At 39.6% G+C, this 230,683-nt stretch overlaps 13 protein-coding genes and 7 non-coding genes across 29 annotated transcripts; 10 read left to right on the forward strand and 10 right to left on the reverse strand.

The window, feature by feature from the left end:
- Positions 1–4,618: 4,618 nt before the first annotated feature.
- Positions 4,619–11,318, reverse strand: LOC130561770 (hydroxyacid-oxoacid transhydrogenase, mitochondrial-like). The gene is made up of 9 exons (XM_057346341.1): positions 11,235–11,318; positions 8,675–8,753; positions 8,316–8,421; positions 7,933–8,085; positions 7,581–7,679; positions 7,072–7,150; positions 6,861–6,957; positions 6,462–6,619; positions 4,619–6,306 (listed from the first exon to the last, which is right to left on the reverse strand). Exons 1-9 carry the CDS (start codon positions 11,316–11,318, stop codon positions 6,223–6,225), a joined length of 939 nt encoding a protein of 312 aa, XP_057202324.1. The 3' UTR covers positions 4,619–6,222.
- Positions 8,886–9,098, forward strand: LOC130562321 (small nucleolar RNA U3). Its single transcript, XR_008963932.1, has one exon. It is a non-coding gene; the product is annotated as a small nucleolar RNA U3 (small nucleolar RNA).
- Positions 9,461–9,674, forward strand: LOC130562316 (small nucleolar RNA U3). The gene has a single exon (XR_008963927.1). It is a non-coding gene; the product is annotated as a small nucleolar RNA U3 (small nucleolar RNA).
- Positions 10,041–10,254, forward strand: LOC130562315 (small nucleolar RNA U3). Its single transcript, XR_008963926.1, has one exon. It is a non-coding gene; the product is annotated as a small nucleolar RNA U3 (small nucleolar RNA).
- Positions 10,622–10,828, forward strand: LOC130562320 (small nucleolar RNA U3). Its single transcript, XR_008963931.1, has one exon. It is a non-coding gene; the product is annotated as a small nucleolar RNA U3 (small nucleolar RNA).
- On the forward strand, positions 11,195–11,408 carry LOC130562319 (small nucleolar RNA U3). The gene has a single exon (XR_008963930.1). It is a non-coding gene; the product is annotated as a small nucleolar RNA U3 (small nucleolar RNA).
- Positions 11,409–11,775: 367 nt separating this feature from the next.
- LOC130562318 (small nucleolar RNA U3) lies at positions 11,776–11,986 on the forward strand. The gene has a single exon (XR_008963929.1). It is a non-coding gene; the product is annotated as a small nucleolar RNA U3 (small nucleolar RNA).
- Positions 11,987–12,347: 361 nt separating this feature from the next.
- Positions 12,348–12,557, forward strand: LOC130562317 (small nucleolar RNA U3). The gene has a single exon (XR_008963928.1). It is a non-coding gene; the product is annotated as a small nucleolar RNA U3 (small nucleolar RNA).
- Positions 12,558–13,030: 473 nt separating this feature from the next.
- On the reverse strand, positions 13,031–17,576 carry LOC130562176 (intercellular adhesion molecule 2-like). The gene is made up of 5 exons (XM_057347053.1): positions 17,193–17,576; positions 16,183–16,446; positions 15,761–16,090; positions 14,913–15,149; positions 13,031–13,808 (listed from the first exon to the last, which is right to left on the reverse strand). Exons 1-5 carry the CDS (start codon positions 17,254–17,256, stop codon positions 13,693–13,695), a joined length of 1,011 nt encoding a protein of 336 aa, XP_057203036.1. The 5' UTR covers positions 17,257–17,576; the 3' UTR covers positions 13,031–13,692.
- A 646-nt stretch (positions 17,577–18,222) lies between these two features.
- LOC130562175 (hemicentin-1-like) lies at positions 18,223–31,242 on the reverse strand. The gene is made up of 8 exons (XM_057347052.1): positions 31,041–31,242; positions 30,405–30,668; positions 29,998–30,327; positions 29,028–29,279; positions 20,959–21,228; positions 20,209–20,502; positions 19,835–20,074; positions 18,223–19,653 (listed from the first exon to the last, which is right to left on the reverse strand). The coding sequence occupies exons 1-8, from the start codon at positions 31,165–31,167 to the stop codon at positions 19,427–19,429; spliced, it is 2,004 nt and encodes a 667-aa protein (XP_057203035.1). The 5' UTR covers positions 31,168–31,242; the 3' UTR covers positions 18,223–19,426.
- Positions 31,243–57,159: 25,917 nt separating this feature from the next.
- Positions 57,160–82,454, forward strand: s1pr2 (sphingosine-1-phosphate receptor 2). The gene is made up of 2 exons (XM_057346585.1): positions 57,160–57,895; positions 79,574–82,454. Exon 2 carries the CDS (start codon positions 79,675–79,677, stop codon positions 80,785–80,787), a length of 1,113 nt encoding a protein of 370 aa, XP_057202568.1. The 5' UTR covers positions 57,160–57,895; positions 79,574–79,674; the 3' UTR covers positions 80,788–82,454.
- A 1,291-nt stretch (positions 82,455–83,745) lies between these two features.
- Positions 83,746–87,065, forward strand: LOC130561989 (ribonuclease inhibitor-like). Of its 5 annotated transcripts, XM_057346719.1 has the most exons (5): positions 83,776–83,847; positions 83,998–84,049; positions 84,230–84,331; positions 86,169–86,342; positions 86,690–87,065. In XM_057346719.1, the coding sequence occupies exons 3-5, from the start codon at positions 84,276–84,278 to the stop codon at positions 86,802–86,804; spliced, it is 345 nt and encodes a 114-aa protein (XP_057202702.1). In that variant the 5' UTR covers positions 83,776–83,847; positions 83,998–84,049; positions 84,230–84,275; the 3' UTR covers positions 86,805–87,065. The 5 variants fall into 5 exon arrangements, with proteins under 5 accessions (XP_057202703.1, XP_057202701.1, XP_057202700.1 ...); XM_057346720.1 differs by lacking the exon at positions 83,998–84,049 and having other exon boundaries at positions 83,746–83,847; XM_057346718.1 differs by having other exon boundaries at positions 83,769–84,049; positions 84,230–84,829.
- A 762-nt stretch (positions 87,066–87,827) lies between these two features.
- Positions 87,828–102,936, forward strand: dnmt1 (DNA (cytosine-5-)-methyltransferase 1). Of its 4 annotated transcripts, none has more exons than XM_057346212.1 (35): positions 87,828–88,035; positions 88,712–88,754; positions 91,973–92,080; positions 92,153–92,381; positions 92,488–92,560; positions 92,667–92,751; positions 92,831–92,868; positions 92,952–93,006; positions 93,100–93,183; positions 93,344–93,453; positions 93,528–93,646; positions 93,754–93,846; positions 93,928–94,079; positions 95,954–96,141; positions 96,707–96,721; positions 97,138–97,318; positions 97,399–97,496; positions 97,966–98,119; positions 98,197–98,312; positions 98,507–98,705; positions 98,810–98,943; positions 99,131–99,310; positions 99,406–99,630; positions 99,785–99,977; positions 100,100–100,184; positions 100,263–100,400; positions 100,486–100,768; positions 100,867–101,008; positions 101,085–101,251; positions 101,358–101,535; positions 101,626–101,821; positions 101,906–102,072; positions 102,183–102,299; positions 102,386–102,476; positions 102,561–102,936. In XM_057346212.1, the coding sequence occupies exons 1-35, from the start codon at positions 87,989–87,991 to the stop codon at positions 102,596–102,598; spliced, it is 4,521 nt and encodes a 1,506-aa protein (XP_057202195.1). In that variant the 5' UTR covers positions 87,828–87,988; the 3' UTR covers positions 102,599–102,936. The 4 variants fall into 4 exon arrangements, with proteins under 4 accessions (XP_057202195.1, XP_057202196.1, XP_057202197.1 ...); XM_057346213.1 differs by having other exon boundaries at positions 101,909–102,072; XM_057346214.1 differs by lacking the exon at positions 96,707–96,721.
- Positions 102,937–103,686: 750 nt separating this feature from the next.
- On the reverse strand, positions 103,687–106,820 carry eif3g (eukaryotic translation initiation factor 3, subunit G). The gene is made up of 10 exons (XM_057345593.1): positions 106,694–106,820; positions 106,557–106,603; positions 105,807–105,895; positions 105,664–105,723; positions 105,473–105,577; positions 104,933–105,122; positions 104,740–104,847; positions 104,523–104,659; positions 104,250–104,356; positions 103,687–104,182 (listed from the first exon to the last, which is right to left on the reverse strand). Exons 1-10 carry the CDS (start codon positions 106,714–106,716, stop codon positions 104,167–104,169), a joined length of 882 nt encoding a protein of 293 aa, XP_057201576.1. The 5' UTR covers positions 106,717–106,820; the 3' UTR covers positions 103,687–104,166.
- Positions 106,728–110,803, reverse strand: p2ry11 (purinergic receptor P2Y11). Of its 2 annotated transcripts, XM_057345592.1 has the most exons (3): positions 110,694–110,803; positions 108,897–109,812; positions 106,728–106,839 (listed from the first exon to the last, which is right to left on the reverse strand). In XM_057345592.1, exon 2 carries the CDS (start codon positions 109,788–109,790, stop codon positions 108,900–108,902), a length of 891 nt encoding a protein of 296 aa, XP_057201575.1. In that variant the 5' UTR covers positions 109,791–109,812; positions 110,694–110,803; the 3' UTR covers positions 106,728–106,839; positions 108,897–108,899. The 2 variants fall into 2 exon arrangements, with proteins under 2 accessions (XP_057201575.1, XP_057201574.1); XM_057345591.1 differs by lacking the exon at positions 106,728–106,839 and having other exon boundaries at positions 108,038–109,812.
- Positions 110,804–110,818: 15 nt separating this feature from the next.
- ppan (peter pan homolog) lies at positions 110,819–127,132 on the reverse strand. 2 transcript variants are annotated; one of them, XM_057345589.1, is made up of 12 exons: positions 114,767–115,958; positions 114,353–114,523; positions 114,169–114,270; positions 113,599–113,649; positions 113,221–113,391; positions 112,980–113,056; positions 112,702–112,809; positions 112,381–112,504; positions 112,200–112,278; positions 111,998–112,127; positions 111,484–111,650; positions 110,819–111,408 (listed from the first exon to the last, which is right to left on the reverse strand). In XM_057345589.1, the coding sequence occupies exons 1-12, from the start codon at positions 114,779–114,781 to the stop codon at positions 111,011–111,013; spliced, it is 1,593 nt and encodes a 530-aa protein (XP_057201572.1). In that variant the 5' UTR covers positions 114,782–115,958; the 3' UTR covers positions 110,819–111,010. The 2 variants fall into 2 exon arrangements, with proteins under 2 accessions (XP_057201572.1, XP_057201573.1); XM_057345590.1 differs by lacking the exon at positions 114,767–115,958 and adding an exon at positions 126,750–127,132 and having other exon boundaries at positions 110,820–111,408.
- On the reverse strand, positions 117,262–122,488 carry soul5 (heme-binding protein soul5). The gene is made up of 8 exons (XM_057345594.1): positions 121,003–122,488; positions 120,767–120,826; positions 120,602–120,686; positions 120,382–120,502; positions 117,995–118,134; positions 117,752–117,915; positions 117,563–117,656; positions 117,262–117,442 (listed from the first exon to the last, which is right to left on the reverse strand). Coding segments are annotated over exons 1-7 (651 nt in total). The 5' UTR covers positions 121,005–122,488; the 3' UTR covers positions 117,262–117,442; positions 117,563–117,577.
- A 6,873-nt stretch (positions 127,133–134,005) lies between the features above and the next one.
- shfl (shiftless antiviral inhibitor of ribosomal frameshifting) lies at positions 134,006–137,557 on the reverse strand. The gene is made up of 10 exons (XM_057345953.1): positions 137,432–137,557; positions 136,986–137,127; positions 136,844–136,893; positions 136,062–136,100; positions 135,898–135,951; positions 135,770–135,811; positions 135,500–135,655; positions 135,272–135,375; positions 134,707–134,864; positions 134,006–134,543 (listed from the first exon to the last, which is right to left on the reverse strand). Exons 1-10 carry the CDS (start codon positions 137,456–137,458, stop codon positions 134,332–134,334), a joined length of 984 nt encoding a protein of 327 aa, XP_057201936.1. The 5' UTR covers positions 137,459–137,557; the 3' UTR covers positions 134,006–134,331.
- A 3,632-nt stretch (positions 137,558–141,189) lies between these two features.
- notch3 (notch receptor 3) lies at positions 141,190–179,032 on the reverse strand. Its single transcript, XM_057344957.1, is given in 35 exon segments — positions 141,190–144,977; positions 145,633–145,730; positions 145,821–145,968; positions 146,073–146,377; positions 146,483–146,651; positions 146,744–146,834; positions 146,913–147,135; positions 147,253–147,401; positions 147,484–147,810; positions 147,893–148,416; positions 148,506–148,615; positions 148,694–148,948; positions 149,032–149,164; positions 149,245–149,429; positions 149,516–149,672; positions 150,148–150,349; positions 150,441–150,669; positions 150,760–150,912; positions 150,996–151,229; positions 151,501–151,646; positions 151,733–151,925; positions 152,019–152,129; positions 152,229–152,462; positions 153,472–153,585; positions 154,611–154,724; positions 155,611–155,796; positions 155,891–156,046; positions 156,122–156,355; positions 156,435–156,557; positions 157,072–157,407; positions 157,496–157,638; positions 168,772–168,838; positions 170,363–170,857; positions 171,211–171,313; positions 178,918–179,032. Coding segments are annotated over 33 exon segments (7,395 nt in total). The 5' UTR covers positions 170,424–170,857; positions 171,211–171,313; positions 178,918–179,032; the 3' UTR covers positions 141,190–143,492.
- A 33,773-nt stretch (positions 179,033–212,805) lies between these two features.
- rdh8a (retinol dehydrogenase 8a) lies at positions 212,806–219,145 on the reverse strand. The gene is made up of 6 exons (XM_057347116.1): positions 218,853–219,145; positions 216,222–216,383; positions 215,876–216,055; positions 215,584–215,677; positions 214,074–214,257; positions 212,806–213,919 (listed from the first exon to the last, which is right to left on the reverse strand). The coding sequence occupies exons 1-6, from the start codon at positions 218,959–218,961 to the stop codon at positions 213,692–213,694; spliced, it is 957 nt and encodes a 318-aa protein (XP_057203099.1). The 5' UTR covers positions 218,962–219,145; the 3' UTR covers positions 212,806–213,691.
- Between the last annotated feature and the right edge of the window lie 11,538 nt (positions 219,146–230,683).

The raw sequence follows: 230,683 nt of genomic DNA on the forward strand, positions 1-230,683 counted from the left end.
TACATAAACATGTAGAAATTACATACACGGCAGATCTATACAGATTACAGAACTTCAGATCAGACTGTAAATGTGACAGGTGCTATAAAGTAACGTTAAAAGTAACGTTAGGCCTATGTCTCTCTACACTTTCTATTTTAAAACGTTTCTTTCCAGCGTTTCAACTGGCGTGGTAAATAGCTCAGTTTTATTCACGATAAAGGACAGCTAAACCTCTGCAACACAATGCACTGCAACGTAAACGTATGTGAAGAAACATTTTGTTGCTGGAGTTGGCCAGGGACTATTTATTCCAGCGGAAGGATGGCCATTAGTGATTTTACTTCATGAGAAGCAAAGAAGGGGTTGCAGGCACGACGCGGGACATGATTTATTCATGATACAACACAGCCTCCCCTAAATTACCTTGTTTGCTTACATAGGCACAATTTAATGCTCGTTACCTGATCAAATGTATTAACGTTACTGGATAATCGATCAGCGCGTCAATGACGCTCCTGTGGCGGCAGCTGCTTTGTTTTAAATGTGAGCGGTAGACGGCTCAGTCAAGTTCAGAAACATGGCAGAATATGCCTACACGCAGGTTACTGCGCACGAGAGGAGGAGAGAGGATGCGGAAGATAAAAGTTCACACATAAAAGTTAGCCTATTGTCAATTGTCATATTAAAAAATACAAATGTGACGCCAAATATAACGTTACTGTTGCGAATCACTGCTGTTGTTCATTCACTTGTCCGAGTGAAAATAAAGAAATGCTTGTGAAAAACATTGTCGAATACTTAAAATGTCGCAAAGAACAACCTGTCTGAAAATACGACGACCTAAAGACATTGTCGCTGCAAAACAGTTCTAAATTACAGTAACATGGGCCCTAACATTAGCTAAACATATATGAACGAGAAATAATAAAAAACAACGATAATATAAAACATATAAAGACAATTAACGTTAACTTTAAAACATACCTGCTTGTGTGGATGATACCGCTCCCTCGAAACCATCCCTCAAATGGCGGGCTTCTCGTTCATGCGCATTGACGAATACTTCGATGTATAACACAAGAGTAATTCTCTGTCTAGAAAATATCAAACTAAATATAACTAAAATAAGTTGCCATTCACTTGTCTGAGAATTGTTTTTAAAGTACTTAGAAAAATATTGCGAAATGACACCAACTTGGATTGTTCAGTTGCGCTTCTAAAGATTATTAAGAAACTTAAATAAATTCTACAACGTTTTTTACGTTGTTATAAATACTTGAGTAATCAGTGTAAATGTAACAAACATTACATTTTAGTATTTACTTATCTTAATCAATACATGCGCAACTTAAATACCGCTTTAGTTTTTACCCAACATTTTCAAGTTCACACATCAACTAACTTTTTTTATGTAGAAAGACATTAGTTTTTTTAATAAAATTTACTACCCCCAAAAAATCATTTTTTTTCAGTGTACAGCATTTTGGCCTTGCTCAAATACATGATACAATAAGCTATGATGTGAAAAGCCTGTTCACCATAACTGTATCTTACATTGCTGCACAGCACCTAAAAACATAAGGTCTTTTTTGTAAGGTCTTTATCTCTGAAGACAACGTTATGTATATTATATTGCATTTCTGTCAAACGATTCTCCAAGAAATTACACATTGGACCTTTAACAATAGTAAAGCCTCTGATGCCTTACAGCATATACATTGAATAGTTCCTTATGTAATAAGCCAAATTTGGAGACCTATACATACACTGTACTTAAAACACAAGTACTGTGTTGTTACTTTTTGTGTGGGGATTATGACTTGAATTGGTGTGTGCGTGTGCGCGTGGAGGGGGAGGTCAATAATAAATAAAATGACAATTTTAAGACGTCCAGATCATTAGATGACTTGCATTGCTTAGATGACTTAGATTAAACACACTTTTAAACAAACTTTTTAATGAAAATCATTTGTTTACATTATTTACATATACATGTGGGTTTGCTCAGTAAGGTAAAAGGTAAACAATCTGGACACTGGTTGCAGGTTCAGTCACAAAAAACGGCATATTGCAGGTGCATGCTTAAAATGAAACCATTCTGTTGCACAAATAATTCTTTATGTTAAAAGGTTCTACAGACTAAAAACGCTAAACTAAACAAAAAATGGTTCTTCTATGGCATCACTGCAAAGGTGGAGTTAAGAGCAAATGGAGAGGTGGAGCTTGGAGTTGTGGGGCAGAGTCAATCAGGATGAAAGGCAGGATTGATGGAGCCAGTATGTATGGTATGTCCTTCACTGCGTCGACGGGGGCGAGTGAGCAGCCGCTGAAGTAATCGGGGTGAGCCAGGCACTCCTGATAATGATGCCCGCCGTGGCAGTTTCAGAGAGCGTCTTCTGCACTAACAAATACCAGTTCAGAAACAGTATCAGAGTTGCATCTGTTACAATAAAAGCAAATTAACAACATGAACTTACCCCGTGCAGCCACGACGGTCATTAGACGACTCTTGTATGGAGCTCTGTGTAGTTACGATAAGCCGCAGAGGATTTTGTTTCTACACACAAACAACAGAAATAAATGAAACTACATGGCCACATACTTAGGACACTATGGCCCGGTTTCAAAGACAAGCCTTAAGGCTAGTCCCAGACTAAAATGAATGTTTGACCTGTCATATAACTTGCCCAGAAATATCTTGTGAATATCTTGAAATAATATGTTAGTGCCATTGTTTTGTCTCAAGATGCACACCAGTAATGTATTCTTCTAAGGCATTTTTGTAAAAGCAACATAAATATCTTAATTCAACTAAGGCATAGTCCTGGCTTAAGCTAAGCCGTGTCTGTGAAACCGGGCCTATATGTTTTATAAACTGCCTTTATTTCAGCATGACTTATTATTAACTTTTAACTATTATTAACAAATGTATAATTTCCAGCAAACAGCCATAAAGGCCAGACATGAATCTCATTGTTCTTTAAGGAAAAATTGGAACGCTGACTGCATGCCAGGTCGCCAACATTGTTACCCAATACTAATTTCTGAACAGAGTCCAATCACCACAGTTTAACTCATTAAATGTTCGCACATGGGTATCCAGGTGTCTACTTATATTGTGTAATCTTTGAATTGTTTTCTTTCTGTGCCTGTGTGTACCTTTTCGAGGCATGTGGTGGGCAGGTATCCCTCTCGTCCATTCGGCTGTCGTACGTAACACCAGTCAGCATCTTCCCGATACAGCAGTATCACAACTTCACCGGCACAGACAGACGCCTCGTCTTCGTATTCTGCACTGTATCCTGTCACCACAACCACCTCACAACACAACACATGCACTTCACCATCATCACCTGCACCATAAGCTCTATAAGATCAAATACATCTGCAGCTCCAATAAGAAAACAGCTTGTGTGTGTGTTTGTGTGAAGATACCATTTCTCCTTGATGCTTGAAATTCACACTCTTCCGACAAACTGAAACCAATTGTGCAACATCCAATTACACAAAACCCAGTTTTGTTCTTATGCTTTGCAAATGACTCACAGAACAAGACCACTAACCTTGAGGAGACAGCACAGTGGTGAATACTTCAAACTCTTCATGACTCTGGGTGTAGATTTGCTGCATGTTGAGGTCGAATGACACAAATACAAAAGGCCGACGCACACTTTATCTGTTCATTTAGATTCAGTGATACTGCTGTGCTCTCTCTCTTCTTTAAGTAGTCTCTCTCTCTCTCTCTTGCTCTCTCAAACGCACACATCAGTGTTTCGATTGATGCTTTTCTGGGAAAGTAAAGTACTCTTAAGCCTGTTTAAGTCTGCTCCACGTGAGTGTTTACCAGCTGCGGTTCACGTCTCTGTTCAGCCAATCACGCACTTCTAGGAGCCAACACTTTCATCAGCCACTCCCGCTTTCAGAAGCCAAGGTTTAATCAGCCAATCACATACCTCTTGGGGCCAAAACAGGTCAATGACATGCTTCCAAACTCCAAACACTTGATTTACTTTAACCATTCACACTTATGTCACTACACTTTCACCAGCACCAGGTCAGATCCCTGCATAATTTTGAATATTTGTTAATCCTGAATACCACAACCTTATAAATGTTGACAATTTCCATCCATCCGCAATCTGAATTATTGCTCATCTCAAAACAAATGACAAAAATATTTACGCAAGTCTTCAACTAATCTGTCAATCAATAACCTGTAGGCTACACCTCCATTCATGTAAATGTTTGTTTCCTTGGTTCAGTTTAAACAAAATTCATTTGTGTAGAGTTCAGTCATTTTCTTACCGGTGTTTTTTTTCTTCACATTTATAAAGACATGTAAATGTAGCATGCGTATGTACATAAATATATGTATAATTTATATAATTGATGAAAGAAAGGTAACACTTTGCAATGAGGTTGTATTTGTTAACAATTAGTTAATGCATTAGCTAACATGAACTAACAATGAACAATACTTTTACAGCATTTATTTATGTTAATTTCAGCATTTACTAAAATATGTTTAAATTCCAAAGTATCTGTTAACATTAAATGTACCAACTAACAGGAATAAACGTATTGACATTTAATAGCAGATTAAGAAATGCTGAAAAACGATCCTTTTCATTGTTAGTTCATGCATTTACTAATATAAACAAATACCTAAATTAAAAACCTTATTGTAAATTGTTACCAAGAAAAATTATCTCAAGTTTTTCCATTTCTGATAACAATTTTACAACAGTTGTCTGCAAGTAACACAGCACCCTGACTTGAACATGAAAGCTTAAATAGGGATTTGAAAAGTACCAAAGGAGAAACTTTAATGTTGAGCACTAGATTAAAATTAAACCAGACTAAATCTAATATAGTCAATAGACTTAATCAGATTAATGAGATTTCAAATCAACCAAATTTGTGCTGATCAGTCACAAGTGTACATTTTGTTTACAGCATATCATATTCTTACTGTACTGATGAATCTCGAATGAAACACAAGAACATGTGCATCATTTAAAAGTACAGTATCTGACAATACAGTTTCTGAATTGTATTTAAAACTCAATGCTTGTCTCGTTGTGAACATGACGTCACACTAAACGGATTAAAGGTCAGTGCACTTAGATCAGTGTTAGGGATGCACCGAATCTAACATTCTTGGCCGAAGCCGAAGCCGAACATGATGTGAAACACTTGGCCGAAGGCCGAATAATACCGAACACCGAATATGGTTTTTGCATTTCTTCTATTTATTAAGCTATTTTTTCACTATTGCACAAACTGAATAGTCAAAATTTGCTTTTAAAAATTTGTCTTGCTTTTCAATAAAATACAATACAACTTAATATAAAATTGAGCAAAACAAAATACATTAAAACAAAAAATTTAATAGCCTATATTAATTAGGCCTATAACTGACTGGTAAAAGAATGTAATGTAAGTTACTCTGTACCCCTACAACAAAACACTTCATTAAAAAGTGTCATTCCACATTAGGCCTATAAACTAAAAATACGAATAAACTAAAACTGTTGGATTATTATAGGCTACGTTGCAAAATGATTGTAAGAAAAAAAAACATCGAACGCAAGCTATTCTGACTGATGCTGACTGACAACCATATCAGTTCACGTCTCTCCTGCAAACTCCGCCCACAGAAGCTGACTGTTCTCTGGTGCACTCGTGGCCGGGATGCACAGAACATACTTTGACAAGTTGTTTAGTACAGGGAACTGTGTGCGCGCGACCACTGTATGATGTCAAAGGATGTCGCGAGCGGCGGGGCTACTGTCAGACAGCCCGCTCCCGTCTGAAATAGCCACAAGTTACCGACCGGTAAAGACGCTTTCATTCGGAAATTTACTTCCGTGCGGCAAGTCCCGTGCTTTGTCTTTCTCTGACACCTTAAAATGCTCCACACACACACTGCCAAAATGTTTGCGGCATTAATAAAGCGCACGTCTCTCTCTCTCTCTCTCTCTCTGCGCTGGTTGCTAGTTGATCGTTTCTCGAGTCATGTTCGGTAAAATTATTCGGCCATTTCACATATTCGGCCGAATACCGAACATGCGTTTTTTGCTATTTTCGGCCGAATATATTCGGTGGCCGAACATTCGGTGCATCCCTAATCAGTGTCTTTGCTTACATAATAAAATTAGCACAGCTAATTAGAGTCTGCGCTTCTGAGAAACCTGTGAGTGTGTTTTCAGTTCAGTGCTATAATGTCCTTCAGGATGCTCAATAGAGCTTCATGGAGGCAGCAAACAGATCAGACAAATCCTCTTCACTGTGAGCTCTAGGGGACAGTTTAGTGACCCTCTCCTGCAAAACACACACAAGCAATTCATCATTAAGGATTTTAACTTTTTCACAAGTTTTATTCTCTGTCAGAAAGGTTGCTTGAATAAATTTTGATGAGGCAGAATTTCTGATCTCAGTATGGCTTTTATGTTAGTGCAACGATGTGATTGGCTGACCTGAGGGATAGTGCCCTTCACTAAAGATGGAATGTCCTCTTCAGTGTAGCCAATGGCAGACAAGCCGTCCTCCACATCCAGGTCATATAAAAACATTCTAAGAGTGTCAGCCAATAAACGGCCGGCGTCTTCTTTCTTAACGTTAGTCACATCAGGACCTTTAAAAACACAAATAACATCACACAGTCTATAATCTATCAATGCAAACTGAATTAGAGCAGATCAAAAACTGTAAGACTGCTTTACACATTACAGGTTTTACTTTATTTACATAAACATTACAATTAAACAAAAAAGTACCAATTTCAGTGCATTATTTTACAATATTTTAGAATCTGATTCTTAAAGCAGTGACTGAGACACTCTGGGAGACATTTAAACATGTGTGCAATGTGTTACCTAGTATCTGTGCTGCCTCCAGGTGGCGCTCTGGGCACATGCTGGCAGTAAAGGCAAAAACAGCAGGAGATGTGAGAACTACAGACAGTCCATGAGGCTGAAGAAAAAAGAAGAAATTATTTTATAATATAGTATCTCTCAATACTGTAAGATCTAGAATCACTGTTGTCAAATGCATTATTTTTTATCATGTAGTGCAGAATATATTCACCACTATAGGATGGTTTACATTGTAGCCTTTGGCTCTATGAGTTTTGACATTCCCGGCAATAGGGTATGACATTCCATGACTTATGAAATAAAATGACAAGATATAATTAGTAAAAAAAAAACAGTTCTATAATGGAAAATAATGGTCACCTAATGGACATTACATTACAGAACAGAACAGAATCAAATCTTTATTGTCACTGTTCATTGTACAACGAAACTGCAATCCATCGAAAAAATAAATAACCAAAAAGAGCTGTAGGTAGGTAATAAGTAATACACACAATAAGTTAAAACATTTATGTTTCCTAAAACAGTTGTTCCCTAGACTCTCACAGTACTGATTTCGGTGCACCTGCGCTCTCTGATACGCATAAGTGGAGAAACACAATAAATTATCACAGTGTAGAACTAGCGGTTTCATTAGCAACTCATGAGCTCGCTTGTGATTTGATGCTCACAAACTCATTACCAGAATGGATGCTAATTTAATGAGTTCTGTTTAATTACCATAAATGGACTCCAGCATTGCCAAAACCAATTCCTGCGAACACACTGGCCAGGTGCATGCTGGACCGAGCCTCCACATCTTCTGGGTCACGCACCGCCCTGCAACAAACATTTGCGTTCATATCTCAATATTATATTGAATATTTTCATTGCTAAAATACTTTCTTCTTCTATCCCATGTCATAGTGAGTAAACATCTACATAATTAGGCTCTGTGGCTCTATTAAATTATTGTTTGAGTATCCCAATTTGAAATATCCCTGTTTGCATTTTGGACAAAGATGCTCTTAAAAACACACCGATAGCATTCATAAAAAAAACAATTTCTTCCATACTCAAACAAGAAACATACCGTTTCAAGTATTTGGCAACAATCTTGAGAGCGTGTCTTGCCCATACATCACTGATTGGATTACTACCCTGGTAGGCAGGGCGATTCAGGGGGTTGGGTGGGCACGGACTCCTTTGGTTGTAAGGCAACGCAGTAAAAGACTCTAGTGCATGACTAAGAAGAGAATTACACATAATAAACATATTAGATGTATCAACAAAGAAATATTTAAGTGAAAAAAGCATTGGAGAGGTACATAAAAATGGCTACACACGAGACATTATTTTCCAAATTAATTTAATTTAAGAAAATATTAGCACTTGTAGATATAACGTCATGAAAATACAAAATAACATAGCACAAAATGATTCTTAAACCATTCTGAAAAAAGTCTAAACACACACCAGAGCACATCGAACCCGCTGTTAGCTGCCACTCGGGACGGCATGTGAAGAGTGTGCAATGGATCCACCATACCCAACGTGGGCTTTATTGCTCGACTCGCTATGCCTGAAAACACAACATAAATGGGTTTCAGTTAGATAAAAATGCACTAAAGGCACGGACATAATTCTACTCCACAACACTTATGCAACAAATACGCACAGTGAATTATTTCAAAACTCAACACAACAGACTTTGACCCCTCCTTCTAACACAAAGTCTGAACTTAACCCAATCTCAATTTACGCCTAAACTCACCAGCCTCTTTATTAATAAATGCAGAGAACAGTGATGAAATAAGTAAAATATTTATGCAAACCAGTTTTAGCCTTCATGTCTTCCAAATCAAAGATGGCCACTTTGGTATAATTAACAACAAAATAAACGTATGCACCTTTCTATCTGTTCTTTTGACGTATACGTTTTAAAGTGGCTTGATCGGTTTAGTTTGCACATACCAAACGTGCCGAACCGTTGCTGAGGAAATACTCTTCAGAGCTTACTTTCTCTGATGTTTTGGCTGTGACCTTAGGACAATACTTTCAGGGATCATTTCTATAGATTTCTTACTTGGAACTGTGTTTCATGAATGTTTGTTTCCCAACCCACGATGATGAGCTTTGGTGTTTCTTTTACAGCCTAATCTGGCACATAGTGGTGATTCGTTCACGTGCTCTGTGCTATTGATGAAGTGTTCTTTATTGGTTTATGGATATTGAGGAAAGCATCATGATCTAAGTGGTTTTATGTCTTTGTGAGTACTTGAAAGAAATGCATGGTTTCTAGGTAACTTACTTTAGTGAAAGCCCTAGAAAGTTAAGACTGGATTTCCAGATTTGCTCATTTGAGAATTTTTGGTTAATTGTTTGGTGTATTCAATTATAGGGCGTTACTGTTTTGTAGTCACAAATTGCGGAAATTGTTCACGTTTCTGTTACTTTTGTAAGAAAACATAATAAACGTATGCACCTTTTCTATCTGTTCTTTCGAAGTATACGCTTTTAAAGTGGCTTGATCCGTTAGTTTGGGCATACCAAACGGCCAAACCATTGCTGAGGAAATACTCTTCAGAGCAGACTTTCTCTGATGTTTTGGAAGTGAATTTAGGACTATACTTTCAGGGATCATTTCTATAGATTTTTTACTTGGAAATGTGTTTCGTAAGTGTTTGTTTCCCAAACCACGATGATGAGCTTTGGTGCTTCTTTTAGAGCGTGAATCTGGCACATAGTGGTGATTCGGTTCACGTGCTTTGTGCTGTTGATGAATGTTCTTTATTGCTTTGGCGATATTGAGGAAAGGAGCATGATCTGAGTGGTTTTATGTCTTTGTGAGTACTTAAAAAATGTATGGCTTTAGGTAACTTACCTTCAAAGAAGTCCTAGTAAATTTTTGCATGATTTCCAGACTTTGCTCATTTGAGTATTTTTGTTTTTATTGTTTTCTGGTGTATTCAATTATAGGGCGTAACTGTTTGTGTAGTTACAAATTGCGGAAATTGGTCATGTTTCTGTTACTTTTGTAAGAACAACTGAATAAACGTATGGACCTTTCTATCTGTTCTTTTGACGTATACGTTTAAAAGTGGCTTGAACGGTTAAGTTTGCGCATACGAAACGCGCCAAACCGTTGCTGAGGAAATACTCTTCAGAGCAGACTTCCTCTGATGTTTTAACAGTGAATTTAGGACTATACTTTCAGGGATCATTTCTATAGTTTTCTTACTTGGAAATGTGTTTCGTAAGTGTTTGTTTCCCAAACCACGATGATGAGCTTTGGTGCTTCTTTTAGAGCGTGAATCTGGCACATAGTGGTGATTCGGTTCACGTGCTTTGTGCTGTTGATGAATGTTCTTTATTGCTTTGGCGATATTGAGGAAAGGAGCATGATCTGAGTGGTTTTATGTCTTTGTGAGTACTTGAGAAAATGTATGGCTTTAGGTAATTTACCTTGAAAGAAGTCCTAGAAAGTTTTTGCATGATTTCCAGACTTTGCTCATTTGAGTATTTTTGTTTTTATTGTTTTCTGGTGTGATCAATTATAGGGCGTAACTGTTTGTGTAGTCACAAATTGCGGAAATTGGTCATGTTTCTGTTACTTTTGTAAGAACAACTGAATAAATGTATGGACCTTTCTATCTGTTCTTTTGACGTATATGTTTAAAAGTGGCTTGAACGGTTACGTTTGCGCATACGAAACGTGCCAAACCGTTGCTGAGGAAATGCTCTTCAGATCAGACTTCCTCTGATGTTTTGACAGTGAACTTAGGACTATACTTTCAGGTATCATTTCTATAGGTTTATTACTTGGAAATGTGTTTTGAAAGTGTTTGTTTCCCAACCCACGATGATGAGCTGTGGTGCTTCTTTTAGAGCGTGAATCTGGCACATAGTGGTGATTCGGTTCACGTGCTGTTGATGAATGTTCTTTATTGCTTTGGCGATATTGAGGAAAGGAGCATGATCTGAGTGGATTTATGTCTTTGTGAGTACTTGAGAAAATGTATGGCTTTAGGTAACTTACCTTGAATGAAACCCTAGAAAGTTTAAGCTGGATTTCCAGATTTTCCTCATTTGAGAATTTTTGGTTAATTGGTTTTTGGTAAATTCAATTATAGGGTGTAACTGTTTGCGTAGTCACAAATTGCGGAAATTGGTCATGTTTCTGTTACTTTTGTAAGAACAACAAAATAAACGTATGCACCTTTCTATCTGTTCTTTTGACGTATACGTTTTAAAGTGGCTTGATCGGTTTAGTTTGCACATACCAAACGTGCCGAACCGTTGCTGAGGAAATACTCTTCAGAGCTTACTTTCTCTGATGTTTTGGCTGTGACCTTAGGACAATACTTTCAGGGATCATTTCTATAGATTTCTTACTTGGAACTGTGTTTCATGAATGTTTGTTTCCCAACCCACGATGATGAGCTTTGGTGCTTCTTTTACAGCCTCAATCTGGCACATAGTGGTGATTCGGTTCACGTGCTTTGTGCTATTGATGAATGTTCTTTATTGCTTTAACGATATTGAGGAAAGCAGCATGATCTAAGTGGTTTTATGTCTTTGTGAGTACTTGAAGAAATGTATGGTTTTAGGTAACTTACTTTGAATGAAACCCTAGAAAGTTTAAGCTGGATTTCCAGATTTGGCTCATTTGAGAATTTTTGGTTAATTGGCTTTTGGTGTATTCAATTATAGGGCGTAACTGTTTGTGTAGTCACAAATTGCGGAAATTGGTCATGTTTCTGTTACTTTTGTAAGAACAACAAAATAAACGTATGCACCTTTCTATCTGTTCTTTCGACGTATACGTTTTAAAGTGGCTTGATCGGTTTAGTTTGCGCATACCAAACGTGCCAAACCGTTGCTGAGGAAATACTCTTCAGAGCAGACTTCCTCTGATGTTTTGGACAGTGAATTTAGGACTATACTTTCAGGGATATTTCTATAGATTTTCTTACTTGGAAATGTGTTTCGTAAGTGTTTGTTTCCCAACCCACGATGATGAGCTGTGTGCTTCTTTTAGAGCGTGAATCTGGCACATAGTGTGATTCGGTTCACTGCTTTGTGCTGTTGATGAATGTTCTTTATTGCTTTGGCGATATTGAGGAAAGGAGCATGATCTGAGTGGTTTTATGTCTTTGTGAGTACTTGAAAAAATGTATGGCTTTAGGTAACTTACCTTGAAAGAAGTCCTAGTAAGTTTTTGCATGATTTCCAGACTTTGCTCATTTGAGTATTTTTGTTTTTATTGTTTTCTGGTGTATTCAATTATAGGGGTACCTGTTTGTGTAGTCACAAATTGGGAAATTGGTCATGTTTCTGTTACTTTTGTAAAAACAACGAATAAACGTAGGACTTTTCTCCTGTTCTTTTGACGTATACGTTTAAAAGTGGCTTGAACGGTTAGTTTGCGCATACGAAACGTGCCAAACCGTTGCTGAGGAAATACTCTTCAGAGCAGACTTCCTCTGATGTTTTGACAGTGAATTTAGGACTATACTTTCAGGGATATTTCTATAGTTTTCTTACTTGGAAATGTGTTTCGTAAGTGTTTGTTTCCCAACCCACGATGATGAGCTGTGTGCTTCTTTTAGAGCGTGAATCTGGCACATAGTGTGATTCGGTTCACTGCTTTGTGCTGTTGATGAATGTTCTTTATTGCTTTGGCGATATTGAGGAAAGGAGCATGATCTGAGTGGTTTTATGTCTTTGTGAGTACTTGAAAAAATGTATGGCTTTAGGTAACTTACCTTGAAAGAAGTCCTAGAAGTTTTTGCATGATTTCCAGACTTTGCTCATTTGAGTATTTTTGNAAACACAACAAAAAATAAAGCAGCATGTTTTTTATATTTAAAGCAACGTTTTTCTTGTGTGCCTTGCAACATTTCATAAACACATTCAGACCTAAAAAAAAAGCAGCTGCTTTATTCATCAAGTTTGCTGTGCATGTGCAATGTCCATTAAAAGAAGTTGAACAATTACAGGATGGAAACTAAATTCAGTTTAATTAAATGATAAAAATGACTATCAACTGTGTCCAGTTTGAAAATGAAACGGTCAAGCATGAAAATGAGCTTTGAATTGTTACATATTTGAAAAGATTATATACATTATGTCTGCAGACTATTTTACAGTATACTGTAGTCGTTTGGCATGAACACTAGACACCGTGATGCAGCATGTATTTAATAGTGTCCATTAATGCCAACAGTAAGTCGTTTTACATCTCTTATTTTTTTCTTAGTACGACTAACATTCTGTGCACTCTTTGTCTGTGGAAATCTGCATTTCCTCATTCCGTTTCAGTTCTTCTCCATTCTCTGTAGTATACAGCTGTATTCCTAACTTTTCATTAGTCAGAAAACAAGCAAATGTACTTAACAATAATCAATTTGTAAACACAAATACATATTATACAGTACCAAATGTTATTTTACATGCAACAAAATGTCCCAATATTTGTGAAAAATAAATGGGTTTTCAGATCACACATGACATGCACAAATCAAACATGACATTTAAGAATATGACATCAGTCCATTTCATCACAGATGAATGTACACAGCACACAGTACCTTTAAGAAGCTTAATAACATGCAGCTATCTAATGAACACAGTAATGTTTTTAATGAGTACAATCATGTCCCTGTAAATTAATTGACGAGTGGTTTCTTTAAGCAAAGTGTTAGTACAAAACTCATCTGTCCACATCCGCATCACCCCTGATGGGATTCTAAAGCCATTCAAATCAAGCCAATAATAATACATTATTAATATCAAGTCATATTATTGGTCTCCCTGTTCAAAACGTACCACTCTGAGGTCACCAAGTCAATTAAATGACATAACTCCGGGAAACCGTCTTACACTTGTATATTGTGTAAGACACGATTAATATTACAAGCGCCCCCAGGCCAGATAAAAGAATAGCCCAGAATGTACCGCGACCACCTATGAAAGAAAAAATCTGATCAGTGATTTCACAGATTTCTGCTTCTACCCCCTAGCGAGTCCTTACAAAAGTAGTGATCTTGTTATTAATGGTGTGAGCCTGAGTTATTATTTATTTATCTTGTTTATGTTTTAGAATGTAAATACTGATTTAACAGGTGAGCAAGCAAAAGTGAAACACGAAAAATAACCTTTACACTTTAAGTGAGAACAAAACAGAAGTAAACTGACAAACCTGCGACTCTCTAGTCAAGTCTACACTCTTAGGGTGTGTTCATATATGGCATGTTTGGTTCGATTAAAACGAACTCTGGTGCGATTGCTCTGTTAGTGCGGAACGCTGCCACCCATTCCCTGGTGCGCACTACACAAGCAGACCGAGACCGTTGAAAGGATGGGACTCGGTCCACTTTCAAACGAAATCTGGCCAAAAACAGGAAGTGATAACAATATACGAGCCGAAAATCAAGTGATTTGGTAATATAAAAGGAGTGTTTATTAGATCTGTGCTTGCGCATGTAACGGAGGAATTCCTGGCGCCGTTTTCACAGCTTTAAACACTTCATGAGGTCTTCGCAAGTTACCTGCTTGCTGAAAATACCCTCATATGACCAGGCATACAATGAGCATGTAAGTATAACCAGCACACAGCATAGTTTTGGATGTCCGGTAAGTTCCGTTTTAAAATATAAATCATAAAAGCTGTCCAATCACGTTGCGACTTTACACGTAAGCTGTTAGGTTCAATATCTTTAGGTTCGCTGTTAAAATGCCAGTCTGAACGCCAAGCGAACCAGGACTACATTTTTTTTCTTTTTTGGTCCGGACCAAAAGAACCAAAAGAACCGAACTAGAAATATGAACGCACCCTTAAAAATGAAAGTGCTTAAAAGGTTCTTCACAGCAATGCCATAGAAGAACCATCCACAAAGACCATCTCTTTCTTACTTTTTATATCAGATTTTAAAGGTTCTTTATTGAACCAAAAGGTTCTTCTATGGCATTGAAGAACCTTTTGAAGCACCTTTATTAAGAGTGTATGTGCAAGTCAAGTAATCAGTGTCTTGAAGATAAAGATTATTGAGTTACATTTTCACAACTTACCTGTTCTTCTGACGGTGAACATTTTAGTGGACATTCCTAGAAGGTTTTTGGCAGTGCACGTGTAGTTTCCTGGACTCAATGTAGAAGATGAGAGCACTGATGAGCTTCTCGTCTCTTTCAGATGTTCTGAGTACCAGGTGTAGGTAGCAGCCGGGTTTGCTGCCGTTGTACAATTCAGACTGACCTCTCCACCACTTGTGCTGATATTGTCATTGAACAGCTTGTGTAGTGGTGGATCTGAGAAAGGCAGAAGTAAAACCTCTAAGCACATAAGCAACATGTTTGTAGCAGGTACTTTATTAGAAGCTGTTAACAACATATCAATAAACATCTGTTAAATGATATAGATAATGTGAGGGTGGATCCAAATGCATTAACAGAAGTTTTTTCACAAAACTCTGTCATAAAATGTCTAGTCTTTTATAGGAAACAATGCAAAGATTTATCCCAGAACCTCTCAAACTGAGGTACACAAACCCCCAGTGGTACCGTTTTGCTTTTAACGCAGAAATATTTAATGAAACACTCATGTCTGAAGCATTACAAACCAGTCTCACGGACTTTCATGCTCATCCTCACTTTCACAGGTGTATTCATGTGTTTGAATTGGATTGCAATGTAATAAAAGACAAAAAGTCTGTTCCTACTCATATTTATACTACTCAAATGATTTGTAATTGTAAACCTATCTCAGTGAATATGTAACTGTGTATTTTATGCATATACATATGTCATAAAATAATACTACATCAACATGCCCTCCACAGGGGTCTACAAATTAAAATGCAATGCATTCAATCTTTCTAAAAAAAAGCAACCTTTTATATGAAAAGAAACAGAAGACTTACAATGTACTGTGAGCTGAAGAGGTTCTGATGTCACTGCTGGAGGAGGTTGAGGTCCTTCTGCTCCCAGTTCCAGCTCTGCTTCACATCTGTACTGAACTCCATCATCACTTCTGTCTGCAGTGATCTGAAGTATAGGTGTTGTATTCACTGGTGTCTTGATGGGGTCTGTGAAGGTCTCTTTATGCATCAGAGTCTCTCCTTTATACCATTTCACAGTGAGATTCTGAACAGGAGCCACATTCACAACATCACACTGAAGTTTATATGTGGAGAATTCATTCATCGGTCCTGTGCGATCAGCTGTGTTGATGGACACGCTCTCTGGAGTCTCTGTGAAGCAAGATTTGAACCACAAATCATGTAGATATTATATTCTGAGAAAAAATCCCATTAATGACAATGAAAATGACAAGGAAACTTACTGTAAATAGTGATTGGAAGATTTCTTTCACATTGTGTCCTGTCATAGTTGATATAGCACATTGGCTCTATGTCCCATTGTCTGAGGTTCAACACTCTCCAGGTGATCAGATTCTGGTCTCTGTTCGTGGGTACTGGTCCCTCACTGGCTTCCCACCCGATCCCTTTATGTGTGATATTAGTGCTACAGTCCACTGAAACATTGCTGCCGTACCTCACAACAACTCGCTGTGGGTTGAGCTCAAGAGGACATTCAGCATGTGTACCTGTTAAACACATTGAAGTGTAAGAAATTGCTTCAATGTCAATATTTTAAACAAAACAAAAAATGTGTCATTACTCGTCCATCATCATGTCAAACATATAGTTTATAATGATCATGTATGTCAAGTTCCTAATGTGACACATTATTTAATCATTATTAAAGGCACTATAATAAAGTATTAAAGTAGTCATTAAAAGAGCTGGACAAAGAATCTTCTGACATTTTTTCGTCTCTTTGTTTTACATGGAGAAAACAAAATACGTTTGGTCGAGTTCATAATAAAAGCATTATTACTTTGGTGTGGACCATTCCTTTAACCTAATGTAGGCTATAAATCAATCATTTACATGACAGACAGACACAGAAACAAACCAATTATCAGCTGTTAAAGTTTACACAAAACCGATCTGTTGATACAGTTTTACCCACTTGACGTTTGTTTTGTTATACATAGTTTGTCACTATGTATAAAACAAATTTACTTCATTCCCATCATTTCAGCGTAAAAATAAGTTAGATTACATTACAAAGCGTGGCGAGTCTACAATATTTATAGTGAACTAACATATTTCATAAACATATGAAATATCACTACATTTGAACACTAAACGAAAAAGAAAGTAGCTAAACAACATAGGGTCCAAAAACAGCAAGAGCGCTCGGAATCATAAAATCTTGAGTAAATCTGACTCAGAGAACAGTAATGTTTGCGCTCGTGTTTTGAAAGTATGATATAACGTTACCAACCTGTAAGACTCGCTAACAGTAAAACTGCCGAGAGATTAGCAAGTCCATAAAAACCAAGAAGCATATTGTATTTGTTCAGGTAAATGACGAGCAGATAAAAAGGTCAGCGTGAAAAAAATGCACGCAAATCCCCTCTGAAGTGTGATTCCTCACGCAAAACAAAAAACCGCACCCATTCCCAAACTGGAAAGTGTTTTTCGAATGGTACTGCTCCAGTTCAAAACATGGGAGGATAACGTTATTTGTAGGTTGAGCAAAGCAAGAGCAGAAAGATAAAGCAAACGGTAAACAAACAATGATGCAAGTAGATTGTTGATTTATTTATTGTTGTCGATTATATTTGTTCTTCGTTATTACTGCTATGTCTTTCAAGTTTCAGATTTCTTTCACTTCATATCTGACCAATGGATCTGACGCTAAAACTGACGCTTTATTAAAGGGGACGTTACAGTAAAAGCTCATACAGCTCATTCAGTCGTCAGTGTAATATGTTTGAACATGACTGATTTTGCAATGGAAAAAACTCCCAGTCATTCATCTTGAATGAGGGATGTTGTGTCATTCTTTCAGCTAGAAAGTTATAACTGAAAAGGCTTATTTTGTCTGTAATTCACTAAAACCAAATTCATGATCCTGAAATCATTATCCTGTGAGAATCATACAGGACTTCATATGAAGAGTTTATTATAACTTAAAAATATTATTTATTATGTTATCATGCTTTTTGTGTTTTAGTGTGTTAGTTACCTTTATTTTGTAAGGGATTAGTGATATTTACCTTTTACATATACGTTTTTCCAGACATAAATGTTTTATTGTAAAAAATAATCATACGTAGGCAAAAAGTACCTAAGAAAAACAAGGAAGACAAGTGAGGTGGTTTAACGTACTATTGTTGTGTAGTTGTTTGTTGTATTTCACATAACTGTTAAGATTATTCTCTGTTTGATGCTGTGTTCTGTTTGATGGTGAGAGATTCCCCTGGAGTCCCCAGGAAGCAAGAAATACAGACACAAGTGTACAATGTATGTATCTTACTTACTTTATTTCCTCAAAGGCACGCCAGTGCCTTAACCAATCAGATACTGTATATTTGTATACATTCATTACCTTGTATAGAACAGAGTATGGTTACTGTGCAGGTTATCAGGAACTAGTCAAAAACAGTTCTACCTTTCTATAGAAGCGAACACTATAGCTGCCAGTCCAACATATGCAAGCACACTTTAACCCTTATGGGGTTTCCATTAGTGGATGGAAAATTATAATCTAACTCTCTTTGACACAAAACAGGTTTTCAGATCAACAGAAGTTGTTCAATGGTCCTGAGGAATGAGAAAATTGATCAGTACACTATTTTTTATTTTTTGTTAAACAAATGTATGCTTTTTTTAAATATTTGTTTTTTTCCAACAAATTAATTTATACATTATGTGATGTTTGATTTGTATCTGGTTATTTGGTAAGATTATGCAATACAGTAAAAATATAGATATTCAATGAGTTTTAACAGCAATACAGTCCTTGAGCCATAAAACTGGCACACTAACTTTACATACAGCTTCTCTTTACAGACATACAGAAATTCATCAAAACATGATGTCACAGGTTAGGCACACAAGTCCTCATTTCCAAACATTGACGTCTTCACAGTCTGTGCATATTTCTAACCTCTAAAGTGACAATTTTTCTGGAAGACAACTATCAATGTATTTATTGATGTAACATCCTCAGCTGTGTTTATCAATACTCAATTCAGCACACAAAACAAATATTAAAAATGACCAATGTGCCTGAGACTCAATACAAAAGAATACTTTTGTTATGCAATTTACAAAAACCTATAAACGCTTGAAAGTGTGCGACTTCCTTATTTCAGTGAACAAGGCATTTATGACTCAATCTAGAATCACCTTATGGCTGATAAATGTTCTCAATTAAAGATTCTTGATGAAAGCTGATTTAAGGACAGGTTATTTCCTATAAAACATCTGTTCTGGCAAACATTGACTCAAGAACAGATGTCGAGAAAGATACCGAAAAATACATGAAGCATTTAAGTTTTTTTGGAAACACTGTAATGTCCATTTTAAAAGAAAATGGGTCTGAAAGTAAAGTAACTGGAACATTACTCCATAAAAGAAACCAGCCACTGAGCAGTAGCCCACAGTCCTCCAGTGTAAAAAAAACCTTGGTCCATCTCCTCTTGCAAAATGGTCTCAGTTTGAGATGACTCAAGGATAAGCAAGGATATCGCTCTGAGAGAGTTTCTTCATGTGGAGAGGGTTGTCTTTGCCATTCTGTGCTATGTTTCCATTTTGTGGACTGGGCTTGGCATCTTTCAGGCTGTAATGTCCCGTCTTGGCTGTTTTGTAGTATATGGAGAAGATGAAGACAAAGATAACTGAGATGATCGCCACTGTGACAGCAACAAGGCCTGCGATCAAAGGCAGATAGTCCTCTGTGTCCAAAGAAATAAAAAACCATTAACCATGTTGCAAGCAAACAAATTAAATCATTTGTAATCCAAATGTAAAATTAAAAACATACAATGTAAAAACAAGTGAATAAACAAATCCAACACACTGACCCCATTCCAAGATGTTTATGGCAATGCAAAAACAGGCAAAAAACAAGGTTACCTGTTGGGACCACTGTTATATTTCTGCTGGTGGAGCCAACGATATTGATTGCGGTGCAGACTGGATTCTGGGATATTAGCTCTGTTATTGTGAGATTTCCACCATTAACTGCAGGATTGGTTTGGCTCCAGCTGACCGTTGGTTTTGGGTTACCCTCTGCTTCACACACAAGCACCAAAGGATAGCCTCGAAACACAGGCACTTTAGTGGGCAGATTGGTCCCATTGATGGTTGGTTTAACTTGAAAAGATATTGGAAACACACAGGGTTATGCTAGGTTTGTTGATGATGTTAGCATCAAACCAGATATCAAACCATGTACTGTATGTTCTCCCTGACAAAAAATGAAAATTAAGATTAATCAATAAACTTACAATGTACTGTGATGCTGAGAAGATCTGAGGTCAGTTGTTTCAATCGCTGGGGTACAAATGGTCCTGCGTTCAGCTCTGCTTCACATCTGTACTGGGCTCCGTCATCTGTTCTGTTTGGCACGATCGTGAGTTCAGGAGTCTTGTTGATGTCAAGGCTTTCTTGATAGACCAGACTCTGTTTTTTGTACCATTTTACACTCGTAGCCTGAACCACATTAGGAATGTGACATTGGAGCCTATATTGATGGGACTCAATCACTGGTCCAGTGTGATTTACAGTGGTGATGGATACATCTGAAAGATGTCAAGAATAAATGCAACAGTTTTAATGCATCTTAAATAACGTGCATTGACATATCAGCAAACGCCGGTTTTCAATGGAATTTTTATGTATGCATTATTTAGTTTGTATAACGTGGAAGTTTACATCTGTTTGTCTCACAAAACATGATAAAATGATAAAAATATAATTGATAAACTGAATTCCCAAGCACTAGACTACCCTTAAAGTTAAAAAGTAGAGAGGATTAATGTCTGACCCCGCTGGCCTTTCCTCCCTTTCTGTCAAACTCGTATGTGTACTCAGTGGCAATGTTAATATAGTTTACGAACAATAAAACTATTAAACAATTCTGTTAACTGAAATCAAAGACGGCCAAAATATTTTATGATGGTTTCTGGTCTAGTTAACTATTAGCATGACACCAAAATAAAGAGGAGTTGAAAATAAAGATCAATCAATTCACTTACAAAATACTTGAATGCTGATGTGTTTTGATGATCTCAGTCCTACGTTCAGCTCTGCTTCACACCTGTACTGGACTCCATCATCTGTTCTGTTTGGCACGATAGTGAGTTCAGGAGTCTTGCTGTTGCCACTGAGGGTTTCTTGATAGACCAGACTCTGCCTTTTGTACCATTTCACACTCGTAGCCTGAACCACATTAGGAATGTGACATTGGAGCCTATATTGATGGGACTCAATCACTGGTCCACTATGATTCAGATTGATGGAAATATCTGAAAGACATTAAAAATAAAAGCAACAGTTACATCACCAGTCACCACAGTGCATTGCAACATCATTCATTCATCCTCATGTCGTTCAAAACCTATGACTTTCTTCTGTGGAAAACATGGATATATATACAGATACTTTCTTGTGCTGAACCTTGCTGACTAACATGTGTCCTTATGTCACTAGGTGCCAATGTTGTTTGGTTATCAAAGTTTTTCAAAATATCTTATTGAGTCATACAGGTTTGGAATGAGACGAGGTTGAATAAATTATTTAACAACAAATTGTGACACATATGCTTTCAGCAAAATATTTATGTATTAATGTAATAGTTAGTTTTAGGGATGGACGATAAATTATCGGCCATATCAGTATCGGCCGATAAATGGTCATTTTTAATGTTATCGGTATCAGCCGATAATAAAATTTATGCCGATATATTAACTCTTAAATCATTTACTTTGGTTAAACTCCTTCATCTGCATGCTGCTCGCAGTTAAAATCCATTACAGTCCTATGTCATGGCTCTGCTTCATTTAGTCATGTTTTTCTTGGTCCTGTAGCAGAGCCATGACAAAGTCTTTGGTTAGGTGTGGAGAGAAACATATTATTGTCCTTTTGACAATACACGTTCTCTCCAGTGTCTTGTCATTGGCCCCGCTCCTCTCGTTTCGTTGTTATCTTTCCCTGAGTGTTTTATGTTCCACACCTGCCCTTGCTCGTTATCCCTCGTTTGTCTTCCCCTATATATACCCTCATGTTTCTTTGTCTTGTGCTGTTGGAGTACGTTGTATGTGCTTGTTGGAGTGGTACCTTGTATTTCATCGTGTCTCGTACCCTGAGTGTGATTCCTGGTTTCCTGTTCCTGAAGTTCTTGTCAGTCTAGTAAGTGTCAGTTTAGTTTATGTCTAGTGTGTTTATCCCAGTTTATTGTTAGTTAGTCTACGTCCAGTTAGTATTCTTGTGAGTTGTTATACCCCATTGTGGGTCTTTGTTTTTGTGTTTTATAATAAATATTCTTGTTGTTACCCCTGAACGCTGCCTGCAATTGGGTTCTTCCTCACTTCCTGACATCCTATCTTTCTGTCGTGATCATTCACTCACTGTTATTAGCAAAACATTGTTGATGTAGATACAGTATTTAATGTGTAAATTATAGGAACAAAGCATATAGTTTGAATCAGACTGCTGTCTGAAGGCTTTCTGTCTTGAGACTTGTTAGACATGTGGCTATTGAAAACATTTTTCTGGAAGAACATCTATAATTTGCAGAGGTGTAAAGAGTACCTGAAAACCATACAGTACAGATACCTTGCAGTGAAAATTACTCCATTACAAGTTACAAGTCACCAATTTCAAAACGACTTGAGTAAAAGTCTTAGAGTATCTGATTTTAACAGTACTTGAGTATTTTACTCATACTGAATGTAGGCTCAAAGCAGCACTAGTCCTCAACACTTAAGAGACATGTCAGTGAAAAACTAGAAACAGTCGATTCGTGAGGAGAGCAATCGCATTTATTTTCTTAAATCATAATAAGACTGAACACCTCAAAATTGCAACAAATCATGGCCGACATCATAACCTACTGTACGTCTATTACAAACACCCAAGTCTCATTTAAGCTCAACTGCTCGTAAGTAAACCAAACTCCTTCAAAAAGGTCTCTTCAATATAACGGATAAATAATGTTAAGTAAAATCAAAAAGTCAAAGCCTTTTTGCACTGGACATGCTGGTTTGGGCCTCATGGCCAGCTGCAGTCATGTCCTCATTTCACATACACTGTTAGCTCTTATCTGCCATTTCTACAGTAATATACTGTATTGGCAACACTGTTGCCTGCTAGTTACTGTAGGTGTTTTACAGTAAACTACTGCAATGGCTGTTTGTATTAACGCACTTCAGTCACACAGTCTTAGATGAACACGTGTAAATAACAGATGAACACAATAAATCTGTCAAGATTTCACCAGAGGAGAATTAAACACAAACATCAATAACATCTTCACATATTACAGACACCACTTTCACTTTATTTCTGTCATCTGTGTAAGATGGATCTTATTGAGATTGAACTCGAGTTCATAGTGGTTCAATTGTGTTTTAAGTCACCATTATGGCGATCAGTGTTTGCTTTGGTTGGACTCTTTGACTTTCTTGTAGCTTTAAAATGTACACTTATACAATAACACTGAAAGGGACTTTACAGGAACCGCAACTTTGTGTTTGCTTAGTAACTGAAGATACATCTGAAAGAATCCAATCATTAAATAATAATAATATAGCATTTAAGATTTATTAAGATATGTTTGGTAAAGTGATCACATGTTTAATGGAAAGATCTCTGTCAGAAAATCTTTCTTTGCAATTGAGACACAGTTAGACACTTGACATACAAACCTCATCAATGGTGACAAACAATCATGAATGAGTTTTGTACTATGTACCCAGCATGCATTGCAGCATGAAGCTGTTCAGTTGATTGTCACCATTGTTGAGATTCATATGTGGATTGTTCATTTCTCTGTGTCCGACTCATTCTATAGGTTAATATTTTGTATATATAGTGTGAGAGCACTTTTGAAAATTGAAATACTATACATTCTTTTTACTGGTTTACATCACTTCATGGCAATAGTCCCACCACATGGTAAATTTTGAGCAAACATGTTTAGAGCACATTTAGGAAGAGTTAGTTTTAAAAATAAGAGCTTTTGTAGATGTGTGATCTACAGTAACTAGCTGGCAACAGTGTTGCCAATATATTACTGTAGAAATAGCGGGTAAGGGCTAACCGTGTGTAAACCGCCAGCGATTGACATCTACCTGATACTGCACTCATATTCATATAAAGAAGCCATGTTGACAAGTTTTTGTAAGTTAGAGCAAAATCCACAAGATTGTAGTACCTTCATTACCCTGTAAATGGCAATATTAATTATAAGATAGGTGCCATGCAAAATGTAATGTGTAACTGCATTAGTCATTACAAATGTAGTGGAGTAAAGAGTACATATACTTGTTCAAAAATGTAGTTAAGTAGAGAGTAAAAGTTGCTAATATCTTTAATACTCAGTACAACTACAAAGTAGCCAAAAAGATACTTAAGTAAAGTAACTAAGTACATTTACTCCAATACTTTACACCACTGTATTGTCTATTAAATATACCAGAAAAGGTTAGATATCGTTAACTAGTGTAAAGTAGGTCTTGGTACTGATTTTCAGGGGAAAAAAGAGAACTAATGGTTACTTTGTTTTCTGCGGTGAATGTTTCAAATAAAAGCAGTTGTCAACTTTTTGCCTTTTGTTTCAGTCTTAGGGAATTTTATATTAATATTTAGATACTGTTTATCGGCCAACATATCGGTTATCGGCTTCCAATGTTAAAGAATTATCGATTATCGGCCAAAATGTACATGTCAGTGCATCCCTAGTTAGTTTAATTCAAATTTTCTCTCGCACCACATGTTGTGTTCACAAGCAAAATAACAACATCACGGGTATTTTAGTGCATCTTTTAAGCGCCCAAGTGAGCACCGCAGAGAGAAATAATGTCAAATCCCGCTGGCCTTTCCTCCAATTTGGTAAAATTGTTAACTTCCTGTTTTGTGTGGTCAGCAGCGAACTCGAGTTCACAGTTCAATTCTATCTATACACTTCGATTCATTTATATTTCAAACACAGCTGGCTCAAAATCACTTCATAAACAAGTTGATGTACCACAGAAGACAATTATGGACCCGTTATTCGCGCAACATGAACTTATCTGCAACATTTCTTTCAATATCACGCCTATATCTAACCACGAGCGCGTCAACACCAGAAAACTAGAGAGAAAGGCGAACATAACACATCGAAAGTCTGTTTAACCAGAAGGGCTTACTTTTTATTTTCCTGTTTAGACACTGCAAGACCTACTTTAATGGTTATTCTTGTACTTATGCTGACAGACTGCACTTACGTCGCTGTGCTGGCTGTGGTTAGACAGCCCATGCTGTAAATGTTAACAAATGCGATCATTTTTTCCCCACAATTATTGCCGACGTTATTCCATCGCTAACGTCAGATATCTAACGTTACATTGAGCGCTCGAGTCGAGGCGAAGCGCAAATAGCGGAGGAAATAAAACGCTTATTTCTCTATCCTGAGCCTTATATAAACGTCCTACCATCCAGCGCGAGCAGCTGCCACATCAGATCCAAAATCAGACATATCGGGAGTATCCGATCGAGCCGAAGCGTCATTTTCGACACTGTTTCTCACAAGCTAACAGTGTTTAGGTGGGTCGACTGGCACTAGAAGTAACGTGGTGATCATATCGCCTCAGACCCTTCATTTATCACAGGAAAGCACTGCCCAGTATGCTGCCCTCGCATTGCTGCATGTATGAGTTCATAGGAAACAGCCCTACCCCCCACTGATATAACTTTATATTCATTCACACACTACAAATCGGTTATTATAATCTTCTAATATAAAAAACTACCCTTTACTTATCATTCTCAAAACATCCAGTTAGCTCAGACATATCTGATGGCTGGTTTGTAGAAAACATATTGTTTGAATATCCTCCACAAAACACTAATGATACAAACGGGTTCCCCTCAAGCACCGATCAGGAGGAACCAACAGTATTAAGGGATCTATGCTGTCTGTGTAGTAGACACTATACTAAATGTTTTGTTCATCTAGTTTTGTTTCAGAACCTAAGTTTAACATTTGATTGTGGTGATTGAACACTACATTGTTTAGCATACAAAATATGTGCGTTAGAACAAACAAAATATAATATATACATATATATATATTAAGAAATAAACTACAATTTACTTAAAGTATTGAAATAATATAAATCCCTGCAGCCAATAAGTCAAAAACACTTTTTTGTTGACACAAACTTTTCTTTTTGCAACCAAACTCATAATTGTGTCTGGGACGATTTTTTTATTTCATCTTGAATGTTTTTGAGAAGTCATGCTATCCGTCTCTGTTAGCATCTGCCTAATTTGAGCTGCTATCAAGTGTTACGTTTTTTTTTACAGAAATACTTTGTAAAATAAGTTTCATTGGCCTCTGATGTCAACAAAATGCATTTTCTCCCCATTTTATCAATTTATAAATGTACGTTTATTTATTTACTTAGCCATCCTACCAATGAGCATTTATATGGTTACTTGGTGTATATTATTCACATTACCATTATTGGCACTGAACCCTATCAAAACAGATCTGCAATCTATTTTTGGGTCATACAGTGATGGGTGTGGATTACAATGGTCCATAAAGTCAGTTTAGCTATGGATAATAGCACAAATTACTTTGAACATTAAACAAGAGGTTTAGTAATAAAATGGTTTCGTACAAAGAAATTCTGTCTTGAATTCAGTATGCTAAAGGTGATCACATGACCTCTGGTGAAGCGCTCCAGTTGCTCATAGAGCTGAATGGGGCATTCAGAGCTGGTTCTTGTTCAACACACTGAACAATGGTTTGGTTTTATGGCACTTGGGTAGCATCAAATAACCACTTAAATATAGTTGTACTTGACAAGCTGACAGACAAAAATGACATACTACTAGTTGTTTAAGGTATGCCTACTTCATTCAAATATTTAAAGGGGTCATATGGTGTGAATACATGTTTTTCTGTGTCTTTGGTGTGTTATAAGTTGCCCATGCATGTATTAGACACATAAAATTGCACAAATGAAAGTGTGGGAACAAAAGATGCATTCTATTTAAAAGCGAATGCTCAACCAGACTTGCCTGAAACGCCTCGTGTAACCACACCCCGGCGAATCTACGTAACTTCGTAACATGATTTGACTAAGACCGCCCAAATCTACACGTAATTAAGGTGGGCATAATTGTAAATCTCATTGTATCGTGTCCTCTCGTTTCCTTGTCATCTTCCCCTGAGTGTTTAATTACCCACACCTGCCCCGTGTCATTATCCCTCGTTTGTCTTCCCTATATATACCCTCTTGTTTCTTTGTCCTGTGCTCGTGTATTACGTTGTGTTTGCGTTGTGGTTGTGCTCATGTTCCTGTGTCACCCTGGTTCCTGTTCTGTGCCTTGTCCTTTATCCGTGAGTTGTGTTTTTAGTCTTTGTCACCCTGCAGTGTTGTTTTTTTGTAAGACGTTGTGTTGTGTCGTGCCTTGTTTTGTTAGTTTGTTTTTGCCCCCCGTGGGAAGTGTTTTGTTTCAGTTTTTTATCAGTTTCGTTTTCCCCATTGTGGGTGTTTTTGTTTTGTGTAGAATAAATATTATGTTAACCCCTTCACTGCTGCCTGCACTTGGGTTCTTCTGCCATAGGTTGTTGACACACAAGTTTAAAATCTAGAAGCCCAAATACATTTGTATAGTAATCATGTCCTAATAATAAAAACAAAACAAGATCTTGGAGCCTCTAGGAAGAGAAATCAGAATGACTCCAATTGTGCCTGTTTCACTTCCTGTTTACTGGAATGTATTACCTCGCCATGGCAACACTGTACATATTTAAAATTCAGCTGCAATTTATTAATACAAATCAATAAAAATAGAGTGATTTTATTTTTCCAACTTATAAAAAATGTATTAACAAACTGTTTTTGTTAATAGACAACAATTGTAGGGAAAATTACATATTACATCACAAAAGGGAAATTTACAGCAAAGTGATGCACACGCTCTTTAAAATAAAGGTGCAAAAAGCGTTCTTTACAGCAATGCCACAGATAAACTATTTTTGTTCCTTAAAGAACCTTTCAGTCAAAGGTTCTCAAAAGAACCATTTCTTTCTAAAGGTTCTTTGTAGTGAACAAGGGTGCTACTGACTATAAAAAGTCAGTAGCACCCTTGTTCACTACAAAGAACCTTTCTAGCAATATAAAGGGTTTGTGAAAGTGAAAAGTGAATGTTAAAGGTCCTCAATGAAACCATCAAGAGGACTTTATTCCTATAAACCTCAAATTCTGTGTCTTTCTCAATGTACAGCTACAATAAATGTACTCGGCTATCAAATGTCCGAATAAATATTCAGAATGATCCTCACGCGCATTGTGCTGTGTGTCCTGTTTTGCTTTTTCAAAATGTTGTAGCATTCTTCGGGCTATACTGGCCCATCTTGGCATTTTTGTAGTAGGTGGTGTAGATGAAGATGGAGATGAATAAGATGACCACCACTATGCCAACTACAATGCATACTATTATGGGCAGGTAATTCTCTGTGTCAAAAGAAACACAATATACAAGTGAATCAGTCAATTGCAGTTGTTAGGAATATAACCTGAATGAAGCAAGCCTAAGAACTACAGCATATTCAAGCAAGCAGAAGCTGTCGGTTTGTTGGTCTTCTCTTTGTGAAAGTAAAACTACTCTTTTACTAAAGCTTATCAATCTGTTGATGTCTATCCTGCTTTACAAGCCAAGATTGAAACTAACTAATATACTGTACAATTCTCAGATCCACCCAACACTGATGATGCAACCCAACAGCTCTCAATGAAGACAAATAACATCTAACTCAAGAGTTCACACATCCTCTGATACTTGACATGAAGCAAGACAAGCCTCAACAAACCATCGTCCGAACGCTCACTGTAATCACACAGTAGCTGTGCTTTCTGACGCTTGTGACTATACCAGAGTCAGACTGAAACTGAAATTAAAACAGTACTTTCAGTATCACTGCAGAAAACTGAAACTAAAATTCAATGACTGTTGTCTCATTATTACTAAGCAAACTCAAGCAGATGAAATCACAATAATCAAACAAACATGGTAGATGACAAATAGTTACAAAATGCATAGTTACCGTGTATGTCCAAGTTTACTCGTCTTGAAGTCGTGTTAACAGAGTTGTTTGCAGAGCACGTGTAAAAATCATCATCCCCAAATTCGAATACAGTAAGATTTCCATCTGCTGTTTCCAGTCTATTGCCGTTTCTGTCGCTCCAGCTGATTTCTGGTTTAGGTTTACCCTCCGCTTCACAAACAAGCACCTCAGGATAGCCTTGAAACACACTCACTGTGGAAGGCAGTTTGGCATCATTGATGATTGGCTTAACTTTAGGAAAAGGCAGAAAAAAAACACTTAGGGAAAGTGACTGCATACAACAAATATTTCTATCCAATGTTTCATTATTTTGTTCACTTTTATACAAAAAATTGAATTAAATAAGTTCATTATTGTCAATCGTTCATCACCGTGGGAGGTAAATAAAAACATGATGCATGCAAATCCTAAATCACAAATGAAGGTAATCAATTAGATCGGGAGTTTCAAAGAGGCCAGAAGATGCTAAGTGGCCCCCAGATTTAATGTGAAAAGATTTATAATATTTACTGTGATGAAAGTTGCTGCAGTACATTTGAATTGAAAATGTTCTTTTAAGGTTTATACATGCAACGTTACTCTGGGCCAATTATTAAAAGTTAGGAAACAATATGTTGTCTTTTTAACTTATTACTTATTCACTAGTTATTACTCTAACATATTTGTTTATACAAAAAAATACATATACGTGGATGGATATGCATTTTAGGAAAGAGGTCCCTCACAAAAGGTTTATCATATTTGGGGATCTTTGGCATCTGATTTAGATACTGTATCTGTTCCACAGTAAGTTCCTCTTTAACTTTCTAACAATGGTTGCGTAGTGAAGGGATGGGATATAAAAAATCTAAAAAAGCCCTCCAACTAAAACCTGGACTAAGTAATAGTATCTGACGCTTATGACCGAACATGGTAGGTAAAATACAAATCTATGAATTTATTTACTTACAGTATACAACGATGTTAAGAGGTTCTGATGTCACTGCTGGAGGAGGTTGAGGTCCTTCTGCTCCCAGTTCCAGCTCTGCTTCACATCTGTACTGAACTCCATCATCACTTCTGTCTGCAATGATCTGAAGTATAGATGTTGTATTCACTGGAGTCGTGATGCTGTTGTTGAAGGTCTCATTATGCATCAGAGTCTCTCCTTTATACCATTTCACAGTGAGATTCTGAACAGGAGCCACATTCACAACATCACACTGAAGTTTATATGTGGAGCCATTAGTCATCGGTCCTGTGTGATCAGCTGTGTTGATGGACACGCTCTCTGGAGTCTCTGTGAAGCAAGATTTGAACCACAAATCATGTAGATGAAATCCCATTAATGACAATGAAAATGACAAGGAAACTTACTGTAAATAGTGATTGGAAGATCACTTTCACATTGTGTCCCGTCATAGTTGATATAGCAGATTGGCTTTATGTCCCATTGTCTCAGGCTCAACACTCTCCAGGTGATCAGATTCTGGTCTCTATTCGTGGGTACTGGTCCCTCACTGGCTTCCCACCCGATCCCTTTATGTGTGATATTAGTGCTGCAGTCCACTGAAACAGAGCTGCCGTACCTCACAACAACTCGCTGTGGGTTGAGCTCAAGAGGACATTCAGCATTTGTACCTGTTAAATATAGAAGACTATAATATAAGACTGTTTAGCGCCCTCGTATGGTATTTACAAGAGCCCGCATTCCTTCGTAGGTTTAATGCTTCAAATAACGCGAACCATGGCAACGCATTACTAGGAAACAGGACAGAGTAACGGAACTAAATTGTTACACTAAAAGACACAGATAACAATAACCGGTAGCTGTAACTAACAAAAAAGTGCATTAATGGTAGTTGGTAGATGTACATGTTGGATAAAACATCTACTATGATTGAGTTAGCACGTTGTAAATGAAAAATAATAACGATCATATATATATATATATATATATAGTACATCAATCAAAGTAAATATTGAAATGTAGGAAAGAACTTGAAAACTAACCTGCGACTAGAGAAACCCACAATAAGTAATGAAGGCTCATAAAGAATCGACACAACGTTGCTTTAAACGTTTGACGTCTTTCGTTAATCCGAAAAGAAGCGTCGAGAATCAGTGCTCGGTTCTGCATTGTAAAATCCCGTTAGACGGTCGTTGTGGTTTGTTGAACCCTCCTCTCAGATCTGCGCTCTTCACTCAGTGGGAGTGAGAAAGAAGTGAGAGTGACCACGTGTTCGGCCCCTCTGACACTGAACTCAACAACACACTGCTGGAATTCCCACATTGTTCAGTGGATGCTAACACATCTGCAAACACACATTTCTTCCGAACATAACTTCACTTCCAGTTATTGGTTTGTACACACATAGACAGGCACGCGCACATAACGCGTAACGTTAGGTCATATTGGAAATTACCGTGTTTTCCCTAGCAATAAGGTTAGTTAGCAGACATAAATGAAGTCAAGATTCGAACTGTTGTCACATTAATATTGGAAAAGGCGTCACATTTGTTTCATGTTCATGTAAGTTTGTTTTTAACCTACATTTACACCTATGCTATGCATTTAGTGCAAACGTCAACCTAAAGATGTATAAAACACGTTTTTACCTAAGGTTTTCACCATACTGATAGCTCGGATGACAATATTTGGTGGTTCAAAATAATACCCATGGGAAGTCTCTCTCAAAGTTTTTAAAAGCATTTTTTGTTTGTTTTTAAAGCATGATTGTCCATAGTCAGGTAATTGTCACATCCATAACGGTCCATATTCCTCATGAATAGGCACATCAAAATGGTCTATATAAGAGCCATCCCTTCTCCATTTGTTGTGTGTTATTGGTTCTTGTCTGTGTATTTTAATTCACAGAAATCCTATACAAAGTATGTTGTCTCTCAAAAACATGCACCCTTTTTGTCACATCCATAATGCATTTATATTTCTCTCTTTTAAAATACAAAACTTGTGCATAGACTGGCATTTTCTGATCAGTAGGGGTTTAGTAAAATTTAAACAGCTGGTTCAATATATTGGTAACAAATACATTCTATGAGAATTTATATTTCAATTTTTACTCAAAATGTCACATCCTTAATGTTGGATGTCATTCCAAGTGACTTACATTGCACTTTAGATAGACAATTTATCAGAATCTGTTTTCACTGTGCTTACCAGTTGAGCTACAAATTTTCCTGAAAGCCATTAGCAGCCTATAACAGACTGGATTTTTATTGTGACAATCCAGATAGTTTAACAAGAAATAATCCAAATAAATTGGTGTCACAGGAATCCGGAAGGGAGGAAGGAAGGTTGGTTAGATGCTGATAAGGAGGCACTTTGTGGGAGTTTGTGGAGTATCAGTATCACTAAAGAACAGAGATCCTTGTGTTTTGTCAGTAGACTGGTGCGCGCATTCCAAAAGTTTACGAGATTTAACATCAAAGTTTACGGGATTTAATATTAATATTGTCAGTGAATGTTCTCAAACTCATGTCTGTTTTAACACATAATATATATATTTTTTTGCGCTTCATAGTTACAGCCTTGTTGTGCAAGTTTCATTTAATTTGTTTTTCTTGATATCCAGGGACGGCATGCGAGGAGACTGGAATGTGTTGAGACAGCTGGATAGAGAGCATAAGTCAAAAGACAAATTCTTCAACGGTCTCTCATTACCACACAAAAATGTTCAACTATCAGGCTGGATAGTGGAACACTGACTAAAGTGAGGTAGGAAATGACAAATAGAGTGAGATAAAACATATTGTCAGATTAATTTTAGTACGCTGCCCCTTTAAGAGGTGTGAAGGATTTCCATGTGGATGTGAGAGAGATTAAGCACTGATACAGGTCCTGCTCAGACTCATGCAGCCAACACCAGTTTAAACATTCCTTCTTCCCACAGTTTTGTGTACCTGGGTTATGTTATCTTTTTGTTGCTTTGTGTATACATTATTTATAAAGACATATTTATACATTCCTGCTGTATAAACTACATCATTCATTACGTTTAGCAAAAGAATATAGCGCATACTTTAAGGTTGGTGTAAATAAGTGGAGTTTGTTCACTAGAGTACGACAAAATGCCATCTACGTCCTCTTTCTCGGTTTACGTTCTCTTTTGTCTTAAACTACATATTCTCAATTAGCCAGTTCCTCTACCAGGAAAAGCCATGTTTCCAGGAAGGCATTTAGACATTGGAATTGTCTGGATGGGCTGTTTTCCAGCCTCTACACGTTGTTCCTGTTATACTACAGATTCATTTTCACACATTAGTTTTATGTGCATACCATGAAGGGCAGCAATTCAATATGATCTCAATACTGTTATTGATAGCTTTCTATGTTTTACAAGTTCAGTCTCGTGATGTATTTTCAGTTTAATTTGACTCATAGTTTTGTGCTTTAGTTGATTTAGGGGCTTTTCCGAACCCTTCTTCCTCTTTTAATATGTTGAACAATACAAGCTTTGCTGGGGCCATGGACATGGGCCTGCTGAGAAGTCACATGATTTCTGGGTTGAGCTTCCATTCCTTTCACGTCCTGCCACAATCCCCCTTTGAAATGTTAGTAGACCTCTCCTGATGCAATGACACAACTCGAATGAATATGGAAACAGAAAGTTACAGGTCTTTTAAGGACAATAATGTTTTGATAAGGCAATGAACTTCCCCAGTTAAAGGAAAAGCTTTTCACAAGTCTTGTGAAAAACGTTGAAAGTGTTGACAGTGAAATATGACTTATTTCAGGGGAAATAATATGAATTTATTTTGCTTTTATTAATCCTCTGATGCATGAATTGTGACAACCTGAGTCAGTATATTTTCTTGTGTTTTAACTCCTCTCCAGGCATGAAAAACTTGGGACGCACGCGCATGGACTGCAGTTAACATCCGGTCTGTGTTTGGCTAGTGTCTAATAATATAACTATTTTATTTTATTTATGTTAATATTAATGAATATTATTATTTTATTGTGTTCATTTTATTAAATAAACAATTCGTTGTATGGGTCCTGTAGTTTTGACGCATTTAAAGAAACCATATGGGGCATTGATCTAGCGGTTGAGCTTGGTATCGCAGTCTAAATTCAAGATATTGGAGAGACAAGTTTAGCCAAGTAGCCAGTTGTTTCTTTTGCTTGTTATCAGAAATAATCTACTGGCACTCAGAATCTCATAAACAGACTATCGTCTCTCTATATCAACGTCACCACCACCAATCCTCCGACAACTTTCTTAAACTGTATTAAAACATGTTCCCTAGTAAGTATTACTCCGTTAATGAATCCCCGACAATGATTTAGACATTTGTGCCCATGTTGCATTATTTGTGAGATTTATATGCGCGATGACGTCTAACGTCCCCGCCAAAGGAAGTAGCTACTTTTAGCAACTTCTTAGCAACCGTCGTTTTAATCACAAGCGGGTTATAACTGCTGTGTTTTATGTCATAGATTAAAACGTGAAAATATTTAGAGGTTTTGTTAGCCACAGACCTTATTTCAGGCGATTTACCAAAACCCATTAAAAAAAAACAAATACTTTGGGGCGATGGAACCGAAAGTCTTAACATGCTAACTCGCTTCTGGGGTTTGCATACAAAAAAAGTCATCTCTGCGGTACTCTATAGAACTAATATGCACGAAGTGTTTTTAGACGGATAGTTCACCCAAAAATTACAATTCTGTCATCAATTACTCACGCTCAAGTTGTTCCAAACCTGTATAAATTTATTGTTCTGCTAAACACAAAGAAAGATATTTAGAAGAATGTCACTAACCAAACAGATTTCATCCCCCATTTACTCCTATAGTAGGCCTATTTATTTTTCCTACTATGGCAGTAAATGGGGGATGAGATATGTTTGCTTACTGACATTCTTCTAAATATCCTTCTTTGTGTACAGGTTTGGAACAAATGAGGGTGGGTAAATGATGACAGACTTCAGTTTTGAACTATCCTTTTAGAATTAATCTGTTAAAAATGCAATAAATATCCAGAAGCCCTTGCATGTGAATGTTTTGATTATTTATGTTTGGTTAAAGAGCTAAGAACTAAAAGAACTTAAGAGAACTATAAGAACTAAAAGGACATGAAAATAGTTGTGTATAAAAGGTCATATAGGTTTTGACTCATTTTAGTATTGTTGTTTTTAGTTAAACAAAATAGGAATAATTCAGTTGATTGTAAAGCACACAACAACAAAACATATGTAATGTGTACAAGTGCAAAATATTTCATTGTGTTTCAAAGAAGGGAAATTGCTTTTTAAATATATACCTGTATCATACTCCATAAATCAGAAATACATTAAAATTTGGATATCAAACTTATATGTTGTATGCAGGTATTAAACTGATCATCCAGCAAAAGCTATCTGTTGTTTTTCAACATACTTGCAATACACTAACAGTGATGTGGTAGTTGCCGTCATAATTCTAATATTGACTTTGGTATTTTTTGGGGGGGATTTACTTATCGTCTTCATTGTTCAGTTTTACATGTTCCTCATTCTGATTTCCACTGTAGTGGACATGATATGGACATGGTATAAAAACTTTCTTCAAAAAAGCTGCCTTCCGAAGAATTGGGGAAGTGGAAAATAAAAGTAATTGAGAAATATTTGTTCCTGGTCAGGAGATTAAGTTAATTTAAAAAAAGTTTTAGATCCCATATTTCAAAAAATTGAGAGAACGATTTTATTTAATGCTATTAAATTTCTAAAAACTGAGTACAATAAACTAATCAGTGCAGGGTTATTCAGGCAAAATAAATCTGTGTATGGCACAATGTCTAGCAAACCTTGTAAGCAGGCTAATTGTTCCCATAGGTACGTATTGTTAACGCCAGAATATGCCTACAATTCCTGTAAGGCACACGAATACAGGAAATGTCCAATTGAAACTTACTGAAAACCCACCCTGAGAACAACTCAACTCAACTCACTTTCATAGTCACATCACCACGTGTGGTGAGTCAAAGTCTTGGGTGAATACTCCATACAAAATAGAATGCAGTTGGACAGACAACTGCATTTACAAACACCTGTATGACTTTACAGACTTAAGTGACAGTATGTAGTGCAGACGAACAGTGCAAAGTATAAATAGACAGACTGTACAAAAAAGACAATATACATTATACACATATGGACAGTATATACACATAATACACACGATATACACATTAGACGTTGAACATACACATTAAATATGCAGGTGTACACATGAACGTGTATGTATAATGGACCAACCACATAGTGCACATAGTACAGATATAGGTATGTAAGTTTGGTAATGGATGGTTATTGCATGTGGTTATGGATGGTTATTGGAGTTCAATGCATGATGCATTATAGTCCATGAAACTGTAGTGCATGGTAAAAAGAAGTGTCAGCTTGTGGAGTGAATCAGTTTTTGATATCAGTGTTTACTGTAATAGCCGACAATAGCGCCTCCTGGTGGCGCTATGTTATACATTGTAAAACTGAAAAGTTACTGCAGTAAGCACAAAAAGGAACGTTCATAAAACTTTTTGTGATAAATAAATGTTGTTAAAATAGTCGTATGTTGTTATTAGCAGTTTTTATTTTCACGGGTTAAAGGTAAAAACTTTTAACTTTGGATTTTTTAATGTTGGGCAAGTTACACAAAGACTTTTTTTACACAAAAAATGTTTTGGGTGTTAAAGGTCCAGTCAGTGAAATCTAGCGGCAAGGTTGCGAATTACTACAACGGCTGACAGAACATGGCGAATTACATGCAAGGGGACCCGCTGTGTATGTAGATAGAAATAGCTCATTCTAAGATAAGAAAAACATATCGCTTCATTGTGTAAGCTCTTTATACACATCTGAAGGCATAGCAATTATTAATATTATATTGCATTTCTATCAATAGATCATCCCCAAAATTACACACTGTACCTTTAAACACCATTGCAACGCAATTCCTTTTTTAAGGCTGTCACTTATGATGCAGCATCTTACAGCAGTCTGAGAACCATTGGTCCAGATGCTTTGTTTTTTAATAGAGCTCATAATTCGTTTTTACAATGTTATCCTGGAGGGCCCACATATCTGCATATTTTGTAGATCTCCCTTATTTAACAAAAACTGATTTGAATAGCAGAGACAAATAAAAAATAAAGTAAAATAAAATAATTTAGCTTTTAATGAAACCGGGGAGTGTTGAAAACGATTTGAAATAGCTATATGGGTTCAAATGACTGTCTTATGGTCTGAATTGTTTTCAGAATTTATTTGTTTATATATGCTAAATATACACTTTTAATTTCTTTAAAAATATTTATATTTATTTATAGCTTTTTTTAAATTGTGGCTACAGTATATGTTGAATTTAGTTTTTGTAATTTATTTTATTACATTTAATGTTACTGAATTTTGTATCAGGAAGCCTAAAGAGCTGCAACTAATTTCACTCGGAACATAATTTTAAAAGTTAACGTGTTGATTTGAAATAAATAGTCATAAAACGTGCAACCAAGACAAAAAGTTTGAATTATAAAAATTATATTTAAACTCAAACCTAGGTTCATTGTTTGAATTCAAATGCAATATCGTCACACAACACAAGATGGCAGCCGTAGAAAGCTTAACGCCCCATTATCCATTACTGATGCACTTAGCAGAGTTACGTGGCTGTTTTTCCATGGAAGAATGAACTTTCTGCCATTTGGTTTGTTGGCCGTTACTAAAAGGCGGCTTGTCGAATAATGTAGGGTGATCCAAATGTCCGACAGTCTCATGTTTCTCCAGGATTTAGGAAACATCAGCAACGGCAACCACAAGAACCTCAGACAACCATTCTGGTTGTGAAAGTGTGGTTGAGCTCATGAGGACATGATTAAGTATGTCAAACAGACTTGTTCAGGTCGTTACTGTGAGTTTTTCAAGTATTTAATGTTTCTTTAGTCAACCTCAGTGATAGAGGGAGCTGATGAGCTAAAAAAAACTTTTTCGATTCTTTAATCTTTAACGATTCAGTATTTACATAACAAATGTCTCTACTAAAATGTATTATTGTAGGGCTTGTTACTGTACACAGATGATGTTTATCTGCCCTGACTGTTTCCAGTACATAATGTACGTTAGCTCAATTGGTAGAGCATTGCATTTGCAGTGCAAATGTCGTGGACTCATTCGATTTCAAGGAAACACATACTGATAAAATGTACAGCTGGAAGTCGCTATATGTCATTTTGGATGTCAAATCCAAGTACTAGTTTAAATACAGACAAGTTTCACAAGTTTTAGCCAAAACAGCAATTAATTGCCTTATTTTGTGTGTTGTGTCACAGGATGCTAAACACGATGAGCTGTTTTTCTCAATCCTGTAAAGTCAGAGATCCGTCTTTAACTCTTGTTTGTTTGTTTTGGGTGAGCTCCATAGCGTGTGTTGCAGATGGACATACTCTCACAAATTTGCTCCATCCAGAGGCTTTTCCAGTCTGAATCTTACTCATACATCCCTGAACTGCTGTTGTTGTGTGGTCTTTTTCTCCCTGCTTGCCACATTTTTGTAACATTATTTTGCCATTTCTTACGGATCACCCACCTTGCTAGCTTGCTGTTCAGTTTTTGGAGGTCTGTTGAAATGTCATCTATCAGTTCAAGCCCAAAAGTTAAAATTCTACCATCATTTATTTACCCTTATGATATTTGAAACTGTATGTGACTCTTTCTTTAATGGATCACAAAAGAAGATATTCTGAGAAATGTTTCAGTGGTTTTGTGTCCATACAATGGAAGTCAATGAGTCAGGTTTTGAACTGAGGGAGGTGGTAGAGGAAGAGTAAATGCTAAAATAATGGAAAGAAGTAACAAGGTAAGTCTTGCAGTTGGATTTTTGGGAGTTTTTAGCGTAATATGCTAACGGGCTAAAGGTTTTGTGGCTTTCGTTGTTCCCCAGTGGCCTTTTCAAGCTCTACACGGAGGCACAGCCAACTGGCCTGTTTTTCTCAGACTCACAGACTAAATCCCACCCTCTCCTCTTCCTATGAGAACACTCTGTCTCAGACAAATCTTGCTCTCTCTCCAAGTGAGACAGTTAGGTCAAGCGAACCTGCACTTGAGAGCGGCTGTGGATTCTCCCCGGGGGAAGGAATCAGCACTTGTCTCGGATTCAGCCCAAAGAAGGACCATGGAAACCGGAGAGATAAGCCAGAGCATCATCCAGCTACGGACATGAAAAAGACCGGCTTGTGGCTGTGGCCAATTAAAGGAGCTCGTATAAAGAAATTGACTTGAATCGTAGGAATCTGAGGCAAACGGACACAAGGAGCCCTGAAATATGAGCTGGCGAGCGAACGCTTTGGGTCCCCGTGCCTAAACTCCCAGGCACTCATCGCCCTCCCTGCTCCCTTACTAAAACAAACAAGTCACATGGTCAGGTCACATTCCCATGAGTTTATCTAGCGATTAGAGATCTTGCCTGTTGAAAAGCTATTAATAAACGCTCAAAGCCCCATCCTTTTTAAATCATACGTCGCACGTAATGCACAGGAATCAAAGTAAGTTGGGAAAGGAATTGTACTTGCTGTCAAATCTGCTGATCAGAAATCAGTAGCTTGTGATTGTGGTGGGAGACGATTGTGTAAAAAGGGTAAGGGTTGGGGGGATTTACAGACTCCAGCCTTTCCTTCTCAAAGGCCCCCGGGGCGTCGTTAAGACTCTCGTGAGAGGGGCACTTCCAGCGCTGGGTACGGCCATTGAAGACAGCATCTGGAAAGCATTAGTCTATTATTGCCCAGGGGTGAGAGAGGAGGTCTATCTCATGGAGAGAGCGGGACCGTGTTTGTTACTTCTCCCCCTCCAGAACAACGTCACTGCTCCATTGAAGCATGGGTCTGAAATAGTGTGAGGTGGAACATGCGTGAGAGGCATCTAGCGAAACAGATGAAGAGATTCAAAAGCAGACCGTGTTTGTGTATGACTCTTTGTTCCGACAACTCGTTTGAAGGCCGGCCTTTTTATTTTGCTGCAGGAAGTGGAAAGCAGAATCTTTGGCAACAGAGTCGTTCCATCTGGACCACAAGCTTCAACAAAATGGCTTTGTATGTGAGACTCGCCCCTACCTATGGCGAGTCGGCCTGTGGCGTTGTGTGCCAGGTGCTCTGCCTTCGTCCTCGGCGACATCAGCCCAGCTGCCGCGGGCCAAAAACAGGCTATAGAGCCTCCGTAAAGTTGCTCTCTAACTGAGCTTGTTACACAGACTGTACATTCATGCGAGCGATTTGGGCTTCATCTGGTTTGGATTTGTCAAAAGGCTTAGTGTACTTGCCTTGTTTCCTTCTAAGTGTCTGACAGCATCTGCACAAAAGCCTTGAGCCTGAGGGAGGAGGCTGAGATACTGCAGTCTTGTTCATTATCTCAGCTTATCCGCCAGCAATAGGAATCCTCCCTCCTGTAAGCCGTCACTCAAGAGCCCATCTGCAAGGGCGGAAGATCACAACTTCTGTCAGTCACCATTTGATCTCACACTCGCTGTTAGTGAAGATTCTCTCCAATTCCCTGATGCACCACCCTGAGTTTGGGTTTAGGAGACTAGAGATGCACCATAATGTGAATTCACACTGTGTTTGGGCTAAGAGCCCAGACTTTGGTGAAGACAGACCTTCGACGATATGGTCCTCACCATCGGCTACCATCCCCCTCCCCACTCCCACACCCACTGTTCCCAGTGTCATCTCTTTGCCCCAGTCCTCCCCGCTCTTCTCTTCTCCGGCCTTGGCAGGAGGCATTTCACAGACACTCCCTCAGAGACTAGTGACCTCATCGCTGGGCAGGAAGTCAAGGGGTTCAAGTTCTCCTTGTGAAAGTAATCCCACACTTCCCTGAATATTTCAGCCGGTGGGGGGGAGCAGAACATTGGGGGATGGAAAATTGGGGTGTTGGTGAAGAATTCGAAGGCCCCATTTCTTTGCTTCTCGCGTCTGCCACATCATCAGTGTTGGATGCTAATTCCATTTTCTTCACCTCATAAAGCAAACATATATGTCGGCCCAGGGTCTGTAGCATCTGGAGACGTGGCAGCAGACACGGCCTGTAAAATAACTGTACGGGAGGAAAGACAAAAGAAGGCCAGAAGACAAATGCTGGCATGGTGTTATGAAGTCATGAAGTAGTATTCTCTACGGACGTAGTGAACAAAAAAAAATAGCTGTGTAGTCGTACTGCACTAATTGTGTATGTCTGGTCTAAGAGAGAATATCCTGATGAGAGAAACAGAAAGTTTAACATTGAGCTTCGTTCCCTTTTGTCATTCGATGGTTGAAACTGTTTGTTTATGTTCCGTTGGTTGCTGCCAGGGGTCTCTGCCTTAAAAATGTCATGGGGGGCATTAAATGCACTTTGATATGATATGTGGGCTGGCTGCATTTGTTTAAAAGGAAATGCATCGCTGTCTGACTGGGGCGCATGTCTTGTTTTAGTAATAAATATATATTTAGAGAAGTAGATAGAGAGATAACCAGGCGTACAGACTATTTATAGATGCAACCTTTGTGGCACTGCGTGCATGAAACCTTTTCTTGACAGATTCATTGGAACTCAGTTTTGAACGAGGCTGAAAATACCCCACTTTTATGAAACGCTCCCTTGAGCTGTATGTTCCACTTTAACCATCCAAACTGAATATTTTTAAGTTTCATGAGATTTAAAGTCGTTTTTAAATTGATCATTAAATTACAGTGATGAAAGATGAAAGTGTGTTTCGAATCACAGAAAAACAAATTGAAATTTATTGATAAGGATAAAACCAAAATCACATTAACCCTTACAAAACAAAGAATATTTGGGAAATTCCAGTGTTAGATGTGACATTTTTAGTCAAAACTTGAAATATGAATTCTCAGAGAAGGTATATATTACCAAAATATGTAACCATCTGTTTATATTTTACTAAACCCCAGTTGCCCAGACTTCAGAAAAATCTCAGTCTAAGGATGAGTTTTCTAGTTCAAAAGATGGAAAAATTAATATGTTATGGATGTGATAAAAAAGGATGCATGTTTTTGAGAGACGACACACTTTGTAGGATTTATGTCAATTAAATGTAAAAACTAGAAGCAACAGTACTCGACAAATGGAGAAGGGGTGTCTCTTTATAGCACATGAAATAGTTATTATATTTGAATTTTCATATGCCCATTTATGAGAAAGACGGGCCGTTATGGATGTGACGAATTAACTAGACTATGGAAGCATTTGCTTTAAAAATGCTTCATTACCTTCAAGAGAGACTTCACATGGGTTTTTAAACCACCAAATATTGACATCTCAATATTGACCTACCAATATGGTGAAAACCTTTGGTAAACACTTTTTTCATCTTAAGATTGACATTTGCATGGAACTGGCCATATGGAAATATACTATAAATTGCCTATAAAACTAGGCAATTTATTTATATAGTAATAATATACTACCATATATTGGAACCAAGTGCTTATATTTTTGAATATATGAAAGGTGGCAAATCCTTATTAATCATTCAATATTTTGTAGTATATAAACAACATATTATTCCATATATATTCAAACAGTTTGTTTGAAGGTGCAAAGAGAAAAAGTCATTGCGAGCAGGAAAGAGGCGAGGGAGCGTATTGATCTGAAATCAGATTCCAGACGTTTCAAAGTGATGATGATAACAGACTTTGAAGACTGCTCAATTCATCCACTGGTACTAAAAGTGTGAGATTATAGTCACGCATGCATATGCAAACATAGCTTGAATCTGTGCATAGACACCTGCTCTTTTTCTGTAATGCACCACAAGAAAGGTCTTTCTGTGACAGTGCAGAAACACACATACAAACACACTTCCATAGAAGGGTGAGTCTGTTCTAGGCCACTCCTACCACGCTTAAAACCAAAAAGAAAAAATCATGCCCTGCTGGAATACAGAGAAAGAAAAAAAACCCATCTAAGCCTGCTGGGACTGGTCTGTGCTCAGATAAAGGGCAAAACAAAACAGGCTTCGACATTATTTTACAGCTTATTGATATGAAAATATGACATCAGAACCTCAATGTGGTTTTTTTAAATGACCCACTGCTTGTTCTAAGAAACCATGCACTCTTTGAAACGCACCTACATGTTCACCATGTCCCACCTCAACTGTACCACAGACATGAGAAATAATGAAACAAAAGGGGGCAGTACATAGACCAAAAATCTGTGAAACATTTTAGAACGGGTGGCATGCATGATTCATTTAAATCAAATACCGTAAGAGTATTTGAAAAGAGTTCGTAAGAGACTTGGAAAAACCCTTTCTCTGCATAATGCTGCATCTCATGTGGGGGCTTATTGTGTTTTGGAAGACTTTCCATTTCAGCTTCCACTGTGCTGCGATTCAGGCTGTTGTGAAATAAGCCATTCAAATAAAAAGCCGTGCAAAAACTGGCTGAACGTTTCGAGATAACCCATAAAGCCCACAATGAGAACATTCAGCTCGTCTCATCCAACACTTAGCAATCTAGAATCATGATAGATTGTGCTGTTCTGCGCCTAGGGCTTCTGGAACGGGAAATTAATGAAATTTATTACGCATCGGATTGCCACCCAGCTCATTACTCCGCAGCTGCTATAAAGAAGTTTCTCTCATAAGGCCTCCCTCACAAACAGACCTTCACCAGGAAAGTAACAACAGCATTGGGTCAAGGACAAATACAAATGTGCTTGTTATGGAACAGTTTAGCAGAATGAGAAAAACTGGATTTTTGTAGCAAAGGGGTGGGGGATAAAAAAGAGGAAAGGGGAGAGTGATGTGGGGGCAGAGGAGAAAAAGCAAGAGAAGTGAGATGGAAAATAGAAGGTTGAACAAGAGAAAAGTAAGAAAACATGAACTGATGAATCATTGGAGATGAAAGGAGAGATGAGGATCACAGTTTTTAAATTAGTGTAGAGGGAAAGTTTGATACATTGAATCATAGAATAGTTGAGTGATGTGAGGGTGAGATATGAAAGGAAAAGGATGACTTATTATGAATTACCCCTTAAATCTGGTGAAGGTCCAATGTGTAACTTTTTGGAGGATCTATTGACAGAAAAGCAATATAATATACATAACTATGTGTTCAGAGGTGTATAAAGACCTTACATAATGAAGCGTTATGTTTTTATTAAATGAGCTGTTTCTATCGATACACCTCTTGAATTGAATTCGTCATACGGTTTCTACAGTAGCCCTAAATGGACAAACTACTCTACAGAGCGCATTTCGTAAATATGTTATCTCCATCGCCAAAGAAGCAAAAACGTGACGACATCTTAGTCCTGTGTCAGCCACCGTAGTGCTTCAAAATGGAGGGGTCCTCACCACTAGATGGCCTCACCACTAGATGGCGCTAAATTTCATAAACTGGGGCTTTAATTGAATAGATTTACACATGTTGATGATTTCTGAAAAAAAAACGTACGAGCTTACAAAAATCACAGTTGAGCTAAAAAAGGCCCAAAAGTCTAAGGGTGCACATGCATTATGCCTCTGGCTCTATGTACACTTAGTTGTTGAGGGGTCAGAAGGGTACGTGGACTTCAAAGTTGACGCAGCGTGTAGATCTGCTATTTGGGAAAGCAGAGAAGGAAAAGTTTCAGGTCTGTTTGGGATAATTGGACTGCGTCCCTCAGCTGGAGCCCGTGGTGACTGTGTGCATGTGAAAAGATGGTGCTGGAGTAAGTCTGGTTCCCATTAGACCAGAGGCCCGAGGGTCGCTTTGTTTTCACAGGCTGAACGTCCCATAGGAGAAGGGGGCGGGTCATTACGGCTCCGCCCCACTGGGCCGCTTAAGATGAAATATCAGCTGCATGGTCTCATGTTCTCATACTCCACCGCCCGCTCCCCTGCGCTGTTCGAAAAGAATTGCGAGAGGACTGTTTACGGATGTTTATTAGTTATTCATGAAAGTTCAGCTAAGTGTTGCGCTCATGGCGTTTCGTGCTTTGACGGATGTGTCATTCTCTGCTGAACCGTGCCCATCGCTAATCGCCTTCTTGTAGTTTATTCAGCGTGTGAGGACAGGTTTATGCTTCATATGGGCTTGGCTTTTACAGTATGTCCGTTAAAGGTTCAGTGATTATCCCTGGGGGAAACATGTAAACTGTATGCCTCACATAGGCCTAAATCACACACACTCCTTCAGTCCTTCCGGACTGCCAGACACATCCAGACTACTATGCCATTTTTATCTTTGGTGTCTGGAGCGTCTGTCATCACCTTTGTGTCCCGCTGAGGGACACCAGACCTGGTAAAAGGGAGCGGGAGCTGATTAAAGGCAGTAAAGCGGTAACAGCACCATGGCAATGGACTGACCCTAATGGCTAAAAGAGTCTAGTCTGTTTTTGATGTGCTTTGACATTGACACCTCCGTGGCAGTATAGCCAGAGCTATAAAACAAACTTCACAGACCTACTAGACGGTCCAGAGCTCGAGGAGGCAATTTCAGGCGGGACCGTGTAAAGCTGTCTTGTGGAAGAGGGGCTTTAGTCTCACCCCTGGTTCCTCGGACACAGGGGGATGCTGATTTATAGAGCCAAGAGCTCCACTTCAGCTTTCCTGGAATCCAGAGTCATTTTTGTAGGAGCGTGGGGAGGCTCAGAGGGTGAGCACACGCTGGAGGAAGAGAGAGGCCGTATTTCTTTTTGACCGTTAAATCAATTGACTCCCAGAGAGTTTATTGATGTCTATTGACCGCGTGACAGTCTCCTGCCCGTTGTTTCCAGTTACAATACCCACCGTTTCCTGACAAATCCATTTTCTCCAGTGTGTTACACCTTGAAGAGTCCAAAGGATTGTTATTTGAGATTGGAGATCCGAAGTGTAAACGCAGTGCAGTGCCTTAGGCAGTGACCCATGGTAGATAGGAGAGCCAGAGAGGTCTATGTGGTGAAAGGTTTGCTTGTTTAAAGACTGACCATTATATTCTTATGAATTGAGAGAACACAATGTTTGGAGAACACAGGGAGTCAACCACCCTTGAGACTGACAGCTGGATGAGAGAGTTGTTGTTTGAAGGACGCGGGAGAGTTTAGTTAAAGAATACAACCAATGTGTGACATATTACTGGCATTGTTTTAGTGCTGTTTTTGGACACGGTACCATGGTAGTACTATAGTATTTTTTAAGTAACTTGGATTACTGAGTGAATTATTCAGAGATGAGATACTAATGAGATGGAAAGCAAATGGAAACTTTTGCTTAAAGGGATAGTTCATTTACTCACCTTTATGTGATTTCAAATCTGTATGACTTTCTTTCTTCTGCAGAACACTGAATGTTGGTAACCAAACAACATTGGCACGCATTGACTTCCATTGTATGAACACAAAACCACAGAGACATTTCTCAAAATATCTTCCTTTGTGTTCCACAGAAGAAAGAGTCTTGTACAGGTTTTGAACCACATGAGGGTGAAAAAATGTTGACAGAATTTCTATTTTGGGTGTACCATGCCTTTAATTCTCTTGCAATCTCAGATATATCCTCACAATGTCAAAAACAGCTCAGATTAGTCAAGTCTGCCATGAAAAGTCAATATTATTGATGATTTTAATTTGAACACAAACATTTCTCATGAAATTGATCCACACCAGATTATTTCAGCTGTTTTAAGGGAACCATTTTAGTCAAAGTTGATTCTAAATAAAACGCAACTAAGAACTCAAATCTCCTGAGCTATTTAAAAACAACCTCTCAGAAATATAATGTTCCATCCCTGTACTGTTTTGTAAGGGTTAGGACGGTATGACTCGTTTGTGAGTGATCTCCTGTCATTTGACTTTCTTTTTCTAAAGAAGAGGAAGAAAATGTTATTGTCGACATCCATGCCAACACATGACGCAAAAAAACAATCCCCCAATTTTAATCATTGCAGTCAGTAATCTAAGGCGTTCCGCTGTTTCAACATGGACTCTCAGCCCATTTGCAGCAATCTGCTTTCATTTAACACCAGCACACACAACCATGTCAGGGTTCCTGTGAGCTGTCTACCAAACAATGTTCTTCCTCAATTTATGAAGCATTTTTCAGAGCAGCTGCAACATTGCCAAACTCAAACTTTTAAGATAAACTTTGGAAATTACCCAGCATAACTCTTTAGAAGATAGTCAAAGGTTTGTTTTGACACAATACACAGATGCATAAACACCTACAGAGATTTTGGCCAACAAAGTAGAGAATAAGTAGATTCAACAATGATTTGGCAATGGGTTGAGCTGATTTAAGTTTGACCTCTTTTTACTTAACCCTTCATAGACCTGCAAGATATGGAAACTCCCATAAATCTGTTTATCTGTAAACTGAGACATCAGCACTGATCGGTTTTTAATCCGGCGCTGGTTTTGTTGCATTAATCCTCTGTGGCTAAGGTGTTTTGTAGCATGTTGCTTTGTGGTTGCTAGGGTGTTCTTGGTGGTTGCTGGGGAATTGCTAGGTCCCCAGAGGTCAATTTTACTGCTCATAGGTTCCTTGCTCACAGCTCAGGGCTTCATTTAAGGATCAACTTAGTCTTAAGTTAGGACAAATAAAGGAGAAAAAGACTATTGTTAAAATGCATTAAAAATACAGAGCTGTAAAATAAATACATTGACTTTCGATTATGACTTTCGATTGCAGACTTGGCAAATCTGAGCTCAGTTTATGACATTGTTGAGACCTCTTCTGAAACTTTAATGGAAACATTTGTGAGATTTCTGTGTGTTTTTCTCAGGTAAAATATAAGAGGAGTTTTAAGGTTTCTTTTTGCTTTTTATTTACTATCATTGATGTCTAGGAGACTGTCTCAATTTGTGATTTTTCTTTCTTAGGGGTGGTTGCTAGGGAGTTTTGGGTGGTTTTTAGGCGAATATCGTTACCCCTATATGTAGCTCTGTCCTTTGAAATGTAAACTGTATCAGCAACAGAGATTGTCTCAGAAAGCACTAGCAAACGTTTGCAATGATTAGCGTGTAAATATCTTGGTCAAAGGCTAAAGCATTCAGGTCAGACATTTTAGCCCTATCAAATATTTTACCAGACAAATGGCTGCATGTTTAAGTCATTTGTCATCATCTCTTCAAACAGGATGAAGGTTCTAACATTTAGATGAATGACAGAGTCTAAATGTTTGTCTGAGAAGGGCTCTGGTCCAGACTGAGCATGTTTCCATTATTTCTCACTGTGTTCCTCCTCCTCTGTATTGCAAAAGAGAACCATTGCATGATGTTTTTCTGTTTTATAAGTGTAACCTGGAAAATCCTTGCCAAACGATCGGATATTATCTCTCCCCAAAGCCCCAGCTATAATTGTAACTTCAATAGCTGGTGTTATTGCACTGTTGATTGGATCTGGCCGATTGGATTGGCTGTGGTCTGTGAAGTCACATTGTAGTTACGGTACAGCTGTAACAACATCACCAAACTTTTCCAGAGCTCCGTCCACTTCCAGCTACCCATAATTCAGTGTGCATACAAGAACCTTCTGTCTTCTTAGGGAAAACATTACGGTCTGCAAAAAGTTTTTTTATTTTTTTATTTTCATTTACTAAATTTGTCACATAAGATCAACATGAAAGCAGAAGTAATACATGAATGCTGACCCATGCAGCTAAGGATATATGTGCTGAGTGCCACACTTTTTTGGCAATATTTGCCCTTACACCATGTCTACACCGGACGACAACCTGCTTGTTCACAATGGGTTCGTCACCGCGCCGCATCCAGTGTGGACAAAATGTAAAATTATAATGGGTTCTAATGCGTTTCTATCTTTTGTCGTGTCTCGTCGGACGCGTCCGGTGTAGACACGGTGTTAGGCAATTGTTAGTAGGTATATTTTGACGTTGTAATCTCACTTATAATCTGCTGGTGCAGTGGACATTATTTTATTGTCGTTTTGGTTGTGTTTGCGCATGCCTGTAAACACTGAAATATGCATGTGCATGATGTCACCGCTTTCACAGATTCACTTTTAGGTAGTTTACACAGAGATTATTACATTATTATTTTCAAAAATTTGCATTTTTAGGCCTCCAAAACATTGTTGTCGTGTAAATGAACAGGTAAAACAGATTAAACGTTTTCTGGTTTTAGTCAAAAACAATGTTGTATAAACAGGAAATTACGCTGGCATCACAGAATTAGTCGCGTGTCTGGCTGTTTGTCTGGGCCCTCAGGAGGTCACCAGAGTGCCCGGGGAATGTGTAAACGGAAGCTCTGTCAGGATAGTGTGACATTTTCAACTCAGTCACCACGTTGTCGCCTCCTCTCCGTGCCTTTGTTATTTTATGATACTTACATTAGTCTTTGCAAGACTCAAAGAGGTTTCATTGACATGTTAAACAGGGGATTTACATTTGCAAAGCATTACTAAACATTCATACTAAACATACACGCGGCCGCATATGTTTATTTAGTATCTTGGGTGAATACATCAATACATATTGGTTCTTATAACTACAGTCGGGGAAAAAATTAAGAGACCATTCCAATTTTTTCCATTCCAGTCCAGTGTCTAAAACAAAACCTCAGGAGTGACATAAAGTCATCCAACAACAATGTGAAAGACTGACAGCATGACAAGACACTAAATACAAATACACCTATTTTATTGCTTAAAAGTGAATATGAACTTGTTTTCTTTGCAGTATTGAGGTCTGAAAAATCCAGAGCATCTTTTCTGTTATTTTCACCTGTTTCTCCAGTTTAAATTTTCTGCAAATGAATGCAAATAGAAACAATATTTTTATTTGAAATTTGGATAAATATGTTTAGTAGTTCACAGAATAAAACAGAAATTAAACATATAAAATAAAACATTTTTACCTAAACACATACCTATAAATAGTAAATTCAGAAAACTGAAAATGATTTTTAAATGGTCTCTTAATGTTTTCCGCGGCTATATGTGAAAAGTGTTCTGTGCTCCACTGGTTTCGCTTTTCTGACAGCAAGATTTAACACACTTTTTAACTTAATCTGCACATCCTGAGAACCTCAGCAATTATGGGAGTTTGTGTACTTTGGACTTCAATTGAAATTCTTTGTGGCAGATTGTGGTAGAAGGTAAATTTGTCCCTAATTTGGAGGTAGATAGATAGGGTTTGAGGTCAGAAACGTTTTTGGGGGGGTTTTGTAGACAAATCGGCACTTTGCCTGTTTTAAAGCATTAGACTTATGACCAGTACAACTCTTATCCTGTATTTTGGGTGTACTATTCCTTTAATGTAAAAGTAGACACAACAAACATGTAACACTTGTCAAACACACCAAAGGCTAAGATTTATCGTAAGGTTTTTATTTGATGTGGATTGATCATACCAGTTGCTATCACCCTTCTGTCAATCACTTTCCAAAACCTGATCTCCTGCCAGCTGTTTTCTGCCACTCTGCCATTTTACCTGTGATTCCTTAACAGGCCCGGCTCCAGATATGAAAGGTGGGCCAAGTGATTTTCCAGGTGAATGAGCTAAGACCAGGTGTTGGGAACCTTTTTTAACCAAAGCGCCATTTTTCTAGTTTTGGTTAATTCATTTAAAGTGCCATTGTAAAACAACTATTATATATATATATATAAAATATCTTCAATGACTTCCATACTAATAACTTGAGGCGGAGTTGTGTGTGTGAAGGAGTCTGAGCGGAGATGCCTCACATCCACAAGGATTGAAAATAAAGCCTCTGTACTGTGCCGAGTCATATCCTCTGTTATCAGATGACCCCTGACATTGACCTTTGACTTTGAGATCTGCCTGAAGTTTGAAGGCAGCCTGAGTGCAGCACAATTCATCCAAAGGTGAAATTCACAAATATGCTTTTGTATGTTTGAGGATGTGTGTTAAAAGGTAAAAAAACAAAGACGTTTAAAGAAGTTAAAGTCACTGAAATATCATCTTCACATTGTTCCCGAATCAGCCGGAACATGCATGACTTGCTCTACAAAAGCCTATTTCACCCTCTACCGATCCATCTCACCGCATTTCCTCCTTTGCCTTCTCCGCCTGCACGCACATGTCCTTCACCTATCTGTTCTGTCGTTTCCTCTATCAACCGTCTTTTATTCCCTTCTCTGTCACTTTCAGCTCTTTCTCTCTCTCTCTGACCCATCTGGAGCTCTGGGTCAATCTGCATGACTGCTTTACTGTTATGCTTCAGTTTGCATGCAGTTGTGCTTCATTAAGACAGCAAAACATTAGATGTGTGGTGCATCTGGCTTCAGTTTGACCAAAACAGAATGATGCCCCTGAATGGTCATTTTACCCTCTGGAAAAAAGAGAAAAAAGCAAGCAGAAATGTGTCCAACTGGGAATTTGTTGGATTAGCACACAAGTCTGTGTTCAAGTGATTCCTAACGGTAATCCATGTAGAGAGGCCACACGAGGGTCTCAGTTATAGGTCATTTGTTCGCAAGATCAAAGGGGTCAAGAGTGCTCCGTATGGTAGGAACATGCTGTGAACATGATCTTGCGTTGGATACAATCACCCTTGGGCCCTTTCGCTTACGGGAAGCACGTTTACATCTGAGGAGACTGAAGAAATAAAACACCCTGCAACAGCTTAGACTTTACACTCTGAAAAATGAAAATGTACTTACATTGTACATAATGTACAGGACAGTATTCATTAATTTTACAGATATTTCTGTAAAACACAACACATTGAAGTGCCAAATTCAAAATACTGTAAAAAATCAATAATGAAAATTCCTTTACAGCAAAGTACATTGTGCTCTATTTTTACCAAGACCATCGCACAGGAATTCGTAACTATTTTACGAGATGGCGAGAATTCGTATTCATACGATCTTATTCGTACGTTTTAGTAGATTTGCTTTCGCACCAATGACGTTAGGTTTAGGGGTGGGGTTAGTGGAGGGGCTTCATCATTACTTTTTTCGAATAATCGTATGTTTTTGTACAATTCACACCATACAAATTTACACACATTAGCCACATTGTAAAATAGTTAAGAATTCCCATGGGATCAGGTTGATTTTACACACTGTACATGAAGCATTCTTTTCTTTGCTGGGCCAAAGTTGATCTACTAAAGGAGCGGGTATACTTGAGCACAAACGCGTCCGCACAGCTTCTTGAGCATACTCATCACAGATGGCATCACAGGCAGCACTGATGCAGTCGCGTCATTCACAGAACCCCCTGCAAATTAATTATAGATGAAGTCATTCACCATTGCAAACAATCCGAGCAAACAGCAAGACAACAAAGAACAACAACCAAGCAGTATGTAGAAGGATATGCTTCTTAGCTTACTGTTCTTGGTTTCAGCGTGTTGGTTTTGTATCGTTCTTCTTCGACAACGGCACACTGTTTGTGTGTGTATTGCCACCTAGTGGGCCCTTAACATTTTCTCGAGAATGCGCGTTTCGTCAGTGTGGTCTCAAAATTTGGGCTGCGCGCGGACGGACGGACCATACCCGCGGCTTTAGTGATCCACAAACTCACCCTTCTTGAAAAAAAATCAGAGTCGTTGGAGTTTGTCACTGGTGGTCCAGCATGGTCTTTCTGGTAAATCTGGTTGTCCAAGGAAGTCTTGCTGTGTAAGTTAGTGAAAAAACCAGCACCCATGCTGGGGATCAGCATCCAAATCACAACATGTGCTGGTGACCAACTATGAGGGTCTTTTTATACACAGGAACATATATAATGCCTCATTTATGAAACTAAAGTAATAGATAGTTCATAAATCTATTTAATCAAAGTCATCAATGTAAGAACATGGTTTACATACAAAACTGTACATATAAATGTATTTTGCTCATGTTTCATGAAAACGACTCATTAGACTCAGGTAACTTCTATTGATTTTAGGTTTTATAATGAATGTGACAATGAACATGTGTCAGTATTTGGTTTCTAAGTAAAAGAAGCCACGGCACGAATGGCTGCCATATGTTTGCAGGTCAAAACAACAGATTTTACCTTCGAGACTCTAAAAATGAAATATTAGCAGATGTACGGTGTCATTTCTCCACCCATATGTCCCTCCTTATGTCTTAAATCACATAGTTCCTCATTGGCTTTTTTGTGTGTTATTTTTCACACATTTTAAATCCCTAATACGATCAACTGCACATCTCAGCCGGCTGGGACTTTTTGAAATCCCTGCTAAATCACATTTTAGGACTCGTATTACCATGCAAATGACAAGCCCTCCTAAGGAAATGCGGCTTACTTAATAATATTGTTAATAAAGAAAATGGTAATGATGGACTTGTGGATTAGTATGTGTTATGTTAAGGATACTTGAGCACCCCTCTCTAAATAATGGTCTAATCTTCAGGAAAGGCAGCCCCTCACATCCCCCCGGTTCTTATTGACGCTCGCCTGGAGGAAGACTTTCTGGGATTTACGTAGCGTTTATGTGAACACACTTTTTATTCACTCAACGCAATAATGCAAATAGCTGTACATCTTTACACTGAACAAAAAAAAGCACGTTCACATAATTAAACCCAATGTAAACTTAATACACACGTATACAAACACAGTCTGAACCATGGGAAAAGCGTAGCCTTGCTATAATGATACGGTGAACTCCCTGTGAGAATAGATGAGTGTACAATGGTTAAGATGCAGTTGTTAAAACCTGAATTGAAACAGCATGTTAAACTGTTGATATAAAAGGTCGTCGCCCTCTAGATGGTTTTGGTTGTTTCGGCCATGGACAAACAGAAGAGTCGCAGATGCAGCTGTGATGACGACAATCCATTAAGAGCATAAGCACCATGGGCAAAAAACAAAGCTGGGCTTTTAGAAAGGAAAATGAACAGGTGATAAAAGGTAGAGACGGGGAGGGGGATTGTAGCTCAACCTGTGAGCTCTTTTAGTCATGTGGTGCGGCTGACACTTAAGCCACTAATGGATGATTAGTAGGGAGTGCAGATCAGCCATCTTGACTCCAGGTGCCATTATTTACTCTTGCAGTAATGGGTGAAGAGGAAAATGTGGAACTCACACCTCCAAACCGCTCTGAGGTGTGCAGCGCAAGAGAGTTTCTGTGTACCATTATCAGAATGAAGAAAGAATGAACCTCTAGCCTTAACCACCACAAACCGTATTAAAATTAGATATTGTGTTGGTGATGCATATTGTGGCCTTTCAGAGATGCAAATGAAGGGTTCATTTGCATAAAGAGATAACTCTGTTAAAAAAATGCTTTTTACTGTGCATTCAAAGTGGGGTTGGGTTGTTTTGATACAGTAATTATAACTCAAAGCTAACTTACACAATAAAATACAATAAAACCAGGATAACATAATATATTTTTTGATCATTTTTAAAACACAGTTATTTGTTTTTGCAAATACACTCTTCAAATGATGTCAAATCTGATTTGAGACCCTATGCAAAGAAAATATATTTTCCTGTATATTAACAAGATTTTTGAAAATGTAAATAATACTAATACTAATTTTAAAAATATATATTATTATTATGTTATATAATTAATATTTATGGACACAAGGAACTGCAACTTTTCATAATGTCAAAAATATAAGCACTGGTTTCCAATACATGGAAATGTATTTTTTAATATAATGCATTATATTTTACAGTATATTCTCATATATTTTTGTTTTATAAAGAGAGCTATAGCAAGATTTTCAGAGAATTTGTTTGTCATTTTATTTGTCATTTGTCAAAAACGGTAGTGCACAAATTCAATAACTTATAGTTCTTTCAATGGCTTTATTTTTTGAAGCTGAACAGTGTCTGGCCATTAAATGCTTTTGCGTTATAAAGAGCAGCTTTTCTACCACGAGAAAAACACATACTGGTTTGGAACAACAGTGGAGTCTTAAATGCTCTTTTTGTTTTAATTGAACCTTTTATAACATGCACGCAAAAAGCACTGTTGAAAAAAAACGTGACCATCGGTTTATTAAGCATAATATAACTTGGCCCATACTCTCTGCTTCTTCGGATGAAAACAGATATGGATAATTCAATTCTCTACGCATCACATTGAATGCAGACTTGCATCACAAGACACCACTCAGGCTTGTGGATCTAAGCGGATCAAAGGAGCAAAGATCACATGACAGAAAGAGAATGTACAAATGCCCTAAAAATATAACAGTTCTGTTGTAAAGATGAAAAGAGGAAGGGGTAAGCCAATATTTGAGATGTTCCCACTCTCTTTAGGTGAGGAAATGAATGTGAAAACAGTTCTTTATTTTACACCCAGATAATTTTTCTTTTAAAGGTTTCCTTTGAAGTGCGCTGGATTTCATTTCAGTTTAACTTCTGTGTACAGTGATTACTGACAGCACAATGGTGATACCAGATATAGATAAGTAGATAATGTACAGTCAGAAGGTCATTACCCCAAACCCACTTCACATTACTCCAACTGCACATTATCCTGATTCTGATGGCTGCTTAACAAATGGATGTGAAATATTGAGATGAGTTGAAATGTTTTCATTTTCAAATGTATGTGCCCTCGTAATCTTTAATCAAAATGTTTAACACCATCAAACACAATTTCTTCTCTATGTGATGTATGGCTAGGCATTAGGATTATATTGACTGTCCTATGGTCAAGCTTGTAACTGCTAGCGAGCCAATCAATTTCTTAGAGAAGAAATTAAGCCCCGCCCTATTTTTTCACCTGAATATATCGAATACACTCGAAAAAACACAATCGCAACTGCAGTTTCATGCCGACTGTAATTCAATGCTCATGTCTGCTTTTTATTTATTTACTTGTGTATTGTTATTACAAAATTGGCTCTTATTCAAATATGGTATAGAATAAACAAATTCGTTTTTTATTGTAAAATGAATTTAGCAGCAGCTAAACGTAATTCACTTGTAAACGTAATTCACACCCTTTGAAAAACAAACTCTATTTTTGGGTGTTATCCCCTAACACAAATCTAAAGCTTTGTTTACAACTTAAATGAAATGCAAATTGAAATATGAATAAAGTATCTTGTTCCCTTTTTATTAAGAGGAACTCTAAATGACCGCCAACTTCTCTGTGCCCTGAGGGGAGAGTCACTTGTGAAAGATGTTGGCAAGCATAACATCAAAACCGGAACTTGACGGAGTGAGCCCATGATGGGGACTTAGTTGTGGTGACAGACATAACACGTCAGAGACTCTTTTAAGGCATTGCGTTTAATCGACCACGTGTAACAGAAATGAAAACGTTCAAGCCTGTAGAGTTATTTTGGGGGAGTTCCTGAGGTGAGTACCAGAAACATACATAGATCTTCCCTAGGGTGGAAAGTGATGGGGGTGGTCAAAACAGCTGCCAGATGTGGAGGAGTCCCATGAGCCCTGTCACATTCCCACAGACAATGCACGGCCTGTGAAGTCGCCACAGGAAGTGAGGTCAGGGTTCCTGACCCCTCCCCCGAGCTGACAGAAATGCAGAGTTCAAACTGGTGTCTTAGACAACTTTGAGATGCAAAATTTATGGCAGTAAATTTACACAAACTGTCATACAGGTATTGTGGTGTATTGAGCATCTGTGTATAACTGCCATGCAAAGTGAAATCTAATATCACAGATCCAGATTTTTCTTGATTGTTTCTCAACCAAAAATTGCTTCAAAGTGATGTTTAACCTGTACTATCGGGTGCTTTCTAGTGGATGTATCGTTGACTCACTTATTTCCATATACGCTAGAGGGACTTATCAGGAAAAAATTAACCACATGTTTCTCATTAGGAGGAATTTTAACTAACAGCTTAAAACAAACCTTAGATTTTAATGCAGTTGAAGCAAATCATTTATGATTCACATTCGCCCTCTTTACACAAACACGATACGACATGGCCCCAATCACAAACAAGCCTAGACCAAGTCGCACACACCTGAGGCGAAACTTGTTCATCAAGACAAAATAACTCACGATACTCTCAGACATCATTGTATCTGAGTACTATTAAAAATAAGGAAAAACCAAATGACTCAGCAAAGGTGCTGCCTGCTTTTTCCCTTCACACATGTGAAGACAGATGCAAGTATGACTGACGTGTGACCACTTGCAATTGAAACAATAGGGTCTTGGTTCACTGAACTGAGAGGTGACGTCATTTCGATAGTCATCCTTGAGCTGTCATTAAACGTTATTAGAGTCACAAGATCTGATGGGGAACCATATTGAAATGTGAGCAGGGTAAAACGACGAAAAAAACAACGAAGTGCGGAGCGGAAGTGAGGAGGTGGAACCAAAAAAAGGACAAAAAACATCTGGACCTCATTTGTACCCTGGGGAAAGAAAAAAAATAATACCACCATAAATCGGACGTTTTAAAAATGATCTTTCTCTTTGAGTGGCGAAAACTTTCTTTTTGAGGCCGTTTGCCATCATACATGTGTTCGTCACAAATGCATTTTTGTGGAAACGCAAATAAGGGGGGTTAAAATCATTACCCAGGCACCCTGCTCAGCGGTGGGAATGAAAGTGGATGAGCGCGTGCGAGCGTTCGTGCGTATTACGTGAATGTGTAGCCTCTCGAAGCGCGAGCCCTCTGTTGTTCACTGAGGGAGAGAGACTCTGAGAGAGCGGCATCCGGGATTTAACCTGAATCACGTTTTTCTGGCATTTTAACAATTCAACGCAAACTGACGCGTCCTAGAGTCGACGAGACAGGCGTTTTGACGATTATCACAGACATGGCTTTACTAACAGTCGAACTGTACACAGTTACGTCCATTGCTCCGCTGAAGTTTTGACCTTTTCAAAAGTCGTTTTGTTCACTTCTTCTGACGACCTGAACTGGATCAAGCGTACGGGAATTACTTCAGCTCATGTAAACTTCGTAAATGAATATTAACTCCAGCAGCACGCTTTTCTTCTCCCTGCCGGGCATCGCACATGGGGTGAGTACACTTATGCCAGTATTTAACTAAACATACCTTATAGCTCACATTAAAACATGTTTCCTAATGTTTTCGTTTATTTTATATCGACTCGACAGACCAGTGCATTTTGCGAGGATCTCGTTTTAATGACCTAAGTTACGCCTAATTCAAATGTTAAAGACAGATGTGTGAACCGCTTGGCAACGTTCGCACTTTAACAGCAACTTGTGACGCGTTTATTTGTCAATAGAGGCACGTTTCTATCACGCACAGCTCTGGTCTCTTTCGCATGCACTGATCTTGGATATCGCACCCTTAAGGCTATCTCAAATATAGTCCGTTATCTCTCGACACATGTATATTCCACCAGCAACACTTGAAATACGTTATTCACATATGGTCGCGCGCCAACGTTTCTTTGCATCACTTACGAAAAGGCAGCCAAGTGCTGTTTGTGCATCGATGTAATGTGTAACATGCATGCAGTTAAAGATTGACCGGAATCATCCAGACTGTACTTCATACATGTGTATTGCAGCGGTTCATTTGTCAACGGGGACGGATTCACGCTGAGCTCGTAGCGGTCAGGAGGCTTTGCAACATTTGTAGAGCCCGCCGTGGGGTTCGTGGGCATTTGTCCATCCGTCACCCTAAAGATGGCATTGTTCTTTAAGAATGCATTAATAAGACAAAAGACTCTATTATACCATTATGCTGGACCGAGTGCTCTCGAGACTGTCTGTCTGTTTGTCTCTTAAAGGGACAGTTCACTCTGCCAACGTTTACTCACCCTCACATCTAAGTCTAATGTCTAAGCTGCTTTTTTTATATAAAACAAAAGTGGATAGTGTTTACGTAAGGAAATAAATGAGTTAATAAAATGTGTGCACTTTACACATAATATATGATCTCATTGACAACTGCATACTTGGCGAAACTTGAGTCATAACGTTTTTCAGGCCTGTTGACTGTTAAATTACGAAACAGGACAACTGTATAGATTTAGGTTTCTTTTTCTCCCATTGAATCCACTGCTGTATTGAAATACTTGATTGCATCTGAATTCAGGTCAAGCTATGAAATGCATCCCTCCGAGTATTCCCCAAACGCACAAAACACGTGACCCGTCTCTCTAGTGCATTGCATAGGGGAAGAGGGTGAGATGTTTTAAAATCTGCTTTGTGGTACATGACGCCTCTCTCTGAGAGATAAGCTGATATGCGGGAGGAAACGGTGATTATCTTTGAGAAGTGTTCATCCATCATTCTCAACCGTGGACTTGAAATGTGTGTGCGGTGGCGTTCTAAAAGCCTTCAATTGAATGATTGCATTATCATGCTTGCTTCAGGCCTTTTTAACAGATGCTCATGGGAGTTTCACGATGCTGTGCTGGAGAGCTAACTCTTTTTATTGGATGGAGCATCATTCCCAGAGTGAGCATGTTAAGATGATTTGTTGAATCTATTGATGGCTCTTTAGGAAAAAGCTGAGTTTCTTGTTTGAGGAGTGTGGTCTTGTATACAGATGATGGTGGGGTGTAGCGAACAGCAGATTTTTATCACGCTGTGAACCGATCTGTGGGCAGAAGCTAGTATGGCGGTATGGTGTCCGGTCTGGCATCATGTGCTACCACGCTTCATTAAACTACAACAAAACCAACCGTGCTGTCTCTCCCCTAACCACCACCAGTGTTCCTCACTTAGGTGTGAGAGAGACGTCACCTGTGATCTTTTTTAGTAAAAAACCACATAACACGTTGTGCGTCGAGCAGACGCTGTGACTCTTCAGATCACAAGCAGCACCGTCTGTGCTTCAGATATGACTGGCACTGCTCATTATGACACGGTGTCTGTCAGAACAAGGTTGCAGGTCGAATGTCTGGTTGTTACCTTTTGATTGTCTTGAATTCTCCTGACCTCACTTTCAACTTGTTCCCAGAAGCACGTGATTCAGAATGAGATTTGTTCTCTTTGATTCAGACGTGTAAGCTCACAGAGGCAGGACTGTACATGAGAATGAAATCGAAAAAGAGGTGAATAAATAAACAGATATCTAAGTAAAGGGAAAGATAAATAAATGTGTCAGGCAGGGATGGGAACTGGAAGTGTGGGATTTTTGGGCTCGGTCACATGAGGGGTTAAGGGTGGGGCCAGGGCACAGTGTGGGCGGAGCAAATCCTTGAGGATTCTTGCACTTAGCATTTTGGCTCTTAAGAGAGCTGACGACAGAAAGTTGTATTAGGAACGATATGGCAAAGGAGAGCTGAATTGGTTTGTTATTCAGGGTGAACTAGGAATACTAGTTGGAGCTCATGGATCAATGCGTGTCTGCTAAACCCCGTGTAGCATTTTTTCCAATTGCGCCGGTCAATAATAGACCATCATTTGCTGATATTAATAGAGGCTGGGGATTCCAAACCTTCAGGGCTTGCACTGAGTGTTATAAGGCAGCATGCCATCTTTCCTCAGCTGAAAAACACTTTTGCTGGGTGTGGCAGCTGGGACAAAATAAACGCCTTCTGTTTTGGAGGCTGCTGCTGCTGAGCAAGTTACAACTCACAGCCGGCAACACGGAGCTCTCAGTTTGTGTGCCAAGAACTGGGAGTGTCGCAGTAATGCATTGCATTTGCTCTGTCTGCTGCTAGCCTTCTTCGCAACATGCACCATCGTTTATACTTGCTCGCTGGCTGTTCGACGCAACCGTACAAACAGTAGTGTTAAGACAATCATAAACGCATCCAATAAATTTAGGTTGTATACAACACAGTCACTTAGGCTAATCTGTCTATCTCACACAGACGTATGTTGAGAAAGCTCAAGGGAAACTTTCTAAATATTTACTGAGAAGTGGTTCAGTTTGGCGAAGGACTTTGTCCATTTTAGGACAGATAAAAATTTGGAGTCATGAATAGAAAGAGGGACCTTTAAAGGTTTTTCCATTTCCTCGAGTCTGTGCAGAATCACTATTTATGGGTAGGCATGGGCCGAATACTGGTTTCAAGGTATACTGAGGTTTGAAAGAGTCAAGGTTTCAAAGCCACTAAAATTTTCTGTGATACCGTTTCTATGGTATGAGCTGTGTATACACAAAAATAAATGATTGATTCATGTACTGCAATGTTTGATGTTTAAGCCTAATATATAGGCTATGACAAATTTTTTTTTTTGAAAGATTATAATTGCTATTTAAGCTATTTAAGATAGTATAAGCTTTATTTTTACCTGACATACTGTATATGTTCTATGAATAGGGGTGTAACGATACATATCTCGATGCTGGGTTCACGATACGAACACATCTCAATATTTTGAACAAAATTCAAAAATGAAACTGAAATAACATTTATTTTCAAAATATTAATAATTTCAGTAATTTATTTTGTTGTACATACAATTTAAATTCTAATTTCAGTTAAGCCTTAAAATGTAAAAAATATTTATTAAGATCAGTGTCAATTTTGACAGCAAATTTTAATTTAATTTTAGTCTTTTGACAAAAATGCAATTTAATTCATCCCAATTTATCATAGTTTTAGTCTATTTTTAGTCGACGAAATCTACATTATATTAGTCTACTAAAATCTATCTGGATTAACTCATTTAATTGGTGTAATTAAATGTTCCATACAAAGATTTGGAATTAAATTAAACCAGGTCATTACCTTTAATTTTCAGAGAAGTTGAGTAACTACTGGATATGCATTGTTGTAACACAGAGAATATTAGACCATGAACGACATGTAGCAGTTCATTCAGTTTCATTTTGACTCGTTCGTTCAGTGAAGGGCGTGTTCATTCAGTACATTCAACCAATGAAACGCTCTGACTGAGCTCACGCTCAAGCGCTATTGGCTCGTGTCTCTTTGAAGCTGCGCTGTCTTTGCTTGAGACAGTAATGAATGAGAAAAATCTTTCAAAAAGACATATTACATAAACTGTATTACAAATCACATACTTGTTTTTTTTAGCATGTCATTCAATCTTTTAATATACAGTACGACTCACTTCATCGCTTCTCTGATCGGAACAGCGCTGGTTTCTTTTGGCTTACTTTATGTTGCATATCACGTTATGCAGCAGCTCACGTTAGCGGATAAATTAACAATTAACGTTTGTGCTGCCTTTGTAATGAGTTTCGGGGTGACTCGCCTGCAGTCACGCTTCAAGTTTGCTGTGTTTTAACGGCGATTGTGAAGGAAAATATGACGCTTTGTAAACCACTTGGAGACACAGATTGTGTCTTGTGCTTCTCTCTCTACCGCATATGTGAGATAAGCAAGCACACGTGACGCGCTGGCGCAGAGTAAGTAGCGTCTTGACCGCTGAACGAATAGAATTAAACATATCGTAAAATATCCCCATCTCTCTACGATGCGCATCGCAACATTTTTGCATCGCGAAATATTGTAATACAAAGTATCGTTACACCCCTATCTATGAATGTTGGTTAGAAATAAAATGTATTTGTGTCCAGTTGAAAATTTGTTTGTATACGCAGACATTTAGTGTTGCAATTGCAATACCGTGAAACCGTGCCACTTTCGCGAAAGGTTATCATACCGTCAAAATCTCATACCCATGCCTATTTATGGGTTTAATTTTGCAAAGCTTTACATGACTGATATAAATCTACCGTATGCAGGACAACGGTAAATCCATTTTAACATTGATGCATGTGTGCACAATGGGCATATTTTCAAAATCAGCAATGACCAATCAGAATGGCTGTATAATTAGTGTCATTTGGGTTCATCTCATCCCATATGGATGGTTTTTGGGTTGTTTGCATAGGATTTGGGTTGTTTGCATAGAATCCACAGAATGTGCACTGTTTTTTTTTAGATGCAATCCATAACTTTTGCCTCTACAGTATAGACCACTTCAGAAAACCTAAACAGCGCTGACCTAATGCTGGTCCAGAAGAACTTCCTATTTCAGTTTTTAACACTGCACTGTTTGAACAAAATACAACCAACAGAACATAAATAACCGAATCATCATTTTGAACGAAAATATCTTTTAAGATTTAATTATATGTGTAAGATGCAAAAAATTTAATAAAACCACTTCTGGACCAGTTTTTGCATCTTGCAAAGTGGTCTATACATTTTCCATGAAATCCATCCTGACAGATTAAATTATAAATCATTATTATAAACATAACGTTTTGAATTTGCTTAGTAACTGATTTTTGTTTATTTTTAACCAAAAAGTTAAGGAACGCAGCTTTATACCTTTACAGATTGGCCTCTTTGAAACAACGCTCATAGTGAAAGTCTCCAGACAACAACATAACCTCAACATAATGCCCAGACATATCTATCTGCATGCAAATATTTGTGCCAGCAGTGCTTTGAATTGGATGAATATGAAGAAACATCTCACCTTAGTGTGCAAACTAATATCTTACAAAAAGAATCAAAACTTGAACAAACATCAAAACATTATTTTAGCATGATTCATGCCAACTTCATTACATCTGCAATTCTGCATGGTATTTGATACGTTTTAGAATCTACCGCTCCTTAAGTTAAGTGTACACTAACCCAGTTGGCATAGAAATTGCACTGCATCTTTTAGCAATAGAGGAACCCTTTTAACAGCAACATTAACCCACTAAATTTGGCTCATATGATAACGTTGAACATTTAACCGGCCACAAAGAGGCCCTCAGAATTTTTCGTTGTGTTACCGAGACATTTATGAATGATTTGTGGCTTCAAGCACCCCATTATGCACTGGATATGCAATGATGTGGTCAGGTTGTGGTTTTCTATGTCTACCAGGCATCACCACGTCCAACTGCATTAAGTTTTTTCCAGCTGGTACGGAGGGAGATAAGGGCATGCCAGACCCAAACACCCCCCCCCCCCTCGTGATAGACAGCGTATTGTTACCCTGACGCTCTTTGTTTGTACACCTGGAAGAAGCCCGCCGAGGAACGCTTTTGGAATGAAGAGCTGGATTGCTCGCTAGAGCTCAGCAGATTAAATTGTGGACTTGGGGGGGGCTTTGTCCATGAAACCTGTTCTTTCAGCTCTGGCAACTGTGATAGGATCAGGCCCATCCTCATGGTAATGCAATGTCATGAATGTCCATGAGCAGCAGAAAAAGGAGGATCCTGCCCACACGGGGTCTTTTAGCATCTCAATGGTCTTGTTCTCCGGTGGGACGTTTTTGCAGTCAGAAGTTTGTTGAGATGTTACACAAGTCCATCTTGTCTTTAAACTGAAATGAAACCTTTGACTTTCTTGCGTAACTTGTGGTAGACGTTGAGGGGAAAATGGAGATTATTTTGGAGGGAGACGGTTGGTCACTTCTCTTAAAGAGTCACATAAAGCTATATGGTTGTGAAATACGAAAGTCTGGTTTCAACTCCCTTGGCTATGAGTAGAGGCTTGTTCTGTAATGACCCGCGTCGAACACACGGTTCACTGATAAGACAAAACTTAAATGCGCTGACGTTTGAAAGCCAGGACGCCGGAACAAAAATGGCAGGAAAACATAGTCTGACAGTGTTGTATATTAGATTTATGATTTGCTGTGCCTGTAATACAGTTAAAGGACCACTTGATATAATTCTCCAGCTCTTTCTGACAATAACATGTCTATTATTGATTTGCCTATTAAATTTGTTCTGCTTTAGATCAATGACTAAACCACACCCAATACGGGAAATAAAACGACATGAGCAAAGTATACAGCTAAATGTTTGGCTCTCTGAATAGTTTCAAAGAGGGAGAAGTGAGAGTTATATTTTACCATAACAGACTTTCTGTCTGCGTGTGTGTTTGTGAGGCAATCCGGTCTGTATCGTCCCGAAGGGACTGGGCGCTCTAATATGTCAGGAGGGTCTGGGAAAGATGGGAGATCACTGTACATTTTTGAGACCAAGCCAATACTTATGTTTATGGTAATGTAATACACATGCACATATTTGTTTTACAGAAACACCAGTATTGAAGCAAATCTAGCTCTTTGTCGCTCTTTAGCGGCGAGCTGAGCGTGCCCACTTTCTTCACCCCCCCATCATTGTTTGATGAAAGGTACCAGACCATAATACAGCACCATATCACAAAAGGCAATCAGGACTGCTTTGTTCATCAGTATGGGTGCCTGTTTCCTTTGTGGAGGCTCCCTTTTTCTATTCACACCCCCAACCCCCCCCCCAAAAAAAACACACACTCCATCACCACAACCTACCCCTAACTGATGCATACGAGAAACACATGCGAGTCACATTTGCACAATACAATGTTGTCAGGAAAATCTGGCTGCATTTCGTCTGTCTAGAACATGAGCGCACACACGGGACGCGTCGCACGCATCCCATGATAAAGCAGAAGAATATGAGCATGGGTGGGGTCTGCGTTGCGGGGGAACAGGAGCAGGGCTGCAGAACAAAGCAAATGCGATTTGTGTTCTAGGACCTTTCATTAACGGATACTTCCTACGTGCAGACAACAGCCGACGAGTGTGAGAAATACTGAACGTGTGAAACTTGATACATGTTAGTTGAGATCTTACTCAGATTTTCACTTCACCACTGCAGTCCTCTACAGTGTCACACAATACGTTCCTGTTTTTTTTAGCTATTAGTTTTTCCTTTACATGGTTTTGTGCCCTGCTCTCATGCTTGAAGATTGCCTGGCATTGATCTAGGTCTAGACATGCCTAAACCAGTCACAGGTTCTTCGGAAGATGGAATAATGAAGTAACATCGCATTAGCTCATTATTTAATGAGTGCTTGAGACGGCGCGACTGCTCTTGCTTGTTCTAAATTAATTCCTTCTGATGTTTTTAATCACCTCTTTGTGGGCTCTTGCTTTGATCTATGTAGTAGACATTAAACCATAGGGGGTTGGGAGACAGCACCATTGGGTCATTTTAAATGGATGAGGGCTCTCTCCAAAACTCTCTGGGTTTCCTGTTGCTTTTCGCCCACATGCTAAAAAATACACACGACAAATATCAAGCAGCAGCTTTGACAGATTTGTTTATGTGTGCCTCGCAGGGGAGGAAAATGAGCAGTGAAGAAGAGATTCAAGCCACGCAACACTGACTAATGCTCAGTGAGGAAATAGCGCGAGTGAAATGGCAGTGCTAACTCTCTCCTTTAGAGCTGAATGTATGTCGCCATCTTTCCAAACTCTTGCTGGATTACTATAGCAGACCGCAGTCTATATGGCACCCGGCCACTGCCTCTTGGTCATGAAGGGGCTCCTGTGTTTTACCTGAAGTCAAAAGACTTAATTAGTGCAATTAATTAGAGAGATGTAAAGAAGTGTAGATTGACTGCGGCTTGTTTGGTCTGTTGCTCGTGGTTGTAATTGAGCTAATATCCTGCACCATTTGTGCTGCAGACATGAATGAAACATCAAAGAAAGGTGTGCTGCGCTTTAGGATTGGACGACAAATCTTATTTGCTTAAAGTCACCATGAAATCAAACAGGAAAATTCCTAGTGTTTTACACAGTGTTGCACTGATTATTATAAATGATTTATCCGTGCACACCATTATTTTTTTTTAATCATTTGCACTTGTAATCTTTAATCAAAAACGTTAAGCTCCTCTCCCCCTCTACACAACAACTCTTCACCACATCATGACGTAAGCAACAAAAAAGAGGTAGGGCTATACTGACTGTCCAATGGCCAGGCATTTTTAGCGCTCCCCTCCAGGCCCAACTTACAACAAACCAATCCAAAAGGGATGGGCAAAATAAAGCCCCGCCCTACATTTTTTTCTAATTTCAGAAGCCATTTCACTCGGATACACATCACGATTTGGAAAAGAAGTCAATCACAAATTCCGTTTCATGGTGACTTTAAAGTAGGTATGCGTCGATCGTGATTTTTAATGGCTGTATTTTTTCTTTAAGCAACAAACAAGAAAAAGGCATACAGGAAGAAAATGTTTATTTGCTATTTAACAGGCAAAACTACAACAGAAAAGCCTTAAACAGAAAAAATTATCTATGTGAAATTAGCTTTTCTTCTGTAAATGATTCCAGTTCTGAATCTTTGCACTGGGTAAAAATCAGCTGAAAAGTTGGGTGTTCCACAAATAAAATAATCGCATCCAGACAAATAATCGCATCCAGAATAAAAGTTTGTGTTTACATAATATATGTCTGTGCACTGTGCATGTTAATTTAGTATTTATAAACACATACACAATGTATATATTTAAACATATATATAAAAATGAATGTTTATATATAAATTAAATTATATATAAATAATAATATATGCATGCAAATATTTTTTCTAAATATGAAGAGTTTGGTTCCAAAATGAGATAACTCTTTCTAAAATTTTTCAAAAATCATGTTTTTTATTATGTTATCATGTTTCTATTGCGTTAGTTTTTTTTTGTTATTATGGCTTAAATCAAAACAAACCAACTGCAGATGATTGATATTAATTGGAATGCACAATAAAAAAAACGTGATTTTTGATTTTTTTTTTTTAACTGAGTTTTCTCTTTTTGGAACCAAACTCTTCATATATTCATGTATGTGTATATGTTTATTAATACAAAATTGATATGCACAGTGCACAGACATACCTGTAACAGCCCCAGCTGAAATCCACCAACCAAACAAACAAAAAACAGTTCCGTGTGATGACCGGTTGACTGAAAAAAGTCCTAAACGGATAAAAATTTGAAATTGACCATCCGTGACAACTTCCACTGACAACCTCTACCAGCATGTCTTGTTTAGATGTAAAAGTCTAGTTAAAGAACGAATTATCTCACAGGGTCTCAGGGCTGTACGGTAACTTTTATTGCATACATATATTCTGAAAAAAACCAGTGTGAGAGTTTGACGATAGCTTCACTCAAACAGTGAAACACTTTGAAAAAAAAAGTCATAACAGCTCTGTGGATGAAGTTCACGTGTTCATGTCCTTGACTAGTGAGATACAGACAAATCCACGAGTGTCACGCTTGTAACATGTTAAAGTTTGCAACTCATTCACTCATAAACACGCAAAACAAGCAGAGGACATAAATAATAGAATTCCCTCCTTCGTGATTCCTTCCATGTTTTCCCACATCGCGCAGATCATAGGGCTCTAGATTAATGGACTTAATGCAGCCGGAAAGAAAGTTTTAATTGCAAAAACTGAACAAAAGCGAAAATAAATAGCGGTGCGCCATTAGTTAACCTCACACACGAACAAGCACAACGACAAACACACTTCACACAAACAAGAGGCTCTGTCTTATGCACCTGCCAAACTGTATCTTATGCGTGCTACACTATTAAATGTATTCATAGCGCAGACCGTTTTTTTCCATAGCATGTGCGACATATACAGTACTGTACAGCCCTGGGGTCTACAGACATGCTCAAATTTGTTGGGACAAATTTGCCTTGATAGTCTTGAGATTTCATTGTGCCCTGCAAAGATTCAAGGCACCCTGTGCCAGGTGCAGCAAAGCAGCCCCAAAACATAACCGAGCCTCCATGTTTCACTGTAGGTATGGTGTTCACTTCTTTTTCATCTGTGAACAAAGAGCTGATGTGACTTGCCAAAAAGCTCCAGTTTTGACTCATCTGTCCAAAGGACATTCTCCCAGAAGGATTGTGGCTTGTCAATTTGAATTTTAGCAAATACCAGTCTGGTTTTTTTATGTTTTTCTTTCAAAAGTGGAGTCCTCCTGGGTCTGCATGGAGCCCACTTTTGCTCAAAAAGCAACGGATGGTGCGATCATAAACTGACGTACCTTCAACTTGGAGTTCAGCTTGTATCTCTTTGGCAGTTATCCTTGGTTCTTCTTCTACCATTCGCACTATCCTTCTGTTCAATCTGGGGTCGATTTTCCTCTTGCGGCCGCTCCCAGGGAGGTTGGCTACAATTCCATGGACCTTAAACTTCTTAATAATATTTGCAACTGTTGTCACAGGAACATCGGGCTGCTTGGAGATGGTCTTGTAGCCTTTACCGTTACCATACTTGTCTATTATTTTCTTTCTGAGCTCCTCAGACAACTCTATCGTTTGCTTTCTCTGGTCCGTGTTCAGTGTGGTGCTCACAATGATACCAAACAGCACAGTGACTACTTTTCTCTGTTTAAATAGGCTGAATGACTGATTACAAGATTGGATACATGTGTGATACTAATTAAAGAATCTAATTAGTTTGAAATATCACTATAATCCATTTATGTATTATCTTTTCTAAGGGGTACCAACAAATGTGTCCAGGCCATTTTAGAATATCTTTGTAGAATAAGCAATAATTCATCTCTTTCCACTGCTTCTTTGCTATATTCTATGACATACCAAAGGCATGCAAGTATACATGATACAATAGCTTTTCATTTCATCACTCTTCAGGAGGAATGAAGCATTATTTCAATGAGCTGTAAGAGTACCAACAAATTTGAGCACGTCTGTATTTTGTGTTTAAGAGGTGTTATTTGTGAAGGAAACAAACAAGCATGTGTGTGAACTGTGAAAGGGCACGTGAGGTTTCACAACAATGTCTTTGCATGCATAAAGAAGATCTTGTGTTTTTTCCCAATAAATTACGAAATTGCTCACCAAGTTGTGAGATATGGACTGTACACCATCTTAAATCGCTTGGTTCTGTTTCAGTGCACTAAAGAGCCCTGGTGAACGGTTTAGAGTTGTGACTTTCTCACCGTTTTAAGTTATAGATAGATTTAGGACGCATGTCTTGGAGCTCTGTGTATATTTCATCAGATCTCAGCATCTTATCTGTGGTTTAATCTGACTACCGGGTTTTTGTTTTTGCACGTCATTTTAGCTCACTGTTAACCAACGTAACATGAAAAGTTAAAGTATGAAGCGCTACCAGGATTGCTGTTTTATTGCGTAATACACTCTATAGCCGTGTGCATGTCTGCATTGAGTGTTGTGTCTATGTCTCTGTGTATATGTTTGATTTTCAGATGAGAAACGCAGATAGTGGCGTGGGTGCGTTGTGTTTTTGCATGAATGTCTTAGAATCAGGCCTCTGGCCTTTAAATTATCTATACGCCTGGGCCTCATCCACGTCCTGAAGATAAGAGCGGAGATCATTGCGCGGGAGGGTGTTTATCATGTGCAGAGGACAGCGATTTCTTTGTGCTTCAGTGCATTTGGATGAGTCAGAGAGCGCAATCTGTCCAGATCGAGAACTGACTCCTTGAAACTTTCCCCAAACATGCCGATACACACACAGCACGTCTTTAAACCTAATTTCTTTGCAAGTGGTTGTACAGTGATTCCCACAGCTGTGAAATATACATGCGGTGGAGAAGGCCAGCTGACACAAAAATGGGCTATTTCATGTGACATGTAAGAAATAATGCACTTAATATTTCTTTTCTTTTTTTTAAGGAGAGTCATTTTTGTCCTCTAGTTTAATTATTAATAATACAGACCCCTGAATCTCTATTTCTTTTAGCTTTTTTATTTAGCAGCTGTTCGATGTCATTCAGAACCTGTATGTGACTCTTTCTTTTGTGGGACAAAAGAACACTCTTGTGTTTGTATTATGAGCGAGCGACAAGTCAAAGCTGCATCACTCCAGCGGCACACAAAAGTCAGAAATATGGGAGAAAGCATGCATTTTTATACTAGACACATCTTACTCCTCACTGGTACCCACAGGTGGCTGCTTTTGAGTTCAAGTGCACCCACATCTCACAAATGCGGCTGCATTCAAAAGCGATCAAGTGTTAATGCAAGCACAGTAGAGACAAATCATGACAAATTTATGTGTCTCAATATCACTACACTGGGTTCCAAATTATTATGCAAATGATATCTTTCTCTGGTTTTCCTAATTTGTCGATGCAAATGACAGTCAGTATAATTTTCAAGTAATCAACAGTTAGGGTACATTTGGAATTTTATTGAACAAACCTCCCACTGACAACAGTATTTATTTAAAAAATGAAAAACTCAAAATGCACTGTTCCAAATTATTATGCACAACAGAGTTTGAAAACATTTCATAGGTTGTAAAAAACTGAAAATGGTCATTTGTTGAATTTGCAGCATTAGGAGGTCATATTTACTAAAATCAAAAGCTATTTCAATCAAAAACATCCTAACAGGGCAAGTTACATGTTAACATAGGACCCCTTCTTTGATATCACCTTCACAATTCTTGCATCCATTGAACTTGTGAGTTTTTGGATAGTTTCTGATTGAATTTCTTTGCAGGATGTCAGAATAGCCTCCCAGAGCTGCTGTTTTGATGCTAACTGCCTCCCACCATCATAGATCTTTCGCTTGAGGATGCTCCAAAGGTTCTCAATAGGGTTGAGGTCAGGGGAGGATGGTGGCCACACCATGAGTTTCTCTCCTTTTATGCCCATAGCAGCCAATGACACAGAGGTATTCTTTGCAGCATGAGATGGTGCATTGTCATGCATGAAGATGATTTTGCTACGGAAGGCATGGTTCTTCTTTTTGTACCATGGAAGAAAGTGCTCAGTCAGAAACTCTACATACCTTGCAGAGTTCATTTTCACACCTTCAGGGACCCTAAAGGGGCCCACCAGCTGTCTCCCCATGATTCCAGCCCAAAACATGACTCCGCCACCTCCTTGCTGACGTCGCAGCCTTGTTGGGACATGGTGGCCATCCACCAACCATCCACTACTCCATCCATCTGGACCATCCAGGGTTGCACGGCACTCATCAGTAAACAAGACTGTTTGAAAATTAGTCTTCATGTATGTGTGTGCCCACTGCAACCGTTTCTGCTTGTGAGCATTGGTTAGGGGTGGCCGAATAGTAGGTTTATGCACAACTGCAAGCATCTGGAGGATCCTACACCTTGAGGTTTTCGGGACTCCCGAGGCACCAGCAGCTTCAAATACCTGTTTGCTGCTTTGCAATGGCATTTTTGCAGCTGCTCTCTTAATCCGATGAATTTGTCTGGAAGAAACCTTCCTCATTCTGCCTTTATCTGCACAAACCCTTCTGTGCTCTGAATCAGCCACAAATGTCTTCACAGTACGATGATCTCGCTTAAGTTTTCGTGAAATATCTAATGTTTTCATACCTTGTCCAAGACATTGCACTATTTGACGCTTTTCGGCAGCAGACAGATCCTTTTTCTTTCCCATATTGCTTGAAACCTGTGGCCTGCTTAATAATGTGGAACGTCCTTCTTAAGTAGTTTTCCTTTAATTGGGCTCACCTGGCAAACTACTTATCACAGGTGTCTGAGATTGATTTCAGTGATCCAAAGAGCACTGAGACACAATACCATCCATAAGTTTAATTGAACAATATAAAATTAAATTTTTACGACACTTAAATCCAATTTGCATAATAATTTGGAACGCAGTGTATATCCGTAGTGCAAACTTAGCCTAACTTAACAGATCTGCTGTTATTTCATGTCTATAAAAATACAGACAGGAAAAATGTATTTGAGATACGTATATAGTGTTCCTGTAGCTCAGTTGGTGGAGCATTGTGTTAGCAGTGCAAAAGTCATAGTTTTGATCCCAGGGTGCAGAGATACTGATTAAAGTATAACTTAAAGGGGTGGTGCAACAGTGTTTCATGCATTCTGACTTCTTTACAATGTTAAAACGAGTTGGGCGTATTACGTAGTATTTCTGTGCTCGATACACTCCCCCAGCGATCGTACAGGTTTCGGAACGTTTTTTTCGAACATATAAAACTGTTTCGTAACAATTTTTCTTAGTCCCTTATTGGACAATTCTCCCGGAAAAGCCCACGGCACGCCCACGCGACAGCAAGGAGAGCAGGAGAAGGAGCATGCGCAGATGTCACTTTCACTTGTGTGCAGGAGAGAGAGAGAGAGAGAGATTGTTCACTGCATTTGGGTGATGAATGTTATATAAATGGTGGATATAACGCTGGATTTGGAGATCGTTTGAAACTGATATATGGAGCCGTCCCAGTGCTAAAAGTTGCCGGACATGAACCGCAGGCGGTGAGTGAAACTGATGTCTGTGTTTTGTTGGCAATGAGTGCGCACGTGCTTTAGTTCAGCCTACCCCTCCCCCCGTATGCGCCGTATGCTTTCGGAAATAATCGTACAGCTGTATCTATCTTTTATAAATGTGATCAAACTAAATACTCTTCAAAGATATGAAGTATGCAATACTACAGTACTCTATAGGTACTCAAGGTTAATATGAGAATGGCAGAAACCGCGTGTGTTAGGGCCGCTTTAAATCCACTACAAGCTGCGTCTGTCAAGTACATCATATAAATATAGTGTGTTCAGTTGCATATTAGACAGACACTTTTATTTTGGTATGGTGATCTTGAGCAAGCAATGTGACATTTCACCAATACTGCTGTAATAACCCTAACCTATTGCTGTAATATTTCTTTGGTACAAGCCTCCCTTTACATCATGGCCTGAACAGTGATTTTGTAAAGCTCTTATGTGTGAGAAAGGTAAAGAAGGCCTCAGGGTTTCCTGCACAGCGGAGGTACAAGCGCAGTTGTGCACAAGGCTGGTCCACGTGCATTTGTGTCAAAGCTTGATTAGGCCTGCCCACATGCGTTTTGACTTGTGAGAATGGAGCTACATTTATCGTCATCTGCAGCTTGCAGTGGTATAGTGTTATGGGTCAACTTGCACCCTGAGCAAAGCAATCAAACTCTGTGGTATTTTCTGTGTTTGTGAACAAGTCTTTTATCAGCCGCAAACTTTGTTGAACAAGCAAATATTATGAGAACCCACAGGCTTTGAAGTGAAGGTTCACCTAACACTCTCATATTTTTCTAAACCTGTATGACTTTCTTTCTTCTGCAGAACACAAAAGAAGGTATTTTGAAGAACGTTGATAATCCATTGGGTGGACACATCGGGTGGATTTTGTGTCCATTGGGTGGACACAAAACCACTGAGGCATTTCTTAAAATATCTTCTTTTGTGTCCACATATACAGGTTTTGAACCACATGAGAGTGAATAAATTATGACAGAATTTTCATTTGTTTTAAAAGCTTTTTATGTTTCTTTACATTTGATAAGACTAAGATAACACTTAAATTATATAAATGCTGCATTTGTTTAGTTACGTATATTTTTACACACTGATCGATATGATTTTTCCACTCATTCTCAACTTGCAAATCACACCTGAAAGAGTAACCGGATGGAATGAGAGTGTGTTGAATAGAGCATTGTCCTCTTGTAACCGTTGGGATGCTCTGGGTTTTATCACCTTCACTATATTGACTAGCTTTGACTCATGACTCTCTCTGGCCTTGCCAACAAATGGAATTTTCCTTCACCCCCCCACCAGTGTGCCTGTGAGCGCTCCTTTACCCTCTTAGATCTGGTATTATAACCCAGGCCCGGCTAGCCGATCAATACAATTATGTATGACGTAATTGCACGACTCTCCCGGGGCAAGTTACAATCGGTTTAATGATCGTGTGCTCCGGACGGATCATATTTTTTAATGTAACTTACTGTACGTTACAGCGCCTGTGCAGTGCACACAGACCTGAGAATGTTTTGTCAGCGATTTGCTTGACTGTTTTCCTGTTACTGGTTCTTCATCACGTTTGCACGATTCACAGTCCATTACACTTTGTGCGAATTAGGTGCGTTTCAAAAATCCATAATAACAAGCTTTAGGTTATGGTGCATTTGTGGTGGAGGTGAGGAGATTGTGGTCATGTGGATGGTGATGTTTATCACGTAAGGGACAGGATGTAGAACGGCTCGCGTGTCAATGCGCAAAAGCACGTTACGCGTTATTGCAGAGACAGACCGTTGAGCGTTTATTCGTGAAAGACCACAGGGAAAAAGCCTGATGAGGTTATGGCATCCTATTTGGTTGCTTGGAGATCAACAGACATGTTTCCAAAGCCTTGTTTTCTAATTTTGTAGACGAATTAACCTCTGTGGTTATTAAAATGCCGAATTAGCGAGAATGTGAGAATCGACAGTTATACACTGAAGTGAAACATCTGTCATGTCTGTTTCCCAAGTGTGTGGTTGTCTGACGGTTATTCATGCTGCAAAGGCACAAGACTCTCTAGAGAACATGGTTACCTCGGTGCTAAGTAACAGGTGCGTTATGGGAAACTCTGTTGCTGGGACGCATTGACTAATTGGGGCTTATCAGGTATTGGTGGGAAGCGCAAACAACACCTGGGGCCTTTGTCGAGCTGTCACAGGGACGTGGGTGGGGTCGTGCCCGAGACTGGGGTCCTTGGTTCATGTTTCATTGTTTTTGATGTGGGAGTTAGTCAGACTCAACAAATGCTGACTTGAAATCATATGTTTCTGTTTCATAACATTGACCTCATGATGAGGCGACGTGTCATTGTCAGAACTGATTCAATCTCAAGCAAATTCTGCGGTTAAGCAATCTACTATGAATTCTCGTAGCTTTGGCCTTGTAGCTTTCTTTTGTGTAGCAGATACACATTTGGTTTGTGTGCCAGATGGATGGTTTGAAACAAAGAAGAACGGCTTGTTGCTTTGCTTCAAGTCATTTCCTGCCGCACGTAACGCACCTGTAAGAATCCGTATAAACTTCCTCTGCTCTGTTTTTTTGTCTGTCGCCTTCCACCAAACCTTTCCCACACTAACTGTCTTGCCACTAAAGCTCTGAAGACTGAACAGGATGTTCGTTTTTTTGACACCAATAACACTTCCTTTGGCCTATAATAGCACACAGTTCATATGTTGTTTCATCGGAAATCGCACAGGAAGGCTGTTTTTCTGTAGTATAAAAAAGGGGATGGGAGAAAATTGGAGTTATATAGTTATTGTAATATTTTTGTAATTTTGAGCTGAGTACACAATGTCCTAACCAAGCGTGATGCGACAAGTGATAAAACGAATCTTTTCAACATCGAAAGTTTTTGTCGTAACCAGCCGTGACAATGAAATGTTTCGAGTACATCAGGATGATATATATATATAAACAGTATATATGTATATCATATTTTTAGATTACTTTAGAGAATTTTCATTTCTATTTTAATTCTGATTTTCTGTTTCTACACGTGTGGGTTATTTTATACATACTGTATATTCTATAGATTTCAATTTTTTTGGCCTGTTGTTATTTTTAATTATACGTTTTATTATTATAATTGACAAATAAATAAATTAAGTGACAGTGGATTCTGTTTTAGAAATAGTTTCTATTTCTGTGATGTCGTGGCTGACAGCTCCGCCCACACAGAGATCTCATTCAATAGCAGTTCTGCACGTCATGAATATTAATTAAATCTAATAAATGAATCAAATTAGGATAGTTTTACTCAGATCTTGAATAAAGTTTAGAAAACGCGAACTGTAAACTATTTGACAGCAGCGTACTTGCAGAGAGAGCCCCGTCTACACTCTCTTCTGATTGGCTGTGATTTTTGATTGATTTTGTCGTGTCTCATAGGCACATCACGTCTTTATCTTTGAGTGTAGAGAATGTTTTTCTGATAAAGAGGAGTGATGGGCTGAAGCCTATCGTTGCCTTCACTGATTCTCAAACACCAGCCCTTCCTTCAGAGAGGAGGATTGTTGCATCTACACTGGAGTGAATGACAGGGAGGTGGAGGAGGGTAAAGTAATGGTGAAGTAAGGTAGACTGAAAGACAGCACTGCAGACAAACCAGACCATCAGGTTTCACACGCTGTCAAATCCCTATATGAAAGACAGCAAAGGTCTCCACGGTAACGCCGCGGCCCGGAGTGCATATGAGAGGGACCTTTCGGATGCCAGAGTGAAATCGCAAACATTAGTCGTGAAACTTCCTACTCAAACCTGTTCTGAGATGTGAAATTTCAGTGGGTGGACGTGTTTTTTTCGTTGCGCCGTCTGTCTCCTTCCGTTTCTGAGAAGGCAAGTCAATGTGATGCGCTATTACTAGAAGCTTCTGTTTGTTTACAGCATGAACAAATATGAAGAAATATCATCCCGACAAAAATACTATTCCCAATAGCTACTTAAATATGCTACTTCATGGGATACCAGCATCACAAACACCCTTCAATGGCAATCCCAGAATGCACTGCAACAAGTGAAATGAAAAAAATCCTAGATGGTGAGAGAAATTAAACATGTCATTTATTCATTACTACAATCAAGTTGAAATGATCATATTTACTTACTATTTACGTGAAGTTCTTATTATAGTGTTGCATTGTTCCTCTCACCCATTGAATTCTATTGTAATAGAGTAGCTCACGTCACTCTTATTTCTGATAGGATGCTGCCATTGAATAGGCTTTGAGACCCCGTGCCAGGTTTGGGAACTGGAGGGCTTCGGAGGCGAGGGGCTGTGGGTATTACTATTTATTTAATTTCTCTGAATAGAACGACTACAATTGTTCTCATTTGGAAGTTGACGTACTGGGTAATTTTGGTTCGGTCTACCTTTGGGACAGTTTCGGTGAAATATAACCTGGACAAGTAAGCCATTGTTCTAATGCTCAAGGAAGTGGCCTTGCTCAGCTGGATATTATTGGCATTTGGCGTCAGATTTGGGGTACTCGCTGTGCAGATGCACCTTATTGTGCTCCTGTAGGTGACTGTGATGTGCTTCCTGAGATGTTTACATAAGTCTGCATCTGTGAGTATGTGTGCCATACCGCCATCGTCTTCGAACCGCGTGCAGCAAATTGTGATGTTGAAGTGTGCGAGGTGTGTGCGTCACACAGATGTCTCAGATTCCTGCCTTTGTCTCCAGATGCCATTCCACATGGTTGCATAGTCTCTACAGTGACTCTTGCCCGGACGAACATTTGTTCCTTTCAGTGCCGAGGCTTCAGTTATTTTGCTCTGACTATGATCGATCTTGGGCCGTAGACCTCATTCCGTTGAAACATCTATGTTTGGCAACCTTCTGATCATATCTGTGTAGTAGGCGTAGCCTTCAGTCTTGACATCCATTAGCTGAATTTGTAGGTTTATCTAGATTAGAATATGTAGGTTAATATGCACATTTTATTGAAACTATGTTTTAGCTGCTTTTTACATTTATTTTGTAGTGGATCTTTTGACATTAGTTTTTGAACAGGAAATTATGATCATTTTGAGTGCCACGGAATATATTATAAGAATAATCATACTTATTATTATTATTAATAATAATAAATAATTGTTTATTTAATATATATTCTTAAATATAAACTGATACTTATTAAATCTACATATGCAGCATAGTTGTTTTTAAAGATTTGGCACACAATCACTGCACAAAGCAGAGGTCCTATTGCGTGTAGCAAGTTACATTTTTCCTCTTGTGCTGCATTCAAGCAAAAAAAAGAGATTGGTTTGTGGTTTTAGTCTTGATAAGACGAGGTTTACTACATTGCTACTTTACTAAACAAACTGTCTAATAGGAATGAACCTTCTTGACAAACATACAAATCTCAGCATTTTCTCAGTATGTACACTCATTAGTTACCAATTAAAGGGGGATTTTAGATGAAGGGGAAAATCTGTGGGCTGGTGGAAATGACTTATCTTGATTTACGCTGGTAGGCATTGGAACTACTACTTGATGTTTCACACCTTGGGATGACATTACTCACTTCGTAAGTGAATTTCCATTTCTTCTCCTGCAGTTATACCTGTGGGTGTAGAAGTACTTGTCTGTTGCATGCACTTATAGTTCACTGTGCATAAACATATTTTAGATGTGTAGATTGCGTACCACACTGCCATAATATTGTCAGTATGACTGAAAACAGGAAGATGTACATCTTTAAATGTGTGCAGGTCTGCAGGATGAGCTTCTGTCTTGTAGTGTGAAAGACTTTTCATAACATTATGTGAATTACATCATTAAAGCTGAGGTTCGTGCGGTTATTAAAATGTGCCATTTCTGAGCCACTAGCAACAGAATTTGCCACAGAATTTTGAAAACAGAGTTATAATAGTTTTGTTTTTAGTTTTAGTGTGGATTTTAAAGTTAGTTTATTTTTTATATTTGTAGTTTTCATGTACATTTTTGTTTTTATATTAAGTTTATTTTTTATATTTGCAGTTTTGCTTTGTACATTAATCTGTAATTATTTATTAAATTAATTTTTTAGGTCGCTATATAATAATTATAATAATAAAAATAATTTAATTTCTTTTCTTTTAGGTAAATAAAGTTTAAGTTTAGTTTTTAGTCAATATTTTTAGTGACCAAAACGTTTATTGCTGAGGCAACTTTTCTAATTTTCGTTTGGTTTAAGTTTTTCACGATTGACAGATTTAACTAAAATGTTTTTATAATTTTAGCTTTAGTAAACTGCAATAACCTTGTACAAAAATGGTTGTATTTAAACAAATATGCTTCGCTCACCTTCACACACCAATGTTGGGTCCCATAAAAGATTGCTAATCAAATTTTAAAAAAGTTTTATGTGATAACCTGGATTTTTATCACAGTTTTCATGTGTCTTGTCTTGCTGTCAGTCTATCACATTGCTTTTGGATGACTTTGTCACTCCTGGGGGTTTGATTTTGATGAAATTAAACAGACACTGGACTGGAATTATAGAAATATAGAAATGCAGAGAATGGAACATAGAAAATTTGCAATGGTCTCTTAAATTTTTTTGCATCTGTATATACTGTATATCTCATAAACTTAATGTTATATTACATATAAAAAACATTACAATTGAAAAAATGGACATATTATGACTTTGTACAGTTGTTATTTCACATTCCATAGACTGCCAGTAATTGTTGTTTCGTTTTTGTTTTCAGGTGATACAGAGTAGCTTCCTGGGCCGCTGAGACGTGACATCGGGCGTCTCATTTATTCTGCCCCCGCTGGCCCAGACAAGCTCGGACAGCCTGCCCTCTGAATGTCTTACAGTCACAAAGCTGCAGGACTTTGCCAAACCGTCACCATGAGCAAATACTCCCAGTACTTCAACAAAACCCTCATACGGGTCCACTATCTCAGCGCCAAGGAAATGACCAATGAAGAACTCGAGAAGCGCATAAAAAATAAAGAAGGCTTCAGTTCCTTGAACATTTTATTTGTCATCATCTGCAGCATCATCATCTTGGAAAACCTTCTGGTGCTCATCGCCGTGTTTCGCAATAAGAAGTTCCACTCGGCCATGTTCTTCTTCATCGGGAACTTGGCCTTCTCTGACCTGCTGGCCGGCTCTGCTTATATTGCCAACATCTTCCTGTCAGGACCTCGGACATTTGATCTGGTTCCTGTTCAGTGGTTTATAAGAGAAGGCACGGCTTTCATCGCACTGGCCGCCTCGGTGTTTAGCCTGCTGGCTATCGCTATAGAGCGTTACATCGCCATCACCAAAGTCAAGGTTTACGGCTCCAACAAAACCTGCAGGATGTTTCTTCTGATCGGAACATGCTGGGTCATGTCCATTCTCCTCGGAGGTCTACCAATTCTCGGTTGGAACTGTATTAACAACCTGGAGGATTGCTCCGCTGTCCTGCCTCTCAACTCCAGATACTACATCCGGTTTGTCGTCACCATCTTCACCATCATCTTGCTGTCCATCGTGATCCTATACGTTCGCATCTACCTTATCGTACGCACAAGCCACCAAGAGGCCACCAACTCTCCAGCCTACGCTCTCCTGAAAACTGTCACTATCGTGCTGGGAGTGTTCATTGTATGTTGGCTGCCTGCCTTCACCATTCTCCTGCTGGACACTTCCTGCACAATTAAAAAATGCCCTATTCTCAACAACGCCGTTATATTCTTCAGCATCACCACCCTTAATTCGGCGCTGAACCCGCTGATCTACACGATGCGGAGTAAGGACATGAGGAAGGAGTTCATCAGGGTTCTGTGCTGCTGGGGGCTGCTGAATTGCGGCAGACCTCCGCACCGCTGCATGGTGCCGCTCAAGAGCTCAAGTTCGATGGAGCACTGCACGAACAAACACGAACATCAGTCGACTCCCATCATGCAGGACTGCACTACCTGTGTCTGAACTGTGTTTGGAGACGCGGAAATGAGAAGGTGGGGAGAGACGATGGTATGTGAAGAATGAATCCAACACACAGAAGACAGAAGGGTGGTCGCTTTCAAGAAACAAGAACCACACTGTTTGCAGACTGTTCAATTCAAAGCAAATATCAGACGTGGTACCTTGTGTCTTTTGTTGCTTCTCTTCTTGCAAACGTCCGTGACCATCCCAGAACAAGACTTGTGCCACACACTTGACATTTTAAGACCGTGTGGCCTTGACATCTGTGCAAACAAAAGCAAACTCAAATGGGAATTAGCTCTTCAGACAATTTGTGTGCGTGTGTGGATGACAAAACTAAACATGCATTTTCCTTCTTAAATCAAAGTTGAAGATATTGCACTTTGTAGACTTCTAGGCAGTTTGCCGTGGTTTATCTCTCAAATACTGACTAGTCTATCAGAAGTCACATACAAGATCCTATTTGATGTAGGCCGTCATTGTCAGACCCATATTAAACTGTAAGGATTAACGGTGCACTCCATGTGAGCCAAACCACCATGCATGCTTGCAGAAATGTATTTATCGAATTACTTGATATACATAACACCCTTTGATAACAGACGAAAAGTATTCCGCTTCATTGTATTGCATGAAAGTCTAACCTGTGTAAAAACTAGTATGTATGGCAAACTTATGTACAATGTTACTCTTCATCTTTTGGCTTACTGTACCTTGCTATTTTATTTTTTCCTTAACATTCCTAATGTTTCCTAAGAGGAACGCACAACCAGTATATATTTACTGTACTGTTCCCCACAGCAGCCAGGCCTGTTGACATGACAACGTTGTAGCAACGCTGCGGCAGCGTATGCTTTCTACTTAGTGCCCTCTTTGACGAACGGAACTGAATACGAGAATGAAGTGTTACGAGCGAACATTTCGCTGATCGACAGTATTAAGCAACATCATTTTTCTCCTGTGGAGTATTGAGCTTTTAGCAACAGAAATAAGAAGGCTTTGTCACTGTGAAGTCTTGATGACATGTAAAGTTCATTAAAAATGATTAGATTAGGACAAACTGAGCAAGTCTGCCATCTTTTTATAGGTCGCATGTCTTCTGAAGAGTTGAACTTCCTGCAAACAAAGGAAGTCCAGTGTTTCGTATTCTTCCTGTTGTTAAGGACTGACCTTTAGTATTCTCATTTGTTACTGTCATAAACGCAAACACTTTCGCCCACGCAGTCGTCCGCGTTCATTGTTTGATACCGTCATGTTTTAGTTTCCTCTGTCGAATCGATCGCTGTATGTCGACAGAGAAAGCACTTTGGCAGCTCTTCCAATACCCCCCTAATGTATTTTCTTTCTTTTTTGATTTGCATGAAGACTTGTTCAAGTCAGTGTGAGCATCCCTGTCACTCCGTTCAATGTAAAACATTGCCTACCCTGTGGAACAATGTTTTTTTTATGATAAATATATGAAAGTATGTATGTATGTATCTTTCTATGTACAGTGTGTATGAAATCTGTATACGTATAGAATGTCTTGTGTGCAATAGCCTTGTGTCTTGTAGCCTGTGCTAAATCGGTACAATCCCAAACACTAATGTAGGTACGTAAACATTAGTTCATTCCGTTTTTTTATAAATTAAATACAAAAAAATGACTGACGATCGTCTGTTTCTTATTTGTACTTTTATGACTGCGCTTGGATGTATACATAGGCTTGTAGTTGTAGGGCCAACAAATGTGCGTGACAGAGGAATGATTAATGCCAGTAAGGAATTTTGGTTTGAATTTCAGTCCTACGCAGGAATGGATTAACAAGCCTAACACAGCAGTTTTCCCATTTATTACAGAAATCTAGACAGACAAAATGAAAGGTAAACTAAATACAAACATGCACAAACATGGTTAGGGCAAAACTCGCCATGACACGAAACTCTGTTTGGCAATGATATTGCTTGCAACTACTGGCCTTGATTTCTGACAGGCCAATGACTGCCAGTTCCACGTTTTTGAGGGAGTGCAGATGTTTTGCTGAAAGGAGGAGTATGACAAGAGATCAATAGGAAAGGCATTGTGGGAAAGGTGATGGGGTAACCATGAGAACCTCGATTAAAGATGGTCTGGCCTGGTTGTTGTCAAACATCTGGGATTCCAGGGACAGCAACCCGCCCTGGGATAAAACAGCTGGGAATATGGCCAACAGTTAGCAGGAAGTGACATCATTCATGCTGAAACAGCTGCAAACATCCAGTTGGAGTCTTGCTCCCACTCCTCCAGCAATGTTCTATTCAAATGTATTTATATAGCGCTTTTTACAATTGTCCATTGTTTCAAAGCATCTTTACATGTAATAAAAGGAAAACACAGAAATCTGAAAATATTAAATATATAGAATACAATACACATGAAATATGTGTGTATATATATATATATATATATATATATAGAATGGACATATAGAATATATATGTACTCTGCATATATATTCTTTATAAATATACAGAATACGTACAGGAAAGAATACAATCATCCAAAACCCACAAATTCCAAAAACTATAAATTCTATTGCTATACATTAGTGCCACCTTGTGGTCAGACTGTTTATAGACACCCTGACTCTAAAATACAACATCTAATCATCTACATTATTCTATATAAGTAACTATATCTACAATACTTTTTGTTTTACAAAATGTAGAAAATATCAATTAACTAAAAAAATCTATGTAGATAACAATATAGGTGGTGTTAATTGTGAGGATGAGTCAGTCTGTGTACATATCTTTTCATGAGTATTTCAGCATTTTTATTATTTAAGCAAGCCCTTTATTTGACATGATTGACAACTCTTTATAAAAAAGTTGCATTTGTTAAATTGTATTTTGGACAGCCAGCCGGTTGTTCGCATACCTTTAAATGTCTGGGAGAATCAAGTATTCCCACATTCCATAAATGCTGAAAAACTACATGTATTTTGCTCATTGTTTGCTCTTGATGTGTACACAGACACCTGACTGCGACGGAATGAAAAGCAAAAGCAAATGTTTAGTGTTTATCGACCACCACCTTAAACAGGTAAAGATTGAATCGAATCGTTTATAAAATCATAAATAGGTGTTTTCGTGTATTTACCTGACGTTACAGATGGAGGATTATGGTTAGGTAAATCCAGTCAGATTGTTTTCGAGTGTCGCGAGACTCTTTCAATTTCCTCTTTCCCCAAAGAAACGAAATTATTTCCATCGAACTTCAAGAGTGAAGAAAGGCCTGCTCCTAGGTATACATGTATTTTGTACAAAAGATGGATTTTATTGGTATTTTTAAGCATAGCATTGATCACAGAGAGACACAACATATTAAAGCAATTTAATATGTTCACACACTAACACGTGATGATGATGACTGAATGTAATTTGTTGATTCACTAGGATGAACTGTAATATGTTCTGTTTTATAGTTTAGTTCAGCGGAAGAGGTCAGATCCAACGTCCAGCTGTGTGTCTATGAAGAGTGACTTGTCTATGAAACAGCCATTCAACCTAAAGAGTGAAGGTCACAGGTATAACATTTCAATAAAACATATCCCTTTAGTTGGGCATTTTATACAATAATTTGTAAAAGAGATGATAAAATCTTTTTTAACCGTATTTTCAAAAATAAACTGTAACAAAAAAATCTTGCAACTAGGGCACCAGAAATAAACTGTAAAATAACAGTTTTCTCTGTAAAATTACAATTTGCGGTCTTTATCTGTCATTTTACGTTCGTTGCCCGTATTTTAAAAAATAAATTAAAAGTCTGTAAACTCCGTAAAATTACGTGTTTTCTACATTGTAGAAGTATTGTTCCAACTGAATGTTTATTGATAAAAGCAATAATTTATCTGTTTTGTTTTATAGTTTCATATATATATATATATATAGAGAGCGAGAGCGAGAGCGAGAGCGAGAGCGAGAGAGAGAGAGAGAGAGAGATCAGATCCAGGGCCTAGCTTTGTGTCTATGAAGAGTGACTTCTCTATGAAACAGCCATTGAACCTAAAGAGTGAAGATCACAGGTATAACGTTTTACAAAACATTTTATACAATGATTTGTAAAAGACATGATAAATTCATCTTATGATACAGGACATCTTTTAAGAGGCACATCTACACAAATATAATCTATTAACTCACAACTGCATCTGTGAAATTTAAACTGTTCACACACAGACACTGTTAAAAGGATACTTCACCCAAAAATGAGAATTCTGTCATCATTTACTCACCTTCGAGTTGTTCCAAATCTGTATACATTTTTTGTTCTGATGAACACAGAGAAAGATATTTGGAAGAATGCCCAGATTTTGCCCCCTATTGACTACCATTGTAGGAAAAAATACAATGGGAGTCAAAAGTGCCCCAGAACGGTTTGTTGTCCTACATTCTTCAAAATGTCTTCTTTTGTGTTCAACAGAATAAAAAAAAGATAGAGTAATTTTCCCTACTATGGGAGTCAATGGGGGGCAAGACCTGTTTAGTTATAAGCATTATTCCAAATATCTTTCTGTGTTCATCAGAACAAAGAAATTTATACAGATTTTGAACAACTCGAAGGTGAGTAAATGATGACAGAATTTTCATTTTTGGGTGAAGTATCCCTTTAACAGTTCAACAAGATCAAGGGCCCTGCTGTGTGTCTATGAAGAGTGACCTGTCTATTAAACAGCCATTGAACCTAAAGAGTGAAGGTCACAGGTAGCCAATAACGTTTCAATAAAACTTTAGTTGGACATTTTATTCAATGATAGAGATGATGAGAAATTCATATGATTGTAGAATTATTCATTTACACCAGTGAAATTTAATCTGTTCACACAAAGACACATCTGCAATGTATTAAGTGTCAACAAGATCACAAGTAAGCTTTATTAGTAAGTAAAGTTCACGACAGAGTAAAATTAACTATAAGTTAACTATATTAACTATCTAATTTTAGGAAAATAATTTTTAACACAATAGTATCACAAGTCTCATTTTACTGATGTAGATTGAAAACAGCAGCTGTCCTCAAAAGCAGAACAGTATCTGATTTGTGAATAAAAGCATGCACTGTAAAAAAAATATTTTAAAAAACCCAGAAATTTTTCTGGCAGCTGTTTATTTCAAAAACACAAAAAATCTGTAAAAACAAAAAGTAAAATGACATTTGTTTGTACATTATATGTGGAAAATCTGTAAAAAATAAACATTAAAATTTTTCATTTTACAGTGCAGATAAATTATCTAAAATGTAAAATAATCTGCCATTTCAGTTCAAGAGCACTTTACCAAAGATCTGAGACTATGACAACATTACAGTTATTACAGTTACTGACATCATGGTAGCAAACATGTTTTTTATTTTTCTCTCTACAGGTTGAGTGGTTGTGATATCACAGATGAAGGTTGTGGTGCTCTGTCCTCCGCTCTGAGATCAAACCCCTCACACCTGAGAGATCTGGATCTGTCTCATAATAGTCTCGGAGATTCAGGAGTGAAGCTGCTCTCTGCTGTACTGGAGAATCCTCACTGTAAACTGAAGAAACTCGAGTAAGATTGTGTAAATGATTCAGTACATTAGCGTTTGTACAGTATTTAAGGCCTGCAAGGAATGTTTTAGTTGTTATAGTTTCATGTATCACTCCATATTGATATAATCAATTTTATTACCACTTATTTATTTGTGCTTATAACACCATACAGTCAGACAGACAGTCATAACGATCATGAATTATCAGGAATTATAATTCCGTTCCAGCCCCATATGCTGATTGGTCAATATTTGCACATTAACCTGTTTACACAAGTGCTTACCAAATATATGACACTAGGTGTTTTTTTTCAGAGAATCTGCATCTGTGTGTCTCAACTGAAGGGTGTGTTTTTATTCTCCACAGTTTGAGTTTCTGTGATGTCACAGAGGATGGCCGTGCTGCTCTCGATTCAGCACAGAGATCAAACCCCACACACCTGAAAGATCTGTCCTTCTCAGGGAATAATCTGAAACACTAGAAAGTGAAAAACTGATCCTTATTAAAACCGACATGAAGACATAAAAAATATGAGTTTTATTCAAGTTGTTATCTATTTTTGGTTACAGCTGAATGATTTTATTGATTGTATATATTGTGTATGGTATAGGCTATTGTATGTATGTATTATACACTGTAATGTTAATGAATTGTGATTTTTATATCCTTGTTCTTCATTTTTGACAGCTAAAAAGTTTTTTTTAAGTTGTAAAGCTTCTCTTATTCACTGTTGTTTATCTTATTTGCCACCGTTTATCATATTTTTAAAATAAATAGTTTATAATAATGTGAATACATCTTTTGTATTCTTTATTTCATAAACGTGTACATGGACAGGTTTTATACAGATCAGTTTACCGTTTTTCAAAGATTGTGATTTTATCTGCTCTGAAGATCATATCTGAAAGGTGACCCCCCTTGACCTTTGACTCCGCTGCTTCTGATTGGTGGAACTTTGCTTTTAAGTGATACCAAGCTATTTTTTAATTTAAAATAGCTGTATAAAATAATACAATTGTAAAAATTTAGTTATGTTATATTTTATTTAATCTAAATACTGCATTTAAACGTATTTAATCATTGTAAACATATGAACGCAATACTAATTTATCAATTGTTAGACGTGTTCTCGTCACCATTAATATTCCCCTTTTAATTGTGGTTGGCATACAAACCATCAAATGTTTACAATGGAAGAGTTCATTTTGAAGGAAGAGCTCATTTTGCTCCCCTAAGTCAAATAGAAATGTGGTACAACCCACACTGTTTGTATCTGTGCGTCAGACGGGTTGGAAACATACAATTAATCTTTCAAAACAGCCTAGGATTAAAAACTTTCCCGATTTCTGTTATATATGTTACCTAATATAAGCATTAGTCTCGTACTCACAAAATAATCTTTGAGTGACTTGTAGCCAAAACAAAAGCAAAAAACTTCCCTACTACTTTTCACCCCCACCTTTAAACTAATGGTAGCGTCTAGTTTACCCGCGTTTCCGCGCGAAAAAGGGGCCCGCGCGTGTTACCAGCTGCTAGCGACAACCTGAACCCATAAATCCCGTTGAGCCCCGTCAGTGCGCGCTGCTGTTGGCACTGTCAGATCTTTTATCAGTTGTCGTTTTAAAACGTATTTTTAAATAGTCATTTTATTTGCTCTAACTTGAAATGCCTACCAGGACCTCTTTGTCTCTGCCAGAGGATGTCAAGGAACGGTAGGGTGTTGTATTTACCCCCCCTGCAACTATAACAGAACGTAATGTAACGTTATTGTTTGTTCACGTGCCGTGCGCGTGAATACCTATACATTGCTTGTACGTCACGTAATCGCGACTGAATTGAGTGTTGTTTGCAAGAATCGACTTGTTTCAAAAACATTTCGGATACTCTCGTTAGCATTTAGCCGTGCTACAAATGCCCTGTCCGCCATCACCCCGCGGGTGGTGTGTAAAATAAGGCAGTGGTTGTTTGTTTGTTGTTGTTGTTGTTTTTTGCGGGAAATGTGAAGCGACTCGCATGTGTCAGTCTTGCTTCATTTGGCGCCAATTACTCATGTGTCCGAGGGAAGCCGTGCACGCCTCCTGCTCAGTCACTGCGTTCACTCTCATCAGTCATCATACACTATTAATTCTGTATCTTACACAATTACATTTGTATTGATGGTCAACGTTAGCGTCAGCAACAAACACGAGTAGTAATGTGACTTCATAATGCTTGATAATGAAGTCCGCGTTCGAGCGTGCACGCTAGCATCAGTGATGGTACAGACGCTGTTTCAGGACCAAATATTACCTTAAAAATTTCAGTGGAACGTACTAGAAGTTTAAAAATTGTGTCGTTTTGGGTTGAGATGTGCCTCTTTTTTTGTTTGTTTGTTTGTTTGTTTTTTAGGCTTCAGGTACTGGATGAAGGGGGAGACCGCTTGACAGATGAGGTGAACCTTTGTTTTTCTTGCAGCCTTTCGGAATTTTTATAAACATTGTAAATAAATGTGCACATAAAATTGTCATACGTTGTCAGTGATTTATGCCTAAACATTCTCAACTGCATGTTAAAGGGATAGTTCACCCAAAAATGAAAATTCTGTCATTACTCGCCCTCAGCTTGTTCCAAAACTTGTATAAATCTCTTTATTCCTAATAGCTTCCTTTGTGTTTAGCAGAACAATGTCAGAAACCAAACAGATCTCACCCCCCATTGACTCCCATAGTATTTATTTTCCTACTATTGCAGTAAATGGGGAATGAGATCTGTTTGGATACTGACATTCTTCCAAATTAGTGTTAATTTTCTCAGTTATCTTTTATTTTAGTATTAGTTTTAGTCCCACGACAAATATACTTTTGTTTTTATCTTATTTAGTCATCCTTGTCTTTTTTTTAAGTTGACTATATGTCTACACGTTTGTATTGATTAAAACGAGATGAAAATGCAGTCACATTTTTGTCATGCTGTATAATGGATAAAATAATAAAAATTGTTGTTTTGCCAAAAATTAAATCTCAGTGATTGTTGACATTTTGAGAATTTTTTTATATTTCTTTATGCATCTCTTTTACCAATAAGCACAAATCAATAGAATGTCAAATCCTGTGCATAGTTAATTCAAGTTCATCTAGCTTCTAAGTATTTTTCACAATGGTTTGATGAGGTTAAATTGGGCTGGGGCCCATAGGCTGACCGACCGCACTAACAGAGCAATCGCAATCATTTTAATCGAACCAACCATGGCATATTCACATTTATGCATTTGGCAGACGCTTTTATCCAAAGCGACTTTCATTGCATTATACTATACTATTTTTTTTTTCTCTAAGTATGTGCATCCCCTGTGATCGAACGCACGACCTTGGTGTTGCTAGCGCCATGCTCTAACCACTGAGCAACAGGAAAGCATTAGGGCTGGGTATCGATTCTGATGTTCTGATTCACAAGCTCTCGAGTCGATTCGAGTCTGTGATTACCCAGATAGATAGCAACCATTGAATCAATATCACTTTTGCACCTGCAATTAATGTAGACATTTTTTAGAAATTTAAACACATCGCCATTATTGTGATCAGGCAACTCTCTTACCACTTTCAATGTTTACAGTAGTGCTTTAATAAAACACTTATACATTGATAGAGAGAGAGATGTTTTGAAAAGTTTACTTTTAAACATGACCAGTTAAAGAAAACTTAACATTAAGATATAAGAGTTAATATAATGGTGATTTGTTGAAATTTCAATTTTTTTTCAACATAAATTGCAGGTGTAAAAGTGATGTTGATTCAACGCAATTAACATTGACAAATTAATTTTTTTTAACATTGATTCAATGGTTGCTTGCTATCTGGGTATAGATTTAATACAAATCCTATCGACATTTCTAAAAAAGATCAGTAAATATCACATTACAGTGGTGAATTAAAAAATGAAATGAAGAGCCACAAACCTGTTTATTAAACTTTAAAACACTTGGGTATATTGAAACTGAACAGTTATTTTAAATTTGGGATGCAGTATAACAAACAAAATTTCACAAAAATGGCTATAAATAGAGGCTGCAATCATGTGAACCGCTGCCTTTTATATGAAGGTGATGTTAAATTCGAGGACACACCCGGATCCCATGTTAAGCAATGAATGAAGGATACTCCCTGTTGTAACATCCACTCGTTGTAAAAAGAAAAGGGACATCTAGTGGATAGTAGTAGCAATAACATTAACGTAAATGAATGTTCAGTGCTTGCTTGAATATGAAAGAAAAAAATCTATTCACAGCTTTTGAGACTCGATATTGAATTGATCCGTTTAAAACAACGATTAATCGATTTTTCGTTTTTTTTTTTTTTTGCCCAGCCCTAGAAAGCATATACTGTATGAACACACCCTAAAATACACTTGGCAAAAGGAGCAATAAAAACAATGTCATTTTCTCTTTATTTGGAGTGATGTTTGTATGGTATCTTCTTCTCGAAGGGCCCCTCGGAGGGAGATCTATTCTGTTTGGAACTCACCGTATGTCTGCGTGAGCTTGTTTCCATTCTTCAGCGCCTAGCACCCTGCCTATTTGCGAGTTGTAGACATGACACGCGGGGCTGCTTCTCGTCTGGTGTGCACTGTTGTTTTAACGTTTCGATTCACGTTTGTGAAGAGAGGCTTGACTTCCAAAGGATGTCATTTTAATCAAATTCAAGCATTTAGAGTGGTTTGTCATGGTGTGTTTGGCAGAAGCGATGCACAAGTTAATGGGTCATCTCAATCATTGTGAATGTTGTATGACGTTTTGACAGAGAAGTACTGGAAATACACAGGTCATTCATACAATTCTGTGGACATTAATAAATGAAGATATTTAATATTGATACAAGGAAAGAGCACAGGCTTACAGAAAGGTTATATATTATAAGCTTCGTATACGCACCCCTTTAAATCCCCCACAGAGCCCTGGCACATAACAAATCCCAATTTAACCCCTGCATAGGCCTATTCATAGACCTCCAACCTTGCCCGTAAGTTCTCCCGCAAATTGACTTGAGATACTCAACGGCGTTTCCACAGTGAGAGCATTGGCGTATGGTTGCCAGATTGCAGAAATTAGGTCACCCACTGACCCTAACCTTTCATCCCTGTTTGGGGTATCTGAACTCCTGTCATCTGGTGACTGCAAACATGAACGCTTGTACAGCAGAAAAATCTTAAAATATTATCTTCAATATTTTTAGACTAGATTTTGGGTAAGTTTATATTTTATAACTACATTTTACTCATCATTTTTCGTCAACGACATTGTGTGCTGATAAAGTCTGTTGTCATTTCATGGCCTTACTTTTTGTCTCGTCATTGTGTTGTCTTTGTCCTGGGAAAATAGCTGTTGACAAATGTTTCGTCAATGAAATGAACACTATTCCAAATATCTATCTTTGTGTTCAGCAGAACAAAGAAATGTGTATACACAGGTTTGATACAATCTGAGGGTGAGTAATTGATGACAGAATTTTTACTTTTGGGTGAACTTTCCCTTTAAATAAATGTAGAATGTGTTGCTATTTGCCAGCGTAAAGTGTTAATAGTTTTACACTTTATACTTTAATATAGTTGACTTGACTGCATTAATATTTCTGTTAACACGCCAATGTTAATATTTCTATTAATGACATTGCCCAGGAGTGTGTAAAGGATAAGCTCAGGTTACTGCAGGAGTTCCTGCTCGCTGATACTCAGGACCAGCTCAAAATCCTTGAGGACAAATTAAAGAGCTCTGAGCTGACCACTGTGAGTTGCATATACCGATGTGCATTCACCTCTAGATGTGACTCGCTCCAACAGTAGTCTGCTTTTGTTTAGGAGGTTTACACGTCAGAGGTGAAGGCAGTGCTGAAGAAAGCTCTGGGAGTTGGCAAGGAGGATGGAGCCGAACAGAATGGACACTCAAATGGATTGTCTGAAAATGGTTCTCATAAAGACGATGGTGTGCAGGAGGGTGCCATGGAAAGTCAGGAGGAAGATGCTGTAAAGTCTCCTAGTGGCCCGAGGGGAAAGGGCCGTCGCAGTAAAGCAGATGCTGAGCCCAAGAGTATGTTGCATGATTTATTACGTATTATGCTCTATTGTGTCTTTACATTGTACTTGACTATTAAGTGTGTAATAGCTTTCTTTTAATGGCACATTTCTGCCTGCAGAATCTCCAGCCAGTACTAGGGTTACACGTAACTCTGGGAAACAGCCAACTATCCTGTCCATGTTCTCTAGAGTGTAAGTAAACATTTAAATATTAGATTACCTTCATGTAAATCTTTGAGTAATTGTGCTTTTTTATTAAGGTGCTGTCACTTAATTTTTTTTCTCTTCCATCCAATAGCCCAAAACGCAAGTCTGATGATCTTATTGTCGAAACCACACATGAGAATAAAGAAGAGAAAACTGAGGAAGATGTTACAGAAAACGTTAGGCATTTCGCAGATGTTCAATGTTCTTTAAATGGCAAAATGTATGTGGAAGTAACACTTTAATGTTTTTGTTAAGGTCCACGAGGAGAAGCGCTTGAAAACGGAGACTGAAGAGTGAGTCGCATGTTGTACAATCCAGCTTTTCTCATGTGTTAAATTGGGTTGGTAATTCATGTGTTGTCTGTTCTCTCTTACAGTCCTGTCACTGAGAACTCTACTAATGGGAAGGTGAAGCCTGTGTCTACTGCCAAGGTAACGCCCCCCCACACATTTGGTTCCTCACTTGTCCTCCTACTGCCTTAATTGTAATGCCTCAAATTAATCCTTGCCAATTAAACACTTTAGACGCCTCCACCAAAGTGTCCTGACTGCCGGCAGTATCTGGATGATTCAGACCTTAAGTTCTTCCAAGGAGATCCTGATGATGCAGTGAGTTTTTTTAACCTAATATAGTGTTGCTATGAAAACTATAATTTAAGAAATGTGTAAAAATAACTTTACTTACCCCATACTGTAGCTATTTCTTGTTTTAAATGGTGGTCAAGTTTTGTGCTTGGAGCGCTTTAATATGTGTCATTTAATTTTGTAGCTGGATGAACCAGAGATGTTGACCGATGAACGTCTCTCCCTCTTTGATGCGAATGAAGATGGTTTTGAGAGTTATGAAGACCTGCCCCAGCACAAGATAACAAACTTCAGGTATTTGTGGTAAAGTCTTAAACTGTGGTCAGTTTTTTTAGTCCTGCCATTGTAATTATGATTCTTGTTCACAGTGTTTACGACAAGCGTGGGCACCTGTGTCCGTTTGACTCTGGCCTCATCGAGAAAAATGTGGAACTGTACTTCAGTTGTGCGGTTAAGCCCATCTATGATGACAACCCATGCATGGATGGTATGTTTGGTTGTTAATGACTTTGGTCAGATTTGGTTTTGTTCTTTAAGCAACTTGATGTCTTATGTTTTAGCTGGTTAGATAAATGTTTGTTTTATCATCTCTAGGTGGTGTTCCTGCCAAAAAGCTTGGACCCATTAATGCATGGTGGATCACTGGTTTTGATGGCGGGGAGAAAGCTTTAATTGGCTTCACTACAGGTAACATTTTCCTAACCAAATCTTCTTCAGTCTGGTTTTTACTCTGAATGACGATTTGATCTGTCTTATGGCTTCACACAGCCTTTGCTGACTACATCCTAATGGACCCCAGTGAGGAGTATTCTGCCATTTTTGCTTTGATGCAAGAGAAGATCTACATGAGCAAGATTGTGGTTGAATTTCTACAGAAGAACCAGGATGCCACATATGAGGACCTGCTAAACAAAATTGAGGTAAGGTCACAGGAGTGTAGGGCTGCAACTAACGATTATTTTAATTGTCGACTAATCTAACGATTATTATTTTTTATTAATCTAATAAAGATTTTTTGGATTACCTTATTAATACTTTGGCAAACTTTGCAAATAAACAATAAGTTCTAGTATTTTCTTACATTATAAAGCAAATCATACTTTTTACTCCACTACGTCTTATAAATAAATATTGTTGTTTTAACATTTTAATCCGTGTTTACATTAAAATCACTGTCTAAAGATAAAGATATAGAGAGTGTAAAGCTATGCATGTATGTAAATATGTACAAGTAAAAAATAAGAATAGACTATTGTAGTACAAGGTATATCCTATATACAGCAGAATGAATGAAATATAATTTAATATAATATAATTTACAGAGTGTATTATCTGGAGGATATAATTAATATTGCACTTAATTATTATTGCACAGAGTTATTAATTGCACGGTGTGTAAAAACATTTAACTGTTCAAGAGGTAGATGGCTCGAGGGAAGAAGCTGTTTTTGTGTCTGGTTTTGGTGCTCTGTGCTCTGTAGCGCCGACCAGACGGCAGCATTGTGAAGAGATGATGGCTTGGATGTGAGAGGTCCAGTGTGATTTTCTGAGCCCTTTCCTCACTCTGGATGTATACAGTTCTTGGAGGGTGGGCAGGGGAGCACCAATGATCTTCTCAGCAGTCCCAACCGTCCTCTGTAGTCTTCTGATGTCTGACTTTGGGACTCGTAATGTAATTGAGTAAAAGTAAAATACTACTATCTATCTCTGTTTATTGTACAAAACTATCACCGAATAAAAGACTGTAATGCAGAGTGGCGTTAAAGCGAGCCCGCGCACCCAGAACTCAGAATGATGCGCTTAATGCATTCGCTTCGTTATTTACAGTTATGCGCATCCCGGACGCACAATGATGCGCTTAAAGCACCTACTCCTTCTGAAGTCCCGGGGATCATTTTGCTCCCCAAAGTAAATAATAGTTAGAACACAACGAGAAGAGATGATATGTTACATGTTTAACACATAGTGCATTGCATCAATCCGACAGTATACAGTTAAATCAGAGGTTTAAAGAGTTATTTCGTATGAAGACGCAACATATTCAGACCGTTTCCAGTGCTTCTAATAAACTAAGCTATACTCAGCGAGTAACGTTAACTCAGTCTCTAGCAAAATACATTTTAAACAAAACCATAGACTATCATCTTGTCATTATGAAGAATAATGAAAACATTGGAACATGTTGGAAAGAGTAGCGTCCTGACCGTCACCGTACACACGCATGCTGACTGGAGATTGACAGACTGCACCAGCGGAGGTCAGAGTTTCTTAATTATGCTATATTGGTTTATTCCTCGCATAAAGCTATCGAATGACATAAAAAGTGCATTGGTGGTTTCATGATAGTCAGTCCTTTTTGAAGTTTAAGAGTAATTTAAGCAGGGTCACAATCTGCAAAGGTTCACATACACTACGTTCATCTACGTTCCCCTCTCCGTCCGTTTGTGATGTCTTGTCCATGCTGTGATGATCCCATTTCGGGGGTAACTTAATGTTAGGGGGAATTCCTCCGTCCATTCACTAACTTACTGCGTCCGAGGCTCTCGATCGCTGTTTGTCGGGTGTATTATGCTTTCTCTTGTTCTGCTGATTAACTTACACACGCCCGGGAACAGAATCTGCTATTACAGCAGATAAACGTAAATAATACTACGCTTCGACGCATTTCACTCACGTATTTTAGTAGTCGACGTAATCGACGACGTCGACGTGTTGTTGCAGCCCTACAGGAGTGTACAACTTCATTGTTTTCAGTTTCATGTTAGCACTTCTGACCTACTGCTCTGTGTCTTAGACGACCGTTCCTCCTGCTGGGCTGAACTTCAACCGCTTCACTGAAGACACGCTCCTGCGTCACGCCCAGTTTGTGGTGGAGCAGGTGGAGAGTTACGATGAGGCCGGAGACTCTGATGAGCAGCCCATTATTGTTACTCCATGCATGCGAGACTTGATCAAGCTGGCAGGTGTCACTTTGGGCAAGAGGTGAGTTTTGCTGGTTAGCATCTGGACCAATCACTACTTAAATTTCTGTGGTTGGAGCCCAGCAAAAATGTGAAGACCATAAACTAGGGTTGGGCCGATAGACAATGCCATCGTGATTCCAACAAATGTTTCACTTTTGTCACGTGACTCGCTGCTCTGAGCTGCAAATTACGTCATAAACATGAACAAGACTAAGGGGCATATAAGCTCGCGCTGTATAAAGAGGACGCACAGTTTGCACCTGTGTTGTATAAAAGACGTGCCTCACTTTGTAATGCCGCAGGGCGATGTCATCGTCCATCGCAATGTTTCAATGTAGACATTGTCCTATGCCAATTTGATTATGCCAACATTAAATTGGCCAAACATGGATTATCATCAGCCAATGTTGAATCTCAAAATGCACACTATCTATCAGTGGACCACTTCATTCTTGCCCTTATCGGCTCTTGTCAGGATTGTTCAAACTGTACCACTTGGTGAACCTCTATATCCTTACAAAACGTCTATTATGGTCACTGGTGTACTCGTGTTTCTAATGTTCTTTTAACCTTTCACAACGCAGCAGGCAGCTGTACTGGTATGTAAAACCTGGCATTTCTGCAGAGTTTATGGCTTTTCTTATTCTTTAAACTTAACTGCAGTAAGCTGTGTTTAAACTTGTGTTAGTGGCACAATACATGACTGGCAGAAAGGTGTGGGTGATGAGAACATTTTCCATGACTTTCGTAGCTCTGGATAACAGATGTTCGTTTGGGTTCCCATTGTTTGAATTTACAAGCAGCACATTGGGAGAAACTATAAAAAGCATCTGAAAGAACTCTATGTAATTAATCTTTGTTTCTGCAGATTGGTTTAAATTGCATCACCCCGCCTTGACAAACTGTCAATCCATAATTCTGTGACCATGCTCATAATACATGCATGGCTCCATTTCAGTGTGGCTGTTACTCTGTCAATGTGGCATGAGATGCATGACTGTGTTTTGGTCTTCAGGAGAGCTGCCAGGAGACAGTCCATACGTCATCCCACAAAGATTGAAAAGGACATCAAGGGTCCCACTAAAGCCACCACCACCAAACTGGTTTACCAGATCTTTGACACCTTCTTCTCTGATCAGATCGACCAAAACAGTAAGGAGGGAGGAATCAAGAGACAGCGCTGTGGTGTCTGTGAGGTAAGCTGCCAAAATGCCTCGGTTGAAGCAGTAATGCATAATGGTTGGAGTGATGCACTAAATGTGCTTATGTTTTGAAGGTTTGTCAAGCTCCAGACTGTGGCAAGTGTTCAGCCTGTCAAGACATGATCAAGTTTGGAGGCAGTGGCAGAACCAAACAGGCCTGTCAGAAGAGGAGGTAATGCTTCACTGAAGCCATGTTGGTCTAATCTGTTGAACGTCACTTCTGAAACTTGTTTATCTTCTACTTGCATCTATTTTGCTGCATTTTATGTTTACTTTCTAAACATGACCTGCATTTGAAAACCTTTCTTTTTCTGATTTTCCCCTCGTTCTGATTCTTATTGATGTGTAAATGTGAGAATGCATAGTATTGCCATTTCGTTTTCTGTAACCTACTGGTGACTGAAGCGACAAGTGATTGTCATCTTTTTTTGTTAAAATGGCTTTAATTTTGTTTCTTCGTGTTTAGTGCTTAGCTTTGTCAGTCTGCTTTTTTTCCCATAAGTTAGGGAAATCTCTTTGTCTGCCGTCTGTTTTACTGAGAGAGTGGGGAAACTGCCTCTTAATTTCTCCCAGTATCTTTATCCAGTGTTTTTATGCTTGATCTCTGTTGAAGCTTAATGTTTGTCTTGTCCTTTGCACAGATGTCCCAACATGGCAGTGAAGGAAGCTGAGGACGATGAGAATATCGATGAGGATGATGTCTTGCCACTTCTTAAAGACACCAAGAAAACGTCAAAGACCAAGAATAAAAAGCAGACCAAGAACAAGCTCAGCTGGGTGGGAGAGCCCATCAAGGTATGTACACTTTTCTCTCTCAATGAAAGGCTGCATGTCCATGTTCAGGATTGATGCTATTGATTTGGTTTTTGCAGACCGAGGGAAGGAAGCGGTATTACATGAAGGTGCGTGTGGAGAATGAGGTGGTGGAGGTGGGAGACTGTGTCTCTGTTAGCCCTGCTGACCCATCCCATCCCCTCTACTTGGCCAGGTAATCCCTTTAATCTTTGTTGTGGTGAATTTTCATAGACTGCTCTTTTGGCCCAAACCTAATGTTAAAACCCTTTTGTTTTGCCCTCCTGTGTCCAGGATATATATAAGCCTTTGTTTTTAAGGCCCACCTGAACACATTTCTATTAATGCCATGTATGCCTTCGTTGCTAAACAATTTTCTCACATTTGTAGGATTACAGCACTATGGGAGGATGGCGAGAAAATGTTTCATGCTCACTGGTTTTGCCGTGGCACAGATACAGTTCTTGGAGAATCCTCTGATCCTCTGGAGCTCTTCCTTGTGGATGATTGTGAAGACATGCAGCTGAGTTTTGTCCAAGGCAGGGTCGACGTCCTTTACAAAGCTCCATCTGAAAACTGGTTCATGGAGGTACGGTTGCTTACATTTAGTCTGTATTTACATATCTGCTTTGTAGAAAACAGTCTGTAAAGAATTGAAATGGCTTGGATGTTGAAGTGTTTTCATGCTTTCAGGGTGGAATGATTGACGACATTAAAGTGATTGAGGATGATGGCAAAAGTTTCTTTTACCAGCTTTGGTATGAGCCTGGTTGTGCTCGCTTTGAAATGCCTCCCAAGGTCATGCTGTCTGAGGACGGCAAGTACAAGTGAGTTGCGAGTTGTAAAACCCTGGCCTATTTTTTTACAACCATTTTCAACAATCTAACATTTTTCTGAAGAATTTGGAATGAAAATGTCTAGTGATAACACATTGTGTCTTAAGGGTTGTCATGTCAAAACATCTTAATTGCCTTTCATGTTTTTTGTGTGTTAATATTGAATGTGTCATGGCAGGTTCTGTGCCAACTGCATCAGGCATAAGGAACAACATGTTCAGGACACACCTCAAGTCTTTGAACTTTTGAAGGATGAGGAGAGGGGTACTAAAGTCTTCTATGCATTGGCAACTGTGAAGGGAGAGCAGTTCAGAGTAGGAGACAGTGTCTATCTACCACCTGATGCCTTTAATTTTGGGTAATTTCTTTTTGCTGCCTTGTATGTGCGTTAAGTTTAGATGCGCTTTGCAAACTGCTGAAGGTTTTATTAAATTACGTTTTTCTCACTTGTAGGATTAAGGTAGCGAGCCCTGTGAAGCGTTCTCACAGGAAGGATGATGTTGATGAAGATCTTTACCCAGAATACTACAGGAAATCCTCAGACTATATCAAGGGATCCAACCTGGATGCGCCAGAGCCCTTCCGCATCGGACGCATCAAAGAAATTTTCTGCAGCAAGCGGAGCAATGGAAAGCCAGACACAACTGAGATCAAGTTGCGCCTCTATAAATTTTACAGGTGACTTCTTACTTCATAGACTAATCTTGGGCATCTATGAAGGCATCTGTGTTTTATCAGGTTTTGTTCTCCAGGGAGCTGAAATTTTTGCTATGTGCTCTACTAGAAGGCTAAGGCAGCACTGACCTGTGTTCTCACAATAACTCTCTTTCAGACCAGAGAACACTCATAAAGGGCCAAAGGGTGCTTATCACTCTGACATAAACCAGCTGTACTGGAGCGATGAGGAAGTGACTGTGAACATGTCTGAGGTGCAGGGACGCTGTCTTGTGGAGTACGCAGAAGACCTTGTAGAAAGCGTGCAGGACTATTCTAAAAGAGGACCTGATTGCTTTTATTTCCTGGAGGTGATGATAAATGTTGTATGAAGACAAATTACTTGGAAGTGTGGCATTGTCACTGAGCAGTGGTGCTTGCAAATATCAGGTTCTAGTAGGAGACTATTCAATCTCATGTACTTTTTCCTTAGGCTTACAATTCGAAGACCAAGAGCTTTGAGGATCCTCCCAATCATGCCCGATCAGCTGTGAATAAAGGTAAAGGGAAAGGAAAAGGTAATGGTGTTGAAGTATTAGGGTCGCTTGGTCTCTGTGCAGGTGTGTTTGTGACGTTACAGCGCTGTCTCTCTGCAGGTAAAGGGAAGGGGAAGGGGAAAGCTGCCTCCCAGGAGTCACAGGATGTGGAGCCGCAAGAGCCTACGGTCCCCAAACTGCGCACACTGGATGTGTTCTCTGGTTGTGGTGGTCTGTCTGAAGGTTTCCATCAAGCAGGTAGATATTAACCTAACCCCTGTTAACGGTAATTCTGCTGTCATGTGTTTTGCCAAGCAAGTCATTTCTGCTCTATCATCGCTAGGTATCTCTGAGACTCATTGGGCCATTGAGATGTGGGACCCTGCTGCTCAGGCCTTCAGGTTGAACAACCCTGGCACCACAGTATTCACAGAGGATTGCAACGTCCTGTTGAAGTTAGTGATGTCTGGAGAGAAGACCAACTCTCTTGGACAGAAGCTGCCACAGAAGGGTGACGTAGAGATGCTCTGCGGTGGACCACCCTGCCAAGGCTTCAGTGGAATGAACCGCTTTAATTCTCGCACGTACTCTAAGTTCAAGAACTCTTTGGTCGTCTCTTATCTGAGGTCAGAGGAACAGGAATATTGTAGTGTTGTATCTGCTAATGCTGTGGCTGAGTAGTTTGTTCATACATTTAAAAAAAAAAAATTTCCTGCCTTTGTAGTTATTGTGACTACTACAGACCCAAGTACTTCCTACTGGAGAATGTGAGGAACTTTGTGTCATTCAAGCGCTCCATGGTCCTGAAGCTCACGTTGCGCTGTCTGGTGCGCATGGGATACCAGTGCACATTTGGTGTGCTTCAGGCAAGAACACTTCCATGTTTTGTTTTACAAGAGACATGTAGCGATACCTCTAAAAGCTCTTGATGTACTACTTCAGGCAGGGCAGTATGGGGTGGCCCAGACAAGACGCAGGGCGATCATCCTGGCTGCTGCGCCCGGTGAAAAGCTTCCTCGCTACCCTGAACCACTGCATGTGTTTGCCCCACGGGCATGCTCTCTCAGTGTGGTGGTTGATGAGAAGAAATACTTCAGCAATGTCACCCGGTAAGCCTTAGTAGATTTGATTGGGTGTTGTTTTTAGTGGCTGTGATTGGGTGTTTTTATTCTCTCTGATGTCTGAAAACGTATTTATTACCTGGCTTTTTCCCAGTGGAAACGGTGGTGTTTATCGCACAATCACGGTACGGGACACCATGTCTGACCTTCCAGAAATCCGTAATGGAGCCGCTGCTCTTGAGATCTCGTATAACGGTGAGCCACAGTCCTGGTTCCAGAGACACATTCGTGGCTCACAGTACCAGCCCATCCTCAGGGACCACATTTGTAAGGTCAGTATTTGAGTGCCTTCGCTTGAGCATATCTCTAAAAAAAGAAACCCTCCAATGCATAGTTTTCACAAAGTCTTTGTGATGCTCTAGGACATGAGTGCCTTGGTGGCTGCCCGTATGCGTCACATTCCCCTGGCTCCTGGTTCTGATTGGAGAGATCTGCCTAACATCGAGGTGCGGTTGCAGGATGGCACTTCCACTAAAAAGCTTCGTTACTCCCACTCCGACAAGAAGAATGGGCGCAGTGGCACTGGTGCTCTGAAAGGAGTGTGTTCCTGTGCTGAAGGTATGTTTTATAGAATCATTTACTTATTCTGCATCAACTTTGACATTTCTGTTTTTGAAACTAACCACTGTGCCATCTCCACAGCAGGAAAACCATGTGACCCTGCAGACAGACAATTTAACACTCTTATTCCCTGGTGTCTGCCTCACACGGGTAATCGCCACAACCACTGGGCGGGCCTGTATGGACGACTGGAATGGGACGGTTTCTTCAGCACTACAGTTACCAATCCCGAGCCTATGGGAAAACAGGTATTCGCACACCCGAATATTTACATTATGCACTAACCAGGGGGAAGCATTGGTTCTTTTCTATTTACCAAGTTGTATTATATTAAGCCTTAACACCTTTGTTTTGTCAGGGACGTGTGTTGCACCCTGAACAGCACCGTGTGGTGAGTGTCAGGGAATGCGCTCGCTCCCAGGGCTTCCCAGACACGTATCGATTCTTTGGCAACGTTCTAGACAAACACAGACAGGTATGGTGCCTAAGCATTCCTTTCTTTACTTGCATTTGGGTTGTAAGCCACCAGTTTGTGCAATACCAGTTTGTTCTTGTATACAGGTTGGGAATGCTGTGCCTCCACCCCTCTCCAAAGCCATTGGACTGGAAATCAAGAAATGTGTCCTTGAGAGGATGAGAGAAAATGCTACAGGTAGTTTTTTTTTCAACTGTCCTTACAGCACATTCAACCTGTGTTTTGACTAAGCTTAATGTCTTGATGTTTTTGTGTCTCAAGAGTCTGTGAAGCAGGAGAAGATGGAGGTTTGTGATTGAAGCCATCTTGTTCCACAAAGCCACAAAATCTAGCGTTTTGCTTGAGCAATGACTTGTTAAATTCATTCTATGATTCATGTGCTGTTTTGGAGCCCAGCCACTTCAGTGGCGTTTTTATGGACAGTCTGTGCAGTGCCATTTATGTGATGTTTATCTGTTTTTAAATGTGATTTTTAACCATGTCTTTGCAATATCCATTAAGAGGTGTAAATTCTATGTAGTTTTTATATGTTGTAATATTTCAAATAAAGCTCTTATTAAATGGTTTAACTGCTTTGTAATTGACTTGTATTCTTCTGTTTAATTTTTTTTCCCTCTAAAGATCTAATAAATAGCCATAAAAGAAATGTCTTGTTTTTATTGGTTTATTGTGTTGTAGTTTCTGAACGCATGGCATCTGATTTGCAGTTATTCTGATATTTTAAAAGCTTAATCACTGTTTGGATTTTATTTGCTCCACCTGATATTCATACCACTCTGTTAGTCTTTAACAATCTAACGCTTGTGGATTCAAAGTAAAAGGACATTTAGGATAAAGCAAATGGGCTTGGTTGAAATGAGCAAATTGTAAACTGCACATCATGCACACTTGGTACCAACTTATTTTATTTTAGAATGCAGACTGTAATTTGTATATGGTGATTTCAGGGTTTGACCAGACTGCAAAATAACTGCAGGAAGACACTGTACAAATGTTACATTAAAAATAACCTAGAACAGCCTTTGACCTTTACATGACAAAAGTCCTTCTCAGCCAGTTTACAATTTGCTAGACTTTGAACTTGAAATATATAGTAACTTTCATTCAATGGCTCAGGGCACAATGCTTTTACACTTTTTGTAATTCATAGCTCGTTACAAGATCTTATGAGATGTTTATTAAACATAATTAGCAATTTTAATGTTGAAATGGCAAACTACTGATCCAAAAGCCGATAATGCTTAAAGCTTTAGTGCACATGGGGGCTACAATCATTTTATATTTTAGATGTCCTAAATACATATTTTCTTGTAATTAAATATCAACAGATATGAAGAAAGATGTTTTAATCAGCACTGCAATATTTGTGGCAATAGCCAACAAAACATTGTATGGGTCAAAATTATCAATATTTTGTTTGTGCCAAAAATTATGATATTACGAATCCATTATGATATTTTGTAAATCTACCAAAACTTTATTTTTGTGAGAATGCAGTAAAGCTGCTAACAAAAATGGCCAGAAACACACCTACACACTTCACTCGCTGCTGGCCGCTATTTGGGAATTACCCACTCAAGTTTGCTATCTGTGTAAAGCTTAGAATTTTTGCTTTCAGATACATCTACTTTCCACAGCTTTATTACAGCAGTATCCTATAACTCAATTTCATCAATTGAAAGCTTATTCAGCTTTCAGATGATGTCCATTTCAAAAAATGTACCCAGCAAAACAATGAGGAACAACAAAAAAAACAAGTGTAAATGTACAAATGACAAATTAATTTTTTAATAATGTGCATTTATTTGGATGACTGCCTTATACAATTGGGAGAACACTTTCAGACCTCCTGGAATGTGTTAAACTCTTAGTTGTTGGAAGGCCTAAAAAAAAAGCATGATTAGATCGGTAAAAACACTTCACATCATTTACAGTTTCTGGAAGACTCACTTGGCCCATTCCACATTAAGAATGAGATGATCGTAGCCAAAGCCGGACACACCAGCGATGGCTCTTGCAGCATCCTCGCGCCGGTGGAAACTGATGAAAGCAAAGCCCTAAAGTGCAGGAGAAAAACAGAAATATCCAAAACCCACATTAATGATACAGTTCCTTTTTTATTCTCAAATTGATCGTTCAAATGGATGAGTCAACTCACATCCTCAACTTCTCTATGCGTCACGTGGTCACAAACCTCTAATGTTCACGTTTCACATCTCTCACCTTAGACTGGCCTGTGTTCTTGTCCTTAGCCAGATAGATCCTAGAGATGGAACCGAAAGGTCTGAAAAGTTCCTGCAGATCTGTTTCCCTGGTGTCCTCGGACAGGTTGGTCACACGGATTGTAGCATTATCATCAGCTGCAAGGAAATCATAATAAATGTGTTACCATGTTGCACAGACCAGCGTTTAAAATCTGCCGGTAACTCCAAACACAAACCTCTGCGGTTAGGTTGCATAGACTCTCCTCTGCGCGTACTTCCGTCCCGCAGGCTCGGGGGAACGTACTTCCCGGTCTTGCTCTGGACGGGCTGAGCGGGCTCAGGCTCTAGATGATCAAAGGCAACAATTACTCCCACATTATTACTTTAATGTAAACTAAACCTGTTGAGTGTAGGTCTCTGTTATCACACCTGCTGCTTTGTCTTTGTCTCCTGTTGACAAGCCCAACTGCTCGGCTAGTTCCTTCTGCATAGGTCCAAGCGTATCCTTGTACGGACAGCGGGTGGTCCAGTGATCGCCCTTACAGATACGGCAGGACACGATCTTCTGTCCTTTCAGCTTGTTCATGGGATCCTCATCCTGGTCTTGAGCATTCAAGTCCTGCAAAATAATTGGCGGGGTCACTTTAAACTTCTGATTTGGTACTCGAGGACTGAAATATGGCATCAGTACCCAAACAAAACTGTACAGATAAACAAAGCAAACGTATGTCTTTACCTAAAACACACCAGAGAGATACCACAACTTTTAGTGAAAAGTTGCATTTAAAGAAAGTTGGCTAACCTCAATTATATATATGAAGTTGCTTTAAATGACCGTTTTAGGTATTAGGAAATTAAAAATTTAAAAATAAAACACAGTAAAATTCAAATTTTACAATACAATAGTTACACATTTCTATCTTTACTATTGTTACAAATCTTGTGAAATGCTGTATATGAACGTTTTACCTCTTTGTTAGAGATGAAAGTCATGAAGACATCATCGCTCACTGTAGTGGTGGCAACATTAGGCCCTGGTTGGTCAAATTCAGAATTGCCAAATTTCTTCCAATTCTGTTGGGGAAATAACACAATTAGTAACAGGTTTACTGGATGCACATATATATATATAAAGAACTATTAAAAAGAAATGAGCATACCTTCCTCCTGGCAACTGCTTTGGAGGCCTTGCGTGTCTCAATTTTAAAGGTTCTGACAATCTGATCATAGAGGAAAAAGAGGAAATCACCTAAGCACATTCTTCTAAAACGTTTCACAAAAGAAATAAAAAAACACTGCTCACCTTAACTTTCTTGCCATCTTCATCAATCTTGTATTCTGTGACGGTCTTAATATTACCTTTGACAGTCTCTTTAGGTGAAGGGAGTGAACCTATTAAAGACATTCATATATGTAATACATACATACATACATATATAAATATGTTACAGATGCAATTACTGTGGGAAGAAACCACAGCTGGACAGGATTGTCATGTCAAGCAGTGACAGGATGTCAAAATATTTCTAAAGCTAGCATCTTTCTTGTAGAAATATTTTGTATAGGTTTTAATACCACATTATAAATAAAATACTAATGAATCTGCCCAAGTAGAACAGTAGTATGTGTCGTATGATATAGTTTCGTGGCGTTCTTACAGTATATTTTTCTTGAGGTAACGTTACATCAGAACCTTATCGTCGTCGACACCAACCAAAAACGTGTCTTAAATGGTATATCACGCTAAATATTACAGAATATTTAAAAATATCCGCACATTTAAACTGCTACCAATGTAAATGAGACAGCTTCCAAACCGAAAGAAATTGCAATAGTAGCCACAGTAATGTTACAACTGTCTTCAAACAGCTGATGTCTGTAAACACATAACGTTACTGCTGCAATCGTTAATAAGCAATGTGTTGTAAGTCTCCACAAATATATTCGTGTTAATGTGATAATATCGTTTTCTGTAATAATATCTGTAGATATTATGAAATGTTTAAACACGTGGATGTGATCCATAAGCACAGGCTGTGCCGCGGCCTCTTACCTTCATCTCCTTCCTCCTCCACTTGATCGGCCCAGCTGGGCTTTGAGCTGCAAAACACACACGATTAAGTGCATGACCGCTTTTGTTATATACATGACAAAACAGAGATACTTATGAAATGAGAAAAAAGAACTTACTCGTCGTATTCGATCATGGGCATTTTTACCGGTTGTCTTGCGCCTCCAGAAAACGTTTCCCGGGACTAGTGACGGTGAGCGCGGCATGTACGGGGCCACAGCGCCTCCTATGGGCCCGGAGGACTGCACTGCACACAGAGCTCAGGCTGGACGGATGTGTGTAGTTTTTAGGGTAGGAAACCGCGGAAACTTTGTATTAGTTTTTAGTCATATCGTTTTTAACACAATTGTTGCCTGAAACAAATGACTAAATATTCTGGTAATCATTTCTTTTTTACCCTATATGCTTATTATATACATTTTTGTAAGCGTAACTCTTTAAACTAATCTAAAACACTAGTTTTATTTCGTGTACATTAACTGTATTTTATTTGCTTGTTAACAGTGCAACAAAAGTTGTTCTTGCCCTGAATACATGATTCCTGAAAAAGTCAGTTCTCAACAGATTTTTTCGTTTTAATTCATTGCACTGTATTTACCCTATAGTTTGTAGGGAATAGTGAGTTATACCGTAATGGTTTTTTACATTGTAAATAAAATATGTGTAATATTGTGTGTCTTATTTGAATGCTGTTTTTATTAAAGCTCCTGCATATTTCAATGCATAAATGTACCTTACTTGTTAACTTCATATTTTAAGATTAACCTGACTTGTATATTTGTAAAATCGCATAGAAAGCCACGCTTCCTGCATAATGACCTCACCGTATTAATTTCTACAAATACTACAAAATTATTACAGGAATACCACAGCATCCTTCAAAAATACAACAGACAAATCATCTTTTAACAGATATTTCTGCAGAAATATGACAGTGGTACCGCAAAGTACTACAAGAATATTACAGGAATATTACACACTGTACAACAAAAAAATCCTGTGGTAAATTCTGCAGAAATATGGTAGTAATACCACAAAGTACCACAAGAATATTACAGAAATATTACAACAGAAATCTTGTGGTAAAGCGCCCAAAAAAACACAGAATACCACACACAATTACCACACAAGCTTTTGATGTTTTATCGCTTGGAATACCACAGGATATTTTTGTCAGGTACAGACGGGGTTTAGCCTAAGCCAAGACTATGTTTTAGTAAAATTAGGATATTTGCAGATTTATAAAACTGCCATGGTAAAAAAACATTACTGGTGTGCATCTTGAGACAAAGCAATGGCACTGGTATTTTAAGGTTTAGACAACTCAAACTTGCATTGTAGTCTGGGACTAGGTTTAAGCCTTGTTTTTAAAACCGGGTAACCTGCTTTTTTAGTAAAGCGTTGAAAATATGCATTTTAATAAGCCATTTGTTAATCATCATCAAATAACTAAAAAGACAAAATGTGATTTGTGTTTCTTTATTCAAACATTTATATTTATTCAAGATAAAAATATTTTCTCACACATCACAGACTGGCCTGCCTTCTACCATAATTGTGACCCAGTCTGTGAAATCCAGGCAAAAGTCTCAATCTAATTATCAGATAAGAAGCATCCAAGTTTGATTTCAACCATCAATTCCACTATGATTTCAATTTTTGACATGACATCAAGGTCATATCTTTACAGAATGTTCTTTACATTATGTAGGATGATTTTAAAAACAGTCAATCATAAAAAATTACTTCGGTTGGGTTTTCACAGACTGGGTCAAATATGATGTCTAGGTTGCTTATAATAGGGATAAAACAAACAAAGTAGCCTATATGTACACAAATCTGTATTGCTATCTTGATTTAAAAATGAATAACGTTGCACGTCCACTATATGAACATTGGCAGAGTAACAAAAACCACCCAAGGCCTGAACCTAAAATGTTTTACTTCCTTTCTTAAAAATGCGGTCTTGGATAGTAGCACAAAGCTCATTTTCAGTACAAATCTATATTACGACACAATTTTTGAATTCAAGATAGAGACGGTTTCAGCAGCAACATAAACAAACGTTATGTGGCCCGAACTTAACTTCCGGTAGACCTCTTCAAAGAATCAATAACTGTTGAGTAGTTTCAATTTAATTGAATACAATATAAATTAATTAACATGAATATTATACTTCGTCTATTACTAGTCACAAGCCAGACCGATAACCAAACATAGACCGGACGTTAAATTCGGGCCAGGCGCCTGCATCTGATGAAACCATACGTATATACACTGGTTTGTGGTTTGCAATCTGCTGCATTCAGACGCTTCTCTCACCGTTTACTCGCCTGAGCTTTTTCCACAGCAAGCCGTCCGTATGCTGTCAAAAACCGCCATGTACAGAAGCGGATGTATGCACATGTTCAAGGTGGCCAGCCCTTTTGACACTTGATATGAATTATGCACCCAGCACTTATTGCCAATATGGTTCATTCTCAAGTACACCCGATACGTCTGCAACACATGATAAGGCACGAACGATATGGCGTAAAGGACACAGACTATAGCGACCATGAGAGCTACTTTTCTTTTCTCCAGCGTGGTTATATTTTCATTTCTCAGAACTGTCCAAATCACACCCAGATAAGATGCCAAGGTAACTAGCAAAGGAAGCATGCATCCCACAACCATGAGAAACACCGTGTACTTAAAATGGGAGGCTTTCAGTGCGTCATCAAAACAGGAAACGCAAAGAGTTTTATTCCCTGGATCGTGCGTTCCGGCAAATCTAAGGACTGGTGTTAAAGTGATGACTACTGTGAGCCACACCAGAGCGCTCGTGATCATCGCGTGTTTAGGACGAATGTGGCTGCGAGTGAAGAATGGGTAGACGATGGCAAGATATCTGTTGACGCTGATGCACATGATGAAGAAAATACTAACATAGAGGTTGCAGTTAAACAGGAAACGTTCGATTTTGCACGCGGCAACTCCAAATGTCCATCGCTTCTCGTTGGCATAGTAAATGATGAGCAAAGGCAAGGTTAGGACGTAAAGCACGTCGCTTATGGCCAGGTTACAGGAGAACACGACTCCCGTGTGCCAGTTCCGTCTTTCTCTCACCAACAGGAGCCACAGAGCAAATAAATTCCCTGCCAAAGCCACACACATTTCAATACTGTACATGGGAGGTAGGAGATAGATTTGAGATGCGTTGCATGTATCGTTCATTTTGCCAGGCGTTCTCTGATCCCTAAAGAAAAACAAAACAAGTATTCATATTGTTACATGCTTTAGAAGGGTTCATTTCTCAACGCCCACCAGTGATGGCCATTTGCTTGATTTAAATGGCAGTGGAAAATCTGTTCCCGTTTTAGAATGGTTGTGTAATGGCTCTGTGGTTTAGTAAAATAGTGTTGAAAGGCATTAATAAAAAGAGAGCAATTGTTGACCTCAAAGAAAAATGAATCGGAATATCAAAGTAAATATGACAAAATGGCTGCGTTAACACACACGGAATAAAAATGACATGTGAAAACCTGCATAATCTACACTGCGGTTAGCAGACAAACCATCACATCTTATCCACAGTACTGTAAAACACCAAATTGGTTAAATTCCTTTCTCAAAGTTTTCAGTTACACTTCACAATAAAGTTGTTTAGATTCATGTTCATGTTATTTTCAGCATTTACAAATACACTTTTTCAATATCAAAGTTTTCAAGCGATAACATTTGTTAATAAACAGTGAACATGAACAATTGCGTTGACGTTAACTTACATTAACAAAAATGAATAAATGCAAAAAAATTATATTGTTCATTGTTAGCTAATGCATTTTCAACATTGACAAATCAAACTCTTTATTGTAGTTTTACCAAGTTTTCATCTCCATAATCTTTACAATTTTTAAAAAGTTCTACAAGTTTTTTGCGATGGAGCATTTTAACACGTTTTATAAATTAGCAGTAAATTTAAAACGAATTGAAAGAAATAACATTTTCTATACGAAACACTAATAATTTGACATTTTAACAAATACGATCCAGACAGAAAATGCCTTCAACCTTGTAACATTGACGTTGATTAAACATCAGTTTAACCTTAATTTTAACATTTAAAGTTGCACTTACCAAGAACTCTGCTTCGCTTACTACCCTGACAGCCACTTTTAGAACTGCAGAAAACAACGTGTGAAATCACACTGTCAAGCCTCATGACACTTTACATCCCCTGACCTTTCACAACAGTGAAAAGATGTTCAGCTGTTTAGAAATTATTTATTGGTACAAACACCCGATTGGGTGAATAAACATTTATACAGGGCACAAGTATGACAAAAGTCAGGCAGTATTACTCATGCATGTTTCCAAAAAGATACATCATTGATGTAACACGACAAGAGTCAGGCAACAGTTCCACCTCATGTCAAACCTCACTTTCAGTTCCTTCAGCTTCTGCCTTTCTTGTGTTTGAAGTCCTTTTTTCCACGAGCGGCTTTTTGCCGTTTCACAGCAGCACGTCCTTTAAACCCTTTCTGTGCACCAAATTTCTTGCCTCCTGCTCCTGTTTTCGTGCCTGTTGCGCCTGTTCTCTTTCCCGCAAACCTATTTTCTCTTTCCCCCTTTTTGGCAAACTTCTTACCACCTTCGCTTTTTATAAACCTGCTTTTGCCCTCTACTGTCTTTTTATCTCCGAAACGTTTTCCTTTATCGCTCGTTCTTCTGTCAGACGTCTTGAAAGTCTGTTTGTCTTTAGGAGGAGCCTTTCCGGGTGACATCTTCCTCTTTTTGAAGGGTCTGGGCGATTTGCCAGGGCTGTGCTTCCTTTTAGCCCCAGGAAACATGTCTAAAAACGAGATAAAAAAATGTTCACCAGTGCAAATTACTGCAAAAGCTAGCCAACAATTAAAATAAACAATACCTTCATCAGGTTCCTCTCCAACAGCCTGTCTGTAATACTCTGCTTCATCCTCAGACTCCTCGGCTGCCACCTGCTCATCCTGCTTCCCAGGATCCTCTACTTCATCATCATCCGTCGCCTGCCCTTCCTGCTGGCGTTTTCTCTTGATGCCCTCCAAGCTCTTTTTCCTTAAAACAATAAGTACAAGACCGTAAGATCGAGACCACGTCAAGTCGTCAGTGAGCAGTGCACATTTCTGAAAAATCATTTTTGATCGGCTACTATTTTAAGATGTACAGCCCCTTGTGACATATCACCACAAAAAAAAAAAACTACAGCACGTGCCAACCAGCCAGAGCACAATGTTGTAAATGCTGTCATGGGAACACAAAACTCACACAGTCACATGACCTAACCCGGATGTCCAGTACATGTCACTTAAGGACATTCTCAGTTAATGCAAAATTGGCCACACCTATGCAAGCTTTCCATTTCAAGAGTATCAACTCCACAGAGATGCACTTGTACTACTCACTTGTTCTCATCCAATTTTTTTTTCTTCCGGGCAATGTTCTCTTCTTGCTTTAGCTTGCGTTCTGCCTTCTCTTTCAGTCGAGCCTCCTTCCTCTTCAGTATCTCCTGGAGCTCTTTCTCAGTTTTGGAAACTAGAAAGACAGTTTGCTCAATGACTCCCTAGAACACAAACACTAGTTCACATTATGATTTATCAAACATACCGATGGAATGATGGAGCACTTTCCCATCTCCCATGCCTTCTAATATCTTCACCAGCTGCAGGGTCATTCTGGGGCCAATCTGTGACGAAGCAAACATCCATCATTTTTTTTGTTTCCATGAGCATGCCAAGAACCAATAGTGACAAAGCTTCAAAATGTTTTTGCGGTACAGCCTCCTCACCTCGGTTAGTCGAACTGCACTCTGCTGTGAAGCCATGTTTCCACGACCCGAGTACACCTGAGGGAGTTCTGTGATGTTGTGATCCCCATCCTGCTCTGCCTCACTTTCTGAAAGATTTACCCCTCTGAAATGAAAGCCATGGACAAAAAAATGTGTTAAAAAGGGTCATAAACAAGTAAGAAATGATTAGAAATCTCCACAGGTATGAAGACAAGCTGACGCATCAGAGCGTTTACTTTGAAACATCACTGTTCCATCAATTTCAATACTTTTCATCATATGCATCAACACGAATGATCTCCAGCTGATGGGAAAACTGACTTCATAAGGAGTTCGCTGATGTCCTCCAGCTTGCTCATGTTGGGAAACTTCTCCTGCATAAGCTTCTTCACCCCTCGACTCATGCCAACAGGCACAACCTTCAAACTGCTGCATAAAGAAATCGAGCGTTAGATGTTTAAACTAACTTTTCAAAAGATCATAAACGTTTACAGTGCATCAGTGCGTTTACTTTGAAACAATCACAGAACAGTCAAGTTCACAACTTTCATCACGTGCACCTTTTGTTCGCAGCAGGAAGACAAGCTTTGGCTACTTACTAATGCCGAAACTCTACCTCCTGGGATACGGGATCATAATGTATCAGCACGCATCTTTTTATGCTGTTAAGACTGATCTGTAAGTGAGATAACAGTTTAATGAAAACACACAAGACCCATTTTATACAACAAAAAAGAAGATAAACATCAGCTTGTCTATGACATCATTAAACATTTCAGAAGACTATACTTGCATCATTTGTGGGGAAAAATTGTATAGTTTCTCAAGTGACTGTGTTACCTGGTGTACATTGATGGAAGGGAACATGTTCTGAAACATGGTGGCCATTAGTTTGATGTGCATGCCCACTGTGCCAAAATTATTCAGCACCAGCAAAGGATGATGGGTAAATTGCTGGTCATGCATTCTTTGTCTCTTTAATGATGAAACCACATCTTTGATAAGCGTGTACTGGAAGAAAAAGATAGTATTAGACCAGATGAACTAAGCTGAAGTGCATTCTCTCATATGGTCAAAGAGAGAGCAGACAAACACATCAGTGCGTTTACTTTGAAAATACATCACTCAGCAGTCATAATACTAAAATGTCATCATTTGTGTCTGAATGCCCTCAGATTAAAGGGAATTAAAGAAAAATAAAGATGGTGTAGCCATTACCTTAGCCACACGAAAGCACAGCGTTGGGCCTTTGGGAAGTCGTGCAAGCCTCTGTGGAGAGAGTGGATAATAAGAGTTCAACTGATGTTGATCTATGTGAGGTCAATGGGGAAAAGGTTGAACCGTATATAATATATTTTGCTTTTATGTGCTATAGACAGAGCAGATATCTTTTAAGTGTTTTTGCTATAATTCTGAATCTGAAAGACCTAAAGATTTATAACTATTTAACATGAATTTGAATTACAAGTTAAAATGCAATTGGTAGAGAAACAAAACAAAAACAATGACTTGAGGAATATCTCCACAAATAAGTCAACAAAGAAGTGTTTTGACACAAATAGTTTCCCAAAGTCTAACTTTCGACTGAAAACAAAATGTTTCTATGCTTTGTATCGGCAGCCATTAAAATGGTTGTAAATGTTATTGAGTGTATAGGCCAGTCTTGCCCTGCCCAATATGGCGGCGGTGTTGGCGTATAATTCAGAGGTCAAGGTGGCATCTCTGCAACCATTTAGAAGCACCCAAAACCAGAAACATAAATGAAACGTAAACAATTCTGTCACTTACCATGTTTATACCGCTATCAGTTTTGGTGAATATCGAGAAGTGTGTGACTCCTAATGGTCCGGCCACAGTAACATAATCCTTTAAGAGGTTTTTCTTCCGGGCCTATAAGGAACGTCCAGTTATTAACACATCAAAGACATTGCAATGATCAGATGAGAGGTAAAGCAGTAAGTGCGAGTTGAACCTTCAAAGATATCGCCGTGTAAGGCTCCATAACTCGTCTCATGTCCATGACGAGCTGACCGACATTTTTGCCGATCTGTCCGCGATGAAACACGAAGGTGTGCGGCACACTGCCATAAGTCTCCTCTGCCAGATTATTGGCAGCTTCACGCGCTTTCTTCTGATACTTGGTCTTTGTAAATGAAAATAGAAAACCCCATCCTCAATAAATAAATCCACATTTCTGAAACGCACGATTATCCTCGATCTAAAATTATATTTCTTATAAATCTCTTTATCATGTCCCGTGAACGAGAAAACATTATGCACAGCTGCCAAAACTGTCATCCCACATTTTAGAAACCTTACAAAGTAAAAATCTGAGGATTGGAATTTTACTTGTGCCTCATGCTCTCTCGAGAAGTTAAATCCTTACCTTTGATTTCCCCATTTTTTGAAGAACAACTCCTCACAGCTTCACAATGCGATAATGCCACGATATATCTAAAACGATCGTGGTTATATAAAATTATGCAAAGATAAACTTAGTTAAAATATCTCACGTGTGTTGTTAACTAGCACCCATCTTGAAACTGCGACATGTGGCATGGTTGCGCATGCGTAGTGGTGCACGAGCAGTCCGCGCGCCGCTTCGTGGATAGGATGTATTACTGCATTTATTTGTGTCTCCGTGATGTGTTAAAGTGATAGTTCACCCAAAAATGAAAATCTGTCATCATTTACTCAGATTGTTCCAAGCCTGTATAAATTTATTCTGCTGAACATTAGGGAAGATATTTGGAAGAATGTCAGTAACTGAGCAGACCTCGTCACTTTACTGCCGTAGTTGGGAAAATAAATAATATGGGAGTCAATGGAGGATGAGATATGCTCGGTTACTGACATTCTTCCAAATTTATTCCTTATCTCTTTTATTCACTCTAATAGCCTTGCCATTTTTCATTTCTATAATCACACCAGTCAGACTCTGATAAAGTGTTGTATGTTTTCACATTGTCTTTATTATTTATAGTTGAGAATCGTAATGGTTTTTTAAAATTGTATCAGTCTTTTCATTATATTTTTGGCATATATCTAATAATCCCAAACATTAAATTGACTATAAGTGCCTCACATCCCGTAGCTTTTCTCAGTAACTGAATATATTTGTCACTGCATTCTCTCAAGTTAGATACTTTAGACATAGCTCGACTAATATTTTCTGAGTTTAGTGAGTGTTTTATGACAGATTGTTGTGATATGTTACAATCATATCAGATAGTCCCAGTGTGTAAATATGCACAAATATTTTGCAGACAGCCTGGCTATGGATTGCGGACCACCTTATGATTTTTTTTGCAATATTTAAATAATAAAAGTCACTTGAAGATGATACTGGAGAAAAGGTAATGTTTTAAGTAATAAATTGTCAAAAGAGTTCATGTCTTTTAATTCATACATTTTACGGAAGTCAGAAAAAGAAAGTTGGCAAACCAGGGGCCGGATTCACAAAACTGTTCTTAAGACTAAATATAAGATAAATTATAGGAAGTTGGTAAGAATGTTCCTAAGAAGTTTTCAAATATTTTTTTAAGAGCATCTTCATTTTTTTCACAGAATAAAATTACATATGCTTTGTAAATCAATATGTCTTAAGAAGTTTATTCGGGAATACAAAATATTCCTAACTTTTTTCTTAAATTCGAATTTAAAGTGCAAGTGAAATTAAAATGCTTATTTTTTCATTGAATATTGCAGTGTTTATTGTAAATAGTTTATCAATGTGGGTCATTCTCTTTTTAAAATTTGTGTGCCCTGATAATCTTTAGTTAAAATCTGAAAATGCACTTCCATCCTGTAATGACTATCCATCTTGAATTGATGTACGTTAGACGGCTTGGGCGGAGCATCCATTAACTCCTCCCCTTCAACTGTCAGTCTGCTTCCAGTTCCATTTCAAAATGCAATGGCTGTTTTATACATCCACTCAAATCGCAGAGAAAAACGAAAGCCACGCCCACTATTTTTTTTCATTCGATATAAGGAGGGTCAGAGATGATGTATTTTTGTATGCAAAACCCAGAAGCGAGTTATCTTTTTAGGACTTCTGGTTCCATCGCTCCAAAGTTTTTGGTAAATCGCCCGAAATAATGTCTGTGGTAAACAAAACCTCTAAATATTTTCACGTTTTATTCTATAACATAAAACACACCAATTATAACCCACTTGTGATTTTTTAAAGCCTTATTGTGTCTTAAAAACGGTGGTTGCTAACAAGTTGCTAAAAGCGTCTACTTCCTTTGGCGGGGACGTTAGACATCATCACGCATATAAAGCTCACAAATAATGCAACATGGGTACAAATCTCTTAAAAAGTAGATGCTGATTCATTTTTTATTTTTAATAAAGTTTGAAAGAGTTGTCGGAGGCGTTGGTGGTGACGTTGATATCGAGCGACCTTAAGTGTAATCTGTTTATAGCATCGTGTTAGCTTTTTACTTCTGCCGATTGTATTTCAGCTTCAAAAGTAACGATGTTGTGTTCATTTGTAAAGATTATCTTGATAACCAAAACGTGTAAACATCATAAACCTTTGTTAATCACGGAGCTTATTTTTTGCATCTTCCAAAAGTATATGGGAAAAATGCATAGGCTTTCGGTCGAGGGAACCAGCGCGGCACTTACTTCCGGGTTAGCCTACAAAAATACGTCATCTCTGATCCTCTCCACTCCATTTCACTAGGAAATGCATCAAAATACTGAAGTAAAAACAATCGCAACTTCCTGTTCACGGGGACTTTAAGAAAAAATATGACAGTTAAGCAGAATTTTCTTCTAAAGAATGTTTTATGAATCCAGTCCCTGCTGATTTATGTTTATGGTGTACATTCAAAGATAAAAGAAAATAATGAATTAAACAAAAACATAGGATTAGGATCCCCAGTTTTTTTATTTTCATTTTTAATCTATTTTTTAATAAGGAAGTGTCCGTAGACAGGATAAGATTTTGTACAGTTAAAAAACACATTAAAAAGTACACAAAACAGCAGTTGAGCATTCTCCTATAAACAGGACAGGACCATATGATGTTCTCTACTGTAGGTGTTTCTCTCTGAAAAATGAATTACAATTAAATATTTGGTTAGAATATACAATCAGTAGTTTCCCATTTCTCCATATTATTGTTCATGAAAAGCCATTTTTAATTTATTTAATTTAAGCCTTGATTTACCTTTGAACCTTGAAATTATTCCGTTTCAGGACAGACTGGCTCTCCCTTAACAATATACCACACCTCATTGTGTCTGTTCAACAGCTTCATTGGGCTAAAAAAGAAAAACAACACAAAACGAACATAAACACAAAATAAAAGGATGAGTACATTTATAAAAAATATGATTGATTTGAAAGATGAGCTCACCTGTTATAACCAACATCATAATGATAGTCTGACTCATATGATGCCTGTACATTATCCAGTGATGTCTTAAGTTGCTTAGACTGCATTTTCGCTTTGACTGACACCATCCACCCCCCATAGCTCTTGACATATACTTTCATATCAGGGGTGTCTGTGAAATACACCTGCAAATACAGACATTCATGGTCAGGAACAAGTGTGTCAACACAGATATAAAGCATAGAGAATAGCAATGAGACTTACAGATAGATCTGTAGGTTTGGGGGGGTTGGCTTGGTAGTCTGAGGGAAGCAGGAAGCTGAGAACATAAACTGAGGATTCCAACATGCTCTTATCCTCTTTAGATTTAATGAGGACTGGGGCAGTCATATCAATTTTAGCACCTACGAAAGAAAGATCAAAATGTATCATAAAGGTGAATGTACTTAAAACAACAGAATGAATATACGAATATATATACACATACATATATATTATATACACTATGGGTATAACGGTACGTGTATTCATACCAAACCGTCACAAGCTCCCTTTTGAAAAAAACAGCATATGCTGGTTTGGTATGCTTTTATGCTGGTTTGTGCTGGTTTAATCTGGTCATGTGCTGGTCCATAGCTGGTTTAAGATGGTCAAACCAGCATCAAAACATACCTAACCCAGCATATGCTGGTTTTTTCAACAGGGCTGTCACGGGGAAAAGTCATCATTCCTATGCCCTACTCTCTTCGAAGGACAGAGCACTTGGAGTTTAGACTTTGGAGTGAACGGGACATGTGCATGCCATTATGTAGACATTTGGAATGCACTTGATAAAGGGAGCGAGGTAATTTCCTCATTATCTTCAGCTGGCCCGTGACAACGCAGCATTGTGTCCGTCAGCAGATGTCGCAGTTTTAATGGCATAACTTAAGCATAAAACCTAACTGTTTGCAAATAAATATTCATTTCATATTTTAAAAGTGTTAAAAAAAATGCTATATAATATATAAACACTAATATATATTAAACTTTTTAAAATACAAAATGGCACGCACATGCCCTGTTCACTCCAATGTCTTAACTCCAAGGGCGCTGCCCTTCGAAGGGAGTAGGGCATAGGAATGATGACATACTTTGGAATTTTACCCGTGACGGTTCGGTACAAATACACTTGCCGTTACACCCCTAATATATACAGTATATATTCTAAAGGATTGATTGATATTGAAATATACACTCAGGACCTTTTTTGCATTGTGACTGGCTGTCAAATTATCATTACAGGACTATGCGTTTCCCGAACAACAACATAACTCGCTGGTTAACCACAGTAATGCATCGTTGTGGAAATTAACAATGTAGTTACGACTGTTTCCCAAAACCGTAGTAACTCTGTCGGAGATCAATTGTTTGAACCAAGTTGATTCAGCAATCTAGTTGATGACGCCACGCAGGTTCAGATAGATTTAATGTCAATTAATGTAAATAGCATACATTGCATTTAAAAGCTACTTTTGTTATCCTATTTTTGTTATCTGTTGTTTTACTTCACAAGATTTATGCTGCCTTCTTCACATGCTCTCGTAAATTCGATAATTCCCACTTCAACCCGGAAATAATTTATGGAACGGTGCTCTTTTTATGTTAGCAGATACTTGTAATGTTTTACATTTACATTTACATTTAATCATTTAGCAGACGCTTTTATCCAAAGTGACTTACAGAGAGTTCAAGTAGCAATAAGCGATATGTCATACAGGAGCAATAATACAATACCTGTGCTAATACAAAGTTACTAGTTTCAACAAAAGCTAGACCACTACCTGTTGAGAGAAAGAGAGAGGGTTAGTGTTTTTTTTCTTTCATTTGTCTGTCAAGTATTCACAGAAGAGATGGGTTTTAAGTAGTTAACGTAGTTAAAGACACTAAATCTTTAGTAACATTAATGTTTTAATGTTACTAAATCCAGACGTTATTTCCGGGTTGAAGTGGGAATTATAGAATTTCCGAGCATGTGAAAGCAGCATTAATTAATTCATAAGTGTCCTCCTACATCACTCCGCCCAGACACTCCCCAGGGTCTTAGAACACGTAGGATCATGCTTGCGCACTTTTGAACAAACAGCCTTCTATTTTCTTGAAAAACTAAAAGATGTCAAATTGAATTTGTATATATTTAGAATGATGGATATAGAATGCACTGCACGTTGCTTGCTTACTTTTTCAAAAGCATGATGCATGTAAGTCTACATGTCATAATAATAGGGAAATATGCTATAACCACAGCTCTAGACCTGTAGTTCCAACCACGCAACTTTGCGATGCTGCTTGATCGTTGGAATGATGGTTTCGGGAAACACTTGAATCGTTGAACTATGCTGGAACGACGGAACTTGCGACCATAGTTGGCTAACGATGCTTTTGGGAAACGCACCCAATTCACAATACCAATATTATCGCTATATATTTCCTATTTAGATTTTTATTTTGGTAAATTACGCAATTAATGCCACAGTATTTGTGACATTATATCATGTTGCACACATCTTTCCAAACCAGTTTTCATTACCATGCTGCAAAAGAACCCTTTAAATGTTTGTAATTCCTTTTTTTAATTTTACTTTGGGATCCATAACCCATCATGAACTCACCCGCCTCATTTTCTCCAGTGATGTATTTAAAGAGTTTCCTGAAAGCTCTTGAAATGGCTATTTCCATAAAATAGGATTCAGCCTCTGCTGTCACCCATTTAGCACTGTCATAGTGACGTACCTGTTAGAGAACATAACATAACTTCATTTGCATGACCAGGTTGATGTGTTTGTTATATGTTTTTAACTGCTTTACTCTACGTGCTGTCTTGTATCTCACCTCATAACCGTCTCCCTCACAAACCAAGTCGTACAGCAGACATTCCTTTGTCTCTGTGCAGAAACTGTTTTCACTCTTTGAGTCTCTGAGAGGTGCAAATACAGTGTTTTTATAGTGTGGACTCTTAAGAAGTATAAGCAAAACATCACCAACCATCCAACTTACCCTATTCTTCCCTCTACAGTCAATACTAAAAGCAACACGATCACGCCTGTCAAACAAATCCTTTAAAACAAACAGAAAGATTGGATCAAAATGTGAACACTCTACTAATACATTTGTGTTTTTCCACAATCTTTTGTTGCATTACTAACTAAGTTTCCTCCATTAGATATTTTCATAGTGCCGGTGGTGTTTACACAGTAATGGAAAATAAAAGACAGAAACAATTTAGTACTTACATGATGTAGCAGAATGTTGTTTCTTCAGGGTATTTGCAGAGTAAGCAATGTAAACGTGTTTCTGCTGTTGTTTTTATACATACAACGTTATGAAATATGTTCCCTCCCTACAAGACACGCCCACCAACCCTCTGCTCACATAAGCATGTTAAGTAATAGAGTTCTTCACTGTTTGCTCCACTAGGGGCAGCGTTTCATCTTTTTTATGTGTTGTTTTGCATCGATTATTTAATCAATTCAATCTTTAAAAATGACTTTTGGGAATGGGATGCAGAAAATGATCTTGTTAGGGTCTGATCAGACAGAACGCGTCTTTTGCTGTGAGACGCGCCTCTTTTGAATTGTTTTCAGTTGGCAGGGAGCGTTTTGCGCGCTGCTTATGCGCGCCGGGCGCCTCGCGTTTCTGCCGCCTGCGGGTACGATCAGACAGAACGCGCTTTTCATGTTCGAAAACGCGAGGCGCGCCGCTAACTCTAAAATAACACTTACAACTGCACTAGCGTTTTATAAGTTCTAAATAATTAGCTTTCCTTGATGTCATGATAGAATTGTAACAACATAGCTGTCATATAGTAAAATGCATTTCTGCTGTTTTAGTACAACTATGATTTAGTATAGGTAATCAAAAACATGCAGAAAAAGATGGAAATACTCATAAAACACAACAACAGCTGCTTAGATGAGTGAGAGCTATTTACTAAAGCCTACGTTCTGTAAATAAGCAAAAAAGCAGATTTATCTGATACAATTTTATTTAGTTTTAAAGGCTTGGGATCACAAATTCACAAGTTTGCAACCTTTGCATTACACACCTAACAGGTGTTGTGCCGAAAACAGACTACCTTCGCGTGCGCGCACGTGACATCACTAGACGTCGCTGCTGGTTACTTTCTTTGTAACTCGTTACATCACATTCTTACACAATGTAAGCAATACAGGACTATTTATGTGTTTGTTGATCTGATTTAAAATTCGTTAGGCTAAATAATTTATATTTACATACGGAGCTGAGATTAAGCATTTAGTTCATAGAAATAACGTTGGATTATAGTGAATCGACTTTCGTGCTGTTCCACTGAGTGTAAACAGTAATGAATGACTGTATCAACTCTTGTCATTACACCTAAATGTTAATAAATGTCATTACACCTAGTATTGGTCTATACTATTGTTTTACACCTCACACCAGGCAGAAAATTACATGTAAATTCGTTGAGGATCACACACGGCAAAGAATACAGACAGATTTGACAATAGAAGAAAATGTATAAATTGTCAAATTGACAAAAAAATGGCAGATTGAATCCTGCAGAAAGATTTAATGATTTACGTTTAAAAGATGGTGTAAAGGCCCTGCCAAAATCATACTCCCCCTCTATAACTCTTTATAATAATGATAGAGACTTGTCTTTTTCAGGGGACAGATTACAGAAGGAGTATGGAGGACTAAACCTGCAAAAATTATAAATAAATAAATGTATAAATATATAAATATATAAACTAATAAATGTAATAATATGAAAATAAATAAAGGAATGAATGGTTTGATAAAACAAAATAATTCGTTTTAGCTATTATTGATCTTAGCTTTAACTTTTCTTTTCATTTTTTAAATTGATTTATTATTTTTTGTGTCCATTTTTAATTATTTTTAATTATTATTATTTTTTATTTTTAGATTATTTTATTTATCATTTCCTTTTATTTTTACATTTATTTATTTATACGTTTATTTATTTTTATATTTATTTATTATCGCATGTATTTATTTCCACTTTTATTTATTTATTCTTGAATTTATTCTTACTTTTCTGTGTCTTGTATGATAATTAGATGGGTTGGTCTTGCCTACTATTGGTTCAGCGTAGATTGAAGCGTTTGATCGATTACTCTTGACTTGTTTTGGACTAACGTCACGTCACTCACTGATCGTTTGCTTCGTGTATAACGTTAAGTAACTATGGCGGGCGCACAATTAGCTAGAGAGTTACAGCATTTAGCCAATGAAGTCGATAACCATGCATCAAATGACTATGTGTCATTCAGATTAGATGCACTTATTGAGGATTTATTACAGATTGACGGAGAGATAAATGACAAAGTTCTTCAAAATCTGTGCGAGTCAGGGGGTGCTAAGGTGGTGACCAAGTTCCGGTTACAGGTCCTCTGCCAAAGAGGTGCATGAACGACCTCAGCAGATTCGTCGATTCTGAAAGCACAAGACGACTTGATATTAAGATGTCTAATAAACACAGACTTTCTTGTTACATGATTTTGACATTCTTGTTAAGATTGCAAATTATTGGTATGATCGCCCGTAACGGCTGAAGCGAGGTGAAAAAATAAATAAAGCGATTTGACACGGGATTCGTACCCATACAATAAAGCGAGGCAGCGTGTCACTACGGTAACAATCACACTAAGCTATTTCGCAATGCTAGCTGCTGCGGATCTTTGCAATAATATCAAGATGTCACACAACAATATGCAGCTGGATGAATCAAGGGAATATGCCCGTTTTAACTTGTGACCTCTGTGTTATTTATCTCTTATGGAATGTAGTTTACGAGTACCGTTTAGTAACCACGTCTTTTTAGAAGGAATGGTTTCCATTTGATGGCCCCTGTAGTGAAAGAACGATGCTCATTACTACCGTGTTAACTTGTGACTTAAGTTCACTATGTCTCAATTCATTTACATTATGTTACATCATGTTACATTAAATCTTTACGCTTTTTCTAACCGAAAGGCTGCTTATAACTATCACTTTGACAAAGCGTTAGCTTGCGACTTCGGTTTACAAGCTCATCTGTGTAGTTAAACCTTATTACATTTTGTGCTTTATGATTTTCACCAGTTGAACTGTAACACCACCATAGCACCCTCTGACTCGCACAGACTTTGAATGTGCTGCAAAGAGGCTAACAACCGAGGGAGAACTTTGTCATTTATCTCGCCGTCAATCTGTAATAAATCATCAATAAATGCATCTAATCTGAATGACACATAGTCATTTGATGCATGGTTATCGACTTCATTGGCTAAATGCTGTAACTCTCTAGCTAATTGTGCGCCCGACATAGTTACTTAACGTTATACACGAAGCAAACGATCAGTGAGTGACGTGACGTTAGTCCAAAACAAGTCAAGAGTAATCGATCAAACGCTTCAATCTACGCTGAACCAATAGTAGGCAAGACCAACCCATCTAATTATCATACAAGACACAGAAAAGTAAGAATAAATTCAAGAATAAATAAATAAAAGTGGAAATAAATACATGCGATAATAAATAAATATAAAAATAAATAAACGTATAAATAAATAAATGTAAAAATAAAAGGAAATGATAAATAAAATAATCTAAAAATAAATAATAATTAAAAATAATTAAAAAATGGACACAAAAAATAATAAATCAATTTAAAAAATGAAAAGAAAAGTTAAAGCTAAGATCAATAATAGCTAAAACGAATTATTTTGTTTTATCAAACCATTCATTCCTTTATTTATTTTCATATTATTACATTTATTCGTTTATATATTTATTTATTTATACATTTATTTATTTATAATTTTTGCAGGTTTAGTCCTCCATAAAGGAGTGGTGTCACCAGCATCGGTTTCATGTGTCTCTGCCGTTGCAAACCTGAATCTGTATGCAGAATCTTAACCGACAGTTACATGTGATTGGATGTTGCCACTCTCAGGACGTTACTGATTTGCAGAAAAAAGTGTCAGGTTCCGCCTACTCCTGCTGCCAGTACTGCCTTCCTGCTGCCATCGGCAGGTATTTCCTGCTGCATAGGTGCCGATTTTTTCCCAGAAACCTTGCTGAAATGAACGAAACCTATTTACAACATTCCGTTCACGACCGATTCACTGTGATTTTCTCCTGTGTTTTACTCACAATACAGAACTTTTATTTAAACTGTTTAGGGTAAATTGTTCCCTGTAACTCACAGGCTTCTTAGGACACAACCTCCACACCATTGACTGTCACCAGCATAAAGTTGACATCTCTGTGAATTTGTGTTTTCTTTAAAGCAACCTGTGTATTGTCTGAGAAATTAATAAAAGTATGATTCGAGAGTACAAACATACATTTGTGTTGTATTTCATTTCTTTTGTTTACCCATATATGCATTTGTTAATTCTTATGTATTCATTTTATAATTCATTATTATTCTTTACTGTTTAATCTTATGTTGGGTGCAGTATTGTCTTTTCTAGTGCAGATAAGGCAATGTCTTCATTGTCTGACCATTTTGGCAAAGTCATCTATTAGGACATACTTCCTGGTGTTAACATACAACTTTGTTAATTGATGATGTATGCCTTTAGTTTTCTGAGTGTTTAACTGAATGATGATAAAATAAATGTGTAATGCCTAAATGTGAAATCATTCAGGAATGTAGTCTCTTATTTGCTACCACGTCAATAAAATGTAGCCTACTTTTATTGGATTGGTCATTAGTCACCTTGTTGATTTGAAGTACAAGTTATTGCTATTAGCAAAGTTGGTGTCTTTTGTATTGTTTTTGTCAATGAGAAAAACAAAGGCATGGTCAAAACAAAGAAAACTGAACTCCAAGTCCAAGGTCCCCCAAAAACATACAAAAACAAAACGCAGTCTTTTGCACTGCCGGCAGCATGATAATCCACGGGGAGAGCCTCGGGGAAGAGGTGCCTGGATGCCGGTGTTGTTCCGAATTTTGACTCCCCGCCAGATTACGACTCCCCTCATTGATTTTGATGGGGGATTAGCTAATCCTAACCCCTCATAATTTGGCAGGAGTCATTTTTCGGCACAACACCGGTAACCGGGAGCTCCTGTGCACCAGCGGGTGCTGCGGGGCACAGAGGAGATAAACTGAGAGAGGCAACGGCAATGGAGTTGAAGGAAGATCAAACAGGACTAAGGCTTCGGTAAACTGTGGCTATGGCTATGGCTAAGATTTGACAGTAGCTAGACTCGCTAGTGGCATTCAGAACAGGTTAAACATGCAACGGTCTGACCCAAGACGAGAGAACGAGAGGGATTAAATGGGGAAATCTAAATACGGGAAGTGGCCAAAGGTGAGAGAAAATATGAGATAACAAGGGCGCTATCAAATGGGGAATGGCTGCAGGTGAGAGGGTGATACGGTGATGAGAAGCCGGTGAGAGGGGAAGCCTGACTGAGAGACATGGGGGTGGGGCGAGTGACGCAGACACCGAGTGGATGGCGAGCTGTCAAAACAACACACCATGTGCTCGACAAAACAAGCACACCCACACCAGACACAGAGCCCTAACGTGACCGGGATCATGCCAGAAATAAACAACAATAAAAGTCAAATAAAAAACAATGAACAATAATAAACTGTTCAACAATACAAAACGGATAATTACTGCGGGAATGTCTGCTTCATTTTTTACAAACTGGGCACTAGTAGCTTGTCACATTCCTCGATGTATTTGCACAGTCACAGTGATACCACCGAGGGCACACATCACAGCCAATCTTAACATAGGGAGAAAATGAATATTAGCATGCTTGACCATTACGCCTTATTATCAATTCACATATCCCACAGAGAAAACACAAGTCCTTTAGATCATCTATGACAATGCCAGGGGAAAATAAGCAATATTACAATGTTACACATGCACAAACCTCACAATTACAGACTCGTAAATACTCTTCAATGGACTACTTTACATAAAGCATCTGAATTATTTGTGGTGTGGTATTCTTCACCTACCTGTCATCTGCAGTAGGCGAGTAGCTCTATCCTTCCTGACAGACTCCAGACCACTTGTGCTTGTTGAAAAATTAATTGGCTGATCGTTCAGGATTCATTCAGCAAACTACAATAAAATATTATTAAGGGAGAATAATCGAATCCTACAACAGGGGTGTCAAACTCAATTCCTGGACGGCCGCAGCTCTGCACAGGTTAGCTCCAACCACCTCAAACCCACACCTGTTTGGATGTTTCTAGTAATCTTTAAAAGCTTGATTAGCTATATCGGGTGTGTTAATTGGAGTTAAAGGGCATTTTCCAAACGGCATTTATGCGTCCTTGAAGGGCGCTTTGTGTCCGGGCGCTCTAATCTAACGTGTTCACCTGAAGTGAGTTCGTTTCGTGACCATGTGATTTAGATTACGAGTTGCTCGATCCTAAGGATGGTGTGTTCGGATCGGATTAAATATCGATAGTATCGATGCCAACACTGGTATTGGTATCAGATCGATACAATTGTAATTGAATCGATATTTTAATTTAAATATCTCACCTCTACGTTCATTATACTTTGCTCGTGTCTTCTACCTCTACAATCCTGAGCAAACGCTGCTTTCACATCCTGGCCCACTTTGCTACTCCTCCCCCTCCTGCTGCGATTCGTTGTTGTGTCGTCACGTGACTCACTGACACAACGCGCCGAGGAGCAGCGAACTGAGTGAGCGAAGCTGATAGCACATTGAATGAGAGATCAGGATGGCCGAGAGGAAGAGAAGCGTTGTGACTTCAATACATTAATAAAAAATATTGTCTAAAGAATTGATCATTCATTCACCTGAGAAACAATGACATACTGCTCTCCCCTACACAAAAGTATTTTTTTTTTTTTAAGTAAAAAGTATCGTATTGGTATTGGTATCGGCAATACTGACCCTATATGGTATTTGGTATCGGATCAGATACCAAATTTTGCAGTATCGCCACCACTATGAAAACAATGATAGATGGTTGCCAGTATCGTGATCATGATGACTGTCAGGAAATGCCTTTGAAATTAACACGCATGACGTATACCAAACGTATTACATTTAAGATCACATTTAGTTTAATAGGAATATAGTTGCCTAAGTTAATAAATGTTAATTTAAACCTTGCATGAAATTATTTTATCATTATATTCATGTATAGAAAGTTATCATTAATTATATGCGATGATGTATATGACATTACAGTTTTTCTCGATTGCTAACACACAATTCATGAAACAATCACCATTTTCTGACAACCATAAACACATTCTCAGAACAATACACCAACTTGTACAAACCCCACACACAAACAGCCTCAATTTGCATAGGTTTAACCATGTTCTCATTCAGAAAACACAAACACACAATATAATAACTGAAGTGTCAAGTTGTAAACTCAAATAGCACACATTTTCCATCAGTAAACATTCAGTTGCAAAACTGATGACACACCAATCAGAATCTCAGGATAATATCAATAGGAGCACAGGTAATGTGCATCCTAGAATCATCTACTGCGGCTTTATACTACTTACGTAAACATTATAGACAGTATAATCACAGTACACACTTTATATGAGAGAATTCACTATTCTGTATCCAGTAAACTGTACGATGTGTACACCCTCAAATTTGTGATTTCAAGTTTACAAATGTGCATTTGTAGCCTTTTTTACCTGTTCCGTATTTTTGCAGAAAATAGTACACTTTTACGAAATTGGGCCAAAGGTGCAGAGGATGCCATATTTTTTACATCGCCTCCTATTGACAAATATCGCCTCACTGTTTTGCTATTCCTATCTTCTCTGTAAATGATGTTTTATTAACAAAGTTCGGAGAAGCCGGAGCACATAATCAAACTCGGCCGGTTCACCATTGGCAACCACGTCATCTATCCAAACGAGTTTCGTTAACAAAGTTCAGGTGGAGCCGGAGCTCATAATCAAACTCGGCTGGTTCGCTACCAGCAATCACGATTTTCACCCTATCAGCTCAAGCGAGCCTCCGCATAAATAATACCAGAATTCTTACCTGCACCTTCTCTACAGTAATGCAACATTGCAACATGTCAGAGACACCGACATCAGTCGCCAACGACAGCCCTACCGCTCAGGATTCTCCTGCGCAGCGAACTCTCCTGCCGCAGCAGACACCAATTCTACAGAAGCCAGTATCGCCGCAGCGACCGCCCCCGCAGGGGCCCGAGCTTCCAACTCGTGCTCTGCCGCAGCAGACACCAATTCTACAGAAGCCAGTATCGCCGCAGCGACCGCCTCCGCAGGGGCCCGAGCTTACAACTCGTGCTCTGCCGCAGCAGACACCAATTTTACAAAAGCCAGTATCGCCGCAGCGATCACCAATCAGGGGCCAGTGCCTCTTCCTTACTCTGCCGCAGCAGACCCCCTTATAGCCCCCGAAGCCAGTATCGCCGCAGCGATCGCCAATCAGGGGCCCGTGCTTCGTCCCTTACTCTGCCGCAGCAGACCCCCTCATAGCCCGCGAAGCCAGCATCGCCGCAGCGATCGCCCCACAGGGGCCTGTGCTTCGTCCCTTACTCTGCCGCAGCAGACCCCTCATAGCCCCCAGAAGTCAGCATCGTCACAGCGAACGTCCCCGCAGGTTCCCGTGTTTCCATCTCGTGCTTTGCCACAGCAAACCAATTTCCAGAACTCAAGATCACCAAAGCAACATCACCCATCACGCTTCAGGAAGACTAGTGGGAATACACATCACCACCCACTCAGCGCCATCCACTCCGCAAGAGCTCACAGCAATTTTCCATCCCCACGCTCCAGCAGCTCCTATATCACCAACTTAGCCGCCACGCAAAGCCAGTCCTAAAACCACGACCGCAGCAGACTCCCAACTCACAGGATCCCCACACATCCGGAGACCACAGCAGCATCGCACCATCAGGGTTTGCACAACCCACAAGCCCCACGGCGGACGCAAGCCATCACCCAGGAAGCCTCAATTCTCGCTATTTGGGGGGAGCATGTGCTACCCGGCTGCTGTCCAGCGTTTATTCTGCGTTTTTTGGGGTGAGCTCTGGGTTCGGGCCATTTCCGAGCTCGGCGCACTCGCCCCCATCAGGGGGAGAGTGTTCCGGGGTCGGAATGAATCGGCGAGCTCGGAGCCCGCCCCCTGGACAGCACGCCAAATACACATATTTTACCTACCCCTGCTATCAGCATTTTCCTGCCAGCATTATTATTATTTGCTTAGGCGAACTCGTGAAGTCGCTTTGGATAAACGCATCTGAATGCCTGGCTGTAAATGTTATTTGTGCAGATGTGTACTGAATTGTGTTGCATGACCAGTTTAAATTGTTCTTTGGTTTTTGAACTTCTCTTGTCTTGTAAGATCATCTTCATCTACTTTCCAATAGTGTAATGTTTTATTTTTATTTTTTCCTAAAGCTCATTCTTGTACTTTGCTCTATGTGCACTCTTTTATGTTGTATATTCTAATAAACACTAATCTGTCAAACTATTCTTAAATCCCACAAAGAGATTTTAATAACAGTGTTTTGAATTTATCTCACCAGTGTTTAAGACTATGTTGCAGTGTGGGTGTTTTTGAGGGCTTGTGTGTCATATCTGGGGGAAAAGTTTGGTTTTTCAGCAAGTTTGAATGGTTTAGAGAAGAGAGCTTCATTTTGACCTGAAAATAGGATGTTTGGAGAATTGGGTGAGACGTTATGGATTTGTGTTCACTGTTTTGAGAATACGAGGCATAATTTCAAGAAATGTGTTTAAGCAATCGAGAAAAACTGTAATACCAAGTGGAGTAAAAAACAAGGTGAAATAAGACATAATTACATAATATTCTACAAGAAATATTAAAAATAGGCCTATTGTTTATTTTCAACAAACAAGCGCTGGATTTAGAGCGCACATGCGACGTTGTCAATGTAACGGCCCTGTCCCAAATGGCGCACTTGCGGTCTCGTGGACTTAAATTGCGCGTTCTCGCCAAGTCTACGAGTCCGTAGGTTGTCCCATTTGTCTTTTTGTCATTTGTCTCAGAAGTCTGCTCGCGAGCGCCTCCTTTGTGCCCTCGATTATGGCGTTATTATGCGGTCTTCGGCGAAGCCCGCATTGACGCAGACTCCACTGAAGTCCCCTACCCAGGAATCCTTGCGAGCGCCCAATCACAGAACGGATGTGAGGAGTGTCGTGGATGTCAGACATGCCTAAACATGACAGATCATTTTTAAATGTATGTTTCGATAAAACTCAAAATTAAAATATATATATTTTTATTATTGCTTACTTATTTCTTATTAAGCCAACTATTAAAGTATACAAAACTTTTAATGCAATGCGTTTTCTTACTTAAGGTAAAAAGCTTATATTTAATAGTCTGGGCTATGTAAAGCAGAACAACACAGCTTCTGTATTATACAGACATGTTAAGTGACAACATAAGAACACATTATGCACATATTGTAAATAAATACATTTACACAAGCAGTTGCATTATAAACAGGTCTACTACTCAGGTGGCACGATCAGCACATGAAATACAGAACTATGAAACTGGAACTAATGTCCTGTAAATAACAACAATGGCATGACAACCTCAAGTCTGTTCCAAAAAATGCTCTCCCATGTCCCATGTGGACTCGTGGTGCCCTATAGGTCTGCACTTCCTGACGTCACCAAGTGTGGACTCAGAGTAGGTCCACAAGACTGGAGTGTGCCATTTGGTACAGGGCCATTATTTGGCCAGTCATTCCCTTTGTGAAGACAGTAATGCCTGTAACAAGTTCAAAGTAAGGAAGGAAGGAGGAGGGAACCGGGGAACATTAAATAAACTTTTAATCAAATAAACAAACAACAAAACGAAAGTAAAGGGCCGGGAGCCACCTCACGGTCGACTGCCGGCTACACAAACATAACTAAAACACACAATGTTCAGGTCTTGTCCTCTCTCGTCGTACCTTCCTGTCGCTCCTTCTCTTATACACGGAGCTCCTCCGTGAGAGATGCGAGACCGCTGTAACGCACAGCTGACACTCATCATCACTCGCACCATCATCACTCGCGTCATTCCCTCACGGCTCTCGTCCCGCCTCCCTCGTCACAATGCCCTACACGCTTCAAAGGTTTCACTTCAAGGGCTCAGCACTTCGACATGACTAGGGCATAGCGATGCTCACTTCCGTTTGGAAAATGCCCTCACTGTCCAGAGCTGCGGCCCTCCAGGAATTAAGTTTGGCACCCCTGTCCTAGAACAAACAGCTGTCATGGATCAGAGATCTCAGCTGATACAAAGATGTGCAGTTTATTATTGATCATTAGTCTAAGTAAAAATACACTATGCACATATATAAATGGTGTTGAGTATATAACTGATTTCTTATTCAGTGAGTGGTGAATGTGGTCAGTGCATTAAACACTGGACACTGGACTTTGAGAAGTTTTTTGCTATTCATTAGGAACATTCCAAAACCTAATCAGTAATCAGGCCAGTTGCTTGCTTTTAGGACAAAGAATCCACAGGAAGTGCCATCTTGTTGGCAGGGGTGTGGCACTGCATGCCCATCTCGACATTAATCCCTTTGAATGACCTGTAATAAATGGAAATTGCTTAGAAACCTATTTAATGTTTAACTTTTGCTTTGAAATCAAATGAGCCAATATTTTAGTCACAATAGATCATAACAAATATTTAAACTGAGAAATATGAGCTCATTTCAAATTTGATGCCTGCTACAGGTCTCAAAATAGTTGAGACGGGGGCATGTTTACCATGGTGTAGCTTCTCCTCTTCTTTTCAAAACAGTTTGAAGACGTCTGAGCATCAGGGTTAGTAGAGATTCGTTATTAGAATTTGGTACCATTCTTGCCTGATATCGTTTCCAGCTGCTGAAGAGTTTGTGGTCCTCTTTGGCATATTTTTTGTGTATTGACGTGCCAAATGTTCTCTGTAGGTGAAAGATCTTGACTGCAGGCAGGTCAATTCAGCACCCGGACTCTTCTACAACGAAGTCATGCTGTTGTAATACGTGCAGTATGTGGTTTTGTATTGTCCTGCTAAAATACACAAGGCCTTCCCTGAAAGAGTTGTCATCTAAAACCTTTAAATACAGTACGTTTCAGCATTCATAGTGCCAAATATGCAAGCTGCCCATGCCGCATGCACCCTTTACCATCAGAGTTGCTGGCTGTTGAACTGAACGCTTATAACACGCTGGAAGTTATCCCTCCTATTTAGCCCAGAGGACACGGCGTCTGTGATTTCCAACAAGAATGTCAAATTTGGACTTGTACTGTATAACCATAGAACACTTTTCCACTTTGAAACCGTCCATTTAAAATGAGCCTTGGCCCACAGGACACGACGTCGTTTCTGGACCATGTTCACATTTAGCTTCCTTTTTGAATGGTAGAGCTTTAGTTGGCATCTGCAGATGGCACGGCGATTGTGTTTACCCGACAGTGGTTTCTGGAAGTATTCCTGGGTGGGCCCATTTATTAATGTCAATAGACAAATCACAACGACCACCACGTTAAACCAAATTTCTATTAAACCGTAATTGTAATAAACACTAACAAGCACTTGTTCCAGGGATAAGAAAAGTCTCACGTTAAGCTTGTTCTTCAAAGAAGTTCATTATAAAGAAACCACATAACATGGCTCAAGGCAGCAACAAACTGAGAACATAAAACTTTTCTGTTATCATGTTTATGTTTGATATCAGTGATAAACAAATGTATTTTTATTTTGGTTTTCCGTGGTTGTTGTTTTGGTACGTTAAGCTGCTTCCTTCTATGGAGAAGAAACGCTTAACGCAAGATTTTTCACTTTATCCATTTAATAAGGGCTCGCTCTTTTAACGGAAGCTAGTGTTTATTACAAGTAAGGTTTGACAGAAATTGACAAGTTACTTTTTTGTAACATCCATACATAATACATATATATTTGCCTTTCTTTAAATAGAAAACTTGTGCATATATTTTTCGGACTAAAATCTAAATCAACTAAAATCAACAGGGGTTTGGGAAATTATAAACAGAGGGTTCGATATTCTTGTAATAAACAAATTCTCTGAACGTTTATATTTCAAGTATTGACTGAAAATGTCACACCAACCCTGGAATTGACCAATTCATTTAGAAATAATTCAAACATCCACCAGAAACATTTAAACATGCGTGTTTGGCCAGTGCACTGCAAGCAGGTCTTCCCATGTTATATTGATAGCATTCTTGGTCACATGCGGTCTTGGAAGTTGAATCATTATATGCTTTTTATTCGGTGAAAGAGGAACAAGATATTTATTATACAAAAGTGAAGAAAAGTTTTCCACTGCCAAGATACAAGAGCAAGCTCATGTTGTACAGAAGCTACATCAGTAAAAATATGAAAAGGAGAATGTATAATTAAGTTTATTTGTAAAAATTGCCTTTCTTTCATGGTGTTGTTTAAGGGAATTTTGTATTTCTGACTTTTTATTATGTATTTCTGATATTTTGCATTGCATTGATGTTTGAAATCACCGTTGCATATAGCTAGAGCCATCTGCGCTCTCACACAGTTCAAATGTTTTTTTCTTTGCTGTCTCAGCTGCTGATATCAGACTCTTCATCAGATTCCTCTTCAATGTCATCCAGAATCAGCTCATTGATGCTCTCCAGCAGACTGCCTTGACTCAGGCAGGTGTTTACAGTGGATCCGCTGCTAATGTGAGCAGGGCTGGGGTACACCACCCGCGGCTTCCGGTTCTTCTGTCTGCTACGAGGGTGCACACATTCGGTACCAGGTACATGGGGCTCTGGGTGGTACAGACATGCCAAGTGACAAGTTAGGTTCATACAACCCTAGTTATACTGCTTAAAATGTGAATGTTTTAAAACGAGACACTTCAGCTACTGTACACTGGTCAAAAATACACAAGGCACAGTGCCCTCTAGTGCTCATTGCGAGCATCACATTACCCATTCTGTTAAAACAGTCTTCAGCCAGGCAACTGTGCTGATTCTTTCTTCTGACTCCAGGCATCATCGCTCTCCTCTTTGGTGGCAAAATCCTTGTTGGGAATATGGCTGAACGACAGCCATAACAAGGAGAACGTCCATCCATCCGACCGAAGCCCCTTGTGAAGAAATATTAATGTGAAATGTTAAAGGGATAGTTCACCCAAAAATAAAAACTCTGTCATCATTTACTCACCCCCATGTCATTTTAAACATGTATGACTTTCTTTCTTCTGCAGAACACAAAGAAGATATTTTGAAGAAATTTGGCAGCTGGCCCCCATTCAGCACAACAGCACTGGCCCTCATTCACTTCTATCGTATGGACACAAAGTCAATGGGGGCCAGATAACAACATTCTTCAAAACATCTTCTTTTGTGTTCTGCAGAAGAAAGAAAGTCATACATGTTTGAAATGGCAGGAGGATGAGTAAATTATGACAGACATTTTCATTTTTGGGTGAACTATCACTTTAATGTAAATCTCTATTCAACATTTTAAAAAAGCATAAAGTTAACATCTTACATAAAAGAACGAGTGCAGTTTGGACAGTGAAACTCTGCAATGCCCCACATTTTGTCGGGCGGTACGGGGTCATACTTCGTTTTGCACCGTCGACAGCGAGACACCTAAAACAAGGCAATTTTCTGAAATACACCATGCACACAATTTTCTTTACATATTTCCAGTAGCATGTGAGTTTACAGTGATGAGTCACTGAATGTGAGCCTAAGGTGTGGTCGAGTGTCTTACTCTTTTCCTCTGTGGGACACGTCGCCACCATTCCCTGTCACATGACTGACAGGCAAACTGATGTGTGATGGCAGGGATCTGATTTTCCTGCGCCTGGTCGAACATACGTTTGTTTTCCATTGTTAACGGCAAAGCTTGTAGATGCTCGCCAAGCTCCTGTAGCATGTCAATGCATGTTAGTCCACACTCTTTACCATATTACAGCTCCTCAGTACGGAATGTGAGATTTAAATGGTTTAATTTATAAGCAGAGAATGCAAAGCAACTAACCACTAAATGTTTGTCCTCATTTGTTTTTTTCTTTGCCTTGGGCTGGAGGGGAAGTTAAGATAGAATCAATGCAATATGATGTAGTTGACCCTGAAAATCCTCACCTAAATACAAAAACACCTCTTTACCTTTGCTGAAGAACTGGCAGCACTGGATCCAGATGTCTTGGTGGGGTGTTCTTCCTATTGTTTTAAACATTGACTGTCACTTTTACACAATTGCAAACAAGCAATCGGTTCTTTCTTTCTTTTTTTGTAAAGCAGAGGGAATAAACAATGGAAATGGATTTTACCTGTTGTCTTTCATCAGCCTTGAGTTTCATAACCACATTCTGTGAAAGTTTAGAAAATTGTGAACAGGAAATACAGTAGTAGCCTATGTACTGTTGCCCAAGCATGTGTGCACTTTCATTGTGTTAACTATGACTTTTTCTAATAACTAACAGCACGTTTCTTAAAGGGGTCAAATTAATATTATTGTTTGTTTTAGATGTAATGCTATGTGTGTTTACACGATTTAAGGTTCAAAAACGTTGTATTTTCCACATACCGTGCATGTTTGTATCTCCTCTTTGCCCCGCCTCTCTAAAACGTGCTGATTTTTTACAAAGCTCATCACTCTGAAAAGCGAGGTGTGCTATGATTGGCCAGTTAACCAGTGCGTAGTGATTGGTCGAATACTGCAAGCGTGTGACGGAAAAGTAACGCCTATTACCATATTTGGAACATCAGGTTCCAAAGCAATTGTACTGACAGGTACGCCCATCTTACTTGCGCATCTTTTGTTCCCACACTTTCATTTTTGCAATTTTACGTGTCTAATACATGCACGGGCAACTTATAACACACCAAAAACACAGAAAAACACGTGTTCGCGCCATATGACCTTAAGAATGACTATTGAAAATATTTTCGATCTGGCCCTCATGTACCTGCCCTAACAAACTATATTTTCATTATGGCTTCATTGTAGCATATGAAGTGATCTCATAAAGTATTTGGACAAATAACAGGAGCCATAAAATGCAGGTTTTCCATAAATTTGCATTGCATGTCAACTCCCCAGTCCCCATACCTTAACAACAGGGTCATTTTTCAGCGTGTTTCGCTCCTCGTCATCCAGGTCTACAAATAATTCCAAACATACACGATAAAAATGACAGTAAAATAACAGTAGTTTGTAAATGACACGAGTCTTTGAACTGTTTGCACTTTACCCCTGTCAGCATTGGCCATCAGGGCGACCCATTTTGCCACCATTTGATGATCGTTCATGTAGCGTCGCATGAGTAAAACAGCCTTGTCAATGTCAATAAATCCATGAAATTTCTCTCTCAGTCGCCTTACACTTTTCTCCAACTAAGTCAAAACGCAAAACAAAATGCATTAGTGTAATAATAACAACAAATTAGTGTCAAATTCAAGATAAGTGTGATATAAAAATTGGTTTAACTGCTCGTGTTTTTACTATATAGGCTATACGAGTTAGACAAAAGCAGTTGTGCACATAATTCAGTTTTAAATAAAATAATAACAAGCCTTCGATAATGTTAAGTAAAATTGTATTGTTCTACTTCCGTTATTACCATGTCAATACAATCATATCATAAATAAAATGTAATAGGTTTTGTGTTGACTGTTTAAGTGAAAAATAAGCACATACCTCTACTTCTTCATGCATTGTGTTCATCTCGGACTCGTACGTTGTTTCTGTAGTAGGTATTACTTAGAATAGTGCTAGCGCCTTAAGTGTGGCACCGTTTTCCTGGTCTGTTATTTTGTTTTTTTACTTTCAGTTTAATCGAAAATACCTTAACATCACCCCTAGAGGTCGCCATAGTACCGCTACACATTGAGGACGAACAAAAAGAGGACATTTGACTTACATTTCAGAACAGGTAGAGACTTTTTAAACGATTCTATATAAATGCTTATTATTATTATTATTATTATTATTATTATTAATATAATTGTTGTTGCTGCTGCTGCTGCTGCTGTATAATAATAATAATAATAATAATAATAAGTATTATTATTCACAATCATAACTAATTATTATTATTATTATTACGGGCACACACGGGACATCTGCAACACACCCAGTTTTCACAGCGCAACTTTCCTGAAGGACTAACACAGTCCAGAAAAAACATAGGTTGTTTATCAACGACAAGATCAACACTCAGGTTCGTACATGCAGCATAGGACAGTTGCATTTCAGTGCATATCATATTTGATGTTGCATCCAAAACATTCTCAGGTGTAGACACTGTGTATACGTCTGTACCACTTGTGATTTTCATGCAGTGTCTTTTCACTTTCTAAATGATTGCTTACTAAAGTAGTCAAAGCTTTATGAAACAACACGTCATGTGGCGTTGATGGGGAATTGCATCCTCATCGGACCGCGCGAGTGCACCTAACAGAAACGTGCATGTGAAGCGCGCTCCCGTGGTGAGAAAATCAGATTAGGATTTAATCTGAAAATCCCTTCAGAATAATCTGTACATTTATTATTGTCTTTACGTGTTATACAAGTAAAGCATATGGGCCACACTTCCCACTTTACTTTAATAGCCTATGTGTAAAATGGACATGCAACATGTTGCAACGAGAAATATAGTCTTCATACTGTTTTTCTAAACTGAAAAATCAATCATGGTAGAGATAACACTGCCTATGTTTAGTGTTTTGTGTAAATATGTCTGTTTGTGTAAATATATCACTGTTGTGATTTTACACAGGTTATCTCAAAGATGCTCCTATGGGATTGGTTTGGCGGTGGCTGTCCGTTCAACCAAATTGGAATAGAAAAGGGTCCTGCATGAACTCTTGCTATAAAACTGCATGCACAATTCTCTAGATTCTAGAATATCTACAGTATATATGCTGTAGCATGAAGATTTGTACTTATATCTAAATATCTAAAGTACTCAAACCTGTTTATTAGAAGGGGGCGCTCCAATACTTTCGTCCTTCTAGAAGGCATTTACAAATAAGCATGCAAAAATATCCAATGTATTAATAAAATACTAAAGAAAATGATGAGACTTATTTTATTAAAAACGCATTTTGAAGAAATATCATATCATGTCATATCAAGTAGATGTACCAGAATATAAAACCTCAATAAAAATAGTTTTTTCAGTCACTAAATCTTACCAACAAAATTATAATCAAACAGTAAACTGTCCATTTCTCCCTGTTTTTGTTTGTGTCCCAAAGTTTGTCCTGGGACTTCCAACCCCTAAATCCCAGCATGCACCGTATACAGCTGGGGTTCAGCTTTAATTAAAATAGTGTGTTGTGTTTAACATCATTAACACTCGTCTGTGAAATAAGTAATGCAGGAATGTGTGGGATTGGGCCTTTGTTACCAGGGTCTTCGTAACATTGCATATCTCGTCGCATACTAAGAGCAGTGCAAATGAGAGATAATCTTCACTGTTTGCTACATTATACTTACTTTTTCAGAACTGATTTTTATAATCACATACAGTATGCAGCCTCATCTTCCTACGTGACTGTATGTTAAATGCCAGTCTGAGGATTATTCATGCGCTTGAGGAGAAAAGGGTCAACAACTCAGACGTCTCACCAGATATTAATTCAGAGGTTACCATAGTTCACCAAACTTGAACACACTGAAATGCGAAACTCCCTTGCATTTGTTTGCGTTTCCTGTCTGCAGCATTCGCTTGTGAATGATTGAAAGTCAGTGGAACGAAATGTCTAGTGAGACCACAGCAAAATGGAGGGAAACTTCCAACCTCCCACAGTTATAGAATTTCAGTGGCAATTTCATACACGAGTGGATAGGTCAATGGTGGGTACGCGTTTTCCAACCCAAAATGTAAATACTCTCACATTTTTTCAAAGACATTTGAGGTACCACAAACAAATATGTTTGATTTGACAAATGTGTTACTTTATGGGTGTTTTTAGATATAGATTTCCTCGGTTTCTGGGACTATTATGGTGTTTCTAGTTTAACAAAGCATGTCATTAATTAAGTCTATTGATCCTCAGTAATGGAAACACACCTATTTCAATTAACCTAAAAACTAGACTTAAACTGTTAAGTTATATTCAATTGGCTTTACAGTATATTTAAATTATATTAAACTGATCCATTATCACTGATCTTATTATATTAAATCTAGTTACATTTCATATAACTTAAAAGTTTAACCAATTTCAACTTCACTTTATAAATTTATTTAATTTAAATTCAATAATTTTGATTTCAAGTAGCCAATTTGATTGAACTTAAAATAAAGGCACTGTTTAAATTAAAGTAAAACTTTGAATTCAATTGTTTTCTCTTACTATAAATCGAAACCTTTGACAAGACATTTCTTATTTGGGTGGGGTCAAGGCTAAAATACACTACAAGACTTTTGCTCAGATTTTGCCCAGATTTTCAGTCTGGACTTGTTGTAGAAAGTCTGTGCCAGTCTGCAGATTTGATCAGTTAGTGTGTTTCTATCTGAAACTTTCAAAAAGTCTGCAAGTGTATGATGTCAAGTTAAAAAAAATCTGTTCAGATTTTAAAAGTCTTGTAGTGTATTCCAGTTTAAACACTTGCTAGCTAACAAAAGATATAACATTTGTTTTGAATATAAACTGTCACAAACTGGAATGGTTACCTGTTATAGCACTCATAATACCCTTTCACTCATACATATATGTATTATAGATGGTTTCATCAGATGTACGCACCTGGCCCAAAGTTAAATTCTGGTTTGTGTTTGGTTATAATAGAACAATTTATTTTACATTTAATTTACATGAATAATAATGTACATTCATATTTTATTTCATATCAACTGTATTAAATGAAATTGAAACCACACTCTAAAAAATATTTCAGATGGCTTAGTAGATATCACAAAAATAAACATCTGTATTAAATATCTTTAAAAATCATTTAAGTGATTTTTTATGGGACATATTAAAAAATAATTTCAAATCCAACAGTTAATTTCTCAAAAATGTACATATATTATTTAAGTTTATTTATTAAAAGAATTTAGTTAACAAATTACATTTTTAATGTACACTTAATATTTTTGGTAAATTCTAATTTTACTCAGATTTACTTACTTACATTTTCTTGGAGTGTAAATTGTTTCACGTAAAATCAGTTAAAGTTTTTAGAGTGAACAGTTACTGATTCTTTGCAGAGGTGATGTCTAATTTAAGTTTGGGCCACATAACGTTTCTTTATGTTGTTACTGCTAAAACCATCTATAGGTTGCATATTCCCTTGCTGAACTTTGTTTTAAGTTGTGTTGATGTAGTGTTTTTCTGCAGTTCAGCTGAGGTCCACTCATTCTTTGATAAAAAGCCCTGTTTGGATAAGAAAAAGAATACATGGAAAATAAAACAGGAGAGATAAATAACAAAACATTTGTGGAATGTAGTTCCTACTGCTTTATTAGAAGTAACATATTTTACAACTTTGTAGAAAGAAACTGTGAAAAGCTGTTTATATACAATGAGTTTAAACTACTTTTAAACAAGTATAGGAAATTAATAATGAAGATAGAAAATATCTATGCCTGTTCTAGTAATGCCAATACAGTCACATCCTCACCTTAATAACGCTAATAAAAAGTACATTTACTTTTTGTTCTTTTTAGTACATATTCATTTTAGAAACATAAGACTTCTCATAAACAAGTAGACCTAAACGAGGCAAAACATATTTACACAAAAGTACTGGATTTCTCAAAACTCTCTGGAGCACTGACTGTATAATGGGGTGGGTTATGAACGAAAGAAAAACTAATGGTGGGTTATCTAAGCTTAGTATGTGTGCAGAATAACAAAACGCTGCAGCATGTGCTCCAAAACCTTCCCAAACCTTGAAACATGGCAAAGTATTATTATTTCATAGCTGTACACTTAACATATGGGTTTAGGCACAATTGAACACTAGGACAAAGGAGTCCTAAATATGCATTAAAACAAAATATGTATGTATGGCTAAAAACATTTAATGTGCCATAGTGTAGTGAAATAAACGTTTGAGGATAGTAAATAAAAACATCTCTGCGTGTCAACAAATGCAGGTGTTACGGTTGGGAATATTTAAGAGGGCTTAACATACGGACATTTTGCAGAAAGCCAGGGGCATCACTACATAGTAGTGTTTCCCTCTCCTTCTGACCAGACACGACAGATGTCACCGTCTAGGCCGGCGAGGTGGGAACTGCTAAAGATGCAGAAACACTGCATGCTATATAACACCTCCCTGAGGAGTGACAGAGCGCTAGCAGACCATTAGCAACCTCGTTAGCCACGTACCCAACACAACACAGAGCCCAGGACATATGCTCACTACCCAAAGCAAACGAGCTGGAATATGATTAGACCTCCGTGAAAATGCTGGACCTAAAGGATAAAATTACATTGAATCTCAACCACACCACCATAGATACATAAAGACCTGGACTTTCTTGTGGTCGAGTGTCTGCTGCAGCTGTTGGATATTAAAATGAAGTGCTTGTGAGAGATCAGGAACACCGTGAGATCAGTCGCATAGCAGTCAGCAGCTCCGCAACTGCTTGGATCAGGAATGTTTGCGGAAAGGAGATGTGGGTCACCAGAGAAGAAATGCAGAGCAGCCTATTAACACAGCTTAAAACATCAGTGTTGTACAGATAACTCAAAAAACAAACAAACAAACAAAAAACGTGGTTATAAAAACAATATTAAAGGAAATGTACACAAGGCAAGACCGTAAGGCAGTGACTGGCTGATTTACCCCCCTGGTAAATGCCCTTTGCCGAGGGATTCTTAGAGGTGAGGGGTCGAGTATTGGCCAGCTCAGGCCTATAAAAATAACTAAACACTGAAAAACTGAATAAATCCCAAACACTGGCCTGTTTAGAAAAGCGCTTATATGCGCTTTTGTTATAAAACGTAAAAAAAGGATTTCTTTGTGTCTCTCAAGCGTTTCCCCTTGAAGTGCTTCACAGATGCTCCTCTACATTCATACAAATACTTTTACAGAATGTATAAACTCATTTCAAATTGGAACATTTTAACATAAGTCTGTTTTCATGACGATGGCAGAAATAAATAATATCACAAAAAAATCTCGTCTTGTGTGTTTTTCACCTGCATTCACTGCTTCTGATGAAACCAGGGGGGGGGGCTTGGGGGGGGTCGAGCTAAGCCATCGCAGGCATCTCCTTTTGTAACAGTAGCGATTAGGGAACCTGAGAAAACCTCAGGGGTCCCAGTAGTAAGGCATATGTTATGGGGGTCACTAAAAGAAACCAAAACAGGGTAAAAACACCCACAAGGCAGTTTGGAAGAACAAGACAATAAATAAAGGAATTTCCTTCAACATTTCACTTTTCTCTCAATCTACGTTTTAAAAAGTTTGTTAGTTTCAGGAACGTCCCCAAGTCTTTGAAATGAAAGACGTGGTTTTCTTCATATACTTTTTTATAATTAAAAAACAAGTCCATCTGTGACAGAATGTCTTACTTCATTAAATTGTCTTTTCTTTTTAAGACAACACAAATTTCCCTTTGACGTTCTTTCTGCACACACCGGCAGACGGTCCTCTCGACAAGACACAGTCAATCCTAATCCAATTAAAATCTTGGAAACAGGCTGACACGTAAGTATAAAAACAAGCCCTAAAAGGAGTCGTCACCTCTGCTCTCCGGAAGTCACAAAACATTTAGGGTCAAACGTTGAGCTGCTCAAGCAAATACCTGCATTTTCCCATTGGACTCCTGGACATGCGAAATCTGGGTTTGGGTGGGAGCTGTGACTGCCGGGCTGGGGGTGGAGTCAGACCAATCCGACACACAGTGAGGAGAGGGGCTGGACCAGGGTTCTGGAGACTCCGGAGAGGGGGTCAGGTACGGATGTTCGCTAGGCACGTGCAGGTAATGCTTGGGCGTGGCATCCATGGCAAAGGTGTGGCTGTGTTGAGAGGGTGGCGTCGGGTAATCCTCCAGGCCCGCTGTGCTGCTGCTCGCCTGCGCCGGGGGTGCCTGAGACAGGATGACCTGTGCTTGCGAGGCCTGAGGGGGTGCTGGGGCCTGCGTGGGCTGAGCCTGCGGTTGCTGCGGCTGATAGAAGACTGGAGGTGGCTGCGCCTGCTGCGGGGTCGGGGGAGTGGACGACATGCGGCCGAGGGTTGGGTTGGTGAGGGCGTGGCTGTGAAGCTGCTGTGGTGGATGCTGCTCTGCAATAGAGGGCAGTTTGACTGGGCTTATGGAGGGCGTGCTGGAGATGGGCGTAGGTTGCAGTATGGACTGCTGGGCAGTGTGGAATACTTGCTGCTGGTGCATGAGCATGCCGCTCTGTTGCAGGGGAGACGTCTGAGGAAGCATACCTGCTTGGCTGCTTATTGGATGCACCAAGTTGACATGCATGGGCTGAGAGGACGGAGGCATGCGGTTGTGCCAGTCGAACGGCACGCTTACGGGACTTACCATGCCCATGTTGAGGCTCATCTGGCCAGCATTCAGCACGTAGTTGTGGGGGCCTTGATTGACTCCGCCTCCTTGCATGGCCACGCGGCCCTGCAGGGATAGCCCACCGTCGCTCAGGTCACTCAGCTGAGCTAGGGAAACGGCGAAAGGGCTGGTACCATCCATTATGCTGCTGTGCACCATGGGAGTGTTAGGTACTGACATAGAGGAATGGAAAAGGCCAGGAGAGGGCATGGCGGCTGGCGATGTTGGATTAGTGATGTAGCCGGCGTTACTGGCACCTCCGCGTGGCGAATCCAACGAGTCCACGGGGGACAGCGTGACAGAGCTCTCCAGCAGAGCGCTCTGCATGTCTAGCGTCAGCCGTTTGTTGCGGTTTTTGGCTGAATCTTTCATGCTGGTGATGTGCTGCCCACCCATGCCTTTAGCTCCTGGGCGTCGGTTCTTCTTGCCCTGCGGGGTGCTCTTCAGCCCTTGCAGGAAGTTGCTGGGAGGGCACATGAGTGGCGAGATTGTGTGGCCTCCAGACAGGTGGTGAGCGGCTCCTGCGTGGCCCTGTGGGCTTCTCACTGTGTTATATTCATCCAGCAGCTGCACTATATCGTGGTGCATACGATCCTGGGCGATATCTCGGGGAAGCCTGTCCATGTGATCGGTTATCTCCCTGTTGGCGAAGTGAGCCAACAACATCTTCACTGCCTCACAACTGCCTTCCCGGGCAGCCAAGAACAGCGGAGTCTCCTCCTAAAGATATTAAATAATTGTGAAAATTGAGAACATGGTCCAGGTTGATATACCAAAAATATGAACTGTAAGAATGTTGCAAGGCATAAACAGTGGTCCAGAAGCACTTCCAGTTTCAGTATTTCTTTCTAGTCTTAAATATAATAATTTAAAGGGATATTTCAGGCAAGAAACAAATTATGATACAGTTAAAAATTGTGGCGAGGGTGGCGGGACGAGAGCTGTGGGTGAATGACGCGAGGCCGGTGGCGCGAGTGATAATGAGTGTCAGCTGTGCGTTACAACGGTCTCGCATCTCTCATGGAGGAGCTCCAGAAGCATAAAAGGAGGAGCGACAGGAGTTTACGACGAGAGAGGACCGGGCCCGGACATATGTTAAGTTTTGTTTATGTTTGTGTGGCCGGCAGTCTACCTTGAGGTGGCTGCCGGCCTTTTTACTTCCGGATTATTGTTCGTTTATTTTGAATAAAGTGTTTGAACGTTCGCCGGTTTCCGCCTCCTTCCTTCCCTACGACTTTGAACTGTGTTACAAAAATGTTCTGTTTGTTGTATTTCGTTCTAACACTTGCGTAGTGTTAAAAAACAAAACAGGAAGTACATCCGGAACAGAGTTGTTTATGTCTTGTAAAATGGTCTATAAGACACGATTGCGTACCTTGAGGTCCTGCATGTCTTTATTCGCTCCATTCTTCAACAAGGCCACTGTAGCTTCAACATTATTCACTGCTGCTGCCCAATGCAAAGCGGACTTTCCTGCGAAGAAACGAAAACACGGATTCATCAGAAACAATGCAACTACGCATTTAAAGCTGGAATTCTTTATCTTTTCTTCTCTGCACTTACCAAGTTCATCGACAGCGTTGACATCAGCATGACAAGTGATCAACTCTTCCACCATTCCCTCCACAGCGAGACGGGCAGCGAGGATCAAAGCAGTGGATCCGTCATACATGCGTGCATCCAGGTCTGTGGCACGGTTCCTGATCAGAATCTGAAGAATACAGGAGACTCGTCATAAATATTAACATTACATCAACACCAGCTCACCATCTATAATGATCAAAAACGTGACTTTAGTTCACTTGTTTACTCTACCTGGAAAACTCCTTGAGCATCAGCGGCTACAGCTGCATGCAGAGGTGAGCGGCCTGTGTTGTCCTGTGCGTTCGCGTCAGCCCCGGCATCCAGAAGCCTTTTAGCCGCGTCAGCTCTGGCATAGCGTGCAGCCAAGTGCAGAGCAGTCTCTCCGGTGCGGTCGGTCTGTGCGGCAAGCGATGCTCCCTGGTAAATGAGGTCAGATATGATGTTGGCTGAGCATTCTTCAGAGTCGTCATCTTCTGCCACCTCTGGCTCCAGCCCACCGCCACAGAATGACGCCAGCATTAGTGGTGTGAAGCCATCTATAGAAATAAATTAATTTATTATTGTAATGTATGAAATTGGTTTCTTCAAGCTTCTTTAGTATATGTAAAGCCCAGAAGCATACAGACAAAAAGAGTAGTTACCTGGGCCACGGACATTAACATCCATGCAGTCACTATCAAATTCACCCTGTGGTGGTGTGAGAGCCATTGAAGGTGGCATGCGGATGTCTGCGGCGGCTAGGTGTTGCTGTGTCCATTGTCTGCTGTCAACTGCATCCTCACCATCTGACAGAATGCTGGGCTCCTCCACCTGTGCCACACACACATATAAAAATCCACACATTAATACAAGCTGTTCTGTCACAATCACACAAAAAGATCACAAACACGAAAGGTTTTCACCTTAAGTCGTTTGGCTTCTGGGTAATCTGGATCTATCCACTGGTCACTGTGATCTCCCAGTAAAGACTCTTCTACCGTCTTTGGCATGTGTCTGCACAGTCACGAATGCAAATCAGTACTGGTTGGTTTACTGAGAATTGTTATTAAAAGCGTTGATAGAATTACTCACTTCATGCCCAGAGAATCCTGACCCACGGGTTCTCTGCGGTTTTTGTTACTGCTCGTTTCCTTTTTGAGGAAGAAGCCCTCAGGAAACCACAGCGTGCTGTGTTCACGTTTGCGGCGTGCAATCAGCATGCCCACCAACATGATCACCATCAAGAAGAGAGCAGCTACCCCCACCAGCAGCAGCTTACCCCATTCAGGAATGTCAATGCTACTTATTACTTCAGCTAAAAAAGAAGAGTTTTTAATAAAAGAAACAAGTTTCTTTTTGAGGGTGATTCAGATTGATCCAAAAATGGATGAAAGCGAGTGAAGGCGACAGATCAGCAGATCAGTGTACTTACTGCGCACTTCTTTAAGGGGGTACGGGAAGTGCAACATCTCCCGTGAATACAGGGCACCCAGGTATTCAGCAGCGATGTCAGCATTGCGGAAACAATCATCTGAACCTTGTGAGCAGAGCCTGTTGTCTATCTCCAAGTATACAATTGACCTGCAGAGGAGCCAAAGAGCATTCGTCAAACATGTCGAAAAAAAAAACAGTGCATCATGTTGCTTTAGTTAGATAAACTTACCCAATGACCTCTGACTGAGTTTGAAGCTCCCGTTTAGGGCGAGTATCGCTGCCCGTGTAAGGTCGGATCATGTACTCTCCGTTCTGGTCGACCCGGAAACGCAGGGTGGTGCGGAGAATAGCGCTTAACTTCTGCAGGAAAGCCGTTTGCGTCCTCAGCAGCTCCTCTGGAGGCAGCAGGACAACGATAACCAACACACCTTCAGCAAGGTCTTCCGGTATATTCCCTGCGCAATCCAGACCATCCCAGCCGCACTCTTCAGTATTGCAGCCTTGATCGCAGAGCCCGTCTGCGTAGTGGTCCATACAGTATGTCTCATAGATGGGGCTGAAGGAAGGGAAAAGGTGTAAATAATTTGATCCATGCACTAGATGACAGAAGCACACATTTAAGAGCATGCAAAACTTACTTGCAGACTTTCTCTTTGTTCTTGCAATCAAAGTTATCATAAAGGCAGTCTGCGTTGTTGCAGAACTCGTCGCACTGGCTGTTGTTAAAGAGGCGCCAGCAGCGCGGGTCAGCGCAGCGTGCCCACGGGTTCACGGCCAGGGAGCAATCGCCTCCGTCCCAGCGACAGGCCAGCGAGTTACACTCTTTGTCGCACACACCATCATTGGCCTTGCCATGACATTCAGCGATAGGGCAAGCTGGAGGGAGCGCCCTCCCAGGTTCCTGTTCACAGCGTTTGCCTGACCAGCCGTTGAGGCACTGGCAGTGGAAAAAGGGGAAGCTGGTTTCCTCTGTACACAAGCCTCCGTTACGACAGGGCTTGGAGGAACAGCCCTCGTTGCTGCGGTGCCGACACTGTGGCCCGGCAAAGCCCTGAAGACAGGTGCAACGTGCACCCCGTGAGGTTAAAGTGCAGCTGCCACTGTTGTAGCAGGGCAGCTCTTTGCAGCTCATACTCCTCTCACAGTTTGCTCCTGCGTAACCCTGAGAAAGTGATAAGACAAGGTTTATTAATAATAATAATAATAAGTAATGCGTTTTTACCTTTATTTAATATAAAAGTAGTTACTCACAAGTTGACAGGTGCAAGTGTATCCCAACGGTGAGCTGGACATGGAGCACGCTCCTCCATTCCTACAGGGATGTGACTCGCACACGCTGTATCTATTCTGACACCCTCGCCCTGGTGGAGAATTTGGTGTTTAGACACGCATTACATGTTTCAAGTAGTTATCAGATGCGGTTTTCAAGCAGCCCTTACCTGTGAATCCGGGTTTACATACACACTGGTAATCATTGGGCAACTGTATGCAATCCAGGCTGTTGGAAGGGTTGCAGGGGTTTGAAAGGCACTCATTGATATCTCCCTCACAGCGTTCTCCTGTGAAGCCTGGAGGACAGTTACACCTGTACCCTCCAACCTTGTCCACACATGTACCGTTATTCTGGCACTTGGCCGTTCCCCGAGGCCACGTGGGGGTCGCGCAGTCATCCTCATTTATCTCACAGAGAACGCCTATGTTATAACAAAAATATAGTCACTCTCTTTCTGACACTCAAATGTTACCTTTGTTTAGAAAATATAGAAATCTGACTTACCCAGTGTGCCTGGAGGACATGAGCAGATGTAGTGTCCCACCAGATCAATGCAGCTTCCTCCATTCTGGCATGGGTGAGACTGACACTCGTTGATCTCTTGCTCACAGTTGTTCCCTTTATAACCAGGCATACACTAATAGAGTGAAAAGAATGGCGTAAGTACGTTTATTGAGTTTTTTGTGGTTGTGATGTGTCAGCAGTAAGGTGACTCACATCACAGGAGTATCCTCCCATGTAGCTTCTGCAGGTGGCACCATTGAGGCAAGGTTTATCCTCACAGCGATTAAACTGAGACTCGCAGTAGCTGCCCGTGTAGTCTGCGGGACATTTGCAGTAGTGCGTGTTTCCAGTGTTGACACAATGTCCACCGTGGTGGCACAGCTGGTCTGTCTGGAGACCTGGATAGAGAGAATATGGACAGTTGACAGAGCAGCCAATAGCGAACCCTGGATCGATTTAACTATTTATACGCAATTTTATATACCTCTCTGTCTGGCTGCAATTTCACAGGACACTCCGGGGATGTCACAATAGCGACCAGACCAACCACCCATACAGTCGCATGTGAAGGACGCGTCTTTCTGTCTACAGCGACCTCCATTCTTGCAGGGGTTGGTGGATCTACACCAGTCAACTGGGTACTGAAAATAAAGATACATATTTTTAACACACACAATTATTTGTAGTTTTTCTAGATTTACCATTTATAGGTAAATGTTCAAGTAAAATGATCATTTTTGTTTCATTATGTGAACAACTAACAGTATTTCTCCCAAATCAAAACATATTTTTTATTTGCATTTATTTGTAGAAAATCGAAACGGGACAAAATAGTCAAAATAACAAAAACATGCAATGTTTGCAATCTTGAATACAGCAAAAAATATACATATATTGTAATATGTATATATTAAATTATTTAATAATAATAATACTAATTTACTACTACTAATAATAAAATTATTGAATAATAATAATAACAACGTTTTTTAATATTCAGTAATCATAATTTAATAATAATAATAGTATAATAACTTTCTAATAATAATAATAAATATTCATATATTAATAAATCAAAGTTTAGTATACATGTATAAGGTATTTATAATTAAATACCTGGCAACGGGGGCCAGTGTATCCTTTCGGACAGGAACATTGATATGACTCCAGGCCATCTTGGCACGCCCCTCCGTTGAGGCAAGGCTGAGAGTCACACTCGTTCACCTCATACTGGCAGTAATCTCCAGTGAATCCGGAGCGGCAGGTGCATTTGAAGCCGTTAATCCCATCAGTGCAGGTGCCTCCATTAAAACAGGAGCTACATTAGATAAGACAGAAAATTTGTTAAGAACTGCTATTGACAACACTGTTACTTTTATACACTGTAAATCCAGTCACTTCTGTCTCACCTCTCGGTGCAGTCTGGTATGTTAGTCTCACAGAGGAGGCCAGTGAAGCCTGGTTTGCAGGTACAGGTATAGCTGTTGACGTAGTCTGTACATGTGCCTCCGTTCTTGCAGGGGCCGCTCTGGCACTCATTTACCTCAGTGGAACAGCGTGCCCCCGTGAAGCCTGGCAGACAGCTGCAGCGGAATGAGTTTACTGCATCTGTGCAGGATCCTCCGTTCAGACAGGGATCTGATAAAACCAAGATCACGGTTATATCGTGTCAACCCTACTTGGCCTTTTTGATGAGTGCCAAATTTGGCAATGTTAAATGTGACCTACTTGGTGAGCAGTCATTGATGTCTGTTTCACAGTTGGGTCCAGTGTAGCCGGCGCGGCAGGAGCACATGTAGCCACCCAAAGTGTTGGCGCAAGTGCCGCGGTTCTTACATGGGTTAGAGGTACACTCATTTATATCAATGTTACACAATTGACCTGTTGTAAAAAAGCACAGCTGGCGTTAGTCAACAGAAGTCTTATCAGCGCTAGATTTTGATCAGAATTATGTTGTCGCTTACCCTGCCATCCAGGTTGGCAATTGCACTGGTAGCCCTGATAGTCGGGCGTGTGCACGCAGGAAGCGTGGTTGGCACAGGGATTGGGCGAGCAAGGGGTGAGCAAATCAGCACAGGTGGGTCCGCTGTAAGGTGGCTCACAGAGACAGGTGAAACTGGCGACTCCATCAACGCAGGTGCCCTGATTCAGACAGGGGCTGGACGCACATTCATTGATGTTCATCTGACAAAGGTTACCTGATCGAGAAAGACAGATTACATTTTAGCACATGCTAAAAGGAACGTGAACAGGAACGCAGACTATAACTATTGGCAAGAAGAGCAAAGTACCTTACAGTTTTCAGTAGGGGGTGTTATAGCTTTTTTAATGCTTTCAGGAAACATTATACCCTTTTCAACTGAGGATTTACAAATTTTAAGGACATTCTGTTCTTGCATGTGTAATAAAATCCCTTTCTGTTGTTGTTATTATAACAAGCGTACCAAGCTAACGTAATGTATATTTTACCTTTAAATCCCTGCCGACACTTGCAGCTGAAACCATTGAGCTGGTCAATACAGGTGCCTGCATTCTGACACGGGCTGGGCAAACAGTCATTTCGGTCTAGATTACAGTTCTTCCCCACCCATCCAAGCTCACAGTCACACCGATACCTTTAAGAGTAATTCAAACAAGAGTCATACAAACAAATTCTTACTTTTACCTCATGCTCCTTTAAAAGTTTGTAATGGAGTTATACCCTTTGGGGTCTTCAATGCAGGTTCCGTGCAAGCATGGGTTACTGGCACACTCGTCCACTTGTGAATAACAGAAGGGGTCATGGAAGCCTTCAGGGCACTGGCAGTGGAATCCATTCTCATCATCTACACAGGTGCCTCCATTGCGACAGGGGTTTGACTGACACTCGTCGATCTCATCTTTACATTGAGGTCCTGAGAGGAAGTGAAGAAGAGAAGGTTACAATACAAATTTTTCCCGCATGAGGCCAGGAGGTTGTTTTAATACAGATGGTGAAGATGTCTCACCACTGAAACCGGGTTGGCAGACACATTCATAGCGGTTGATGCCATCTTTGCAGATCCCATAGTCACAAGGGTTGCTCGCACAGTCATCAAAGTTGATTTCACAGTTGGTGCCTGTGCAGGAACAAAAAAAAAAACATACAATATATAAAACAGCTTATATATAATCCCCTAGCAAATACAGATCAGCTTATCAAATGTATTTGCCCTCACCTGAGGTGCCATGTTGACACTGGCAGATATACTTGTTGACAAGGTCCACACACTTGCCGCCATTCTGGCAGGGGTTGCTGTGGCACTCATTGAGCTGGTTCTCGCAGCGGTAGCCGGTGTAGCCGGGATCGCAGTTACACGTGTAACTGGCAATGCCATCTAAGCAAGTGCCATGGTGGCATGGGTCAGGCTTGCAGTTATCGATGTTGCTCTCGCACAGCCTTCCCTCAAAGCCTGGGGACAAAGAAGAGACATGTAAGAGTGAATAAACAGTGTATGGTGCTTTTTAACTTCATACTTTCCTGCGTCGGTCATTCCATTGCAGCGCACAAAAAAATTTATTATTGTCTGGGCATAAAAAAACTCTTTATCCCTACCCAGCGCCCTCTCACTGCCCCCCTGTTTTTTTGGTCTCAAAATGTTTTTCCCCAGTTTTTTTCACCCCAGTTTTTTGTCGACTCCTGCCTTCGTTTCCTTCTTTCTTTCGTGAAAGGTTCTACAGTTTGGAGTCTCTGTTCCCGTGGTTTCCATGCCGACAGGCTGTCAAGGCATCGGCCTTGTGAGGAGCAGGGCAGGGCCAGGCTGAGCCAGTGAGAGAGAAGGAGAGAGGGAGCCCTTCACAGGCCTCACAGACCTGCTTTTGTCCCCTCGAGCAGCAGGACAATACCCTGCATCCCGGCTAACGGGACAGCTCAGCAGAGGGGAACTGGAGCACGGAGAATACCAAACAGCGGGCTGCTCTAGACAATGCACAGGCTCCACGTCTATGTGTGCTTTTTAAAAGCCAACCGTGCCCGGTGACGCATATAGTACGTACTGAATCTTTACGCCAAACACTTTCTTGGAGAAATCAATTCCTACAGTCTGCAAACTATGTGAAAGTGAATGCTGGGAGCTTTGGTCGTGCCATACGGCGCTGTGTGGGTATTCATTGTGGGTTATAGATGAACAGATGTCGGGGTGACGACCGAATGTAACCTCCTCGTCAGCAGCTGCCGGCCTCTGTGACCCTGTGACATTAGGGTCTGCAGGGCAAAGGAGGGGGGTTAAGGGCTTCTCCTCTATCTGCCCAGCAGTATGATCACAGACACGTAAAGCAAAGTGTCTGACCCTGAAATTGCTACACACAGGTGTGCAAGTCTAGTCAGTAATAATGGTTTTGACTTTGAACTCAAAACCAGCCACAAAACTCCATCAAAAGTGCAGCATACATACACATACACACAGACACATGCAGGCTCACCTTCAGCGCAGCGGCATTCGTATCCGTTGGGGCGGTCAATGCACTTTGCTCCATTCTGGCAAGGAGTGCTGGCGCACTCATCAATGTCGATCTGACACATGGTGCCAGTAAACCCTGGGACAGGCAAACATAGAGGTCAGAGGTCAGCATGAGGCAGTAGAGGTATTCCCCACACACTGCTTGAAGGTCATTAGGTTCAACTTTGGGGGCAAGTTTGGCAGAATCCAAGCAAGTGGAGAACTGAGTTTTCAATGGACCCATGAGGCTGTAGGCCTTTAGTTAAAGTTTAGATGAACCTCAAATAAAAACATTTATCTGTATCACATAAATCATCTATAACACATCACTGGACGATTGTCCATACAATTCTGAAGGATTCATGTAGAATCAGGTTTTACACACTAAACACTAATCTAGTTTCTACACATTTTTCAGCGATAACCTGTGAAATGTGCAGTTGTGCGTGCATTGAGTTGGCTCTAAGTTCTAAACACTGACTGATGTCCTTGTCTGGGAAAATGTGCTAGCAAGTATGAAAACCATAAAGGCTGGGGCCCTATAGAAATGTTCATTTCTGCATCTTTAGAGGGTGTTGTGTTGATTAACAGTGTTATGATGGGATCTATGTTGATGCCTAGGGCACAAGGTTAGAGGGGGAGATGCTGGGATTGTTTTCTTCAAGGCCAATGGCCCTCCCCCTTTCCTTGCACAAACGCTACTGGCTCAATAGCTAAATGGGGGGTGCGGGGTTGTCTGTCCCAGATGTAAATTGCGAACATGGAAAAGAATCTCATTAACAGGGCTGCTGTTCCCCCCAACCTCTACGCAGAGAGAGACGGGTGAGACTGCTGTCCCTTCTCTATGAAACGAATTGGGAAGAGGAGGGGTGCTTGTGTAGAGAGGCCACAATGGTGTCTTTGTTCGGGCACGCAGTTGCATAGCGCTCAGGCCCTCGCTCTAATGAGTAATTACGCAAAAACCTTGATAGAAAAACTGGGTTTACTTTGATATTAAGTAACTTGGATACCCCACATGTGAGTTTTGCATTGTGTTTACACATAAGTGATATCTATTGTTGATGTTACACAGAATGTATACAGTATGTGATGCCTGTCCATGAGGTGTCCAAGGTTTCATACCTGGTTGACAGGTGCAGGTAAAGCCGTTGACCATGTCTCGGCAGATGCCATCGTTTACACATGGGTTGCTCTCACACTCATCAATGTCCACCTCGCAGTACGTCCCCTGGTAGCCTGGAAGAAACACATCTATTTTCTCAATGCACTCAACATGTTTTTGGGGGCATAAAAGCACAGGCTCAGAACAGAAGTTCTGCTACACTGTACCCTTCACCAAGTTCATGTCTCGGGGGGAAATAATAAAATCCCACTATACAAACTGGGGTCCTCGCTTTGACAAGAACCACCACACCCTACTGTCCGCAGGTGACCTTGTGGCCATCTCTCATAGAAAACATGCATGTTCTGCAATCGGTAGAGTGCTGCTCTTGTGTGTCGCCCCATTCAGGTGAAAAAGAGTGCGGGCCGGGGCCAGAGCACCGATGGTGGCATGGAATCAGAAAGAATTGGCCCCTCCACGTGAGCCCGGGCCAAGTCGGCGATGATGAGGAGGGTGGGGAAGAAGAGGTGTCTGTGGAAATGAAAGGGGTACGGGTCGAAGTGGGGGAAGGGGATGAGAGTGCTGGGAAAAAGTTTGCTCTCTCTCTATGTGCGAAGGGCGAGGAACGGAGCACAGAGGGGCCCCATTGTTCCACTCCATTCCCACCACTCAAGATCTCATTATAATTCACTGCACGCTCCTCCCCCTCTTCCCAGATTGCCCAATACACCACACTCCCAGCGCTCATTTGTATAAATACCCAAAAACCCAAAGATGCATGTAGTGCAAGGTAGCTTTTACCAAAAGTAAGTTTTTAGCAAATGTGTGTGCTGAAGACACAAAGCCCTGTGGTATCAGTGATTTACTTGAGTTGTTCTTTTGTTTCTTACTTCTGTCTAAACCACCACTGGGTATTACATAACTAACCTATCTTCTCTGGTTTTTCTAAATTGTGAGATGGCTCACGGACACTTTTAAGTCTCTTACTAAAGTACACTCAAATCAATTGCATTGACATACCAGGCATACAGATGCATGTGAACTCGCCGATGCGGTCCAGACAGGTGGCATCGTTCTGGCAAGGCATGGACAGACACTCGTTGATATCAATCTCGCAGCGAGGGCCGGTGTAACCCCGTCCACACTGGCACTGGAATGAGCCCTCTGTGTTTACACATTTCCCAAAATGCTCGCAGGGGTTGGCACCTGGCGCAGGAGAGAGACACAGGAGTCAGTGAACACTTGTTCTGTACTGAGGCAGACAAAGAGGAGAAAGGCATTCAGAAAGTTGTAAATTTACCAATGGAACATTCATCCATGTCTTGGTTGCAGGCTCCGCCGACAAAGCCAGCCGGGCAGGTGCAGATGGCGCGTCCGTTCAGAGGGTTAGTGTCACACACTGCACCTTCATTGCAGGGGTTACTGACGCACGCATCGTCGAGATGACAGAGCAGACCTGCGGAGACAGCGATTGTGAGTAACTAGACTTTAAAAACAGATAATACATAAGAACAAATAGAGACAGGCGTACCAGTCTTGCCAACTGGGCACTCGCAAAAGAAGGAGGCCACGCGGTCGTGACACGTGGCCCCATTGAAGCAGACGGCCGTAGCACAGTCATCAATGTTCTCACTGCAGTCTTCTCCAGTCCAGCCGTTGACGCACACTCAGGTGTGTCCACCGATTGTGTTGAAGCACGTACCACCGTTGTGACAAGCATTGGGCTGCATAAGACACTCGTTGACATCCTCTGCACAATATTGTCCTGAGGACAAAAAAGCAAAAATCTGGTTATTTTGAAAAAAAAAGTGTTTAACCCTTTGTCAACAGAGAATAATATGTACCTGTCCATTCAGGCGGACACTGACAGTTGTATGTGTTGACACCATCTACACAGATCCCACCATTCATGCACTTGTGTCCTGGACAGTCATCCACATTCTCCTCACAGTTGTGTCCCCGGAATCCTGGATGGAAAAAAGATGATTAAAACACACGGTAAACGTATGCGATCTACTCTGCACCCTTCCCCAGACACCTAATAACTCACTTAATCTACGACCGCGAATAGATGGTGCAGGGAGCAAGCAGTAAAAAGGTTCAGTGGGTGTTGAGTGTTTACGTATTCACACAGCAGTTCCCACAGCTCCTGACGGAGCTCTGCTCTAGAGGGCCATACTCCCTGCCATGTTTGCTTGTTTTATAATCTCTCACAGTTTCAATGACTTCCTCTCTGGCGAGAGACATTTCCTGCTTATTCCCCAGAGGGAAGCAGAAAGACCATAAAGTAAATTCCTGCCCACTCGCTTTCGCTCTTCCATGCTCTCTCTCTGCTGTGGATTAATATCTCACCCCATCTGAGCTATTTATAGCAAGCATGGGACAGTGGTATAAAAGTATGACTGCATGGAAAGTCCAGACACTTGGATTTACATGCGGGAAACCCTGAATACGTGGGCATGAGTATGGGCATGTTTGTACCTGGCAAGCAAGCACATTCATAGGTGTGGTCACCGGTCTGATGGCAGGTGCCACCGTTGAGGCACTGCGAGGGGGCACAAGGCTGGGTGGGCACCTCACACGTCCGCCCGCTGTACCCTGCCTGGCACTCACAGCGGAACGAGCCATGCGTGTTCATGCAGATTCCACCGTTAAGGCACTTTCCAGGTTTGCGGCACTCGTCGATGTCATTGCGACAGTTCTTGCCCTGAAAACCAGGTGGGCACGAACAGTTGTAGTGATTATTCCAATTGGTACAACGGGCACCGTTGGCACAGGGGTTTGTGGCACATGCATCAATCATGGAACAGTCCTGACCTGCAAATACAAGAAGTGTCGTTTGAGAAAAGCCTGTATCTCCCACAAAACGTAGAATGATGAAGCGAAACACAATCGTAAGGCATACCTCTGAATCCTCGCTGGCACACACATGTGTATTGTGGGATTCCATTGGCCACCTGGCTCTTGCAAGCGGCTCCATTTAAACAAGGTGAGTGGTGACAAGGGTCCAGATGCTGACAGAGCAAACCAATATAACCAGGCCGGCACCTACAGACAAGCACAAATTTAGGAAAAGGGTACCCGGGTATAAAAGAGACAGCCTTAAGCAACTTTAAACATACCTCAGCAGGTCTCATCGTACCCAACTTAGAATCTAACCATTGAACTCTTGGGAGTTTTGCCACACTAAGCATACACAACTTTTATTATAAACTAAGGTTAGCGAGTAAGTAGTAACACAAACAGACAAGAAAAACAACATCATGCGCTCCACCAGATGTTATATGTATGTGTTGAATGAAAAAGCCCATTCTCCACATTTTGGTTATCTGAATTACACTAAATTTCCATCCTCTCCAGCATATAAATCACAAACCAGGGCAATAAATAACAGAATAACCTGTGTTCACCCACGAGACCCATCAATCTCTACAGTGTTCAGTCTTTACAATGGAGACCACTCAAAACATGGGGGACAACAAACTACAGGTATGAATACAGTTCTTTACACTCTTCAATTATGTGCCTTTCAGTACAAAAAGTTATCTTGATCAATGATTGAGTGTGACCTGAAACTGTACAGGTAACATAAAATAAACATCTTTGTTTGAAATGGCTGTCTCTCTCATGGGCGCCGGAAGCCTTTGGTAAGCCGGCCTTGAGAAGCCACTGCGTGCCGGGTAACCCTACACCCACAAAGGGAGCCCCGCCGCAGGATGAACTCCCACATCAAAAGGACCGTTTGAAGCTGATGACAAGCACTGGGATGGTCTGTGCTCTCTGTGTCCCCCTCAGGCCATCTCTCTCTTTTCACTGTAAAACAACCCCTGGGCTGTAACAACAATGGCTTTTCCTCCTCTTTCTGCTACAGGATGACCACTTTTACACTGAGCTATTTGTCCCTTTGTTGTTTTGCCTCTTTTGTGGCTGCCATTTCCTCCCCCACACTGATATGATGCAGTTTCTCTCTGACCTCCGAGTGGGGCTTCAAAGAACGATTTGGCCTATAGGGGGTGCTGTTTTAGACCTCTGCTGGACCAAATGGAGAGCCTGTTGGTGCTCTGTAATCTGTCCAGTCTGTGAAACTATTTCATTAACAGTACAGTGCATGACGTAAGAGTTTAACAACTACAGAAAGGTTTCAACTAGAGAAATATTACAATAAGATAAAAGGAAGCTGAGATAAAGGTTTTGTTTTTGCTGTCATACGGAAATCCAAAACGTATCAACTTATGCGTCATTATTAATTAAATGGACTGTTTGAAAAATGTTTTACTGTTCTTGAAGTCATATTTTAGAAAACGCAACCCACCTCACTCGGTCCAATAGTGATGTCTGCTTAATAATATCATGGACAACAAAAGAGTGCATTTAATAACTTTACTTATTAAGTTACTTATTGTTCTGACATTTAAGCATACCTGTTTTTCTAATATATTCAACACCTACAGCTACATGACATACCATAAGTTCTACAAGAAAGACCAAGAGCGGCAATAATGGCAAAAGAGGAGTTCTTCATGAATACCCAGAGTTACTCCTCCACCTACTAAAGGCCCCAATGCATCGCAATGTTTTTCCCTATGAACCCTTCACATGCTGGGAGGTCAAATGTCAGAGGTTAGCAGTCTGATTGTGATGATAATGTCAGGCAGCGGCATGGGGGGGACAGCGGGTCGGAGGGGAGTGCGTCTGTTAGGTAGAAAATGTCTTTTTGGAGGGCGGTATGGGGGAAGAGTCCGGTACGGAGAGTCATGTCATATTTCCTGTAATCCCTCTTCTCCTGCTCTGAAAACACTCGCAGTCTTTCTGAATCCCAGATCCCTGTTGCTGTGGCAACCTCACAGACGACCGAGCAAGTCTGACACCCCACCAATCACCCCCTACCCTTCATCCCCTTTGGCTATTTGTCATGGCTTGGCTGGGTTTATTTAGAGGCAAATTAACTGTCTGGAATCTCGGGGGTCACCTAAAAAATGAAACTGCGAGTTGCGGCACAAAAAGAGGTTTGAGGAGACAGGGGAGGAGACTCGCATCAAGGTTCAACTAGCACTCAAACCCTTACACAAGCGCCCATTCCGAACGATGGGCCTTTAAATTGCAGAAGAATGCCTCGACAGCCTACTTTACAACCTGTTGTTCGCCTCGGCGTGGCTCGAGGAAGCATTTGATGTGGACTGAATGCGTGTGTAAGCAGTGGGATTGTGTAGAAAAGACCAAAATGCTCACATTCTGCTCTCATAGAGTTTTATGTTGTAAAGTTAACGCTGTGGTATACAAGCAGTTAAATATAAGGGAAATATTTTGGAAAGACAAGGGTGGGAAGGACCACTGACGAAGAGCTTGTGGGATTTCAAAGAGTTACTGGACTATGAGGAATTATGGATGTGATGACAAAAGCTATTTCAACACACAAGGAGTGGGAGCCTCTGGCCCTACAAAACATGTTAACATGCATGCGTGTGTGTGAGAGTTTTGGAACTCACCCCATGTGTGTGCGCGCGAGTATTTATTTTGGAATCCCATACTTATTGGACACTTGTTGAGTTTTGAAATGTATTCCCTGTGTGTCTGTACGCGCTGGGGTTCCACATTTGTTGGATTGTGAAAAACCTTGGTGAAAGTGTGTAGATATTGGTCAAGTAGCAGCAGGGGGAGGACTGGAGAGGTTAGGCTATTTGTCCTCACACTGCAATCTGCAGCCAAAACACACATTCTTTTGTCTCGGCCTTGGCTGTGTCTATCAGAGGCGTCCAAAAACATACAGCCAGGCATCCTATCAGGGGAAATAGCTCATTGTGATGGGACACGAATCCAGACACGAACTACACATAAATGAGGATGTTCAAAAATCTGAAAAATGAACGTTGTGTGGATGGGAATTTGGCAGTTTTTATTTCATACGGGAGGTTGCTTAACCTGACCACTGAGTCAAATGTACCAAGAGCTGACCCTTGACCTAAGAAAGATTCGGGTAGACAAGGCCGAGGTGGGAAGTGGCAGCGGGTAGAAACAGTAATCCTCTAATGTCACAACATAGATGATGACTCGCGCCAGCTGCAAACAGTACCAAACAACTGTTCACATCTGTCAGCGCTGCTTTGGCCGTCCGCCTCACTTTTTTTCAAGGATTACACCAAAAACAATGGCACTATTCTGTCTGCACCTCCAACGAATGTGCACAAACACACATGCATATACAGGTTGTTAGTAAATAAATTACATGCACAGCACATTCACAGCAAACCTTCCCTGATAATGTTCAATCCATGGAAGCAGGTTAATAATGCAGTCTTAACTGAGAGAATTACACAAGACTCAAGACATCGATGCAAAGACAAACACCACTTCAAATACCTCACTCGCACACTCAAACACAATGTGTGACTTACGATCACTTTCCTCTCCTAAAACTGAAAAAACACAAAACATGGCAGATTGAGAAAGCAATGGACTGGGATTAAGAAATAATAACATTAAGAACTTAAAAAAGGTCAGCCTCAACTTTTAAGGAGTTATATGTCCACAGGGGTTTCTGAAAGCTGTGGGAATGATTTTATATATCTGGTGGTTTTGAAACCCAATGCCGTTTTTCCTGCTTTTTGGGTCATTATATGGTATTGTGCTAAGGAGAATAGTATCAGGTGTCATCTAGCAGTCTGATGTCACAACACCTGTGGATGAGAAGCAAAAACACACCACGTCTGCCTGAAAGAGCTTCATCTGGTCAGTCATGGTCCAGTAGGCAACAAACATGAGAGAGTTCCCGAAAGGATTCTAATCTCCTGGGTACTTAAAGCCATCCTTCCTAGACTGAGGTGGAAGATAACCATGCATTCCATAAGGCAAACTCTTTCCTTAGTACAACAGGAAGTGTGTGGAGTGTAGGTCACCTGCTATTAATGTCACTGAAACTCACCCGTGTTTTGTTTGTTTTGAAAACAAAGCAAATATGAAGTTAAAAGCAACTTTCAGGGTGTCAAAATGCAGAAAGTCCCCTCAGAAATAAATGGTCTATGGCAGTGTCTGGCATATAGCCGCTCCATTCCTTTGTGAAGAGCCCGTACTGACACCTCACTGCCAACAAGAGCCTGTTCCCCCTCCCCCAGCCGCCCCCTCCCAGCCCCCATCTTCCCAAAGAGGAACCAAAGTGGGGGTAGGGGAGCACTTTGTGGGCCAAATAAAAGAGCTAAAGTAGTCAGAACCCTATTGTTTGGGGACGGGGGAGCGGTGGCCCAAACAGCCGGGCTTTCAGGCCTGTGCTCAAACGAACCAACAGGCTTCTGCTGTAGCCTGGCAACAGTAACCCATGGCTGAGAAGAGAGCCGAGGGGGCGGGGGGTTTGCGAGGACAGTTGCAGAACTTTCACAGCAACTAAACCCTACTAAAATAGCAGAAAAAAGTTTATTATCATTGGGAGAAGTGAATTTAAACAGGGCATATGACACCATGGTTTTTAGACAAGCTTTCAGGACATGGATTTGGACCAATATACACAAATTGTCTAAATTTCAAAAATGTCTATGACTAACAATGCAGAGATACCCATGGTTGTATTTTACTAAACTTTTGTCTACCAATATGCCACAGATTATTGCATATTGCCCTCTATAATTAAACTGTACTTCTTACAAAAGCTTTAACAGCTTATCAAACCAGGACTTTGCGTGAACGGTAACTTAAAATATCAGGGCTGTACAGTGCGACATATATGTTGCACATGCTACGAAAAAATCGGTCTGTGCTAAGAATAAATTGAATCGTGTGGCACGCGTGCGATAAAGATTTGAACAAGCATTAGACAGAGCCGCCTGTTTGTGTGAAGTGTGTTTGTCGTTGTGCTTGTTGGTGTGTTAGGTTAACTAATGGCGCACCACTATTTATTTTCGCTTATATTTAGTTTTTGCGGTTAAAACTTGTTTTCCCGGCTGCATTAAGTCCATTTATCTAGGGCCCTATGATCTGCACAATGTGGGAAAACATGGAAGGAATCACGTAAGCAGAATTCTACTATTTAAATATGTCCTCTGCTTGTTCTGCGTGTCTATGAGTGAATGAGTTGCACAGTTTAACATGTTTTCAACACTCGTTGTCTGTATCTCAAAATACGAGGACATAAACACATGAACTTCATCCACAGAGTTGTTCTAAGTTTATTTTACGAACGTTTCACTACTTGCGTTCCGTTCAGAAGTGATCATCCCTATGCCCTACTCCCTTCGAAGAGTAAAGCCCTTAACGTGTAAACTCTAGAGGGAAAAACGCATTTGTATCTCTTAATGTGTCCGTTTAAAATTCACTTGGAAAAAGGAGGAATAAAAACAACGTAATTTTCTTTTTATTTGGAGCGATGTTTTGTGTGGTGTCCCCTTCCCGAAGAGCCCTTCGGAGGGCGATATATCCCATTTGGAATGCACCGACTGTTTGAGTGAAGCTGCCAGAAACACACAATGAAGCATCTTCGCGACGACCCGCCAAAATAAAAGTCTGCTTAATTTGAACAAGATGAACAAAATATTTTACTTGTAGTAAATTTATAATAAAGCAATAAGCCCCAAGAAGCAGTGGGTTACAGTGCATTTTATAATAGCTAAGGGCGTTGTGGCACGACGCGAAGCGGAGTGCCTAAAACCCCGTAGCTGTTATAAAATGCACTGTAACCCACTGCTTCTCGGGGCTTATTGCTTTTATAAAACGGTTATTCCATATGCATAGCAAGGTTTCATAAAATAAAGTAAATAAAATGATATTTAGGCTATGTGGTGCGGTCAGCCGTTATATATTGAGGTATTTTATAACGGCTTAGAACTCCGCTCAGCCAATCAGAATCAAGGACCAGAACTGACCGTTTTATAAACTGTAATAAACACTATAGTATACTTTAATATTTACTATAGTAAGGTTAAAAAATACTAAATACTATAGTACCCAAGAATTTCACTATAATTACTATACTACAGTTTTTTATCGACAAATGTTTTTACTATTGTATAGCAAAACATTGAAAATAGAGAACTTAGAACAATTAAAAAGGAAAAATTAATTAGGGAAAAACTAAAAATGATATGGCCCTAATTTATCCAATTTATCCATCTGTATGTAACATTAATGTCCTTTGTCATTTGCCTGCCTATTTATGTGATGCACCGCACTTGTTATACTTGTGCTACAACTATTTGTCATGTGCTACAAAACTTTAAACCTCTGTAGCACCGGTGCTATGTGCAAAAAAAGTTAACGCTCAGCCCTGATATGTTTATTTGATAACATTTCATGCTTTTGCAATTAGTTTGCCTAGAGAATGTAACAATGTCAATGTTCATGAAAAGATCTCTGGAATTTCTGGTATTGCTAACAAGTCAACCATAACCACATTGCATGCACCCCAGACTCGAGGTCTTCCAAAGCATTCTTTGCTGTACTTCACCACAAAACCCCACCCCAGCACCTAAACCAGTCCAGATCTCCTGCAACTCAAAGGGAAGTAGACTTTTCATACAGATTCTGTAGATCTGAAGATTATAAGGAATATTTTTCTACACTAACATGATACTAGAGAAAGCCAGAGATGGAAATCTGGCTTCATTCAGCCAAAATGTTTCTAGCTTTAACCTGGTGTGTCCTCAAAACAGTACTGCCGTACGCATTAGACAACAACAGCACTAGAAAGCTGCAGTACTGCATTTTGCAGCTTGAAGAACATCCTGCAAGACTGCTGCCAACTGTTTTAATCTTTGCCATAAATCACAAAACATGCAGAAAGGTAGGATAAAACTGAAATTGAAATGAAATTCCTAGTTTATCACAAATTTCTTTTTGCATTTAGAAACACTTTAAAAAACTTTAAAAACACAGAGCTCAAGAGAACCTGATAAAGTGTGGAAAAGAACACACAGGTAGAGGCCAAAGAATGTCTCTTATCTACAGCTCTGTCGCCCATTAACTACTCAGGCACTCGAAGGGTGAGGTCCCTACTTTTATCTTCTCTCATGTACCTCCAAAACAAACTACAACTCTAAAATTCTTTTCATGCCTATGATGTGCTTGAGTATACAGCCATATCAAACTGTATTCAATAAAAGCAATGAGCAACTTTCTAATCAACAAGTGTGGGGTTGAAGTCAGTTCATTCTTGTGGCCTGTTTTTCCATGGCAGTGTGATAATCGAAGAGTAAAATTGGAGTTTGAAAGAGAGAAGACAGGAGCAGATCATACACTCTCCTCAGCTGTCTTGATAGACAGGATGTGAACAGAGCAGAGGGGTCAGGAGTCAACACTTCCTGTGACAGGGCCTGGGAACCAGGGATCCCTGCATGCAGTGTCAAACCATGCTTTAATCACTCTCTTCGCTTTAATGTCAAACTCAATTACACCCAACTGTTCTTCAACTGAACGCTCATTGAATCAGTAGGGTTCTCCTATCAATCTGCATATGTTCAGGTGGAGATCTCAATCCGCATGAGCAGCAAAGGCAGTGTAAATCTCATCCACATTCCATAAACAAACTAGGACCTTAATGGAGATGGAACAGCGATGAATACAACTGTGGCAGGACAAATCTTGAAAGGCATTCCACAATAATCCATCATAAATGACAAGAGACGAACTTCATCTCCAAAGTGCATTAAGATAAACTCAGTATCAACAAACATGTTTCTAGTCTTTATGTTATAAACATTATTAACTTTATACACCAATCTTTATCAAGGACCTCACATATCAGCTGTCAATTGCCATTAAATCATTTTCTTTCAATAGTAAGAGCACCATAAATGATTATATGTAAATACGTTCCAGCAGTTGGTCCGCAAAAGACCAGTGTCGGAGGAGTCTGCTTCATGTCTAACTGTCCTCATACATCATTTCCTAAGAGGCAGAAAGCTTCCATGGGTCACTAAAACACAACACTCACAATTTATAGACTCACTCTGCTACTGGGGTCAAGGCGACACCATCAATAACCAAAAGCCTGACTGTATCCATTTCCTTTCTGAGAAAGAGAGAGAGAGAGAGAGAGAGAGAGAGAGAGAGAGAGAGAGAGAGAGAGAGAGAGAGAGAGAGAAGAGTGGGAAAGTGCAAACATAGATTTCTCCTTCCTTCCCATCCCTGAGTCCCACGCTTTCATCTCTAGTCCACCACTGTTTGTTCTGCGACAGTGACAGTGGCCTGGGCTTTAAGTTTGTTTTGCAAGAGTGACAGTGGCCTGGGCTTTAAGTCCGAGGAGCCGGCACAGACAATGGGGAAGCACTTCGCTGCGTGTGAGAGCATGTGTTAGGAGGCCCGTGGGCCGCCGGCTCCGCTACTCCATAGGCCAGTCTGTCTCGGCATGGGGCAGCAGGCCGCTCAATGGCAGCACCTGGCCCTCCGCTCCCCCTTTGTAAGGGTCTGACTTCACTGGATTACCATCACAACATCCACCAGCTGTCCCTTCACACCCCAGCACGACCCCCTTCTTACCGAAACACGTCCCCACCCCCACCTCATTCTTCCAGCTGGACCCTCTCTGAATGACACTCTCACAATCTGCCTAATTATCTCTTTGCTTCAGTCGAGACTTTATCCCACACTGCGGCTGCACTTGCTCGCACGCTCTCCACGCCGGGGGGATGAGATTAGAGACACGGCAGCACTTTAACGGAGCTTCCTGTCTCTTCACCTAGAGTGACATTCCTGGACTCTTCGCAACAAGTGCTCAGCTGTCCCGTCCTATAGAAGTGGGATCAAAATGCGACCGACCGTGTCAAGACCTGAATATAACAAGCTTTCTTAAATAATCAGTTCTATAGCGTTCCTCTAACTTTGATCTTCTCTTTGTGTCTTATTTGAGGCTCTGTCATCAACGTGAGAAGGTCAGTTTTGCATTTGGAATCAGATCAGAGCACCTGTGCCAACGTGTAGGTCGGCTTATAAAAGTAGTCTAAAAACCACAGAACTGTTGTCCATTGTGAGGAAGCACTCAGGGGAGAGAGTTAGAGTGGGATTACTCCTGTAATCTGTCATGGACTGCACCAGGCACTGAAGCTCTCGGTGCAGAGGACCATGAAATGACATCGAGGGCAAACAAGTACTGGTGCCAAGTATTTTCCTCATGCGCCTCAACAACGCCTTGGTGAAACAACGGTGCAGTCGGTAACAATTACAGTCCTAAGGGGCATATTCGCGTAATATTACGGTCACTTGAGAGCATGTGCAACAAGGATACCGCACTTGTAAATAGGGACAATCAACTTTCTTCTGGCACACTAGCTCTTGTGTTAGGGAAGGAAAACATATCATGGCCAAGAACAGGTGTAAGATTTGTTTTCTTGTAATAAACAAAGCTGGAAAAACTTCTTGGTAAATACTGAGGTCCAACCAATTCCAAGGCCCTTATTAGGTTTGAGTTGGCTCTGACATTATCCACTCTTATTTTTTCAGTTTTTCCTCTATTCTCATATGCCCTTTCTTCTCTTGTCCTCCTACTTCCACTCTCTCTGGTCTCTGCAGTGGTGCTGGGTTACAGGCTGGTATCTGGAGAAATAAAGGGTTCCATTCTGTTGTTTTGGATCTCTGGTTTCATCGTGATCTCTAGGGAGGGGACTGGAGTGGGTCTACTGTCCCCATAGCACAAGAACTGGTCAGACCACTCTCCTGTGACTGGACCATTGCAGATGGTTGTATTACTGTGTTGTGTAGCATGACATTTACTGTCTTCTTTGAAAAATCCCCTGTTTTCATTTGAGAAATACCACCTGCTGACACTGACCTAACAACAGCAATGGTTCCCCAAGCCTCTGCTGCAGGCAAACAATCCCAAACAAAGGAACTTTTTTTAGAGGAACCAATCTGTTATGACATCTACGATTGATCAACTTCTACAGCTACAGAATATCATAAAAAACATCTTAAGTCACAAAACACCACGGATGAAAAAGGACAAAGCACCATTTAATATCATTACACATTTACTAGAGCTGTTTATGACCTTTCTCGAGGTGAGCTGGGTAATGATTAAAGACTGTGACACTGACATACAAAGAATTTTTAGTATCACATTGCTATAGTTTTATGAACAGACGTTATGTTTACAAAAATATATCAATGCCTTTCGGTTAAATACGACAAATTGGTTGGGTTTGCCTCTAACTGTTAAGATAAGGACTGAGATTTCCACAACCAACGACCACTTCCATTAATGCGAGTTCGCATTCCAATAGCAGGTTGAAAGTACAATGAGGATTCCTCTAAGATACCTGGTCAGTGAGCAAGACATAAAAGCTTGCCTAGGGATATGAGACTCTATATAATGACAGGGTGATTAAAGTAGGAAAATTGGTGCCTCAAGGACACACAAACAGGAACCACTTACAGATATTAATCCCACCTAAACTCGTTGATTAGAGCACAATTTGCTTCAGATTTTACAGCCTATTGATTTGACGTTCACATACAACCATTGACAGTGGTTCCCACGTATTAATGCGCCCTGGAAAAAACCCCAACCACCACGAATAGAAGGTCCAGTGCACAGACACAATTTTCCAAATCAGGCGGGAAACATAAAACAACAGCCCCAGGCTTTCGTGTGATAACAATCACGTTGTATTAGCATAAACAATGAAGACAAAGCCTATGTAAAGGACCTCTAAGCATTTGGAATGCTGCTTGGCATTGCTGGAGAAGCACACATGGATTCGCTTTAATAAAATGTAGTCAAAAACTTAATGTGACTGATATATTACAGTCAGGTGTAGTGCGTTATTGTTAACACAAAATTTCATGGTCCAACCAGAGGTATAATATCAGAGCTATGACTCATAGATTCCTGGAAAGGACTCAGATTCTTACTAAAACACAAAGGACATGGTATAAATCCACTTTCTAAAGCAATGTACAATAAGGCAAAACCGTTGCACTGTGTTTGTTTGGCTACAATCCAACATCTTTTTTTTCTAAACTGTGCAAATGTGTGCCTTAAACTCAATGTGAAACTGACAACCAAGGCTGAATCCTGCGCAACAATTACTGAGAATTTAGGGATAGCAGCTCTTAGGATAGTTGATACCATCTGTTTACGCCACAACATTGTGATAATAATATCCATTTGAAAGACCACGCCAATCTTGGCCTTTATACAAACATTAAAGTAATAAGATATGAAATAAAAGTGCTTTTGCAATAAAATTACGTCTGTGTGCTTACAAGCATCTTGAATCGATACACATTCCTCCATTTTCGCAGGGTCTGTGTGTATCCACGCAGCGCAATCCTGTGGAAAGAAAAGGTACAATTAGGCAGAGACCACTTTATGTCCAACAATAAAAGAAAATAACCCTGAAATGTGTGCTAACATATGTCGGTTATTTTATTGACACCGACACAATAAGCATAACCCACGTCGTGTCGTAAAACATCAGGTTGTTTACTCTCAGTCAAGGATAAACTCCGTGTTATCTCTGAGAGCGCAGATCAGCGCCGCGCGATGCTTCAAGGCTTTGCCGCGAGATAACATTCAGATTCTTCTACAGACTGCCGCTTTGTTTTAATGACAATACAGTTCAGCACGTGAGTTCTTATCAATAACGAAAAGCGTTTGAAGGCGTATCGTTTCCGCTAATAATCTATAACATTGAAACGACAGTACTGTTCCTAACATTATAAATCTCAACTCTTTACTCTAAATGACACAGGTGCTGATATGCTTTTATGTGACTGTTGACGCAAGGCTGCTTATTTAAAAGAAATAAGCTATGTATCAGTTAAGTTGTTTCTTAATTTTCTTTAATTTGTTATTAATAAGTAGACATGATAATACTAATACGTACTTTTGTACATTAATTACAACGGCTTGCTGATTCGAAATCTGAACAAATCTGACAATTAACAAACAGCGCTGTATAATCTTTCTGAATAAATAAAATATAAAATAATGATGAATAGTAATGTCACCCATTACTCCCATCCCGTACAAATCTGTAAAAAGCATGGTGCATTTGTCAATGACTGTTCACAAAGAAACGAGCACATTAAAGGCTCGCCAAACCGCTCCTCGTACGTAACCGCAAAACGTTTGAGAACACAAGGCGTTAAGCATATGACGCTTTAATAATCAAGTGCAGCGATTTAACAGCAGACCTGTTGCCAATCCCAATATACTAAGTACGCTGAAGTGCAGCTAAGCGCACATCCACGCTCATGATATTTTCTCACGGTTCAGCCATTCGACAAAGACAAATCCGATCCAAATAATACAGAACTCTGAAATTATTAAGAGTATGCGAAGGAATAAAACTCAGTTTATAATGACTCGTATAAATTACACCAAAACAAACTGAAAACGCAGCATTCTTCGTCCACAAAGAGATGTTCCTAACGCGTGGTCTGGATACTTTAAATCCCACGCTCATTGAATAGAAGTGCATAATGTCTTCAACTAATACCAAAGCTGCGTTTCAACCATTGGTTGTAATGGCTTAAAGACCATAAAATATAAGTATACATTTATTTAAATGTAGTTCATGACTTCGCACCTCTGACAGACTAACGAACAGTTATGAGAAGTGACCATCCATTTATAGCTTTTATAGTCAAAAGTGAAGAAAGTGCAAGCAAAGATGCATCATTTAATGATGCTTAAGCTCGTAACGTTAACGTTAGTGAGTTTTAAAACAAAAAATCACGACAGCAGCTTCTCGGTGTTCTTTCACTGATGCTGAAGTAACAGGTTATACGTTTGCACGTGTCCTGTAACTCCGTTACACGGGAAAGATAGGTCTAATTAAAATGATCTTACCTTCGCAAATATGCGCCAGATATAATATTGACAGAAATATCCAAAGTCTGTAATTCCCCATTTTCGTGGAAACTCGATCCTACTCCTCGTACAAAATGTCAGCAATAATACATCCTTAAAAAAATGACACAGTGATTGAAGTTCCAAGGATCACATTAAGACAAAGCAGCGTCATAAAGTTCGCTTTAGTGATTTACATAGAAATGTGAGCCTTTGCGATATAGTCCAATTCCGTATTTCCCTCAGCAGCTCAGACGCGGCTGCCGTGCGACTCGAAACAGATCCTGGAACTTTTGAAAAACTTTCTCCACTTCACTTGAGATCGGAGTCCAGCGCCAAGCTCGGTATCACTCCGCCTCCTTCCGAAGCCGAGTAGCATTGATGGATGCGATCAGTCCTTCCGCCTGACTCAATAGTGCTGCTGAATCGACAAAGCTTTGGGAGATGGATCGTCACATCTTCCTTTGGGAAATAACGCGATGAGAGACTTTAAACCTTTAAACAAACGTAACAGGTAGCCTTGGTTTGTAACACAGTTTACTGTATATAAACTGATGTCGATTAACGGTAACAAAGACAAATCGGTTGATAGCTAGCTAACGGTAAAATGGCCAAAACTGTCACTCAATTTACGTTTTAGGAAGATAACATTTTGAAATGTGAAGTTGAGTTGATGTTTTCAGGAGAGAGGAACAAGTGATTCCACAAGAAACAAACTATGTATAGGCCTATGTATATGTCCCACAAAAGTGAGCCTTTCAATCTACCACACGTCAGCATGACCATGTTAAACCACTTGTTTGTGTATTTATGCTTGATGCTGTCTAAAGCGTGTGAATTGTGTTTACCGGATGAGATGAGAGCAGACATCACCCTCCCTCATCACTTGCAAAGCAGCATGGATGTTCATTGAAACTGCTTCACTACACGCTGCCCCGGTGTACTCATTTTCTGCAACATATAGAGACTCACTTGTTTTGTGGCACACAACAGAGCTGGTTGCTTACAGAGACAATGGCAGTGATTTGAATAAGAAAGCGGCTACTGCATTATGACACAGTTTTTCCCTGCAGGAGGTGCAGAAGGGGGTGGGGACAAGAGAACTAACATTCAGGGATGTAGTGGCCCCGTCCAATTTATTATTGAATAAATTAGTGGCAAGCAATGTGTATGGAAAGCTAACAAGCTCACAACAAACAACTTGATTAGAGAGAATTATAATTTTAAGGGCAAAATTTGGGGGCGTATCAGATTCAGATTCTTTATTGTCATTGTGGATCATACAACGAAATTTCTGGTGTGCTTTTTGTCAACATAAGGATTTAAGTAATGAGTACAATCTAGAGAAAAAAAACTAGAACAACCATAAGTACAATAATACAAATATAAAGTGGCTAAAGTATACAGTAAAAAATTGCACATAGATTGGTCTATTTAGGTATATGTAAATATTGCACTTAGTTACCATATAAGTTATTGCACATAAAGACATTATTGCACATATTGGCATGTTTTCAATTCAGAGTTCAGTGTGGAAATGGCTTTGGGGTAAAAACTGTGTAAGAGTCTTGTTGTGCGTGCTCTGATGGACCTGTAGCGTTTTCCTGATGGTAACAGATTGAATAGGTGATGGGCTGGGTGATGTGTGTCTTTTAGAATGTCTTTTATCAGGCATCATTTTGCATTAATTAATTTAAAAAATGATTTTGTACTTTTTGTGCTTGTATTCCATTTCAATGTACATTGTAGGGTAATTACAATCTGAACACCAGTGTTCCCTTCAACAATATCTTGCCTTGCAATAATGCATTTAACTCTGGATTTGTCAAGCAAGAGGCCGTTGGATTTCTATGGTGTAAATGTCATGTAATATAATTAATTTTTAAACAGAGAAATTGGATACTCTATGTGCCACAACTCACCAGGGACCATTTATAAAGCTCATGGTTCTATCAGGGTTGAGCAATATTCAGACAACTGGGTGTGCCTTCATGAGTGTGAATGGATTTTCCCACACCCCACAGGAAGCTGAATTATAATTAAAATGTCAGGAAGTAGAATTAACAGAATTAAAATGAAATGAAATTCAACAAGTAGTGGAACAAAGTCTTCATCCACTCATAAATGAAATTTAATATTTTTATGAAATGAATAAAATGTGCATACTTAATATAATAATTTAAGGAACAAGTGCAAAAATAGATTCTGCTCATTTTTGCTTTCTATTTAGTTCACCCAAAAATTCTGTCGATTCTGTTAATTCTGTTTATGTGCAATGTGCAAATTCTGTAAAGTAATTTTGAAGAATGTAACATTCAAACCATGCATTGGTTTTGTGTCTACACTAAAGTAAATGTACCACCATTGTTTGGTTAACAATATTCTTCAAAATATCTTCTTTTGTGCTCTGCAGTAGAAAGTATTTTTGGGTGAACTATCACTTTAGTATATTACTGTTGTATGCTGTTATGAATTTCATTTCTTATTTACTTTTTGAATCCTTGCATACGTCAATTCAAAAGCCTAAATTAAGGAATTTAAGTTGCAATCTGAAACTTTTGTTTAAAAATGAATGAAAATCAATTATTGAGCAAGTATGTAAAAAGCACTGGCTCCTTTCCTTAATTCACAGCAATAAGCTTTCATTAATTATTTATTATTTGAGCTGTCAGGTATGGTTTTCCAGGAAATTTGTCAGTTTGTCATAATTTAAAACACATATGTAAAGTATGCAAACTAAATTGCAATTTGTGTTTCAAACTGAGATGGCGATATAGAGGCAAAAGTGATGGATTATGTCTTTAATTTCATTATCACAACCCTAAAACTGACTGTAGTGGTAAAATATTATTAGCTATTTCACATCAGAATAACTTTTTACATTCTGGAATTTATAATCAAAGGGTCACTTAAAGTATTTATATTTATTTGAGTGCGTGCTTAGGTTTATCAAGGCTATCCGCTTGTTTCTCTAGATAATGTAAGAATGTTAAGCAACAGTTGTCTGGTGTAGCGGATTTGGAGTGGTAACAGGACACATTGACACCCGCTGTGTTTTAGGACAACATTTTGTTGATTGTTTTTGAGGCTAATTCATGCACACCATCCAATCTTGCTATAGTGAAGTGGAGACAATATTTTTGTCACTCTGTGGTTATGGTTGGCAGATGACTTGGCAAATATCCATAGAGACGGCTCTGCTGTCACATTGAGAGTAATTTGAGGGTAGTAAATCATGATGTGATCACCTGTTTTTAGATCAAATATGGCATACAGTGAAAAACTTCGTTCTTGTTAACGGGTAAATCACTTTACATGTTGACTTATGTCAGTGCCGTGTGAAACTGTAAAAGAGTGTATGTTTACAGTAGAGAAAGAATTTATGAAGGGAAAGTAGGGTGTCAGGATTCTCGCAAAGCTCAGAGGGGTTCCAGCATCACACAAACAAACAGGTGATCACGATTTACTACCCTGGTGACTGCTTTTGAATGGGAAAACATGGTCTCGCGCCGGCCCTCAGCACCTGGGTGCACAGTTAATTGTCAGCTTTCTGAATACTTAAACATACCCATTAATGTTGTATTTCCCAAGGAGTAAATCTATGTTTAGGCTCTCATTTTCTCAGCTGCAGACTCTAACATACCATATTGTTGCGCATCAAATATTTCCATGTTTGAGTACCATTGTGATTAAAATATTGCATTAATGCTTTGTGGTCCAGTTTGCTTTTTGTTGTTGCTGTTTTCTATTCTTTGTGTTGATTGAATGGTACTGTATGTTTTGCCTTGTTGTAAAAGAAAGTGGGATGGTAAATCTACTTTGTTAAAGAGGACCACCCTGTCGAGAGCAAAGCCAACCTTCCCACTTAACCCCCCACCCTAATGCATCCCATGGGATTTTGCTGATAACTGGGGACTGATACGTAAAAAAGTAAAGGGACATTATAGCCGTGATATTTACAACTGTGGACTGAAAGACAAAACTGCATACATATCTAAAGAAGAGGGCAAAACAAAAGTGGGGTAATACTTTTAACAGTCATATCTATGCCTGTATGATCCTGTTATATAGATTTTGGGGGCGTTTACAAACCAGTGCTTTTGGAGATTTCAGTATGTTGAGACCAACAATCTGAACTGTGTCTCGTGCAATATTTGTTGGAAATGTAAATTAGAATAGTGTCAATGTTAGATATTTTCAGTCTTAGTCATATGATGTTGTGTGGCTAAATGTATGAAACATGCTAAAACATTTGATTTGCAAAGCTGTTGTAAGAGGCTTTTTAGTGACTACTACAAAGTATACTTAGCCTTAATTGATAAGATGCTGAATGAACAGTGACTGTTTACTTTATAGCAAGAGAAGTATGTGCGTGAACTATTCGTGCTAGTTTGCTACATGGCCTTTAATAGCTAGCAAGCTATAAGGACTGAATAGACAATAATGATTTTACCACCCCAGTGCAGTGTGATTTATGTGGGAAAACTCCACTGAGCGCCTGCAGAGAGTGTGGAGAGGATTAGAGCCCCCACCGCAAAACTTGTCACGGCCAATCAGCAACGCAGACCCCCTACTAGGAAACGTCACAACCAATCAGAGAGTTGCTTTTGTGACTGCTGTCTTTATTACCTTTCTGTGAGCTTGCAGTCTGTGCGTGATCAAGGTTCTTTGGAGATTGTGTTTATTGGTGTTTTTGGTATTGTTCGTAGACATTTGTGACCCTGGACTACAAAACCAGTCATAAGTAGCACGGGTATATTTTTGGCACTAGCCAAAAATACATTGTACAGGTCAAATTATAGTTTTTTCTTTTATGTCAAAAATCATTAGGATATTAAGTAAAGATCATGTTCCATGAAGATATTTAGTAAATTTCCTACTGTAAATATATAAAAACTTTTTTGTGAGTGGATGCAGCAATATCATGAACAAAAATGACCAGAAACATGGCACATATCAATGGAAAGCTTATTTATTTAGCTTTCAGGTGATGTATAAATCTCAATTTAAAAAAATGGACCCATAAGACCCAAAAGATTTTGTGGTCCAGGGTCACATTTAGTACTGTACAGACGTCTTTGTAATTGATATCGGCTTTTTCTTTGACGAGAATGGTTTTGACATGTCCATTTATAGTTGTCAGACGTCTTCGTACCAGTGGTATCAACATGGCTCCCCGTCATGGGTTCCTGGTCTTTTTCTCCATGGGACAGAATTCTCACACCTACGTTTTACATTCTCTTTGTTCTTTGCATGATAACAAATTAGTCATTCTGGTGGCATTTGGAAAATTAGGGTCATCTTCCAGATACACCTCTACATTTCACAAGCAAATAAATATTAAGTCTCAAAAATCACAAAAAATATATTTTTCTGTCTGGCTGGCTGAGTTTTACTTATTTTAAATTCTGACACGCTTACAAACCACAAACCCCATAGCATTGTTCTGTTTGCTCATATTTTCTTTGTTAGTTTTTGTTCCCAACAAATAAATACACGGATAAAGTAAAAAATTCCATTACGCATATATTGCATATATGGACACCACTGTGCTATTTCTAGCTTGAAGCATGGAAAATAAATCAGTTTTTATTATGACTTAAAGCAAGAATTACTGGGTTAGCGGCCTCTTCAGTTTGACCTCGCTCTTACCACATTCCCCCACATGCCTCTCTCATACACACACACACACACACACACACACACACACACACACGCACACACACACGCACACACACGCACACACGCACACGCACACACACACAGACATTACACGCAGAGCTTGTTATCCTGAGCAAATAAATGAGCGATACATCATTGTCCTCGTTCTGAGACAAGGTGTTTGATTTTCACACCAGCCCTCTAAACGACTGTTAACTTCTGTGAAACTCTGTGCTGTGTTACAGTTCTCGTAGATGTGTGGGAGCGAAGAATTGTTTATGTTTAGGGATCAAGGGTACATTTATTCTCTGGCTTGTTTCCCGCGCATTCTCACGTTCTGTTCATTCTCCACCCTCTCGATTGTGCCGGATCTAGGCATGTAAGTGGGGTCCAGCTGCTGGGTTTAATTTCTGGCCTCAGGGGTACAAGCCTAAAATGCCACGAGAACATGCAACGCTGCGGGGTCCCCATGCCAACCCCAGTGCAAACCGCTCAGTTTTTCTTAACAAGTCATCAGGCCATCAGAATCTGTCTGTAGTGCCCTTTACTGAGGTCCGTGTTGGTGTGCAGGAACAAGTCGAGTGTGCAGACCCAGAGTGTTGGCTGCTCAGTGTCAGGGAATATATTTCGGATGAGGGCTGGATAAAAGCCAGCTGGTGGAATTCAGAATGCCATTGCTGGGTTTTTTTGTGTGAGTGAAATAACTGCTTAAGTCCACTGTGGACAGCTGCAGGACAGTGCCCCCTCCGCTACCGCCTCCTCCCTAGGGCTGTAAATCTGACTTGAGGATGGGGGTACTGGTGACTTGTTGAAAAGGGCTCCTGAGAGGGTCTTGAGGTTTAGTGCGTGAGGTCAGGGGCTGCGCTCACGGGCCCTGGAGCTGAAGCTCAAATACCGATACCCACTGATAACCTGAGGCTACACTGTTGCTCATCTTTCTGCTCTTCCCTCCAGAGGTTGAATTACCAAACCACAATTACAAGCACTCATAGCCGCCGGGTCCACGGGGCGGCTGATCCCCGCCACGCCGTCTGCGCGCACAGGCACTGATGGAATGTCTGGCCGTACGAGTCAGTTGTCACGAAGAGGACCGCATTTGACTAATCTGACAAATAATCGCTATACAAATACGTGATGGAATGTCTCGTTCCCCTGGCACTGGTTAAAAGGTCTTTGAAGAGTGTTAAGAGTGGCATATGTTCAACCTAAAATGTCAGAAAGAGACATATTGAGAAAAATCACTGAATTACAACTTCAATTGATCCTGCATTTGCCTCTGAAAAAAAGAGAAGAGAAAGAGTTTCAGGCAACCCCTAGGCCTCTGTTAGACTCCGTCCCTCCCGAGTCAATTGTTCCTTGAGCCTGGTGTCAACCCTGCGCCATCAATCACCCTCTTTCAGAGGAGGGGAGACAGGCTGTGGACATGCCCCTCAGGACAGGGGGGTGTTAGTTCTCATGCCCTCCCCGCCTCGTACAGCCCGCATCCCCACAGTCGCAACTTCGACAGCTGGTCCGGTCATTAGGGGTAGGCCGGGACCTGTGGGCCCCTGAACAGCAACGACAGCTGCCAGCCCACTGTCCCCCGGCACCCACACACACTCGAACGCCCCCCGCTCCAGACTATGATATGTATAATATCTCGAATCTATTGTCATACCTTTCAGTTTCCTCGGGGAGGCCGAGGCTTATGTACTTAAGTCACTTACATATTGCTATTTAGGATAGCAATGTTTCTTTGTGTATCACATTCGGTTGTGGTCAGTAGGTACAACAAGTACATGTTGCATCTAGTGCATGTAATAAAAACATTTGAATATAAAGAAATATTTCTGTCTAGGAAAAATGGCAGCAAGAACATTTAGTCATCTCCCTCATGAATGCCCATATAAACTAAATCTTCACATTTTGTCAAATAAAAACCGGCTTTAGGTTGACGACACACCTATCCGTCTGTTTACAACATACATCTCCATTCACCCTAATCCATCGGCATTACCTGTAACTATAGCCCTGTGTGATTGCCCACAAAAGGCAATTGAGAGGTAATAGCAAAAGCAAATCTCAGCCCGAGTGTCATGCGCGTATAAGCGTAACACCATCACGATTGTTTGTTCAACAGCGGCAAAATAAGGTGAAGTGTCTGAAAGTGCGTTCGCAGCTTGATGATCCTAAACGATGGAACGCTTCGCCATGTTTACATGTGTATCTTGGTGCGTGTAAGTGACGACGGAAGATAGAAAAGAAAAGTGGTGGTTGAGATTACGCCACACTCCCTCAGGCTCTTGTTACTCATGCACTACTGCCAGAGCTTTGGTTCCCACACCTCCGCACAGAGATGAGTGAAACAACACCCACAACTTCACCTGTACGTGCCTGCCTTGGCACAGCCCTCCAGCTCCAGCTAAACCGGGATTTTGTTTATTTTCTCTTAGAAACGTAAGGAAGACGAAGGAGAGGATAACAAATTTGGCATGTGTTCAGCCATAATATCAGACAGAATATCACAATAGTAAAGCTCCCTTACAAAGGGGTATAATTATAGATAACATTTCAATAAAAAAGTCTGCTTTTGGAAGACAAAGAGGTTCTGACTGGAAGACCTTCCCAGTGCAGAGATAACAGACTAACAAACAGGCTTGTCAGGTGGAGTGGTGTAATTTTCTTGTACAAATCCCTTTGTGTATTTCTTTCTAAATATTTAGAGCACTTGTAACTTTAATATGTACGTTTATCTTGTGCATTGTGCAAAAGTGCCATTCTACATAGATGTTAAAGTTGTATGCAGTGATGGTGGTGTCGATTCTTCGTCGATTACTCTATGTTTGCTCTAGTCTTTCAGTTTGTCACTAGAATGGTTTTGTGCATGAAAAGAGTCATATTGTACAGATTTTTACCTTCATCCTCCTCTTCCTCACCGGTGTGCCAGACATGGATAACATTTTCCACCCTACATATTGACTCATGGATGTTATCACGCTGCAGTGCAGCTGCTGTTTCACATCTTCAGAATGGAAGTTCCTGACAGACTGGTCGTTCGGCCGGCTTTACTGAGCCCGAGTGGGGATTAAGTCCATAGAGGAAAAAAATACAAATGCAGAGGGTGGCAAGCAGTTTATTCACGGATACCATGAGGTCCTCCAAATCATATGCAACGTACCAGGCTTATTGTAGAGGAAGCGAACTGTCCAAACATTTCGAGAGCTGGAGAATTACACGCAGTAGTGTGTTACAGGAGCGGCGAGCCAGCAGTGACGAAATTGCTTGCATACCTTATGCTTTAAAGATAACCACATTGAATGAATATTGTGAAATATTCGCAAAACAAGTTGTGAAATGTATAATGTGGAGAATGGGAATAACAGTACAGGCTTATTGTAGTTATTTGTCTTTTCCTTATCTGGGTACTATGGGTCAAGTGTGTGTTTAGAGTTTACTTGCTCTTTTTTCAGCAGGCAGGGGGATGTATTGAGGGGGAGGGATAAAGAAACAGATATTACACTTTTGCCTGAGGTCAGGGTGGGGGTAGGCCTTAAGACCACTTTTATTAAAACATATTGAAGCAAAACAACAAGCTGCACTGTTGGTGGGATGAGAAAATCAGCATGACAGTCCTCTCTCTCTCACTACAGGCTTAAGCGTCCCTCTCTCGCTCTCTTTCTCTCGTTCTCTGTGTTGATCTTCAACTCGCTATTAGTGCAGCTCCGCTGATTTAGTTAATACTTTAAACGTCCAACAAATGTAGTCCCTGGATTTTCAATCTGAGTCACTCTTTTTTCTGTGTTTTAAGCCTTCATTCTTTCAACCCCTCATTTCCTCAGTCATTATGTTCCTGTCACCGTGAATACAATAGCCCTCTGCCTCAGGTGAGGGTTATTGCGATGGGTGTGGTTCACAGTCCACGACTGAGGAGTCACATTCCACTGACCATCTACAATACCGACTCATTGATATCCTGACCCTCCTCTGTGTCAGAGTGATTAAGTAACCCTGCCTCTGGCCACTCTGACCTCCCTGACCCAGTCAGTGTGTGTCTGTGAACACTGACTAATTACAGACCTGATAATGCAAGAGAAAGCAGCTTTTCACCATATCTCTCTGATCTCTGACTGTCCCACCGATTTTGGTGGAAAATACCCAAGAAATTGTTCCAGGGCAACAGTGTTAATTGCATCCCAGAAAACGTAAAACATTTAATTTTATCGGTTTTGCAATAAAGCTTGCACTTGACAGCTAGTCACGTGTAATTAGATGCCAAGTCATCGATGTGTCAGTATGTTTGAATTTAGCACGCTGATTTGTATTGATACATTTTTTTTTACTGTATAGACCACTTTGCAAAATGTAAACATGGTCAAAAAGCACTTCCGATTTCATTTTTTATAAAAAAATGTAAAAAGGTTTTAGGGGCTTTTGCCTTTATTGGGACAGGACAGTGAAGATCAAACAGGAAAGCATTGGGTAGAGATAGGGGAGGAAGACTGGAAAAGGACCGTCAAGACTGGAATCAAACTTGCGCCGTGAGCACACTGCACTGGTGCTATACATCGGCGCGCTAACCAAAAGACTATATGCGCCTTTTGAATTATAATATGATTTTTCATTACATTTTTAGAAAATCGTACATATAATAAAATCTTAAAGATATTTGTTTAACATTTTGATTTGGTTATAAATGTTCTGGTGGTTGTATTCTTTTTAAATGTTTTTGTAGTGTTAAAAAATGGAAACAGTTCTTTCGGACCAGCGTTGTTTATGTTTTCCGAAGTGGTCTATATGGGAAGTCCCTGATTTCTTACAGAGGGGTTGCCGAACCTTAGTGAGTACTATTTCACACAAAAGTGAAACTTTTTATGCCATGCAAAATGTATACAGTATGTAAAGATTTAGGTCTTTTTTGTCATTCTGATTATACACCATTATACACCACTTTGCAAGACATAAACTATTTTGATCCAGAAGCACTTCCTTCACAAAATACAATAAACTGAATATTACCAATTGAATTAAAACATTATGGCCTGGTTTCACAGACAAGGCTTAAAGCCAGTCCCAGACTAAAATGAATGTGTGACATGTCTTAACTGAATATAACTTGCCCGAAATATCTTAATTCAACTAAGGGATAGTCCTGGCTTAAGCTAAGCCGTGTCTGTGAAACCAGGCCTAAATTAACATCTTAAAGACTCAATTATTGTGAAAAATTGGAACTGGTTTACATCTTGTGTTTACATCTTGAAAAATGCTCTATACTAATGAGATTTGAAGTTAACGCTTTGCCGTCATATTTGAATTTACTTGTTCTGATGTTTACATAAATAAACAATGTGTCGTTTTCTAAATAAGTTGAAAATAGTAATGGTTTTCTCTCACAAGTGTATAGTTTAATTTCAGAAGAAATTTCCTTACCTTGGTATTGTCAGGTTCTATCTGCACTCTGAGCAGTGTTGAGATATCGATTTTCAAAGTTTTTGCATTCAATTTGACTTAAGGTAGATAAAACCTTTTTGTTTTCTAAAACAAAAGTCCCAAAATGTACACAACATAAAGTGAAAACATCACATAATGTAAAAGTAACAGAAAAAGAACATGTAAATAATCAAATTTTGTCAGAACCTTATAATTTCAAGGAGACAATTTATTAACCTAATTAAATTGTTTTGATTACTTTATGGATGGATGGATGGATGGATGGATGGATGTTTTGTGGAGCTTTGACATCAAAGTCAAATACTTCCAGGAAAGTCATGAACATCTGGAATGGCATGAGGGTAAGTCAATTACGAGACTTTTTTTATATTTGGGTAAACTACTCAAATGAGGACTTGCATCCAGGTACCTTGAAAACAAATTTACCCACTGAAGAAAATCTTTGACTTCCACAGTAAAGACCTTCTCTGTGCGCACTTTAAAGCAATGGGACAATCCTAGCATTCCAGTGTCCTGTCGTGTTGTCTCCTGGTCTCTAATTTGGGAACAGCTGTCAGGCTCTGCAAGGCTTCCATCAAAGCTCAGTTTAAAGGAAGGTGGCTGTAGAAAGCAGGTCAGCCCTACTGAAAAATGTCCTAACTTCCCAACACACTTTCCACTCTCTAGCGACTCTATACATAACACCTGGTTACACCAGGTTAAACAGAGTGGATATTACAGGTTGACTGTAAAGTCACTGGGGGCCATAATAAAACAGATGGTCACTACAGTATAAGTTGCAATATTGTCCGATTGGGAACATAGCACTTACTGTCTTTTCAGAGTTTCTCTGTCTAGCAAGGTGCACAATGAATCTGAATTGAAGTGTTTGCACCGGCAGCTGCTGTGTTTCACTGGGAGTAAGTTAAGTGACACGAATGTGGTCTACTACTTGCTTGCTTGGTTTACAATTTATGTGGGTTAGCTAAGCATGGAGTGACTTCTGAATTACTCACAATACTCTTGCACTGAACACCCTTTAGTTTTGCTATGCTTGCAGATTTGAACAGCCAAACAAAAAATGTTTCCTTAACCTTCGATTGCGCAACAACCTCAGTGACGCTGTGTGAATAGTAATGCTTTTATGACTGCAGGTTCCCAAGAGTTTCTCACACTCTGGTGGGCTTGTTGAGACACACATACCCCTGAGGATTCCAGATGTGGTCTGGTTTGTGTTCCATGAAAACCGTTAATTAAACCATTAAGTCTTTAAGTCAGGCCATAATTAGTGGGAATCAAACTCTGTTCCAGGTCAGGTGCACGCTGATTGATTTATATCACCCTGTCTGCTTTCTCACAACTCATCTCGCATGCACTCTACATGCAGGGCTGGGAAGATTACTTTTAAAATGTATTTCACTACAGATTACAAAATACATGCTTTAGAAAGTAATTTGTAACGTATTTCATTAGATTACACAAGTTCTGTAACTTCATCTAAATACTTTAGAATACTTTGGAATACTGATAAGGTACGTAACACAAAGGGATCACCAAAGGACTTGGTTTTCCTCTGCATTTTATTTCATTAGTTTTCCAGAATATATCTTATAGCAAAAAAGAACACAATCTCTGAAAAAAGAAAAGGAAAAATGCTGATGCTCAAAAAGGCAGCAGAATGCATTAAGAGGATGTGTAAACTTTTTTGAATTGGAGGCAAAATGTACTTATTTTGTCTTCTGGGAAACATGTGGTTATGCATGTTTAATGTGAAGGGCAGAACTAAATGAAAAAAATATTATCTATAAACAAAATAAAAAAATCTTTTCACATCATCCAGTTTAAACATTTTTCACCTCCTTCTCTGAATGCACTGTGTTTCATGGAAACTTGTTTCCATCACTAAATACTTGCAGTTGCAAGTTATGAAATCAGAATTGCATGAAAAACTTGACATATGTATAGTAAGATTATTTAATGCAATTCTGACTTTATAACAATTCAGAGTTTTTTTCTCAAGCTCGCAATTCTGAGAAAAAAGTCAGTGTTTTTTCTCTCATTGGACTGACAGTGTCATGGTTCTGCCCCATCTTGTCTTGCTTTTCTTGATCTAGTGGCAGAATCATGACAGAACCTCTTGTTTCATGTGGAGAGAGGCAATTTGGCGCTGATGGCCTTCCATACTCTCCGGTCTCGTCATTGTTCCTGCCCTCTTGTTCCCTCGTTAGTGATAATTATTAGTTCATGCCCCGCACCTGTCCCCTCTTGATTTTGATCCCTTATAATGCCCTTGTGTATTCTGTCCTGTGCTGGTTCATTGTGTTTGTGTCATTGTGGTGAGTTCCTGTGCTGTAGTCAGTCTAGTTTATTGTGGTTAATGTCAAGTGTTGTTTTTATCTTAGTCTAGTTAGTCCTTGTTCCTGTTTCCATGTTTTGTTATGTTCCCCATCGTTTACATTAATTGCCCGTTACAGTTAATATACAGTTTAAATGAAATAAATGCCATTGAAATTCCAAGTAATCACTTTGGTAATCTAAAATACTTTTCGGATGTAACTGTAATTTGATTACCACCATTTAAAAAATAACTGTAATGAAATACAGTTACTCAAATTTTGTATTTTAAATACGTAACTAAGTTTCGTTACTCCCCAGCCCTGTCTACATGTAACCGTTGTACATGTAACAACAGTTCATTTTTGTTTTTTCTTTTTTGGTTTAACATGGTTGTGTCATGGCTTTTGTCAGTTTCAGGTGGCATTTTGGATGTTTCAGTCACTATAAAGGTATGAAAATAGCTTTGGGATGCAGGAAGAATGGGCGATTGCTGTTCTCTTGTGTAGTTGCTATTTTAATAGCTTGTTCTGAGACAGTTTATTCCCTTAAAACAAACAAAGAAAGAAGCAGCAAATCCCACAATCCCAACAATAAGATTGGGCAGGAAGAGAAGCTTTACCAGTGGGAGTCAGGCCTGGGGCAGTGTTAGAGTAGGGGTCTGCGAAAAAACGACAAGGGGTCATCTGAATCCTTCATGTTAATAAGTGTTTTTTTCCAGTTGTATAGTTTTGTCAATATAGATGAGTCATCTATGAGTCACACTCTTATGTTCAGAGTTTGAAAATGTCTGTGATTGTTATACCAAAGATTTGTTTTTTCTCCGATGACACCTACTCCGTGCCCCCAACCACCTGTCACACGGAGACCATTCCCAACTCCCAAATTAAATTCCCAGTGGATTAAATCAAGTCACGCCCTGCATTATTTTTCATTGAATATCCTGTTTCGCTCGGAGACGACTTGCTTAACGACCATAAAATGAGTCGAAAACAGCGTTTATGTTTACTTTAAAGCCTTTTTCCTGTGGAAGTTTCTTCTCAATGGGTGATGATGCTGTGTTGAATCCTAACAGTAACACTTTCAGTTTAAACACAGCTGGGGGAGGAAGGCCGTTCTGAAAACACTGATCTAAGACTTCTCTGGAATCAAGAATAAATAAATGCATGGATTTTGTGTATATGGTGAGCAGACTTGACACAGTACGTTTGTTTCTTTAATGGCACACAGTTGAGAGCGGTCAAAGATGTTCAGACATTTAAAGGGGCTGAGTGAACAGATAATCTATTTTCTAGATGATTTTACTTCAAAGGGTATACAAACTAGAAAACTAGAGAGCTAAAGGTCAGCAGCAGGTTAAGACAGAAAAGAGGTTTACAGGTTCTTAGAAATTGACTGAACTGCGGTAGAGGTTTTTTAACATAATTACACGTTGTAATAAATTATTTTTCTCCTTTGTACTTTGACAGGTCTTTCTGGAGCTTAGAGCTAAGAATGTTTTTTAAACAAATAAGGATATGGAAGGGTTTGTTCAAAACTAATGAAGCTTGACAGTGTTCAAAGTCTGTGTTAAGCACGCTATTTGGTCTGTAATTTTCTTCGGTAGTTGTAACTTCACCTTGATTTCCTTACTTTAATTGTACGCTTCCATATTTATTTAGTTTCTTGTTTTCTTCTCTAAAGGGTTTTCCTATGTCTGCACATTGTGTTGTTTACAGATTTTTTTGTGGCAGTTACATTGAGGGTGTCTTCAGAAGCATCATATTCAACAGTCATTATTTTCTGTACTGTATAAATATACTGTAAACCTTGCTAGGATGCTTTTTGCCACTAGTGAACTCAAAAATGAGTAGCAGGATAAAGCAGAAAGCGTAGCAGCGCATGGAGCAGATGTTAGACTCTGTGTTTATTTGCGTTTCTGTAGGGTGTTAGTGTGGGAAAGCTCCTCTCCACGGTTGGAATCAATGGGGAGAGATAAGCTCATGATGTGGCCTTGGTCAAGCATGGATGAAAACTGTTTTGGTGTGAGAACCTTCTCCCATGTTGTAATTTCAACATAACATGACTTTAAGCAAGGTCACTATGAGAACTGTCTGGTTTTATTTTCTCTCCCTGTGTGACAGCGGTCTCTGCACGCACTACACCGCGAGCCTTTGGGAACATATCTTTGGGTCCGGATCTGAAATTTTCCCATCAGGTTTGTGGGTTCAGCGTGGGAATCCAGAGCAGAGATGAGAAGATGTGAGCGAGTATCCTCTGTCACTGATGTACACAAAGAATATAAGATGGATAAGGGCTGAGAAGCATTCGCGAGTTTGTATATAGCAGGCCGGATATTAAAGAAATTGCAGAACAGATTTGTATTTTCTTGCAAGACCCCTATGTTTCCTGAATCCTTGATGCATATATTCCTGTGGTTGATGTCTGATAAGAACTTATACATTGTGATACAAGAGCGAACCTTTTGATGATGTTATTAGTGTTTTCCCATTTGACTTATGGCTTACTCATTTTACTTTCTTTTCACACTCTAAAGACCATTTCACATGGGACAGGGCCGTCACAATTGTGTGGTTCATTTTCATTGAGAGCTTCATGGAAAGTGAGAAATCTCAGGCGGTTTTCATAATGCAATGCGCAGACTATGCGTAAGCGCTGCTCTTAGACCCAAAATGATGTGGCTTGCATGAGAACAGCTCTTTACTGCAGACACAAGAGAAGATAAAAAACATTTATAATGGTGGTTTTGACCAAATAATGTTTATTTTTATAAACAACAACAATTCGTTATTGGGCAAGTACATCAAAACTGTCTCCTTACCTTACCCCCTTATAATACAATATGTGGTTATAATAATGATTTTTAAGTTGAGCTGTCGGGCAAAATTTCACAGCAATGGTGAAAATAATAACAATTGTATTTTTAACAGAATATTTTATAAACATGAGACATAAATACCTATGGAAAGGCAGCAAATAGGACGCCTTAAACAAAATATACAACAAAGCAAAAAAATCTCCTAGCCACTACATTCAATTTGTTTATCTAAACTTCCACTTGTTTGTTGAAGTTTAACTTTATACACAACAGTCCCGAGAAGCTATAAACAAAACGTTTTGCTGTTTATAACATCGTCCGCGTCTGAACCCGCAGAAATACTTTGAAAAACATAGAAAATCAATAGCCAAACTGTGATAACTGCATGCCACGTCCTGTGTGAAACGGTCCTAATTTTCTTTTGGTTTGACATACATCTGCTGCAAAAATAAATTTGACATTACAGAAGGAAAAAGTACTTCTAAAATGTAGATTTTTGTTAGTGGCCCGTAGCCTAAAGGAGCAGGTATTGTCTGTCCGTCCACGTCATCGCGCCGCCCGCATGAAGTATTTTTCGTCATCAGTAGGGGCCGCACCGCAGTCGTCAGTACACCCTGTCCGCGTGCAGCCCATTTTTTGAGACCGCGCGGACGTGACGTGTACAAATGCGCGAGAAAAGTGCACTAGTCCACTAGGGGTCAATACACACACTGAAATTGTGCAGTGTGCTGTTGTTGAAGAAGAACGATACAAAACCAAAACGCTGAAACCAAGAACAGTAAGCTAAGAAGCATATCCTTCTAGATACGGTTTGGTTGTTGTCTTCAGGGTTCCCGCGGATCCTTAAAAAGTATTAAATTAAATTTGTAAAATTTAAGGTCATAAAAAGTCTTATTTTTACTTATGGTAGGTCTTAAATTTTATATGACTCCTTTAGTTAAACATATTTTAATACTTCACCAAATTAAAACATATATTTAACGTTATATGTTGTTTAATTTGTTTCTTTGTGGACTCGCTCGCTCACGCGACAATCTGCGGGTTGCGGCATTTACGACAGTGTTTTGTGTACCGTCCCCTCCTGTGCGCGCAAACAGAAGAAAAAAGATGGGTAAATGCAAGTTTAATGTGATTTGGCTCCTAGATGTGAAATATAGAGATTGGTTAGCCTGTGCAAGAAACGAGTATGAGGCTACTTGCAAGAAGGGCCAAAATAACCTTTAAACTCAATGGGAATTAAAGCAGTGTAAAAAGCACAAAGCAACTTTATTTCAAATGATTTATTTGTAATATCTTACATGCGCTTTCTTGTCGCTGAACGTGCTCTTATAAGCTTTTTGCACTGCTAAACCTCTGTCTTATTTTACTTTTTCGTGTTTCACGAAGCGAACCATAAAAGACATAAACAAACAATCATGTTCATGTGTCATGTTCGTTTTATAATGAGGCGATCCATCTTCGCGCCTGTCTGACAAAACTTTTAGTAGCTAAAGTAGCGACGCAACTTACTAACTTAACTACATTTTTCAGTAGCTTGACGGTAGCTCATCTATGTTTAAAACAGTGTAGCTTTTCCAGTGGTTAATAACTTTTTTTAAGAAGGTAGCGGTGTAGCGCGACCAAAAGCTACATTCCGTTCTGCCTTCAGAGCAGCGCTGCTGTTAAGTCGTCTTTTTACTGTAGCACAAACTGAAATAGTTAATTATCCCCATCTACTGCATAAACTGTGTATTAAGGCTTACGCTTCACTGAGAAGAGTTCGTAAAGGACGAACACGAGTGGGTATATATTTAAAGTTCGACACCCCCATCCTATTAAGTATTAAATATGAATCTTATGTAATGAAAACAATAAATAAACGTTACAATTATACTGGTATTGTATTACATTGTTTTAAACTTCTTAATGTAAAACATTGGACATTAACACATACTCAGGTTTTTCACATCACATAAAAATACTGTCGTTTACTTTAGTATTTCTTATAGTAGATTGTAGTATACTACAGCTGTAGAATATTATGGTAACTGTTACACTCTATTAACATATACTACAGTATTATTCTGTAGGAGTAGCTATAGTTAATTTATACACTTCGTAGTATACTTTACCGTTTCTTTACTTTATAACATTGAATAATTAAGGAAATTTACTATACAGTTTCATATTATAAATACTACTGTAATTTTGTGATTGTCATAAAAATCAAAGTAGTTTCAAAGAAGCTAGGTAGTTTTTTTTATAGTATGGCAGATGGCAGAAAAAAAGTCAAACACACTGAGAAGACCAAAAGAGAGGAGCTAGATGAGCTGGATAAGGAAATTAAGAAAAAGGCTTCTGACAAATATGATTTACCTATTTGAGACGTATCTGTTTTGATTCTTTCATTCTTCTGAGTAAAAATATGGGACATATGTTAAACGGGGGTTAAAGGCTGTTTGTTCTGCTGCATAACAATGGTATTATTTTTTATATGTTCAGGTCTTAAACAGGACTTAAAAAGTCTTAAATTTGATTTTACAAAGTGTGCAGCAACCCTGGTCTTGCTGTTTGCTGGCATTGTTTGCAATGGCGAATGACTTCCTCTATCATCAATTTGCAGTGGGTCTGTGAATGACGCGACTCAGCGCTGCCCTCTGACGGTCTGGTAGAGCACACATACTCATTTGTATTGCACATGTGTCGAACTCGGACGTCCGCGCTTAATCTGTGATGAGTATGCTCAAGAAGCTGTGCGGACGCGTTTGTGCGCGAGACGGACACTGACGCGGAAAGTTAAGTATACCTGGGGCTTTAAAGCACAAGGTGTCCCCTTTCAACTTCTCTGTTTGTCTTTTTCTATATTTGACAGCCCAAATTATGTATACTACTTAAAATGATTTAGAATGATTTATAATCTCTTAAACTGCCACCGTGTTACTCAAGCACCAGTGCTGCTCGGAGGCAAACACTGAGCACTAATTCAGAGAGACAGTATGAAAATGTGATGAAATCCTTCTTCTGAGAAAGGGAGAAACACAAGGCAAGAAAGGATTAAACCAGGGTACTCTAAAAAGAAGAAAATACTATAATGTGGCTTTTAACTGTAAGCAGAAGTTTGGGCAGAGTTGTGCGGTGCACCCTGTGTGGTCTGTGTCTTTCCTCTCAGCGTACTGTGGATCTACAGTTCTTAGGCTCTACTGTGAGTTTGTGTGAGGAAAGGGGAGAGGTCCAATAAACAGGCCTTTCTGATGCACGAATAACCCCTCTGCCAAATCCTCCTTTTGTCTCAGCACAGACAGCGCCGCCATCTCACAGTCTCTTCTGAATCCATTCCTCTTAGCGGCTGTATGGCAGCATTCACTATTCCTGCTGTTCACAACCTGCACAACAGAGACGGCGAGACAGAGAGTAGAGGGCTTTCTTTAGCCATGTATGCTACAATCTGTTTCTGTGCATCTTTATCTTGTGCTGGCTTTGAAACAGTGCAGGCCTCAGTAGGCATCCATCATGGTGTGAGTTGACTAACATCATCTCTGAAACCTGCTTCTAGCAGGTCTAAAGATTTTAGGCAGGCCAAGCATTCCTGTACTGTTTGAACTGGTTGTAAATCTAAAATAATGATAAGAAATCTGTGTTGGGAAAACCAGTGTTCCATTAAGCCATTTTTTTCGTGCAAAATTTGATTTATGGGTACAATTACATGTTCTCAAATAAATTTATACAAGTAGTGCTTCTCTGGTTGCCCATCTCGCATGAACTACGGCTTGGCCTAGATTCTTGGTATATCAGACCAGCTGGCTCTGGTGCAAGTACTATATTTTCTCAGTGGTAGTAGTAGGGCAGTAAGATTCCTTTTACTGCATTTTAAATAATGCTTTTAAAGAAGCATTGAAAGCAATATTATACTACATAATCTATTAGGGTGATTTGGTTCTCTTCGAAAGAACCAAATCTCTTCGAAAGAACCAAACTGCCCATACAGTTTAAGTAAATGGGCAACAGTGTTGTTCGGTTTCCAGCATTTTTCAAAATGTCTTTTTTTTGTGTTCTGCCAATAAATAAATTCTTACAGGTTTGGAATGACAAGAGGGTGAGCAAATGATAAGATTTTTAAGCCTTTAAAGAGACAGGTCACCCAAAAATGATAATTCTGTCATGAATTACTCATTCTCTAGTTGTTCCAAACCTGCATACATTTCTTTGTCTGATTGAACACAGAGAAAGATATTTGGATGAATGCTTTTAACCAAACAGTTCTTGGCCACCATTGACTACCACAGCAGAAAAAATGACAATGGTAGTCAAAAGTGCCCCAGAACTGTTTACTGTCCAACATTCTTCAAAATATCTTTGTTCAACAAAACAAAAAAATTCGAAAGTAATTTTTCCTATGGTAGTCAATGGGGTCCGAGCACTGTTTGGTTACAAGCATTCTTCCAAATATCTTTCCCTGTGTTCATCAGAACAAGGACATTTATACAGATTTGGAACAACTCGAAGGTGAGTAAATGATGACAGAATTTTCCTTTTTAAAGTTTGTTTGGACACTTCACATGTTGTCATAATTCATAGACTAGGTTTGGACATACTCCAGTGTAGATCCTTCCTATCAGCATCTGAACTAACTACACCTGTTGATGTCTGTTGTGTCCCGAGCCCCATGTGTCACAGTGAACTTTTCTACACCGAGCTGGATGGGTTTTTTTGAGAATAGGATTTAAAAGCAGAGATTTTCTCTCTCGTTTTTGTTCTCTCCCACTTGGCAAAAGGGGCTTGGAGTTGTTCCAGTTGTCTAGGGGACTGTGATTATCACCATCAAATGCCATTTTGTTGAGTTGTTATTTCAAGTTAAGCCCAGCTTCCCTGCTTCTCTCTGTTTCTTTTAAATTGTGCAGCTAACTCGAAGAAACTCAAAACTGAGCTCGAGATCAGATGCACCCTACACGCCTGTTTCCCACAGTTGGGTGCAGGCGGCACAGGCCAGATATTTGACACTAATCAGTCATTAATAGCGTAATGCAGCTCTTGGCCAAACCAATGAGATGGAGCCTGTGACAGCTGCTGGTATGTCTATAAGCGAGATTCCAAGAACACACAAAAACACAGAGACAAAGAACAGAGTCTATTGTGGAGCTCCCTTTCTTTTCCAGTGCCTGCGTTGCTTTCTGTGTGATAGTTTCAAGATGGCGAGAGAAATATGGGAAGCTAACCACCGGGAAGAAATAACCAGATCAAATGCTTGGTGAAGGACAGGGGAAGATGAATGAAAGAGAGGGACTGATGTTATTTTAGAGAGAGAAAGTGAGAATGGGTTGAGTGAAGCTTCATGGTCAACTTTTCTGTGGTTTCTTTTAATATTTACATTTAAGATCAAAATGAGGGTCGTGAAGGCAGGACTTATTCATCATAGGTCATCATTTATTCACCCTCATGTCATTCAAAACTTGTACATGACTCTTTCTTATGTGGAACCCAAAGGAAGATATTTTGAGAAATGTCTCAGTAGTTTTGTTTCCATACAATGGGGGCCAATGTTGTTCGGTTACCAACATTCTTCAAAATATCTTCTTCTGTGTTCTGCAGAAGAAAGAAAGTCATACAGATTTGGAATGACATGAGCGTGAATAAATGACAAGAATTCTCGTTTTGGGTGAACTATCCCTTTAAGAACTGGTATCTGGAGTTGTGGAATCAGCATGAAACACAAGCAGTGTGCGCTCTGTTCAGCCGGTCTATGAGATTGAGATAACAATAAACCACCATTCTAAGATCCAGAAAGTCCATTGTATGTGCTATTGGAGATTTCAGAGCACGACGGTGATTTAATCGTTGGCTGAACCCAATATCTTTGTGTTTGAATAATGTCTGGCCTGTCATGTTACATACTAATCTGAGGGTGGATTTTCCCCTCCACGATATTCTAAAAAAGTACAAAGCACTTAAGGTTATGTTATGACTAACAACAATGTAGACCGCTACATCAGCCTCAGACATTTTGCAGTGGTTTTTGAAAAACATACAGATATCAGTGCTTGTCTCCTAAATTAATTTCTAATAACTTAAGTAAACAACTGGAGTTAAAAGCAGTCTGAGACATAGCAGTTGTTTTGTTCTGTGTAGTGAATAGAAAAAATGCATGGCACCTCTTCATTCTTGAGATAGGGATGTAATAAAGCCTGACTTCTGACTTCACGGTATAGGGTTGTGGGTTTGACATGAGGCTTGCATGGATTGTGAAGGTCCATTTATAAAAAGATTGCTTTAAATAAGAAGGGGAAGAGAGAGCAGCACTTTCCCACAGTGTTGTGGAAAGCCAGCGTGACCGGTCCTGAGGCCGGTGCACTACACTCCCCCTGCGGGCACACAGTTAGAGCACTCGAGCATAGAGCCGTTCCCTGCTCCATTTACCAGGCCTGAGTATGCGTTTGTGTGTGTGTGTGTGTGTGTGTGTGTGCGTGCGTGTAAAATGGCACTTCTGAAAATGAGGGGGACACGGTACACACATACATAACATGAATGTTAGGACTGGGTGATATGTTGAACATTAGATATTATTGAAATAATTGTGCTGACAATATAAAGTTACAAAATATCGTGAATATATACCATTGTAAATTAAGATTAATGTGCCGAACACAGCACCAAGAGGCAGTTTCACTCCCCCGTACATCTCAAAACGTAACTCATCATTATGAAGGCGACAGGTGTAGAAGCAGAAGCAGACATTACAGTAGATGATGAATTTGTTCTTAAACTAATGCACTGTAATACATCTGTAATATGGGATGTTTGGTTTTCAGAAAAACAAAATACTGTCATTTGCAAGAAGACAATTGAGACAAATGGTGGAAACACAATCTATTTCATTACCTCGAGCAGCATTTACACATGTTAATGTGTGTGTGTGTGTGTGTGTGTGTGTGTGCGTGTGTGTGTGTGTGTGTGTGTGTGTGTGTGTGTGTGTGTGCGCAGTCAAAAGTGTCTAGTGTGTGCACATTTTACGCTAAGTGTGTTTTTATAAATCCCATTATGTATGTAAAAAATTGTTTATGGGTCCTTGACAAATATATGTGTCATATGGTGTGACACAAAATTGAGAAAATACTGTTAATAATATATTAATTTCTATTTTTGATATATATGTTTATAATATAAAATAGCATAAGAGAAATTTATCTTAATGTTAGTTTTCTTCTGAATTTTTGCTGTCGCACCATAGGACACTTTTTACACGTTAATTTGTCTACTCACAGCACATTTCAATGACCATTTTGTGGATAAGCGCAATACCAAATTTTTTGATGCTTACCATTTTTTTAATGGGGTCATAAGAAAGTCACTTCTTAAAATTATTCTGGAACAAAAGCAAAAATATGGAAATATATACAGTAACCCAGCCATAATGTACAATGTTTGTATATAATTATGTAAAATCTACTGATTACTGATTGCTATAGCTTGACAATTACAAAGTTTTAGTTTTTCACAATGAGATACCAAACAAATATGCAAATTCAATATGTGGAAAATGAAATGTCAGTAAATTTAAATGAACGAGTTAAAACTTAGACAAATTCATGCCACAAAAATGTATTGGTGATACCGTAAAGCTATCTGTTGCTGTTTTTCTACTGTTTTCTCATGGAATTTTTTTATTTTTACGAGGTGACTAACTTGTGTGAATTTGTGCAATGTGAATCATACAAAAACCGTCTGATTAGTAGAAAAATGCGGTACTGAAGCTGAAAATGTTGCAATACTAATGATGATGCAAAATGACGCAATACTAAAATGTACAAATTAGACTGAATGAATTCATACGAATTACTACTTACATAGACACACTAAATTACAAATTGCACAAGATTGTGTTGACTTGACAGAGTTTCAAAGTAACTTCCCCAACATTGGTTCGTATGACCATAAGAGGATCACCCAGTGATGCCTGGCATGAGACCTCTGAAAAACAAAGCACATGTGTAACGTGTAAAGCTGCTGCTACACACTGGCCACCTGTCACATGCATGAAAATGACCTGGCCTTGGATCACTTACAGCTAAAATCCTCCCTAAAATCTCTCAAACGCTCTGCCGTGCTTCTTACATAGCTCCTCCGTTGGCTCACCCCCTTTTTACCCACATTTTACGGCTATCCAATATCATCTATTCTACGCTGTGCCATTTGTCTTTTATATCAACATTGTGCTTTTAACTTCTCCTCATTGTGGCTACAAAGGTATGAGCCCCCCTATGTGTGACTGACGTGTGGAAATTGTGCTTTTGAAGAGGACTTATTGCGGATTAATATACACTTTAAACATGGACCCACAACAATTTACCACAACGTTGGCAAAGCATGAACAGCATCGTCCAGATGCGAGATCACATTTCAAAAGAATTCTGGGACGTGTCTCATTCTGGATGTGTTACAGCACTTGTAGCTTTAAAAATGTACAGTGGTAAAAGCTGTTAATGGCTCGAGCTCAGAACCCAAATACACAAAGTTGCATTTTAAAATCTCACTTCAGCTGCAGAGCTTAAAGCCAAGAGTTTTCATCCACTCTTTCTTTTCAGTGCGACAAAGAAACCCAGTGCTCACGGGCAGTGTGTTGGCATGCATTATTTAATGAGTTCTTCGCAGTTGCTGTGCAGCATGAAGTCCATCCGATTTCCATTCGGCACGCCGGAGCTATGAGAACTACAAAGGGCTGTAATGCACCCATGCACTAGTGCTCTGAATAAGCTTTCATATGTTCAATCCATGCTTTCATATACTAGAGGCCATGTTTGTTCTCTGACTGTCTCCCGTAGTTTCTGAGTCATGTGGTTCATCGTTCCCACAATACAGATTTGTTGCATGTGGTGCGGTCAGCCTGTTCCGCTTCCTGCGGTTCGGCTTGCGAGCGTGTTTCTTTACACTGACATATTGCATCCATCAAGCGCAAATAAGGAGTCATGACTTTCTACGCATCCATGTTCTTCTGACTTTCCCCCGAGTGGGAAAACCCTGGAATTTTCTTTTCCTCTCCTCTCCTCTCCTCTCTCTTCTCTGCTTCCCACAGACACCCCCAGCTTGATGACTTTGACATCCCACATTTAAGGATGGCTAAAAACAGCATCTTCAAATTGCAACCAGAAGTTCCTCTAACCCCCCCTACATGTTTATGAGACTAATGGGGCTCCAAGCACTGGGAACCGGTGCAAATCTCACAGCCATGTAGCCTCCTCGGCGTGTGAGAAATCGGCATGCTATTCTAAAATGACCTAAATACACCTTTAATAAGATTAAAATATCATTTAAAAACCCAGCAGCTCATTTTCCAGGACCAGAGTGGGATATTCTCACAGTAGTGATCTGGGTTCACCAGTGGAGCTAAACTGTTGCTCACGTCAATGTTAGGGGTCAAAGGCAACCTCCCAGAGGACAGCACGGGGGGATTAAATGAGTCTGTTTAATGAGATCACTTCCTGTGGAAGCGTAAGCAATGGTGAGAACGCCACCAGCAATATGGAGCAGGACAGGAGGCTGTGCTTCCCACACTCGTAGTAACACGAGAGAGTTTGTTCTTTAAAACCCCTTAACTGTCGGAGCTCTTTTTGAGCCTACACATGAAAACGCACTGTTGGAACTAAAATGGCTGTAACTCATGAATTATTCGGAATACAGACCTACGGCTGGTCTTGTTTGAAAGAAGAGAAATTGAAGATTATTTCTAAGAAAAACAATCACACACAAATTTTTTTTAAAGGTACCTTGTTATGTTTATTGTAATAATAAAAAAAGTTTATGTTTTTCTTTTATAAAAAAAAACATAAAAATAATTATGGATCAGCTCCAAAATTTCATAAGTCAAAGTCCCAAGGGTCACCAAGTGTTGAATCAAGTTTGGTCATGATACACCAAATATTGAGGTGTCTGTGAGTTTTTGTATCTGCTCTACCACCAAAATCCACTAGGGGGTCCATAGGCTTCCATTGGTTTTACGCTTGATCTGAAATTTGACCACAACAGACATTGAGATGCTTTTTATTATATATTTTTTTACTTTTCAAATTAACAGACACAATGAAAAAATACAAAAGCAAAGAAACAATATAAAAACAATAAATTTGTATGAAACTATACTTTTGATGCACACTAATTTATGAATAAATTATCATTTATGTATCAATTTCTCTTCCTAAATAGATTATTCTTCTAAACACTGATCAAATGTGTATTCTAAAGTCTTAGGCCTTTCCAACGATATAATGTTTGTCATGATAAGATAAGATTTACATGCAAAGTATTGAAGTAAATGTAAGTGTTCCGCAGGATGTATATATTTTTGATACACATTCTTGTCATTTATGAAACAATTACACTTCCTACATACTTTATTTTATAAAACAATGATGAAACATGTATTTTAGAGTCTCAGACCTTTCCAACGATATATGGTTTGTCATGATTAGATGAAATTTTCACAAAGATAACTTAGATGTCCCGTCGGCGGGTCTGTGGCATGTAAATGGTCATGAAAAAATTGAAGCACACTCTTTATAAAAAAGAAACAATTACTCTTCCTACTTAAATTATTTGAAAAAACACCAAAGAAATCTATATACTAGAGTCTTAGACCTTTCCAATGATATATAGTTTGTCATGATTCAATTAGAAATTACATGCAATATTGACGCAAATTTAGGTGTCCCGTATACGGGACGGTGACAGTTTTTAAACAATTGTGATAAACAATCATTACCAGATATGCAATTTATGAATAGTTATGAACAATTCCCAAGGTGCCTTCTGAGTATGCTATCTTGATACTCTGTTCTTACATAAACCATTGACACTTGGCTCTTTTAAGACACACATCTATACCTACAATTATTTTTTAAAGGGTTGTTTAAAAATTTCTTTATTGAACCGAATAACATTTTCCATAAACTATGTGCGTTTAGATATGTGTTATGGGAATAGAAGCTAAAACACACTGCTTACGTGACATTTGACTGATCGACCAAATGATGCGTATAACAATTACAATTCAAAGGTCTGCGTCCAAAATCGTGTCATGTTCTGATTTGATGGTTAATAGATTACAAGCGGTAAATGTGTCCCATCATGTCCATGTCTCTGTCCGTCTCTCATATGAAGTATCCAGTCAGATCTTGGAACTTGATCTCTGTGAGACACTCATAACAGATTGCCACTCACACTCTCACCTCAAAGTGCAACAAGCTGCCCCATGCAGTCATAATCCCATTCTCACACTAGCCATAGAGGCGCTTTCACAGCAATACGGGTGAGATGTTTGAAAGCATAATGTAACAACTGTTATCTGTTCACCTGTGATGAAAGAACCCACATAAACTGGCTTTAAGATGTGGGGGCATCATGTGCTAAGAGTTTTTATAGAGCGAGACCAAGAACGAGAGCAGGTGAGGCTGTATGGACTGACAGTCCCTGAATGTTTTGGCAACGTGCACGCTGCAATCTGCAGTCAACATTTGCACAACACGTGTAAGGGTTTGTATATAAGATGAAAAGGGCTAGGTGTAGGACTCTGTATGTTCACACTGAATTCGTATGGTCTTCGGATATGATTTGCTTTTTGTGCCAGAGACATTGGTTTAGACTTCAGTATTGCGTTTTCTAATAATCATAAAATTTTTACGATTCACATTGTACGAATTTGTGTGAATTATCCACCTCGAATTCCTGTAATGCTACACAATTTTTGAATACAAAAAAGTACATTACACTCTTTAAAAAAAGATTTTTTTCGATGCCGTAGAAGAACCTTTTGGTTCCATAAAGAAGCTTTAACATCTGAAGAACCGTTCTGTTTTACAAAAGGATTATAAAATCCTTCGGATTATAAAAACGTAAGAAAGAGATGGTTCTTTAAAGAACCTTTAACTGAATGGTTCTTTGTGGAAGCAGAAATTGTTCTTCAATGGCATCGCTGTGAAGAACCTTTTAAGATCCTCTATTTTTAAGAGTGTAATAAACATAACAATATTCAATATATACATTTATTTAAAGTAAAGTTTTAAATAATCTGAATATTCTCTGAATCTTTGTTCGTTTTGAAAGTTTCTCCCACACTGGCCTCTTGTTTTCCATCTCTCTCTTCTCTGGAAATGATTGACGTTGTTTATCACACTTCGGCCTACGAGCAGGAACATGTCATTCCACTTTCGGGCACGGAGCCTGTGAGAGCAGTTGGCAGATTTTACGCACCATGTGGGAATGGGTGCAAGGGTGCGGCCATGGGCTTTGTCTGAAGCCTTGTTTTCTACAAGTTTAAGCTAATGGAGGTGTTGGTCATGCATGCTGGAGCCACGTCCTCCCTTTTCGACCTGCCAGCCAAGAACAACTCTGTGCGTCTCTCTCAGGGGTTTCATTAGACGGAACAAAACCGAAGATAAATAAATGAAGTAACCCCAACATTGTTGTGTGTGCGTGAGAGAGTTCAGAGCTCTTAAAATATCTTTGAGTAGGAATTGAGGAATGAACTCGGATATCTGGATTGTTTCACCATACAAGGACCTGCCACCAGACCACCTCCTCCAGGGTCACCACGCCCTCCAGTTACAGCGGCTAGCGGCAGCACTGGGACAGTTCACCTTCGCCCTTGCTCTGTCTCTTTCGTTTTTCTCAATTCTGTTGGGACTCATAGCACTTTACATTTCAAACTTCACCTTTTATAACCGGATTTAACTCTCATCCACATTCATCTGAATACATTCAAAATGCGTCTTTTTGGGGGTCACACTAGACTTTCAGTATGCAAAATGTCTACGGAGGTGTTTTCTCCATTTCTGATTTTCTGAAAACGTCAAGCCGTGACGTCTTCGTGTGATATGAAACCACATTATTTGTTCAGTCATGTGATGCAGTCATGTGATCTCCTTAACTCAAAACAATTAAGATGACAGCTCATGTTTTTGTTTTGTCTGCGTTCTATGGTAACGTTACTGAAAATGTTAAACACACCTGTATTTCAAAATAAACCGTAAATACGCCTGACAAAAGATGACACAGACCTACACTTTTTTGTATGCACAGTAATGGATTTACACATTTTCAGATGTTTTGTGTGTAGAAACAGCTTTTGAATTCATTTTAAATTATCCGGATTGATGTGGACAAAAATGTAGCACATACCATTGATGATATTTAAAAAAATTATCCTTATTAGTCGGTACCTTTAAAGTCACGCTTTAATTATGCACTCCTACACACGATCAGAGTGTCAAACACACACGCTGACACGCGTCATGCTACGGATTTCCACAGCCATGTGTTCGGTTGATTCACAACCTGTTTGTGTTGTGTGTGTGAACCAGACTACCAGACATGAAAAACACAAACTTAACCTGATTTATGTTTGTCGGAGCTCCAGATTTTGGAACTGATAAAAAAACCGACCTCGTAGGTTGTAGGCCACTGTGTCTGCCTGTAGACACAAAACAAACAAAATGATTATATGCATCTGTATGAAATGTTCGTTCTCACACTCTTTTAGGAATATGAAAACATGCAAAAATGTTCAGAAGCAAGCAAGTTGGTTGTGGGTTAGCAAAAATAGTTGAGTAATCAGTATAATGCATGAATGCAGTTTTAATAAAAACAGCTGAACTGAGCACAACAGAATGCAGGGGACTATTTTTGATTTGTTGTTGTGGCAATGCGTCAAAGAGGATTTATTTCAGGATGTGATTAAGAGGCTTACACATTCAAGAGGAGTAAACACATTAACAGTTTATGTAGTGCTGCTAAAAATGACACATTGTACAATTGTGTTGTAGTCAAGACCACCTAAACCGAGACCAAGTTAATACCAACCCAAAAGCAGGGTGAGACACAGTCAAGACCAGACCAGCACATCATGTCTAATTCATCTGAAAGATCCATATGATCATAACAAGTGTAAAATAATTTAAGTAATTGCAGATGTGAATTTTTTGTGTTGAAATTTGTATACAGTACAAACTATTTTCATCACCATGTAGTAAAAAATTAAAGTCACTTAATATAAACGTATTTTTTATTAAAGAGTACATAACTAGGGATTTTTAAGGTCCTACTTTGGTTTATGGAGTGTCCAACAACAAGTTTATGTACATAGAAGGTGTAAAAACACTACTATTTCGTAATAATAGGCAGTTATTCTTACCTTACTTCTTGACTGACTCTCAAATGATTTGTTCCGCTATTCATCTGTCTAATCCCCTCCTTTCCGCTAGCCTAGTCTTATGTGATTGGTCAGATGGTTTAGTCTGCTGTGATTGGTCTACCGCGAATGAGGCTCACACGAGCCACAGTGTTTGGGGGAGAAGAGTGAAGTTTTCGCGGGCAGTCCTAGCAAAACGTAGGCGGGACTATATGTAGTGACGTTAATCCGTGGCGGTTCGTGAATCGGACTAGGGCACGACTCGTTTGCGTGATTCAGAGTCGACTCCCTTTTTTCCAAGTCAATAACTTTGTTATTCATTCACCTTCGGATTTACAACTTGGCAGACTGCTTACTTTTAAACACGACAACATTACACACTGCATGAAATGTCATTTTCATGATCTTATGTTATGTACTCTTTAAATGTTTGTATGGAAGCTACGTATATCACACTTGCAAGCATGATCATACTGAAAACAGCTCTCTTGTTTTGTGATATTGCTGAATTATGTTGTAATAATTAGTCATAAACAAGATCTCTCGCTTTTTTTTACTATCATATCTTAAATATTGTGGGTATTCATTGTATTGACATTTTTCACACAATTCACTGTTCATTTCCGTCCCTGCGCAACATGAACAAATCAAATTACATTATTGACTGCATTTGAAGCAGGAAGTTTTAGATCAAACGATAATAATTAATGATGTTAACAAAAATCTAAATCAAAATATGGTGATGTTATGGTCTTGACTGGTCTTGAAACAAAATTCTGAGACGTCTTAGTCTAAAACCAAGACAAAACCAAATAAAAATGCAGTTGAGATCAAGACAAAAACAAGACTCGTTGTCTTGAGTATTAGAACAGTATTTTATACTAACAGTGAATACACTTGTTAAGTTGTGACGTAAGGAATACTGTTTCCGGGTCCAAGCCTCCACTCATTTCAATGGAGGATTTTGAAACAGCATTGTTTATTCATATAACATATTTAAGTGAAACATAAACACTACAGTCTCCAGGCTCACAGAATCTCTGACATAAATCTCTTAATAATTTGTAAAGAATGAATCGCAGTGTGGGTGGGATCTAGGGTTTTTGGCAGTTTAACATCACGCCATGAGCGTATATTAGCATCTTTTGTTATTTTCCTATGGCATCTGATAGAGCAGTTGGTAAATGACCTTCCATATACTGTATATGGTGCATGACGTCATGCTTAACAAGCATAGTTTATTTTTCCCCAGTTTTTATAATAATAGTAAACTCATTGAATCTATGGAATAGCACACATGTATATATGGCAATTATTTGACAAAAGCTAAATTTGTTATTTTTTTATTTTAACATTTTTAAAGAAGTGACCTTTTGCCTGGAATTTGTAAAAATTCTATTGGTTTTTTATCAACCAGCTTAAGGTCTCACCCTGAGATGCTTTTCCCATATATTCTGGGTTTCTATTGACAGTTTTCCTTCACTTTTCAGTTCAAGCCATTGATAAAAACAAAAAATTAAATACATTTTAATTTGTAATAAAATAATTTATGTTGGTACAATTAAATTGTCTGCAATGCTAATTCCAAACATTTCGGCATACCGTTTTAGATTCAAGGTTTTTAAGATCATGAGAAACATTTTATTCAAATGACTCCAAGCTTTTGACTTTCAGTGTATATACGTATATGTGTATATAATATATCATTGTAACTCATGCATACTCTCTATAGTTCTCCATGAGATCAGAAGCTTGAAATCTCTTTTGAAGACTTTCTTTCCTGCTGTCCCTGGTTCTCTCTCAGCTCTGATTCTGTGCCGTTCCCCATGTTTCACTGAAGAAGGCTTTACATCACGGGCCCCAGCGCCATTAGCAGGCCGCTTTAATTGCTTCTCTTGTGGGCCACTGCCAAGTTGGATCCCTACAGTGTGAAAAAAGACCCCAGAACAGCATCAGTCCTAAAGGCTTGTTTGACTGTTCTTAGCCAGTTGGGCTAATCCCGTGTCCTTGGCTTATGAGACTTTCGGAGGTTTAGAAGTGCTGGCATGTAGTGGGAGCTGTCAGTCTACACGACTATAGGAGAGCCGTGTGAGAGGGACAGACCATTGCGAAATAAGGACATGGCTTTTGTGACGGATTGTGGTCGGTCGTTCGCTGTGTGCGAGGTTAAGTTGCGATGTGAGTCATTGAGTAAAGAAAGCAATTTTGTCATTACCTCATATTTTCAAGTTCTATGGGGGTTTGCAGACAATAGTGCGTGTTGTTTTGTGGTTTGTGTGTGTGATTTATGCAGTATGATCTTATTGTTGGTGTGTGTGTTCTCCTGGCTCCGTTCATAGCCTCAAAACCCTGGGAGAATCTACCTCCAAGATTACTCAACTGTGTCAGAGCATGTCAAAGCATAAACCGCCCCATGGATGTGAGCACAGCTCTTGAGCAAGCGGACTTTGCCGTTTCCCAACCGATGCTTCCATCTGTGTTTTCGTGTGTGTGAACATTCAGGTTTTGTCATCTTTGTGTTTTTCGAACATCATAACACATCAGTGGAGAGTGATGAGCGTGTTTGGCAGCGGGGTGTCTGCTTGGGCTTGTGCGTGTCATGCGCTCGCGTGTGTGATTAAAGGCAGAGGTACCGTGATGGAGGACGGGTGACGGATAACGGTGAGCCCAAACCAGTTTTTCTGGTTCCCTGTTTTGGGACTCAGGCAGTCAAGCGACGGCTTGCCCTCTCCGTTCCTCCCAGAGCCTGGGAACGAGCTCACCGCTCTGCCTCAGCCTCTCCACACACACTTGGGAGCCTTTCCCATCCATTTCATGTTTGTTATTTGTTATTCCTGTGTGGACTTGTGTGTTGCGGTGAAAGAAAATGGGGAGCGGGAGGGGGTTGTAAAAAAGATGAAGTGCTCTTATATTTCCTAAGCAATATTCTGAGAAAAAGCTGAACTATGTACGTTTTTTAAACAGAGGCATATTTGTCTTTTCTGTTTTGAATTGAACTGACATAAAATATGTATTAATGTCACTGGAACAAACTCGGCTTTGAGTGTCCTTCAAGGATTTGCCAGAACATGCAATACTTTGGTTTTTGTGTGTCGCTGTTCTTAAATCAGTTCATCCATTTTGGGTTTCTGTCTTTGGTAGAGCATTGTGTTAGCGGTGCAAAGGTCATGGGTTCGATTCCCACACATACTGTTACACATTAAATGCACTGTAAGACGCTTTGGATAAAGCGTTGCCAAGCACAGTGTACGCTGTAGGTTGTACGTTTCACTTTTCACAATTTTATAAGCACTGAAAGGTTCAGACAGTTTGCTCTTGGACTGAAAGAAAGCGTCTGAGGCACAGCATAACAATTATCCCCGGCAACACAAGAGTAAGTGATATAATAGACCTTGAACCAGACGCACATTTCTAAGTGTTACGGTTTCTTTTTTCGTGCACCTTTTTACCACGGCTTGATAAAGATTACTCATCAGGTGACAACTCTGGTTCCAGTCATTAAACGGATGGGTGAGTCTCAGGGCTTCTCAGCAGGCACATTTGTCATGCGGCAGCGCAATACAGAGCCAGAAAAAGAGCCGTTGTCCATACTGTGAAATGCCTTGTATGGGGCGTTTGTGAGGTAGGACCGAGGGAGAGCTGAGTGCCTCTTTCTGTTTGCCTGTGCCCGAGGGGCTCGGTCTGGAGGTACAGTATGTGTTGTGTCAGCAGTGGGTTTTGTGTATTGGAGAGTGTGGGTATGCGTTAGAGAGAGCGCGGCCTGACCATCTGACCCCCCAGATTATGTTTTAGCCTTATGAGCTGAGAAATACAGGGCCTTCATGCCAGCCCTCCCCACGCCCCTCGCAAAGTCACATTCCGAGGGATGCTTTTCCCACCGAATCCCTAACACACAACTCTATTCTTTCCTGGCAGATGACCAGGAAAAGTGGGTGTTCACATGAGAGGGATTCTGCTTTCTGCTCATGACGCCGGTGACCTCGCATCTGAGGGCACAAGCAAGTTCATCCAGGCCCACCACCAGGGACGAACACTGGCTTCTGTCACACACTGACAAGAGTATGCAGGTTCCATAACTCGGACGTGCACACACTTTTTAATTCTCTGAGGTTGCAGTTTCGTTGTTTTGGAGATATGGGCGTTCACAATGATTTATTAATTATTATCCTTAGGAAAATAAAGATTATCATATTGTGAAATTCTAGACGAATTTGTTTTGGTTGTTAGAGCATTGTGTTGTAATTTTGTGATGTGTGATGTGTACTGAAACTCTACTTGAGAAGCATGTGAAATTACCCGGAGTTTATCGCGAGAGAAAAATCTAAGAAGCTGGAAGCATAAACAATATTTTTATGTCTGTGGATGTTTTTCATTTATTTTTGAAAGATTAGGTTTTTTGGAAAAAAAATTGCTGTAAGGCTCTATTTGTTAAGTAAGGGATAACGTACAGCCAGCCGGGTGTTATCGCTTCATGTCGGGGTCCGGATTAGCCCTGTCTGGGTTTATTTTGAGACCCGGATGGGGTCTATCCCACTTGCATGGCCACTTGCCACATAAAGTAAATTATTGGACATGAGGACGTATTGATTGAGATATTCAACGAGGATAAAACATTTCCTATCGTCTTTATGACACAACATTTAGCATGCTATTTGGTTTAATAATTTGTAAATTTAATCTCATAAATGTTATAAATTAGGCATACTTTGTAAATTATTTTTAAGGTCAAATGACATGCAGTACCTAGATGACCATGTGTTACTAGTTTTGAGCCGTTGATATCTGGGAATAACAGACATTTGTCACAACTGGCCAATCATTAGTTAACATGAACTAACAATGAACAATACTGTTACAGCATTTATTAAGTAAGGGATAATGTACAGGCAGCCGTTTGTTATCGCAAAATAAGCCCCGACAGTGTTATCAGGACCTGACGCGAAGCGGGGGGTCTTGTATCACATCGAAGGGGCTTATTTCGTGATAACAGCCGGCTGCTTGTACATTATCCCGCTTATTACACAGCTACTTGCCACACGAGAAAAAAATGGACATGAAATGTGAATTTGAAATATTTGATTTGCTCATTTTTACAAAATGCAGACCTTACACAAGGAAAAGCCGTTTACTTTCGGTTTTAAGGTAAGAAACGATGTTCAAATGTCACGAACAGGCAATTTGGTTTAATCGTTTGTAAATATTATGTCATATATGTTATTAAAAGACATTTATATTTTATTTGTCAAAAAACCTGTCAAAATGATTTGCTGCATCCGGGTTACCGTGTGTTATAATTTTTGAGCGGTTGTTATCTGGGAATAACGAACCTGCAAATGTCTCGACTGGCCAATCAGAATCAAGCATTCCAACGAGCCGTGTAATAATCTAAGTTAATGTTAATTTCAACACTAATACATTTCAAGATCAAAAGTAATTTGATTTTAACATTAATGCAGAATTAACATGAAACTTTTTTAAATTTTGTAAAAATATATTGTTCATTCTTAGTTTACGTTAGATAATGCATTCACTAATGTTAATGAATGAGCCCTTATTGTCCATTGTTTCTGTTTTTAGTTTCTGCTGTTGGAGATATGTCTTGGTTTTAGCAGTGGCAGATGTTTGGCTTTCTGTTGTACTTCAACAAGGGCAGGAAATGACCTCCTCTGCCAAACACTGATCGCTCTACAACAGCTGTAATAGTTCCTGCACCTCCCTAAGCAAAACAAAAGAAGAAGACAACACAGGTTATTCTAGACTAAATCTAGACCGCTCTAGTCTTTTTTCTCAGCCCCTTTTAAAATATTTGACCACCTTTTAAAACTTTTAAAAATGAATTTAGATTATTTCGCTGTGAAAACTCCTCTTATCAAACATTAAAAAAATTGTTACATTAAGTACTATCCTTCTCACCAGTCAATAGCAGATCAAAAGATAAGACATAAATATTTGCCTAGAGCGATACTGTTCTTGCACATTCATACACACCCTCCACTGTGTCTATTACTCATACACCCCTCTCCATTACAGTTATTATAAATCACAAAACAATACTTCAACCAAATCCAAATCCACAATTACCAGAACACATCTACTAACAAACTGATGCCATTTTATTGGTTTATTTAAAAAAATAAGCTCAAACTAGTTTTAAACTCACAAACCTCTCGTACTCAAAGCAAAAAATATTGTACATCATAATGTCTCATATGAACGTGATGCACTGAGCCCCCCGAGGCTCAGAAACATTGATCTCTACCAGACGGACCGCTTGTACTTGACAGAATTGAGGACGTAATGGAGATAACTTGAAACAGGCCGAAGATGAATATAGAGGACAAGAAAACCGTCGAATCGGGTTAAAGAGTAAAAAAAGGATGGAAACTGAGAAAGAAAGAGGAAATTTGGTAATGGCAAGAGATTTAAGTGTGGGTGTGGGTGTGTGAATGTAACTGGGAATGGGGAACAGCCGTCAAATCACAGAGGCATGTTTGCGTTCGGATCGGCCAGACCAAACAGAGACAGTGATTACTTGGAAACAAACATCAGACGACTCATTGCTCAGAAATTTAATTTCCATATTTTAATCATCCTCAATATTTCTAAGTCAAGAAAGCCTTTTAGGGGAATTTTGCTTATTTAAGGGAATTCTTGTGTCTGTGTTTTGTATGAAAGTGTGGAAAATTGGAGTGCGCTCCTCATTCACTTGCCAAGAGGTGATGTACCAAAGTTAAACAAATAAAGATGAGAGCTAAATGACCTACGTGCAGTCAGCTGGCATTAAAAGACGTTCCCACCCTAACCGGTCCAGAGAGAGAGAGAGAGCGGGCGGGCGAGCGAGGTTTTGAGCCCAGAATCCTGGCACACTTTTGCTTAGCTTTTCACATCTACACATGTAGCGGGAGAAAATGTCAGGGCCACACCTAACAGATTCACTACAGACTCACAGAACTCAAAGAGGTCTTTCTTCAGAATAATATGAGACATAGGCACAAAATACTGTTTTAATATGATAAAAAAGTTAAAGGAACAATGTGGAATTTTTAGCGGCATCTAGTGGTGAGGTTGCGAATGGCCTCCCTTTTGAAGCACTACGGTGGCTGACACAGGATAAAGATTTCATCGCGTTTTTCACTTGTTTGCTGAAGGACGCGTTACGAAACGCACTCTGTAGGGCAGTTTGTCCGTTTTGGGGCTACTGTAGAAACAACATGGTAAATTCCGTGCAAGGGGTGTATATAGATAGAACTAGCTCATTCTAAGATAATAAAAACACAACGCTTCATTATGTAAGGTCTGTATACACCTCTGAACACACAGTTATGCATATTATATTGCATTTCTGTCAAAAGGTCCTCCAAAAAATGACACTAAGCACTTTCAAATTTATACATTTTCTGCAATTATTTTTTTACAGCTGTCTCTGCGTGTCACGTCGTGTCCTGCATTGCATTGTTTTAGAATTAACTGAACAAAAAATGACACAATTTTCATTTTGCCTTTCGTTTTTTACAGTGTGGGGTAGCGCGATCAGTGAGTCAAATTGTGAAAGGATCAGACCAACCAAGAAATTTAGGAAAACTGTAATATTCATAGTCAAACTGCTTGGATAAACACCCCACAACAGACCCAAGAAAATCTCAAAATTCCCAACAGAAACCTCAGGTTTCATTGCCACATTTTTATTAAAAACTGAAAGATAATCCGTAAAAAAGATATATGACTTGAAGATGAACTCAGATTCCCAGAGAAAGGGGTGGAATTGAAGAACAAGAAACTGTTCCTCGATAAAGAGTATTTGTAGGCTGGAGGAATGTGTCCCGGCTGGATTAGAGAGAGCGAGAGTTACAGGTGAATAAAAGACAAGCTTGACTGGGAAAAGAAAAAGGTGTAGAACAGGGAGGGTGACTGACAGAGCCTGTGGTTTGGATGTCGACCAAGAGCAATCCGGCTGGGATCGTGGGAGTAGGAGGAGTGCCAATAATTACCTGGAGTAGGGAAAAGAGAGAGAGAGAGTGAGTCAAATATCTCGACCTTTCCTTCTGTTACCTGCGTATACAACTAAGCCCAGTGGATTACTGCAGTTTCGGTTTTTTTGACACCCCTCTCCTCCTCTTCCTTTCATGCTGTGATCGGTCGTAAAGCAGCCATTAAAGGGGATTATGGGGGTCTGTGCTGTGTGAGTTGGGGGGTTCAGTTTTGATGTCCACAGAAAGAACAGGCATATCATATTTCTACCCAGCTGGGTGGCAGCGGCGTACTTGTATTTCTCACCCAAGCCTGGCACAATCCCCGTAGCCAAAATGGGGTCAGAGGAGGTTAATTGCAGAAGGAAGATTGAGTCCTTTCATCAGGATTTCAGTCATTTGAACCGTCATTTCAGAGTCGTTCACCCCTGTTTTCGAATTGGGAACAGAATAGGCAATTACACTTTGCAGGGTGAGACATTACATGGATGACGGGAAGGGAAAGTTAACAAGTAAAGTGCAGTAATGACATTTAAAAGTTTTGTTTTGATAACACAAAGAGCTGTGGAAAGCCACTGAAGGAGGATCACACGGATCCTACAGGCAGCTCTGTAAACATGTTTGTTTATTTCACATTGATTCGTGTGTTCTTTAGCAGGCATGCGGAAAGACAGACAGGAGATAGCCGTGGGTGCTTTACTGGCCTGTTGTTTACACTGGCAGATTTGGCGGGTTGTGCTCAAGCCTCAGTACTCAGTAATGTGACCCAGATGTTTTGACCTTGACATAATCTTCTACGGAAAGCTCAAACTGATGAAAGTCTCACAGGTGATACGTAACATTTGTGTCATAAAACAAGCTATATCTACACATTACTCATTGTAACCGTTTGTATTGTGATTTTATTTCATGAAATTCCAGTCTTGCTGGCTCCCTAAATCCGTTTTCTTCATTATTTACTTAACTGTCACAAAAGTTTTGTGGAACCACCAAGGCTTTTCTTTTATATGGGAAGTCTTTTGTTTCTTATGGAGGGCTGAACATTAAAGTGCTGCGTTCTAATGACTTGACTCAAACTTTCATCTTACGCAATGTTTTCAGAGCAACCGGAAATTATATCATGCACCAATGGGTTTTTTTGTTTTTTCTGACATGCTTACACTGTTAAAGTCTTTGCACATACAGTCCGAAATTTTCGTATGCGTTTTTTCGTATTTGGCACTGTCTACGTTGGTAGGTGTCTCTGAATTGTCAAAACGCCTCTCAAAATGCTTGCAACGGATGCGAAAAAACGCAGAAAATCTAACCCAGTCCGATTTTTTTATGACGGATGAAAATATCGGAGGCAGTGTGTAAATGTGATTGACACAACGTGAGGTCGTATTTATTTTTGAACGCGGAAATTTCGGACGCAAATTTCGGACTCAATGTCCAATGGCCTTTACTTTTAACATAGTATTTTTATAATCCTTTAAAGTTAAATCTTTTAAAAACAAGATTGTGTAGGCTAATACTGCTATTATGTGCTGTTCCTTTCCATCCTGCATTTTCCAAAATTATCCCACCATGCTGTTTCCATCGTCTCTTGGTCCCACGTCTTCATGTGATATGAATTCACAGGCCCCAATTCCCAAAATTTGAACTTTGCAACACATGGAAATGTGAACTTCTCTTCACTTGAGCTTCTTCTGTTTCCAGTCTTCGTTTGACTGTAAGTCAATGGGACGAAAATATGAGACATTTTAGGGAGCTTACTAGGTTTTAGAAGATAGCATTATGTACTACACATAACAGTACGCGCAAAAACATCCCAGTAATACAAAACGACAGTGAAATTAATCACCACTTATCAGGGAATGCCTAAATTTATTAAAATATTATATATTAAAAATTAAATATTAAAAGAGCAATGTGGAGATTTTAGCAGCATCTAGTGGTGAGGTTGTGAATTGCAACCAACGGCTCACTCCACCCCTCCCTTTCAAAGCACTACGGTGGCTGACACAGGACGTCATGTTTTCGATTCTTTGCCGAAGGAGATAAAGTATTTACGAAACGCTTTCTATGAAGCAGTTTGTCCTTTTAGGGCTACTGTAGAAACAACATGGCAAATTCCATGTAAGGAGACCCGCAGTGTATGTAGTGTAACTAATTCTAAGCTAATAAAAACATAACGCTTCATTATGTAAGGTCTTTATACACATCTGAACACATAGTTATGTATATTATATTGCATTTGAGTCGACACTGAACCTTTAAATAATAATTCACTCAGCCTTAACCCAAAACCCTCACTGATGATTGACTAAAATGTATCCAGGTGTACTTCTAAGAAGAACAGAGTGCCATAGTGATGCAATATAAGAAAATCTCATCTATTTCCTCCTGAGATGAGAATAGCATGCTTGCGTCTAGACGTCCACTGCTCCTGCCGAGATCCCGTGGGCTGAGACCTGCGACGCTTTCTGTTATGTCCAGCCTCTGGGTGTTGCTGTCTGCAAAGGCCTGAACCAGAGATGACCCAGACTCTGAGAGGAACGGCCCAGACGCTGCAGGAATGTGTCAGACAACCAGCATGCCAAAGATAATGCTGGAAGTTTCTGGAAGAATGCTGGCAGCTTTCCTCTTAGTTCTTTCAGTCATTGAATGTGTACGTCTCCGAGAGCCAAATCTATGCCCGCTTGGCACTGTGTCTTATTTTTGTGCACTGTCTGGGTCGGTGAATATTCCCATGAGCGGGTCGGTACCTATCGTGTGCTATGTCTGATGATGTCATCATTGTTTTCCTTGTTTTGCGACATGGCAGAATGATGGTCTTGTTTAATGAGATTTGTAACTCCTGTATTCGCTCAATTAGTAAAGAGGTCCTCTATTCAACGCGGGGAACCTTGGGCCTCGTTTTACCGAATCGGACACCTCCCCACTCCACTACTCAACCCCCCAGTCCATGGCCCACATCCACTCCATAGATTCGGGACACACAGCGGCCTCTTCCTCCCCCTCTGGACTGCGTTCCATTTCCCTTTTGATTGTGATTGGCAGATTCTTTGTCCCATTGTATTAAGCTGTCGCTTCTGATGAAGACACGCACACACATGCATGCATAAGAATGCGCACTCGCACACCTTGGCCTTCTCGGGAAGCAACTTGTTGAGCAGACCAAAATGAGTCACAAATAGCAAGTGCGCTCACATTATCTGCAACAGGAGCGTGTTTAGTCATTTGAAAACTGGGGACTCGCAGTCTGTGATGGCCGTATGCTGGACTCTGTGCCGTCCGTCTGCAGCGGTGTGGCTGAGAGGGACAGCTGGTGGGGGAGGTGAAAGGGATGCTCAATGTTGTCTGAAGAGGTTGTCATTAACACAGCTCCTCAGGGATGGGAACCAGGTCACATTCTCCCACTCTGCACAAAGCAGTGTGTGTGTGAGAAGGCTGGGGGTGCCGAGGGAGGGTGGCAAACGGGGACTAGGCCATGACCTCTTTATATCCATCAACATATCATTGGCCGGGTGTGCGCTGTCCAATCTGTAATGCGTCGGCATGTACTTACGCGCTCGTTTGGGTTAAATAAACCCCCTCTTTTGCTCTTTGCTATCTCTGTGCTCCTCTGCTGTCTTTATGATGCCTGTTAGGCTGCCTGGCGGTCGTTTACAATCTCCATCCAATCTTTTTTTATTTCGCTCCACCTGATGATGCATGCCAAGTGTACAAAGGCAAATATTTCGTGTTCACATTTGTTGGGAGGTGGTTTAGTACTGGCTGTAACCATATGTTTCATGCTGTACACACAGTGTTTCTGTATTAAAACACTTGTTGCATGTTTTCATGGTCTCTTTTTGATCCCTGTCTCCCCGGTTCACATGGTCGAAAGACAGACCAGTGCAGCAACCTCAAAATGCTCTGCTGCCCTCTGCTGGTTGAATTGACAATTTCTGGCAGGCGTGTTCTTGGCTGACATCCCGTGTCCCTAGAAGTTCCACAATGTTAGGATTGCTTTAAGGTTGTGTTTGGGTTGCTCATCCACTCTCTATTAAAAGCTGAGTTTAAATAAGTTCAAATAAAGGATGTGCCAGGAAACAATAATAGATCAGAATAAGAAAGACAAATGCAAAACTATTAACTCTAGTTTAATCCATTTTCACGATTGATAAAACATAAAATATGGCTTTATTACTGCTGAACCGTTCAAGTTAATTAGAAAACAAAAATAATAACATGGACTTAGCTTATTAAAGGAGAGAAACTGATCTGAAACAGATAAAAGTCAGTAAAGTTTAAAATTAACCTCTCAAGTAAATCATTAATATATAGAAAGGCAACTATGCGATTGTTTGTCACTTCATGAACGACACAATCACTGGACCTTCACGTTTAGTTTAGTCTTGTCTGTTTAATGAGATTCTAGACTGTCTTGTCTGGTATGGAGTATTTGTTTTGTGCATATGCAACAGTGTTTTGTAAATCACAAATAAAAGAATAACTTAGAAACAACTCAATCCTCTTAAACGGCTATGCACTCACAGTAACTATTTAAAGTGATAGTTCACCCCGAAATAAATATTCTGTCATCTTTAACTCACCCTCATGTCGTTCCAAATCTGTATGTCTTTCTTTGTTCTGCAGAACACAGAAGAAGATATTTTGAAGAATGTTTGTAACCAAACAACACTGGACCCCATTGACTTCCATTGTATGGACACAAAACCGAGACGTTTCTAAAAAAATATTTTGTGTTCCACAGAAGAAAGAGTCATATTAATTGAATGACACGAGGGTGAATAAACGACTAAATAATGTTTATTTTGGGGTAAAATATCTTTTTAATTGAATTAAGGATTATCAATGCAACACGTTTATAAATTTAACCTACAAGCGTATCTCTTTATATAAATGTTTTTATTAAGGAATACTCTTATTGTAGTATGTTTTCATTTAGGTGTGACCTGTTCTCCTCTAAAGGGATGTGTGATGTAAGTGTCTCACTGTTGCCCTCTTCAGTCAGGAGATATGGTGCGTCTGCGCAGACAGCTGCATGTCAGGCACTTAAGGAGGCTCATGGTAAAGTGCATAAGCGAGCCAAAGTTAAACAGTAGATTGTAAAAGGCGTGCACTGAAAGTCCACCAGTCTCATCTGCGTACTTCATGGCCACGATAGGCGTGTAGAGGCTGTTGGTCAGATTGCGGAACCGGGGTCGACTGGACTCGACGACTTTCTTGACACACTGGAATGGGGGACATTTATATAGTTCATTATAGAAATAGATTTAATGTATTAAAATGCATAAATATATACAGGGATTACAATATTTTAGCATAAATGAACAGAAAAGCAGTAAATTACAGCTTGCAGTGAGCATGGTAAAGACTGACACATACGTTAGCAATATCGTCAGGGGTTTGACCCATTGCCTGAAAGATATCAATGGAGGATGGCAAGTACACATCCTTAAAGTATCGGACTGTATCTGCATCTGCTCCAGGATATTCCATCTTTGCCACTTCCTCCATCATCTTTGTCTCAAACTCTGTGTGTACTGGTCCCGGCTCAATCATAGACAGTCTGGGAAGAGACAATGTTACTGTTTGATAGGACTGTGAAATATGTGAAAATAGATCATTTATACAAACGTCGGATGCAGAATTTTTGTCATTCAAGTAAGTTATTTGATTTTTAAGCATCTGAGCAATTTTTAAAAAAGTCATCAACCTTGGAATTTAAAATCAAAGATTATAAAATGATCAGTTCTGGTCCTTGATTCTGTTTGGTTGAGCCAAGTTCTAAGCCGTTATAAAATATCCTGATTTATAACTGCTGACCGCATTACATAGCCTAAATATCACATTATTTATTTTATGTTATGAAACATTCCTAAGCATATGGAATAACTGTTTTATAAAAGCAATAAGCCCATGTGAAGCAGTGGTTTGTGCATTTTATAACAGCTAAGGGAGTTGTGTCACTGTAACCCACTGCTTCTTGGATCTTATTGCTTTATTGCTATTTCTAGCTCTATGTGAAGAAGTTAATATAGATTTGTTTCTTTAAAGTAATTTTTGTCAAAACTGTTTGAGTAGGCAAGGATGCTGCTGTACTTCTGAAACCAGAAGTCAAAATGAGCTGTTTTTCAGGAAATGGAAAATTGATTACACCCGCACCTGATGCACATCACTGGACTCCTTAAATACTCTCATCTTTCACTTGTTGTCAGGTATTGTTTTATGTTAGCGTGTGTTTTGCGCATGAGCCTTCTGTTATTCTTTGTGGATTTATTAAAACAACTCTTTTGGAATATTTCTCCTTATCGTGCGCATTGTGTACCCACTACAAGTTACACTACCGGTCAAAAGTTTGGGATCACTCACTCATTCTTTATTTATATATTTTTTTCCACATTTTAGAATAATAGTGAACTCATCAAAACCATGGAATAATGCAGTTGTAACTGTGGGAATTATGTCGTGACTTTAAAAAAAATGTAAAAAAATATTTTAGCACCTTCAAAGCGTCTTCGCAAAATCGTTCTCTTGGCATTTTATAAGCCAGCTTCTTGATGTCTCAACCTGGGACGCTTTTTAAACAGTATTGAAAGAATTTCCATCTATGCTGGACTCTTATTGGCTGTTTTTCATTCATGATTTTGTCATGTTTTTCTAGAAAGAAATTAATATGTTGGCAGAATTATATTTTTGTCCACACAAGTCATTTTAAACATTGAAACACACCTTCAGATTAAAAGATTTTTAAGAGCATAAGAAACATTTTTGTTAAGTGATCCCAAACTTTTAACTAGTAGTGTATATATATTTATGTGTAGATACCACATTTCATAAACAGTTGTAATTCAAAATACTTTAAGGACCAACTATAAGACAACAGATCACTTACTTCACATCAAACTTCAGCAGCTGCACCGCCAGGCTCTCACAGAAGCCCTCGATTGCAAACTTTGAGGCTGTGTAGACGTCATTGAATATCACACCTGCGGTTGAATTGAATAGAGATGCTCTCAGTTATAATGCAGTTGCTCAAACCATGTGTGGTATATATGGTATTTCATACTACACTACAGCTGAGTGCAGAACTCTGAATGGCTTTATTGTCCCTGTCAACAATTCAGCAGTTTGACAGATTTCAATGATCCATAGTCACCCCTCTGAATCCCAGCGAGCTGTCTTACCCTGCAGGCCCATAACACTGCTCATGACGATGATGTGCCCGCTTCGCCTCTTCTTCATGTCCGGCATGATCTCTTTAATCATGCGCACTGTTCCGAAGAAGTTGGTCTCGAATACCTTCTTCATTTCATCCAGAGATATGCTCTCCACAGGGCCCAGCATACCCACGCCAGCATTATTAACTGGAATAGACAAAAGGTAGAAGGTCGGACACGGATGGTTACAAAGGACTATTTACTGAATTCTCATTGATCTTTGAGACACACAAGCTCCTATTGTTTCCAATGAGGTGAACTAGCATCTTACATTAAATCAGTAACATGTCTTTGTTTGATCAAAGGCACTCACTGAGAATGTCAATGTGACGGTCCTTGACACTGTCGATACACTGCTTGACAGATTCATCACTACACACATCCAAAGCCAACAGCGTCAATGTCTTTCCGTATGCGTCGCCCTCCGCTTCCACCAGCCGGTCCTTCTTTTTCAGGTCTCTCATGGTGGCAATGACTTAAAGTGGCAGAAAAACATGTTGTCATGTACAGTACAATGCAAGGCTAAAACATACAAGGGCACCCGTGGAGATGTTTAAGTCTGAAAATCACTGCAGGAGATTACAGTTTGATTGACTTGGGCTTTGAGTATGTCAGATAAAAGAGACCAAACAAGTTTTAAGTGTTGCTTAATTAAGCCGTGGCTGAAAGATAAACTGGATTTTTTCCTTTTGCACTTTGAACAGCTGAGAGACACTGACCTACATCGAGTATCTGATTTGGATCACGGGACTGATAATACAGTAAGGTTAAGATGACATTAATCTTTTCTAGTTCAAGTTGTTAGACATGAAATAATCAAGCTTGTTTAGATTGGACTTCTGATGACAACCCCACTCTGATGAAAGTGCCCTGTCATCATCTTATCACTCTTATGTCATTCAAAACCTGTATACGAGTTTCTCTTCTGTGGAACACAAAAGCAAATATTTTGAGAAATGTCTCAGTGGTTTTGTGTCCTTACAATTAAAGGGGCCCAATGTTGTGTGGTTACCAGCGTTCTTTAAAATATCTTCTTTTGTGTTCTGCCGAAGAAAGAAACTCGTACAGGTTTGAAATCACATGTGGTTTGGTAAATGATGAGAGAGTTTTTGTAACTTTCATCTCTTTAAGTCCTTATGTGTTGTTTTCTTAGACAAAGACCCAGAAATCTCTCAAATGTTTCTGTTACAGTTTTAGAAGAGTTCTGAACAATGTCACAAACTGAGCTCAGATTTGCCAAGTCTGCAAAGAGCATTTCTCTCAAAGAGCATTGTACACAAATCTAGATGTTTTATCCATACAACTTACATTAATTGTATAGCTCATCTGGAGATAATGGATTTGTGCATAAAATAAACAAATAAAGTAGATTACCACTCAATTTTCAGGATTTTTTTACAGTGTATTGTCTTTTCAGTGTATTTTCTTTCTCCTGAAACCAAATTTAGGAGAAACATCTAAGACAAAGTCTATGCTTAAAACACAACTGAGTTGTGAGTATAAAATTGCATCAACTTTTTCCCCTGGGAAAAATGATATTGTGAAAATAATCATAATTAAATAATAAAAATCAATAACAACGTTAATGTTTTGTGCAGTTCAGTTACAAATGTTACATCATATTTATTTTTGCCCATTTTGGTCTGTTTTTCTCCCATCGTGAGTACCAACTTGATTTGTTCTGACGTCAACTCCTTTCGGATTCAACAGAGGATGCTCCCGAGCCTCTTGGGTTTATTAAGATTCATTAATTTGGCAGATCAGTCTGTCATCAGACAGTATCCCTGATCAGCCACAGCCCAGCTGTTGTTGAAAAGGGCCAGTGAGTGTGACTGGCCCCAGGAGGAGGCCGTTATGCATCTATAAGGTGATGATGGAGATGCAGCTGCTTGGAAATCTCAGTTTCTGTCTTCTCAAACTAAATTGCACATGCTTATATAAATCACAAGCCTGCAAGGATTTACTGCACCTGATGAGCGGAACACAACACGGCCTGTTTGGCCAAACTGGGGCAGAACATTAACATCTCATTATTGAAGCTGTTGTTTCAGAGTGAGACTTGAGGCAGATTAAACATTCTTGAATGGGCCAATGAGATTTTTTGGCTGCTTTGAAGATGGCGAACATTGCTCCACATTGAAACCAGAACTAACGCGACGTTTAATCTCAAAGGATTTTGTGTTCTGCGAAAAGCCACTGTCGCAACGTTCTTGAAAAGAGAACAAAGTTCAAATGGATTTTATTTGGGACACGAGAAAGAATATATTCTGCGAATAGACACGTTCATAGGATTTCTCTATGTTGACTTTAATAAGAGCTTCCCGCTCTCATAGTAAACCCGCAAGCACTGTATTTGACATTCATGGATCTTCAGATGTAGCTGAGTAGGAGATAACAGCACAGTGTTGAGATGAAGTCTTCAGATGACCCTAGTTTATAGCCCTCACTTGTCCAGGTCTCAAACTTTGTCCCTCTCCCGACACTCAATCCAGTGTGTGCACTATGGGCGCATTAGACACGGCACTAAACCGGGGCAGCGGTCTACAATTCACAGCCATAAAGAGAGCTTTGTACTGGAGAAGTCACTTGAAAGAGAACTGGCAGTCTCTTTATGATCTCCGCCTGGCAAGCGGCTTGCGGATCCGTACCCTGGAAACTGCGCTTTCACATGATAATAGACCAACCAATGCGGGTTAAGAGCCTTTAGGTTCAACTAGAGAAAATTAAATGTACATTATAGGAGTTCATATGACGAGACAAGCGAATCCCTAGCGTACGGTGTGTTACGTAACAAATAAACATCAAGCACGTAGCACAATAAGACTATACAGAACTCTATGCGCACACTTCTAGATTCGGTCAATCAGTTTCAAAACGTTCTAAAATACGTCACGGTTCTTTTAGAATTCCTATTAGGCATTAGAACGCAAATAAGCGCGTTTACCATGGTAACGCTTGTGTTCGTCCCTGGCCAGCAGCACGGCGATCCGCAGTCCGATCCCAGAGGAGCAGCCGGTGATGAGTACCACTCTCTGTTCGCCGACGCTCGCCATAGCAGCTCCTGTGTCAGCGGCGAGCTGGATCGGTGGACTTTAAAAAAACTTAAAGCAGATCGGCGCTCATGCGAGCGGGTTACGCGGTCACATGTCAGGCAGAATGCGATTACGCGTCCGTCAGCATTTACTGTACTGCTTTGGAAAACACAGATTAACTGAGCGGGATGACGCGTTAAAAGAAAGACGCGTGTGGGGGGGTGTGTGTGGAGGTGGGTGGGGGCTGGTAAATAAACACATGACACAATCAACAGTTAGAATTAAACTGATATATATGTGTTTATTTATAGAACAAAGTTCTCACTGTGTTGATTTTAGGCCTACATGCAAGTTACACATGGATGCGCAATTTATGTTTAGGCCTACTCAATAATTGTTCTTTTTCTCCTTCTGTCCAGAGATCTGTAAATTAGATTTGCTTTTATGTATATTTGCTATTCCAAGTATTTACACAGTCGTGTCCAAAAACTAGCCCTATTCATTTTGGGACGACACCAAATACATCACATTAACATATCAAATAATTTACTTGATAGTTTCGTTTTATGTTTAATGATCTCAAAGTGATATGACTGTACTCTTTAGACAGGACTCAGAGTAGATGCTTACGTTTCAGAAGCTTAAGGAATTATATCAGTCTGTACTGCCATCTGCTGGTATAACTCAGTACCACACATTTATGCATTTGGCAGTCGCTTTTGTCCAAAGCGACTTACATTGCATTATACTGTACACATTGGTTTCTAAGTATGTGCAATCCCCTGGGATCGAACCCACGACCTTTGCGTTGCTAGCGCCATGCTCTTAGGACTGTGTGTCCTTTTTTATGGTGCTCTTTACACAGGACAAGTTAAATGATAAATTTGAACCTGCTCTAAATAAATGTAAAACAGTTTTGATTCATTCCACAGTGTTCTTATACTATATAAGTGGCGTTAAAAGACAAGTTGTTGGTTGCTAGTGCATTGATGAAAGGTCAAGGTTATCAGTTATTAAATGCTAAATTGAACAGCTGCAGTAATAAGGTATAAACAGTAAAGCTACTCCTAATCTTTTTTTTTTGGATGAACGGTCAGTAGATCCTTTCTCTTTCAGCAAAGGCTCCTTAGTGGAAAAAGGTTTGTTAGGCTATATAAAAGAAAATAAATATTCTTTATTAATTTTCTTTGTTTTTTATCTTTATTTTTCTTGATAAATTATTCTTTAGCCTATTAATTAAAAATCGTTCAGTGAATGGTTGCTTGGTTATGACATCCCGATGAAGAACCTTTTGTGGTTTTAACACCACTATTAAAAAATATTAGATTCACATATTTCTGGAGTAGTCATCTAAACTATGAAATAACACAATTGAAACAAATAATTATGTCTCAAATAAGTCAAAACTAGAATAATCGGTCACTCTTTGTCTAAAATTTGCAGAAAACCTTCTCTTGGCATTTTAGCAACCTTGAGATGCTTTTTAATATAAGTTTCCATCTGTGCTGGGTTCTTATTAGCTGATTTCCCCTCATCATTAAATAAACATTTCAAAAACATTTTGATTAAATACATTTTCATTTTGTAATGAAAGAGAAATATATATATATATATATATATATATATATATACAGTATACAGTATATACAGTATATATACAATATATACATTTGCCTCAAAAAATAATGTGCATGCAATCATACACTTTTAAATTAAAAGCTTTGCGAGGTCAAGAGAAACATTTCACTACAAGTCACCCTAAACCATTGAACAATACTGTAGAAACAAGGATTTTATGATTTGTAGAGAAAGGGAAGGAGGACATGCCAGCCTGTTAGCGGGGGTTCTGGGTGGTTGCTAGGGGTTGCTATGTGGTTGTAAAAGTGTTCCAGGTGACTGGGAGAGCATTGCTAAGTCCCAATTCAAAAGATCCCACCCCCAAGTCCCTATGATATTCTGGACTATAGGTTTGGTTTTGGTTCCTCCGTCAAAGGAAAGAATTGTCTGCCAGAAGTCCTGTCCCTCATATGACATCTATTTAAGTAGATGTCCTGCATTTTGGCAGCTCACATGCAGTAATGAACTACATTGACTTCATTACACTATGATTCCATGACCAATTAATATCTTTTGAACTGGAAATGTGTGTGTGTGTGTGTGTGTGTGTGTGTGTGTATGTGTGTATATGTGGGAAGGGTAAACCCTACGGTATGGGGACAAAATGTCCCCACAAAGATGGCAATATCCAAAATCCTTGTCCTTGTGGGGATATATGATATACAGTTTGTACAGTATAAAAACCATTGCGTCTATGGAATGTCCCCATAAAACATGGAAACCAACATGCGTGTGCGTGCTTGTGTGTGTGTGTGTGTGTGCGTGCGTGCGTGCGTGTGTGTGTGACAGAGCCTGGAGAGGCTTATTGCTTTTATGAAACAGTTACTACCACAAGGACAAATTTGATTTAAAAAAATATGCTTTGCTTGAGTAAAATCAATAAATGGCATCCTTCCATGAGAAGATATAGTCAGTGATGTGTAAACCGTAACAGAACGTTGTTATGCAACAAAACTATTAATCATTGTGTTGTCTATTTAAAGTGTTGGTCATCTGTTTATTCCATGATGTAAGACATGATCTTGGGTCTACATTACCATCAACCAATCAAATTTCAGAACAATTTTAGTTCATGGCTGGGATACGGGATATGGTCAGCTCTGTTAGGAATGTTGTTCCAGGACAAACAAAAAATATTGATACAGGAATGCATCCTATACTTGGAAAAATCACATTCACAACAGGAATCAAGTCTGGTTCCATTATTCATGCCTGTGCTTCACAGGAGTCAAACTGTTTCATAAACAAAATACATAATCGGGACGTCCCATTCCACCTCTCTGCAACCTTGTGCTATATTTATATTGTGGTAGTAACGTTTTTATAGTAAAGTGTCAGGGAGTGTAATAAAAATCCTACGTGTGTAGACACATTGAGATGGGAAGATGTCAGTAAAATTTGTAATTTTTTAGATTTTTTTTAGATATGTTCCCATTGTGCTTGAAATGGTTACATGCTAAGTAGCCCCATAAACATTAACCAGATGAGGCAAACACTAAAATCTAGGTACAGAAAAATCCTAACCCAAGATCATATTTAGTACACTTGAAACTAAATGGGACTAGATTTCACTTCAGTAAAAAGTATGGAGATAATTGAGAGGTGTCAAAGTGCAGACAATTGTTGTTATTTACAGAGAGATCTGCTTCAGCAGCGCTCTCAATGGTTGTGTTATTGATTGTGTGATGCCCACTAAAGTGTTATCACATTTGTGGTAGTGTCTGTAATTTTTAATTAATGTTTTGAATGTTTAATCAGGGGTAATCAACCTGTTTCCACCATCCTTGCACTAAAATATTTTATACAAATGTCAGGAGTAATTGTGGGGTCGCCAGCAGGGGGCAGTGTGGCGTTTATTGAGCTCCGTTAGGGCTTTACGTCAGTTTGGTCTGCTTTGCAGCTTTCCTCTTTCTGCTGAGCGAGATGAGAATCGGACGCATAGTTTGCCTTGTCTCACTTCTTTCTCCTGTTTCCAGAGAGAGCATATAAGCTGTTTACGTGGTGCCAGCCGGTACCTGTAACAGTTTATTGGGGGCTCGTCCGGGATCACTCCCACCTTGTGGCCGGAAGCTGATCCAGTGATACTGCAACCTTGGACCAAAAGTTACCTGATGCAACCAGCGAGCTACAGCCTGTGGAAAAGATCTCCAGATATCATCGATTCGGTCTACTGATGAAGAGGTTACCTGTAATGAATAAAGAATAATGACTGTGCAGTGCTGAAATCACCACTCATCAAGAACAGAGCGTAAATTTTGATCCTGTACTCTTGTGACCAAGTGCGAGGAATTGGGAAGCAGTTATGGCGGATGGTGAGAGGAAAAGGTTGGTGTGGGCCATCAAAAAGACCCTGCTCACTCTCTCTGCAGATGAACTGTTCCAGATTGCCAAGTCAGTGGGTTCAGTGCCAGGAATGGACGAGTCTCGCGTCAAGTCGACAGATGAGGAGGGTTGTTTTGAGTACATTTGCAGTTTCATGTCCAGTGAGCCTTTACTTGAGTTAGATGATTTTGGGATGGCACATTTATTAAACTTAAGGGAGGTAATCGACACAGTCATTCAGGGTCGGGATTCACAAGTTGCTGTAGAAATTGATGAATCGAGTATGGTCAGAAGGGATGTAAGTCATGTTAATGATAATGTTAACCCAACTGATGATAGTGATGCTACCGATTTTGGGATTGCTAGTGCAACCCACATGGCACTCTCTACGGCAAATGACATACCTGACACAGAGCTGCAGAAAATACTTACTAGTTATAAGGAGCTGATTAAGCAAATTATGCAGTACAAACACACACCCACTTCACAGTCTGTACCTCAGTCATCTGTAAAGATAGGACTCACATCACAGAGTAGTAATGTATCAGGCACCAAAGGTTTAAGTGAAAACTCGACACCATTGACACATGACAAGTTGCTCTCCTTAAAAGAGTTGTCTTACCTTCATCGCAGGGAACTGAAGATTCAGGGGGGTCAGATTGGGGACCAGGGGTCAGACCTCAGCTATAACAGTGTCTGTCGGCAAGTCATCAAGCCAGGAACTTTTAAAGACATGTTGATGAATAAGGATGGTCTGACTATAGAAGAGCTAAAAGCCTTCCTCCATTCCCACCTGGGTGAGCAAAGTAACACTGAGTTGTTCCAGGAGCTCATGTGCACCAAACAAAAAGACAATGAGACACCCCAACAGTTCCTATACAGAGTCATAGGACTTAAGCAGAAGATCATGCTGGCCTCCAAACATGCTGAAACAGATGTCAAGTACAGTGAAAGCACAGTGCAGGAGGTGTTTCTCCACACCGTGTATCAGGGCCTAGGTCATAAACATGATGATGTCCGCAGAGAGCTGAAGCCATTGCTTGTGGACACCAGAGTATCGGATGAGGCAATTCTGAAACAGATGAAGAAGATCATGTGTGATGAAAGTGAAAGGCAGCGAAGGCTAGGTCCCGCCACCTGCCAAAGACTAACAAATGTGCACAGTGCTCAGTCTGAAGTCAACGCTGCACAGTGTCCTAGTGTAAAGGAGAAGGTGCCAAAAACAGATGTGATCCAGCAGTTGACGGAAAAACTTGAACAGCTTACGAGTATGGTTGAGCTCATGAGACAGTCAATGCAGACACAGTCGGCAGGACAGTTCAGCCGCAATGGGAAAGGTGGAGGGGAACGCAGGAGAGAGAAACCATATGGCTGTGACAAGTGTGTGGAGCAAAATCGTCCCGACTGTCCTCACTGTTTCCACTGTGGTGAAGAAGGCCACCGGGCAGTAGGCTGCCTAAAGAGACCAACACATCAGGGAAACTGGAGCCGGTCACTGCCGAGGGACAAATAGTGACCGGGTCCCAGCGATCGTCCCAACCTGACACTTGGCATACTGGCCAGCCTGGAAATGAAAGACTGACAAAAGACAAAATAACGGAAAGGACACAGGAACAACCAAACAAGACAACCACTCCATTCGCTCATGACTTACTTCGCAGCAAAAGGGAACGCATAGCCAACCTCATTGGAAGGAGAGCTCTCACTCATTGTAACCTAAATGGATTAGCAGTCAGTGCTCTGCTAGACACTGGGGCTCAAGTAAGCATGATTGATAGAGACTGGAAGAGTAAATATTTACCTGACACTCCTGTTAGGCCACTCAGTGACATTATTGGTAACGAAGACGAGTTAAGGGTGTATGCAGTGAATGGTGACGTCCTTCCATTTGATGGCTGGGTTGCCCTTACAGTCAATTTGATGGGGAATGAGGACCCTAATCTGTCAATCACTGTGCCTTTTCTTGTCAGCAGTCTTGCTCTGGAGAGACCACTGCTGGGTTTCAACGTGCTGGAAGAGATGATACAAGAACAACCTGAAAAGCTGATTTCAACCCTTGTCGTCCTACTCTGTAATGCCTTGTGTATACCAGCAGAGAAGGCAGAGCTAATGGTGAGCTTCATACAAGCCAGCAAACCCTCTGTGCAGAGCGGGCGCCTACGGACAGGCAGACAAAACATTGTTATCCCAGCAGGTCAGGTAGCCTGGGTCAAGTGCCAAGTCCCTCCCCACATGAGTACATCTGACGCAGTCTTCCTATTTGAGCTGGATGACAACAATGTGCAGTTGACAGAACTAGATGTGGGTGAAGGTCTGTTGGAGGTACAAAATCCAAGAAAACCCTATGTCGCTGTACCTGTGGGGAACAACACCAAACATGCAGTAACTCTGCCAAGAAAGACAGCACTTGGCAGCATCCACTGTGTTGAAAAAGTGATCGCAACAGACTCGCCTGAAGCACCCCAGCCCACAGTGACTGTTAACAGTGCTGTATCAACACCTGTTGACGCCCGTCCATCATCATGGCAACCTCCCATCGACCTCAGTCACCTTGATGAAAAACAAAGGGAAAAAGTCAACAAAATGCTGTGTGATGAAGCCGGAGCTTTCGCATGGGACAGCGATGATATTGGATGCATACCAAGCCTACAAATGTCGATCACCCTCACAGATGAACTCCCTGTACAGAGAGCATACTCAGCAGTCCCGAAGCCACTGTTTAAAGAGGTAAAGGAGTACGTGCAGGAGCTGCTGATGAGAGGCTGGATTGTTAAATCCAAGTCCCCATATGCTGCCCCAGTTGTCTGTGTTAGGAAGAAAGATGGCAGTTTACGTCTTTGTATTGATTATCGCCTTCTGAACAAAAAGACTGTGCCTGATCGACATCCGCTGCCCAGAATACAAGACCTGACAGACACACTGGGGGGCTACACCTGGTTTAGCATTCTCGACCAGGGAAAAGCTTATCATCAGGGCTTCATCTCTGAGGGTTCACGTCACCTGACTGCCTTCATCACCCCGTGGGGCCTCTATGAATGGGTCCGTATTCCATTCGGACTCTCAAATGCCCCAGCAGCATTCCAGCGGAGCATGGAGGATGTGCTAGGCTCACTCAGGGATGAATGCTGCATCCCATATCTGGATGACGTGCTTTGTTATGCAAGAACATTCGATGAACATGTGGAGGCCCTCCGCAAAGTGCTCCAGGCCCTTCAACAGCACGGAGTAAAACTGAGACCTGAGAAGTGTGAGCTCTTCAGACAAGAAGTCAGGTACGTGGGGCGCCTTGTGTCCGCTGATGGTGTCAAGATAGACCCACGGGACCTTGAAGCAGTCAAAACCTTGACAAGCAAGACACCACAGACAGTTGGTGAGGTAAGGAAACTGACCGGCTTCATGGGATATTATCGCTCATACATCCAGGATTTTTCCAGGATCGCAAAGCCAATCTATGAGCTTCTCCAAACTAAGTCAGGGAAAGCCCAGATTCCAACACTTGGGAGAACCACCAAACGCCCACAGCTGCCTTCACGAGAGCCTGTTGACTGGACCCCTCAACATCAGGAAGCCTTAGAGCAACTGGTCACTCTCCTTATAACCCCACCTGTATTAGCTTATCCTGATTTCAACCTACCTTTCACGCTGCATACAGACGCCTCAGACCAGGGCCTGGGGGCTGTCCTCTATCAGCGCCAGAATGGAATGCTGAGAGTCATTGGCTATGGCTCGAGGACTTTGACACCGGCTGAACGTAATTATCACCTGCACAGTGGAAAACTGGAGTTCCTCGCATTGAAATGGGCTGTGTGTGAAAAGTTCCGGGACTACCTGTACTACGCTCCCCATTTCACTGTGTACACTGACAACAACCCCCTGACCTATATTATGAGTACAGCAAAACTCAACGCTGTTGGTCATCGGTGGGTGGGAGAACTCTCAGATTTCCGGTTCGACATCAGGTACAGGCCTGGAAAATCAAATCTGGATGCAGACACACTGTCTCGCCTCCCCTTGGATATGGGAACATATGAGGTGGCTTGTACAGAGGAGCTCTCGAACGAGGCAGTACGTGCTACATGGGATGGGAGTCAGGCAGCAGAACGGAAGGATGTGGCCTGGGTTGCAGCACTTAACATGTGTTCCCCGGAACCCCCCCCGCAACCTCATTGTCACATGCCAGCTATCGGTCATGATGATCTTGTTAAGGCTCAAAGAGAGGATCAAGCCATAGGCAAGATTATTGAGTTAAAGGAGTCAAACACAAAACTGACAGATCACATACGCCAAACTGTAAGTGGAGCCACCCGGAAGCTGCTGCATGAGTGGAGTAAGTTGCAACTTGAAGACGGCCTCCTTTACAGAAGGACGAACCAGCAAAAGCAGTTAGTCCTCCCTCTGAAACACAGGCCGATAGCTCTGAAGTACCTACACAATGAAATGGGTCATGTAGGCACAGAAAGAGTGCTCCATCTTGCTCGGGAAAGATTTTACTGGCCCTTTATGGCTAAAGAAATTGAAGATTATGTCACCCGAAAATGTCTCTGTATCAGGTCTAAGAAACCCACGACACACACTCGAGCTCCTATGGGCAGCATTACTACTAACTCCCCTTTAGAGCTTGTGTGTATTGACTACTTGCATTTGGAAACCAGTTGTGGGGGATACGAATATATTCTAGTAGTGATTGATCATTTCACTAGGTTTGCCCAGGGTTACCCCACAAAGAACAAGAGCGGGAAAACAGCGTCTGAGTGCATCTTCAATGATTTCATACCCCGGTTTGGATATTCATCCAAACTACATCATGACCAGGGTCGTGAATTTGAGAACAAACTGTTCCAATCATTACAGCGGCTGTCGGGTGTTGGCCACTCGCGGACGTCGCCCTACCACCCACAAGGCAACCCAGCCGAGCGGTTGAACCGCACTATCCTCCAGATGTTAAGAACATTGACTGATAGTGAGAAACTGCGGTGGAAGGATCACCTCCCGCATGTTATACACGCATACAATTGCACCAGACATGAATCAACCGGCTACTCACCGTTTTTCCTTCTCTATGGCCGTCACCCACATCTCCCAGTCGACTTGCTGTTTGGTTTGGTTGGAGAAAGGGAGCCATACTCACCTAGATGATTTGCAGAGAAATGGTCTAAAAAGATGTCAGAAGCCTACCGCATTGCTGGCGAAAATAGCAAAAAGTCCAGTGCAAGGGGAAAAGTGACATATGACAAGAAAGCAAGAGGGGTTGTACTGCAACCAGGGGACAGAGTTCTGGTCCGGAACCTCAGTGAACGTGGAGGACCAGGAAAATTAAGGGCATACTGGGAGAAGACTATATACGTAGTCGAACGTCAACTTGCTGAAAACCCAGTGTACGTTGTCTGCCCTGAAACTGGAGACAAACAGAAAAGCAGGACACTACACCGCAATCTCCTGTTATTGGTGAACGACTTACCTGTTGATGTCACTCCACCTGACACCAGACCTATCCCTGAGAAGAAAACGCATAACAGACAAAACCAAGAGAGAATAACAGACACTCTAAGACGAGCAGGAACGAGTGATGACAGTGAAAATGATTCAGATGATGATTCTGGCTCGGGATACTGGTTAAGGAGACCGACCGAAAGGACAGAGACAAGACCTGTTACTTAACAGGAACAACTCACCATGTATCCAGAGATTCGGGGGTCAGAACCAGCACCGGTAAGGAGAGAAAGTCATACTGTACCTGCACACTTACCAAATCCTACTGAGAAGAGACACGATGCTGATGAAGACCTACCTTTACTCACTGGACCTGTGGAAGGGGAGGAAAACAATAGACACCAAGACCCTGACTCAGAAGCTCGACCTTTGACCCCCCCTGTAGAGCACACTCAACCAGGGGTTAGAAGGTCCACTCGTGAGAGAAGGCCACGCCATTTTCTCACATATGAGTCATTAGGTGAATCATCAGTCCAGTCACACACCACAGTTAACTCTGTGACCGGATACACAGTCCCCTATATACCTATCATAGAGGCACCTCATCACACTACACCTGCACACTCACTCTTTCCATACATCCCGCCTCTTGGTACGACATATCCACACCCACTCCTTTACTCCCAGGCACCATACATACCATACACTTACCAAGCACCAGCCACATACATCCCACCTACCATGCTTGTTTGTTGAAGAGGGATTTGAGAATCAAGGTTAAGAGTTAAAAATGTTAAATGGTTTAGGGATAAAGATTTTTGGAAATGTCAGGAGCCATTCTTTTCTGTCAGGGAGCGTGTGATGCCCACTAAAGTGTTATCACATTTGTGGTAGTGTCTGTAATTTTTAATTAATGTTTTGAATGTTTAATCAGGGGTAATCAACCTGTTTCCACCATCCTTGCACTAAAATATTTTATACAAATGTCAGGAGTAATTGTGGGGTCGCCAGCAGGGGGCAGTGTGGCATTTATTGTGCTCCGTTAGGGCTTTACGTCAGTTTGGTCTGCTTTGCAGCTTTCCTCTTTCTGCTGAGCGAGATGAGAAACGGACGCATAGTTTGCCTTGTCTCACTTCTTTCTCCTGTTTCCAGAGAGAGCATATAAGCTGTTTACGTGGTGCCAGCCGGTACCTGTAACAATTGCATCAAGCCTTTGAATGTTTCTTCCTGACGGCAGGCGTAGTTTATCCTGCGTTGAATCCTGAGAGGTTCAGAGATCATCCCTCATCTTACATACTGATAGAGTTACACAGAGTGGACACAAGTTAAGCATTGTGATGAGAATCCTGCCACAAAACCAACACGTTAACGATTAAAGAGAATGGAGAGGTTCAACAAAAGGAGAAATGGATCAGAATTCATAAAGAGCTCAGTGAAATCCACAGGGATTAAACCGCGATAAACAAAAAAAGACAGGCTGTTCCCACAAACCTACGCTCACTGTACGCTTTTATATCTGTGGCAGTTTCCCTTCCACCCGCTGCTTTCATTGAAAATGATTTGTTGATGAAGAGATAGAGGATAAATGTTTTTGGCCTAGTAATTGAAATCATCTTATTTGACTATTTACAGTCTGTAACAAACTATTTTTTACGTTAATTGTAAAATTGAATCACTCCTGAATACCGTTCAGTATCTACTGAAAGAAATTGATTGGGTTTTACTCTTGCAGAAGCCTCAAGCTTATAGCTGATTGGTCAAGGATTATGGAAATGAGACATTTAGGGAATGTCATCAGCTTCTATTATCTTTGAGGTCAGCAGTTTAATCACATTTTGAAGTGGCCTTTAAAGTGCTGAAAAAAGAAAATTCTGTCTTTATTTACTCACCCTCTTGTCATTTTAAACCTGTATGACTTTCTTTTTTCTGCAGAACACAAAAGAAGATATTTTGAACAATGTTGTTAAACAAAAACCAAATAGTCCCCTTTCACATTGGTTTTATGTCCATAAAATAGAAGTCAATGAGGACCAACGTTCTCCGTTTTTCTAAGTATCTTCTTTTGTGTTCTGCAGAAGAAAGTCATACAGGTTTGAAATGACAAGAGGGTGAATAAATGATGACAAATTTTCATTTTTGGGTGAACTACTCCTTTAATTCAAAAGTGTATGAAACAACTAAAAGTTATTGGATATTAATACTTTTGTATTGTTTTGAGTAATTGATCATATGTATTGGAAGACCTTTTGTAACTTTCACAGCTGTGAGGCGTTAAGGTCATCTGTGCGATTGTCCGACTTTCACAAATGAGCACAGAAATGTACTCATAATTATGTGATTTACCCTGGGCTTACTATTGGCAGGTGAAAAACAG

The sequence above is a fragment of the Triplophysa rosa genome, linkage group LG11 (assembly GCF_024868665.1).
Source record: "Triplophysa rosa linkage group LG11, Trosa_1v2, whole genome shotgun sequence".
Lineage (NCBI taxonomy): Eukaryota > Metazoa > Chordata > Actinopteri > Cypriniformes > Nemacheilidae > Triplophysa > Triplophysa rosa.

What these genes read in the sequence shown, in the direction of transcription:
- LOC130561989 (XM_057346720.1), top strand. Translation starts at nt 84,276, where the DNA reads ATGAAGAGTGACTTGTCTATGAAACAGCCATTCAACCTAAAGAGTGAA. An exon ending in CTAAAGAGTGAAGGTCACAG is followed by an intron (nt 84,332 to 86,168) that starts GTATAACATTTC and finishes TTCTCTCTACAG; the next exon opens with GTTGAGTGGTTGTGATATCA. An exon ending in TGTAAACTGAAGAAACTCGA is followed by an intron (nt 86,343 to 86,689) that starts GTAAGATTGTGT and finishes TATTCTCCACAG; the next exon opens with TTTGAGTTTCTGTGATGTCA.
- soul5 (XM_057345594.1), bottom strand. An exon ending in GTGAGGGAGACGGTTATGAG is followed by an intron (nt 120,503 to 120,601) that starts GTGAGATACAAG and finishes GTTCTCTAACAG; the next exon opens with GTACGTCACTATGACAGTGC. An exon ending in CCAAACCTACAGATCTATCT is followed by an intron (nt 117,916 to 117,994) that starts GTAAGTCTCATT and finishes CTGTATTTGCAG; the next exon opens with GTGTATTTCACAGACACCCC.
- shfl (XM_057345953.1), bottom strand. Translation starts at nt 137,458, where the DNA reads ATGAACACAATGCATGAAGAAGTAGAG. An exon ending in AGGCTGATGAAAGACAACAG is followed by an intron (nt 135,952 to 136,061) that starts GTAAAATCCATT and finishes TTAAAACAATAG; the next exon opens with GAAGAACACCCCACCAAGAC. An exon ending in AGACTGTTTTAACAGAATGG is followed by an intron (nt 134,544 to 134,706) that starts GTAATGTGATGC and finishes TGTACCACCCAG; the next exon opens with AGCCCCATGTACCTGGTACC.
- LOC130562176 (XM_057347053.1), bottom strand. Translation starts at nt 17,256, where the DNA reads ATGCTTCTTGGTTTTTATGGACTTGCTAATCTCTCGGCAGTTTTACTG. An exon ending in ACTGTTAGCGAGTCTTACAG is followed by an intron (nt 16,447 to 17,192) that starts GTTGGTAACGTT and finishes TGTGTTTAACAG; the next exon opens with GTACACATGCTGAATGTCCT. An exon ending in TCTTCAGCTCACAGTACATT is followed by an intron (nt 15,150 to 15,760) that starts GTAAGTCTTCTG and finishes TGCCTTTCTCAG; the next exon opens with ATCCACCACTACACAAGCTG.
- ppan (XM_057345589.1), bottom strand. An exon ending in GAGGTAGAGTTTCGGCATTA is followed by an intron (nt 112,810 to 112,979) that starts GTAAGTAGCCAA and finishes TTCTTTATGCAG; the next exon opens with CAGTTTGAAGGTTGTGCCTG. An exon ending in AAAAAATTGGATGAGAACAA is followed by an intron (nt 111,651 to 111,997) that starts GTGAGTAGTACA and finishes TATTGTTTTAAG; the next exon opens with GAAAAAGAGCTTGGAGGGCA.
- p2ry11 (XM_057345592.1), bottom strand. Translation starts at nt 109,790, where the DNA reads ATGAACGATACATGCAACGCATCTCAAATCTATCTCCTACCTCCCATG.
- s1pr2 (XM_057346585.1), top strand. Translation starts at nt 79,675, where the DNA reads ATGTCTTACAGTCACAAAGCTGCAGGACTTTGCCAAACCGTCACCATG.
- LOC130561770 (XM_057346341.1), bottom strand. Translation starts at nt 11,318, where the DNA reads ATGTGCCAGATTGAGGCTGTAAAAGAAGCACCAAAGCTCATCATCGTG. An exon ending in AATGCTGGAGTCCATTTATG is followed by an intron (nt 7,151 to 7,580) that starts GTAATTAAACAG and finishes TTATTTCATAAG; the next exon opens with TCATGGAATGTCATACCCTA. An exon ending in TGAAGGGCACTATCCCTCAG is followed by an intron (nt 6,307 to 6,461) that starts GTCAGCCAATCA and finishes TGTGTTTTGCAG; the next exon opens with GAGAGGGTCACTAAACTGTC.
- LOC130562175 (XM_057347052.1), bottom strand. Translation starts at nt 31,167, where the DNA reads ATGCAGAACCGAGCACTGATTCTCGACGCTTCTTTTCGGATTAACGAA. An exon ending in TCTTCCAATCACTATTTACA is followed by an intron (nt 30,328 to 30,404) that starts GTAAGTTTCCTT and finishes CTTGCTTCACAG; the next exon opens with AGACTCCAGAGAGCGTGTCC. An exon ending in TCTCAGCATCACAGTACATT is followed by an intron (nt 20,075 to 20,208) that starts GTAAGTTTATTG and finishes TATCTTTTCAAG; the next exon opens with TTAAACCAACCATCAATGGG.
- eif3g (XM_057345593.1), bottom strand. Translation starts at nt 106,716, where the DNA reads ATGCCCATGATCGAATACGACGA. An exon ending in CCCATGATCGAATACGACGA is followed by an intron (nt 106,604 to 106,693) that starts GTAAGTTCTTTT and finishes TGTGTTTTGCAG; the next exon opens with CTCAAAGCCCAGCTGGGCCG. An exon ending in AAGCAGTTGCCAGGAGGAAG is followed by an intron (nt 105,578 to 105,663) that starts GTATGCTCATTT and finishes TTTCCCCAACAG; the next exon opens with AATTGGAAGAAATTTGGCAA.
- dnmt1 (XM_057346212.1), top strand. Translation starts at nt 87,989, where the DNA reads ATGCCTACCAGGACCTCTTTGTCTCTGCCAGAGGATGTCAAGGAACG. An exon ending in TGACAACCCATGCATGGATG is followed by an intron (nt 93,647 to 93,753) that starts GTATGTTTGGTT and finishes TATCATCTCTAG; the next exon opens with GTGGTGTTCCTGCCAAAAAG. An exon ending in TTTAATTGGCTTCACTACAG is followed by an intron (nt 93,847 to 93,927) that starts GTAACATTTTCC and finishes GGCTTCACACAG; the next exon opens with CCTTTGCTGACTACATCCTA.
- rdh8a (XM_057347116.1), bottom strand. Translation starts at nt 218,961, where the DNA reads ATGGCGAGCGTCGGCGAACAGAGAGTGGTACTCATCACCGGCTGCTCC. An exon ending in CAGTGTTATGGGCCTGCAGG is followed by an intron (nt 215,678 to 215,875) that starts GTAAGACAGCTC and finishes ATTCAACCGCAG; the next exon opens with GTGTGATATTCAATGACGTC. An exon ending in CCCCTGACGATATTGCTAAC is followed by an intron (nt 213,920 to 214,073) that starts GTATGTGTCAGT and finishes CCCCCATTCCAG; the next exon opens with TGTGTCAAGAAAGTCGTCGA.